This window comes from Centropristis striata, chromosome 2 (assembly GCF_030273125.1).
Source record: "Centropristis striata isolate RG_2023a ecotype Rhode Island chromosome 2, C.striata_1.0, whole genome shotgun sequence".
NCBI lineage: Eukaryota > Metazoa > Chordata > Actinopteri > Perciformes > Serranidae > Centropristis > Centropristis striata.
In genome coordinates, this window is record NC_081518.1 from 35,802,460 (window position 1) to 36,077,433 (window position 274,974).

General features: G+C 40.4%; 4 protein-coding genes across 10 annotated transcripts; 3 read left to right on the forward strand and 1 right to left on the reverse strand.

Moving 5' to 3' along the window:
* The first annotated feature begins 19,569 nt into the window (after nucleotides 1–19,569).
* Nucleotides 19,570–167,870, forward strand: celf6 (CUGBP Elav-like family member 6). 4 transcript variants are annotated; one of them, XR_009395615.1, is made up of 14 exons: nucleotides 19,570–19,933; nucleotides 32,534–32,616; nucleotides 121,200–121,248; nucleotides 134,004–134,132; nucleotides 138,066–138,145; nucleotides 147,260–147,403; nucleotides 148,312–148,459; nucleotides 150,402–150,551; nucleotides 151,362–151,424; nucleotides 152,003–152,083; nucleotides 155,585–155,728; nucleotides 161,490–161,639; nucleotides 165,332–165,404; nucleotides 167,731–167,794. XR_009395615.1 is itself a non-coding variant. In XM_059350210.1 (13 exons), the coding sequence occupies exons 1-12, from the start codon at nucleotides 19,684–19,686 to the stop codon at nucleotides 161,615–161,617; spliced, it is 1,479 nt and encodes a 492-aa protein (XP_059206193.1). In that variant the 5' UTR covers nucleotides 19,571–19,683; the 3' UTR covers nucleotides 161,618–161,639; nucleotides 167,731–167,870. The 4 variants fall into 4 exon arrangements, 1 of the variants encoding a protein (XP_059206193.1); XR_009395616.1 differs by having other exon boundaries at nucleotides 148,315–148,459; XR_009395617.1 differs by lacking the exon at nucleotides 134,004–134,132 and having other exon boundaries at nucleotides 147,260–147,433.
* A 53,079-nt stretch (nucleotides 167,871–220,949) lies between these two features.
* LOC131985185 (ribonuclease P protein subunit p25-like) lies at nucleotides 220,950–223,869 on the forward strand. Its single transcript, XM_059350251.1, has one exon. It carries the CDS (start codon nucleotides 221,757–221,759, stop codon nucleotides 222,588–222,590), a length of 834 nt encoding a protein of 277 aa, XP_059206234.1. The 5' UTR covers nucleotides 220,950–221,756; the 3' UTR covers nucleotides 222,591–223,869.
* Nucleotides 223,870–232,199: 8,330 nt separating this feature from the next.
* dpep2 (dipeptidase 2) lies at nucleotides 232,200–245,246 on the forward strand. 2 transcript variants are annotated; one of them, XM_059350233.1, is made up of 12 exons: nucleotides 232,260–232,277; nucleotides 232,924–232,958; nucleotides 233,476–233,636; nucleotides 233,752–233,878; nucleotides 234,041–234,170; nucleotides 234,716–234,866; nucleotides 236,462–236,531; nucleotides 239,784–239,960; nucleotides 242,405–242,489; nucleotides 242,578–242,653; nucleotides 243,039–243,174; nucleotides 243,608–245,246. In XM_059350233.1, the coding sequence occupies exons 3-12, from the start codon at nucleotides 233,479–233,481 to the stop codon at nucleotides 243,812–243,814; spliced, it is 1,317 nt and encodes a 438-aa protein (XP_059206216.1). In that variant the 5' UTR covers nucleotides 232,260–232,277; nucleotides 232,924–232,958; nucleotides 233,476–233,478; the 3' UTR covers nucleotides 243,815–245,246. The 2 variants fall into 2 exon arrangements, with proteins under 2 accessions (XP_059206224.1, XP_059206216.1); XM_059350241.1 differs by lacking the exon at nucleotides 232,924–232,958 and having other exon boundaries at nucleotides 232,200–232,277.
* A 237-nt stretch (nucleotides 245,247–245,483) lies between these two features.
* slc12a4 (solute carrier family 12 member 4) lies at nucleotides 245,484–270,323 on the reverse strand. Of its 3 annotated transcripts, none has more exons than XM_059350182.1 (24): nucleotides 270,110–270,323; nucleotides 258,635–258,729; nucleotides 258,419–258,550; nucleotides 257,945–258,091; nucleotides 256,569–256,623; nucleotides 255,695–255,825; nucleotides 255,319–255,560; nucleotides 254,754–254,968; nucleotides 253,518–253,682; nucleotides 253,077–253,175; nucleotides 252,904–252,961; nucleotides 252,640–252,814; nucleotides 252,253–252,371; nucleotides 251,481–251,579; nucleotides 251,212–251,331; nucleotides 250,933–251,037; nucleotides 249,049–249,217; nucleotides 248,219–248,414; nucleotides 247,743–247,912; nucleotides 247,338–247,469; nucleotides 247,064–247,171; nucleotides 246,638–246,825; nucleotides 246,370–246,503; nucleotides 245,484–246,251 (listed from the first exon to the last, which is right to left on the reverse strand). In XM_059350182.1, exons 1-24 carry the CDS (start codon nucleotides 270,243–270,245, stop codon nucleotides 246,160–246,162), a joined length of 3,282 nt encoding a protein of 1,093 aa, XP_059206165.1. In that variant the 5' UTR covers nucleotides 270,246–270,323; the 3' UTR covers nucleotides 245,484–246,159. The 3 variants fall into 3 exon arrangements, with proteins under 3 accessions (XP_059206165.1, XP_059206181.1, XP_059206173.1); XM_059350198.1 differs by lacking the exon at nucleotides 270,110–270,323 and adding an exon at nucleotides 263,080–263,101; XM_059350190.1 differs by lacking the exon at nucleotides 270,110–270,323 and adding an exon at nucleotides 260,292–260,407.
* Nucleotides 270,324–274,974: the final 4,651 nt, after the last annotated feature.

A 274,974-nucleotide genomic window follows, 5' to 3' on the forward strand; every position in this document is an offset into this window, starting at 1 on the left:
TTTTTACGATAAACAAACTGTTGAATGAAGATACGTTGTTGTTTGAGACAAGGTTGTGTTTTATTATAGTCTCTAATTCCGTTCTTTTCTTTGTACAATTTTGAGTTAAAATATTTGAATTTAGATTATTAAGTTAACTAATTACACTGAATATGTACATAATTTGATACATTCAACTTTAAGAATGTTAGGAATATGTTTTATGTCTGGAACAAGCTTTTTTGTTTCTTTTTAGTTTATTGTTTGCGTACCGTCACTTTAAGAGAGCGCACCTTCGCATTTTGCTTTATAAAAACTTTAGAAATGAGAAGGTAGAGTGGAGCCTAGACTAGCTGTGTAGTCACGCGGTTTTCATACCGTGTCCTGTCCTGTTTAGTTGATAATCAGTCTATCCGGCAAGAGGATTCTGTAGATTTACCTGCTTGTGACACATGACAAATAAATGTTAGTTTTTCTAAATCTACAACTGACGTTGAGTGAATTTTGTAAACTATCTCAGTGGGACGTGTAGCTGTAACTAAGTCGCCTATCTATCTGCCTATCCCAGTGTCATGAATGTTTTACTCCATACACCAGCACCAGTGGACAAGTCAGCAGAGACTAAAACTATATTTGCTAGATGACAGATAATTGGGAATGTAGTCATCATGGCTGTTCCAGAGACTTTTTTATTTGATTCAAGATGTAATTTAATCAATGATCATCAGTACAATTTTAGGAACAGGAAATTTGTTCCAGCTACAGCACAACATGATACCATTATAAGTGAAACTTTGAAATATGTCCAAACAAGTTAAATAGATGCAGATATATTTGTTCATATTATAGTGAGGGGAAAACAGTTAAAATGATCAATCTGTAATATTCCATATTATGCCATATGCCTTTTCACAAAGACTGCTGCTCAAGCTGTTTTAGCAGGAAATCTAGCATGAAAAGAGACGGTATATGGTGGGATGCTGTGCTGCTGATGTGACAAAAGATCAAGGTTCCACTTTCATTCTCAGTCTTTTGCAACACTCGGCCACTTCTCCTTCTCTTCAGTCAGCAGCACAACATTTCTCAGAAAGACAAAATAAGATAAATGGCAAAGTCACAACGGACGATTACAGTACATCGTAGCATTACTAATTGTGTACGTGGACACACTTTGTGCTTGCATCGTTAACTGTGTGTGATGGTTTCTCAGTCCATTACACTTGAGGAACGCATACATTCTAATGACATTCTGCGCATAACCATTATGCAGCAGTTGTAAATATTTATACCTGAAAAAACAGATATACCTCATTAAGCCATGCTGAACTTAGGGGGCAAAGGACGAATGAGCTTTCATATCAATAATGTAATGATTGTGTGTTTCTGCATTGATATTCTGCTGCGTAAATGCTGATGACAATAGGAAAGCTTACAGATGAATGGGATTATGGCTTTTTGTGTATTGAAAAAAGCATTATTGGATAGTAATTCAATTCTGACACGGATTACAAATTCCTCATTCCTGCTCTATTAGTTGTTATAATTTTCCTTCAAGCAGAGTCTCTAGCCCATACTAAAAGTGAATTTTAGATGCATGCATCAGCACACACACACACACACACACACACACACACACACACACACACACATCCAAGTGCTTATATTTTCTGTTTAATATATACATACACACACAGTCAAAGAAGCCTGTCAAATATAGAGCAGCAAATGTTCCTCAGCACATACACAGTGTGTGGTTGGGCCCGCTCCCCTCATCCATCACATCTAACACTCTCCCTCATTTGTCCATTTGATATTTGTTTGGTTATTGCCTTCACTATTATTGTTGCTGTAGTTTGATACATTCCCCGACAGCTCTTATTTCCATTATAAGTCATCAATTAATACAGAGAAATGTAATTATTGTGACAAGGCGTCTAATGCGGGCGGCGGAGATGAGGAATGGATTGTGACGGGGTGTGCTTCAAGCTGTCACATACAGTGGTGAATTCTTGCCGACCCTGATACTTACAGCACCACTCTGCAAAAGCTAAAGCTGAGCTATTACAAAGCTTACATCTTTTACTCTGCATTTGAAGGTATATGTCCCTTATCTACCTGCATGCTCACAATGTAGAAACAGAGGAGACACAAATAAAGATAAACAGGATGGGGTTTTTTTGGCAAAAAAATATTGTGCCAGCGCTGGAATTAACATGATCCATTATACAGTATTTTATGTACCTGCATAACAAGGTAACAATTTATAATATAGCTATTTTGCAAACAAAGTATAGCCAGGGTGAAATCTTCTTGGCTATTTCAATGTTAAAGTAGAGAAACACAGAGTGAAGAAACACCCAAGCAAACAAAACAATAAAGCAGAAACACTGCGGTTTGAAGGCTTGTGGCCCCTTATGTTTCTGAGCCAACTCTGGATAAGAAAAAGCATGAAAGACTTATTTGAACTTTTTTTTCTTTGATAACAGGCCCAATACGTTGGAGCAGGTTGGTGATTTACCAATAAGCTATTTTTTTTTTTTTAGCACTGAACAGCATTCAGCGCCACACCTAAAATGAGATAACAGATTGGCCCTACTTTCTTTTCCCCCAAAGGCAGGAGCATTATTTTTTTCTTAAAGTGACGAAACACAAACTTAGAGTGGCATGGGTTCTTTTTTTTAATTCCTTTGTAATATTTAAACAGATTTTTTTTTGTTAACTTTTCTGTACAAGAACAAAGTCATGACTTTCATCGCTGCCAAATGTATGAAAAATAGTCAGTTCATCAGCTATTTTGATGGGAGTTTGAAGTCACTTTGTTCAGCTTTTAAGGCACCCAAAACACATTTTCTCAATCTGATTCTTACGATGCAGGGTCTTAAACAAACACAACACGTTCTGACAAAGTTGACTTCTCACTGCATTTGTATTTTTTAATGTCCTTTCTTTATTTATGTTTTTGAAAAGTTGATTGTGCAGTTGTACAGAACTCAAAGTACTTAAATGAAACACTATGCAAGATTGAAATCTAAATCGTTCCTCTAAACACAGCATTTATATTTTGATCTGGAGAATCCGCTCCACAAATGTTTCTTGGATGCTTCTTAGAATTTTCTGCTTCCGCCATACTCCATCGCTATGGTCCCCCCCCCCCCTTAATATCCCCTTTAGCTCTGGTTCAATCAATTCCAGTGCACCAACATGGGAAAGTGGCCACAGACACCAGAACCCTAAGAAAAAAGGGACATTAGACTAAATCAGCATTGTGTGAACTCCAGTTTTAACCTAGAATTTTATTGGTTCTTATTTCATCATAAATATTCAGTATTAGAAATACTAAATATTTGATTCCAAGCTTTCATTAGCTTTAAACTATATTTTGATGATTCTGTAGAGCCGTGTAAACTGTATTAAAAAAGAAATAAATTGAAGTGTGATAAGATGAAATGGATACCTTTTCTGAAATGAAAAACACAGCTTAAACGCGACTAAAAAACAAAACAGAAAAAAAACAACTATCATTATTATGCTGAGAGAGAGCACAGCACTGTGTTTAGACAGAGCACTGAGCTGTGTCTAATATGATTACATGACATTCCTCACATTTCGCACCAGGCCCAGAGGCCTTTATTTGCCCTCATGTTGACCTCTTTCCTCAAATGCCCTGGCCTTGACTCCTCCATGGCTCAGTTGCCTTGTCCTGTGCACTAATTCTCCGACTAAATTCACATCTTCCCCTCCCACTCATGCATCATGCTGCATCTATCTCTTTTTATCCCTCTTGCTTAGCCCTGTCCTCTCTTGTTTCATCTTGCCTTATCCTGCCAATCTCATGTCCTTGTTATCCCTACCGCTCTCCCCTGTGCGCTCCTACTTTCTCTCCCCCCTTCCTCCCTCGCCCTCCCTTTCCCTGTCTGTCTGTCTCTGCCTCCCTTCTCTCTGCTGTGGAGGTCAGGTATGATGCAGAGCCAGAGAGCTCGCCCGTGTTTAATTACATTAATAAAACACCCTGTGAGGTAGAATGACCTCGCACCCCACAACCCTCTCCATACCCTCCGCATCCCTCACCCTCTACCCGTCCCTCCCTCCCTGTTGTTCTGCCTGCTTAGGTCTATTGAGGCTCCCTGCAGGCCCAGTCCAATTGGTGCCAGGTTGCATTTCATGGCTGATTGCGAGGCATGTGTTTCTCCCTCTTCGGCATTGGTTCCGCCTCCAATCTCCAGCGGTTCCCGACATGCTCACTTCACTGGAGGTCATGTCAGAGACTTCTCCCTCCATCCTCCCTCTCTGACCCCGCTGCAGGTGGAGGACGCAGAGGAAAGCGCGCCGGCAAAACGAGACTCTCTCTCCAAACAGCTGTAATGAGGGACATGCCCTTCCGGATGAGCTCCTCAGAGATGTAAAGCATCCTGATCACTCTCCTTTAGTTTGGTTCACATCTGACTCAGGAAGGCCACATGTTTCCCTCTGCATCTCGTGGATTCAATTTAGAGAGGGAGGTGAAACATTCATTTGGAGAGGAGCTGCTCGGCATGTGCCAGGTTTTGGTTCACTTGGCATTGGTGGAGGCTCACCGCTCTTTGCGTCATAAACCTGAAATCGGAGGCACACAAAAATGCCCCCTGGGCCACAAGACAATGGTCGTATGCACATAAATTATGCCAGAAGCAGGATGGCATATGACAAGCAGCAGTAACTTACTATTATTGCCTGCAACCGATGATGACAATTCCCGTGGTAGCCAACAGGTCGGAGCGATGTAATATGCATAGGATTCATGCAAATGGGAATGCCTCAAACATGTGTCAGAAATATCGCTGCCATTGGGTAGAAACCTTGTATCTTTGAAAAGCAGCCTTATTTTCACACTGACAACCATGCATCCTTATTGTAGTTTATGAATAGATTTTGTGGGCCTTGGGGTCACACAGCTGGCACTTCCTATAAAGAACCACATAAACCTTCAGCTCAGGTAGAAACATGGAAATTACTAGTTGGACTTACGAGGGTTTCCCGCAACAGCAGGAATCTAATCTCCTACAGCCACCTTCATGATTTTCATGAATAGTCAACAGCCTTATCATAAAAAGTGGCATCATCTTCCCCAAGAACATTACAGCTTAATGTAGAGACATAACTTACATTTCCTCCACAATGGGGAATCCTAACCTTGTGAGGAGTGTTGTCCTCTTTTGGCTCTGCTATTTATGTGCCACCTTTTTCCTCAGTGTATGTATGTTGATACTGTAGTGCTGTCCTGGCATGCTGTTGCCAATATATTATGGGCTAATGGTAAAACCACAGGGGCACTCTGGCACCCTAATGGCTTTGATGGTTGATGCTTTCAGTTAGATTGTGACAGCAAAAAGTAGTTAAAAGCGTTATATGCTGTGGGCATTGCAAGTCTTTTTCAGCGTCAGAGAGCTGTTTTTCTTCCAGCTGCCATTTCTGTTCTCAACAACAGCATTCATCCAAAGAAAGGACACAAAATCTGTGGCAGCAGAACTTGTTGCTCATGTTTATTTGATAAAAAGCCATCCGATGATGAAATCAGATCATTCCTTGTCCCTTTGGGTCAGCTTTTAAATCTCTTCTTAAAACATGTTTCACAGAAAGGCTTTTTATTTTATTTGTTTTTACCTACCTTACCCTTACTATAAATACTTGTTTTATTGATCTCTAATACCTTTTCCAATTCAAGGCTGGCATTTTTATTGTTTCTCCTTGTGACTTTGAATTACTGTTGGTTCACTGTGTGTGAAGCATTAACTGCCTTTAATAGCTATACCAACAGTGTTTATTATTATCATGATTTCATATATTCTCTCCTTGCATTGCCTTCCTCCCTTTGTTCTACTTCATACACTCTTCACTGTCTGCTTTGTTATTTGTTTGGAGGGTTTTCATTAGATTCCCCGACTAGCAATTAGTGTTCCTCTCCAAAGCGAAGGCAGAACAGTGGCACTCAATGCCCCATCTCTTTATTGCATGGTTAAGTACCCTTCAGACTCACATGGTTATTAATAACATTGTTGCTAAATCACACAAAAAAGCATTGCGGCTAACTAGGTTACCACCCTGTTAACTTTGCCTCAAAACATCAGGTTAAACTAATGTACCTTTTCCTTCTTTTACTCTCTCTGTCCTCCCTCGCTCTTTCTTCCTTTCCCCAGTTTGAATGTGGGCACAAAGAGAGGCAGAGAGAGGAAAGTTAATTAGATAGAGGTCCAAGGAGGGGGGGCACCTGGTAATGGAAAGGGGCTGTATGGAAACAGATGGCCCAGAATTTATTAACTTGCAGGAGCACTTCAAGGAAGCCACTGCGACCAGACATTAGGCCAGTCACTGTCTGGGTGGGGGCTAGCAGGAGGCTGGATACAGGTAGAGGCTGTCAGAGCCCAAAAATAGCAAGCAGATTTATCTCTGGATTGTTGCAAATGATCCATCAGAGGAGAACAATGGATGCAATCCAGCTCACCGGTTGACAGTTTCACCTAATGCCTTTGAAGTAGCTCTGTAAGTATGAGACTAGATAGCAAAAGAGTTTTAGGTGAAACAATTTTTTTTAAGCAAGTTTAAGACATCGACCAAACACACCTTTTCCCTCCATCAGCATTATTTGTAACAGTATCATTCCTTTATAAAGTTTGTAACCTTCACAACATCCTGTAAATATTAACTCTTGTGCCTCACTAGGAACAATTCAGTTTTTTTTCATTTTTAATATCTAGATCATTTTAGCTGTGCTAATGCTGTGTTATTAATAGCCTATAATACGTTTATAATAAACTCCCTACAGACCGTTACCGACAAAAATGTCCCCATTGAAACCCATTAAAACCACAATTTTTTATCCCACAGCCATTGTAGGATAAAATCAAGCATTATACTATATCAAGCTTTCAATTTAGAGCTCTGTCTTCAAAATTGTAGTTTTAACTATTTCCAACAGATTGAGCCATTTTTGTAACCTGACGCTGCCAGATGGTTTGTTACACAGAGCCATCTGAGAAGCCGTCATTGGAAACTGTTTGGAAAAGGGCAGACACTTTGAAAAAAATACCTGGCAGGTGATTGGATGAACCATCTGTCCATCACAGTCACACACGGTCCATGCTGGAACCACTCTGGAGAAGAGCAAATGCCCAGTGTCTGCTCTTGTTTTAATAAAAAAATAGACTTCTGTTATAACTGATGCTATTGCAGCATCTATGCTAACCTCTTCAGGAGCCGCCACCATTATTGTTCAGAACTAACGGTCACCTTTCCGTGTCGGCACACTTTTTGCTCAATGGGGCAAATATATGCCATTTTCCTGGTTTCCACTCAGTTATTGCTGCTGTTTTATGAAACAGTTTGATGAAATGCATTAAAATTAATTATTTTGCTTATCATTTACCTATCCCAGGCTCTGAGAAAATGAAAAAAATCCCAGCATAAAGTATACAGGAATTAATTATATTTTTTGTTTTCCATAAAAAACAACTGTGGGATTATGCAAACACACTGTCAAGTCTGAAAATGAATATTTGCTAGTTATAATCAGGACTTGGTAAAAAAAAAAAAAAAGTAATTCAGTAAAATTGGAAAATCATTTGTATAATTAATAAATTGTATTTCATAGAAGTTTCAGGAAGTGAAAAATAATTTTTTTTTTGGCAGTTTTTTGACGCAGACATTTTTGTCCTCTAAGAAAACCTGAGAAACTTTATTTAAAGTCAGGCACACCTCAACTAAAGGTACCCAAATCCTTCCTCCCTGCCCATGCCTTAGTTGTGGTTTTAATTATGTGCTGTACTCTCAGCTACAGCATACTGTAGTTTAATATGCTCAGACATATGGGTAAATAAATAAAGAAAACCCTTCTTTGAGAGGATGAACAGATAGAATACATGTTAAGTTAATTGAACTGCAAAAGTTCAAGGCAGCTACAGACTGTCTGAAAGAATACACAGCAGCTTGTTGTTTACACATAGCTTGCTCAACAGAAAAACCAACTGTTAGCCGTACCCACTCAGGAGACATCATTGTAACTAAATGTTATTTCTAATGTAGCTTTAGCCCAAGGTCAGCATTAGCTGATTGGTTTATGAAACACTCAATGGAACAAATTGTTCTGGAAATTGGTGCTCAGATAGTAAGTAAGTAATAAGTATTTCAGCAACACTTAAATTAAGCAATATGTTTCAGCTCTGCAGTCCTCATTGGGGTTACAGAGAATATATATATATATATATATATATATATATATATATATATATATATATATATATATATATATATATATATATATATATATATATATATAATGTTTCATAAAGAGTGAAATATATAAAAAAGTTTATGAAGTGAAACGTCTAGCAGTTGGACCTTTATTTGTACTCTGTGTCAGTGCAGTTATAAAGTATTCAATGTAGAACCTTCAGTGCTTGGAGACACAAAATACATCCTTTAGACTGCAAAACAAATATATCCTGTCCTTCCAGCACAATAAACAGCATTATACTGGATGGAAGCACACTACTGGGAATGGAACATTCTTAGAAAATAAGTAGAAAACAACAATATTATATTGAGCCCCTGAGGTCCTCAGACATCTTAAGAGAGGTGGGCTTCGATTCCGCCACATACTCAGGATGGTGTGTGAATCATATAGACACACACATAAGGCCCCACACACATCCAACACACACACACACACACACACACACACACACACACACACACACACACACATACACACACACACACACACACACACACACACACACACACACAGATATACACACTGTGCCTTCAACATATGTAGCCCAGTGGGGAAATAGAAAAGGATTCAGCAAAAGCAAAAGAGCAGGGACAGTTACAGGTGCAGAAAAGGTGAAAAGAATATTGTGTTTTTTATCATTTTTCTGCTTTTTCTTCTTCTTCTTTCAACAACAGTGCTGATTGCATGGAACTAAAAAATGCACATGCTTTATAAAATTCCTTCTTTGGCATATGTGTTTGCATGTGTCTGCTTCCTATTTCTGGACTCAAACACAAGAAAGGATCCTCCAAAGGTTTTCAGAGTTGCAAGGAGATGTAGGAATTTTGATGTGTTGAGCCAAAGCTCTAAAGGCAGTACGGATGAAATCAAACAGCTTGCACAACACAGTGCTAAAAGCTAATGAAAAATAGATTTAGGAGGGGACACGTTACTTTATTTCAGTCTCTCCAAAGTGGCGTGATGGAAGGCAACATGTGCAACAGAACAGCTTGTGAACTAGTTGTGTAGGCTCTGTGAAGCAGCGCTGTTTGTGAGTCAACGGCGTGAGCTTCAAATGCCACACTGCTGATCCTGCCGGGCCTTCACCAAAGTAAAAACAGACTGTGATGACAACTCTGTGGTGGTATAAAGACGCCCATTAACAATGTGTGTTTCTGGTGCTGCCGTGGGGAGATCCAGATCATCTCACCTCAAGCTGTTGAAAAGGCCTACAGCAAAAAAACAAAACGAAAAAACACCAACTACCCTCCTTGATCAAACAGTCCCTACTGCATATAAGATAAACAAGATCCACCATGACAAAATGCCCAGTCTCTGTAAACAGGGGCTAAAGCAACTAACAAGGTTTGACTGGCTGCAGTGCCAGACTGTGTGTTACATCTGATGGAAACAGAGTGCAAGCTGTTGGTGCAAGGCATGGCATCGAGCCTGACAATAGCTGAGTGCTGTGTAAGCTCCACTGTGCTCTTTCTGTGGAGCTGCACAGCATGAGGGTCCACCATGTCCTCGTCTGACTCTCAGAAATATAGGCTCAACTTATGTGCATACGATGGTGTCTGTGTGGGCAACTCTTTGTGAGAATAAAAGGGCATATTTTGTTAGTTGGCATTACAGTTGGCAATATTAGGAACGCCCACAGAGGCATTCACTACCATGCTAAAAAGTTGCTGTGGTTTAACATGAAATAACAATTGGCATCCACTTAATCAAAATGCTGTGTTATGTAATCATTAATTAGCTCATTCTTGTTTTCTAACTGTGTCACAAGTGCAGAGCTCAGCTAGCTAATGTTAGCCTGACAGCTGTCACAGACTCAGTTCTGGCTTCATAATTTTATATTATTTTCTAATAGCTGTGACAATCTGCAAGAAAGAGTTTGCTAGAAAAAGTTGCTTAAAAGTTGTGACAGCACCGCTTAACAATACGTTTAACGTGCTGTCTTTTTCCAGGCAATCCAACCAGATAGCAGAGAAATGAGAGAATGACATTTCAAGCCATTTAGTTTGATCATTTGTGAGATATTGACAACAGTCCATTTCAATTCTGTTTAATATTTGAATTTGGTGTTGATGGTCAAGTGACAGAAGGGACTCTATAAAAGCAGTTACACCTTGTTGACATAAGCTTGTGAGTTTAATTTGCTCCACTGGCTCCACTGGCTCCACTTTCACCCCAAGCCCTAATAATGACTACACACCGACTCTACAGCCTTACATAAATTATTTGGCTTCATTTTCTGTATATTTATTTATTGTCTTTTATAACGCCTAACCAGGAAGTTTTTTGCCCTAAACCTAGGTCAATGGTTTTGTAGCCTAAATTCACAGAAACTGCAGCCTTATGTGTATGTCTAATGATGTGTGTGCTATTTCTAGAATGCTCTGATATTTCACATAATTTTCACACATTACATGCCACCATCATGGAATTCGGTGTAAGGAAGTTGAGGTCAATTCATGTAATTGTGCAAGATCAGGTTGGACCTTTTAAATTTCTAAACCTGCCCCCTGTACTTGGAGTGAGGACTTGTACTGCTGAGTCATTAGAATTTACAAGTTAGTAACCCGTGCAGATACATGCCTCTCTCTTTATCTGAAAGCATGTGTGCCTATGTGAGAGTTTTTTATTTTGTGTTGACTTTGTGTCGACTTTGTCATTTGCACAATCACTGACTAAGCATGATAGTCCAACTTACCAACTGCACACTGGTGTCATCATCACTGCTATTGAAGCTACTTAACAGATGTGGGCAGCCTCAGAGTAGGCACTATCTCAGCCATGCAACTGCAAATTGGAATGGAGTACTGAATACTGTATTTTTGTTGGATCTCCTGGATAATTTCTTCACTTTACAAGCAAACTATGCTGGTGAATTAGTATGCTACTCTCTTAAGTACATATTTCAATGTCTTGCCTGGTTGTCCTTGTGCCATTATTGTTTCAGTATGCACTGTGGAACACTGTAAGTTGTCAGTGTCTCTGCACCAATGTCACTAAGACAAATTCATGTACATTTATTTGCAGGCTACGTCTAATGCAATTCTGAAAAAATGCCGCCACTGGTGAGAACATTACCTCTTTTTTTTCTACAAAGCGCGAGGGCAGACTCTTTATTGGCATTTTACTAAGCTAATCTTTCAATCATGCTTCCTCACAATTAGATTTTTTATTGTGTCATGATGGTTATGAACAGATAACTGATACTAATTTCCATAATGTTAATGGTTTCCATGCTTTCAGGGGCCCTTCCTTAGCTAGGTATTAAAAAGTGTTGATTTGAAATCCAAGGACACTGTGGTCCATCTACATTTCAGTCTGCTCTAATTTTATATATACAAAAAACATCTGTCAAACCGTGCTACTGCAAATTGAAACAGCAATTTCATTCTGATGTTTTCAGACGCTGATGACATTGTGCTGATGTTATTGTTGTAATGACAAGCTCAGAGGGGTGTTTATTTTAAAGGCACTTATGACTACAGCTCTGAAAAGTCTTCTCTTTCCAAGCTGTTGAAATACCAATAACTTTTATAGTCTGCAGTCATTATGTTGTCTTTGCCTAGTCTATAAAAGAAAGAGACTTTTTTAAATCTCAAGTGTCTATCTAGTCAAAAAAAAGGTCATATGGGTAGATTACCACTAGTCATCACATTTTAGGATAGCCTGTTCCATTAATAGGCCCGTGTTACACTTACACCATAGACTGTATAAATAATGGACGTAGTGACCATGACATCACCCATTGGTTTGTGGACTGCATCGAGTTCAGTGTTACATTCGTCACCATCTTGTGTCCCCATCATGAACAAAACGTTCAAATAAACATCATTAAGTAAAAATACAGTGTGAAAGGGTCAAAGTTATGAGACCGGTAAACGTCCTTTTAACTTTATCGACACAGTGCCGTGGATACTCATTGTTCTGCTTCTCTCCTGATGACGGCTCGCCTGGTTAGTGACCTGTTGATCAAAGGTAGCCCCGCCCCAAATCATACGATTCTTTATCTTCTATTTTCTTATAAATGGGGTCATTAGTTACACTATTAACACCAAATTGTCTTGAAGAAGATTTTTTACTAGCGATTTGGACTATAGTGTTGTCCTAAAAAAAATTCTGAGGTAAATGATCAAGTGAGAAGTTTCCTCATTGTGTATTGAAATGAATGGACACAAATGCTTCTGCAGCCACCGTTAGCACCCCCTGCTGGAATTTTTGGTAGAATGCAGCTTAAGGCTCTTCCTGGTTTACCGGAACCCAAAAAATTTGTCCTCGCTGTAATCTAACATTTTTTGACCTGAACTGTGAACCATGAGAATGGTGTCCCGCACATAATAGTCTTCTATGTCCTCTTATTAGTAAAAGTTGGTCCAAGCTCACAGGAAATCAATGCAAACTGCCATATTGCTGCTAGAAGCTAGCTTGGCTCTGTCCAAAGAAAAATGTGCCTTCCAGCACTTCTAACTAATACATGCATTTTAAAGTATCTTGTTTGTTTTATTCACACAAAAACCAAAGTTTAAAAACTAGAAGTTGTGGCTTAGAGGGGGGATATGTGCATACTCACCAAATTAACAACACTCCAGGAATTTACTGTTCCTGTTCAAAGAAAACCCCACAACTAGTATTTTTTGCACTTTGTTTTTTATGCTCATTTGAAACAAAACAGATATACAGTAGCGTGTTAATTAGTGAGCTTTAGAGGTGCTGGTAGGCAGATTTTTGTTTCCTTTCAACATTGCCAGGCTAGCAGTTACCCGCTGATTCAACGCTTTGTGCTAAGCTAAGCTAACTGGCTGCTGGCTCCATTGATTTTTCTAATTAAACTCTTTTGAACTTTTTCTTTAATGCAAGTTGTGGAACAGAGATGAGGCTTCTCTGGTTTTTTGAGGTCTTACACATCTCCCCCTCCCTTCTTCTTTTCTTGACTCTCTTTTCAAAGTCTGTCTCCTGAGAAGCCTCAGGTGTAGCCTGATGTAGACTCTCAAGCAGAGATGTTGCCGGCACCCTGAGTCTCGACCCCCCCACACCAAATTCCATCATCTCCCGACCTCATCACCTCCATTCACCATTCAGCTTCTCTCGCCATTCATATTGCAATAAAGCTTTACAGCGCATTCTGCTGAGGCATGGTCTTTGTTAGTTCACTGCGATGTAATTGTCCTGCAACTGTCTCTGTAGTACTGAAGCGTGTGTTTCATTTTTCTGTGCACATAAGCACTTTTTGTGTGGGGATATGTGTGTGGGGGTTTTAGTGTGTGTTAAACTTTTAAAAACATTTCCAAGATAAAATAACTAGGTCAACTTATCAAAGTAAGTCTTAGAAACAATACTAGTTCTGAGTGGCTTTGAAATAGCTTTGATACATTTTACATCAAAAGGATACACTACAATGATATAATAAACCTCTGACACATTATTGTATCTTCCACTGAAGTCATAAGCAATCTTTATTTTAGAGATGCATGAAAAACAGCAGATTTTTGTCTGCAGCTGTTATAAAACACAGTAACTTTTTAAAGTTTCAGAAAGTCGTATGAACTACTGTTAGAGATAAGGTGCTCAAACAGCCGGAGGTCATTTTTAATCCATATCAGAGGAATCTAGGTTGACAGAAAAGTGACATCAGTTTTGCAACAACAGCCTAAAGGAAAGGGAGCGGGAGGAGAGTGTGTGTGTGCATCCACCACCTCTTTTACATAGGAGCAAAACACACTTTATAGTTGTCAAGCCTCATTTTGTTGTTGTTTTGTGTCTCTCTGTATTTGCTATGCATGCCATGTTTTTTGTCTCTTTGTAGTCATTTTGTGTCTTTTGTGGTCATTTTATGTCACTTTGTAGACATTTTGTGCCCCTCTGTGGTGGTTTTCTGTCCCTTTGTAGTTTTCTTTCTCTCTGTAGTTGTTCACTTTCCAATTACTGTTTTGTTCTCTTTTATTTTGCATCTCTAAAATGTTGTGTCTCTTTGAAGCTGTTTCAAGCCATATTGCAGTCATTCTGTGTCTTTTGTGGTCATCCTGTGTCGCTTTGTCATTGTTTTGTGCTTCTTTTAAGTCATTTTGTGTCTTCATGTGTGCATCTTTTAGTAGTTTTGTTTTTCTTTGTAGTTGTTTTGCATTTCATGTGGTCATTTTGTGTCCCTTTGAAGTTCTTTTGCATCTCTTGGTAGTGACATGTTGTAAGTGAAGACCAAGGGGGCCCTGTGCCTGTGCCCGGTAAGCACGGTTGGTAATCCATCCATGAGCAGTATTATAGTTTTCTGTCGGGCTCTGGTGCAATTTAAATGGGCACCTCAATACTTTCCGTGAACATCACATATTTATATCTTTAACTTTTCTTTTAACAAGATTATACGATGACCTCAGTGACCTCAAGTCCACTGGATAACCCTGTTTTTTAAAATGAAGCATAATAGTAATGCGATAATTTCAAACAGCTGTCTACAAAGCCGCAGAGTCATAGTATACATATACACTGATCTATAGTTAATGCTTAACACAAAGCAAAATACTGCCATGCAATAGCAATGGAAGCAATGCCTATGTGACTGTACTCAGGGGAGGCCTGCAGTATTCTGGGATTCATTAGCTGGCAGAAAGCGGATGACTCATTGTGGTCTCCCTGACCTCTTCTTTGTTTTTCTCTCATTTATTCACTGCCTTGCATCACTAGTGAACTTAAACATTCAGCAACACGCCTGCTTATCATTCAACAGTACATCAACAGCAGCACAGAGCAAACATCACCCATAAAGGGAAAATAGAGATGTAATCCACCTTTTCAAAATAAAAATGAGCAAAACTTAATTTATACGAAACATTGTTCAGGGCTAGACCAACAATCACTTCTGCATTTTCCCTACAGCACAGAAGCAAATGAACTGGCAAGAAATTGTGTTTTAAGAGAAAATTATGGCTTCTGAGTGAGTGGTTCTTTATCTTGCAGAGCCTGTGTGGGGGGAACAGTGCACCCCTCCCTCAGGCAGAGACTGCAGTTGAGGTTTGAGGCTGCTCTGGTATTACCATATACACTCACAGATTCACAAAAAATACTGTCACACCTCATACTGGCTGTGCCATGAATATCAATGGTTGCTCTCCTTTTGGACTCACTCTACAAAACAGACAGTGAAAAATGTTCATGCATGACTACGTTCCACCTGGCCCACTCCATATATCCAGTTTAATGGGATAATGAACACACAGTATAAAGGAATTGTGCATGACACCAAGCTGTTATGCACAATGCATGACTTATGTCACTGATTTTGCTCCTTCAAGGGACTATATTTTTGGTAGCTGTTTCAAGTGGTGTGTCTGTGACATTCCAACAAGTCACCTTGACAGTGGTGTGAATAATTTTGGTAATAAAAACAGAAATGGCATTCACTCAGAACCGGAAAATAGAAGTTGTACTGTGTGAAATAGTCAGGGTAAATATTTTTTGCATTAGTCTGGAAATGATTTTGCTGACACATGTTCACACCCCCTCCCAGTTCCAATTCTAGTCGGCCTACCGAGGGAAAAATCCTTGCTCATTGCTAATGGGCAAATACAGTTTCCATCCAGAAATAATAAGAAAATAATTTGAGGGAAATGTGTCTCTAGGTGTGCAGGATCCTTGAGGGACTTCTTTTCTTCTGTTTTGTTCTTCTTGCGAGTTCATACCCACTTCACAAACACAGCTGGAACTAGTCTGACTGCTCTTTTGTCTGAAAGGAGAGCAATCGGCAGAGGTGCCCTGTTCAACCATCCAGGTGCTGAGCTTGGCACAGACAAGAAGAAGAACCCTGTCAACCTTTCTGATACGCTTGCCTGTGTTCAAACAAAGAGGATGCTTACAGACAGGCATAATTGAAGAGATCATGCAGTACCTGCATATCCTCCTGCCAGGCACTTTCCAAGTCTTCACAGCTGTGCAGGCATACTATCCCGCAGAGAAATGACAAAAACCGGGAAACAAAAATCACAAAGCCAATAAGCAGCACTGAAGCTAAATTAGCTATGTCTTTGTGGGAAAGAATGGCCCTGATGGTATTGACAAGGGAGACCCGTTGTGTTTTTGATCCCCATTCAGAGCAAAGAAATGGTGCAGGAATTTTTTTAGATGGTCTACGAAGACATGATTAAATAGAAAATAAATAAATATTCATAACAAAGCCCATGCATTGCCAGATGTTACTGTTAGTTGCTCTCCGAATACTACTATCCCCAAAGATCATTCACTCTGACAGGCGTCAGGGGCAACACACACACACAAACACACACGCCTGCAAAGCGAAACAGCGCATAATCCATCAAAGCTGACTTCTCAACTACCTAGTGACTAAAAATGTTCATTGGGTACAATGCCACTGGGGGTGACCCCCTACAAATGTATGTGCTTATCATATCGTAAGATATTTCTGAAAAAGGTGGCCACCCCGTTGTCTATTCACGGTAGATAAGATTTCTCTGATAACATAAACACTAAGTAAATCACTGCAGGCATTCAAATGTCAAATTTGCATTGGTATCAGGGGAGGAAAGAATCTGGCCAGCTCAATTACCAACTCATGGGGGACGCTGGTTTTGTTGAATTTTTTATGATTCATTAAATGTATAATACTACTAGTTAGTCTAGATAGATAGTTAGTATAGATAGATAGATAGATAGATAGATTATTATTGCGAGGCAGCAGTATTCTACTAATTACGAGAACCAAGATACAGTAACAAAATAATCACTACTATTTAATTACATCTTTTTTACTAGCCAATTAATTCTGACCTAACAGAGGTTAAGCATGTCCGCTGAATGCATCTGAGCATCGGACACACAGTTTTTTGTAATCCTCTTCTGAAAGCACGTTTTCTCACCCATATCCACAAGGGGATCAGAGGTCATGCTCAGTTACAGAATAACACCTCTGCAGGTGTCACAGACTCCATGTCTTGTTCTAAGATACTTAAACAGGGCAGATCTTGTTACTCTATGTGCTACTGTGCAGCACTCTCATAATAAATTTGCCACATACAATCGATCATTGATACACGATATGATGCCGTCACATCAAGTATAATTACTCATATCAGTGTGAGCTGGACTGCCCTTGTATTGATGTTATATTCCCATCTGCACTAATTAGACCTTTCTGTGTGTGAGCAATACAGCACTGGCAGTGCTCACTTGCATGAATAACAAAACTATTCTGAAGAGTGGCATTGAATGCATCATTCACTGTGTGAAGTAAAGGACAGACCAGTTTGGAAATTGTGCACAGCAAATAGATGGAAACAGGAGTGGAGAATTTGTAGTGCAAACATGTTCTGTTAAAATTGTAGCTCCAACAATCTATTTCACGGTGAATGGCAGCGTTGATTCAGCACCACGGACAGTGACACAAGGCAGCTCTGAATCCTGAGCTCTGAGCTGACATCATTTCAAACTACAGTGTTTTATTCTCTCTGTCTCTTTTTCTCTCCATCTGTTCACATTGTCTTTGTGAAGTGGAGAAAGAGTAGTATGTTTGTTTTTAAATCGTGCTACACTCCAAAGGCTGCTGCGTGTTGCATTCCACCAGGCTGCTATCTTTTTAATTATTCACCCAAATATGCCTTTGATCCGAGCACCTGACCAAGCTTCCATTTTCTTTCCAAATCGTCCAACTAAATTAAAGCAGCTCAAGTTTGAAACCATTGATGAATATGCTTGATGTCTGAAAAAGCACCGGTGAGCAAACAGAATTCCCAACACTTTGTTGAAGAGCAACATAAAACATGAAGAAACATAATTACACATATGAAGACAAACAAAGATGATAGATAGAGGGGTAACAACTGTCTAAATCTTGCTTTTCTTTTTTTTTTTTGACTTGTTGTGAATTGTTATTGAGGGAGCATCCTTCCTCAACAACAGGGTGTTTAAACTCCTTGTTGGGAACAGTTTAATCTGCAATACAATATACATAATGCTCTGCCTGGACAAAAGTATTTAGAACAATAATAACTCAAAACAACTTTTTCTTATTTAAATATTTGGATTTTTATCAGATATTTATATTGCTCTTAAAGGAATAGTGTGGTTGTATGACTTATCTACAGTTGGCATATTAGTGTTGTTTATATTGTATTCACTTATCATTTAGTTTATTTATGTTGTGTGACTTTGGTGTATCTGAACTAACCCTACAAAACATCAAAGTCACTCAATTTCGCAAGCAAACTAAATGGTTGAGGCAGCAGTGGACTGGCAACTCCAGTGGTCTGCACGGTAAAAATACTGTTAGTTATACTATGGATTACTATGGATAAGTACCTCATATAACCCACTCAAAAACTTCAAACTATCCCTTTAACTACACCATGAAAAATACACAGTACATTAGACCAGATGAGCATAGTGGAGCCAGTGAGTCAGTCCTTAGGGACCACAGCTCTGTTGGTTTTCTACCCTCCTAGGTGGTTAATAGCATTCACCTGGCATCACGGCTGTAAAATAGTCCCTGTTAGATGGTTAGAATGAAAACCAACAGGGCCTTGGCTCCTGAGGTCCAGGGCTGAGAACCACTGCTGTAGAGAACATTTCTACAAGGCTTCACAGCAGGGTCTTTCATGAGTGGTCCTCGAGACTTCAGCCCTGCTGCTTTTCATTCTAAACATCTGACAGGGATTTTTTTATGCCCAGTATGCCAGATGAAAGCAGTTATTTAGCAGCATACCTGGGTTCAGCAGACCAGGGCTCTTTGGTACCATGGTCTATTGTAAATCCATCATTGTACAGTATACAAGAATTATAATCTATTAAAAGACAAATTATTTAAAACCACTGATTCCATTCTGATTAACTGTTATTTAAAATGGCCCATGTACAACATTACAGTTTTACATACAATGATATGAGCTGCCATTACAAAAGCTACTATTCCCCCCAAACAGAGCCCAATTTTGCCTGGTTTGCAAAACAAAACTAAATGACCTGACATAAGCAGGAGAAGTAGCACAAATGCTGCCTTTGCACTGTTTAAATGTCCCAAGCTTTCCACTCTACACAAATGTTTGCATTCTTACTCTGCCCTGTGGGGCACTCAGTCAGCCTGCTCTCCCATTGGCTATGGGCCGCGCTCATTATGCAAATGAGGCGGTGGGCGTGGTTTAATCATAAGAGTACGAGGTGACGTCACGGCCAGAGTGGCAGCAGCGGGGAGGGGGGGCGGCTGGGGGGGCTTAAAAAATGAAAAGCATAAGAAAAATAAATAAGGCTGATCCCAAACAAGGGGACTGTAAAGACACAGGAGAGAGGAGAGAGTAGGGAGGGAAAACCGGAGGAGGAGTGGGGAGAGAGGAAGATATAACAGGGGGGGGAGTGTGCACTGTGCAGTTGACTACAGAGAGAGAGAGGGAGAGAGAGAGAGAGAGAGAGAGCGAGAGAGAGAGAGCAGCTCGCCGGCCCATTGAGGAAAGATGGCTACAGTCACTGCAAACGGAGTGCAGCAAGAGAATGGATTCAGCACCACGAACAGCGCCGGCAGGATGAACGGGCTTACCATCGGCCAGAACACCATTCCAATGAAGGACCACGACGCCATCAAGCTTTTCATCGGGCAGATTCCCAGAAACCTGGAGGAAAAAGACCTGAAACCCCTGTTTGAGGAATTCGGAAAGATATACGAACTCACTGTACTGAAAGACAGGTTTACGGGAATGCATAAAGGTTGGTTATTTGGCTATCCTTACTTTTGTGTTCCTTTAAATGGGGAGAGAGAAATCAAAAGAGCGTCCCAATTCAGTTGTGGGGCAGAGAGCATGAAAAGTGTGTTAATTTGCAGATGTTTGGGACAGAGTGGGAGCCCCGTAGAGCCCTCACACACACACATACACACACACACACACATAGGCTATATATGAGGCGTGAGAGGGGGAACACGTGGAAGTGAATGGCTTGCAAGTGCAGGGTTAATTGTTACCGCGTCCAGCCAATCCACGTGAATACTACAGCTGAAAACGCCTTTGTGTGTTTACATTGACTCTCATGTGCTGAGCATCCCAGTTTAAGGGGGCGGGACAGGCAAGCGCTCGATGCTGTGTTATTCCAGCAGCTGCACAACATTTCTTCACAACTAAAAAAAAAAAAAAAAAAAGAAAGAGAGGGAGAGAAAAAAAATCCTTCTGTCCTGCATCACAGAGTCCATTTGCAGCATATTGTCGGAGAGAAATAAATGCTTTCAGGGGAGCGGAAAGTGCAAACCATTATCAGGCAATCAGCATCCGTGATTAAGGTGGTGCTGGCATGCTGCTTTGACCTTTCAGCGGGCTAATATGTAGCCCTACTTTTCGGACGTCATTAGCTGTGGAAAATACTATTTACATGGCAGCTGTATTGTAATGCTGCTCCGTGGGCGGGTTGCAGTCAGGAAGTACAAAGCAGGATAATAGTAGAGGCTGGCATCCAGCATGCATCGTCTTCTCGCTTGTTCTCTTCTCACCCCCGCTGTCCCTCCTCATTGTCCAAAAAAGAAAGCCGGATCAGTATTCACTTAGTAATTAGTCAGGGATCGATCAAATCTAATGATAGTTATAATAGTGAGAGCCAGAGAGCGGTTTGGTTGGGTCTCTTAGTCACAAATAAAACCCTGTCCAATTCCAAGATTTAAAGTCCAACTCTGAATTAAACTTATATTCAGTAATTTTATTATATTCCTACATTTAATGTAGAAAGAACTACAATAGAATAAAAAAATGCTAATGCAATTATAATAACCACATTATTTTCCAGGCTTTTATTCCTATTTACATTTAAGAGTTTATCTATTTTTTATTTCAAGCCTTGCATGGCTTTCATTAGTGTTTAATCGTATTCTATTGTGGCTGAGGGAAATGTAATTATCATTAAAATGTAATAATCAAAGTTATTATTATAACTGTAATTATTATTATAATTTCTAACTTTTTAAGCCTTTATTTTGGCAGTGTCAAACATTAATTTTATTGTAATGGAAATTTTAAAATAAGGTCATACTTTCAGCATTATCTGTGTCATCATAAGCAGGCTGTCCCACAGTTTATTATGAGCTAAAGGACAGTATTATTATAACACTGCTACTGCTGTGTGTGATTGATAGTATTTTGTAGATAGTTGTTAATTATGTTGTAGATAGAATTTAAAATCACACACATGTGCAGACTTTTAACACTGAATTCACAGTTTACTCCCAGGAAAAATTACCTATTCACACGGCAGGCAGATTATGTATGATATGTTAGTCAGTGGCTGCAGTTCATGATCTTATTGATCAGCGCGAGCCAAGCGCTCTTGTGGGAGAAATGACTGTGGGCTCAGCATTGCTTTCCTGTGTGTGCAGCCCTGAAGGTCTCCATGCACCACCTGTTCCTCCAGCCTTAAGTCGGCAGAGCTCAACCAGCTCCTCCTCTTTCCGGTGTTTCTCCTTTGGAGCCGATGATCGATTAAAACAATATTTCTGATGTTCGTGTTGTTTACGCCTGTCCTCGACCATCCCTGAATGTCAACACTCTGGAGGATGGTTGCCTCGGGACGGATAATCCTGTTCCAAAGCCAGACTGTATGCCCGTTCAAATCATCCTCCACCAAGGCCACTCTGATGTATGCATTATGCCCACTTCATCCCGCATGACATTCAAAGTCACTTTGGGAGCACAAGCGTGCACTTTTAATAAGATTTCACCAATGCATTATATGGATGAGTTTTTCTTATTGGCCACTCACCTAAACCATGTACATTCCTCCTGCTGTGTCGATGTGTGATACCTGTAGACCGAAGCAACAAAGTACAAGACAAAGAAAATAGGATTAGTGTCGTTAACAAAACAAAAGTAGGTATAGTGTATCATGTGCTGTATCACTCAAGGAGAGCGGTTTAAAGCACTGAATGAATGCCCATTCGGTTACCGAGAAAAAAGCTTTTGTAGGGGAATTGAAGGTAAAATGAATTACTCAGCTAACTGTGAAAGTTCTTTGTTTTTTTTAAACTCAATTCTGTTGTAAACAACACCACCAAGGTCAGCACAGCAGTCTTCTAAATCAGTGGACTTATAACTTTTAAATTAATTGTGATTTAATTTGACAAGCAATCCCATCTCAAGGCCCACTTACTGGTTATTGTCCACAGCTTTTAGCGTATCACACCAATGTGACACTTAATTGATTCAAAAAAAGTGCAGGATATATTAAAGTGTGAAGTTGTACATAAGTCCTTATTGAAAAAGCAAGTAAACAAAATGTGATTGGATTGTATATATGACTACTTCTTTGTTAAAGCGGCCATGCTTGATTATGAACCTACAGAGAATAATAACTTGACTAGTTCCCCACAGCATTTTGCTTCACTCTCACTGCTCTCATTATTTTGGCTAGTCACTTGCTACTGATTGTATTAGACCATCCACACATTTGCCCTATGCATTGCTGGAGATTACAAATGGGGCAAAAGGGAGAGTGAATATTAGACTTTCATCATTCATCAGGTGGCCACAAATGCCAGAAACATGTCTCTATGAATGTTAATGCTAGATGTGACAAGAAACAACTGTTTGCTAATAGGGTTGCCAAATAAACTGAGGCTGAAAATATGTGAACAGCAAGCAGTAACCTCTGTGCCTGAAGTGACTTAAACCTGCATTATTTGTAATGGCCAGTAGAAGGCGACTACACTAGTTGCAAAAATAAGTCAGTTTTTATTAAGGTCAACAGGGCAAAAACCCTACTTCTCTTCTGATTTATTACTTCAGTTAACATTCTCATATTAAGTTTCAATCTGCAGTTTCAAGTCTTCTTCAATACAGCATGATGTCCATTTTGTAAGTTATAATCCCATTCAGAGTAAGATAAAAAAGACAAAGCAGGGTATGCTTCAGGGCTGGGCAATCTTTTGATTGGCAGGTCACTACCACAGTTTTTTTTCTGCATTTATGTATTTGAACTTTGACCCTTTCAGTGTGTTTTTACTTAATCAAAGTTAACTAGTACATTTTTTTAGCTTAAAAATGTCTTGTTCAGTGTTTGGTTGGACACTCTAAGGAGTCGGCTGTTCATTTTAAATATCAATTGCCCTTTACTAATCAAGCTAGCTAGCTAGCACTAGCGTTAGCTGATGATGGAGCATCATACCAGCTCCCGATCCATTCTACACATACAAAGGTTAAAAAAACAAAACAATATGGCAACTGCCATAAAACCATGGACAAAAGGTGGACGAAATGCCATCCACAGACCAATGGGTGACATTACTGCTGCTGCGATGGGAAAATTACAAGAGTTAGGCTATTTTAGGATAAAAGAAGATCTCCAAAAAGTAAAACTAATTAATAAATATATAGCAAAACATCATATTTGTTTAAAACACCAATTGGACAAAAAGTGTTCTAGCATTAGAATGAAATTAAATTATCCACTGGACTGTAGTTTTATGCCAGTAGTCATAGGGGCAGAGTCATTTTTAATCTCTCTAGGTTGTCATATGAGGAAAAGATGTCAGGGTCACATGACACCCCATAGCAATCCCCTGAAGTGAGTTGAAACATCTTCACAACTTCACAACACCAGACACAGTCCAGTGGGTTTCATTTCAGCCTGATGTTTTGTTGCTTGGATGAATGGGATTAATCTACAGAGTGTTGTAGCTGTGTCACTATCATCATTCCCTCTATTCAATATAAGGTTTAGCAATAATCTTTTGTCTACAGTATATGTGTTGCACGGCAGTTAAAAAGCAGTTTGTGTTCTGTTTGGTTCACAAAAATGCATAATATGCCAATGGATATTGGCTAGCTATTATGCCAAAGACCCGGGAGGCTCCCGATGTTGTAACATTGTCACAGTCAATCCACATTTTTATCATAAACAGTTACACAAACATTTTTCTCAGCAGAGCAACAGAAACGTGGGGGAGGATATAATCAGCTTGGCTCCACGTTCCCTAAAAACATAAAGTTCATAAAGATTTAGAGCAGTGCCATAAATTTAGTTTGACTACTACTTTGAAATCCCTCTTTGAGCTTAGTTTGCGGTTGAGAGAGATTTGATTTGTTTCGGATAGATGATGTATATGGCTGTTGGCATCAGTTAGTAAACCGTACCTAATGGATGATTTGCAGCACTACCTTTTTTCACAGCCCGAGTCCTGTGACACAGAATTGCACCATAATTATGGATTTAAGGGCAGATCAAAATATGTCATGTTTGCTCATGACTAATTCATGTGGATTGTACTGAATCAGTTTGAACAGATGTTTTGTGCTTTGTGAATTCTTACTTTGGGCATTTAGGGTATCTCCAGGGACTCGTCAGAATATCTGGGGAATTTTGTACTTTATTATTTCCTATACACTTCAGTGGATTAGTGTAGCTGTGTGCTGATGTCTATTGTGTTTTTTTCACTTTTTTCCATCTGTTTCTTTTAAAAGATGATTATATCTTGCCTCGTAGTTGTAAGATACTGGTGCTTTTAATGTTGATTTGGTAGTTTGTGTGTCGTCGCTGTCGTGATGCAGTGCGTGGGATGACTTGACACTATTGGCGAGCACGGTGCTCGTCGGTGCGCGGTGCAGCCAGGTCGTGCTGTTTAACATCCATCATTTCGCCGAGCACTACATTATCATAATACTTAGTGTCAGTGCCAGAACGCATGCATTGTTCAGACATGCTGAATGTTAGTGGGGGGCAAATCTTTTGCTTGAGTAGCATTATCTATCAATCCGTCTCTGATGCTGAGAGGAGGGACTCGGAGCTGCACCACACAGCCAGGAGGAAGAGATACAAAGAGTTGTTAAATATCCTCATCCATTCTCCTCTCCTCAGTAGGTCCGTGCAGTGTAATTGGCTATAAATAGCCTGCCAAATTGACATAAAAAACCCTCTTAGGCGGTGAGATGTCAAAAGTAAACCACAATAGGGCAGTAATATCTAATTGCAAATGAGTCATAGAATGTAACAACAAATCTTTGAAAGTGTCTTTTCAATTTGTAGATGGTTTTGTGATTTTCTGTGAAATTCAATTCTGTTGCTTTACAAAAAAAATAGTTTTGAGAGTTTCAGTGACTGCCACAAGGAGTTACAGCTCTGTGCTTGTATTGGGTTTTATCTAGGAGGTGTTGGACAGTGATTGACAGTTTGAGTAAGTTGAGTGACAGGTGTAGCTTAAGTCTACAGATGACCTCTTTGATCATTAGAAAGGGGGCTGTGTGTGAACCAGACAGCTAACGGCTCTGAACAGCCCGCTCCGAATGTAGATGGACTGAGAGATGGAAGGATGTTCGGCAGGTAATAGTGTGGTTAACACAGAAACATGAAGCGGTTGATGAATCCTCACATCGTATTTGTCTCAGTACCCATGAGAGGGTCAGGCTGTCACATGCAGCCGCATCCATTTGTTTTACGTGTTTTTATTTTTTTGCACCTCGATCTTTTTGGGAAATTAATTTGCATTCTTTTCGCACTTTAATGAACATTCTTGGATCAGACGTGTGTGAGGAGACTGGAGGAGAGCAAATTGCTCATGATTCATGAATTCACTGCTAATGAATTGAAATTTTATACAAATTTGTTCTGGAGTTATTTCAATTACAGGTACCTGATGCCTTAAAAAAGCACAATTTACTCTTAATGCCTGGATGCATGCAATTGTGAGCACATACTAATTTCCATTTTAAAACAAACTGTTAGAAGAAGCGTTACGGGGGGGGGTTCTTTAAGTAATTACCCGAAACGTGTCTTGCAAACGCAAAGACACATTTCACATTTCCTGCTTTTCTCTTTGAACTAGTTTTCAGGGTTTACTTTTTCATTTGCCTTAAATATAATTTGTTGAACTTTTGCCCCTCGCTGAAATTATAGTGTGGTAAATTGTCTTTGATTACCAAAGTATTATTTTCACCCCACTTAACCTGCTCATCACAGGAAGCCACCAGTCCCTCTGTTAAAGCGCCATCACAGCCATGTTCTCCTACTCCTTTTCTTCTCATTTAATGCATGCAACTTATTTCCTCCAGTCTTTGGTTAATATTTGGTTAATTCAAACCTTAATTCACAAAGGAAGGTTTGAATGTTATCTGAGTCATTTGCTGAAATTAATACCACAGTACCATCACAGCAAGAAGCGTTGAAGCTTTAAAGGATCAAACCACCGTTGTTTAAAAAAAAAAAAAATACTTTTATCGTTTTTTCTACAAATAATCTGAACTTTACATTAAAGCTAAATAGACTAAAAAGACTTGCTTCTGTTCCCCGAAGCTATGGTTTACATCAGAGTGAACATTATGTCTGTTTTTGATGTCAAATGTTTTTTCTGTGTGTGGAAATATTAGGCCGACATCTTAGTCTCAGTTTGTACTTTCTGTTGCAATGCACAGACAATTAAAGTGGTATGTTTTGTAAATCTATGATTGCACATCATACCAAAGGGACAATAATGTGGGATAACTTGCAAGTATGAATGTAACCCCATGCCAGTTAGTCAACTTAAAATTTTAAGCTGACAGCCCTAACCTGCTACCAGCTGCTACATCCTTGTTACTTCCCCTCAAACGGTATCATCGCACCTCTCCTCATGTTCACCAAGCTGAATGCTCATCTGTTCCACAACTGGCTTTCTCACTCACTGAGGCCTTTGGGCTTAAGATGTCCCCTGAGCCAGCACTGTTGGATATGAAGCTTTTCTAAAGTCCCACCGGTTTCCCACCACTGCGAGGAAGCCGAGGCAGACACGCAGCCGGACTGAATATAAAAGGCTACACTGCACAAAGAAGTCCAGTTAAATAAATCATTTGAACTAATAGTATCACATGCTATTTTTCTTAAAGCAGTGAGACAAATGTGCAGTGGGTAGAGATACCTTCATGTGTCTCAGATGCAGTTTGACTTGCTTTAAGCATGCTCCTGGAAAAATTCAGCAGTGGTCAAGTTTTCACATCGGAAGTATTCACATCATTTAGTTAATTTAAACACCACGCTATAAAACACTTCATTGCAAGTTCTGCTTTCAAAGTAGAAGTACAGAAGTATTTGAAATAAATTGTTCTTAAAATATTAACAATAGAGGTAATGCATTATTGATACATTAACATGTAAGCACTCATGTAGTTGGTTGAGATGGAGCTGATTTTAATTACTTCATAAATTGCAAGGAGGATCATATTTTGTAAACTGAAGATTACTAATAACTATAGTTGTACTTACTTTATTAGTAAAGTAAAGTAACGTACCTCAGAGTTGTACATGAGTACTTTTTACGTTTTATCAAGTTTTATTAGCAGTGTTGGTCCTTCAATGAAACATTAAATGCAAAATGTGTCCTTCTCAACATGGCAATGAAACAATCACACTTTTGGGTGAAACAATTCTATAATTTTATGAAGTAATTTAATTATTTATCTTTTCACTTTTTAACTTTTTCTTGGCACTTCAATAGAAGTACATTGCTAGTATTACAATTTGCCTAATTTTGATATACATTACACTCCTAATTGTGAGGTAAAATGTACATTTACTCGTCTAAATGTATTTTGTTACTTTCTTTGAGTGAAACAAAACAAGGTTTGAAGTGACAATGAAAATGAATAATAATATTATTAATAATAGTTATAATCATACTATAATCATAAAATAATTACATTTTTATGAATTATAGAACTGTTTCACCCAAAAATGTGTTTGTTACAATGCCATGTTAAGAAGGACAAGTTTTGCTGTTTATTTCATGGAAGGATCAAAACTGCTTTCCTGAAAGGACAACGGTCAAATAAATTTTACTGTAAAAAAAAAAGTTGAGTTTATAAACTGATTTGTGGTAGAGGCATTTTTAATCTCTTTGTAATATAACAATAAATCGTGTGTGATCTTTACTTCACTTCTTGGCAATATGCAGGAAAGCTGCACAGACGGATACCAAAAAAGGTTAAAGCAGCGGCAGAAGATTGTCAGCAACAGCCTACGATTCCCATAAGCCTTTGCTAGGACGTTCCCCCCCGGGGAGGCTTCAGCTCATGTCCCACAGTTTTGTAATGTCACAAAGGATGAAGAGTATTTCCCCAGGCCCCCAAACTTTTCTGCTTTGCTGTGTGGCATGCTGTTTCATCAGTGTCGTTTAGGTGATTTTTCCTCATGAGTAACTGCCTGGTTGTGGAGGTGGGTGAAGGTTGTCGTGAAAGGGAGCTCTCTTGGCCCAGCGCCAGAGTGTGTTGCTGGGTTTTGGGGTTGATGGGTGCTATGTGCTGCGTGCCGGGTATCATCTCTATGTGCAAGTGTGTGTGTGTGTGTGTGTGTGTGTCGTTTCTCCCGTGGGAATCCTTGGCAGCAGGTGTGACATGTAGTAATGGGAAATTATGCTGCACAGTGCAAAACCTCTTCTGAACGGGGTCACCCACTGTCAGCTCTGCCAAGCGCGTAACAGAGCAACCACTCACCCTTTAATGAAAGCTGTCACATATTTGTTAGGGATTTATTTATTGATGCATATTCATTCTGTTTTCTTGAATTTAGCAAGTTAAAGAAAAGTCCCCAGAGATGTGTGGGGGTACAGTTTCAGCTCATCACCAGAGGATTTTAATTACCTCGCAGCCAGAAAAAAATATCCATACTGTTTGACTTTTTCCTCCTGTGCCCGGTTCACTAACTATAAAAGTGATCATTCATCAAAAGTACTATGCATATCTTTTAGTAATGAAAAGAAAACGATAACACCCTATGTGGGGTGACTAAGCATTTTCCATCACCCTCCTGATTTCAGCTGAACTTCCAGGAACATACCTGTTTTTACACCTGTATGTTCTAAACTTTTGCTGTTTCATTGTGTCTAGTCAATTGAACTATATTAAAGCAACTATAAGAAACTTTGATTTGTGTTGATTATGGCGGCCACTGTTGTCAAAAGTCGCAGTGTAATCGGGCTAGGGTGTTCATTTGTTTTGGAAGCAAGTGAAAGAAAAATGTAACTTATTTCTGATACTTTTTTCTTCATTTTAAAACAGCTGTTAGCAGGATGCATACACTGTAAAAAATGTTCAGTTGCCTAAACTTTAAAAAATGACTGAACTAGTTGCACAATTTTTGTTTTGTTTTACCTACTCTTCGTCTGGTGGCGTCAACACAAAAAAATCTGTTCAGTGTACTAATGCATTTGTCCCTTCAATTAATTAGAAGTTTTCCTAACATGAAATACTATGTTTTCTCAACAATGCTGTCAAGTTTTAACAACTAAAATTAAGTTTTCCCAGCATATAGTGTTAAATTGTATCAACTAATATTAAGTTTTCAAGCAAAAATTAGCAACATTGCAAAAAACCCAGAGTGAACTAGTTGCATCAATTATTTTGAGTTTTGAGAACTTCTGTCAAGTTAAGACAAATAAAAATAAGTCATGCAACTAGTTCACTCATATTTTTTTAAGTTGAGGCATCTGAACATTTTGTATGGTGTAGGAAGGATATAATATATTTATTTGTGGCTTTATAAGATTAATAACCGTAATATTATACTGGCGAAACTTCAAACAACATAAAATGTACATATTCATGTAAAACCATGTCTTTCAATGTATGTCATACAAAAAAAATCAAACAACCAAGATATCACTGTCCCTTTTAGCTTTTTATTCTTTGGTCAGTTCTCCTCTTTTGCTCTTTGCTGATCCAACCCTAGTTTCAGCCATAACCACAATCCTCTTGCTTCATTTAACTGGCTGACTTATAAGTCACTGCCAAGCCTGTATGTAAAAGTTTGCGTTCCATAAATGGTTTCATCTTATTTCATGGGGAATCTGACCTGATGACACGCATTAAGAATAACTTTATAGAAATAGCCAATCTTCTCGCTGATGGTCTCGTTTGCTTATGTAGGTCATAAAGAGGCATCAGTATAACAATGAGTCTCATAACCAATTAAAAAGTCCTTGCAGCTGATTTCAACTGAATGAAAAAAACTAAAAACAAACCCCAAACCAAGTATCAACAAAAATACAAACAATACAGTAAACATTTTCTTCTCATAAACAGTGAACATATGCATGAGTTCAGTGAATCTAATCCGAAGGGGTTGTCATATTTTGAAAAAAAACGTGTACAATTTTAATCTTATTTCTCAACCAGCATGTTATTTTCTCTGAGGGTATGGAGCTATTAACTTCAGAGAGCCACATTACAATTGTGAGTGCAGCATATGAATTCCATTTTAACATAATACATGTTTTTTGGCAATAGCTTGTAAAACTCCAGTAAGTCTTATATTATGGTTTGCGTGGATGAGAATTAGTTCAGTGAAATCACAAATCTCTGGGTCCATTTAGAAGGTTACTGTCGGGATGCTTAATCTCTGAACAAACATCAATAGAGAGGTGTTAGGCTGGCTTTACATGGTGCATTCAGAATGGACTTCCATAGAGAAAAGATCTGTGTTTGAGGGTTTACTTTGTGCAGTCTAAATGAGCTTACATAAAGATGATAGAGAAAGTTTATCTTTTTTTTAATCTGTTTTATGGCTTGTGCTCTTAGCTTTTACAATCAGTATTTTTACATCTTAGATGTTGTACTTTATGGGTACTAAATGCTGAAATCCCCATATCATCACAATGACATATTTATGACTTTATATGTTTTGGATTTCATGTTTTGTGGTCTACTATAAAGCCCTCAAGACTATTTAGCATATTGTTAAAATAATATATATAAATGTAATATTTATATATCAATAAAAAAGCAACCATTTAATTTACTTCAACAAAGTAATGTAACTTATTAGATCTAATGAGTTTTTGATCAAAAATGTTTGCAACAGAGCAACACAGCTAAAAGTCCTTAAAAACACCTCTGGTAAAGGAGCTCTACACTATAGAGCTCTTTTTGATCCCAGAAGGAAAATATTGTTGGACTTTCAGTACTGAAAGAACTGAAGCATTACTTGGGCGGTTGAACATAGCAGACTCTGGTTGCTTTGGGCAATGCCATGAAATAGTGGAAATAGCAGAGGTGGAATGTAACTAAGTACTCAAGTACAGTACTTAAGTACAATTTTGAGGCAAATACTTTTTACTTCAAGACATTTAGCTGACAGCTTTAATTACTTTTTTAGGTCAAGATTTAGCATAAAAAATTGTGATTCTTTTTTTTTTTTTTACATTACATTACATTACATGTCATCTAGCTGATGCTTTTGTCCAAACCGACTTACAATAAGTGCATTCAACCTTGATGATACTAGCCTTAGACCACAGGAATCAAGTAAGTGCATAACTTTTAAGAGCCAACTGCAACCGCTACAGGAGTTCTATATAAGTGTAACGCAATGTGCTAAAGAAGAAGAGCTAAAGATAAAAATTTAAATTAATTAGGCATTTTTTTTATTTTTTAAATGTTTTTAATTAAACGTTGTAACAGCATATTAAGTCGTAAAAACTAGCCATACCTTCACAAAATTAAAATGCTGCTTACTTAAATGCATCAATACAAATAATCTAATAATATATTTGGAACATATAAATCAATCTGAGTTTGGCCATTCTGCATAATGAGTACTTTTACTTTTGATACTTTAAGTAAAATTTGATGCTGATACTTTTGTACTTTTACTTAAGTTAGTTTTGAATACAGGACTTTTAATTGTAGTGGAGTAACTTCAAAGTGTGGTATTGGTATTTTTACTTAAGTAAGGGATCTGGATACCTTTTCCTCCACAGGGACATAGTCACCGTGATGTCATCCGTTAGTTTGTGGACTACAGTTTTAAAACCTTGAGTTTGTCATTTTGGCCATTGCTATCTTGGTTTAATGCTATCGCCATATTGTATTTTGGCAACCAATACGGCTCAGGTACTAAAATGATGCTACGTCATCGGCTAATGCCAGTGCTAGTTTGCTAGCTTGGTTAGCAAGGGACAGTCATTCTTTAGATGAACAGCTGACTCCTTAGAGTGTATTTTAGTCTGACCGAACAGTGAACAACAATCTGAAGAACTGGAAAAAAAAAAAGTCAAAGTTCTGAAACGGAAACATACCTACGGTAGCCCCCCCTTAAGCACAAGCTCCCTTATCTTCTATTTTACTCTGAATGGGACCATAATTTGCAAAATTACCATAATGCTGTATTGAAAAAGACTTAGAACTAACAAGATCATAAACTCATTATGAGAAATGTATTTGTTTGATCTAATCAGGTAGCCGTTACTGACCATGACTGTAGGTTTTCTTTAAACAAAGCTCTTAATTCCTTGCCACTGTAACTCTTCTTTTTATTATAAATGGTGGTTGATTGCCTGGTGGAATAATATCTCTCCTGTCTCCCTCACTATAGGATGTGCCTTTCTAACATACTGTGCCAGAGAGTCAGCACTGAAGGCCCAGAGCGCCCTCCATGAACAGAAGACTCTGCCAGGGGTAAGTGCCCCCGATCTGCCCTCTGTCATAGGCTAAAGCCCCCGGGGCAGCCAGCCTGGCATGGGAACCTACATTAACATAGGGATTATATCACACTTGCACACACACCTACGTGCACACGCCGAGGCATGTGGGGACACAGTATACATTAAGACACACATTTAGGCTCGCACACAGATATGAAAACAGATGGAAAGAGTCACTCATGTTTCCTCAGACTCCCTCTCAGGCTCTTTCTCTTGCTCGCTCTCACACACATTCTTTCTTGCTCAGTCACCTACACACATGCGCACACACTCACACACACGCCGACATACTAAAAGAGTGTGAGTGGCCTATCTCACCTTGCAGTGTCTTATTACACTAATCACCCCGGCGGAGATATTTGATAAGCGCTCCTTCATAACAGCCCGTGCCGTCCTTCCCCTGTCCTCTCACAATATGGCTGCCGCAGACACTAATTGCCTTGAGGAATCCCACTCTCATTATCACATATAATCAAACAGTAAGTATAAACAATCATTTTTACCATGTATATCACCATCTGGTGTTTTTGTTTTAATTCTCTCCCCAGTTTTTTTTGTTTTCTTTCCCCCCCTTCTTCTTCTTCTTCTATCGTTTGCCTTTGGCGGGCGGGTGACTTTTTCAATTAAAATAATGGCCTCTTCAAACGACACAGGTAAAACGTACCCAGTAGTGGGCTCTTAAGCCCACCCAGGAGGAGACCCTCAATCTGGGATCAGCGTGAGCTTGTGGTGTCTATCTGTACTTGATGTGTGTGAGGGGGATTCGACTCTCACATCAGGGGAATTATCGAGGTGTGATTGAATTACGCCCGCGGGTCCGTAAGAACGAGAAACTGCTAGTGCCCAGGATCCTCGCTGCCCCCTCCGCCCCCCCATTTCCTTTCACCACGAACCAAGACACCCTCACAGGTTGGGGCTTTAATCAGAGCCTCAGGATATCCATCTAAATCTCCGGGGAGGTAGAGAGGTACAGAGAGAAAGGAGAAGATAGGAGGGAAGAGACAGGAAGTAGGAGAGGAAGGGATAGGTTTTAAAAGAAGGGGGGGCAGAGGTGGTTGATGGACTTGGGGGGGGGCTTTATATTGTTCCTCACTGTTGGGTTAATCAGTTGTTTGCACTTCACTGCATTTCATAGGTACTTCACTGAATGTTAGGCACACGGGTACACTGCGGTGAAAGAGTCCCTGGGAGACCGGGCTCCCTGGCTCGTTACTGCCTCCCGCAGCTTCATAATGAGATGACTGTCGTGATGGTCCTGTATAGGTGTTCCTGTCTTTATTGCCCTCATGGAGGGCGATTCTAGTTTGTCTTCTATCTAGAAAGAGGTTAATGGCATGTTCTGTGGGGTTTGGGTAAACATTTCCCCTGTACAGCTCACAGCGAGGGGTCAGTACTGCAATCTCGGGCTGAGCACAGCCTGCATACAGAGGGCTAATAAAGATGTTCTGTCTTACTGTGTGTGTGTGTGTGTGTGTGTGTGTGTGTGTGTGGGTGGGTGTTGATGCGTGTATGAGACAGACAGAGGGAGAGGGAGAGGTAGAAAACAAGGAGAGTTGGAGGGAGACAGAGACAAACAAAGACAGAGAGAGGTGACACTTCTGGACAAGCCTCATTGTCATTGTCATGGCCTGATGCTTTGAGTTGTTCTGTCGTATAATGCTGCCCTTTCAGTGGCTTCTCCACATGCCGTTCCAGACATGATTGTGCAGGCCGATTGTGTGACTGTCAGGCAAACTAAATGCAAATTTTGTTCCAATGAGACATCTGGCATTTAAAAAAAATATCAAGTCTTTCTCTCACAAGATGATATGTTGAACAAAATTAAAATAAAAATGTTTGGCGAACAAAATAATACAAACACTTCCTAAAAAATGTATTTGATCCACACATTTGCAGTAGCAGACGCACAGTTATGTCATATGAGGTTAAATGCAAATTGGAGTATGTGTTAGCTTAAAAAGAGCTCTGACTATTTCATCATGTTTATCCAGCATGAAGTGCCTGTATGGCTTCCTCACTTAGACCTAAAAGTCAATGCACTTTCCCACAAAGCTCTGGATAACAGAGAATTAAGTATTTCACTTATTTAACTCCCACGTTTGATCCAGATTATAATTTGCAAAAGTTTCTTCAAATTGCACCTACAGATGCAGCTGGCACTTGAAAACATATCAACTGAAAAAAACAGGAAACTGGGGGAAAGGAGCTGTGTGCATGTGAGTCTGATGAACTGTCGTCTCTGTGACCGTTCGGCTTTGGTCTGCGACAGACAAAGCCGGAGCTTTGTGAGCACGGCCTGCCTCATTCCCCTTCTCATATCTGTCAAAAGGAAAGTAGTTTTTACTGGGCAGAGAGCAGAAGGTGATAGGAGCGTCCCAGTTCTTTTCCCATGTCTCCATTTTTGTTGTCTGTCTGCTACATTAGGGTGTGCTGAAGCTTACTTCACTGAGATAAGGAGACAAAAGTTAAAGTACTATGGTAATATCTTAGGTGTCATTCATACAGGATGGATGCAGTGCCTTGCAAAAGTATTCATCCCCCTTGGATGTTTCACCCTTTTGTTGCTATTAAACATTAAATCATGGTCGCTATATTTTGGCCTTTTGAAAAAGAATTTGCAAAAAAAACCCTCTTGAATATCAAAGTGAAAACAGATTTTTACAAAATAGTATAATTTAATTAAAATGTATCAGGTAAAATAAATGATTGCATAAGTATTCATACCCTTTGAAGTAACTGAACTAATTACTAACTAATTACTACTCAGATTGTGAGGATGGCCAGCCCTAGGCAGATTTAAACAGGTGCCATACTGCTTTCATTTCTTAATGATGGATTTAACTGAACTCTGTGGGATGACCAGTGAGTTGGACATTTCTTTGTAGCCATCTCTTGACTTAATACTTTTCAATGATCTTTTCTCTGAGTTGCTAAGAGTGTTCTTTGGTCTTCATGTTGCAATTGTAGCAGGAATAGTGATGAACCAGAGACTGGAGCTCCTGGACACAGATGTTTTTATACTACGATCACTTGACACACATCAACTGCACTCAGGTGATCTCCATTTCACTAACTGTGACACTTCTGCATCAACTAGCTAGAACTTTGTTGAATTAGGTCAGTTACTTTAAAGAGTATGAATACTTATGCAATAATTTAGTTTACCTTATATATTTTTAATTAATTGATACTATTTTGTACAAATGAATACTTTTGCAAGCCTGTAACAAAGCTGACCTTCTTTGCTTACGAGGTTGTTGGAGTTTTCAGACAGGTGAAGGAGCAGGTAACCTCCCATTGTCTTTTGATATAAAATAACACTGTACAATATGTTGTCTGTGGGTGTAAAGCAAATATAGCTACGTATCAGGCTGGGTTCACATGTGTTTTTAGGGATAACACTCCAACTGGGAGTTCACTGCATTATGCAAGCTCTCTTAGCTTTTTTAGTCAAATAAATAACTGATAAATTCCACAAGCATAAAAACACAAGTAAAAGAGCTGTCATGAACATGCAGAGATGAAAACCCACCATAAGTTGTTGAAGCATTTTTTGGGATGGTACATCTGTTCCTCAGATTCAGTGCAAACTTTAACCACTATTGACTACTCCAGAATTGATCAAGATGGTTGAAAATCCTTCCAAAATACAGCATTAAGACAGCAAATTATTGAACAGCGTACAAAGTTTCCTTGCTTTGATTTGGTATCAAAAACTTTTGACATTTCTTTCGTCTCACACCCCTCCACCCCCTCCCCAGAACCATCAGCGCAGTCACAGTGCTTGTGCATCCTTCATGTAATACTTTCATTGCTACAGAGTGTCACTTCTCCCGCACAACGTGCGTATATTTTCACATTAACACACTGTGTGCATTTCACAAAAGAAGGAGACTAAAGGCTTAACAGTGTGACACAGCGGAGACAGATATATCTGTGTGTGTGGTCTCAGCAGGAAGCCACGACTCTTACATCATCTCCAGATTGGCTGTGAATCTTAAATTTTCCATAATTCAAATCCCTGTATTCGCTGAGTCTTGTGTTGGATGTGCCGCATCGCATCTGAATTGCCACCAGAGAATCTGGCTCTGTCTGCTGTGGCTGAGGCGAGCTGTGTTTACATTGTTTGATTAATTGCATGTAAAGAGCATAATGAGCTCTTGATGTCCCATGCATCCGATCCTGCTGCTACAGTTTGTACAGTAAATGTAATCAGAGATTCAGCTTCTTGCCCTTGGTGAGCTCATGGTGCTGTTGTGTTTATGTACACATTCAGCATCTCCCTCAGTGTAGGGAAGCATCACTGTGCATGTAGACAGGTTAGGTCATGTCTGTGAATGATTTCTCCCAGGATCTGATTTAGTTCTCAGATCCTCTTGCACTGATTTGGGCCAACGAGTAGTTTAGAATCAATGAAATAACATTTACTTTGTACATCAAGACAATTTGTGTAGCCCCAGGTAGGTTGTTGATCTATAAACTTTATGGCAATCGTGATACTTTCTTTTTTGGCAATAATAATAATAATAATAATATTTGCAATTGCAGCACCCAACTGTTTGCCAAGTAGCCTCCCAACATGCTGCTGTTGGAGCTGCGAACCTTCAAATGAATCCTGCTCTTTCCTTTCAGGGCCACACCGCTTTCTCCTCTTAGGCCAATTAGCTCCTGGTGTTCGCATGTAACAAGCATGCTAATTGGGTGCTACTGAAGCCCAAGAGCCAATTAAAATTTTCCAGGAAAAAAAAAATCCAGCTTCTCTTTGTCTTTCATTCACTCGTGCTCTCTCCCTCCCCTCCCCCCAATGCCTTCTCCTGCCTAATCATATTTCTACCACTTTCATTCCCCCCAATCTCTTTTTCCACACTTTCTCTGTTGGAAAGTGCTGAGTGTGGGGTGACACCCCAAACTTATACTTGTCATTTATGTGGTGGGTTCTGTAGAGGGATTCACATTTCTCTTGGTTTCTGAGTGAGAGTACCAGCAGCCACCTGACCCCTGTATTGATGACGAGGCAGCCAAGCGCAACAGCTAAGAAGATAGGAGAGAAAAAGTTACCAACTCCTACTTTTCTGAAGTGTTTCTCTTCAAATTTGAAAGGGTAAGCTTGAAGGTATCAGCTTCCACCAAACTGAGAAGCAAAATGTTTGGGTTTCTCACATTTTTTTCTTCTTCTTCAGTGCATGAAAAGTGCAGAAAATTGACTTCAGTGCGTGTCACACAAAAATGGGTCAGGGGAAGATTGTGCAATACCAGTATTATGTGTCACTAAGCACACTGCCATGGACCAATGCATCCATGTTCTTGACACTCTCTCCCTGCATCACACCACAGATGCGGCCTCTGTAGACCTGCCATATGTCTTTGTCTATGTCTCAGTGCACGTTGAGAATAAGCAACCAGCATTTTCCCCCTTGACATTTTTCCTCGCCTAAAATAAAACATCCCTTAGATAGGCAGAGAGTATAAATGTGTAAGAAAAAAAAGTTTAATTTGCTTTATTTTAGTCTTTATTAAAGCAGAATTTTGTTCACGGAAGAATGATTTCATTGAGAATTTATGAGGTGGTAAGAGATGCAATCTCACACATGCTTCTAAAAAAACAGAATAACACTCACACTTTTAAACACTAACCCTCTTCCTTTATTCCCATTTATCAACAAAAGAAAAGTGTTAATTGATATATTCAGTAGTAAGGGCTTTGTGTGGAGAATTCTGTGTGTGTGGGTGTGTGTGTGTGTGTGTGTGTGTGTTGCAGCGTCAGGGCGTCTTATCAGAGGACACACTGAGCTCCTCTCCAGCGGGTCCACTCCTGGACAGACATGCTGCAGTTTAAACTAATTACTCAGGCCACATAGGGCCTTTACCCATTCTTTTAAGGGACAAATTGCGTTCTGTTGCCGATCAATTTGTCCTCCGTGCCAGATTTGTCAACCTCCAGTGCCCCTGAGCAGTTGCCATTATGAAGGAAAAAAAAGTCCTGGGCACTGGACGTGAGACCTCTGCTAAGGCTCCCGCTGCTCTCCTCATCATCAATTACGTCTATATCATTTTCTTTCTGCTGCCCGCTTTAGAAAAGAAATTAAAAAGGGCCATTGTTTTTCTAATCCCCCTGGGATGAAAGCATTTACTACGCTGCTGCACAGTGCATGGCCATCCTGCCGATTTGGGAGTGAATGGAATCACAATCGAGGGATGCACTCGGCATTGTCTCCTATTATGTGGCTGGTGGCCCTGAATATTGTGCAAAAATTAATTTCGTTCCATCTGATGGGATTTTCAACCTTGGAGAGTGCAAAATGTTAATCCTGGCAGGCAGGCGGGTGGACATTGTGGAATGCCTGGCTTTTTTACTGGCGAATGTGGACAGAGCGAAAAACATAGTTGACTGTGAGAGAGCCCTTAACCAGCCCGTAAAGATGGCAGGCCAGAGGCGCCGGACAAATGAGCAGGAGAGATAGTGCTTTTAACGGCCGCAGGGCAGGAGAGTTTTGGTGTTCAGAGGATGGCAACAACCAGGTCCATTTGTCCGCTTGATCTTGGACATATACTGCACTACAGTATAACAGACTGGTGCCCAGGTTGTTAAGGTGACAAATCACAGTCTCTCAGTTTATTGAAGGATGGGTTCATGAACAAAGTTTCAGTCACAAAACAAAATGTAGTTGGGACTTTTCTTTGGAATTAGAGCCAAGATTTATATGAGTGCATTATAGACTTGGAAATAGAGTGGAGTATGTGTATTGTTCATTCAAACTGGAAAACAAAAGAACATAAAAATGTCAGAGTCATTGTTTTTTAGGTATCATGATGCGTATTGATCTTGAAATGGATAGTCTACTAAATAAGAATTCCAAAAAGCAAAAAGCTTATTCTTTTTTTCTGTTCTTTTTTTTTTGTTTGTTCGTTCTCAGGTTGTTGGGTCTCAGCCCATTCAATGGCCAGTCAATGTTTCCTTTCATTTAAATCCCAGTTTTGTTAGTCTTAGGTGGCCAAACTTCTGTTTAGGTTTAGAAAATAAAAAGTACATGGTTGGATTGAGGTAAAAACATCATTGTTCGGATGAAATACCTAAAAATAAGTTATAAATTGGCAAAATTAAGTGGCTATGTTTAGTTAGAAACATAATGGTTTTGATAAATTACCTTTCATTACAGGACTCATTCATTATACACTTTAAGACCATCATGGGGAGCAAACCTGGGCCTCCCAGGTGGAAGTATTACATGGTCTGTGTCGCTCCTTATACGACATCATGTCATCCTTCACTCAGGTATTAGTTACTCTGGCCACTAGGGGCCGGCCCAGAACAATAAGAGCCCACTGAATGGGCTGAAAACAACCATCTCAACCTAGTCCACACCTATGAACATGATAATGCTGATCAGGCCATTCAATCGTGTGATAACGTCCGAACCTGAAAAATGAACTTGGGAAATGGGACCATCAGAAGAGCATGTGAATGCACCACTGGCCTTGGCAGAAGTCTGCATTCTCCAAGTGCCTTTGTAGTTACTGCCCAATTTGGTGAGAAAGTATTGTGACCACCCCTGGATGTTTTCCCAGCTTCAAACACTTTCAGTCAACCTGATTTATTTGTTACACACAGTCCCTCATCACACCACCAAAACAGGGGAATTTGAGAAACTCACCTTTATCAGTGGATGGGGTCAGATAGGCAGCAACGTGATCAAATACAGATCCACACTGGAAGGGATAATATAAACTAAATAAACTAGGAGTATACTTGGGGGTTATTTAAGGTGGGAAGTATTTTGGGAATAAGACTAAATATATATAACTAAATGTCATAATATTACTCTTATTATTATTATTAATAATAAAAGAAAGTGATATTGTGTCATGTGTAACTTTTTAACATTGAAGCTTAGTTTTTCCTTATCATTACAATGCTTAGCCCACCTATAAATCGGGATATTTCTGGTCTAATAATGCCTCTTTGATTATTGGACAGACTATAAGCCATCTATCTACACCATTCAACTGGATCGTCAAGCTTAATAGCTGCCATGATATATGATACATAGGAACAATTCAAGGGATCATCCGTACAGTAGGATTTTATTCTGTGATTACCAAATGCCTGAAAACCAATAAGCTGAACTTGTTTCAAACACTCACAATGATTGCTATAACAAAGATTAAAAACAAGAACTGAAAGAAGCTTGATACAAAAAAAAGGATGAGAAAACTTTTCAAATGATTGCCTGTATTCTAAAATATTGAAAGGTGTACCAAGGTGTAATGATTTTGGAGAGATGAGCATCAGCCTCCCTGGATGGGTTTTGTTTTAATATGTGTTGAAAGCTTGTAAGCCGTGCAGTTCCTTCACACCCTTCCTCCACGCCGACACATTCACTATCTTTCGCTCGCTGACAGGTGGAGTCAGACTCCGCCATGCATGCTCTCCTGTGCTAATTTATCCACTTCTTTAGCTGTAATGAGGCAGAACTGGTAAATGTGGGGACAGCATTGTTAACATTGCTGCTTCACTGGGGAAGAGGAGAAGGCTGACAAATAGTGGAGAGGGATGGAAATGAGGCCTGGATGCTGTCATTCCTCCGAGAATGATGCTTTTAGTCTTTTACTCAGGCTGGATCGCTGTCTCTTAGTTAGGCTGCATGCCGGAATATGACATTTCCTAAACCAATTAAACATCAAACTTTCCGTTGCATCAAGATCAGGCTGTCTGGCAATAACAATTGGAGAGGAAAAAAATCAAAAACAAACCAAAAATGAATACTTGAGGCTGGATCTTTACCTCGGAATCATCAAAAATGCTGTGGATTTGGCTAATTAACTTCCCATCCCATTCAATTTGAGAAGATCAATTTTAGAAGATCAAGGTGTAAATCTACCTTTAAAGTTGTGTGATATTCAAAGGGTGCTCCATCTAGTTTCAGACAATGTGATGTCTCAATAGAAACAGGTGTTGGCACCCACAATGAGTTGGTAATGAGAAAAGGTGTTGTCTCTTGCAAAGACAGCTGGATTGAAAACTATTTTTGGAGTCCTTAATTCTTACTCTTTCCTATCAACCTGCTAGTTTTCCCCCTTTCCTTTCCTTTCCTTTCCTTTCCTTTCCTTTCCTTTCCTTCCCTTCCTTTCCATCTCCTTCCTGTCAAGTAAGTTGGTAGCCCTTCATTGCAATTCACAACTCATTCTGGCAATCACTGAAGACATCCAGGCAATCTGCACGTATTTGTTCAAAGACAAAACACGGAGTAAAGACAACATGATGCTGCTGAGTTCAGCAAATCACTCTGGCAGCCCCAGTTATCAAACACTGGAGTTAATCACGTGGACTAGTGTAAACCTTGTGCTGATATGAAAATCATCTCTGCACATACTGACACACACACATATTGGAAAACTTTGAAGGCACCTCTTAGGACTTAAAAAAATATTTGATTGGATGTCTGGCGTAATCAGGGAGGGGACGGAGAAATGGGGTGAAAGAAAGAGCTAGGGAACAAGAAAAAGAGAGCAAAAAAGGGAAAGAGATGAAGTGATGAGTCATCATGAGAGAGAGAGAGAGAGAGAGAGAGAGAGAGAGAGAGAGAGAGAGAGAGAGAGAGAGAGAGAGAGAGAGAGAGAGAGAGAGAGAGAGAGAGAGAGAGAGAGAGAGAGAGAGAGAGAGAGAGGGAATGAGAGGAGATGCATTCTTGCATAATTAACACCCGAGCATCACCAGGACAAACTCCTCCATCAGCGTGTCCAAAGGATTAACTACGCCACGCTCCTCTTATCTCCCCCATTTCGTTTAAGAAAGAAAATGACCTTGCGCTTGTTTACATGCTGATTAAAGACAGGAGGGAGAGAAGGAGACAGCGAGAAAGTCAAACTGTAATCAGAAGAGTTTGTTAAGTGGAGTATTTTTGGTGGTGCGTTCTCAGCAGATACTGCGAGCTGCAGCCAGTCTGTGTCACGGTAGCAACGCACAAAAACAACCACCCGATGTACTGTAGCAGCTAACGAGCAATGAGTGGGCTGGGACAAAAAGAGCGTGCGTGTGTGTGTTTGTTTGTGAAGGTGGTGTGTGATAAAAAGTATGTTTGGTGTGTGGGTGGTTCCATTAGTTAGTCTGCCTGTTTTATTGCACTGGGAATAACTGCTGTTTCTGGGCTCCTATGAGTCAGTCTATATACTATACTACACACTGTGTGTGTGTGTGTGTGTGTGTGTGTGTGTGTGTGTGTGTGCGTGTGTGTGTGTGCGCGTGTGTGTGTGCGTTTGTGTTTGTGTGTGTGTGTGTGTGTGTGTGTGTGTGTGTGTGTGTGTGTATATAGTGTTTTGTACGTGCCTGTGTATGTGATGTGCATGTGAGTGCTCTTGTATTTGTTTTCTTGTAAGAGCCAGTTTGAATTTCAGACAGTAAGGGCATTCGTCTGGAGTCTTTTTGGCTTCTTCAAGAGGTTAGTTTAAAGTTCTTTGTTGTTTTGGGATTAAGGACGCTGTATTTGGTTAATTTTACATTTGCCATTTGTTGCGGAAATCACCATAAAGGGCTGAGGCTGTAGCAATGATTTCACTGCTTGTGCCAGGTCATTTTCTCTGTTTAGTTTGCCACTGTGTATATAATACCTGTGGCATGCTCAGCTGACTGCCATAGCTCTGCCGTGTGAAACTACAGTGACATCGCCTTCAACGTGACACTCGCTGAATCCTTTCATCGGCAACCAAACAAAGGAAAGTCTGCACTTGACTTAATCAACTGCATGGCGTAATGTGCAACATCTTTTTCAAATTAAGTGGCCTAAAAACAATTAAAGTCTCTACTGATGGGAGCTTGTCTATTCAAAACATTTGTGAAGGATGTCTCATGTCATTAGTGGTTGAATAAAACTTACATTTACCTAAGTACTGTACTTAAGTACAATTTTGAGTATTTCCCCATATGTAACTTTATACTTTGATTTCACTACATGTAAGAGGTGAATATTGTGCTTTTAACTCCACTACATTTAGCAGCTTTCGTTTTTTAGTTACATTTCAGGTCAAGATTTAACATTATCAGTTTAAAATGATTACGCATGTTTATAAATTAAGCCACATTGAGATATATACGTAGTTAAAATTAGTAATACCTGGACAACTGTATATGCATCAAAAATAATAATCCAATAATATCTTTGGTATATATATATATATATATATATATATATATATATATATATATATATATATATATATATATATCAAAAACAATCTGAGTGGGGCCATTCTGCATAAAAATACTTTTCCCTTTGATACTTTAATTGAATTTTGATGCTGATACTTTGTGCTTTTACTAAAGTAGGACATTTACTTGTCGTGGAGTAATTGTTCAGTGTGGTATTAGTTCTTCTAATTAAGTAATGGATACGAATACTCCTTCCACCACTGGTCCTGATTCTCTCTGACCAATCAGTGGTCTGCAGTGTTTTAACTCCACCTTCTAGTATCAGCCAGGTACTAACCAATTTTTTTGCTAATGGAAAACCACAGAAGAGCGAGTGGGGTTTAGAAGAGCTGTACTGTACCGTGCAGTTGAAGTGCAGCATTATTTTGGCTTACAAGCCTCTCTATATTAAGCCAGTGGTATCACTGTGGTTAGTGTTTCTCAGCAGGAAGGCCACATTTCTCATAACCCCCGCTGCTTTTTGTTTTTTTTTACTTTTCCCTCAAAAGTTGTCTACAGGGAGCAACTTTGTTTCATCATTTAAAACTGAAATGGCTGCATCTCTTTGAGGCTTGAAACTCATAATATCTGTCAGTGAGAATACAGCATAGGGGCATCAGATGGTGTCAGTGTTTTTGGCAATGATTAATTATTAACAATTAGCTGATGTGGAAAACAGCATGGAGCAGCATTAAAATGAGCATTTGGTGGGATAAAATGTTATGTTAGAGTTAATACTGCAGGTTACAGTTTAGATCAGGCTTACTTTTAATTTGGCAGTAGAAAGGGTTAATGTTCTGTCATCAGTGGTAAGTTTAATGGATATGCAAATCTCTCTTTAAACAATAGTCAATCATACATGAACACTGGCACAGGTTTTGCTCAGTGTAATAATTCCTCCTGTTCATACTGGACTTGAGGTGATCCTTTCCTATAGGTGTTTGACCTTATCCTTTAATGACCTCACATGTATAGTGAGACAACCTAAATATTTTGCAGTCTGTTCTCTCTCTCTCTCTCTCTCTCCCTCTCTCATTGCTTATCCTTATTGCTGTCATGTTCCCTTTCCTCGTGTCACTACAATATTGGTCCTTTATCCTCTGCAGACTCTGACTCACACTGACTCTGACTCACACAGACAGGAAAAGAAAGTTCGCTGGGTGAGAAGAAAAAAAAACTGAAGAAGAATTATGAACATACAGAATAATCCGCTACTTTTATCCTTCTACTTCTTGCACTATGTTTGTCCTACATTTCTAAAAGGCTTACTGGACATCTACTGGGGACAATTTGAATTACAGCAAAGGAGACGGAGTACTTGCATGATAGGAACAAGTATTGCATCAACCTTACTTTTACCATTTCATGCCTGGGTTCTCTATTGACAATACTGAAGAAACATTACTGGATGATTTAGTCTTTTATTGTTACAATAATGTGCAGTGCTGCACATATTTGGTGTCAGAAATTTTTTGGGAACAATGACGGTCACTAAAGAAAAAATAATCACCTATCTTTAGAGGGCTCAATAATTGATCCAAACAGGAAACTGCAATAAAAAAGCGACATAACAGCATTTAAAAAAAAAAAAAAAAATCCTTAGTGGTTTCAGTAATTAATTTTCAGATTGATGAATTTCATTATTCTACATGCAAAAAATTTCAAGCATAATTAGCTGAAAACTTGTCCACAACTATGCTTTAAGTTAATATTAAATGTATATGACATTCATGTCTCAAGTCATACAGATTTGAATATATTGCAACTATAAATGCATAGAAAAAATGTATACGAATGTAGAATTTACCCTATATTAAATACATTTATTCCAAAGCTAAATTTCCACAATGCTTCCTCAGTTTGTATGTGAGCTTTAAGTGAAGCTGTAACTGTGAAAACAGCCTCTCATATAACATTTTCACATCACAGAAGACAGAAGGAAAATGAGAGAAAACAAGATGGCGATACAGAGGAGTGAAAGGTGAAATGTTGGTGTGCAGGCCCCCACTAGTTTCCGTTCAGTCTGGCCCGCCACGGCAGAGGAAAGCTCTGACAGTGAGGTGTCAGAAATAGCACCAAGGCTAACACCTCACCTCTTGCTTATTAATGCACCGCTCTCATAGCCGCCTCCCTATCACACACACACACACACACACACACACACACACACACACACACAAACAATGCAACGCTCAGTCACTTGTACACAAGGCTGGTGAGCACACATCGCACCCAAACACACACACACACACACACTCACACACACACAGACACACACACACACACACACACACACACACACACACACACACACCTGTGCAGGGACACACACACACACTACATTGTCAGATCAATATTGCATTACTGCGGTATGTTCTCCTCTGAGAGGTTACAGTGATAGGTGAGGGGTGTGGGTAAAAACCCTTTCTCCTGTCTGTACAGTGGCCAGACACATGGGGCAGATCTGAGGAGACTTCACAGCTCTGACAGCCAGTTTCACCTTCTGGCTTCATCCCTGTCGCTCCGAGCTCTCATCCAAGCCTCCACCTTGGGCCTATGATCATCTATACAGTGTGTGTAGGGTGTAAAGAGAGTGTGTGAGTATGAGTGTGTGCACGGTTGTGTGTTGGAATGTGAGAAATATTCTTTTTATGTCCTGGGATAACTACAGATGTTCAAACAGTCTCAGATGGAAAAACAAAGCCATTTTGTTCATCAGATTAATTTGTATGTTTTATCGCTTTGATTAAATTTAGGGTACATTATTTTTTGAGTAAAAACAACAATTTAATTTAATTTGTACGAATAAATAAGCATTTTCTTTGATCGTGCTAATGTCTATGCTCAGGTAAACTTGTATATGCGTGTGTGAGTACATATTTATGCGTGCCCAGGTTTGTGTGTGTGTGTGTGGTCCAGAAGGAGTGGAGTCCTTGGTGCCGATTGAAGCTCCAGCTTTTCCATTTAAACTGTATCATTAAAACGGGCAGACAGGCGAGGGAGACGGCCGCTCCACACCTCATAAAGTGTGAGTGCCATGCCAGGCGAAGTGCCACGCACCGCTGCGTTTACGGCAAGCCAAACGCACTTTTTTACACACCTTGCCCTCTCTCTTTCTCTTTCTCTTTCTCTCAAATCGTTTTCATGGCTATCTGTTTATATGATATTACTCACTCTCTGCTTTCCTACTTTTCTGCTTTGCCCCTGCTAAGTATTGACCGGTATTTCAACTGCCCCCTTTAGATCCCTCACGCTTTTTTTTTCTGTCAAATTTTTCCAACAAGGAGTTGGAGCGTAACATTGAAAGGGTATAATCAATGGAAAAGCACCACTTAGGGAGCCCATTTGATGCATACTGTAGGGCAGAGTTGATTCAAGGGTGTAGATTGAGTCAAGCCTCATTTCGTATCCTCCCCAATTAGTCATCCAGCTTGTGCCCTCTATAACCCCCTTTTCTCGAGAAGCACCGGGCCAGACGGGCTCTCGTTTCACACTAAACTATGGATGAGTTCTTTTTTTTTTTTTTACCCTCTCACTCCCAGAGCTTTTTCTGCGAGAAGATAGAGCCATATCTTTTTTTTACTACCTCCCCTCCCTTTCTTCCTGCTTCTCACCTTTGCTGGGATAAGCCGAGGCAGACCCCCCTCTCCCCTAACCTCTACATCTCCTTTTCCACCTCCTCCTTCACTCCCTCGCGCTCGCACCTCTCCAACTTTTCCAACCCGTCCGCCCATTTTCCCTCCACCATAAATCTCTACCCAAATCCTACTTAAACCCGCATCAGCAGCTGTCCTTAAAACTCCATTATCTACAATTACTTCAGCATTAGGGAGCCAGAGCACACCTGCCCCCACATAAAAGTGCCCTCGCCTAAAAATATTAAACCTGCCCAAAAGGGATTTGTGCTATTTTATTTTTCTCTCCTTTTGTTGTACCTGCAGTGCGGCTGCCCTCATGGCGAGGCTTGTGAACCAAAAATGCCTGCAGTCTGGATTAGTGCTACTGATTAGTGGGTGGGTGTGTGAATGTGGGCTGTGTGCACAGAGTTTAGATGGGTGGGTTTCCCAGCGTGATCACAGGTGGGAGGTCACTGGTCCTGCCTGATTGGAGGAGAGTGCCGATGGGCTGGAGTATGTGTGTGTGTGTGTGTGTGTGTGTGTGTGTGTGTGTGGTCATTTGCATGTCCGTCATCGCTGAAATGTGTATATACTTGTCCACGCAGCTTTGACCAAACATTACGTAGTGTAGCTTCAGGGATTTCTTTCAGTGGGCGTCCACACTGTACAGTATCAACTCCAAATATCTCTATCTTTTCACTGTGAATACTGACTTTTTCCTCGGGTATTTTGTTTTTGAGCATGCTTTGTGATAAATGACAAATTAAATGCTAGGAAAAAATAAATGTTTAAAGTATTGCAGTGACAAGCTCAACATTCCGACATCAGACACAGAATAAAAAGTTCCATTACATAGAATATGATGAGAAAAACACCCTTCACAATACACTCTTTAAGGCTAAATTGTCTCTTGTAAATTTAATAAAGCAATAAAATGTTGTTAATTTGTGTCGTTTTCTCAGTAAAGGTCCACTTTACTCTTTTTTCCTCTTACATGTAGTGCTATTTATCAATCTAGATTGTTTTGGTGCGAGTAGCCGAGTGTTAGAGATATTGGCCGTAGAGATGTCTGCCTTCTTGAATATAATGGGACTAGATGGCACTCAAAGCTCAATGTGCCAAAAAAAAAAAAAAAACTATTTAAAAACTCAACAGCAGAGAGAAGGCAGACATTGCTACGGCCGATATCCCCAACACTCTGCAACTCACACCAAAACAATCTAGAGTGATGAATAGCACTACAGGTGAGAATAAAATATGTATTTTAGATTATGGAGTGAACTGTCCTTTTAAACTCAGGATTAATGTGAAACTTTGTGATATTAAGGTATATGGTGCTATAGTATATGTTGCATCAGACCAGTCTAAAACATTTAATCATATTTTATTTGATCTTTCTGCATGTATAAAATTGACAATAAAAGCAAGCTTGTTTTGGCTAGTGACCCTGCATTATATGTACAGTAAATGGTGATTACAAAAAGAGCTTGTGTTTGCTGCAACGCTTACAACTGAATTACTGCTGCACTTTGGCTCTACTCCCCTGAGGAAAATTCTAATCAAAATCAAATTTCACCCTTGTTTTTGCTTTGAGCTGGTACAAGAACCGATCTGGTAATTACCTGGTAGGGATGCAGGGTTTAGTGGTCAAACATGCTAATTAGGTTGTGACAAAGGAAGTCAATATAAGTGCAGAACAGATGGTTGATGGTCCTAATAATGGTTTCTTAAGTTTGTGTACGTGCATGTGTGTGAAAGATTTGTGAAAGATGCTGCAGGCTGGGGGGCTGCGTGGTGCGACTGTTGGTAATGGACATGTAGGGAGGCTGGTTGGCGGGGGGCACGGGGAGGAGGGTGGTCGGGTGGACTCAGCTGTAGGTAGCCTGATCTGCTCTGATTGACAGTGATGGCAGATAAGGTGCTTGTGGAGAAGGGAATGTGAGCAGAGCTGCAGGCGAAGATAAGGGCCAAGATTAGCACCCTGCCACGTCACACACAGAGAGACAGAGAGGCAGGGAGGCAGAGTCCAGCGGAGAGTGAAAGATTGAGATGTTGACGCAGAAAGGTATTGGCTACAGTGAATACAATGGGCAACCAGGAGTAAAAGGCAGAGTTTATTGTATGTATGTGTCTGGATGAAGACTGTGTGTGTGAGCGAATGTTCATCAGACCGTGTCCCAGGTAGCATGCACACGCACCCTGTTGAGTGGAGGCAACTCAGTTGGTGGGGGGGTTCAAGGAGGAGGGCGACTAATCAGCTCATAATCCAAGCGGCTGCCGTTTCCAGGGCAACACTGCTGTACATTCATGCGTGGCAAACAGATACGCTCTCTCCCGTATTTCTGTCTCTCTCTTTATGTTTGTTCCCCACCTCTTTCTTGTTCCCCTTCGCTCTTTCTCTCATCCTGTTCTCTTTGGCCATTTCCTGTCAACACAGTGCCATTTTCACCTCTAATTCTCTCCTTCCCTTTTCTTTTCTAATGTCTCTTTCACACTTTCTTCCTTTCTCCTCTCCTGTAAATACAGACCCCCTTCTTGCCCTCTCACTCTCTCTTCCTGCCTTTCACCCTTCCCAATTTTCTCCCTCCTCTCCACCATCAAAACAGACCTATATATCTCTCTCTCTTCCTCATTTCCTTTCTCCTTTCCCGGTCCCTGTCAACATGACATCTATCCATTTTCGCTTTTCTATCTTTCACTCTTTCTCGTTCTTTATATTCTCTCCTCCTGTCTCCTTAATTTTCTGCCCTCCCTTCATTTTCCCCCAGTAAACACAGCCCCCCATCTCCCCTCTCTCTTTCTGCTTTCCACTTTTTAATTTCCTTTTTTCTCCCCCTCCTTTTCCCCTCTCTTTTTATTTTCTCTCTCCCTTCCTTTTTCCTGTAAACACTCTTGTCTTCACCCCTCCTCCCTCCCCTCATGCCAGGGGGTCCAAGGTTGGTGTATTTGTGCAGTGATGTTGGAGGCCTTGATGATCACTCTCTAGGAGATGATTATGTGGTCAGGGCCCTGCAGCCTCTTCTCCTGCCCCGCACTGCTGGAGCTCTGCTCCGCTTCTGTGTGTCTCACTGTGTGTGTGTGTGTGTGTGTGTGTGTGTGTGTGTGTGTGTAAATGCACACTTTAAGGATATAAGATAATTTGCTAGTTTGTGTACAGTATGTTAGTGGACATTTATGTATGCATGTGCTTCTTACTCTCATTAATCCATTAATATAGGCTGCTAATAAATATTTATGTAAGAACTGCTGTATTACTTGCAATGAAAAAGGACACAACTCCCGCAGACCAAATCTTTAAAGAACGCATGCATATTTTATGTATTAAATATGTTTCATTTCACAGTTTGAGGATTTAAATATTGATGAACGGTGCTCATTTTGTACATCATTTTCTGAATATGCTTTTGCTATGATGAACAAATCCCAGTCATCTGCGCGTGTGCGCGTGTGTGTGTGTGTGTGTGTGTGTGTGTGTGTGTGTGTGTGTGAGAATGTGTGTGTGTAGCATCCCTCTCTCTTTGTTTAAGTCTGTCGGCCACATGCCTTTCCCTCGCCGTCTGTCTGCAAAAAGCTGAGCACTCCTCTGGAGCAGCAATATAAATAACAGAAAACTGTAAATAAACAACACACAACTGTAGCACTCGCTAGCTTTGTTTGCTGTCTCTTTCCTCCATCCTTTTCTCTCCTTTCTTTTGACCTCTGTCTGTTTTTCTCCCTCCCTTCTTCCGTCTCCCTTCAAACAGCCGAGCCCCACCCAGAAAGCAAACACAGATTCCCGGAGCTCCTGGCATTTTGACTAGCTGCTATATATATAAATATATATATATATTTTTTTACCAGACTGGGCTGTCAGATTACTATGGTGCAAATGCGAAAGAAGTGTCGGTCATGGTGTCCCAGCCAGCCAAATCACCCTCTATCTCTCTCAGTCACTGCCGGAGCGGTGTCCTGACTGCACTCATCGCTTTCACCTGGGAGCACAAGCACAGGTTGGGGCTGCGCCTCCATGCCACAGAGACAATCGATTGCTTTCATAAAATAAAATGGTGGACATGAAAGGAGCTTGATAAATGGCGGGCTATTTGGCCCTAATTGCAACCCTTTAAAATGTCTTGGTGATGATTTGAGCAAGCTTCGACTGAAGTTACTGAGATCAAAGTGAAGAGAGAAAGATTAAAACGCACTGGCTGGCTGCGTCTTAACTGCATGTCTCCGACTCGTGACCCCACCTGGCCTCCAGCTCAGAGGAACGGCCGATATTCTGCACCTTACAGCCAAATAAATCAAAGTCTCCACAGAAAGCTGTCTTATCGTGAGTTACGCCAGTTCCTGGATCCTGTTGCCGTTAATCATCATCCCTCAACCTCAGCCTCATTATGGCTTACTAGCTCTGAATAAACACAGAAGGATGGTATTTGAAAAAAAAGTGCGAGTCGGCACACATGCATTTACTGATGACAGCCAAGAGGAAACATGTAACAGTCAAGAATATAAGCTAGAAACACACACACACAAGCCTGAAAGAAGAAATATTAATAAAGACAGATGACAGTCAAACAAAGTGAATATCTGGTGGAGTGTTGCAAGGGGCAAGGAGGTGTGTGTGTATGTGTGTGTGTAGGGGGGGTGATAGAGATAAATGGGGTTAGATCAGAAGGAGCCATTAGGACGATGGAGGGGCGCAAGGAGGGGGAGAGAGGAGAGGAGAGCGGGGAGCTGGTGCTGGTCTGCCCGGCATCCCCTGAGCCGACTCAGAGACGATGTTTAATCAGGCCTGTGAACCTACGAGACTGAGGTCACCCCGGCACACTCATTAGACCTGATGGGAGCACTGTACCACGACAGATGAGTGCAATCTTTACTCCGTTCATCCATCTCTCAAAACACACACATATAATCACCTCACACCCCCTTGCCCCCCTTCCTCTCTTGCCCCAAATGCCTCATCTCTCCACCCTATTATTTGTGTGTGTGCATGTGCACTCAGGGACACAAATATACACATACCTACAGACATACTTTGGTTTGGCTTTTTCTTTGTGGCTTTGGCAGACGCACTGTATATAAGCAGTAGCTGGGCGAGAGCCAGAGATCTCAAGGAAAGATGAACCTCAAAATTGATAAAGTGGGCAAAAAGAAATGACTGTGTAATGGACGGCAAAAGGCTTGTAGGAACAAACAAATACTAGATTCTAAATGTACCATTGAATTAATAGCAGTTGGTTGTCCAAAAGCTTAATTTGCCACCGCTCTCTGCCTTAAATACATTCATAAAAAACTAACCGAAATGTTTAATCAATAAGGCCTGCCACCTGGAAATGACGATTACTGCTCTCGGACCAAACAGGTTGGAGTCGGGGGAGTTGATAACGGTTGGACAGGGATGTTTGCTGAAGCTAAGCACACAGTTCTGTATGCTTCCCCCCACCTACAGTAAGGAGCAGAGATTTATTACCATGCAAATGACAACCCACAGTGCATGCCAAGGAGTTAATTACATGCCAACCTATCAGAGGAGTTACATGACAAAATAGATTTGGCATTGGCAGATTAGGATGGAATCAGGAGGAAGAAGAGTAGGCGAGAGAAAAATAGAGCGAAAAAAGGTGTTTGCATTGGTGCTGCTTCAATTGAGAATATTCCAGTAATGGTCATAAACATTTAGAGTTTGTGTGGACACACAGGCATCCAAGCAAAAATAAACATCAGACAGGTTAGCCTGCAGTATTGTTATTGCATCCAGTATTACAAAGAAAGACAATAAGTATATTGTCTGTGCTTTATTGCCTCTGTTGCCTTTCCCTCACTTCACCAGCCCATCAGTTGGAAATATCCAAACTGTTTATATTACAGCACTTCTTTTGCTGAATGTTGGTTATTGAAACTGGCAAGGACGAGAACTGTCAATATAATGAGACAATATTCATACCCTGTGCACTCAGGATCCAATACAGAGAAAACAGGGCTGCATAGACACCCCAGAGCAAACAAGAATTTCATTGCCATTGTGCAAAAAGGAAACTTACCTCTGCAAAAGAAAAGAGGGAATAAAGCACACTTTATATTTCTCTTACGGGAAGAGCAGAGAATGTCCTATAAATCCTGATCGTGACAGCCGTGTAAATATTTATGTTCACAAGCCAGACTGAGACTAACAGCAGAGGACATTGTGACTGGGGAACTGGGAATGTAGCTCTACTCTGCTCAGCACGTTAACTCAATATTCATCTTCCACCCTCGCTCTACTTCTCCCAGTATCGTCCCTGCTGCAGACCACACATGTATATTCATTACTGACCTCTGACTGTCTCAACCGTGGAAGCCGTGAGCCCTGAAGGCCGGTGTGACGGCACTGTGATGCCCGTCATAAGCGCACACGGCAGCTCAGTGAGATGCTTTTGTGTATTGCAGAAATGAGAGGTAATGAATGCAGATGCAAACGCGAGCTGTCTGGAGCGGCTATTTGTATCTTTGTTTGCCTCACTGTACTTCTGCCAGCTCTCTTTAGGGCAAGTGACTTGTGCTGCGGGTGGACAGAGGAGGGGGTGACAACATGAGAAAGGACATGAGTCAGGAGTCTGCTGGGCATGCTGGGAGGGGGGGATTAGCCAGTGGATACTGTCGGGGTGGGTGGAGTCTCTTGGGCTTGAGAGAGGGTGGCAGTTGGTGTCAAAGCCACTTTTTTTCTCGTCTTTGCTTCAGAGCGGACATATTGATATCCTTGAGGATAGGATAAAGGATGTGTGAGGATAATAATAATCATGTGCTTTATTTGTCCCCCTTGGGGAAATTCATTTTTTCATTTTGTTGTTATTTTTCTTGATTTACACACACACACACACACACACACACACACACACACACACACACACACACGCATCTATGTGGAGAGATGTCAGAACGATGTGTTGCTGCAAGGGCTGGGTTGTCTTGTGTTTAAAAAATTACAATACCAGTATAAATATCAGTAGCCTTAAAGTGATACTGATACCAATAGAATTCTTCATTTGGTTCATTTGATAACCCTCATGTGAATGGAAGCTTTCCGTTATGTAAAATTCCACCACCACCATACATTACATGCTGAACTGCCAACTCTGTCTCTGTGCTTGGCTTCAACACACCACAGACTGTATAGGTTGTGGCCGCTGTGGTAGTGGGCCGATCGCACATCGCATCAAACATTTGCAGTGATTGTTTGCAACCGAAACCAAAGAAGTTCTTGTTGATTTGAGTGAAAAAGGATCAACTGCAGGTTTTGTCTGACTTGAGAAGTTGCGATATTACTTGGTACTGGGATATTTGGGTCGATACCTTAAAGGTATCAGGTACCAATACCCAGCTGTACCACAACAACCTAAGCAGTTAGGAATTTGGTGCCTTACTGAACCTCTCCAGCTACCAGTCTACACTCCACACAGTTTACAAGTAGTTGTAATGGTGCTGAAGTGAGTTGTGAAAAACATTTGGAAGGATTTGCAATACCTGTTCCATATATATATATACTTTACATATACCCTACCACAATATACCTTATGCAAATAAAATACGGAGAGTGCAGACATCTGCCCAGTCATGCCCAATCTCACATGTTAACAAAAGTTAAGAAAATAAAATCCCTGTATTTGCCTCCCAAAATGTAATGGGTTTTTACTTGACTCATGCTAAGTATGATGATAAAGTTTCATGAAAAATTAAGCCAGATGTTTTTCTGTAATCCTTGAGACAAATCATCAAACAAATGGAATGGAAAATACAACCTTGTTGGTGGAGGTAAATGGCAAAATCATTATTCAAATCAGGAAATATCTAATCAAAGAAAAGTTAACTTAGACTACAAATGCCAACCTCTGCTTCATGGCACATTCTAAAACATTTTGGCATTAAGTTTTGATGGCCAGTATGTCTTCGTTTGAGCATTAATTCTGCCTCACCATGGCAAGAATTTTGAAAACAATCCAGTATGTATAGTTAGTGATGGCAGAGTGTGTGTGCGGAATGTACGTTATGTTATGTGTGTATTTGTGTGTGTGTGTGGGAGATGAGGGGACTGTTCTGGCCGCTGGGAGACAGGGGGTCTAACGAGGATGTATGACTGTTTCAACATCCATCTGCAGACATTTTTCTACCGTCATTCATTCCTTCTGTCTCCCCCACAACACACCTCATCCCACCTTTCCACACACACACACACACAAACAAACACACAAACTCCAACAACAACCCCCCTTGTGCCATTACGTCGACTATTACAGCATTCTCCCAGAGCTGACAAATCAGAGGCGTGCTTGGAATCCAGAGCTGTAGTGGCCCGAGCCTCGTCTTAGCCCCTGTAATGGAGGTAAAACCTTTATCAGTGTTCTGAGCTGCCCGGGTCCTATCTCTGCCTTACCTCTGGGTTATTTAGATCCACTTTGGCTTCAAATATTCAGGCATGGGAAAGGTCTTATTATCATCTCATTTCTCTTTGCAGCTGATTAATTAGCCGATAGATTAATTTTCATTTAAGAAGGTGAAATGTATGTAATGTGGGAACTCTCTACTTAGGTATGTCTCAGTGCATACAGTTAGTGGACAAGAATAAGACATGAACTGTCAAAAGCACTACAATGTGTCTTATTTTGGAGTTTTTAAATTAAATTTTTTTTATGGACTGTTGCAAAAGAAGTGCACAGATGATCCTGCTCAGCGTGTGCTTCTGAGTAGAATTATATTTTGCCTCAAAACAGGTCATCCTTATTTTTGGAGTGTCTGGGTCTCCTACCATTTGCATCTTTCAGTACGGCATTTAAATTTGGCTTTGTGCAGTATTGTAGGTGTTACATTTTTCAACTGATGTAATTCTTTTTTTATGATTTAAATTAATTAATTAAATTTTTATTCCAACTGCTGAAATTCTTAAAAGGAAAAACACAATGATTGGCAGGCTAGGTGTGGTCAGCTGACTGTGAAAGATGTGAATGTTGAGCATTAACATACAGTTTACGCTTATGTTCACACAAAACTGTATTAGTCTTGAATTGGAACAGCTGTACAATAACACCCCCTCAATGTGCAGCAAGTTTTTGTTACAATTGCCAACATTTTGTGGATGGAACCAAATCTTTAAACCATTTTATCATACTCATGCAGATTTGTGTTGAAAAAAAAACAACAACATCTTTTTCCACACATCTGTGATTTTGTACCTAGTGCCTTTTTTAAGATAGGCAGGAGCAACACTTGGCAGTTGATCCTGTTCTCTCATTTCACCCACAGAGTTAAATAGGAAAATTAGAGCGGCGCACAAACTGTTTAAGTCATTCATGTCAGTGTTTGAGCAGGTTCCTGGTGTTTTTTAGGCAGGTTTGACAGCTTTGACACTTGTTGATTTGCACTCATTTAGTCAACTGTTTAGTTGTTTCCAACGCAGCATGGGCTGATTTAGAAAACTGAAACAAGAGAGCAAGTCTCATAATATACATTTAATTTATGTGGTTTCATTTTGGCAGTTTTAAAAAATAAGTAAAGCACATTTTATTCAGGATAAGCTGTTTTTTATTCAGGATAAGCTGTTTTTATGCGCCTTCATATTCCCATCTCAAATACCTCTGCAAACATGAATTGACAGACTATTACCATGTAAATAGAAATTATACAGAAGGCAACACGGACGGCAAATGGGATAAAGTGATTACTTGACCCAGCTTCATAGCTACTGGTGCCATATGCCAACTATATATGTATATATACATATATACTATGTATGTATATATATATATATATATATATATATATATATATATATATATACATATTTTTTTTTTTTAATTAAGCTACGCCTCTTTATATTCAGACATGGGATGTTGTCTGTCTTTCACAGCACACTCATAATAAGCATTAAGTGCATATGTTTTTAATAAATAATAAATACATAAATGCAACAGATTTATAGCACACTTGAAATACAATGTGTTGAAGTTACTGGGATGTGGTTGACTGCGACTAATTTTAATCTTCAGGTATCACCAGGCTTATTTCCACGGTGCAGTACAGAAACTCAGCCAACAGAAACAAATTTAGTTTCAGAGTATAGTCCACTGATGTATACTACACACAACATTGCACATATACAATGAATACTTTTTCAAAGGTATTTTAACAACCCAAATGCTACTTGGAAATAGAGAGGATTATATGAAAGGTTTGCAGTTGTTTACCTGTTCATTTGTTAAAGCTGGAAATATCATCACATTAAATTTCACAGTCTGCGCTTAAACCTCAACTAATCCAAATATTGAGCCGAGGAGCGCATTTTAATTAAAACACTGGAATGGAGTCTGATTCAGGTGAAAGGTAAAATATCACACTGAAAGACAGCAACATCCACATCAGACGGTGTCCTCTAAATCAATAAACAGCAAGAGAGGCTGATTTGCATCTACTGTACCAACACGATCGGCCTCTTTTGGCTGTTTGGGGAGAGGAACACTGCACAGTAAGTTCCACTCCTCTCATTACTCATAATAATGCAAGTTAGCATATTTTATCAGCCAAAACAATGCAATCCGATTAAAAACAAATTATGACAGCGCTGTTTGTTTTGGAGGACTAAGACATTAGGCCAACTTATTCAGCTCAATTACTGTATGACTTGTCTGGCTTAATGAATGAAATTGTCACAGACCAAAACTGTCGGTATTTCAGATGAATAACTCACATGGGATTAATTTGTCATTTTGAGTTTCTTTAACATGCAGTGATCTTCTTCTCTAACTAAAACTCAGCATAGGCAATTAAATTTATAAAGAGATGTGATGCAGAGATGTGAAATCGGAGGGTAATCTGTAATTTGCCGATACCCTGCTCTGTTTTGGTGCAACAGTGTAGGCCCCACTGCTGTAGTAATAGTCCATTTGTATCAAGCTGCACCCCTTTGCCCTTAGCTGGGTGATGTCACTGTCACCAATGGGCCCTGGGCGCCAAAGTGTGACAGGTCAGCATGTTGTGTCAACCTCTTCTTGCTTCCATAACTCGACTGTCTTTTTCCTTTTTCCTCCACTCCTGTGCAGATGTCTTATCCTGCTTTCTCTGTGTGTCAGCTTGCCTCAAATTCCTTTTGTTCCGCTCTTCTCTTCTCTCCTCTTCTCAAGCAACTTGCTTCTTTGATCCAAATAGTAGAGAAAGATAGACAGCAGAATAATATGACTTTTTGGTCTTTGGGCTAATGTCAGCATGGAGAAGCAGCATGCCTTCGCCTGATATTACAGTCTTAACCTGGTTTCCCCTTGCTTTTATCTCCTCTCCTCTCCTCTCCTCTCCTCTCCTCTCCTCTCCTCTCCTCTCCTCTCCTCCTCCTCCTCCTCCTCCTCCTCCTCCTCCTCCTCCTCACAGTTTAGATTCATTTCTCTCTGATAGCTCCATCTAAACCTGACTGACGAAGGGAGGCAAAACAGAAACAATAGCAGAGGGCTTTCCTGAGGTCTTTCACAGATGCCAGGTTGAATCAAACAATATCAGCATGCAAGTGAAACACCCCGGATGATAATGTAATATTTGTCACGCACAGTTCATGTATTCACACAGACATATCCCTGCACGGCAAACAGACACACACACACACACACACACACACACACACACACACAGCCTCTCTAGCCCCTAAGCTTCTTGCGCCCCTGATGGGAGACAGTGCCTTGCTGGTAGTGGTGATAAAGCATTTCCAGGCTGTTCTGCCCAGCCCTAACCTCCTGCCTGTGTCTCTTCCTGCTCCACAGACCCAAGCTCCTGCTGGTTAAACCTATCGATCCCCACTGCCACACAGCTACACCCAAGACAAAGCCGCTCTCTTCCCTGTTCTCTCTCCCCGAGTCAGAGACAAAGCTGAATTTTCTGCCATGTTTATTCCCTCTGGTGTGTCAGCAGTGTGGATCTGAAAGATTTCTGTTCTGTCAGGAGCATTTGAGCGTGTGTGTCTCTGGTAGATCATCAGCGTGGGTCTGACACATTTTTTCCTGCATGCATATGCTTGCTTACGTACGTGTGCGTATGAAAGGTGTGCGTCAGTTTATGATGGAAGGCCAGGGCCACGTCTATGCCCTCAAAGTCGGGTTGCAATTAAAAGGCGGGGGGAATGACTGTGTTAAAATGGCACTTAAGGAGCAGGGAGCTCAGCTGGCTAGACCCATTTCTGTTAGAGTGGCCGCTGACGACTCCCAATTCTCTCAACCAATTATCTGAGCACTCATCTATGCACAGCGGGGGCCACTCCCCTCCCTTGACCAATCAGAAACCTGAGTGCCTGAGGTTAGTCACTATGGTAAATTAGACCAGCATCTCAATAGAAAGTCAAATCAGTGTGGTAGAGTAAAGAAGCGGAACTTTGTTGTTGATAGCACTTGAGTTGGAGCGAGAACTGGAAATGTATCTAATGAAAGGTTTCGATTCAGTACAAGTTAAGCTAGGATTGGAGCTTAAACTAGAACCAGAAGTTGAAGTAGTAATATAAATAAAACAAAAACTTAGGATGAATATTGCTTGATATCAAACTAGTACTAATCAGCAGCTGAAATTAGAACTAAACTTGGAAATATTACACTGACTACAAGAGCGAGAAACATTACTACAACTAGAACTAGAACTAAAACTAAAACCAAATCTACAATTAGAGCTATAATTTAATGAAAAATATAATAATAAAAAAAGAGTTAGTCGGACCAGTACTAGAACTAGAGCCAAAACTGGAATTAATAATTACTACCAGATCTTAAAATAAAACTGAGCTAGAACTTGAACTAGAAATGGAAACATAATTTATCCAAGTACTAGAAACATTACCATTGGAATAATTACTATTGAACTAGGCCTAAATGGAACTAAAATAAGAGCTAGAGATACAACACCAACCAAAATTGGAAATGTAACTCAAGTGAAAACCAGAAATTGAGGTAGAATGACGTGTAAAATAACTACAGCTAGCCAAATAACAATAAAACATTGCCTACCTTCTCAGTGGAATGCAAGAATCTATAGTGTGAATCTAGACAGCTGGATATAGATATGTTTACATCATGTTGTACAAGAGCGAGTGTTATAGTATGTCCCAGAAATCTAGAAAATAGATGCACAATTGACTAAGGTATTATTAATTAATATTGTCTCATGTATGTTCAGACCACAGTTATCTCCAGAGGTTGTGCTGAATATATAACTACAACTGAGATTAAATAGACTCCAGTTGTGAGGCGAGAAACAGGCCGGAGTTCACAGCTGAGAGCCCATGGCTGGCTGTCAGATCAATATGACGCTTTCCCATCATCTCCTCTTTACTTATAGTATATGAGAACACACCCTCATATGTGCAGCATGTGTGGAGCTTTCACATGCACTGTCATGCAAATCTTGAAACACTGAGGAGTTATTTCCACATTATATCTAGGGCATCCATTTTATTGGAGGCCTGGAATTAAAACTTCATCCACTGGTGAAAACGATGCTGTGAGTGGCAATAATTGAGGGAATATTGCCTGTCTTGAAGAGCGAGCCACGCTTTTACGTGAGGGCCCAGAAAGTCATTTCATTTTTCTGCCCATTACTTTTTCCTTCTTCCGTCTTCTTTTTCTTCTCTCTTTTTTTTATTTGAATCAAAGAGATGTTGAGCTGGTGCTTTGAGACTGGGGGGATAGAGATGGAACATGTGTGGCGGAGGGGCAGAGGGAGGAATGGGGGGGGAGGAAAAGCGCGGAGAGATGAGTAGGACTGATGTGACCGAGGGAATTACCTGAAAGAAAGATGGGGAAAAGAGGGGGGAGGGGGACATTGATGGGAGTGAGTGAGTGCCAGCATCAGAAGAAGATGGGCCGAGAGTGATATATATGTCAGAGTTTGTGTGTGTGTGTGTGTGTGTGTGTGTGTGTGTGTGTGTGTTTGTATATGTGTGTGTGTGTGTGACACTCTCCCCATCTCATCCCACCCAACATGCCCCACCCTGCTCTCTCCATTCCTTTCCCATCCACTTTTACCCCTTCCTCTTTTCTTTCTCCCCTTCTCTCCCCCCCCTCCCTCACCCACTGTTTACGCTGACAGTAATTTGACAGGCCCGGGGGTTGACAGACTTGAAGCCGGCAGGGTAAGCGATTGTCAGGCCTGGCGTTGTTGGGCAGCTGCTGACTGGCTGAGGAGCTGGCAGTGAGATCGGGGAAGCTGCGATTGGCCAGGGGGATTGATGGGGAGGCGAGGGAGAGCTGTCGCTACAGTGATGCGATGGAGTGGGATAGACGGCCCTTGAGAGGCCCGGAGGGGGGTTACGGGGGGTGTTTGCAGTGCAACCTCAGCTCAGCCCAAGATGTGCCACCTCTCTGATTACTACTCTGCAATCTCACACAGACAGGTCTGAGACACCTTTCATACCTCGGCCTTCACGCAAATACTTTTCCCATCAGTCATCAAACTGCACAGGTATACGGACAGTTACAGATATTTTCTATTTTTTTCTATGTACCGTGTTGACCGCATATTTGGCTCGATTGAGTAGATAGTATCTAGCCAGCCGTAACAATTTAGACAACCTCACCATGAAATACAGATTTGAAAGCAGCAATGCAGGCTTGTATCAGCTAACGCCTTTAGTCACCCCAGGTAAGAGCAAGTAAATCAATTAAAATAAGAGAAAACACATATTTGTACAGGTGAAGGAAGAGATAAATAAAGTCAGTTGTTTGATGGAGTTGAAAGGGAGAAAAAAAGCTAGGTGCTACGAGCGGGAGCAGTGTGCCAGCTGGACCCAGAGCTAGGGAGTCCCCTGAAGGGTTTGCACATATTTATGTAACCTGTTGAGAGATAGCCAGGTGGGCACACACATATATACACAAACACACACACACACACACACACGCACAGGACATAATCTGTGGGGTCCGAGCATTACTCACACATACACATTCATTCTCACACTAGTAGCATACACAATACAGCAGATGCCAACCTGGCTTGACTTCACGAGTGGACAAACAATCTAAACACACTCACACATTACTGTATACACATATATACACTGACACAAACACACACACACTTGCACTCTTGGCAACCTCAGCAACCCAGAGGAAATCAGCATTACTTAGGATTAAAACAAAAGGGCCCAAAGCTTTGACGTGACGTGCATGTTTTCTCGTCCATCCTAATCTCTTTCTCTTTCTCTGGCAGTCTGCAATCTTTATGGCTTCTGTCTCTCCCCTGTCCATGCCTCCTTCTCAACTAGTAGAGTGTTGTTTTGTTGTTGTTGGATGAAGGAGGGAGGAACTTGTTTTCTTGTTGACGTCAATGTATTCGTGAAATAGTGCCATGGGGTTTAATCAAGATTTAAAAGTCTACGGGTCATGAAACTCACTCAGAACTATGTTACTATGTAACTATATGAGCTTTTCCTTCAAATACGAGAAAGAAAAACATACCAAGCATACAGTTACATGGTTTTTATCCGCCATCAGCAATAACCTAGTACTGCTGTACCTGTGGACACATCAGAGGGGTTTATGGGATCTTTATTCCTGATTGCACCCTTGTGAGCTGACAACGGCATAAATCTCAGCGGTGCTTTAAGCAGCAGCATATGCAGCTATGAAATGCTCAGGGAGGTTGTTACAGTGAAAAAGAGGGAGAGGAAAAATCTTCCTTACATCAGTTCGGCCTACGTGCTTCTCTAGAGAATCTCTTTCAGCTTCTACACTGCAGAAAATGTCTATATGAAAAGTTATTGAATTGCATTTGATCATTAAATCTCATTGTTGTTCAAATGAATGAACCATTTGGTTTGCAGGGTGACATAACTTTAAACTTCCAAAGTAATCAATTCACTTCGATAGGTTCAAGATTTTTACTCTGTTAAAAACTGACAGGATGATCATCATCAGACTGATGATTACACTGGAAGTAAGTCAAACTTTCTTTTGGCCTTGGAAGAAAACTTTTCTTTAAGAAAGTTTTAAAAGGTTCTGGGAAGTTATTTGACTCATTAAAATACATCACTTAATATTGGAAATAGGTTGTTTTCCTTAATTTAACCACATTAATCTTCTTCTATAGGCAAAACAACTGTGCAAAAAGGGAGATGTTTGGATTGCTAGTTAATGATGATTTTACATAGATAAATTTGTATCCATAGAGGTTCCACTTTATCATCAATGTCAAAATCATGGACTGTATAAAAATAATGGAGGTAGTTACTGTGGAGTCACCCATTGGTTTGTGCACTCTACTTTTGCAGCCTTGAGGAGAGCATTTCAACTAGTGTCTTCTTAGTTTCTGGCTTTCACCATCTTGGTTCTTTGCAACCTGCACATGTGTAGAACCAATTGGGAGCTGAAATTATGCCATCTTATCAGAGGAAAGTAGTGCTAGCTTAACATGCTTTGAAAGGGTCAAAGTTCTAAGAAAAAAAAAGTGATGTGCTGTGGCAACTATCAATCACAAGGTAGCGTTGCCCTAAATCATACCCTGCTTTATTGACTATTTCACTCTTAATGGGACCATAATTTGCCAAATGAACATTATGCTATATTGAAGGAGACTTGAAACTAATGATTGAGACCATAAACTCACAAGAAAAGTGTTTATTGAGATGATAAATCACATGAGAAGTAGAGTCATTTTCTCACAGACTTTTTATACAATTGGACTTCTTTTTGCTAACGGTGAAATCGCCCCCTGCTGGCCATTAAAAAATGCAGGTTTAAGTTTAGACTTGGCAGTCATGTGATGCTATCAAAACCCATTTACAAACTGTATTAAAATACATTTTCAACAAAAAAAAATTAAAGTGTTAGGTGCTACAGAAGCTAATGAGCAATAATTGAACCAGTTTAAATATGTTTAACCAGTATATAAAGAGTTAATTTGCATATAAAAAAGACAGGTTAAAGATTTTCAGACTTGCTATGAGACAGCAATGCTGTGGTGATTTTGCTGGGATAGGGAAGACATTTTTTGCAGTGTACAAACTGATGCTAGTCAACACCGTCATCACTTTGGCTTGTCCCAACCTGCACCTGCTACTCCCTTACTAAACAGAGCTGAAACCTATTCCCATCCCTGTCTCTTAATCAACAGTGAAACATCAAGTAAGGCTAACTCATTTTGGCAGAGGTGCCAGGGCCCCATGTTAACATCCTCCCCAGTGCTCAATTGAGCAGAATTCCTCAGGCCTCTCTCCCTCCCTCGTCACATCTCCTTGCTTTGCTAACCAAAAGCATTTTCCTCAAATAAGCCTGTCAGGAAGCATGGATAGAAAAGGTAGGCGAAATGTAGTCAAACAAAAGGTGGAAAGAGACTATGGATGTGGTCGGTATTTAAAAAAAAAACACACTCATGAGCTTGGATTTAAGCTGGTTCTCCCACCCAGGTTGCTGTATTTTAATAGAGAGAAATGGAGACATGCCGCTCTGAAAATGGTGAGACGATCATTTAATAAATTATTTAATCAAATCTTCTCTCTGTTCCTGCTCATCCATCGGACGGTCTCTCCTCGCAGTGGTGTTTCTTTAACGAGGACTTTTCTGTAATGGACCCTTAACGAGGAGTAAGCCTCCCTGCCTGGCCCAGCATCTGTGCTCTGCCTTACTGGGTAGATTAGGGCGTACTCCAGCCAAAGTGCCCATCACCACTCCCTCGCAGCCTGTTACTCCATCCCTAATCCAGCCTGCCGAGATGCTGCACTTTCTCGACTCTCAGGCCATATGCTCACCCAAAGATCAACTGAGATGGGAGGGTGAAGAGGCACAGCTTGAGCCTGCTGCTTTCTGACTTAGGGTGCGAGCTTTTACAAAGTGAGTGAGCTCTTCCTCCCTTCCTTGTGAATTTCTCTCAGTGAGGGGAGTGAAAGAAGGCGGCTGCAGTAATTCATGGCAGCAGATGGAGACGTCAACTCTTACTGTTCTCCTGTGCGAAGTCTGAACAGGACTGGTAAGCCACTGTCGCTAATCACAGCCCAGCACATGGTCCCAAGTTGATCTGGTGATTACTGGGGATATGGAGATGTCTGACATTATGGATCCTGCATGCTGGGAGACCAGACTGGGCTTGGAGCTTCAGGGAGCCTACTGGGAAGCAAGGCTACTCTGGGACTACAGAGACTAATCCTATGGATGGCAGCGGGAGAGGCTGCCAGGGACCCACCATTGAGCTATGACCTTTCCATAGCCCCTGTCTGATCTGGTATACTGGTGAGGTATACAGCCCTTGGAGGAGGAACAGAGGAGGGGAGAGATGGGATCTGAGGGACCAAGGTAGAGATGGCACAGGAACTGACAGGAGGATGTAAACCTGGCATGGTAAATCAGTTGTGCAACCCAATTGAGGTAGCTGTAGTGGAAAGAAAGGAAAAAAATGCTTGCTACTGGAAAAAAAAGTATATATAGAGAAAAGTCTTTCAATCCAGGAAAAAAGTAAATGATGTGATTAAGACTTTAAGGATAAGGCATTATTCTAAATGTTTCTTAATGTCAGCCAAACCCCAAGAAAAGACAAAAGACAGTAAAGCGCTGGTCCCTTCTGACTATCCTACCCTCTCTGTGGCTCTCAGCCCAGACACCATTCAATCACACTGATGACATAAATCTTTAAAATGGTTCTCCAATATAAAGTGTCATTTAGAAAAAGAAAGGAAAACTAATTTTCAAACCAGCTGGACTCTGTAGTTGTGACAAAAGGGTGACTCAAACATAAATAAATAGTTTATTTGTTGGGGACTATTTTCAGCTGTGGATTCTTACACATTTCTTGTTTTAATGCAGAGATCCAGGAGCAGGATGGTGTGAGTGGGATTGAGTCTAAATGAGACAGTGTTTGTGGTAATGAAGTAACATGTCACTGAGCAAAGGAGTCTCTCACCTACTTTTTATTGTAGGATCAATATATTGTTCATGGGATTTGTTGATAATACTAAACATACTGAATATCACCCCAGTTATCTTCTAAAGGTCAAAATGCACAGTATATGGGGTCAAGGAAAGGAATGCAACATTTTTGTCTTCAAATCTAAATACAGATTTTAAACTGAAGGGGCACTCGGGCAAGGCCATGCCCTTTCCCACAATGTTACAAAAGTGAAAAACAATTGGTGCATCCACCCTGTGATTCTCCAAAGTTTAACAGGTTCTTTCTTGGCTCATGCTGCACCCTTCCACCAAGTTTACCGAAAATCAAGCCAGTAGTTTTTCCACAATCATGCTGACAAACAGACAAACAAGCCGAAAAGAAAACATGACCTCCTTGGAGGAGGTAATGGTCTGCAATGAAATCTGTTACTTAAAGCTGAAATGCAGTCATGTGTATTTCTCCACAATCATTAGCTAACAAACCTCAGCCCTTGCGAGATCGGCGCCATTCAGCTTGTGTTCAACATCCCCGCTTTACACCGGGGTGACTGAGTTTGAGTACCTAGCACAGCCTATTAGCTCTTTGTGGTTCACTATTTGTTTGTCTCTAAATAAACAGGACACTCTGACTGGGAGGTCAGAACTGGGAATGCAGGCAGTGTCAGCTTCCATTACAGCTCTCCTCTCCTTTGCAGCACAGCCACTCGGTTACCTGGCCCGTATCCTGTCTCGGGGAGAAATTCTCACTTCTTTGTCTCTATCATTATATCTCTCTCCTATCTAGTCCCTCCCTTTACTCTTTCTGACGTTCTTTCTTCCTCCATTTTTATCTCACTCTGTTCATCAAGTCATGTTGAGATGAAGAAATCCTCAGATGATTGCGGCACTTGCGTTGGAGGAGAGCATTCAAAAGTGTGTGTGTGTGCATGTGTGCGTGCGTGTATGCGTGTGTGTGTGTGCGTGCGTGGAGGGGAGGGGATATGTGGTACGTTTTAAAGATTGAAAGGTCAGGATGGTAAATTGCCTCTCTGTACATGAGTCTCACTAGTCCTTTGACTATAATGTGTAGGATTAATCCATTCTACTGCCCTTTGTGCTCACAGTGAGCGAGAGACAGTGTAATATGTGAGGGGCTGATTTTTGGAACATTCTGTGAATGTTTTCCCCTCCCTCTTAAGTGCTTTTTCAAAGAGTAGGCTTTTGAAAGCTGAAGCAAAGGGAGATACTGCTTTGAAAGGGGTTTTAAAGAAGAAAAAAAAAGATGGAAAGTCTATGTCTATGTGGGCGTTTGACTTTTCTATATATTAAAAAAAAATCAGTTTTGAAATACGGATGTATTTTTTATATGAATACCATATATATGTATACATATGGATGGGTCCATCTTCTCTGCAGATGCTCTTGCATATGTTTTTTCTTTCCTCTCACTTTTCTGTGAACTGCCGGGCTGATATCGGTGGTGGGCTTCATTTTCATATAATTGAATCGAGGCCCTTCCCACTGCGAGGCAGGATTTGGTTAAGCTGAAAGTCCTCCTTGACTGCTGTTACCTCGGTGCAGATTCGGTTACAGCTGTTACCACGGCAGCAGCCTGCCAGGGCCTGTCTCCGCGGATACCTCCCCTAATTACTGTGTTTATTGGAAATTAAAGATATACCAGCTAATGAAACGCGGCAAACATTACCGCCGATGCAATGTCATTAATTCTAGCCTGGCTCCCATCTCCCATGTGAGGCAGAGGCGGAAAGAGGTGCCGCATATTAGCATAAATATGAATTTTAGTCAGGTGGAAAGCACTTGAATGAAGAAAAAAAATAATGAAAAAAGGTGTGTTTTCATTTCCCTCTTTATTTTCAGGATCGGGATAAATAAATAGACAATGGTGGACTCGGCACAGGGAAGGCATAGGACACAGATAACATTGTGAGGCTCTCTTTGGATAAGGCCCTCGAGCTGTATGGATGTCTGGCAGCCAGGCAGGAGGAGGACATGGAGGAGGGCCTGGGAGTAGAGGCATCTGTGGGCCGTACAGCATCGACCTCTGTTCCCTGTTGTTTACCACCATCAGTTATGGCCCCAACCCCATTTTCACAGCTCCCCCTCTAAGGCAAGAGAGGACACATATAGTGCCTATATCAGAAACACCCTCAGGACTCAGGAGATGGCACAGGCTGGCATAGAGATGTGCCTGTTTAGGTATTGGTGACATGCTAGCACTTTAACAAGTCTATATTTATGCCTGTCAGCTTCACAGCCTAATTAATTCTTGTCCTTTTGTTGTTTGTATATATTTTGAATGTGATAATGTCTTTTATGTTAACTTTTGCATTTTGCTGTCTCAACTGTCAACAAGTCTAATCTCTAAGTTTCGTGAAGCAAAACCAACAGCGATATCAGTGTGGTTGCCACCTGCATGATATTTTTTATTTGACTTATTTGTGTTGTGTAGCAGCACATGCAGTTCTGATGTGTTTGAGAAGGTCTGCTCTCTGTCATGCTCATTGCCTTGTTGTCCCTGTTTAATTCCCAGCCTGCATCCTTTACGACACTGTTTTAGTGGTCTATCCAATTGATGTTGATGCTGCTATGGCTCGGTCTGACTAGACTATCGACCTCCCGGGCCGATGCACTGCATCTCCCCTGATTTGGAGTCGTTAAGCTGCTATCTGCATTAGCAGACCCCTGTTTTTTGTGTTCAGAGGAGTAAAGCGTACAATCACCAACGACAGATACATGCAGAGAGGCAGGGTGTAGATAAATTGAAAAAAAAAAAAACATTAGAGGGTTAGAGTCCCTCCTGAATTATCTAATTTCTGTCTTGTTTTTGGATAATGATGTTTCATAGACTATGTTTTCTGCAGTCAAGGGACAGAACAAGCTGTAGTGAGCATCCACAGTTAAGAGCTGTTAGCATGTATAGCTAATTAGCGAGCAAAATCCCACCATGCTGCATGTCTATTTAATGTGTTCTCTTGCCCACTGCCTTGACTCTCAGGGACTTTGAAATGACAGGCTTTTTATTTTCCACCACTCCCGTCCATTTGAGATAACGCTTGTTCATTCATAGGTCAGCGCGGGTCACTAGATAGGTCCCTCTCATGCACTCATGTATGCACAACTTATACACACTCTCACACTTTGGGGAATATTAGGTATAAGAGCAAGGTTGTACTGTAGGCAGCACATTAACAAGATGTTCCACTTCCCTCTCTCTGGCTTAGCTGTTTGTATGAAAACAGCCCCAGTGCTCCCCTGTTCACTCCCTACCCTCTCTTTCCACCTTAGGGTGCCTCATTTTTCTCTGCTTCTCCTGACATATTTTCATTTGCGTGGCGCTACAAAGAGAAAGAGAAAACCCAGGTTTGTACCAGAGGAGCATCAAAGATGAGAGAAGAAAAGAAAGCAGGAGGGTGTTTTTACTTCTCTTGTGGTTTTTTTTTTCTTCGTCTTTCTTTTACTGTGCCTCGTGGATAGCGCCTCCCCAGAGAGCGGGGCTGCTGAAGTGTCATTCAGAGTGGACACAGGAACTCTGGGGACCATCTCTTCACTTCCAGGGAAAACTTGTGAAGAACTATTTTATCAGACTGGCCCCATGGAGAATCCTTCCTTTTCAATTGCCTTTGTTTTTATTTTTGAAAACATGTAGATGGTAGTGTAAAGAGAAGAGATCAGAGGACATGAGAGACAGAGATGCAGGATGTTTTTGTTCTGTAAAGATACTATCTCCTCGCAGAGAGTTCAAGGATATGCATCAGAGGCGGTTTCATGTTGCGCTCTTTGTTGTCTATTTGACGCTTCACAGCTAATTACGCTCCCCGTAGAAAGTTACAGTCTCTCCGCGTCTTTAAACAGTAAACACAACCATCCTGTCTGTGCAGCACTGTAAGCTAGCCTCCCTGCAGTGACTTGGGGGTACTGTCTTGCCTATCAGTTTTGTCCTACACACATTTCCTTGTGTGCAAATGTCCTCTGCACACCTTGGAGCTGTGCTGTAATATGATTAACGCCGAAGTCGTCCCAGCAGTGGCCCATGCTCTGAAGCACTGTGCCTGCCCTTTGGACTGTCTACAGCTGCAGTGATGAACCAAACACATTTATCAGCGGCACTGATATTAAACTGCACCAATTTCATCATCCTACTGCTAGGCACCACACCCCGAAAAAAATAAAAATAATAACAGCGAAATCCAATTTGATAAAGCAATAATTGGATTTACAAACATCTGAGGAGCGATGTGATCCCAGATTATTTATTTAATGAAGTCTTCTGATATTGGCCATATGTAAATTTTTAACCACGGGAAGTGTTTTTAATAAATCCCCTGGTACATTTTGCAGGGAAGCGGTGAAAGGGATACACTATTTTGGTCTAGTGTTGTCTTGTGTGGACTCTCACTGATGTGGGGTGCTTGATGAAATTATAAACTGATTGATGGTTATGAAGAAGGGCCTGCTTAAGAAGGAAGCAAAGGCATGCCGTGGGGCAGAAACCCAGGTCTGTTTAAATGCTCCCAGTCAGTCGGCTCATGAATGAAAGCTCTCAATAAATAAGCAGGCCGGGCCAGCTATCATGACAGCTCTCTGAGGTGAAGACGGGGAGAGGCATGTAGAAACGTCCTTTTCTCTCCATCTATCTTCGCCACCTCTTCACTGTTTAATCCCTCTATCCCATTTGGGAGAAGTAGAGATTGTATGGCTCTTTCATTCTTATAACTTAACTCCCAATGAAACTTGTCTCCAGTGACTGGCTCCTCACAGGCTTTGATTAAAGCCATTCTGCCTTGGGACAGCCAGCGCCTATATGATAGCGGCTCATTCCAGGCAGGCCTATAATGGTGTGAGGACTGCGGACTGTATGGGACCCTCAGTGCAGTGTGCATTAATCGCCAGCATGGCACCGACCATAGGCACCCCCTGCAGTTTGTCTTTTGCGAGTGGCCTTGAGGGACTTATTCTCACACGCCCTCGATGGCATGCTGTCTTGGAGCTTGAAGCTCGTCAAGGAGCTCTAAAGTGAAATTTTAATGAGCTACAGTATGCATTACCCCCCACTGTGATTTTTCCATTTGATTTTAAAAAGTGGATGCCTGTGGATGCTGTCATTGAAATTATCAGCAGTGCAGAGAGCTCAAGTGTTCAAAACAGTGCCTGACCTCTGTGTAACAGCGAGAGTGGACCCAAATGCTTTTGTTTTTTCCAATTCTTCCCAACAACTCTTCTCTAATCTCCCAGCAGGATGAGGATGATGGACAGACAGACACATACGTCCATTTGCTCTCCTTGCTGTGGTAACCTCCCCGCCATCCTCTCAGGCTGTATATTGGCAGTGTGACCTATTTTTTATCAACACGTCCCGATCCCACCTCCAGGCCAGATGCGGCATGGCTCTGAGGGACACAGAAGGAAGATCTGCTGTTTACCAAGCCTCCGTCCCCTCCGTGTCTTTAGTATAGGTCACCACAGCATGAGCCCTGTCTTTCCAACACACAAACACACACACAAGGACACAGCACCTCTACATGTATGAAGATACACACCTGAAATTTTCAATGTGCTCTCTTAGTTGTTTTTTAACATGACTCCTTTAAAAAGCATCCTTTTCTTTTCAAAGTCTTAAAGTGGCATACCTAAAATGTAGGTATGCAGTAATTCTTCTGTTCTTAAAATCTTGTTATGTTCTGAAAAGTAACTCTTCTGAACTACAAGGATCAAGCTTTTCTTAACACCTCTGTTTTTTATGCAGTCTTGGTCCAAAAATAAAATGATTGGTATATTGTACCATTATAAAGAATATATTTTATATTTTTCATGGGTACAGCTGGAAAAAAGTGCATTCTACGAAACTGGAAATCTTTACTTCCTCTTTCACAGAGGCAAAGGGTAAATAAACTACCAACCTATAGTTCATCTGAAAAAAACTGAAAAGCTTTAGGCCTACCATCATTACACCTAAAACTTGCAGACATACTTTTAATTTTGCCAGCTACGGGCCAGGTTGTCAGCCTGACAATCACTTTTCAAAGTGTTGAGGCCTGTATAGACTTTATTAACATAGACCAGGACCTTATACCTTACTTGAGGAATTTTATCTTTTTCTACTTTTCTATTGTGAACAAGGGAGACATTTCTACCCTACCTGGGCTGTGAGTGAGGGTGATGTGGGTAGTTGCCTCTCTCATGTGTATTTGTTGATAGAAAAAAATGGGGTTTTGCTTGCATTTTGCTTAAATGAAAACAGGAATCAACCCATTTAGCAAACGCCCTCACTTTACATATTCAGGCGAGTAAAGTGATTAAATCTCTTCATGCTTAACTTATTTATATATTCCCAACACATCTTGTTAATTTGTGATAACCAATTTTCCATTTCCCCATAAAATATGTCCAAGTTTAACTGTTCACAAGAAATTCAAAGAGATCTGACAGAAAAAAAGATTCACATGTGAGGATCTAAAGCATTTTTCTCTTCATCCTGTCCCACCACATAGAACCCGTCCTGTGGTCCAGTGCTTCAGAGCCGAGGCCGAAGCCGGCACAGAGACAGGCAGAGGGATGAGTCTCACTTTGTTAACAGTCCCTGGCTACAGCACAGCCCCTGTCGCCTGCTTTTGGAGGGTGATTTTTCAGCCTCCAGGTGTTTACCTGCAGGATACGCATCCCTCCTGAGAAACACATCAGTGTCACACACTAGCTGTGGGCAGGCACATCGCTCAGTGCTGAGTGAGCGAGCGAGGCAGCGAGGGTGGGGCTGGTGGTGGCAAACAAACAGAGAATTGAGGGCAGCGCTGCTTTGTGTGCAGCCCTGCTGGAGCTCAGACTCATTAGGTATGAAGCCATCTCGGAGCAGGCATCTGTATCCTGTGAGAGATCCCACCAGAGACTGCACTGAGAGAGCCATCAGATCTTCTACAGCAGGCCCCTTTGAACACAAACTACCAGCCCCCCCTTCCCTCCTCTCATTCCAGCTCCCATCTAAACACAGAGACAGGATGGAAATTTAATGAGAATTCTGTGCTGCTTAAGCCTGCTGCAGCTGCTGCATGGAGCACAGATAGGAATGTTTTGTTCACTTATTTTGCCCTCCATGTGAAGGCTGTGGGGTGAAAGTTGCAAATGGAAGGGGGAATAATAGATGAGTATCTGCTTGCATCTGATGAAAGGTCTAAGTGATACAAATGTGTCCCATTTCAGTGATCCATCCAGCCCTGTGTCATCTCAGTGATTTGTGGGAAAGGTCGTGCAAGAAATGACTTTGGCTGAGGAGGCGAATCCCCTGTTTATGTTTGTTGTGCTTGGTGCGGCGGCCCGCAGAGCGATGGGCTGGGGAGATGGGCGTCTGGTGCAGGTGGTGTTTTTGGAGGATAGGGCTGATATATCATTTGCCAAGGTCGTACTCAATTAGGCTATTTGTTGAGCATAGCTGCATGAGGTTGGTTTAATCAACCGAGGAATGGAGACAACAACGACAAAAGAGGAAATAAATTAGGCATGGCCAGGCCACACTCTCAGGCACGCAGCAGCATGCTGGAGAAATGCTCCATTTAGCTGGCCATCTCCTTTCCCCGAGAACCCACTGTCCTCATGCTAACACAAACCCACACACACATAACACACATGTGTACACACACACACCTTTCATTTCTTCTGTGACTTTTCAATACAATTGAAACAACCTTTTTGAATTACGACAGGCTACACACAAAAGGTCAATTATGCCAGATGGGCACAATTAGTAGATTCATTTTCAAAAAGATTCAGGGGGAAAAGTGGGACTGACTGTAGCTGTAATGTGTGGCATACATCAAACAAAGTGGCACTGCCATGACAATGAAACAACATTTGTTTACCCTGATTAATCCAAGACCTTGAAGGGTGCTGAAGCACCTGTATAAGTGGGTACAGCCCTGGAGGAGAGGAGTCAGACTGTGTTAATAGTGGAGCAATCAGCGGCCATTCAGGTTAATGGGCTTTCAGCTGGTCGGCCCTGGCTAATGTGTGATTTGGAGGGTCAGCCCATAGCTCAGCAGCAAACACCAGTCACATTCACCCTCGCCACACGCTGCCAATGCAGGCTTTAGCTTTCCCACCACACCCTCAGGCTGCTCGGCTGCTTATGACAGTAAATATTTGATTAAATAAATGAATGTTGATTGGCTCTCACAGGCCCGGCGACGGACTGCATTGTGCTCAGGTGCGGGTGACTTGGGTTTCAGTTTCCTACTAAGGGACTGACTCTAAATTACCCAATGTCTACATTGTCATCTGTTCAGGCTGTAAACTAAGTTAAGGGGTGAGTGGGGGATTGGAGGGCGCTGCCAGATGATTAATTTGATTTTACAGAAACTCCATAGTTAATGTGACAGCCTTTCTACAAAGATAAGGAGTAATGCATCGATCCTGTTGCTGCCTTTCCTCGCACATACCTGTACCTTTTTTTCCCCTGCCTTTCTCCCTGCTTCTCTTTTCCTCACTTGCTTTCTGTGAGACCTCTTAAGCTGTGACATTTCCGTTTCCCTGGAGACAGAGCGTGCCAGGGAGTTGCCATAGCAACTCCCTGCTCTTTAAGGCCCGCACAGCATTAGCCCACACCCCTACCCCATACCAAGGATGGGGGGTAAAGGAAGGGGGGCTCCAGAGAGAAAGCACACCTGCTGGCTTCCTGCTAATTGGCTATTTCTCTTTCGCACTACTTCCCTGTTTCTGCTTTAACTTTTTACCCCCTCCCTGGAATGCCTCTCTTTCTTTGCCTCTGTATTGCTCCCCATCCACTGTGGGTTTGGTTGCTCTAACTCTATAGGGCTTTCTTGCTTTCCTTCTTTAACTCCTTCCGGCTCTGTCTTTTATGAACACTCTGGGCTCCTTCTTACTGTAGAGCCAGACAACAACTCTGGCCTCCAGCATTTGGCATTTATCTTTATCTGACCCTGTCAGTTCCTTCTTCCTCTACCTCTTTATTTCATTTTCTTGTGCAACTCTTTCATATTGTCATCCTAGGCCCTTCCATATGGTTCTGACCCTTGCACGTACATGTACAGTTCTTATTATCGGTTGCTTGTCATGTTGGTGACATAACAATTTAAGCCTATTCTGATAGGTGGCCCTGACTTAGATCATTATATAAATGTAAAAGGTTAAATGTAATCCTTTGTCCTTCCACGCAAGCATCCTCTTAACGTCTAAAGACAGGGATAAATCTCCCTCTCATACTCATCGTTGTGCATTTCACCTTCATTCAGGCTCAGTCGTGGTGTGGATGAGTGTAAATTACCAACGGGGGTGTGTATTAGGGCTACGGTTAGTCGGTTAGGCCCATCTCCTACTGGTGACTGATCCTCTCATTCTCGAGAGACCTCCATAGATTAGAAATCATCATCTCTGTCTCACTCACACCCAGCCATCTCTCCATCCTCATCCCCACGGATCCTTGCGGCTGCTCTCCCTATGCACACCTCCATTTGGCAAACCGCACAGCTACTATTCCTCATCTTTCTCTGTCTGCCGTGCTGCCTGAATGCACCTACTGATTGAATGACATGTTTGTAAAGTGATATTTATAGTGTGCAATGTATTGTTTGTCCTGCACTGTCCATTTGCACTCAATGTTGTGTTCCTGTATAACATCTAACAAATGCATTTGTAACAGCGCGAGTTGATAACACTTCCTCGGTGCACCAAAGAAAAACGTGAACATAAATAGAGATTATATGCTCATTTCTGTGCAGAAGTCTGTTTTTAATGCCGAGCTCAGAGTGTTTTCTTTGGTGGTTCTTGTCACAGGGAGGCTTGACAGGTGGCCAGACCAGCCTGTCACCCCATCAGGCTGGTGACATTTGAGCGATATGAAAATGACTTTGCGTGCATGACGCCCCAGCTCAGCTACTCCTATTCAATTAAGTCCATGAACAAACCTTCTGTGTGTTTTCCTGCTGATAAAGTCATAGCTATTGACTTGTGAGCAACGCGAGTGACGATTATGAAATCTGTTTGCTGCCACACAATGAATGTTGAGCAGTCTGTTTGTCTATTTGCCAGGAAGGAGATAGGCAAATAGATGGTTATATCAGTGAATAGGACTGGGGGAGATAAAACAATAATAGCAGCATCTAAAGGCTAAACCCCGACCAATACACCTATAAATGCCACATACTGGCTTGAAGATATTGGCTGTCATATCATTTGTAAGGGTATATTTTTTCTGCTGTCATCATTTATGTTGCCTGGGGCACATGTGGCTTGATGGGATTTATTAGCGTTGAGCTGTTCACTCCCATAATGGCAAACTTTGCTGGGTGACAAATAGATTTAAAATAAAAAAGGACAAAATGTGGCCACAAAAGGCCCTGTGACCTTTTTTAGTTTGCTTCTGCCCAGGCCCAGTCCAACTGGCCCATTTAGCTCCAGCACCTGGAGCTTACGATTACACTATTGATCCATTGGCTTGCTGTGCTTCATCTGTCCAACCCATCCACCTTTGAGCACTTCAATTATCAGAGCCATCACAGCCACAGTGCTCCGAGTGGCAGCTTGTCCAACACTGTAATCTGTCAGGGAATGAGATCCCGACCGCAACGTCACAGCGCCAGACGCTCCCCCATAAGTCACCTTGATCATGAAGGGCCGTCAGGGGCTGACAAGGTTGTGAAAGGGCCCAACTAGCCTTAGAGATCTCTGCAGCTCAGCTCAGCTTAGCTGCACAATCTACCCAACCCTAGGGGTTGAGATTTTAGAGCCTTAGAGGCCATGCTGGCTACCTCAAAGGCCTCATAGACAGAAATGTACTTCACACAAGCTGGAATGATGTTTGGTAAAGTAGGTAGTTTTTTGTGTGTTTTATGTTTTCCAAGGTGATCCAACATCATGTTGCTTATAGAAGTCTTGCTTCATTGTTTGTAAGCCTTTTTGCCCATTTGAAAAAAAAAAGTTTTAAATGTAGCATTTTGTTGGATATGTTTTATTGGAATGTTATTTCTATCTCTATAAAGTAATTATTCAATAATAGTAGAGATGCTTGGCTTGGGTGCTTAGGAGTTGTAGCGTTTATCCATCGACAAATGGCCTGAACTGTGCACACACTGCACTGCTTCGTTCACAGCTATGACGTTACTGCTGACTTTATTCTCACCATCACACACGTGCACAACGTGCATTTTGTCTGTTTGGGCGAAAAGCGATTTAATCGGCAAATAAAGCAGATATATGAGGCCGATTTGCCGGTCAGCACAAAAGTTGCTTTTTTCGACCAGCAGCAGATTGATGCATCTCTAAATCACCATCTCGGTAGTGTCGTCAATTTTTTATGTCTTAAATTCCCCAAAATCATTATCAAATCTTATGTTGTCAAGCTGCTGATTCCTTAAAACAATAAAACAAGAGTTGTATAAACACCAAAAACTTCACTAAGAAAATATAGAAAACCTTGAAAAGGATTCCTAAATAATGTATAGAGAACCTGTCATGTCACTTTATTAGGGCTACCAAAGAGCCTAAAATACCCAAAACATCCAATGTAGAGTTTCATGTTCATGCAACAATATATTTTATGATGGGGAAAAAAAGAGAACATATTTTACCACAGACAAGGTAATGTATCACATCCACACTACGGATAACTGCTGAGTCAAAAACACACAAAACCCAGTAAGAACCAGATTAGCAGACAGCCAAAGAAGCCCTCTGCAGTCTGTGTTCTGAATTCAGCACTTGTTGTTGTTATTTGTATTTTCCATATGTGTACACGACAGTGCTATGCTTCAGACAGCCACTATTATGTGAGTATTGAGCAGATGTACTGTATATCGCTGCAACAATAATTCACAAACAATAGATTGTGTCCCTTCAATAGGCATGCATTAGTGCTGGGTAAATAACCATCAGACTTCTTTTATGAGACGGCAGACGTGAAAACCACAAGGACATGTTTCAGAAGCAGTCTGTCCAGCCTGAACTAGCTGGCCAGCGGGGGACAGGATATTGATCTGAGATCCAGTCTGAGCTGGGTGAAACAGCACGGCCATACCGCCGCCCACGCCAACACACAGCCGCTCTATAAAAAGATCGGATTCCTGGGGAAGTTAGGCAGTGTGTGTGTGAGGGAGAGAGAGAGAGAGAGAGACAGAGACAGAGACAGAGACGGAGAGAGAGAGAGAGAGAGAGAGAGAGAGAGAGAAGCAGAAATAAATGGATAGAGATTGTGTGTGATGGGGTGAGGAGTAGACAAAAACTGTTTGTGTGTGTGTTCATGCGAGTACATGTATGCCTGCTTGTCTGTGTGTTTGAACGCCCCACCCGCCAGGGTGACTCTTGCTGACAGCCTCGGGGTGGAGGTTTGTGACTCAGAGCTGCAGTAATGGACAGAGCTAGGCTCGAAGCGAGGCCAAATGGACTGCATTCAAGGCAGAAATTAGTCACCACACGTCTCTCTCTTTGAACACACCACAATGGTGCTACTACTTTTGCAGAGAGAAATGAGTAATACCAGTGGTAAATCTACAAAGTACAGTTTATCCATTTGAGGTTTCAACTACCTATTGACCCAACCAGGATTTGTAAAAAAACATGTTTGTTTGGATACAGCAGGAAAGCAGTGGAGAGATAAAGGCTGTTCTTGGTAGGTGTTGGGACTTTTCACCTGTCTTCACAAGCCTAAGTGCTATTTTCTTAGTCTTTCTACACGGGGGATGTCACAGATTTCCCTCAGAGGGAGTTCGCAACAGTTTTTAGTCAATGTGATTTTTGTTCTTTTGTCATAATGCTTTGCTTTGATTTGAATTCTGATCAAGCTGTATTCACTCTTCTAAGATTACAAACTAGAAAACACAGCATTTTCCCAAGTGCATTGCTTGCCGAAACTTTGGTCCATTCATTTGTTTAATTTACATAATGTCACTGAGCTGTAATTACCATAACAAAGATTTGGTGTCCTCCGGTGACATTGCTCAAAGAGCCAAATCAAACTCAATGGCTCTCAAATAACATCTAATATAAATGAGAATTGGCTGAAATGTTGACAGCTTTATGATATGCAGCAGAAAAGGTATAAATACACTGGATTAGAGTGATTTTCAATGCAAAATGCTTGTTAAAGCAAAGTAGCAGCAGAAGCAAAGTAGTGACAGACACATCTTCATCATGTAATTCCAGTTATTAGCCTGGTGTCGCTTTAAAGGTAAGCACTGAGATTTGGCTGCTTACTTTTTCTCCTTAGACATTTTCTACATTTGATAAAAGTTCTCCTTTATATAGGTTTTCTAAAGTGCATTTTAAGTGTTAGAGCTTCAGTCTACATCCACCAAAAGTAGACTAAGAACACAATAATACTGATCCACATATTCAAACATAGATAGGTTCTTATAAATTCAAGTAATGTTAAGAAACCAAACTTGTTCTGTTCTTTTCTGTTTAACCCTTTATCACCCTGCCCTATTTTACTAATTGGAACACATATTTTTAAAGCGGACCTATTATGTTTTTCCTTATTGTCTGTCATATATATAGTTACAGTGTCGGATGTTATATTAAACATGGCAATAGTGTGTCAAAAGATGATGTAAATGTATGTAAAAGCCTCTAACTGTTCTGAACACTTCGTTTAGAACAGTTTTTTTTCTACTCTCAGCTCAGTTCATGCCAAGTTCCTAAATATGGTCATCTGCTCCATTTACATTACATATACTGCTACATGTATAGCTACATGCTAATATTACCTTACTGCTTGAACATGTAAACACTTCAAAAAAATGTTACAAAAAGGGTTTAAAAAAAAACTGTAGCTACATTATAATCATTCCCAAAGGCATCAGAGCAGACTGGGCTTTTTGGGAAGGGGACTTAAAGAGATGGAGCGTTTTAGACAGAAAAGGATTGCAGCAGCCAAGTGTTTTTTTAGCTGTTCTTGTAGAAACCCAAAATACAAGTGTGAACCTAAAAATTTAAGGTTTCAGTTGTACAACCTAAAATGCATTAGACCTGGATTATTTTTACTACAGGATATTCTCTGCAAAAATAATTATAATATACATGTTTTTTTTTTATACATGGTCGCCCATAAAGTTGGAATACTTTTGATTTCAGACACAATCCTCTATTAATTGTGGCTTGAAAATTCCAGTACACATTAAATGTTTTACATAGTGCAAGCATCCTATAAAAACCAGTTGATGATAGTTTTTTTGTATAATGTTTTTAAAAATGTTGTGTTTTTACTCCAAGCATCAAGCAAGCAAGTGTTTACTGCTGAATTCCATAAGTGTTTGTGGTGTTTATGAAAAATATTCTATGGTAAAAACTTAATTTCAGTGAAGGTGAAAAACATATGATAAATGCCAGCGAAAGAAAAAAGTCAATGTCGAGAGATCAAGGAATTCCTTTAAGAAGTAAAACTTGAGTGACAAGGCTAAGAAAGGAATTATCAAGATGAGCCTGGCCCTACTTTGCCCCTGTCGTGCTTAAACAGCCACTTTGCTGTGAAAATTGCTCTAAGCCACTGTATTTTCTACCTTATCTCCAACATATCATAAAACTGTCAACATTCTACCCATTTTCATTTATATTGGATTTTATTTGAGAGCTGCTGAATTTGAATTTCATTCTGTAAGGGTTCAAAGTCTTTGTTATGATAAATTCATCTCAGTAAAATTACACAGGAGGGCAGCACAGTGTCTCAGTGGTTAGCACTGTCACCTTACGGAAAAAGAAGGTGCTCTGTTTCTTTATGTGGGGCACTTGTAGGTTGTGATTGCATTTGCAATGGGTTCCAACAGGCCAATGACATGTGTTTTCCTGCTTTTTTTATTATAAGATTTATTTATCGGTGACCTTGAATTGAAACACTTTTAGTGTCTGTTTTTGTTCTTGGATGTGAGTGATGGCTGCCAGTTACTCTTCCTCGCTGTGCCAAGACCTGTGCCCTCGCTCTGCCAGGACCTGTGCCCTGCTCAGGTGTTGCAACAGATTGTCCTCACTTTTTCACAGGAGGAGGACTCCACCCTGCTCTTCTCTTTGTAAACTAAAGCAGGGATTAGTATCTGTGCATCCTCTCCAGCCTTTTATCCAGAGCTAACACCTTTAGCATGACACCAGCCACACAAAACAAACGCCGGCTGAGCCTTGTAGCACACACGCACGCAGCACGTTCCACAACATGGGCACTCTGACTGCGCCTGGGTGTCAACACTACCCAACTCAATTACTTTAGTCTGCAGCGCACCACTAATCCCCACCCCACCCCTCCTCTACACCGCCACCATTATTCCTGTACATCAACAGATTTGCATGTACTTTCACGCCACTATTTAGTTTGCTGTTTATTTTTAGAAGCCCACGCCTAATTAGGGGGAGCTGGTGTAGAACACAAGCATAAACGGCAACATTAGTGCTGGAGCTAATGAGAGAAGATATTGTGGGTAAAGCTCAGTAATTTCATCCTGTACTCTATTATTATTCTTTCATTATCATCTCAGCGGATGGCTGACCCCTCTACCTCTCTTGCTCTCACTCGGTTGCTCTCCTTCACTTGCTCTTGGCAGTGTTGGGCTCCCTCTTCTCCCTAATGTGTGTATGTTTAGGTATATATAGTTGTGCATAAACATATGCGTATGTTTGCTTAAGTTGGCATGTTTGTGTGCATCCTTGTGCATGACAGGTCTTTCTGACAAAGTGCAAACAACAACGAGCCATGGGGAATGATGTGAGAAAACCACCGAGTCGTCCCATGCACACCTATTTTTCACATCAGTCATTATGTACAAGCCCTTATCTCCGGCCCCCCACCCTCCTTGTTCACCTCATTGGGAAAAGAAGACACAGCAGAGAGAATCAAAAGTAATCAGTGTACGTCAGAGACGCTTCATAAACCCTGTGTTGCAGCAACGATTTCCCCAATCATTGGCTGATTTACGTCTCTCGCATTTTATTTTTTACCGTGATAACACTCATCAGTTACCATAATGCACCTGGGCATGTTCCATGCAGATGCTGATGATATTTTGGTGCGGGCCGGTGCAATTAGATGGAATGGTAGGGTGAGGTGGAATGGAGAGGTATTACGCAAATTATCCGTCACACTGGCAACGTGTCCGTGGAGGCAGAGCAGGGGATGCATTGCTCTGGGCAGTCAGCTGTGCTGGGCTCCATGTGAGCCAGCTTGTCAGGGCCTCGTTATCTTTATCAATTTGCTCTTACCGTGGGGACAGTGGTGTGCAGACAGTGTTTTAGAAGACAAATCACTCACAAGCAAAATACCCTGGCCTCTCTATAAGTATGCAAATATATGCATTAACTCTTTGATGTTTCTGCCCTCTGCAATTTTGCCTCATGCAGAGATAAAACAACCACAGATGCATTTGTTCATTGTCACAGTTACCAACGTGGTGCAGACTACAAAATTGTCTTTTGTAAAACTTCATCTCATCTCATCTTGATGACAGTGGTGGTAGAGGGAAACTTTCCCCTGATTCATCTTCTGTGAAAGGGAAGACGGTCTGTGAGTTGTCATCGGTTACCTGGTCAGTGGTGGCAGGAAGCTGTAGGGCTGTGTGCCGTCACGCCTGTCTCCCCACTGGCCCTCTTGGGCTGGAGCCCCTCTGTGCTCCTCTGCCTAATCAGGCTGCTCAGTATGCAGAACAACCTCCCTCACGGCCTCAGTGCTCAGCCCCCAGTCGCTGACCTCCCCTAAAGCTATGGAGCAGAGCTGGGCTGAGCTGTGCCCAGTCAGCCGCTGCCAGATGTCAGATGGGATGCATGGCAGAGATAGTTATGCAGAGGAACAAGCAGGCCTGGATCAGGTAGTATTGGCAAAGACTTTTCATAGTTTGCCTACTGGGGAACCAGATGGGTGTTTATTTGCTACATAAGACAACAAATGAGTGTCAGAATGTCAAAACATCCGCAGGAAATTACATGGAAAACATTTTTGGAAGTTTGGTTGATAAATCAGCAACAGTGGTGGAAAGTAACTAAGTCCACTTAAGTATAGTTCTGAGGTATACTTGCACTTTAAAGTATGTCTGCTTAAAGCTAGTTTATAATATTCCACTTTTTGAATTTATAAGATAGCTATTGTTACTCATTACTTTACAGATTAAGCTTTTGATAATAATAAAAAAGTATGCAAGTATGTAATGTTTCAGATGTCTATTAGTTCTTAACAGTTCTACCAAAAAAGATCTAAACTTTCTCATATGGTTTCATTTAAATAACTTTTTGAATCACACAAAAAGACAAAAGTGTGAGAATTTTATTTTATTTATTTTTTTAATCTGTAGTTGAACCTTGTTTTTTCTTCGTTTCATACCAGCTTCATAGCTTCATGGAAACAGCAAAACCAAGAAAACCAAACTGTTTATAGTTAAACCAGCACCACTTCCAGATGTAAAATCCTACCCATTGTTTCATCAGTACAAACTATTTGACAATCTCATCAATAACAATACATTCATTTTACTTGTAATGTAATTCCCAAATGGCCAGATTGTGGTATAGCACAGTAAACAATACAAATAATGTAGACACAAAAAAAACAGAGAACAAAGACAACAACAAAAGTCCATGATCAGGATCCATCAATAAATAATATGTATTTTGCACACCCTTGCCCTACCACAGCTTGTTAAGTTGGGTTACTCCAAAAGGAAAAAGTGACTATTCTACTTAATAGAATAAGTATAAGTTGGATCTTATCGTAGGATATCTATGTGTGCGACCAGAAGAGAGTGTCTGGACTGCCACTGAAAGTGGATCAGATGTATCCAGACAGATCATGTCTGGCTTCGCTGTCAGCCTGGTCAGGTACAGATGGTACAGATGAGACTGCACCCCTGTGAGCTTCCCATGGGTCTATTTTTCCTAGTCTGCTCCTTTGACTGATTTTGTCATTTCCATACCAGGGTTGGCCTTACCTAACCCTACATTAAAGTAAGAATCTTATTATCAAATTTAAAAATAGCCCTAGAGGGATCTATGGTCTTGGATGATTCAGATTTATATGTGTTGATTCACATGTTAATGAACCAATTAAGGACTGAGCCATGTTCTTACAACAGGCTGAACAAGGCCTTACTTTTAATGCTTTACATATCTGATAATACTTTATTTTAGAAGAGTAAAACATCTGAGTGCTTCTTCCACCCCTGATCACACACTTTACTCTCCCAGTAGCCTTTTTAATACCACAGCAGAACTCCTGCGAGCATATATTAAATATTGGACCTACAGGAGGGTCCACTTTTTTCACATTTAATTAAAATTAAAGACATGTAAACGGCTGCTACTTTCTTTTTTTTTTTAAACTATAATTAAAACATATACTAGCAATGAAACATACTGTATAATGAGTTCATGGCTTACATATGTTGTTCCAAACACCCAGTTGCAGTTAGCACTGTAAAAGTAAAGCCTTCCGCCACCCAGGAGCTGATGTGGTTCGCTGCTACTGAAGCAGCAAAAGTGCTTTATATGAAAAACAGAAGATGAAGTGCTAGGTGGTACTGTACAGTATGAGCAGCAATAACCACCATGCCTGAACTGTCAAAGAGAAATGCAGCACCAACAGAAAGATCAAACTTTAAATGAAAAACATAAATTAAAAACAGAATAATCAGAAACAAGCAAGAACAGAGATATCTGACAGCCAAAACCTGGATAAACATCAGAATTACTCCTAAAAGAGAGACACAAAGACAATTCCAAGATTTTTTATTTTTTTTTTGTTAAGTGCAGAGGAGTTGCCAATGTTGCTTTTGAACTGTTTGGTTGTACCGCTGTGTAGTGCAGTGCAGTGTCTGCTGTCAACATTGACATTGTCATTATTCCCGTTTAGTGAACTGACCAAGCTGCTGCTATTGGCTATCATAGCTTGGCAGTAATTACGTACCTTAACAGTCTATGAGTTGTTTTCAAGACGTGTATGTAATGCAGATAATACCATCTCTGCAAACAAAGTCGTTCTGAGACAGCTGGCTCAAATTCTGCTGTCCTGTTATTCGTAGTTGTTTAACTAATCTTAGTAGGACAGAATGTTCTTGTTTCTTTGGGGTTTGGGGGAACTGCTGTCAGTCCTGTGACGTCAAAGCATTGCCAATGCTATTTTAATGCGATCATGGGGAATTGAGGTCCAAAAACACCAAAGCATTGACCGCTCATTAGAAGATATGGCCAAAGTCAACAAAAACAAACATCACACTCCAAGGCAAGGGATTCAGTGGATGAATTTCTAGTAGGCTGCTGTCTGAGGTTGTTTAGATAAGAACATCAAGCTGCAGTTCTTCTATCATATAAGCTACAGCATATAACACACACTTTTATTACATTTAAAAAAATGACAGGTAAAATATAACAAATGTGTGTTGGTTTTAGGAGGTATAAAAAAATGACTTAAGTCTGTACGTATGCCATCTTGTGGACATAGTAGTAATGCTTGATGGTGATGTGGTGTTTAATTGACGGATATATAAGGAGGGGAAGTGGGGTCAAACAAACGATGGACTTCAACCCAGGAGAACAGGATTTGTGTCCCGTGTGAAAACAAAAGTAAATTACTTTTTACATAATTTCCTTTGCTCGTCACCCTCGTAACTACTTCACTTCCGGCATTTACCTACATTTATTTACTGTTAAAACTGTCTTTCATAATGCCTAACCAGTAGGTTATTTGCCCTAAACCTAGGTCAGTGGTTTTGTAGCATAAATTCACAGAAACTGCAGCCTTTTTTACAACTGCAACCCGTACATATATGTAATTAACGTGTGCTATTTTAGAACAATCTGTAGTACCGTGAGCTAAGAAACGCTCATTTTGGCAAACGCTCATATTCGTCGTTATAGTGGTATTGACAAACGGTCTATTCTGTCATTTTGGTTGGAGATCTTGTTGCTCAATACTGCTCTGACAGACATGAGCATAAGTGGGTTTGAAATAATTACACTGTTTTTCTGAAAATTCGACTCAAGAAATGACACACAAGTCACATTATTTGTGCACATATTGAACATGCACAGCCCCTCCCATCCACACTCCCTAATGAAGATAAGGCTGATGTAATCCAAAGCAACACAACACCCATAACCACATACTGATGTTCACACACCTACCATGTGTCAGACAATTTCACCAGAAAATCAAAAAAGACAAAAACAAACAAAAAACAAAAAAAACCCTCTCCTCACTGGGAATTCAGAAGTAGAATTCCTTGTCTGCCTCTCAACATGTCACACTTTAAAAGGAGTCTGGGTATTGATCTCTGGGAAGAGAGTCTGTCAGACTTGCCGTGTGCCTGCCCCCGGCTCCTGGCTCAGCCAGAGCCCAGAGAGGATGTTATCCCCCGGGGCTGATTAGAGGCATTTCACTGGGAGACTCCCAGGTCACTCTTTAAGCTCCTTCCTCCTCCTGCAAACCTGCCATGTCAGACACCCGAGACTCAGGGAGATGACTCCTGAGGAAAATGACTTTTTTTCATTTTAGACACCTTCCAGTTGCTCCTGTTTTTTAGTCGTTTGTGTTGTGTGTGTTACAGAAAGATCAGAATCAATTACTGCCGTTAGTCTCATGTACGTGTGTCTATATGTGTGTCTAATCTTTCACCCGTCGGTCTTCCTTGTCACCGCTGTGCTCTGATTGATCACATGGTCTGATTCTGTCAACACCGGTACCAACCCACTCACTGCTGTGAGAGAGAAAGGAAGAAGGTGAGAGGGAGAATAATCTATTTCCATTGATATAACAGTGTTTTTGAAATTTTTTACTGTTATCAAATCAGTGTTGTATGGATGCTGTCTTCTACTAGAATTCCCTGTTTTTCAAAGCCGTTTTGGAAGTCTGTTTCATGTTTCACAGGCTAAATAAAATCTATAAAGAGAGAGAGAAAAAGCAGAGAGAGAGAATAGTGTTAATATGACGTGTGTGAGAAAAAACAGGGATGAGCTATGTGTGAGGGAGGGGGTGGGAGGAGGGGTGGAGAACAGAACAAGGAAGGCACAGAAACAGTCTCTTGGCATTTCTGATTGAAAAGTTCTCAGAACAAGTTGTTCAGTATTGTCGACATCTTTCAACCATGCAAACACAAACAGGCACAAGTTTAGTCGCAACAAAAAGGCAAAACAAAAGCGTCTTTTGCAAGGTCTACTTTACCGTACGGATTACTCAAACAAGAAACATGAAACCTATGAAGATTTGTCTAATCTAAGCAATACATATGGTAGACCAATAAGAACCTTACTTTTTGCTGCACTATTTCATCTAAAAGCTGCAGTAGTTTTAATGCAATAATAACCCTGATTTAGAAGTCTTTATTACAAACTGCGTCTGAAAACTGATGAGGTTATTTGTGTTGCAATGCACAAATGAAGTTTCTTTTTGCACAGTATGTGAAAACAAACATACTTAAAATCACTTACATCAGTATGCTTTACTGCATGCGGCATAATGACTATTCCTGCCAACAATGACAACCTATAAAATAATCTACTGACCTTTTAACAATTTGTAGATTATTCTGAACAATTTATTTTTAACTTTAAGTTTATTTGATTTTAACAAATAATGCAACACAAGACAAAACAAATCAGAGGAGTGGCTTGTGAGTGAAATGATAATAGCTAGTCCACCTTAAAGATAAATCCACTTTAAATGAGCCCGGATGTGCAGTTGTGAATCAGAACCTGAAACTACAACAACAAATAAAAGGGTTTTTGGGGTCTAATACTGGGTTCTTTCGAGGTTAAATTGCCATGTTCAGCTTTAAAGCCAGGATTAAGAGTCAGAGCTTTGAAAGGAGTTTGTAACTGAATGAGTCTTGATGCAGCCCCCATCACAAGCCCTGAGGTTGCGGTGCCATGGCTTCTGTCTCTCAGCAGGTCAAGGCAGGGACAGGGAGTCTACCGAGGGGCAGACTGACCTTTACCTTATTGAGTTAAGCGTGATGCGATTACAGAACAACCTGAACTGCCAGGCCCATTACCACCCTGTTCTCCATTAGTGACCTCTGCCTGGGACTAAATGTATACAGTGCGTGCATCTGGGCTACACAAAGACACACGTCTGCGCTCACAAAAGCAAGGTTACATGTAATTAACCACATCCAGTACCTGTACACACAAAGACATGCAACACACATTTTAGTTCTGTGCTTTAATATAAATGAAGCTTTGAGTGGGCACATACTGTACATGTATGCATTCATGTGGCTGATGTAGGTATAGCTTTAGTATAGTATGTGTACAAGTCTGTATTTATTGTGCAGCAGAGCCGGCCTGCGGGGCGAGCATGCTCTCTCCTTCTTTCGCCTTGTCGCGTTTGTCTGTTCCTATCTGCCTCACAGCCTCCTCTGCCTCCCCCACACTCTGCCTGGGGAGTGATTAAATCAGTGTACGCCTGTCCACAATCCAAAGAGATTGGCATACACACACACACACACACACACACACACACACACACACAAACACACAAACACATACGCACCACAGTCACCTAAACAGACACCCAGTTACACACAGGGACACAGTACAGACCCAAATATATATTTACCTACATCCCGCTGACAAGCATTTGAACACAAAACCTCAAATATTTATTCAGTCTTAAACATTGTCTGCCACAAGATCATTTTCTCAGGCTGTCACATGAGACCGGGTATGGTAGCTAACTTGCTGTACTTACAGCCGTGTGTGTGTGTGTGTGTGGATCGCTGTAATTAAGTATGTCTATATTAAGTCCTGTAAGATATGTGCACATATCTTCCTCATCCTCTCTGTATTGTTGGTTGAGAGGATGTCAAACAGTGTGTCTATGCGTGTCAGTATGTGATCCATTCTGTATCTGTACATTTATGCTCTGTGATTATCCAGGCCACTTTGCCTTCTTTTGTATGCCTGGGTGGAAGTGTCTTGATAACCTACTGTATGTGTGCGTGGTGAGGCATCCTGATGTATTTGCATGTGTGCTCATACATGAAGGTTCATCCCTGTGCGTTTCGTGCACGAGTGTGTTTCCGTGTGCGTGTGGCAAGGCGTCCTTATGATAAGTGACTCCCAGGCTGATTAAAGAGAACTCTTTCTCTCCATAATGAACACAGGAGATCCATCAGCCATTGCCTTTGAGGAACGTCAGGCGCGTCAGCAGCTAAAGTGCCTGTGATCTTTCGGATTTCAACCACCGTTGATTAACTTGGCAGCATATTAAGTGGAAAGGTATTGAGCCGGCTGCAACAGCAAAAAAAAAAAACACACATCACCGAGAGTTTGTCTTGTAGGCACAATAATGAAGTCATATTTGCATATCCAAGTAAAGTTAAAGTGCTTATGTTTGGGAATCAGTGCAAATATGATAAGAGTGTTTCGGGTTAGCCGGATGGGTCAAAGTATTATCAGGCTTACGTCTGTTTAGGTCTAATGAAGCAGGGGGGATGCGCACTCATATTTGCAGTTGTACGGAATTTGCCAGTTTTCACATGTGCAACAGCATATTTAAACATATTTTCCATTTCTTTCTCTTTTTTTTAAGGTAAAAAAAAAACCTAAATTGATTTCAGCTGAACTGATTTAGGCTTGCACTTTTTTTTTCAGATGAAGGTTACAACCATCATTAAAAGTTGCAAGTAAATATCCATCCCATTGCACTAAATTATTCAATGTTTGATATGTGATTGCAAACATTTTCAGAGGTTAGTGGTATGAAAAAGTGAGAAAGCCATGCAGGATGCTTAGTTCAGTGGGGTGAAAAGTGATACTGAAATATCCCTCCTCGGTAGCACTTTCTATGAAGACCACATCTATAGTGCATGATGGGGGCATTTATAAAACATGAGTGATTTGACTTATAATGATTTATAAGTTGAAGTACTGTATGGATGCTCTTCACTACTTATAAACTAGAAGTTGACTGATGGGGCTTATAATACATTATTACTGCCTATACTCACCTATACATCTTTATAATCTATATCATAGTCAATGCAGTATTATAAGGTATCATTATATGTATTAAGTAAAGTCAAATACATATTGATATACCTTTAGTAATGCATGCGTTATAATAACTGTTTATTGTTTGTATTGGTGGCATTTTCATGCGTTTAAAGAAATCTTTGTTGCGTTATTAGTGATTATTATGTAAGAATCCAAAATGTTAAGAAACAATGCAGATAATTAGAAGAAGTTTGGTTTACTATATGAAGGGAACTTTAACATATAAAATCCATATACAAAGTAAGAAAAAAAAACTAAATGCATTTTGTCAAGCTTTATTTTCACAATGGGAGGAAAACAGTTTGAAATTGTTACCTGTAATTCTCTGTGTTGTTTATTAATATTTTGGTAAGTATTTTTTTATAGATGCAATCAATATGTACTAGCTGTACTCATATAATGATAATACAAGATCTTACATGGACTATAGTGTAGTATGATATAGGTAGTAATGTATTAAAGCCTCTAGTTTATAACCAGTCTACAGCATCCACAAGACTCTTGAACTTATAAAATATTATAAGTTACATCTAAAATGTTTTATGACGGTTGATAAAGTGCATCAGAAAGCGTGATGTGTGTTTATGAGCGTAGTCACAAAGCTTTATCAGTGAATAATGATAAACTATGAATACCCTCATAATGCATTATATATGTCTTTTTAATAGAAAGTGTAACCCATATCCTGTCAATGACATTCATTTTAATTTAAATTTTGAACTGTAACACTTTGTCTACACACAGGGCTGTCAACAAACAAACAATGACCTGACTAAATGTCACCCTATCACATGGCTGCTCACACTGGTGGGCATGTCAAATGGCTTAATAAACATAATAAATTCAAATCACTGCAAAATGAAAAAACAACAACAACTACAAAGGCAAGAAGCCATGTCACTCATTGGAAACAATGGCAATTGAAAAGGTTATTGTTCCTTTAAATGTGGGTTAAGGGACCTTGTAGTGGCACTTAGCAGCTCAAACTGCTATCCACAGGGAAAAAACCATCACCTTTCTCGTCTTAAATATTTTGAAAATTCTGTTTCTAAAGAGGTTCAGAAAACTGTAAGAACTAGATATGTTAAGAACTTAATCTTGTGCCGAAAAACAAACAAAAAAATACCTCTATGTCTTCAGGGAAATGCAGTACAGTTTTTCAATCAAAAACAGCTTCTGGATTGTTGTAGTTATCTTGCAGCTCAGTTTAATCTCCTTTATCTTCACTGTGACAAAGGCCAGTCAGGTAGAACAGCTCTGGATATGTCTGCCGGTCCCCAGACTTCCGGATGAGGAGATGGTATGAGTTAAAAAATGCAGGGAGGGCAAATTGGGATTCAGTTTAAATGTACAAAGGTAAACTTCAATAAGGCAGCGCGGGGACTAGCCCTGCTCTTTTATCATTTATTGGCCAGTGCTCTCACAGCCTACCGGGAGTTGTCCCACTTATTCCACCATACACACCCTGCCACGTAGGTGAACCCTCCTAATATGGGATAGGCCCCTGCCTATCCTGCAGCCTGCTGCCGGATCTGATATCAGGCCAGTGGGAAGGTTTGCTCGCATTTTCACTACAACTACATTTCCCAGAAGGTCTTACTCTTGGCTATACGGAAACCCGGGGGCACATTCATAGAGAAAAGGTCTTCAAATCTGATTCTGAACTAAGCGGAAAAACATGAGGAATGAATGAGCCTTTGTGTGAGCTCATATTTCATCTCCAAACACGTCAACTGTCACAAGCTGTCCTGTTTTGAAGTCTAGTTGCGAGAGAATTCTTAAGAAGTAGAGGCATTCAAATGTTTCCAAGTCAATTTCATCCTCCTTTTCCTCTAGTCAGTCATGGATTGTCGCTCCCCTACCATCGTGGGTAATTTGTTTCCTCATGTTTACAACATCAGACATGGCTTTTGATTATGCATTCTGTGTTTGGAAATGAACTCATCATTTGAGCTGTAGATGGCACAGAACTTAGATGACATAGAGCGCTTAGCCTGCAGAAATGGACCTAGAAGTCAAGCACTTTTGATCGCTCTACAAAGTGATTGACTCCGACTGACCTCTGGGAGGAAGGGTGAATATTGTCATGTTGTAGAGCGCACATCCAAATCTCCTTTTCCTTTTCACTTCTGTCTTGATAGGCCTGAGTTTCCCTTTGTTGTGTGGTATTCCACTGACACTCTCACCCTGGATTAAAATCTTAATTAACTTGAGTGTCAGTCTGCCTTGCTATAGTTGAAAAGGCAAAGAAGGGGAGACTAAGGGCGAGAGGAGACTGTGGTACATGGGATCATGGGATGCTCTCTAGTTTACTGTAGGGGGCACCGTTAGTGTGGCTGGCACTTTTTTCTGCCGGGCCCCTCAGCTTCTCAGTTTGTTTCTGTCTGTCTTTGTGATGAGCCCTCATAAAGCAGAGGTTAGGGTATGGGAGAGGGGAAGCTGTAATAAAGCAGGCTTTGGTAAGACACAAAACCGCAGATCTCTCTCGGACTGTGTGACCTCATGTTATGAGGCTGACATGGCCACAAAATAAAGATATCCTCCAGTTATACTTTGGACTGTGGACAGACAGTATGAAGGCTAGCCATCATTCGTTGCCACGTCCGCAGGCTTTGGCTAGTCGACATGGTCTGATCGTGTGGGTCACCTTCGTGACAGACATGACACGCCTGATCAAAGGCTGGCCATTTGCCGCTGGGATGCCTCAGCCTTTGCGCCCAGCTGTGCCTGCCTGCTTGTCTGACCTTGGCCTTGCATCATGAGGGTTTGTGTGGCAAATAATGGCTAATCTGGCCCCGGCTAGTGCTCCTTTGGTGTCCCCTTCATCCCTCGTTTCATCTTGGCATTCTATTTCACAAGGCTATATGAGCTCACGGCCTTCCCAGGGAGCCCTGATGAGGTTGTGTCAGGCTGATCGGACGACGGACATGCATCTCAGAGGTGGCCAAGATGGGCGGTGGGTGGTGTTGGGATAGGAGGCAGCATGGTTGAGAAAATTATATCACTGTCAATCATAAGCTGTTTATGACAACACGACAGCTTGGCTCAGCCTGGCAAACAGTTGCCCACTCTGTCTCTACTTCTCCAGCAGAACTGCATGAAGGACTTTGCCTGAAGGGGGCGCTGTGCTGGGTGCCCATGCTTGGTTTTCTTCACAGCAGCCATCTGCCCATGATGGCTGGACATGCCATAGACATTAGCAACATCACTGCCACAATGACAACTATAACACCAGCTGCCTTTATCTCCACAGCTTTGTTTCTTTGTCAGTGTGAAATACCATTTGAATTCCAAATGGAGCATAAACAACCCATAATCTGAGTACAGAGAATGGTGTTTTTTTCTGCCCTAGTATGACAGAGCTTTTATGTGCGGAGGCTATTCTATCAGCTTCCTATGAAAGCCCCAGTGTTTTTTTCCCCCTCTAAGCCCTCAGCAAGTGAACCAATGGGCCTCCCACTGCAAATGGCAAATGTCTCTTCCCATGTAAAGCACTCATAGCTCTTTATTGAGGATCATTGCACTGGCAGTATCTTTCAGCCAAACACCAGCGTTACCATTCAAATGCTGAAATTAATTCTGCAGCCAGGGTAAAAAGGTGAACAGTCATAACAGTAAACCCTCTCTCACTTCCCTCTCTCTCTCTGTTTTTCCCTTTTATATAGCCAGGAGCAGTGTTTTTTTTCTCTTTTGTTTTTTTGCTAGGCGAGAACGTCTTTGCATCTGAAATGTGCATTAATGCACCACTAAGGTCAACCTGGCTCATTTAAAAAACAAAGCATTCAGTGAGTTGTAGTTCCACGGGTCTGCTGGCCCACAGGAAAGATTTATTGTCTGCCCTGTGCTTGTGCTGCCGCTCCTCGTTACCAGCCAACTCTGACCCCATCCTGCCGACACCGCAGAGACGCTTAATCTCCACGGACAACTTCTGTATGAATACATTTTAGTCAATGTAGAGTGCCACAGTGCCCGGACTAGTGCCCTGGCGTGGGTTGACACCATACACCGCCAGGAGGGTTGGGTAAGAGAGCGACAGAGGGAAAAGGGAGAGACATCTGCTCTGGTCACCCACCCTGCTATGCCCTATTGTACCGGGACCCATAACATCCCTGTGGTTTACTCTTTTTCCTGTATGCATGAGTGTGTGAGTTGTTGGAGAGGAATAGAGCTGGGAGGTGGGATGGAGAGCATGCGGGAGTAAGGGGATGCTTTGCCATATGGCCGATTCCCTGCTCGGGCTGAAAGAGAGGAGCAGAGAGTAGAGGCACTGGAGACAAGCGGAGAGAGCACTGTGAAAAACGTCTGCATTTTTTTTACAAGTCATTTAATCTCCCATTGATCTACAATCTTATTTTCCTTAAATTCGAGAGAAAAACCACCATTGTTGTGAGATGATCTGACTTGATTCCAATGCAATCTGATGTCTTTTCTCCAAATAAGCTGACATTATCCTGCCACATTTCAATATGCAACAATATGAGCTCCTGCAAGTTCTTGAAATGAAATTAAACTAGCTGGTAAACAATTGAAACACAATCAATGGGAAAATAATCACAGAGTTTTTTTTCAAACAGAGAACCCCACTTGAATTGAATTGTTAATATGATTATTTTTGCAGTGTGGGCACGATAGGAAAGCAGAGGGTGGGAGCCACAAAAAGACCTTTTATCTTGCCATCTCTCCCTCTCTTAAAGAAGATGCTTGGAAGATGTGATGCCTACCAAAACCCTGCCTCTCTATGTAGGCCAACAGAGAAGGAGATTCAGTATTTTTTTTTTTTTTTTTACTTTTTAAACATATGAATATTCCTTCTGTGATACTGGACAGGAGTGCAGCCAGTGCACACTGACCAATATGTCTTTAAATGCACCGGGTATTTTTTTTTACAAATTTACCAGAACGTTTTTTTAGTTGTCTTTTTTTACAGTAAATAACTTAAGGACACAGTTCTCCACAAAAACCAAAAACTCATATTTTTCCTCATATAAGTAGTGCTATTTATCAATCTGTTTTGGCGTGGTCATGGAGTGCTGGAGATATCGGCCGTAAAGATGTCTGAAAAATTCAACAGAAATGTTTCTTTTCAGAAATCAGAACCTGGTAACTCTATATAATCTACTGACTGTTGTGAGCAGTTTTATGTAAATTTCTGATTTCTAGAAAGAGACATTGCTGTTGAATTTTTAAAATGCATTTCTTAGCACCACAAGCCAAGTTCCATTAAGTCCCATTACATTCAAGATTTCTCCAACACCCTTCAACTCAAACCAAGACATCTATATTGAAAAATAGCACAACAAGTAAAAGGAAAAATATGTATTTTTGATTTGGGGATTTGAGCTGTCCCTTTAAGTGAGGAAGAAACAGAGAGAAGCAGATGGGATCGAAATAAAACGGTGCAAGTCATGTGGGATAATAAAGTACAGGACGGGTGGCCAAGTCAGGTCTGTGATGAAGGAATGACTCCCAACCTAACAAGTGTTTCAGGAGAACTCTCTTGCTCTACAGTATATTCCCCTGTGAGGACACAAAACTGATGAAATAATTTTCCAGGGGATTGTTTCAATTTTCGAGGAGAAAGGACTGGACTTGGAACGGATCCAAATAATGGTAACAGATTGTGCTCCTACGATAGCGGGCATGGTGAGTTCAGAAGTCGATGGACTCTGCTATGGCACATTAGAAACTTCATTCAGTGGTACTTGTAGTTTGCAGCATGGACTCGTTTACCTGTCTCATGTCAGCCCAGCAGAATGTTGTTGTTTTTTTTTACCCATAATGACATTCGGCAGCTAAGATTAAAATGGTTTGGGCTCCACATGGTAATTACTGACCACCAAAATCAGAGCCGGACACCAGAGCTGCCATATTTGTTGCTTTATGATGCAAAGTATTTATGGTCAGAGTTCATTTTTTTTGGCGACATATTTCACCATTTGAATCAACTTAACAAGTAATTACAGGGTAGGGATAAAAAGTATCGTGGGGCTTGAAGAACTCATTTCAAAATAGTGATGATGGGTTTTAGGAGGGGCTGAAAATCAACTGCCTCTTGATTTGAAAATTTCAGCATCCTCAGCGAGATGATGAGGGTTGTTAAAGGGCTCGTTCTCTGTTGATGTTGCCGGGAGAATTTGCTGTGACAGCAAAGCAGCTGATTCCATCACTTGATGAGGCTCACGACTTTAAATAATTGACATTCAGTCATCAGATAACTTAAATCAGTCACTGCAGCTGCAGCAGGGTCTTCACAGCTCTAGATCAATGAAATCAGCAAAGACATGTTTTTATGCACAGGGAGGGCTGCACTATTTATCTTAATGTTTGCCTTACATTTAAAAAAGTAGCAGTTGCTCTTCACACGTAAGGATTCATCTTGATCACTGTCACAATTTGCTGACACCTGATAAACTAGTAAAATCAAATTGGATTCCAGTCAATCCCATGGATGGATAAAGACAACTAGATGAGATAAGATAAGATGTTCTTTACTGATCCCCATGGGGGAATTCCAGGTGTTGCAGCAGCACAAGCACAGAGTAAAACAGATTAGGATAAAACAAATTGAATAGAATAATAAAAAAATAAAGATTAAAAAAAAAATTTAAAAATAAAAATAAAAATTAGAACTATAGGATAATAACAAACAACAGAGACACTACATCTACTAGTGGTATGCCAAAAACAGTAGTATACAATATATAGTATACTATAATAATATACAATATATATATATACACACACACACACACACACACACACAACTTTTAGGATACAGCATAATTTAAATAAAAGCATCCATAGTAGTATCCATACTGGGAAGTTCATGATCCTAATAAAAAAAAATATTCACTGATTTACAGACGTCTCTGTTCCAGTGAATGTGTATAGGAAAAAGTTTGATGAAAATACTGGCTCTAGAGTGGGACTTTTGCATTTTTACTGTACCAGAAGGCCACCGTAGGTTCTCCCCACATTTGGAAAGGGAAGGGTGAGCAGGGGGGTTTCAGCTGCTGAAGCTTCATAAAAACAAACGAACATCAACATCAAATTCATACTTGTACATGCATGATAAATACACTAAAAGAAACATGGATTTGGCCTTTTAACTGTAGAGTTTTTGAGTCTGTTTGTCTACTTTAATACAAAACTCTGGTCGAGAGAAAGACAACGTACATTTTCAAACACATCGCACAGTGCAACAGCAGACTGAACTCATTATCAGATCTCCAAAAAGTCAAGTATCCAACATTATGAAATGCAACATCTGAAGCCACTGCACACTTATACTAATACTCTGAATAGAGAATGATCAGAGTGAAGGACAGACAGACAAAGGATTTTTTTTCCCTGAGAGTAGTAAGGTGAGAAAAAAGAGACAAGGAGATTCAGTTTGGGAGACAGTTTACAAAAAAAAGACAAGGAGAAAGACAGAGTCATTCAAAGAGAGAGAAGCCAATGATGCTGCTCATGCATCGGGATCACCACGCCCACTGAGCAGCCTGGGGCTCTGGAGTGAAGGAAGGATTTCATCTGTTTTATCTCCTCTGTCTTCTTTTTTTAGGTTACACAGAGCACGTCCCCTTTTTTCCCTTTTCCCTGCTTCAGTGAGGCAAAGATCTTAATCGCCCCTGACCGTAATCTACCAGAGTGGAACGCTTTTCTTCAATAGACAAAAAAGGAGCTTATAGATGCTGCACCCTGCAAGGGTATAACATCACAGGGTTATCCTCTGGCAAAAGGGGAGGGATGTGTAGTGTGTGTTTGTGTGTTTTGTTACCATCCGAGTGACATGCACAGTAGACGGCGGACAGTGACAGGCATGGGGGAAGAGAGGGAAAATAGGAAAGGGATATGTCACAACTTCATATAACTTCTCTTTTTTCTTTTGTCTTCATTTAATGGCAGAAAGAGTCTGACAATTTTGCTTTTCCTCTTATTTGTGTGTTCTGGTTGGAATCAGGAAGGAATCAATTTGTTGTGTGCCTAGGATCATCAGCAATCAGCATTTACTTCTAATAATGGTGAGCTAATGCTAAATGATCAGTCACATGATGAAATATCTTTAGAATAATGGAGTGAGGCATGTAGGAAGGCTCAGAGTATCCTGAAACTTATACAGTATAAGTGTCTCATGTGAAGATACATAAATCCTGTTAAATTGCATAAGTTTAATGATAACATTCCTGCTACTTGTATCAAGTGTAATGAGGCAAGAAGGACACTGTACCACTTTATATGGGAATGGGTAAAAGTGAAATCCTTTTGGCAAGATATTAGTAAGATGATGGATCAAAATTCTGTTGAAGAAATCACCACTGAATCCTAAGATTTTTATTCTAGGCATATATCCTACCAACACACAATAACAAAGCAAATTTAGACACATATATTACAAACTAAACATATAGTTGCTTTTAATTTGAAAAAAAAAAAAGGGAATGGGTCGAGAATCGGAATGTGAATTAAAGAAATAGCGTCAAACATGTAATTGAAAATATAATGTATGTTGTTGGATGTAAACAAAATGTTTCTGATATTTGAAGACCTTTCATGTACTTTTTAAGACATTATGTTTATGTAGCTAACATGCTTCAGCAGGAACAACACACTGATCAGAAAAACACCCTTTACTTTATTTTTAGAGTAATAGTTGGAGATCAGGGTGAAGAATGTTAACTGTGTTTTATGGAACTGTTTTTCACTGTACAATCTGCTGTGATTTTCAAACTGGGGAAAAACAGTGTATTCTTTAAAAAAAGAAAAAAAAAAGATTGGTCACAGACAGGTGCAGACATGCTTTCTAAGCCACACACAGCAAGTCTTGATACTGCTACAAATGGCAACTTTATTAGCAGCTGAAAAAGTTGTGGGGGCTCTGTCTGTGTAGTCTTAGAGGAAGATTTTGTTGACATTTCTTCAGGCAATACTGATGGATGACAGTGCAGCAACACGCACCTGAATCTCTACCTCTAAAAGCCAAATATTTGTTTTTTTTTAATCTCCTTGCAATCTGATGGGTTGACATATGGCAGTTTAAAGTGTTTGAAAAGTCAACTTATTCTTTACAGTTGACAACTTAGTATTTTTTTTTCTTCTTCTGGCATCTGAATTGTCCTTATGTGGGGAAAAAAAACATCCGCCTGGTGCTTGGAGAAGACTAAAACTGACACTATATGTTATTTGCAAAGAGAACTGCAATCATAGAGAAATCATTTTTGTTGCCACAGCCAATCCCCCTTAAAGTTTCTCTGTCTGGTACTGTGTGTCCTCTCTTCTCTTTTCCTCCATTATTTCACTTTCGACATGCCTTGTTTTTTTATTTATTTTACTTCTCTCTTTCTCTCTGTCGCTTCATTTTATTCTCATCGCCTTTGTCACTCTCTCCTTCTCTGTCTTGGTCTTCTCTTGTTCTTTTGTTGCGTTGTCACTTCCTCTCTCTGCAGCATTTTTTTGTCTTTACTTTCTTGGTTCTTGTCTTTTTTTTGCACACCGTCATAGACACACGCACACACACACGCACACAAACACAGACATAAATAAATCCTCCTTCTGTGAAGTCCCTGAAGTCAGAGAGAGAATATGATTTCCAAAATCCACAAAAAAGTCACTCGCACATAATATTCACAGTGCATTATTTCACTTGAAAAATAACACTCGCCCACCTAGCCTAGAGCTGAAAGCCGGCACATCAAACTTTCCAAGGATTCATCTGAGGTTTAGGCACAGTATTTAGGCAGAGGTGTACATAATATGTGGCTCTGGTGGCTCTGTGAAGGGGGGCTGTTACATGGTGAGGAGAGAATTTTATCCTCAGAGCTTTGTGTAATCCTTATCTCAGTATACATATTGTCTCTTTACTGGGCCTCTCCAGTTTGCTGGCCTCTCCTGAATGCTAACAGTGACTCAGCAGTGGGTGTATTTTTTTTGGTATAGCCACCAATATTAGAAATTGAAGTTTTTATTTAACTCATTTGCCCAAGTGTACAGGTGTGTCATTGCCCTCACAAAAACACGTATTGTAATCATTTTTTTGTGTTTGTTAAATGGTAATAAATGGTTTCCATATTTGTTTTTCGACCACTGCCGAATCGGAAACCGCATGCGCAGACTGACAAGCCTCACTGTGATACTTCCTTGTTAAGCGCTTGTGTTGTCCGTGTCTCTGTGAAACAGTGTGGATTGGCAAATTGGATAGAATCTCATCAGGCATAAATAATGGCAGCTATCTGTAAATAGCGTTGGAGCAAGGGAGCAACAGATGCTGCTCCTGGTGAAAGAGAAAAGCCTGCTCTCCTCCACTGAGCCTGCTCCCCGCATGCTGCCACTCACGTATTTGGCTCCCATTTACACTGATCTATATTAATTCCTTGGGAAAAAAAAGGATGAATAAGGAAGTTGATTAAGGAAATGAAAATCTATTATGCTGAGCCGAAGCTCAATGTGTTCCAGTCTGTTTCACACTCTGGGATTTTTAAACCTTAATGGCTATCCAGTTAGTCACAGATCAGCGAAGCAAAGCTGGGATACAATGTTTATTTATCCATCTACTTATTCTTTTTTAAACATTTAACCCATCTCCCTCAAGACGTTTGAAGGCTTATCAGGTCCCGGCTATCGAAAGAAAAACACGGAGGTCAAATCCTAACTTTTGACAGTAAATAGAACTCTAAGCAACTACCCCATCTCAAATTCTACATGAGTACATTCAACAAAAACTCAGTGAGCTACAGTAGTTTGATGAAATGTACCTGGCATTCATCAATAGCTGGAATGAAAGCTAACGCCTTCCCGTGTCCACCGAGGCTTGTATCCTCTCATTGATTTCTGGCCAGGCATTTGCTCACCCCAGCCAAGGTCCAAATGCAATTTAAGTGTTGTGTGGGGACGCGTTTCTAGCATAGAACCTGACATGGTGTGGTCAATAGCCCCAGGCAGTGAATGAGCTCTCAAGTGGTATACAGCAACAGCGAGACGTATTTCCTCTTCCAGCTCACCTCACGCCTCCTCGTCAAATTAAACGATAGAGGCTGGAGGGATTTCTGCAGGCCTTCAGCATGCTTTCACCCCTTCCATCTCTAAGAGGACAAGGCAGGCCGACGACAAACACCGCTGCTCGCACACGCAGGAAAAAAAAAACCCACTTCAATTATTCCATTTAAAATGGCATCAGCTCTCGACCCTCTACTTCAGGAAATTAAATTTCAAAATGGACCACAGTTGCGGCAGCAAAACAAAGGCGCTTGATGATTAAGGGTGGATTTTAATAATGCCAGATTTTCAGCACAGGTCTGCAGAATATGGGAAATGAATGTAATAATTTCCAGGTCGTGAAAGGTTAGTGGATTGAACAAAAAGTATGTTGTGCAAACTTTTTCAATGATGATATCTTGCGCATATAATGGAGTTTTTAGAGCCGCTGCCATCTTGTAATATCTTCTGAGGCTTTGTTGTTGTGTAGGAGTATAGACAAGATATTGTCCCGTGATATGGCTGCTATTACAGCCAAATTGACACAACAGAATCTGGCCGGTGATGCAAACACTGAATGTATGCCAACATGAGCTGCTATTAACATATGCTGGGTTGAAATGTAACACAAAGCACATAGACATGTTAAAAATGACATCCTTTGTTTAAATGTGTAGACATGCACGAAGGCCGTCACCAGCCTCAGCATCCAACCCCTCAGCCGGTAGAATAATTGCCCCGGGAACCTGATGGACTGTCAGGAGTAACACAAGCGTGTTTCCTCTGTTCTCCTCTTTTCTTCCCCTCTCGCCTGGTGACACAGACAGACGCTACGGAAGCACCTTGTGTTCCCCATGCATGGAGATAAACTGCATATTGCATTCTGTTTCAAGTGTTACAAATCTCTTGCAATAATATAATAAAAGATGTATTATTCATTGCTTCTACAGTGGCGGGGGTTGGGGGGTGAAATATGCATATGGCACGTGTGCTATTTCAAAAAGCCAACGCCGGGCGCAAGTGACGGGTGATGAGGAAGCATCACATTGTGTCTCTGGTGTCATCAAAAGCTGGAGAGAGGAGATAAGTTGAGTGAGGACAACATGGGCAGATACAGGGCCACTTCATGGCTGGAAAAGAATCATTGTAATATTTGGAATGAGAGGGATGCTGGTGTAAATAAGCATAAATTTTCAATCTACTGTATGATGAGAATCCATTTGTGGTCCCCAGGTGTGACAAACAAAAGGTTTGGATGTGTTTGTTCCAGATCTGTCTAAATGGTTTTGCTTTATTTCCCATTGAGATAGGGTGCGCAGGGAGTGTGGGATTGGGGTGCTGGGGGTGCCAACCGAGTAATTTTGCTGCCTACACACTGCGGAGAGTATAATTGCAGACCTTAAAAATACCCATTCTGCTTTGGCACGTGTGAAAATGTGTGTGTGTGTGGGGGGATTTTTGGTCATGTGGGTACACGAACATGTGGTGTGTGTGTGTGTGTGTGTGTGTGTGTGTGTTGGGACAAGCATGGTTGCACATTAAAATGAGATGTTTATAACACATGCATGAGCACTACCATACATATATATTATTGTAGAGGAATAGTTGGGAGAAAAATGCCTCCATTGTTTCATTCCAAGAAACCTCATCATGGCAGAGTATATTTATGAGGTAGCATAAAATGCACTATATTTTAGGGAACATATTCTATTTTATGTTGGTGATTTCCAAGTGTTTTTCTATTGGCCTGGGGGCCTGTGTGAATGAGTAATAGACAGAGTAATGGCTTCATCCTCGCCCGGCTAAATTTGTTTTTCTTCCTTCTGCCTTGCAAATACAAAAAAAAAAAAACTGCCAAAAAAATGGTAAATAACAGCCACCCAATTACTCTGGCATCACCGTATTCAGGAATTTATGTTTACATTATCAAGATGTACCACTGTTCTGCATGACAACACCTTGCCACAGAAACAAATGGCATTTACATTTCCTCTGGGTGGTAGCTAGGTGCAGGTTCCTATTCATTTAGCCAGTTTGCCTCCTGAAGTAATGGGAGGCCCTGACCTAGAGCCTCTCTGTCAGCCCATTAGTGAGCGTGGAGAGCATTGCATGGGCGCCTCTGCTGTTCTGCCACTCACAAACACCCCCTAGAATCAACACAAACAAGCCCAGAACGCTACCCCTCTTGCTTACACACATACACACACAGCCAGGCAAGATGAAGCTGGGGCATTGATTTTATAATGATGCCCTGGCTGCTTCCAGCCATGGAGGAATTGAAGCTGGCTGAGCTGAGCTCTTGGTGTGTGGAGAGTTTTTTGGATGGGAGCCCTGCTGGTTGCTGGGACTAGTCCGGTGGAGAGGCTAGGCTACAGACGTGTGCAGTCGGTGGATCCAGAGCATGTAGAACATGGAGAGGCAGCCGTGCCCAACTTTACAGAAGCACCCGGAGCCAAGCGTCCCTCCTCAGCACACACAGACCTGCAACTGCCAATCAAAGCAGCCTCGGGCGCTGCCACTGCCTTGTGCGCATAAATTAGCATGTATTTGCATAAGAATCCACTCGTTTAGCAGACCCACTTGGCTCTCCCCCCAAATGGCATTTTCTCGCTCCCCCCTCCCTATATCTCTCACTTTTCCTCTCCTTATCCTTTTACAAGTGCCGATAAGAGCTAGAAAATAGTGTGTTAACCCTTTTCATACCAAACCTCTCTTGACACAAATTACATGTGTGCATGCATGATTGAATGTGCGCATATGCTTGTTTGTTGTGGTTTTCCAATGAGCAAAATGAACCAACAAATGAATCAAAAAACAAATAAACAAACAAACATAGGTACGCTAACATATTTTAGTATTGTACACAGAGCAACATAGTTTCTTTTTCTGAAATGTGCTCTGCAGTTGGTGTTTGCTCCGAGAGTATTCTGTTGTAGGAGGAAAAGTTCTGCTTTTCCCATTACCAACATCTTTAAAATGTCTTGCATTTCAAAGTTGCACTGCAGCTTATATGTCACATAGCATTCACCCACACGGCTACATTATTCAGCAACAACTTTAAAGCCTTGTTTTCCACGGTTCTGCCTCAATAGCCCGCAGAGAGCAGCGGCGCATGCATACCCTTCTAAATTACAGCTTAGAAGGCAGGAAAATTCAGTTACTGGTCAGCAATGGTTACAAGGGAGGTGAGCGAGACAGAGGAAGACAATGAGACGACATGAATTTTTCACCATGAACAGCCAATCAGGACACCATACAGCAGGCCTGGCAGGGATTAATAAGTAAAGAACAGAGGGGGCTACACATTGCCCTGAGCACAAGTTTTGGGATGCAGTAATTGGCTAGGATAGTGCCTTCAGAGTCAACTTGAAGCTGCGCACATGAAGCTAATGAAGGTTCCTCTGACTTTGTTGTACTTTTTTTGCCCATTCTGCTTACTTTTAGCATGGTCCATGGCTCTCATCTGGTAAATTATTGAACACGGTTTATTTGGCTACGACTGCTAAATTCTTTGCTCGCAGCTATACTCCACAGGTGATTAGTTACCATGAATGCATTAAACAATGGATGAGGTATTCAAACATGGTGCTGCATTCATTGTAATAAAAAGCTGCTTGCCCAGCACATACAATACAGTAAGTTCATCTTGCTTCCCACTTCCATGCCCATAATGCATATGCATTGCTCTCTTTATTTGGCTCTGCGTGGACAACAACTCGCCCACACATAAAATCATCATGGTACAGCTGCATGTTGTATTGAATGTGTGTGATCATCTGGAAAGTTACAACTCTGACGAGAACATCCAAATTAATGCACAAAGCAGTGCTGTCCATGGCTCAACAATCTAGTTTCAGCAAACAATGTATTGGACTTTTAACAGCACACAAAAGGGACATGTAAGACATTAGCTTTAAGGCCAAATGTTGTGAACAGTTTTGTGTATGGAAGCCAAATCGTGCCCACAACATGGGAAATTCTTCTCATAATAGTCATAGTTTAAAGTTCACAATATTGAATTTTGAGTTTCCAGTACAAAAAAGAAATAGTTAATGTTCATTTCTTCCTACCTTTTTATTTTTAAATGAGCTGCTCCAGATGCTTCAACTCCATGTTCCGTGTCAACTCCATTGCGGATGTAGCTGATGTTTGGACTTGTCTTTTCAGACCTTGGAGGCACAATTTGCATAAAAAGTGAAATTATTTTCCGTTGGAATCTGTGCTGATTTTTCAGATTTCATCAATCATTCATATGAACTGGCTTCAGCACTACCGGTAGCTGGGTTGTGTGTATTGCGAGTTGCACTAGCCATGCCAGTGTTGATTAATTCCACCTTTCACAAACACACATTTGTGACTCTTGCCTAACTTATGAGGCATAGGTCACATAAGGTATGTTTCCATGTGGGAGGTGGCATTAATTTTCAGGTGTGAATTTATGTGATAGGTGGCACAATGTGAAGGGTGACAGGTACAATATCATATAGAGGCATGTGTTTGCATGCATCTGTAACAGTTACTCTGAAACAGACAAGTACATATACGTACCAACATTTATATTTATAGTGGAAGGGGCACTATGTGTGCAACAGCATGAAAGTTAGGACTAAGTTGTGTTTGTGTTTACATGCCTGTGTGTTGGTTTGGCAATCATAAAGTGATAAAAAATACTTTTAAGTTAGGCATGTTTTTTTCCTTGAGGACAACTGGTAAATTTGAGTTTAGTCCATGTATTTATATATATATATGTGTGTGTGTGTGTGTGTGTGTGTGTGTGTGTGTGTGTGTGTGTCTGTGTGTCTGTGTGCATTTGATTTTGCATCCAAACAGCAACTCAAACCCCAGGAGGTTGTGCGGTCGCTTAGGGGGGCGCTCTCCCTTTCCATGCTCCCTGCTGGTCCAGGCGAGCGGCTGAGCTCCCTGTCACCATCTCCAACCTGTGTTTCTTTCCTTCCCACATATCTAATATGAGGCACACACACTCAAAGAAACACACACACCCAAAGGGCTTAGACTGCCCTGTCTCATCCCATTTCCTCAGCGCCTTTGATCCCCAACCCTACCAAAAATACATTGCCCCCCTTGCAGTGTTAACTTCCTGCCATGCTATTTAAGCTTCCTTGTCCGCCTGGAGCGACCGCAGCTTTGGTGCTAGCTGCTGCTGTCTCCGAATGACATCGCTGCAAGAAGCACATGATGGGGGGGTGGGGGGGTGTCGGACAACACGAGCAGGACAAAAGGCCTTGAGGTGCACCACAAGATAAGGGCATTACTGCCAAGGAAGGGTTAATGCTCGCAAACAGCTCTGAAGGGCCCCTCCCCAAATGCTGCTGCTTGTTATGAGAGCTAATGATGTCAGCGGAGGGCCCTGCTTGTTGATTAGCCTAAATGGAGGACTAATAGAAGTGCGTGAGCGTAATTAATGACTGAAGGGGAGCCTAACGAAGACGAGAACACACCACTGTGGTCGTGGGTGTCCCCGGGTTAAGCATGTCCCCGGACAACATGGCAGGGCACCTCATCAGCTGGCCACGTTATCCCCATGCCATCCCATGCCATGCCCTGCCATGCCATGCCACGACACCCACTCCAGCACCCAGACAAGCCAGCCTTTGTGGCCAGGCCTAATTAGCTGTCACAGCAGGTGGAGCAGGGACCAGGGACACACTGTGGTCTGCTCTCTGACAGCACAGGTCCCCGCAGAGCTCCCCCAGGCGCTGACCGCACAGGAACAATGTGTGTATGTGTGAATGTGGGGCTCTGAGTGCATGTGTGCATGCATGCCTACATGCCTGCGTGCGTGTGTGTGTGTGTGTGTGTGTGTGTGTGTGTGTGTGTGTGTGTGTGTGTGTGTGGTGTGTGTGCATTTTTTGTGCTTCAGTTTGACAGAGACAATGAAAGTATAAAAAAAGGAAAGGATGTAATAGTGAAGGGTATATCAGGATGCAGTGTACACATACTCCCTCACAGACAAGCAGAAAGAAGCTCATTTTATTGCAAATGTGGGTACAGTGTAGGCGTCTGTATGAATGTGCCTGTGTTTGGAAAAGTTTAATTACATTCCAGTTAAGTTTTTCCTGTCACTTCTTTAGACATAGATAGTCAGCATTCACCTTAGCTAGACAGTAGACTAGAAAACAATAGAATAAAAATACAAAAGAATACAACAGAATAGAGGACATATATGAATACTGAGTACTGAAGATTCAGCAGACAATACAGTCTTTCAGAAAATAGAATTACCATCTTGTGGTTGTATGCTACCGCCAACCAGTCAAATTGCAGTTTACAACCATGTCTGTCCAGACTTATATGTAGCCATTACTGTAGACATTGCTTTTAATATGGATGTTGCTGCAAAGAGGCAACAAATTCTAAAAAGCGGATGCTTCACACACATCTTTAACCCAGCAGCACAGAAGATATTTTCAATTGCCACAGTGTCAAGGTGGGCACCCACGATTAGTGTCACCATTCCAGTGTCCGACCAAATGTGAAATATGATCACAATCTCCTCTTCTCTTTTTGAGTTATGGCGCTGAATAATGGCCAGATAAGTGTTTTTGCAGAACATTATGATGTCACAGTGAAGTTGGCCTTTGACCTTTTGGATATAAAATGCCATCACGTCATCATTTTATCCTATTAGACATTTGTGTGAAATATTGTCATAATAAATGTATGCCTTCTTATGGTCGAGTGTAGAGTGACTTTGACCTTTGACCTCAAAAATCTAATAAATTCATCCTTGAATCCAAGTGGATGTTTGTGCCAAATTTTAAGTTCCTGAGATCTCGGGAAAATATTATGCCTCCAGCCATGGCTGTCCTCGGTACAGAGGCATAAAGAATTCAGCAAATAAAGACAAAACTACAGAGTCATCCTCCCTGACAGATTTACAGATTGAAGATGTGTGTGTGTGTGATTTATAGTGCGTGTGAATTAAATGTAGTAGATGCCATAGATAGCCTCCAGACAATAAAGACAGAAAAGGTAAATAACTAATTTTAGGTGCAAAGATGTTTTCTCTGGGCAGATCTGTGGCCATAAACAATCACTCAGCCTTCCTCTCCCTTAATAGCAGCCCATTTACACGCTTCCTCTGAATCGTCAGACCCCTGTCACCTCCCTCCCAGCACAATACATTACTTAGTGTGTTTCCCTCCAACCCCCTGCTGCGTTTGTCCCTCTTCTGTTGCTTTGTGCATGAGTATGCAGGGAAGATACAGTGCATTCTGATGCTCCCTTCTGTTTGCTAAGGCCTGTGTAAGCTGCAGTAATACTTCTTTACTGATAGCTCCGCTCACACACTAACACAGTTGCACACACACACTGCAGCTCCATACACTCCCCTGGTTTAATCTATTACCATTTTTATGTGGCTCAAATATTCAGGCCGTGTTAACCAATGCATCATTATGGGGCGTATAACTGCAAAAGCCAAAGGATTTATAGGCTTAAATAAATTATGTGATACGATAGTGCAAGTTTTATGAGTTGCAACTTTGCAAATATTCTTTTAAATAATAATAATAAAAGAAAAATATTCCGGTGTTGTTGGAAGATGTGAGGGAATGATTCCCCTCTCCCTGTTGTTAAAGCCTGCTTTTAACTGCACATCTATCTAACACTATTCACACTATACATTTTCTTTACAATCATCTCACACACATTATATGAATTGATGGGTTCATTTGTGGCATTTAAGTATCATGTTTTTTTTCCGCTCCTTGCATAGCTAGCTCTATCATTTCCCACCATGTTGTACTTGTGTTCCCTTAATGTATCTCAAATCATTTCTATTGAGCATGCTCATACACAGTGATGGCAAATGTTCTACCCAAGCACACACAGCAACATACACAATGATGTATTGTGCATTTGCAATGTAATATGTTTTACACATGGTCACTATACATCACCTGTGATGTTGTGTGAGTAGGTCTATTTGATCCCATTTGGCAGATGGATCCAATTGTCCGGGCTGATATTGGGCTGTGACAGAAAGCAATCTAATGGCAGGCTCATTGATGATGATGAGTTCTGTTCCATTGCACTGAGATCCAGTCCAATTTCAAAAGCAAATTCAGCCATTCATCTTCCAAATAATTGTGGCACTTTATCAATTGCTCCCAGTCTTTTATCTATCACTTCGATTGATGTGATCATTTTCACAAACAGCCTTCTGTGCTAACGGCGTCTTGGAACACACTTGCAGGGCAGCATGCTGGTGTGTGTGTGTGTGTGTCTAAAGGCATCTCTGCACAAGTCTGTCAGCATGTGTGAGTGTGTATGAATGTAAGCATTTGTTTGCAGCTGAGCAAGTCTACATTAGTGTGTCTCTGTGTGCTTAGTTTTTCACACGCCTGCATTTGTTTGTGTAATAACAGTCTATTGCTAGAGCTCATTACCACAATGCATCTTGTATTCCATTACTATTATTTTATTTCAGTGTTTCTTCTGCTGTGTGTATTTATGAGACCATTTAACTATGATAGTGTCTGTTTGATGAGCATCTCCATTCTCGTGACTTCTATTACCATCAGCAGCCAGTGAGTGTGTTTATGAATCCTGAATCCATTGTTTATTTGTGTGTTGTCACATGCATGTGTGTGTGTAATACGTACCTCGTACTATGATCAGCCTGTGCGTGTGTGTGTGTGTGAGAGAGAGAGAGTATGGCATGAGATTTTATCTTAGGCCTAATAGAATCAATAGCCTAAGGTGTAAAATGTTCATCTGTTAGAGGGTTTTTTGGGACTCCCTGGAGATATCTAAAATGAAGACCTAATCAGTCAGAATGGCAAAAACAGCAAAGACAAAAATCTTCTCAAAAAACACCTAATCATATTGAAGTGAAAATGAGTGTCAGACTTAAAAGGTAGCACAGCACAGCCCAAAACAAACAAAGCTCTGATTATCTTTGGAAGTGTACGTGTTAATTGTGCAACAAATGGAAAACAAAAAGAGCCAAATATTGTAATAAAACTGAAAAATGTACTAGATACATATTTTATTTCTAAGCACAGTGTATCCCACTGGTACCACTGGCAATGACCCAGAGTACCTTAGTCTGTGAAAAAGAGGGGGCATAAAATGAGATATGTGCATTGGAGAATTGTTTTTGCTGTTGAGGTTTTTAATTTTATTTTTATTTTAATAACCTCTGATTATGCCACCTGTATGACTAGCTTTACATGGAATACCACCTGGCTGTGCTATTTTTTTTAGGCAATTTGCACATGCACCTGCTACAAAGGAGAGAGCTGTCAATGTGGTGACATCCTCTCTCAGGTAAATACACGAGCATGTCTACATTATTAACCCAACACTACTGACTCTGATCCGATATGAGACACAGCCTGTCTAATGTACTAGCAGACTTCATGTGCTTAAATACATGTTTGAATGTAAATATATGTATTACTGTGATGGTTGAAGTGTAAGATCATACTGTCATTTGCTTCTTGAGTGTCCAAAATGTGTGCATTTACACTACATCTTCTCTGCCTTACATTACCGTCAGCAGGCTGCATCTTTCTGTGTGTCAGCTGAAGATAAAGTATTAGATGATTAGCATTAGCTAATTAATGAAGCTATTAATTTAGCAAATTCTTAAAATGCATTGCTACTCTTTAAAACTACAATGTTGTTTTTACGTTTTCATTAGTGTTTTATATTTTGGTGAAAATATAAAACAAATGCAACTCAGTTTAAAACATTGACTGTAAAGACTGTATATAAAATGGACGTCATGGCCCAAAGTACACATCAAATATGTTTTTCCCAACATTAGGTCCCTTCATACTGATGATATGTTAAAGTGTTGTTATTTTTCTGGTACTTTCTGGTAAGTTTCTCGTTATTTGATGCTATAAAAAGGGGTTGTTGCATCATAATAGCTGTGATTGACTCACAATTGGTCAGGTGGAACCTCGATACCATGCTATATCACTACTGCACAGACACTGACTCCAACTAAAGTCACTATTGCAAGATGACAGCCCCGTATCAGGGGTATATTGGTTTCAGTTTTATACAGTTGGATGATGTAGAGAGGCATTGTTTATCATTATAAATGGGACAAACTCATCCAACCCCTGACCCCAGTATATAGTAGTATGAAATGTTACCATGGACAGACAAAGTCTTTTCTCAATATGTATAAAAACAGGTAAATCTCGCCCAAGATAAACTCTCTATAAACAATGTGCTTTTTAAGAACCAGCCATCAGCCCCCGGCTAAATCACATAAACTCTGTGACATTTCGATGATAAACAATACAGTCTTATTCATATTTACATTTCAACAAGATTGTTTTTTTATGTACACCCCAAAGGCCAACCAAAATTTTTTTTAAATGCATTTCTTACTTCATAAAGCATTGTGAAATTTGCATTGTTTACATTGTAGTGGTATTCTCTCCTCCCTGGTGCAATGCTAACTTTTACAGTAAAAACAGAAGCTAAGCTGGAAGTGTGACAGAACATGTAACCTGATGAAAAAAGTGCTCACTTGAAATGAAAGTATTGCTGTATTCTAAAGGAACCAAATTAACAGTTTAGTTAACACTGCACAAAGCTGCCATCTGTTTTTAAGCTTAATGCTAATTAAGTAGCATACACATACACCTTTGTTCATTTCCTGTCCATACATTCAAATATAAGGATCACAAGCTCTCTGCTCTCATACCGAGCCTCCCATCCTGCCTATTTCTTTTATGCCTCTCTGTGATTCTGTGCATTTTTTGCAGGCCATTTTGAGGTGTGTGTGTATGTGTGTGTGCTCTGGGCCTTTAGTGCTCAATTGTTGGATGTTGCCATTGCCCACAGCAGAGCGAGTCCAGCTCCATTCTCCCCTTCGCTCTGTGCTCTGTGATTGCTCACCGCTGACTCCTCTCATCAGCATTGTGGTGTGTACGGGCTGCAGCACAGACCCGGCCCGGCAGGTATATGAGAGGAGCAGAGCAGGATATACACTCATAAATCTGACAGATGCATGGTGTGTCATTACCCTCCACTTATTATTATTCTCCCACTCCTCTTTATACCGTGAGCCACTTTAGCTGTTTCCCCTGCCCGGCTCGGGAACATTTGTACTGTGGCCTTGCAGAGTGATAGATGCTCCTGGGGAGGCGGGTTATTGTTCCGATTCCTGGTGTTTTGTTTGTGCGCGGGGCTGGCGCCTGAGCATTTAACCTTTTGTGTTTAGGTGTACGTATGCATTGGCAGTGGTGTGTATTCTATTATCCACTTGGATTGCTCTGTTTTTACAAATATCTCATCTGCATCAACACACATAATCACTTTCTCCTGAAATATTAGGTGTGGCACAGAATCTCTCCATTGACAAAACAGCTCAACATACATGCCATATTTAAAATTCCTTTACAAAGTCCAGACAGGCTAAATGCTTGCCATTTAGAGTAATTAATACACATGGGTTAACCAGGTGTTTAAAGGTTACAGCTTCTGCCTGTAAGCATAAAAAGTGAAGTAACTACTTTACACCACCTTCACCTGCAATGTGTTAAGACTGAATACAACCAAATGTGTAAGAGTAGCTGTTCACATCATGACATGCAAAATGAAAAGCAGACGTCAGAGAGAGCAAAGCAAAACCTCTTCTTTTTCCCTAATCCCTAATCCCAGCCTCTTATATCCATTATTTCTTTCTTTACCTTGCACTTTCTTGTAACTCCTTTCTCCTTCCTTATTATGCCACTTCCTTCACTCTTCTTCTTTTCAAATATGTACCACACACACACACACACACACACACACACACACACACAGCCCCGGCATGGTGTCCCTGTGGCCCAGAGTAAGAGAGAGAGAGAGAGAGAGGAGAGAGCAGCAGTCGCCTCACAAGAGCAGACCTCATAAAACTCCCTGTCACTTTGACTAATTTGTTAGTCTTGTCTCACTGTGTCGAATCGTCACCCCCCTTTTCCCCCTGATGCACCTCTACCCCGACTCCCCCTGTCCTTCTTTCCACCCCCCCACCCTCATATCCACGGGAAGAGGAGGGAGGGAGATAGGGAGGGAAAAAAGGGGGCAATAAATGTAATATAGTGCACTGGCCATTGGTTGCAGTGATCTACACAGCAATCCATCTACAGTCAGAGGAAGAACAGAGGCTTTATGGAGCAGAGGATAACATGATGGCTCGATTTCTCATCCACTTTCTGTCTCGGTCCGCCTCTGTCCCACCGTGAGACGAGCCCTGCTTGGCACCGGTAGAGTAAAAATAAAAATAGGAAAGGAGAATAGGGCTATTATGAATGCAGTTTGGGCTACAGTCCCTAATACTAGATTGGGTTGGACTGGGCCAAGCAGGATGGGGGAGTATAAATTGGTTCAGATGTTCCTCTGGGCCTCACAGAGGACCCAAGAGCCAATACCGGATTCATAGAGATAAATTAAAAGCCAAAATCCTGCTCCAGGGGGAATCAATTGCCAGGTAATTATGGAGAACGGGACAGAGATTACAGAGACAAAACACAAACACAGAGTTGTTCCCCTATGACGCTGAAGCATCACACCAGGGAAAACAGTGTTAGCTGGTTATGAGCAATTTTTTTTTTTTTGCCACTGCTGTGCCCCCCTCCCCTTCCCAACTCGACCCCCAGTACCTAGTCTTTAAATAGGAGCTCAAGCTCAGAGCTAAAAATAGGCCGCATTTCACCGCCAGCCACCCTCTGCTGAGCTGTCAGCGCCCCTTCTCCCTCTTCTTCACAGTGAGGCAGACACAGCCCTCCTTCATGTGTTTTCGAGGGAGACAGGCAGCGTGTGATCACTCCAGCTCTAACCCATCTCCTCCAACACACACGGCAGACCCAACCTCTCCTGACTCACTGGCCTCACAGGGAGGCTGCTGTGAACTCGCACACCAATTTGAGAGAAAGACTCATTCCCGCTGCGCTGGCCCTGTTTCTCTTCCACACAGAAATGAGGGGCAGGATGTCCTGACGTGTGAGCGATGGGTGATGGAAGGAGTAATTTGGGCTGGTACAGTACAGGCTGTGCACGATCCGGGAGCTTGCTTGACAGCAAGATAGGCCTACAGTGAGATTTTTTTTCCTGCTGTATAACCTGAATAGATCCTCAATATATAACATGTCCAATCTGGACAAGTGGCATTTTATCAAGGAATTTTGCTCTCTGTTTGCATTTCCTATTTTCCCTTCGGTTGGGCTGGTGCTATACATCAGTGGTTCTCAGCCTAAGGGGTCGAATCCCAAAGGGGGGTCGCAAGATCATTTCTGGGGGTTGGGAGAAGGTTGTGAAAAAAAAAAAAAATGTATAGTATATATAAAATAATATGTTTTAGACATTACATTACATCACGGCTCAGGTTGAGAACAAATTCATTACAGGCTGGTGTCGAAGAAAAGCCCACAATAAACTAAATTAAATGCACGTATCTGACCGGTGAGTCAAAACAGTCAGTCTTTCTAAATGTGGTAATTTCTTTCTTGGCCCATACTACAGGTTTCATGAAAATTGCGCCAGTAGAATTCCTTAAACCTGCTGATTGACAGACCGGAAAAAAACAAAAAAACATGGCTGAGGTGAAACCAAATTAAACCAATTTCAAGCTCACACTGACACTTTAAAGTGAATATTGACAAAACTGTCAATTCCACTCAATGAAACAGAATGCTCTTAATTCCCTAAACCTCCAAGGCACTGATAATAATGACAGAGGTCAGGGCATTTATAGTTGCCTTACATTGGTCAAAGGTCAGAGTCTTATAGCATCCTTATGTCTCCTTTTGGAATGAGGCTCCTCTGTCTCAGACACCACCACCTGCTCTTTGTTGGCTCTTTAAGAATAGGCAGTCTGCATTAAACATCTTTAATTGAGCCTAAAAGGCTGTAAATGGCATCAACAGCTCCAATGAATTCACTGACGGCGAAACTGCAGAATGATAATGAGAGGCATCAAACAATGGATGGCTTATCAAGAGAATGGTACCTGATGACTTAGAGACTAAATGGTATCTGATGTGTGAGATGAAATGAAATAACAGCAAAGAGAAATTCATTAACCGGTATTATTATATTTTGGAATTTAGTTATTTGTTTGTAACATTTCACTGTGAAAAGGTCACAGCTTCAGAATAAATGTGCCTACCTAGCTTAGCTTTCATGAAAAATCTTTAGACTGTTACAAGTTAACTTTTCTCTCTACATCACAAAACTCCAGAATTCTAAACAATCATGGGTCACAGTGAGGCAAACAGCATGTAGCTGTACCTCCATTTCAACCACTCTTGCAAACGTAGTTGTGTATTCTACAGTATGTTTCAATGCATTTCAAATGGCAGCAGAGCCTGATCTGCAGCTGTGGTGAACAACATTACATGGTAGAGCACAAACATTGGTGTAACTGTTTCAATAAAATTTGACAGCGGCGAGTCAGGAAACAAGTTATTTGTTTTGGAAGAAAAAAAAACATTTCCACAATTCTCTCGGGGAAGTCAAGTAAACAGAATTATTTTGGGGGAATGTGAGTTTATGCAGGGCTCAAACAGAGTAATGCTTTATCACAGTTTTGGCAGCAGTGGCTTTGTTGTTGCATGTAGATGCAGCCAAAACTAAATGAGTATAACTTTATTTATTTCCTCGGTGAACAAACTAAAACCCGAATGACAATGTGACACTTTATTAATTATTTTGCTTTTATTATACTAATTTAACTGTACTGCACAGTCACACTGCACATATGGTTATAAAATGAATCAGTGTCTCTTCCACAATAAAACTGCTGTTATTAAAGAGAAAAATCGGTGATCAGATGTTCAGCATCCCTGCAAACGTAAATTAATCTTACAGAAGTTCATCATCAGCCTTTGACACCCGATTTGTGGAGACAGACTGCATATGTGTGCCTTTGCCACTCTGCACCTTCTCTATATATTTTGCTATTAAGACAAACCGGTCTTCACTCTTCCCTCCATTTGGTGAGCCATATTTGTCATATGCCACTGTGATTGGCACAGCTGTTTAAAAGTTATGAGATGAGTAATGTGACTGGCTGAGGAGGTAATGATTCATCACCACGCCTTCTATTAATATGCCTTTCGTGCGTGGATGCTCCCTGAGGAACAAAAATAGCAGGTGTGCCCGGATATGCCTTCATTGAACATCATCTGCGCAAGACACAACACTTGTTGGTGCATGAATTGTTAAACCCTTGTTTGGAAATGTCTTTTTTTATACTGTATGCTTTAAACTCACTGTCTTTTTCTGAATTATATGATATTTAATGCACAAGCAGCACTTTTTGTAGCCCAGTGTAGTGTGTAGCCCAACTTTTACCAAATATCTACCCGGAAGACATCAGAATTATCTGCGTGTCCCAGATATTTTTTTTTCTGATGGACAAATTATTATAGAATTGATATTAAGTAATCATAGTTAATCAACATGTCCCCAATACTGACAAGTTCTAACGGTTCCAGACTTATTTAGTTGATGAAACAGAATGGGCAGTTAAATAAATGCAACCCATTTGAAAAATCAGGATCTCCCCATAAGGGTAATTTATTCACTTCAGCTCAATTTGGATTGCTAAAAAGTTCAACTTTTGCACCCAATATGTCTTCTAAAAAGAAAGAAAGTTAGGAGCCACAAGCAAAAAGACCCAACCATGGACAAATAGTTTAAGTGCACACACTTCTGTAACTTCTGTATTTAGAGTGTCCAGTAGATAGCTTTTCTCCTTGCTTGCTTTTTGAGTAGTGATATTCACGAAGCATAGTCAAACACGGTCAAAGGCCAGCGATGTCCTTGTCTCTCTTTCTTTCCCCTGCACTGCTATCAATCAGACCAAGTAGCCAAAGATAGATGGACTGAAATGCATGTGGACACAAACACACACAGAGACATACACTCTGAAATGTACACACAGTCCTTTACTGGAAAATATAAGCAAGTTCCTCTCTTCCACACTGTTGGTTTTCCACCCCTCCGTGACTTCAGCTGACTTTTATTCATCATAACAGAATGAAAAATATAGATTTGCCTCTGGAGATTAGAGCAAAGAAAAAATGAATGTATAGACATAAAGGAAATAGAGCATGAAGGAGGGGGAAATATGGAGAGGGGAAAAAAGTGAGTGAAAGAAAGAGAAAGACAGGAAAAAAGGGAGAGATGAAGAGAAAGAGAGATGGCCTCTCTAAGTGCAGCAGCACACAGGCACAGAGCTGTGAGTTCCCAGGCAAGACAGCATGAGCTGCCTATTTGTCAGCATTGATCAACCCATTAAGGGGCTGTGGTGGGAAGCATATTGGTTTTGGAGGCCAAAGGGGCAGAGAGAGACAAAGATAAAGCAAGACGGGGGGTGTTGAACTCCTTTCAGCCTCGGCAGCCACACGTCTATAGGATGAAAAACCCTGTAGTCCCCCTCTCCAATGTCTATGCAGTTCATTTTGCAGGGCCCGACGGGAAGGTAGTATATGTCATTTGTCTTACAGCATCTCTCGAGGCTCCACTGTATGTGTTATCTTAGCTTTCTGCCACTGCAATGCTAATAAGGAACTAGCTAGCTTCTCAGACAGGCAGAATGTCACTTGTCCTCTTCCTCAGTGTGTGTACGTATGTGTGTAGGCAAAGGGTGGGTGGTGGGGCAGGGGGTAGAGGTGGGTCCTGGCCCTAGGGGAAAGCAGGCTGCCTCTTCGCCCAGCCTCTGATGAATTCATATAATTAACTCTCCCTTGATCTGTTGGCTAATCCTGCACTCAGTAATAAGGGATTAAAATGTCACCTAAGCCACCTGCTGTTATTGAGCCCCTAGACTTTTTGTGCCTCTGTGTGTGTGCGACAGTGAGGGAGAGAGGAAGATAGAGAGAGGGAGAGAAAGAGAGAGAGAGAGGTTAAAAGCAAAGTGAACTTCAAGATTTTTGTACATTAAGCGCATGTGCGAGAAGTATTTATTCTGTTTGCACAAGAAAATGTATGTAGAGGACACTATAAAGTATCTCAAAGAAGCAGACGTAACTAACTGCTGCCATATGCATGTGAGCGCTACTCACAGCTCCATAGTTTGGCATCAAGCTGAACTCCATAATTTGGCAGGAAGCTGGAGCAGACGTTGCAGCAGACTCGCTCTGAAAACTCATTGTCACAGTCACTAAAAAGGGACATGAAAGTGGGACATGCTGGAAGGTGGGAGTTGAGAAATCTTTTTTCCTCCCCTCTCACTATGACCTCCTTGGACCAAGTAAAGAAAAAAGGAAGAAAAAAAGAAGAAAGAAAGGAGTGCCAATTGGTTGGCTAACAGCCCACAGACCAACGGCCAGCTTGCCTTGCCTGCCTGCCGGCCACCTCCGCTCGGTTGCTTAGCAACCCCAAGTGTACTTTTGGGTTGTCTAATGACTCTTGTTGCTGCAGTGGCTCAGGGGCTACTAATGAAGCCTCCTGACCAATCGCTGCCGTTTAAGACCTGGAAGCTGACTGATCACTGGACAGGGATTTCGGGACTTCGGGCTACTCTAAAGCTCTTATGTGAGACAAATTCTGCCCCTAACCTGAGCTGCTATCAACTCAAGACACACTCTCTCTCACACACACTTACAATATGTACACAGGACTAACCTTAACTAACTGCTCACAAGGCTCCAACTGACCTTAATTCTCTCCACCGTCTACTTACATATATCAATGCTTCACCCTACCTGATCTTTACCTCACTCTTACATGTAAACATATTCAGTCCAATAGTGAAGAATGATGCTGTCCCCATCTGGCTGTTTTAGGCCATACAAAGAGGATAATAATGACGTTAAGGGCCCTTTTAGCCCTTGATCCACACTATAAATACAAAACCAACAGGACTCTATGTCTACTCTATTCTCCCAGAGCCTCTGTAAACCAGCCCCCGAATGTGGCTCAAACATCTGGACTCCTTCCCCCTTGACGACATGAGGACATTAAGTGACAAGCCATTTTACATTTGCTCACAGTTTTTCGAGATTGCAGATAAAAGGCCTAGATCAAAACAGCCATCTCTCCCTTGTTGTTTCAGCATTGACACTACAATGTGCATATGCACAACAGTCACACATCAGGATGTGCAATGTCAAGCAAGGCAAATTAACTCAAAGGCATCAACTTTTTTCCTGCTTGATACAAATTTTCAAACTTGCACAGTTCTCACCTACCATATATTCCCATTCCTACAGTCTAGGTAGGCCTGCCACATAATAATTTGGCATTTTTCAAGGATTGGGGTCCACAAAGTCTGCCTGGGGGATTAAACTTTGAGGTTCAAGTCAGTGCACATACAACTGGGTTTGCAGGCTTCTTCCAGACACCCATTTGTAGAATAAGGGACACCTGTCTTGCGCGTGGTCTTCTCCTATCACTTTTTGCATGTCTTGTAGTTTGGAGACCACACAGATCTGTCAGGGATTCAGCCTTGTGAAATGGCCTTTTTCCTGATTCTGCAAAAATCAAATGAATAGATGGTGTATATTTACCTCTTTGCCTCTGTTTTTACACATCTGTGTGCATTTGTGCAAGTTCATCTGAGTGTGACTGCGCCTGTGTCTGAGTCTGTGTGTGTGTGTGTGTGTGTGTGTGTGTGTGTGTGTGTGTGTGTGTGTGTGTGTGTGTGGCTTAATTCGCTTGTTGTTCTGATGTGTCCGTCATCTCTCTAAGCTTTGTTCCAGTGTCACAGCATATTGCTGGGCGAGTACATTACGTCCCCAGGGTGTCACCATGTATACGCTTGTCTATACATGTCCAAAGTCTTAGGTCTATATTTGGCTGTGGTCAACTGCTGTCAAGTGCTGTGTTGCCTGAGGGCCCAACACCCACTGTGCTGCCCTAGCTGACTGATCTGAGGGGGCAGTACCGTGTGCCATTCACTGGCACTCACATGTTGGACCTGTCTGCATGGCCTAGTTAGAAAGATAGGCCCACTGCTGACTGAAGCCAGAAAAACACCATGCCAAATATAAAACACAATGCCAAATATGACATGCGTGGGTAGCCTCAATAAGCAAGGGTCTTCGAGGGTGGCTCTTAACACCCACCCTTTTCACAAAGGAAAGAGGGAATATTATTATTCCTTTTTCAGGCACAGGATCGAGTGTTTTTCTGTTTTCATATTCAAACTCCAGGGAGTGAGAAAAAATGAAACCATAGACAGGGGAGCAAAAAGAGCCAGGGGAGTTTTTATTCACGGCATGCAGTTTTTAAAAGGGCTTTTTTATGTTAGCTTGGCGACGTTTTGCTTTCACCTCACTATAAAATGGTTCTTCAAAGGTTGTTTATCGATTCCCTACTGTTAACCTTTCACGAGCCGTTTCACGGCTACGCTGTTCGGTGGCTCTCAATGGCTTCCAAGAGGAGCAGGCTGGGGCAGGGTGGGGTTGGCTGTCCAGACCAGTGGCATATTGGCTGTGAGTCGCAAAAGGGCCTTCTGGGCAGGGAGTAGAGAGAGACAGGAGGAAGGGATGGAGGCAGAGAAAGAGGGATTGCTGAGGGTCAGGGATGAGCAGGATATAGCTGGTGACTGGGAGTCTGGAGCCAGGAGGGGACAGGAAGAGCAAGGGCCAGCCTGAAAGGACCTCTCCCTGTGGGGCTGGGAGTGGCTGATGTAATGGCATTAATCTCCAAGTGCCATCTGACACCCAGTGTGGCTCCGTCATTGAAAAGTGCTAATTCTGCTGAACTGTGAGGGGAATTCAGGCATCTCTAGAGGCAGTGCCCTGGATTAATTAAACACGTTGGCATGGAGCACTGAACAGATTTATCTCTTTTACGGCATCGTCACTGTTTGATTTTTTGCGTTTAGCTCACAGAGCAGGACAAACTCAGGACATTAACGCCAGGAACACTGCCACATTTCACTTGTTCCTTTCCCACTTCACATATTGTAGCCATTGCTCCTATCGTTTTGTGCTAACCTGGGATTTCCCTTCTCTTCCTCCTCTTCCTTTCTCTACTTCTCTCTCCCTCTCTCCAGATGAACCGGCCCATCCAGGTGAAGCCAGCCGACAGCGAAGGACGAGGAGGTAATTAACCTTCTCCTGGTCTCCATTGCAGCCCCCCCCAAAAAACACACACACACACACACACACACACACACACACACACACACACACACACACACACACACACACACACACAAACACACAAATACACTGGAACTGTGCACACGCAATCCTTAATATTCTGCTCTCACTTGAGACACACTGGGAGTTAGTAGTGTAGCCCGTAATATAGGTCACTTGCTTCTATTGACTTCCCATCTGTGCCAGCAGAGGGGCTGTCTCAGGTTCACAGTCACTGGGAGCGGTTCAAAGACGAGACAGAGAGACATAGGGAGAAAGAGAGAGAGAACAGAAATATAGAAACACCCCAGAGCTGCTATTTGGAGAGAGACAGTATCAATTTGACTGATTGTGTTAAATTATTAGTAAGTAAATGAAGGGAAGACATAAAATACATCTCACAAAGTGAGACGTAACATTATTTAAGGTGTTTGGAAACTCTTTGTGGTATACACAGTATCTGTTTTTGTCGAGAAATAATAGCACAACTTATTGACTGTTACACAGTCTCGAATTCCGTTAAAATCAACACATATATGTACAGCATTATACAGTATAAATGTGCCTAGTAATAGCACTGTCACATGATTACATTGGCATTATATGTATAGTATAGTACACTGTAGAACCATCTAACATTATCAGAGTCACATTCAGAGGGATTCATTGTGAGATTTCAGTTTAATTCTATTGGCAAACAGTGTGTTGTAGTTGGGTCAATTTCTGGTTTTGCTGGTCAGGTCTGGCGTATAACCTTAATCTGGCTTGATTTTAGACAAACCAGCTGAATAGTCATTTGTCGTAATGGCCGGCGGCGTTACGGTGCTAAATCCAACTTGTATTGCATTAGTATACGGTTTTTCCTCACACATACTTTCCTTGGGCAGGCCGCCCAGGTATATTAACAGCCGCCAAAGTATACTTGGCAACCAATTTTAGCATCCGTCCAAGAGAACAACGCCATCCACGATTGAATAACTCTTGGACAGTCTCTCCTTGCTCATCAAATGCTCTGCAGAGAAACAGACGTTCTCGGGTATTGCGTAAGTAGACAGAGACATGCAGTTATAAGCAATATGATAATGTGATTGACACATAGATTCATAAAGAGAATTGGATACAGCATTGGAAGTATGGCCCCATTCATTTCTATGAAAGTTGCTCAGAGGCACATGAAGCCAAAACAAAGTTTGTCTTCCGGGAATAAAATGACCTGGATCTTCTGCTTCTGTGGGGCCGATTTACTTACAATTTATGACGAAGGAGCATGCATTTGTATGTTGTTTTTTATTAAGAAGTGAATTTGTTTTTTTGGTGACGAGATGAGACATGACAGGGAAAAAAGCTAAAACTGTGACTAAAAAGTAATGTCTTCGAGGTGCATTACTGCAGATAAGTGGACTGGAGTTGCTCATGGACTCTCTCAGTCTCCTTATGTTCCACTCAGGAGTGGCTGCTGAGTCAAATGCTACACCAAGTGGTAAACGTTGGTATATCAGTCCAGTCCAGGGATAGGCTTAATATCAAACCATTTACAAACATTTAATACCATAACTGCACATGCATGTTAAATTAGATCATTTGTTTTAAAATAATGTTAATCTTAACCTGAAAAGCATGCATCATCGCATTTAAATGTGCATTTGTGCTTTGACATTGCACTGGTTCTCTTGCACAGCCTCCTCTCTCCATCTTTAGTCTGACTGACATGGTGATTGACTAGATCATTCTGAAACCATTTGTGGCTAACATCACTGAGGTTAATGCAGATTAAGCCTGTTAAAGATTTACATGGGTTGAATTGGATCTAATTGGACCGGTCTGTGTCTGCCCTGTGCTTGCATTTCAGAGTGGTGATTTAGACTGCCTAGGTCAGATTAGACTGAGCCACTTCGCTGATTTATGTGGTCAAGTGTGAATCAGATGGCCCATTTCTATTGCCACACACACCCCCGTGTAGATCTTATTTTTGTCATGGCGGCACTTTAATTAACGGCCATCTAAAAACAGGCAAAGTCTGACCGACAAGGCCTGGGCGAGAGCCAATCGGCATTCTCACCAAGATAAATTGGATCTCTGGACTTAAGAGGGGAGGATGGATGGGTCCCAATATCAATTACTACCCTTTTTTCAGGAGAAAGAGAAGGGAGATGAACAGGCAGTGTGAATGAAATACAGAGAGCTCTTAGGCTGGCACAGCCCCGGCTAGTCTGTCAGATGAACTTTCTATATGGGAGGACAGGATAGGACACAGCACAGAATGAAATAAGACCAAGCAGACAGGCCCCAACAGAGATATTGAGCGTTAATGGCAACAGGAAGTCAGCAGACAGGCCAGGGAAGTAAACCACAGTCGTGGCTGACAATGAAATGAGATTTACTATGAAGGCCTGTGGTTAAAGGAAAATAGACAGCACAGCGAGGGCTGACTAGAGGAGAAAGTAGCAAGGGATTCATCTGTGGAAGGCTGAGGAGCAGTCAGGTGCACCAATCCCAGTGGGCCTCCAGATTGTCAAACCCAGAGCTGCACCAGGACATTTGTACCTCTAGAATCGAGTCACATTAATCACAACCAAGACATCAGCAATTATCTGTCATGGGAACTTGTGCAGGGGTCTCTATTACGTGCCTTTGCAGGCATTAGGGCCCATTACTCCATTTGGAGACTCCAGTAGCCCCTCTTTTGTTCACAGTGTCCCTGAGAGACATCTTTTCTCTAGGGATATAGGAGTGTGAGAAGTAAAACCAGCGCTCAAAAAATGACGAAAGGGGGGGGGGGGCTCACAATCCTGTTGCTCGGCTGCCATTGTGGATCACAGAGCTGATTCTCTGGCTGTCTATTACAATGACTCATGTCTTATTTTATTTTTTCCTTGGATTATCGAGAAAGAATGGAGCATGGGAGAGGAGCTTCACAGCCTTTAAATCTATTTCTGTTCCTTGAATCAGCCGACCTCTTCCCCACAAAGTCCACATTTATCTGATGCGCTTAACACCACTTTTTTTTCTGCCCAATTCTATCAAACCATGATTTCAACTCAGAGATACTGAGAGAACAATTGAGGCATTGGTCTTCTGTTCACTTGCTCTGTGGTCAGTGCAGAAACAGACACGGTACTGTATCTCCACTTGAAACCCAAGCAATTTGCTTCAATCCAAAAGGGCTAGAAATGAGGAAAAGTGGACATATCTTGGTCTCTCTCGCTCTCTCTCTCTGTCCCTATTGCTTCCCTTCTTTCTCCCTCTCTCATTGGTAAAGCAATGCAAGGGGAGAGATGAAGCGAGTGATAGTGAGAGAGGTGGGGATTATGTACAAGGCCCACGGAGGAATGCAAGAGAGTGAGAGATGGAAGACAAAAAGAGCGAGAGGGGAAGAGACGACAGGATGAGAAAGTTAACGGAGGGTGATGGAGGCAGCTGAGTGAATCTCAGCAGTAAATCATCTCAGAGCCGCCCCATCCCTATCTCCTCCTCGCCTCGCCAGGAATCTTTTTCCCCCTGACCTTGTCTGCCGCTGTGTCTGTGAAGAAAAGATGGGGCCAGATTATCTATGATTGGAGATGGCCATTATCTAAACACAATCTTGGAGCCAGGTCCCACTCCTCTAGCCACTGCTGTGAGACTGGAGACCACACTGATGAGAAGAGAGATGATGGGTCAGCCAGCAACACCCTCTCCTTTTATTAACTCTGATAAGATGGTTTCAACACTCTCCCGAAATGCCCAGCAACCTCCATCAACATCGACTTTTTCACAAAGTGCCACTCTCAGTGCATTTGTCTACACACAGTCTCTTTACCCTACTTGTTTATTAGCTCCCCATACTTTTGTTTTATTGGATACTTATACAGTGCCAGGAGCATTGCAATCCCTGCATTTGATACTCAGCAGCCCTGTGTGAGCCTTTTTAATATCTTACCCATGCCTTTTTGTCTGTCTGGCTGAGGGGAGTCTTTGTGAATGGGTCGTGTTTGTCCTTGCCAACCTGCTGCTCTTCAGAAGGTTGACCCCAGTCGGGGCAGTGAAGAGATTGACAGGACCTTAAGATGTTGCGCACTGTGCTGTCATGCCCCACCCCAGCAGGTAGGAAAGAGTGAGGGCTGCTGGCTGGCTAAGTCTGGCAGGCCACAGGGGAGGGGCTGTCTGGAGGCACCTCACGCCCACAGAAGAGCGCGCTCCACTTTACATGCAAATGAAGCCAAAAGATCCCTCTGTGCCTCTGGACACGATCGTGCAAAACTCTGAAAAGTCAAGAAGAACCCTGGCAGCGGTTGATGTGTGTGTGTGCGTGCATGGAGAAACACACACAGACGTGGGGACACTTGGACAGGCAAAAGATGTCAAGGCTTTCCAACAGTGACCATTGCTGGGTTTTCATTTAAGGTTGTGAGGCATTGGTTTTAATTACTTTTATTTGCAGAGCTCCATGATTGGACCTTGCCATTAGAGATGTTTCTAACGTAGAAAAAAAAGAAGTTAAAATATTTGGACTGAAGCCACAACTGGACAGTTTCCTTGATTGTTCTGCGCTGTTTTTTTTTTTATCATGCATACCAGAAGATTTATAGCTCCCCTCCCACTCCCCTGGGTAAATAGATGTGACAGCTCTAGTGGTATAAGTAATGCATTTACAAACACGAAGCCTGTATCCTCTCATTGTGCATGATACACTGAAAATTTGAATGTTTGTTCTCCTCTGATTATTCCATTTACCACCTCACTATACTGGATAATCCACTTGCATACATCAGATTGGGACCAGCAGCTGAAAGGTTTAGAGTGTGGTTGCACATCATTTTCACTCGGATGGGGTCTAATTACATCTGTTAGCTGGGTAGGAACTAAACATGAGTTAGAAGTAGAATGGGGCTTATAAAGTAGTTGAAGCCGTTGCCTAAAGGCAAAAGGAATGCTTGTGGGGGTTGAGAAACACAGCTGAACAGATATATCATACAGGTTGATTTTCAATTACCGCACTACATTACTTTACACATTCACTTCAATACTGTACGTGAACTGTGCATATTAACACAGAGTTATACGTTATGTTTGAGCATTATTTTTAAAACTGTAAATCAACCTGGAATAAAACACTGTACTGTTGCTGTACTACTTCAGGGAAACTACTGTATGAACAGTCTCATTCAGGAAAATGGTTGAGTGGGTGCGAAACTATGAAATTATTCAGCATTCTGCTTCAATAGTGTGCTTAAATCTCAATCAAGCAAATTTTCTTATTACTAACATTAAATCAAATGATTCCCTGTAATATAAAAGAGTAGATCATTGCTGCTGTGATAAGTATTACACCATTCTGCAGTTTTTTGCATGTGTAGGCTCCAGGTCCCTGCTTATACACAGCCTTTAGGTTAGCTTAAAAAGTTACGTATGACATCTAATATTTTTAAGTTCATAACACTTCCTAACCTTCCTGTTCCACCTGCTAATATCACAATGTACAACGGTTTAGATCTTCTACTTTAGTTAAAGCTGAAATACCACAGTGTAAAAATACTGTTTCAAGTAAAAGCACAAAAGAATAGCATCAACATGTACCTAAAGCACCCAGAGTAAAATGCTCATTACACTGTAATAAATTATTCTGTAGTCATTTCATTTTACTTAATATATTTGATAAAATGTATTAAATATAAATGCGTCCTTGATTTTGAGGCAGTTGTTTAAGTAACTTTAATATAAAAATGTTTGAGATAGAATTTACTTATTTTGATCACATTAAATATCATCTTTATGTGTATGTAATTCTAAATCAAGAGAATTTGGAATGAATCCAACACAGTAGAATTAGTCCGTTTTTAATTGACAGGCACTTCCTGTTAAGTTGTTATCAACTCAACTTGTAACGTAGTTAGATTTAATTAATAATATTGTTTGCAATCTGTTGCCTCAATTTTATTGAGTAGCTATTGTTTATCTCTTTTTACAGTGTATGCAGAATGGCCCATTTCGGAATAATACATATAAATGGATTATAGTTGGTGATGCATTAATGTGTTCATCACTTTAATTCCATAGCTGCTCAATTTACTTACTTTATGTACTACTGTAGCTATAATATGTTATAATTTATTTGTTGGTAACATTTTTATTAATTATCTCAATTGAAAATAATTAAAATAATTATCTCTGAGATGTAGTGGACTGGAATTATAATGTAGCATGAAAAGGACCTTCAAAATCTTACTTAAGTATAGTATTTTTCCACTGCTGTGTATCAAACTATTAATATTACTATTTATTAACATAGGCCCCATCAAATGGACTGCATTTGTATAATGATTTTTTGTCGTAGTGACCACTCAAAGCTACAGGTCGGCTTTCACACACGCACATTCACACACAGGTGGCCGAGGCTACCCTGCAAGGTGCCACCTGCTCATCAGTTACTTATTAACACACACTCATACACCCATTGGACAGCTAACGGGAGCAATTTTGGGTTGCAGGCATAATGCTACCTAGAGGTTGGTTATTTGGATGTCACATGACAAATTTTTATTTTTAAGTTAAAATGCTTTCAATCGTCTTTATGATAATGTCCCTCATTCACTTCGTAGCATCCCCATTCTTACCAAAAAAACACTGACAGCACCTCTTATATTAACCATTAAAAACAAAACAAAAAACCCTACCACAGTTCTGAGGTGAACTCGGATCAGGCAAGTTTTATGATAACAAATATTATTCTTTGACTTTTGTTCTATGTGTGATGTACTCATTTTAAATAGAATGCAGCATATGTTGCCATTTAAATATAACAATTTATGCATCCCTCAGGGGAAAATCAATTTCTGGATGTGTAGCAATGTGTTCTGAGTACTTTTACTGTATTTGATACAGTACGATTCACTCCACTTCATTTTCCTTTGTTAATTTCTTTTTAAGCCTAACACTGTTATATTAATAACAACTCTACAAACTGTTTAATGTTATTAATGATTAAATACCATTGACTGCCAGTGATTGCTTGTCCAATGAATAATTAATCAATTGATAAGCTGTTTTTCAGCACTATTTCTTTCACAAGAAAGATAATGGTAATCTATTAATGTTTCTATAAAAAGCAGCATGGAGGTAACGTTTCTGTGAGTAAATGAGGCTTGTAAGAGGTGAATTATCCCCTGAAGTTATTTGAGAAAGGGAAATTAAGTCTGTTAAGGATGCAAAAATCTTATGGCCAGAGGACTATTAACTCCAGATTTAAACAGTTACAAGAATGCCTTGTCTGTGACAGCATCGCATGTATCCCTAAAACGGCAATTCTGGGATTTTTTTCTTTCAATGATGTGCAAATGTATGATGCTCATTATGTAAAAAGCCTATTCAGAAAGCAAATGACACCTTTTGATTTCAAACACTCCTGCCTTTACCCAACTGGGACATACAGTGGATGATGAAAAATATAGTTTCACTCAGTATTAGGAAGCTGTTCTCAACATTTTGTACGCTGGGTCTGTACGCCTACATGTGCGAGCGTGTCTGGTGGCGGGCCTCCCAGGCAGCAGCGCACCAGCATCAGGCTTTTCTAATGAGACCATAAGAAGCACAACTTCTCTGTTGTGCTGCCTGGAACATTACTCTGCATTTGAAATGCACCCAGCGGCCTAGCAGGCATCTTTTATCGTTGGATGCAGCTGTCCATGCTTTCTGAACACTTACTACTACCAAGCTTCCCTGACTGCTGCCAGCGGGCAATAAGTGATAGAATCATGAAAAAAAGGGGGAAAAAAAGAAATATTTACCACGACACAGGAGCAGGAGAGTAATTCTTTAAAGAGAATATTCCCATTATTGGCAAACAAAAGCAGAAACTTTTGAAAAGTAGACTTCACAGCAACTGATTCTTTGCCTGGAGTGAAAGAGCAGGGTGAGGCATGACAATAAAGGGTAAAGAGAAAGATACAGAGAGGGTAACCGAGAGACAAAAGGAGATGAGAGGGAAGGAAAAGCACAATCTATATGCATATACTGCAGCCTACAACACAAGTAGCACTTTATTCCAGGGAGAGAAGCATCAATCTTGACAGCATATGGCGTCTGTGCAAAATCCATTAATTTTTAATATACCGGGCGCTGAAATGAAAAGGCTTCCTGAGACAAGCAATTGTCAGATGTCAGTAGTGTTTTGATAACTTTTTTGATCTCCCTTTTTTATTTGCATTCATAAAACGGGGCTGTCCACATGCCACCTCAGTTTGGACATGGCTGGAGACTGACATGGAACCATTTTCCACACAATTGCTCCCACCTTCAGTCAGGAGATGAGGAGACAAAATAGACGTATGTGTGAAAGGAAGTGAGCGAGCACTGGCAAATAAAGTCTGTCTTCATATGCATAGACATACATATACAGTACTGTACATAGTTTAATAAAAATATCATATCCTATCCATCCATATAAACAAACCATTTATTTAGTCGATTTAATGTTTCAGGATTATTTATTTGTTATTTGATTATTCCGTGATACAAAAATATCAAAGTGATATATAACTACCACTCCTACCACACACACACACAGACATGCACACACATTATTTTAAAGTAGTGGCAATGTTTAAAAGTGCAGATTACAAAGGTCTCTCCAGAGTAGAGCAGAGAAGTGCTATAGAGCTCAAATGTTCTCCAGCTGTGTGGCTCAGCTCTGTTAGAGGGATAAGATGAGTCCCTCTCAATGAGAGATAAGTACCAAGAGGTCAAACAGTCAGCCCAATGAGTTCTGCCACACTTCTGTATCCTCAGACAGTTCCATAGGAAGGTCCTCACCCCTCTTAATGCAAATACATGACTGCTTTTGAGAAAAGTATTCTTTTTTTTTCTCCCCTCCTCTCCCCACTTTTAACGGATAACTCTTTAGAGTCGTGGAGTTGTCTCCTTGTGCGTTACAAGGGTGCATTACAAGATATTTATTCATATTCATAAAATGCCAATTTAAAGCGTGCGAGTGGCCATAGGAGATGAGCGAGAACATGCAAAATCCAATAAGGGCTGCTTCGGAGACAGGTGCAAAGTGGACTAATTAATAGCAATCTATACACTAGCCAGGGCATGCAGTGGGCCGACTGAGACACTCTTAGGTCAGGCAATGAAAAGATAGCAGCTCCAAATTCATTTTCTCACCGTGGCTCTCCCAAAGGAAGGCTCCCAAGTACACTCACACTTCCTTTAATGCCTTCACTGGGGTGTAATTTATTTTTGCGTTTGCCAGCACATTTGGAAAGTTCATTACTTCGCTCATGGCTTGTTAATTAGCCTTGTAAAGCCGCCATTAGATCTCCTCGGGCCAGGACCGAGATGAGACTTTTGTCCCAAAACATTAACACACTGCAGGAGGCCTGTAAAACCGCACTCTGCCCATTTAAGTTGTAACAGTGACACCTCAGTGAAAAGCTGAAAGATGGAGGGACAATCAAGGCAAAGTCATGTGCGCTTTGGACGAGCTGTTGCCTCATTTCATGTTTCACCTTTGCTGCCATGGACAGGGGTCAGGCTCATTTCTCTCCAACACCTGTTCAGGGCTGACTTTACAGCTACGCAGCTCCTCCGCTGACGCCCAATATCCAGCTAGATGTCTGTCCTCCTGTCGGTCTTTGCTAAATTCTAGTCGACGGTATAAATGGCTGTCTCAGCGGTGATCTCCTCAGGGTTCTCGCTCATTTCCAACTCTGGAGCTCCAAGGGGTGGAGGGACAGTAATGGACCAGACTTAGCTGGCAGGGTTGAGAATTCCTGCTGTGTGAGGCGTGACTGCAGGAACACGGACTGACACCACAGCTACAACACCAGCAGAACAGACCAGGCAGCATGGCCTTATTGATTATGCAGGTGCTCATTTGTGTGGCCAAGCGGGTAGCAGGCACGTGTCTCATTTGAACTTTACAGGAATGGAACAGGATCCGATTTCCCCGCTGCAAAAAGGAAGCCCTGGTGCTTTATTTTTAGAACAGCTGCATCTAATGGGGCCTGGCAGGTACAGGAGGCGTCACATCTGTCGAGGCCCAGGTGATGCTCTCGCCCTCCGCTCCTCGCCCGCTCCCTACCAGTCAAATGACTCACACTGAAGATCAACAGTGTCATTTCCAATAAACTCTTCTTCCTCTTCCTGCCACTTTCCATCAGTTCTGGCGATGGGTTCTTGCTAGTAGCCATTTCATTCCACAACACAGCGGAATAGGGGATGCATAATGTAAAAGATGTAAAGAAGATGAATGCACTGTCTAATGCCAGGGCACTAGGAAGATTAATTAGAAAAATCCAGCTTTCTGGCTGGCCAAAATCTAGTGGTATAGAGCCCATACATCTGAGCCAGAGTGCCCCCCCCCCCCTGGAAATCAGGAAGCTACTTTGACATGCAGTGCGAGTGAAGATATTGGTGCAGGTGGAGCTGCCCTTCAAACCTAATGAGGAGCAACACTGCAAATCCCACTCCCGTTGAGTATTGCAAACGAAATTGGAAAAAGACAGTAGTCAATGTCAGGCCAGATGTTAAATCACACTAGATTCAGACTGTACAAGGGGACTGCTTTCTCATTTTAACACTTTTCCGAGACCACTTAACCTTGACCTTTTCCTGCTGATAAAGTTTACCAAAGATGGTGGTTTAATAGTCAGAATACAGCCCTGATATTTCTACAATCATACACATCATTGCTTTTAAGTGCATTCATTTATTGTGTCGAACTAGTATAGTGCCCAATTAAAATGTGCCCTTATAGGTTGGTAAGTGCCTTTATAGCGTCAGCTAGCCACACTAGAGAATACAAGTTATATGATAGCTATTTTGGACAAGCTATTTCAGGAAATAAAAGCTTTCAATCCAAAAGTTACATGGCTGATAGTTGAAATGTTTGAGTTTGCTAATGTAACATCTACGGTTATGCTTCCCTCATCTGTTCCTGAACGTGCTGTAGTGGGTTACGGGGGACAGGCTGTACCAGCAAGCCTCTAAGCAATATACTACTGAGTACCCCACTTCAGTTTGGACCCGAGACTCAAAATCAGATCGGTCAGTGAACCACCAAGTTCCATGTACTGCATGGTAAAATTACTGTTTTTGTCAAAGAAGAGTGGTCCCACTGTGGATGGTAGAGCAAAACATATTTTAGAAATCTAAAAAAATCAGTTTATGTGTATGTTATATTGAGAATATTTCCTCCCCTCTACCGTGCCACCAGACAGTCCTTTCAGAAGAGGGAATTGCAGCTGATATCTATGCTTTCTTCAAAGCCACCAGACTCCATTGACAAAAACAGCAATTTTATTTTTTAGAAATATGTTCCGTAGATCTCAGGAGTTCATACTCGACACTGGACTTTTCAAATGGCTCTTGTGAAGTTGTAAAGTGTGAAGTTGATCATATTAATGGCTGATTTGCTCCAAGCACCTCAGAAGCATTTTAGCAACATTTTTCTATTGTTGACACAAAAATGAGGTAATTTACTCATAAATATTGGAAAGTAAGTACCTAATGAAACCATGCATTTAACAAAAATATTTAGTCAGGAGTTCATTTATATCAATAAAGATGACAAACTGTAATGTTTTGTCATTCTTTCTTTTCAAGACACGAGAATTAGACCTTGTAGCTTTCATAGTTTAAAGTTTTTATAGTTAGCTTTCACACATTCGATGTTGCAATGCTTTCTGCAAGCATCCTTCTTTGTCACTGGGCCATGAAAGCATAAGGTTGTGGCCATGGTTACTGTGGTTAAATTGTGCAGAAAGAAGTAATTTACCACTTGTATTGTAGAATTATGCAGTGTGTGCACAAAATAGTAGAAAGACAAAGTATTACTCTGAATTGCACCACAGTGAATCTAGCTTAATTTAAGTTTGCATTTGTTGGAAGTTGAAAAAATGACAAATCTGCAAACCTCGGGCTGATAATTATCTAAACAAAACTTTTCACTGAAAAGCTTCACCTGTTATTTCTGGGTGGCCAACACTGGGCAATGCACATAATCATGTCTAGTAAATTAAGTTAAATTGTTAAATTAGTTAAGTTAATTCTACTCGACTCAATTTCTAAAGGTTTTGTTCCTTGACGTCAAGTTTTCTATAAGGATTTGTAGTAAAGGAATGCGATTGCTGAGAGTGTATAGTGTTGAATGACACACCAGCACACACTGGCTGCGACATGGTTTAGTTTTGTTACTTTTCCAGAGTTTATCACGGGATAGATTGTGCAGCAGACTTTACTCTTGCTTATTATAAATCCAACTCCTTTGGTGATGAGAAAATGTTCTACCATGTTCCTGTTCCATGTTCTCTTTCAACTCAGTGACTTTAGCATCCAGACGATCTAACAGTTTGTCTACCTGTGCAAAATATTCCCGCTCTCTTTTTACATTTACCTGAAACCCACAGCGCTCCAAAACATCATCTGTATCAAACGTCACCGTGGCAGACTTGAATAGCTCACTGGAAACAGGAATATATCTCCCTCATACCAGGGTGGGGTGGCACACCACACAACAGTAAGATCAACAACAATAACAACAACAGCAGCAGCAGCAGCAGCAGCAGTGTAGGCTCAACACAGCAGACTGCTGATAAAAGAGGGTGGTGGTGGGGGGGTTGAGTTGCACAAGTTCCTCTCAGCTCAGCAGAACGGTGCCATCAGCTGTAGCATTTGTCTGTTCTCTCCTCTCTTCCACCCTTCCTCCTTCCCTCCCCCCTTCCTCTCTTCCTATCCAGAAGACAGGAAGCTGTTTGTGGGAATGCTCGGCAAGCAGCAGAGCGAGGACGACGTCCGGCGGCTGTTCGAGACCTTCGGCCAGATCGAGGAGTGCACCGTCCTGCGAGGGCCTGATGGGGCCAGTAAGGGTCAGAGCCCACACACCTCCCACTCTTTCTTTTTTTTCTCCCCTGTCTGTCTTTTTATCCCTTTGTCTGTCTGTACGTGTGCTGTCTCTCTTTCTCCTCCTGCTCCTTACATTTTTAGAATCATGCTTCACCTGCTGTGCACTCATTGACATCGTCTGCGATCCACTCTGCTCTTCTGAATAACTCATCCACCCCTTCAGCTATTCTGTTTTTTCACCACCTCTTATGTGTCTCGCTCACATTTCTTTCATACCTCATTGTCACCGTGCTCCGACACCTCCTCCCCTCCCTCTTTCCTTTTCTCACTACTCTCTGTATTCCCCTTCCCTTTTTTATTCTCACTCTACCTCTTCTTCCTCACTCCTTTTTTCTTTCCCTCCCGAACTTTTTCTCATGTTGTCTCTTCATCTCGGCAGCTCCTCTCACCCTGGGCTTGTACTCAACAAATCCATCACACAACACCTCGCCTTTCAGCTCACCCCTCTCCTCCTCCTCCTTCTCCTCCTCCTCCTCCTCTTCCTGTTATCTGAAAAGCGGAGGGGTGTAATCATGTTTGTTTCCCACATTCCCGTCATCCCTCCCCAGAGACGCCAATGGACGATAATGTCCTACTGTAAATAAAGCAGCCAGGCTCTGGGTTTTGCTGCTGTCACTCACTGTGCAGCAGATTTGCCTGCATTCAGGAACAGCTTATGCATTCATGTCTGTGGCTTATGTGCTATTTAGTTAGTAGAGCGTGGTCAAATTAAAGATGCCTGTGAAATGTGCGATGCAGGTGGGATTGTTCTGAGAGAGCGAGAGGCTCCCCCATCATCCTTTGATGGGTCTCTGTCTCACAGCCATATTCGGAGCGATAACGCCAGTGATATTGCTCGGAACCTCTACCTTCCTTTCTCTCTGTTTACTGTGATTTATTCTCCTATATGAAGCGTCTGGATGTGTGAAAAGGATGTGTGGGAAGGCAAGGGAGAGGGGTTGATAATGCGCAAGCCTTCTGAGTATATCAAAGAGAAAAGGCTGGCTATATTGAACCACATGCCTATCTGTGTCTACATCTGTTCCTCTCACTGTTAATCCCGGGTCTATTGCTCTGCGTCGCCCCACCGGCCCACTACCTTTCTTTCTCCCTGGCTTGTTTCCTCTTTTTGCTGTCGCTCCCTCCCTCTCTGGCTCCCCCTCTTCCTGTCTGCTCAGATGCCTCAAGCTGATTGACAGCACATAAAATGAAATAAGGCCGGTGCTGCTGTGTCAGACAGGAGCTAGTTTTCTCCCTCATTCGCGCTTTCACTCCTTTTCACCCTCCTGCACTCCACAACTCATCTCCTTTTTCTTTCTCCTCTCTTCACATACCATACGTTTCCTGTGTTGGTATTTGTCCATTATCACTGGCTTGATCATTATCTTTTCTTCCAAGTTGTCACTGCTATGAAATGGAAAACTGTAGAGCAATGTTAACTACGAATGCAACCACCAGACAAAGGTCTCACATATAGGTATCTGGTCCTATCACTCACTGTGCAACAGTCCCACGCAATCATTACGGGATGTTACGGCAAATTATTTTGCCAGCCGCCTCGCTTGGGATGAGGTTCCCGTAATTTGAATGAGACAGACCTTGAAATTGACAGTGCTATCTGTTCCATGATGGAGGCTTTGTCCCCTGTTGATGTAAATTTATGCTACTCAGAAGCTTTTCAGCACCCCTCTTCACCCAATAAAAAGGCCGAGAAGTTTAACATCCATCTCTCTATGGCGCTGCTCCTCAAAGTACTTTCAAAGTGCAACACTTGCTGCCAGAGTTGAATAGAGCCCTGAATTGTCAGGAAAAATAGAGAGATGGCTTTTAGGTCTATAATTAAGTTGTGTTATAAATGTCACCCATCCAGCGGGATGGAATTCATGCATACATATTATTACCCCGGGAATTCAAAAGGCAGTGCAGATCCTCTCGCTTGAAAGCAATACAATCTCTCTTTTTCCTTTTCCCCCAACTCATTCTGAGCCATCAAATTCAAAAACTCAAATGTGCACTATAATTTATGAGGCTGTAGCATTTCCAATTCTTTGGAGATGTTGTGCTCTGTGTCCCTTAACTTTTTTTTTAGGTCAGGAAAAGCAAGGCTATCGGTTCATGGTGGAGAAATTTGAGGAAATTTGTATGTTTGACATGACTTTGCCAAGCCCTGCTGTTTTGAGCGTCTTTCTGGTTGGGCTGAGCTGCTGGGGTCACTGGGATTCTGGCATATGTGATGGCCTTGTTAGGGAACCAACAGCAAGTTATCTTGCCTTACAAAACAAAATAAAAGCTCTCGAAAGAACAAACTGCCCCTTATTATTTCAACTACAAAGGTTAAACGCATTTGTTCCTTCAAAGACAGAATTGCAGTCAAATGGCACACAGTAGGCTGACGCATTTCAGTTGGACAAATGAAGACCTTTCCTGCCTCTACCCGGAGGGGCGTTCAAGTGAAGTAAAAGGGTGCTAGAGTGCTGTGACAGAATCAAAGGCTTCTTTGACTTATCTGTTTGCCTCTGTAGATCTATACAGCTTTGAGGACATTTGACAGTACAGGAAGCACACGGCCTTTACTACTCACCACATTTCTGCACACAACAGTTTCAACACTTAATTGTGTGGCTTGAATGTGGATGGAGAGCCTTAGGTAAAGGTGGAAATTGTCTTCCATGAAATGTGCACATACTGCATGTCCCTCAGTTCAATCTTTTTGATTTTGTCGGAAATTATTAATTTGTTTGTCTGGGAAGCCAAGCTGACTCCTGAGATGTAGAAGTGAATACTGCCAGACACAGAACATCCCCTGAGCCTACCTATCAGTGTTTATAATTTAAATGAATCATCATGACTCCTTTGGGGATGTAGAGTGGATAGATATATATGAAAATATGTAATAATGCTTTAAATGGGTATCAGCAATTCTCAAGAAACCAGGGATTGAACTCAGGAAAAAGCCTGTCTGGTTCTGAGACACTGGTGCTACTCGATTAATGAAAAGGGGGCAGAATTAATCCACGAGTTTGTTAATTAGGTATCTCTTGACTTAACACATGAGCTACCTGAAGGCAAGGATAAGAATAGGACATAACAGAATACCTTGTGCAGTCTATGACGACCATAAAGCTTAGAGAAATAGCTCCTCTTTAATTTAATGGCTTTTGGAAAATTACCACATTTCAGTTCCACTGTATTTCACTGCTCTTTATGTTGTAGTAGTTCAGTGCCTGGCCTTACCTACACACTGATACACTATTTAATCATGTGGTTGGGATATGTAACCTTCCAAAAAAACATATTGTGCATTATTATTATCTACTTGGATCATTTTTTAACTTCATTTGAAATGTTAATGCAATGAAGCTCCAGAACACTGCTGCCAACACCCGTTCACTTGTCTTCCGGCCAACTTTTTATGTTGACTTTTCCTTTTGTGCATTAACTACACAACAGATTTAAGATGATTTGAATGCCCCTTGAGCAAAGCCCCCCCTCCCACCACTCTATCTGAAATTATATGCGAGCAAAGATTCGGTTAGATAGGCAGATTATAATACTATGCCTTTGTCATCATAATCTCTTTTATGAGTGACTGCACACAAATCACAATGTGTAAATATTAAACAGATTAATAATCACAAACAAGTCAGGGTAGTAAATGCCTTGGCTCCATGCGCCGAAGTGGAGGGGGTGGAATTAGAAATGGGCGAGGGACAGGATGTTCCACGCAGCTAATGCCTTCACTACAATTAGACTGATTTATTCAGAGTTATGCGCTGAACACACAAATGGCAGAATATATTTACAAAGCAGATAACATGAAAACAATGGTAATGAATGGTGTTTTTCCCCCATATTCCAGACCATCTCCCTGATGTTGTGCCCCTCCCTTCTATTTCTCTCCTTTTCTATGCATACAGGCTGCGCCTTTGTCAAGTTCTCCAGCCACGCAGAAGCGCAGGCCGCCATCAACAGCTTGCATGGTGGACAGACTATGCCTGTAAGTAACGCACTTTGAAACACACTCATGGCATATGTTCTAATAACTGAATTTTGTGTCATGGTTATTTCAGCGCAGTTGCAAACATTTGCTTCACACTTGATGTGGACAGTTTTGCGAGTGATAGATGTTACTCTCCTGTCAACTCATGCCAGCTGTTCCTGTGGTCTCACTTATAAAAATGTTTGAAGTAGACTGGGATAAAGTTTACAGCAAAGATTGGACTTTTAAATTCTGTTTTCTGCCCTGCTAAGAGACAGACACAGACCAAGCCTTCCTTTAAAGTTTTCTATTCCGCAAGCATACAGCCACTGGAGGGTGTATGCCTCTTTGAAATTCAATACTGAATGTCTTTGTCTTTTTATGTGTTTTGAAAAAAATCTCATACATTTAAGACAAAATACATAAACCCAAAATGTACCAGAATTTTCATTATCTATGTATCGATTACTTTATCTCGTCTGTACTACCATATAGTATGTCTATACAGTACTATATACGTACTCTATATTCTATATAGATATCCATTTATACAGTCACCACAGTAGCTCTTTTCAAAGCACATCAACAGTCCACAGACTCACATACATTCTCGCTGTGTGTTATCACGCACAAAAGATTCCCACAGTCAGCATCCGCCACCTTACAGCTCACAGCTGCATACTCTGTATCTGTCTTTTCACTCAATATCCATTTCCTTCTCCTGCTATTCACACTACCTTTTCAGCAGACAGATAGAGTGTGTGTACATTCAGAGTCTTATAAAGATATGATTACTGTGCACGGCACATGAATCCTTGAATGTGTCCTCAGGATACATTGTACTGTATATATAAATATGATGTTATATAAAGTTGAAACTGAATTTGTGGAATAATAGAGAGAGAAATGAAATAACTATGCACATATTGTTCAAGAATAGTACAATGTAAAGCATAGTATGTTCTGAGTTTGTTCTTTGGTTAACTGTATTTCTTTCTTGTATAATTCCACTTTATAATATTAAAAAATGATATATATATATATATATATAAACAGCATTTCAATTGGAACAAATTGGCAACAATTACAATTGCCCATCCTTGAAATTTCATGACGTGGCAATGGTTGCAGTCAACATTGAATTTCCTCTTACTTATTGTAGTAATAGTAAAAGGGAAAAAAGTCTCAAAGAGAACTTGAAACTTATCAGGTTCCTATAGTTAATGTTTTAGCAAACAATTGCCCTATTCACATGTAAGGAGAAGTCTGGCATCCCATCGGAGAACTTTTTCTTGCAACCTGTTGATTGTAAGTTCAATATTCACCAGCATTTTACTCCTGGATGAATCTACAAACTGCTGAAAAATAAAAATATCAGAAAGTTAAACAATTGATTTAGTGCAAGCCACAAGAGAAGCTTTACGGAATAGTGTCATTATTTAATGTGTGTAAGTTTTCAGGCAGGTTGTTCAAAATCTCAATCGATTTTAAGTAGACTGTGAATAAGCCAATAGAAAGCTGCCAAAAGACCTCTGGATGCAACTCTGGTAATATGGAATAAAAAGTGATACAGTTGAGGAACATTCATTTCTGAAAATGACAGCCAATCATAACAGGATACTGTTGTGCAAGTGGGAAAGAAGTGAAAGACAGACTTACTTATTTTTTAGCTTAACAAGAGCAAACGGCATGGAGGACTATTTTCTGATTACTTTTGGATTTAAATGTTTCTCTTTACATGGGGAAATAGTCCTCTGTCAAAAGTTAATAGTTTGAACAGCTCTCTTAACCCGTTCCTAAAAATTTAAATTAGTGTGAAATTAGTGGCTTTACATTAGGAGACAGTTTGTCATCTTCATGGTGAAGCAATTTAATTGAGGTAGTAGGCCAAAAAAGATAATTTCAGAATTGGTGTAATTAACTTTTGACACTTTGTATGCTGTCTAGGCAATTTATGGGAATGGCTCGACAGGTAGTGTTATAATTCCATACACCTACATATAATTGTGTGTCATCAGCATAACAATGAAACTTTTTGGTTTGCTTTGATATGTCCACGTATAAACATGAAGGGATACTGTAAATGTTGAATGGGTGAAAGGAGGATATTACTGCAAATATTCCAACAGACCAAACAGAGGAAAAAAGAACCTTGACTGAGACCAACCGCATGTCAAAAAAAATAAATTAAACAAGTGGCAAGAGTGCTATAAATAATAGATAACATTCAGGCTGCTGAATATTTTGCAAAAAGAAGGGGGACAGGTGAGGCTTTATAAGCCACTGCCTCCACCCACAACATCGGAAAAATTACTTAAAAACAGCTCATCACATCCAAATCATTAACGGTGACAGTTTGGCCCTGTCAGGGGACTATTTTTTTGTTAAAGAATATTAAACACTTAAAACACTTGAAAACACTTATCAAGGGAGGCTTCATTACAGTGACTAGAAGGGAGGTTAACAAGTAAGTCAATAATATTGAAAAGCACCCTAGAGTTAGGATGGATCTTCAAAATGAGGTCAGATTAATAAGCCGCTTTTGCTTCCTTAACTGCTTCCTGATATTTCAGCATTAAGTCCTTCATATTGTGGAACACTTGCAGTTTATCAGCCTCACATTAACTTTTAGCTTTTCTACATTTATTCTCCGCAGCCTGGGTATATTCTACCCAAGATTGGGGTATTTATCTTTATCTGTTGTGGAATAATGTTAAGTTGCAAATATTACTGATACAGCTGTTCTGCCAAGTGGTAAATCAGATTGCATGGGAACCACTTAATTGGTTTTTACAGACATATAAGCCAAATTAAGGTGTCTGTTCTCATGATTTTGGTGAGAACACATATTGACCCTTGCATAGAATATCACATGCATATACTTTAATAAAGGAGGAGACCTTGCACATAATGCAAGAGAATGATGCAGGAATCATTGAACTGTATCACTCTACACAAAAGATGTAGATTTAAATGTACTTTTGTTGTGGAAGGTAGTTCAGCTATAAATCTAAAATGAATTGTAGTGAGCAGGTAATGATCTTTGACTTACAATAGCTGAGAGATGAGATGCATGATATAACTTTAGTTGGTGTTGATTTGCTGAGTTTAAGAATGAGGCCATCAAACCTGTTACTCTTGTCAAGCTGCAGTAAATTACGAGTTGGATATACTTCTGTCGGGCTTGAACAAGACCACCAAAAAGGCTTAAGTAAAAGAAATGATGAATTAGGAAGCAGCTCCCTGCCGATGCTGGTGTATGTTGAGTACTGCACAGCTGGACACACACGCGAGCACACACACTTTCTGGCAGACATCCGCACCTTCACACACTTCACTGATGTTCCGCAATAAATATTTACGGACGCTTCCTGGCAGCCAGATAGTGTCCTGGAAGCCAGATGTAATTTACACATCTTTTTGATGCCGCCTCATTTTGCATTACATTGAAGTAGTGAGGGAGGGGAAATAAGTGGTAGAGTCGGTTTAACTGTGTGTAGTTGTTGTGCTCAGTGAAGACCAAACTTTTTTTGCATGTAAACCACAAGGGTCAAAATTTAATAAGCAGTGGGCCATGAGCCAAACAATAATCATGTTGCACACTGATCGTGCACAATTATGACAGGCCTCTTACTGAAATTTGATTATAATCAAGATATTTACCTTGTACTCAAAATATCTTGTTGACTCAATCAACAGAATATGTTTACATTCAGGAGATTTGCATAATTGGACTCCTCTGGCGCTGTTTTTTTTGCTTTCTTGTAGGGATCAAAATTTGGCTCATGTGGACCACTTTTGCACACTTTGTGTGTGTTTGTGTTGCTGTAGCACGGGCACAGTTGCATTAGGTCTGAGCCATTGAGCCACCTGAGGTCTACTGCAGATGAACTGTCCAAAGCAACATATGGAGCCCCAAACAGACCTGGGGCGGATCAAGAGCCATCCAAAAGTTCATTAATAATCTATATTATCCATATCTCGCTCCCTCTATCCCTGCACCTGTTATCCTCCTCTCCCCAAATCCAACTTCCTCTCAAATTAATAGGCAAGGTGGCCATTAGTAGCCAACTAAGGCTTTGGTACCGATGGGGGATGCAGTTAATTTGGATAATATCACTGCCACATGTCGTCAACAACAGACTAACAGGAGGCAGGATTCAGAGAGTGGGCTGCTCTGCTCACTGCCTGCTGCCAGCTGTGAGGTCTGGATGAACCTTGAACAAAGAGTTGTCTCTCACTCACTCTCCGTCTCTCTCTCCCTCTTAATGTTCTCTCTCCAGCATCTGTGTTACCTGGCACACGCACACATGCCATAAATAATACCTGCACCAAAATACGCTGGCCCAAAATGAAAGGCTTTAATGAAGCTTAAGGGCAAGGGATGCCACCGAAGGGCATGCGCTGATAGATCGGGTCATAGCTTTAATTGATGTTTATTGCGGATTGCAGGTGCTTCCAAAATTAACTTAAAAGGTGATTGGGCACAGAACAGGCGCTCGCACTGGTTCATCTGTTGAATTACAGTAAGGCTGCAGAGGCACAGGTGGCAAAACTTCAAATGGCAGAGCCGGGGGCAGGCAGACAGCACCCAGCAAATTGCAGACATTGTCATGTTCGGTGTCACAGCGTGGCTGACAGGGCCTGTGGAGCTCGCCGGTGCTGGCAGCAACACGAGCGTGCATGTGTGTGATACTATAGTTCCGGATTAATGAGAGATAAGACTGAGCCAGAAAGCATTGTCATTGTAACACAATTCATCAAATGCCACATGAAACTATTGTAGAATCTCAGCAGGCTTGTAGCTGACATGGAGTTTTGTGTTTTGCGCTGCACACATATTGTGCTGGAAACTGTTATTTACACAATGCAGTATATACAGCAAATGAAAATACCAATGTGAATGACAGTACTGTACTTCTGTGTCTTTTTGGCTTGATGCAGTGTGCACGGCAGCTGCAGCAGTATGTGGTGGACAGCGAGGGCCACACCAAGACAGCATCATCCAGTGCTAATGAGAGACAGTCCTCCCATGAGGCTAGCAGAGATGTAGCAAGGTTCAGAGAGTTGAATACAAAGCCAACGGGGGGTTCATCCAATTACCAAACAAACTTGTTATGGTGTATTCAATTAATTTCTTACAGATTCTCGATTAACACTTTTGGAGTCTGTAGAAACCTGAGATCATTTTGGAACTTTCACTTGTCATTTAAAATAAGTTGTTACATGTTTGCTGAATGGAGGAGAAAGAAGGTTTGTTGTTAATCATTATTATGCTTTTTGAAATGGCAGCTTTCCCTTCAATGAGTGTGGCGTTGTATTATACTGCTGTAAGCCTCTGTAGAGGATGGAAGATGAGTGTCTGTTTACCTGTTAGTACACACTTAACGCCAGTGTCTTTGTATCACAGTAATGCAGAGATAAAAGCGTAATGCCATTTCTGTGGTGTAGTTGAGTTCTAATCCCTCAATTACCGTTGTGTATTTTTCCATCTACACATTTTGCGGCCTATACAAAATCCATTATGGGAGATTTTCACAAGTCAAGTGTGTTGTTCAAGAAATTAGATTAGTTTTTGAACCCGTGACAAATTCCTTAGTTGTACCTGTCAAAAGTGAAGGCTCCCTGTTGGCCCTTATCAAATTCAGCAAATTCATTTTCTCTCCAGGTATGGGAGTCATGCCGGTGGAGGTTATTATTCTGTTTGTTTGTCAGCTTGTGATTTTCTGCTACCAGTGAGGAGTGGCTGCTTTGCATCCAGTGCCTGTTGTCTGCTACCACCTGTTCCTTCATTACCTGGCCACATATCACTATTTCTTTATGTGGGTAGAAACCCTTGAGGGGGATCACACTCTGAAATCTGTTTTTTTCTGATTAGGCCTTGGATCTATTCACAATAGCCTCGCTTGAGATGTGAGGATATGAAATTCACCTGTTCAGGGGTGAGGATGAGAGAATTTATTTTGTATATTTTAGAAGGGATATTTTGCCTTTTATGCTGTGAAAGTCAGAAATGCTAGGCTCTGACATGAGTGGCACTGCTGACAACACATGCAGAGGCTGTTGTAGTGCTTTAATGCTGCTGCCAATTCAGTTCATTGGAGACATTGCAGACTGGGTCTCCTCCCGTGCTGTCGTCTAGAGCAGAGCACTCTGCTGGGAGAAGCCAGACCCGGGCCCGGCTCGCCTCATCTTGAGTCACGGTGCAGTGGGTACAGGCAGCCTCAGGCTTTCACAGCCCCAATGCTCACAATGCATTCTTCATGAGGTATTAAATGAATGTAAGAATACACAGTTACACAAAGCAGAAAATGAATGTGATCTAAATGCCAGGCCCCCATGCTGTGGGCAGGCTTGAGCAACAACGCTGGAGGAGGATGTTTGCTCAGTGCCAGCCTCATTAAATCCAACAGCCCAGTCCCTTCAACTGGCCTGCAAAGTTGAGAAAGAAGGAAAAAAGGTCAGGAGGTGGGATGAAATGAAATTAGAAAGGGAAAAACTGTGCCGTTAACGCCGCCACGTCGGAGTATTGATTTAGCTAATTGAAATGGCATCGAGGGAGAAACACCAGATGGGTCTCCTCTGGCCTGAGGTGGGGTGCTGGCTGGCTCTGATAGGATCCCATCTGAGACGCACTGTCCCTGGGGTCCGTGCTGATGCCTTCCTTCATTCCCCAGCCTCTTTCTCACAGTTATCTACGGCCAACACATTCTCTTGGTTGTGTTAATAGAACCTTTGTAAGACACTTTCCACATGGGTTAGTGAAATAGCTTGCTTGCAAAGCCTCTGAACAGGAACATGTTTATGTTTTGCATTCATTTTGCACATTTGTTTTTTATAAAGAAAAGAAAAAACAGATAAGAAAAAAAACAGTCGCTGAAGGGTGAGAATGATGTTAGGGTGATGGAGGAAAATGGGATACATTTTGGCAGAATAAATATATGACTAGATATTATGTAAGGTTTGTTGCACCATGACTAACCAAACCACAAAGCACGAGACCACCCTGGCAAACTGCCCTCTCTATGGCACTATCGCTTAGCTGTTCCTGTTTAAAATTTCATGAAGCGCTTATGAAAATAGGACACGCTTTTTGTATGAATTACTATGAAATAGCATGAAGTAAGACTGCACAACAGTAACACGGAGACTGTGTTTGTTTAGTGGCTGAATACACATGCACTTACTGTGCAGTTGCCGTATTCAGCTTCACAGGGCATGAGTTTGTTTGTTTCTATGATTTTCTGTTTGGATAGCTCTGCTTTAGTAATGTGCCTCCTGTAAGCAGCACTCGAGCTTAAACTTGGACCTGTAGAAGAGCTTTTTCAATTTCAATTTCTTAGACGGAGACTCATAAACTTCTGCACACAAAAAAATAGGTGCATGCATCATCACTCACACTGGTCAGCCTCGTCTTTCTCTGTCACTATGTCCCCTGCACTGACATTTTCGATTTCCACACCCAAAGAAAATATGGAAATCTAAATCAAAGCCTGAATTTGTACTGAACCTGTCAGGATGACACATTTTGTGAAAGATGAATCCAAGTTGTGATTATGGAGTCCTTTTCTCCCCATGTCTTTGCTTTTATGATCTTACTAATCATATCCTGACTGCCCCCTGGCTGCCTGTGTCCTTCTGTCCTGGTGGTGCTCCGTGCTCTTTCCCAGCATGCATTGCCTGTAATTAAATAGGAGCCTGGTCCTCTTGACAGTGTCTGTGGCTGCTTTCTCTGCCTGGCAGCACCCTCATCCTCTCTCTCTCTCTCTCTCTCTCTCTATGTCTGTGTCTCTCACTCACACACAGACACTCTCCCTGCCTCTCTCCTTGCCTGGATGTCACGTGAGGAACTGACTCTGGTCTCTGTCTCAAATGATTTAATTGGATGCAAACTCAGGAGCACGGACATCAATACGGAACTATATCTGCCATAAGGCAGAGCCATTAGTCAATACTTGGCCCTCCACATGCCGAAGGCTTTTGTCAGACCTAATTACCCAGTACTGTATTCAGTGGAGCTTCACCACTGGGGGACTGGGACTCCTGTGGGATCTGGTTAGGATCACAGTTCACTTCCAGTGTATACAGTGGAGTTGGAAAGTTCACAAAAGCAAATATCACTCACTTATTCTCTCCCATTTAATGCTGACAGCTAAATGACTGAGGTGCACATTCACTTTAACTGGCTGAAAGATATTTGGTCTTTAATGTTGTGTACACTCAATCAGAGGACAGAAATGATTGACAGGCTCACCACTGTTTGTCCTTTGTGGTGAGAACTCACTGTCGTGTTTTTAATAAAGGAGGTTGATGCACAGATACAGATAACCTCCACATCTTTTTATTATGAAACCTACATTTTGTTGTAGGTCATTTCCCGAGGGAAACACACACACATTAGGAGAAAGCTATTTTTAGCTGCGCAATAAAAGATGCAAATGTAATGCATGCATTCTGCAACCTTGTTTCTTAATGGCCTATATTTAGGTAATGGTCAGACTGATAGTGTTTAATGTGATCACATATCTGCAAACTTCCAGTTAAAGCATCACATATTAACTAAAGCAATAGACTTGTCAGACATATCATTTATCACCCAGAGACATGCGCTTTGATTAGAGCAGTATTTTCACTTTAGAAAATGGATTTAAGCTTTCCAAAATACTGTGATTACAGAGTTTTTTTTTATTGCCTTATTTTTCAGTTTCTTCCCACTGAATAACTATTTATTCAGTCGAAGGATGTTCAACCAGTTTTAGCTAACAAACACAAGCTCATTAGCTGGTTGGCCAGCTGAAGTGACAGGTGCAATCTGCAAAATGCTGCTGATTGAAAGTAACCATGGTAGTTGCAAAAGTTAGTATTACTGTTTGTCCAACTTTGCTGAAACATTGACAGCACAATCGAGTTATTATATCTAGATCCAGATTGTTTGTTTCATATTCATTTGCTTTTGATAATCTCTGTGCAGACAGTGAAAAGCATGATAACACACTGCAGGGTGTCCATTAAAAAAATTTTATGAGACACACATGAAAGACATTAATTGAAAAACGTAACTGTCTAAAAAAAACTCATATGTAGGTTTAGTTGCACATTTCAATAACCTTGTAAATACATGTGCCCCTTTAGGGTGCCTCGTCCAGTCTGGTGGTCAAATTTGCAGACACTGATAAGGAGAGGACCCTGCGCAGGATGCACCAGATGGCGGGCCAGCTCGGCATCTTCAGTCCCATGACCATCCAATTTGGGGCCTATGGCGCCTACTCTCATGCTGTAAGTCTCAGCCCGGCGGGGGAGGAGACGGTGAGCTTTAAAAAAGAAAACAGAAAATGTTGTGTTGATTTGAGGTTTGAATTCACTGTTTCTCCCACCAGGCATGTGACACTCCCAGCGAACAACTCCTTAAGTGATTCACACTATTAAATGGCTGTTAGAGTCCACATTTACAGGGGCTTTAAAGAGAAATGCTGCACTGCTTATTTTGTACTATGTCTTTTTATCCCTTCATTTGTCCAGGGAAACTGCTGATCATGTATGCTCACTTTGTGTTAGCATCCATATTCACTTTAGATTCACACATTTCCTGACTTGGTCGGTACATTTAAGTCAACCCAAGCTTGCCTCTTTAACATTTCATCTCCTTACACATATGCCTTCACACTCAGAGGTGCACTTCATTACCAAGAACCCAAAGCCGCTCGCCTCCAACCCCTTTCCCTGCCAGCCAACCCTAGCCTGCATTTCATAGTCACACATGAAAGTCACAGCCTGAGTTAGGAGTCTGCGAGATTTTGCACTCACACAGTATCTAACAACTCACCCTGACAGGTGAGAATCACCCACACACGCACAATCTCTCCACCAGCTTGGCGGAGTTATACATATGCAGTACATATAGATATACATAGTCTCCAGCTCGCTAAACTCATCTCACCACATAGCCTTTATCTTGTGTCAGTATAATGAGCACGAGGCCAGAGCGGTGTTACACTAGCTGGGAAGCAACGCTGCAGGGCAACACAGACCACTCTGTTCAAGAACAAGGCATGGGCCAAGCAAACAGAGATGTGAGAGTAAACATGCTCTGGTCCTGCGGCTATTTCACCCTCCTTTCCTTTCCTGTCCTTCCCTCCATCCCTCCCACCAATCGCCTCTCTCCCCACTGCTCTTTAATCCTACAGCAGATGATGCAACAGCAAGCAGCCCTGATGGCAGCAACACAAGGGTCCTACCTGAACCCCATGGCAGCCATCGCTGCCGCGCAAATGCAGCAAATGGCAGCTTTCAATGTCAACGGCCTGGTGGCTACTCCCATGACACCGTCCTCAGGTATACACACTAACTGACTCGGGTGCAAAAGTCGACACACATGCAAACACATGTACACACGCAGGGCTTCTCTCTCCATTTTTCACTGCTGCCCTGGAAACCTTTTCATCATTAGCGAGAATTATAGAAGCAGTAGTAATGTATTCATTCAAGGCCTTTCTGATTTTGCCCTTGTTACATTTTTTAAGAAGTAGGTTCCATCCAACAGACATTGCCAGTGTTGAATTAAGGAAAGCTAGGGCCTTATATTGAAGGGGGGGCATGATGGGAGAAAATGTACAGCATTCCTTGACACTCATTGGCAGCCACATTATAGTCTCTCTCATTATCTCTCTCCCGCTCTCTGTCTGTCTGTCGCTCTCTCCCTCTGTGTCTCTGTGACAGTGTGTGTTTTCTGGGAACACAGCCAATCCGATGACTTTGGATGCAGAGTCCTTGGCTTATACAATATAAGAGCAAAGATTTGTGTGAGATAATCCTGGACCCCAGTCTGAACTATCTTTTTGGCCCTTGTCATGAGGAGCTTTGATGGCTCGACACTAAGTAGGCAGGCCGCCTGAAGGCAGGGTCATTGCAAATGTATTAAATAAAGTGGCTTGACGCTGTACCTGGCATTTGTAATCCACAAGGCCTACATATACCAGGTAATACCTATCAAACATAATCCTACATGACTTAAATGCCCTTCACCTGGATTAGAAAAATAATAAAAATCCATCTGCACAAAAGGGCACTGACAAGGTGACAGACTTGGAATATCACGACAAGGAGAAAAAGATGCACAGGTCTCTGCATCCAATATACTGAACAATATGGTTCCTTTTCTTGTGAGTCAATATGTACCACTTCTTTTTGTACCTTCAAAAGGGCCGACATTAGGGATGCATGACATGTATTGGTACTGATGAATTATAAGCCAATAATGGGAATTGTTTACTAACATGTATAATTCTGATTAAAGAAATGATAGCCTATGATAATACAAAGCCAAATTGATTTCATTGACTTAGCAAGAGCAGCATCAGCACTCTCTGATACAGTAGGTGGTGGTGGCTTGTCATTTGTGTTGAGTATTTAACATGTTGGATTTGACAGATTATGTATTTATTCAGATTAAGTATTTTATTTGAATATTTTGGCAAAATCCTCTTTAAAAGCCAAAAGTACTGTATATAATGGTATAGTATATAGTCTAGTAAAGTATGTTTCTGAAACTTTTTAACATACTCTACTGGAAAATAATGTACATTTAAAGATGTAGAACTTTGTTTTTGTTGTGTTAACAATATAGTTGTCTGTTAGATTTTGTTCGGTCAGAGCTACGAAATATAAAAACATCCTTCTTAGCTCACTAAATCATAGCATTTCTACAGGTGTGCATGAACTATTGGTTATCAACTTCTATTTAAATTACAAAAATGGGAAATTGTCTGTGCGTTTATTGGTATCGACCATAGGTAGGTAGGTAATTATAGGTTATCGGTTAAAATATTACCATGTCACACATCCCAAGTACTTATGTACCCAAAATGACAGACATATAACTTCAAACAAGGCTATAATAATGAGGGAAATATTCAGAAGTCAGAGTACCCGCAACTTCATTAGCCCATGTTCTATTATAGTGGTGGAACAGTGCCTTCCCTCAGTCCCACCCTCACATTTTAATCATTGTGCTATATGGAGTGATTTTAGTAACTGTTCAGGCTGAATTTGTACCAGTTTACCAAACTACACTGTTCATGGGAGGTAAAAAGGTATGCATTAGTAAAAGGGTATGCATTAGTGCTTATCAGGGCCCATGATGTGGGTGTAAATAGTATGACATTTATGGGAACATGTACATTTCAGTAGAAAAATATACTTTTCTTGTGCCTTTATTTTTGTAGCATGTGAAGTATGTGCCCTGCAGTTTCCATAATGACTCCGTATCTATTTGCAGGCACCAGCACACCCCCGGGCATCTCTGCCACAGCCGTGCCCAGCATAGCCACCCCTATCGGGGTCAACGGATTCAGTGCCCTCCCGCCTCAAAGCAACGGGCAGTCCGCCTCTGAGCCCATCTATACCAATGGTATTCACCCTTACCCAGGTGAGCGAATCAAGGTTTACATAAAAGAAACATGAGATATATTTGTAACATCTAGAGTCCTGAGACTGCTGCCCTGACCTTGACACTTACAATTAGCTGCATGCACTGATGGTGATATGTGAATTATTCTCGTGTTGCACTTGATCTGAATAGGAACATCACCTTATTGCCACGATGCAAGTTGAACAAGCCAGTGGCGACAGATTGGATTACATCGCATGGTGCTGCTCAAAAGTTGACAAGAGTCCTTTTTTACTTCGCACTCTCATTACGCCTTTTTCTGATTCGAACTGAACGTTTAAGGCTTGAGGGTCAATCAACAGTGTCTTTGGCAGATTTCTGAGCAGCCAGCTCCAGTATCATGATGAATCCATCAGTTCATCCATCAGTCCATTATGGTTAATTTGATGTGTCTCAGCCCGTCCGCGGCTTCTTAATGTTGTCTGGGACTGATTCCTGAAGAACTGACAGACACACACTCCCCGTTTCTGCATTATGCAAAGGCAGCTGCAATTGTAATGAACTACAAAGTGGTTTGTTTGGCATGTTGTTAATATTTGATGCAAACATCTGGGGCGAACAGGCATTTTGAAGAACTGAGATATGACAACCCAAATTTCTCCCACTCCCTGTGTGATCGTACCCCCTGATGGTTCTCTACAGCTAAGCCAATTTCTGTCTCGGTCTTTAACATTCTCTCTATATCTTTCTTTGTGTCTATCTTGACCATTCTCTGTCCTCTTTGTCCTGTCTGCTTTCATTTTCCTCTTTGTCACCTCCCTCTCTGTCTCTCTTCTCGTCTCTCTGCAGCACAGAGTCCAACGGTGACTGACCCTCTCCAACAGGCTTATGCTGGCGTCCAACACTACGCAGGTGATCCGTCTCTCCTTCCTCCTCTCCTCTCTCACTTCCTCCATCTGTCCCTTTCCCTCTCCCCTCTCCCCTTCTGTTTGCCACATCAGTAGACACTATGACAGGTAGAGATAGCCGGACAGCCAATTTCCTCCCGGATTAAGCTACTTTACATTAGGATTGAAAAAGGATTTTCAGTGGACTTGATTATACACCCACACACAAAAAAAATTCTTAATTCCAAAAGTACACCGAGAGCTGAGGATCTGAACCTGCCATAGCCTCCTACATGAGAGATGACATAGACCTCTCATAACCACTGCTTTCTGCCTGACATCAGCTCTCATTAACACGGTGTAAGTCTCCCTCTCTTTCTTTGTGTGTCTGCTTAGTTGAACTGCACTCCACTCCCCTTTTGCCATACTCTTTGTGCAGTGATCCACCAGCCAAATGAGCCCAGGCTTCCAGTCATAATGCAATTTATTTATGCAATGTCTAGAGGACGCAAATGAACAATGGAATAATGATTTGAGTTTTGTTGTGTCAAATATGAAAATGGAGATGTGAAAAATTCCACTCTGGTTCTCCCTTTGCAACAGCAGCCTACCCTGCCGCCTATGCGCCAATCAGCCAAGCGTTCCCCCAGCAACCAACCATCATTCCCCAGCAACAGAGGGAAGGTAAGAGCGAGCAAGCGCGCCCACCCAAGATAAAAGGTGATAATTGCCATGTTCCATTCTAATGTAGCTGCGCTGCTTTGAATTAGCGAGGGAGGGAAAAAGCTGGCTGGGGAAAATGTGAGAAAAAGGCTCCCCATTTAAAGAGAAGAACATTAGCAGTGAGATGGAAAGTTACTCTGTCATTATTCAAAAACTGCACTAATTCAAACTTGCAGCGTTGGACTGCTTAATCAGTCCATTACAATGTGTTTAAGTGGTTATAAATATTCATCAGATTAATTAGCTGCATGCATAATCATTTATTACCATTCCTAGTGTAGTGTTCGTTCTTATGCCACAGCATCAGATGTAATAAAGCATAGGATATACTGTGATGGTAAATCACTCTTTTTCACGCCATTCGTCAGTCTCAATTATTCATCTATATGATTGTATGAGACAGCATAGAGTGGCATGAATATTCAATATAGGAACTCTGGAATTGAGTGTCTCCAGCACTGCCAAGAGGTAAAGTTAGCGTATGTTTGCATTTTTTCAGCGGTGTGAGTGCATGCCGGGGTCACAGTGCAGAAGTGTATGAATAAAGTATAGATAGTCAAACTTATCCTCACATGTCAGGAGCTTATTTGCTTTACATGCAGGCAAAATTTAACACCACAAGAAAAACACACAGTACCTCACAACATTTTTTAATCATTAGCAAGCATTATAGAAGTCATGGTTACACGTACACACTCAGACACAGCCACACACACACACACATAGAGCTATTCTTGGTTGAGCCAGTGGCTTGTCTGAGTTCTGGCCTCCTCTGGGTTTTGGCTGCGCTCCCAGCCTGTCTCAGTCCACTGCCACAGTCTGCAGCCCTGCCATTTAACAAGAGACACCTAAACCTGAATACACAGGCACATTCAAGCCTCAGCTTCAACCTCCCTCTGAAAGCTAACAATTGCAACAATACAATCTATCAGTCTGTGTCTGTGTTTGTGTGTGTCAACAAAGACAATCCCCACCAAATCCCAAAATATTATTTTAAGCAAACAAATCTTCACTGCACTCTTTGGAAATATGGGTCCTTTTCACTTCAGCGGAGCATCTTAGTCAGCACAGCTACGTCTTACACGTCAATGCTGTACACTGTACACTTATTGAGGCAGCAGCTATTATAAGTAATAAGTAATGCAGTCCTGTCCAGTATTGAACAAACTAAAAAGGCTTTGATGCATTCATGCATGGAGGATTTTAACTTTTGCTCAAATCACATGCCAACTTTACCACACCTGTCCATGAGGGCAATAATAAAACCACTTTCAAGAGCATTTGTTTGAATACATCACTGCAGGCTGTAATTGCTTGAACAGAATATTTTCAAGGTCATCCTTCTTCCTTGTTAAAACCTGATGCCTACATTACCCACAATGCAACTCTAACTGGCAACAGTTTGGTCAGAGATTCCGGTGTATTATCCTAGCAGCAGCCGATGTAGCCTTGAGGCTCTATAGCCTCGAGCAGAGATGAGGAGCAGGCTACAGAGGTCTCGCAAGTTCGCTTCTTTCTAACTCCACACACCACTTTAAGACTTGTAGTCTTCAGCTCCAACTGACGCCGACTCAAGTGACATGACTTGAGGCGATTTATCAGACTTTGTGCAGCTCAGTCTGGAGCCACAAAAGGCTTGACACTTTTTTTTGCACATATACAGAAGTGCTCCTCAAGATGTGTAAACAGACTTTGATATGTAAAATCAGTGGAATTCCACCTTCAAAAAAACATTTTGTAATTGCAAAATATATCAAATGACTTCTTATCCTTAAGTATGCAAGAGTCACATATACTAATGCAGACAGATCAGCGTTTCAACATGCACTTCCAGATTATTTTGCGCTCTTATATTAGCACTTTTGCACTGTGGACAAAATATGGCATATACAATTTAAGCAATATTGTACTTTTGGTGGCATTACTTTATGAAATGAGGATGCAAAAAAAATAAAAAAACATGTTTATTATAAAGTTTTTTTCTGTCATCAGTTATCACAATTTCAACTGTATATTCCTACTAAAAAATATAATGAAAAATGTTTAAAATTCATGAGATCAACTTTTTTTAATTATTAAAAGCAGTATACTTTGTTGGTAAAGAGTACAAGCAGTCTCCCAGATGTACTGTATGGCTGTATGATTATATACTATACTTTTATTCAGCCAGAGGTTAACTGACATCCAGTAAGAACAGAATCACATTTCCAGCAGCTGAATGGACAGACTTGCGTACATGGAAATAAATGTCAGAAATAAGGTTTTCATGCAGTCTCCAAAAACATGTAGTGGTTTGTTTGTGAGGAGTAGTGGAACAACCTATCAGCTTTCCTTAAACACCAGTTGCAGACATTTCTTTCCCTCAAACAAACCACTTCTTTGCATCGCATGAATTCTTTAAGACACCTAAACCTAAACAGACAGAACAGAACTGAGATTCTGCCTTTAACTGTTAAAAAAAAACCTCACTCTGTCAACCTATGTGTGTGTGTGTGTGTCCTCTATCTCATTGAGGCATAGCAGCAGTACAGCCAGCCACCAGTGCAGCCCTCTTATCAGCCTTCTCACCAGCCCCAGTCTCATCTCGTCATGCTATCACCCAGAGCAATGAGACAGGAGAGAATGCTAGCCAGGCAGCCAGCTGCAAGCATACTGTCCCCGAGTCCATCACATCTCTCTTTCTCTATCTTTCTCTCTCACTGTGTGTCCACGGTTTGCTCTCCCTCTCTCTATCTCTCTCCAGTTCATTCCTCCCTTTATCCAGATTGGCCTGTACAATATGTGGCAGCTGGGTGGATGAGTGTGGAGGGATGGAGAGAGATTGGAAGACAGTCCTACTGTCACACAGTAATTGGGACAAAAACTTGGCTTATGCTCTGCCTCCTCCTCCTCCACCCCTCTCTCTTCCTCTGTGTCTCAGTGTTTCTCTTTCTCAATATAACCGACTTTATCTTTCTCATCCAATCAACCTCTCTGTGTCTTTTCTTCCTCCTGTTGTCTCTGTCTTTTTTTTTATCTGGGACTGTTTTTCTCTTTTACTTCTGCAAGTCTGCGGATAAGCAGTTAAGTATAATGAATGAATAAAGTCTGCCGTTTACATGTGCACTTGCACATATTCTGAAACAACAGTCAAATTTTACTTTTTAATTGTACGTATTACAATAAAGTGCCACCTGTCTATACAGTTATGTAAAATTGGATTCAAACAACATGTGTGACCTTATAGCACTTATAAAATAGGATTAAGGGGAGTTTACTTCACAATAACTAGGTTTAACACAACTAATATTCGTGCCGCAGGAACCTAATCGGAGTTTGGTGTTTACATGGTGCCTCCGTTCCTCGCATTATTGTCTTGATTGCTTTATTGAGTCATTTTTCCACCCCTGTTATTATGGTCAGCCTCTCTCTCACTGTTTATGCTCCCATGTAACCCTCCTGTTGTGTTTCTCTCATCACCAGGGCCAGAAGGTTGCAACCTGTTTATTTATCACCTGCCCCAGGAGTTCGGAGATGCGGAGCTCATGCAAATGTTCCTGCCTTTTGGCAACGTCATCTCCGCCAAAGTGTTTGTGGACCGAGCGACCAATCAGAGCAAATGTTTTGGTGAGTCAAAAACCTACAGTAATGAGGAGAAAGGAAATAAACAGAGCAATGCTCCCTCACTACATCACCATAGGCTGTTTAAAATATGGACAGAGTCTCTGGGATGTCATCCATAGGTTTTCGAAAAAGCCAAAATGAAGCTTAATGTGAGTGGCTCTGGCCGTCGCCATCCTGGCAGTGCTTCACTCCTCCAAAGTGCCAGCTTTGTACCAAGGTGGAAACATATTTAGGGGTGTCACTAACAATTACTTTTGTAACAATTATTATACAGGTCATTTTTTTGATTAATCTATTGATTACTTTTTTAAATGGTCAATAGATCCCATGGTTAATTTACTCCAAAATAACGACTATAACTTCTAACATTCATCTTCAATCAGCCTTTTATTCAAATAATGTAATACAATAATATGATGTTGTTGTATATAAAAGATAACAAATAAAAAACAAATTGAGGTTAACTATATTTGTGATATTGTTTGTGTAACGCCTGCAGAAGTGGACTCTCAGGGTGAGCGGATGAACTGATTGGATGTTCTTCTCTTAACTGGAGTCTGGGGAAAAAACAACCATCTTGTTTATTTTATAAATGAATTGATTTACCAGACAGCTTTATAACAATAAAAAAAATATAGAAATCTACTTTTTTGGAGAAACTCAACAAAAGTTGAAATTCTCAATAATAACCACTTGATGTTGCATAAATCAGAGCAATGTTCAATAGAAGTGAGATGTTAATGAAAATCCACTGCATTTAGTTTTGTAGGTCTATATGCACATGAACAAACAACTAGAAAGCACCATTAATAGACTCATTTTCAGCATGCCCGTTAGCAGGTGCCACCATGTTATAAACGGTGCCAGCTCTAAATATGTTTATTCCTGCTCTATGTGGATTGACTGGACATTAGAGGAACTGCAGTTTTTGGCACTTCCACACTGGCTTCATTTTTATGATATTCAGCCCTGGAGGTTGCCACTTGTCCGTCACACAAGCAAGAAGTGCTGCAATGGAAAGAGGGGTGTGAGAAGGTGGAGCTCTCATCACCTAAAATAACACCAGCCAAATCCACCATGAATCCCTCATATTGCTTCTGACCCCAATATATTCCCACATTTGCTGTTTGCTCCACACATCTATTCATCAGCCTCTCTATCACACCATTCTTAATACAATCAGAGTCCATCTCTCTTTCTCCACCATTCCCAGACTCCTTTACCCAAGAGAAAAGCATTTTCCTAGACCCCCCTCAGTCCTCAAGCCGGGCAACCAGCATCCCGCCACCCCTCCCCTCCTCTTCTCTCGCCTCCCACACAGCAAACCAGTTCATCAGGATGGAGGCGGCGCAGGTGGAATCCATGGGCTTAAAGAGATAATAATAGACTGGTGTGGGCCTTACTGTTGATTCAGTTAGACAGCAGCACCCAGGAGACAGGCAGAGAGAGAGAGAGAGAGAGAGAGAGAGAGAGAGAGAGAGAGAGACAGCATTGGCTTTCTTTCACTTTCTCTTCAACATGGCATGTCTATGAGGCTTTCTCTTCCTCTCTTCCCTCGTCTGTCTCGTTCTGTCCATCTCCGGACTCCCTCTCCCTCTCCCTTTGTGTGTTCTCCTCTAAACATATGCCTCGTGCTATCACTATCCGTCAGTCAACAAGGGGGAAGGACAAAGGGGCGGTGACCTCATCAGTCTCACCGGCTTATTTTCCGCGGCTTGTAATTAAGATCTTGGCTGAAAAACGGCAATTTAACCCATGATTCTTTTGTGGGGATTTTTTTGTTCACTCATTTCTCCCTCCTTTTTATAGCAGAAGCCCTGGGGCTCCTTTGTAAGACATTAACAAATTAGGCAGAAGATGCTGTGCATTAGGGGGGATAAGTTATTAGGCCTAGACGAACTAGGAACACCTCATCTTAAAAATGTGTGAGTTTAGCCTTGAGGATGTGGTTAATGGGCGCAGCAGGCACAGGTGTAGATATAATGTATACAAATCTATGTACAGTATACAGATGAAAAGAAATAGGTAGATGGATGGAGTGATGAATTGGCCTTTGTAAAAACACTTTTTTGAGGAAAAAAATCTCAGTTTTTACTGCAACGATGAATACCAAATGGACAGCCTTCCATATATATAGCGAGCCAAAAAACGTACTTTTAGCTGAAGAGATCATTTCCAAAGCACTGTAATAGGTATTCAAATAGGACAAAATGAAAATTCAGTAAAAACTATATTTATTATTATTATTATTATTATTATTATTTATAATAATAATAAACAATTTAGTTTATCGAATCCAGTTTATGTGAGCATTTAGTTAACCCAGATTTTAATGTCTTACTTTCCCTTGAACAGCACACCGTGTTCTAATTAAAAAAACACTTTTTTCTAATTAAAATCTAAAAAAGCATAACCTCAAATTCATCATCAGCTTAAATTCTGTACAAATATCAAGTTCTTTGGTGTAAAAGTTAATTTATCTTCAAAATTTAGTAGACAGCTTATCGCAGTGGGGAAAGTATGTTACATATTTAGCTGATATTATTAATAGATTCAAGTCAAAGACTTGTGGAAAAATTGCTTGCCACTGCAGAATGATTCTTGTGACTTTCAGTAGAAACATCTAAGCACACAGGGCCTGATTTCTGTGCAGCAAAGGTGAACTACATTTTGAGTTAGTAACCAGACATGGCTCTTTGAGATGGAGTGTTTATAGAGAAGATTGGAAATTTGAATATGATGAAAAGGTCACTGGAGGAGCACTCGAAGCATGTTCTTATAAAGGATGTATTTCTGGAGTAGGATTTGGAGTATACTCTTCAGGGATGCATCACTGTCACTTCAGACAGATGTCTGTTTAGTTTAGTATCTTTATCTGTTTGCGATAAAATGATATGAATATGCGACATGGTGTAATATTAGACACTTGTGCAGGTGAGATGAAGAAAAGTCTTTGGGATTTATAAAACATTTCACCTCAAAGCAATTTAAAATGTGAAGATGACAAGAAAGCACAAGTGACTCAGGTGGTAATTATAGCCTGTGTTATTACTGAGTGGTGCTTTATTGAGTCATCCAAACGTATAAAACATCAGGAGGCAAATGTGTGCTCCCTGCAGACATTTACTGTTGAGGAGCTATATGGTTGTGTTTAATCTAACCTGGGACTCAATGGGTATAACAATAGTCTTAATCCTCTTCGTTTAGTCACTCAATATTGACTTTTAAAAGTGATCAAAGCTTACCTTGTTAAGTGGAATTAGCTGGATTTAGCTTGAAAATGAATTTCAAAAGGTCTTCAGAGAATGGAATAACACACATGCACACACACCTAAGAAAGGAAACCCACTGTCATCTTTACATTCATGTATTTACTGTACTGTACAAGCAGTAGTGTTCAATATAATAGCAATCCAATGTGACTAACCAGATTAATCCAGGTTTTTAGTATATTATTATTGCTACATGGCAAACAAGGTACCAGTAGCTGCAGTAGATTCTCAGAAAACCAACAAGACCCAGCATTCGTAATATGCACGCTCTTAAGGCTGTGCAATTGGGCAATTAGTTGAAAGGGGTGTGTTCAAAAATATAGCAGTGTGGCATTCAATCACTGAGGTCATTAATTTTGTGAAAAAACAGGTGTGAATCAGGTGGCCTCTATTTAAGGATGAAGCCAGCACTTGTTGATTTTTTGAAGTATGTTTGCATGAGGTAAAACTTCCATGTTCCTACACATAAGCGCACTTATATGCTTCACACACTACCGATGATCAGCTGTTTTGGTAAGAATACGGTTGAGTTCTACGGTTGAGAAAAAGTAGTGCCAAACGAAGCAGCTGTGGAAAGCAACAAAAATCGCTGGACATATTCTAAATATAGCCGACACAATAATGGGTTTAAGATTTTTAGGGTGGGCCTTTGTTTAGGTGGCTATAAAACATTTTGTGTTAGTCCAAGTCTTCAGCAATAGATTATTTTTTTTCCTGCCTGGAGCGTATGTCTTGTTCTCCAAACCAGGAACACGCAGAGCATCATCTACTGCAGGTAATACATTGACTACAACCTCACTTAAAAAACGAACTATGTGAAAAAGGCTCAAGTCCAAGTGAAGTCACTGGTGTTTCCAAATTTTGTTATAATCAAATGATAATCAGTATCTTCAGTCATGATCACATCTATGAATAAATGCATAGAAATGTATGAAAACTTTAAATTTTACTTTAGGTAGTGCAATATCTGAATACTAAGCAGCTTCAACCGATCACCTGGAGGTTGACTAACATGTTCAAAGGGAGTTCAGTGTCGGAGGATCAGGACCTCTTCTCTAGACTACAGCCAATAGTACACAAAGAGTTCTCATAGTCCCCAGCATCAGGACACAGTATCCCTACATAGTACCTCTTTATTCGAAGGCAATGTGAGACTTATATACTGCAGCATTCTCAATCTGGTACTCGACTATTTTCCCATTGTCACCCAGTATTGCTTGCAACTTTTGTGTGGGTTTTTATTAAAAATGCATAGCATAACAAAGCGTGCAGACACTCTGCTAATATGGATGGCTGCTGTGAGAGCCATACCTCAAACGCAAGTAGCGTTCGGGGTATTACACCACACAGTCAGCTCTGCATCAAAGATATGAAACTTCAACGAGTTACTTTGTCTGGAGAAAACAGCTAAAACTGGAAACATGTTAAATATCTTATTCTGCCTTTAGATTATTGTAATGTACATGGATTCAAGCACTTAAAATTTGCAGTGCAGTCTTTGTCCTCTCCTTCCATACTTTGACCCCCAGCATCCTATCACCTTTTTTGGCATGTGGATGTAAATGTGACGTATGGAGATTTGTTAAAGCCAGGGATAGTGTGTGTGTGTATTTGTGGGATTGGGAGGGGGATCACTGCCAACTGACAGGCCCTTCCCTGCTCAGTTTGTTTAAAGGGTTTGTAAAAGCAGCAGCCTTATCTCACCCGCACTGACAAAAGCCTGCCCTCTCCCCCCAAATTAAATTGGACCCATAGCGGTGTGATCAAATCAGCTGGCAGGCGGAAAATTCGGGCCGTCAATCACAGAGGTGTCTGATAAGAGCAGGCAAGGAGTCCCGGTGTGGAAAGCTGTGGGCTCATTCCGCCTCGACACCCAGGTGATAACTCAGAGCAGCAGGCACCTCCGTCCTACACACCTTGCTCCTAGCATCTCGTCACGACCCCCGTGCCCTTTACTCTTTACTTAGATACATGCTCAGTCACACACATACATGAAAATACACACCCACACACACACAGAGCTGTCACTCCCGTACGGCTCAAACACTCAGGTAACATTTACAGACTTTGCTCTAAAAGTCCACACACAACATGAGACTCCTTCTTTTCTCTCTAATCTTTGAACACCTTTTCATGTTTTTTGTTCTCTGCTCAAGTTAAACTCGCGGTTTCTAATGGCTTGTCTTCGTTTGATTTATAATATCTGTGTTATTAGCCTTTGTGGTATTTTATGTAATCTTTTTAATTCAAAGATTTTCAATTAATCCGCTGAAAAGAGAAAACAAAGAGCTATTGTTGTGTCATTGTTGAGAGTTAAAAAGGGTCTTCTTCTCCCCTCTTTTTTCTTTCATCTCGCCTGTCTTTCCTCCCTTTCTCTTCCTCCTGTTTCTGTCTCTCTCATCTCACCCCCATTCTTCTCCCCTCATGTGTTGTTCCTATTTTTTTTCATTTTCCCATTTTTCTCTGCCTCCCCATCTCTCTACCGTTCTCAGGCTTTGTGAGTTTTGATAACCCGTCCAGTGCTCAAGCCGCTATCCAGGCCATGAACGGCTTTCAGATAGGCATGAAGAGGCTGAAGGTGCAGCTAAAGCGGCCAAAGGATGCCAACCGACCTTACTGACTCGTCTGCTGTCCGTACCCAGGTATAGTAAAACCCACAGGGTCAAACAATAACATGCCATGTCTGTTCTCAAGCCCAACTGTTCACTTCACTTGGAAAGTTTAGTTCTTGTTGCTGCAGTAGAGAAACTAATTTGATGCATTTTGCTTGATTTACGTTTTACACAATGTCCCAACTTTTTTGGAATGGGGTTGTATTATGCAGAAATGTCTTTAGAATTCAAGTAGGATGCTTTACTTTCAAAGAGTTATATGCAGCACATAATGACTGAGAGCTTCACAAAATAAAATACATTATACATACATACATTAACCATTAACCATTTTCTTCAATTTTCATATTAAATTTAAAAAACTAGGTAGGCAAAGAGACAAAATAACTACACCAACTCTCTGGTCTTATAACCAGTAGAAACCTCATTGGCCATAATTTGCATAAAAAAAACTGTTGAAATTTACATATATCAACATGACAGACTAATAAAACTACAAAATGCATGAATTACCTTCTTTAATATTAAATGTGGTCAACTAGGGAGAGAGTAAAAATTCTAATCCTGTAGTCATTATCTGACTTTGTCCCCATGAGTCCTGCTGTGGAATAAAATTTGTATTTTTTTCAGGTTTTTAAACATATTAGCCGTGGAAGCGTAAGGGCACTCGTTTCTAGACTGCACAGACCCTCTTAGCAGAATCAGCCTCTTGAGATTTTTTGTCAGGTTGCCTTGCTCCGCTGAATTGTTTTTGTTTCTTCTGGGGTTTGGAATCGAATTTGTACCTGCAGGAGGCTCCAGTGCAAATTGATGACATCATCAATACCCAGCTGTGCATAATTACCCGTCTACTGAGGACGGCGTCGAGAATCGATACAAGTTGTTGAGCTACAAATTCATAAAACCAGATAGCAGAAATTTCTCTCCTGCAACAGCTCTGCATTAGATTTCTGTCAGCTACTAAGCAAAATCTAGATACCTGATCAGTTGAAGCTTTATCTAGAAGACGCACAATAAGTTGATTTATAGTACTATTTTTTACAAAACTACCAATGTGCACGAGGAGTAATGTAGGATGTTTGAAAGAAAAGTTTGTGTTCACAATAATAAAATCAACAGAGAGAGGCTTAATGGAAAAGCACTCACCCTCCCTACAGACTGCAGTGCTTATAATGGTGCAGAACAGCACCAACCTATGAGCACTATTTGGTTAGTTCAAGTGATGCTTCACTTCACTCAATCTCTTCTCTAGTGAAACAGTTTGACAATTCACCAATAATAATAATATAGCATAGGAATATGGTGGTATTATCATTTTAACTTTGTTATCAAATGTGTCCTAGTCCTCTTATCTTGTTTTTAATTAACTATAACCTTGTAGCAAAGCAGACCTGAATGCTTTGACTGCTTAGGATTCCACCATGCAGCAGAATAAATAAATAGAAATATGCAAAGCAACAATAATCCTGATACCATAAAAGATGGGAAGCTGTGTAAAAATAATAAATAATAAATAAAACAACAGAATGCATTAATGCAAAATGAGCATAATAAATAAAGTTTATGAGTTTTGCTAATTGAATGTAGGTCAAAAAGGATTTGCAAATTACTGCATTCTGCAGTTTTTCACAGTGTCCCAACTTTTTTGGAATCAGGGTTTGTAATAAGATGTCACTATAAACATTCATGTTGGAATGGTGTTGTGTGGCTTTGGAGAAAGTGTTATGTATATCAAAGTGTAAACTTTAAACAATGCCAGCATTTACACATCCAATTTTTATAATAAAATATTTACTCAATTTAATCAAAAATCAAGCTTATCCATTGTGGAATAGTTGTGAACTATGCAAAAATGTATCTGCTGTTTTTAACTTGTTTATGATGTATGTATGTGCTCACAAATTAGAGCAAACAAGAGATCTTGCAAATGTATAGTCACCTACTGTACTTCTTCTGATAATATGTCTTCTGACAACAGTTATCTTGGATATTGAACAGCTCCTTGTATGGGCCCTTAAAAAAGTCAGCGCTCCCATACAACATGATAAAAGGAAGGTTTACTTAAAGTGGTGCCATCCTTCAATAAAGACTAATTTCACAGTGTCAGGCTTGATTCAACGAATCATCACCCATCTGTTACAAAGTGCAGCTGCCAGGGCAAAATAATATAGATGCATGCTCTCATCGCCCAATTGGCTAGACAACTTTTCATTACAATAACATAAGCCTGGATTATATTCCTCCATAAATAAAAGCATGGTAATACCATTTGTTTGTTTTAGATTTGACTCTTTAAAAGCTGCAAGATGGCATTAATGGAAGGTGGTATGCAATACAAATGATAGATGCTCCCTTTATCTCTCGCCTGATAGCATTTGAATAGAGCCGTGTCCTGCTAATTGAAGAGAGGCTTTCAAAGCAGACACCCTGAGAAGAGGAGGAGGGGTTCAGGGGGTTGATTTAGCACATCAATGAGGGACAAATGGAAAATATCCTGCAGCAGCATTGAATGACAGGACAGTCATTGAGATGTACTCAGAATGTCTCCAAGTACAGACATTTCCCCACAATAACATTCTGTCACTTTATCAGGAAGTATGTGCGCGTGTTGATGCAAGTTTGTACGTGTATGTGTGTTTTCATGTCCTCCTTCATCCTGGGTCTGGTTCAATCCATCTCTGTGTTTTTCTTCTGTTATTACATCACTTCTGTTGTTGAGTTAAGGAAAACCAATAGAGCAAATCCAAGAGCAATCCCATGAAAACATTAAAGAAAAAATACCAGAGTGGGTCTCTGAGGGCAGCTCCTGGTTTATAGATTCTTAAAAACCATGAGGGAGCTTATAGAAAGATGTCTGGTTTGAAAAATGTGACCAATCTACTTTAAATAGCTTCTATTCTTTTCATTTATTGCCTTGTATTGCAGAAGACAAGTACATTGAGTTCTTGAGCAAAAGACTGAAATACGTAAAGTTCAACTGTAACTGTTTAATTCTAAACTAAATCCAACTGCATTATAACGATGAAAAACTTTGATGGAACTTGAATGATGGATTTTTTTTGTGTTCCTTAGGTAAAAACTTCAATATGTAGATAACTTCAGAAGCCCCCTTTTTTTCTCTAATACTGACGATTTTGCTTTGAAGTTGAATTAAAAACACGATCAGACAGCATTCTCTTCTGCTGGTCTCAGGAGCCCTGCTACTCTGAAATTGCGTTCTGTGTCTTAAAGATAAACTTAATGCAAAAAAGAAGGAAAAAAAAGCTGAAGCACTCACTGTACGGCCACCCTCATAGCAAACAATGCAAGGCAAATCCAATTACTGTAGACAGGACAAGTTTCTGAAATATGCATTTCTGCCTTAAGGGTTATCTTTGTGAATATAAAAACATCAATTCAACCTTTTAACCTGCAAATGTTGTCAGAGAATATTTCACCACCACATTGAGGCACGAGAAAAGGCCCTATTTTTGTGCTGTGTTGAAGATTATTTGTTCTGTTATTTCTGTTTTACTTGTCAATTCTTTTTTTTTTTCTTTTTTTCAGTTTTTATGGAAATACCCATAATAACCTCATTTGATTTGTCAGGCAGAATAAGTGAGAGTGTGGAATAAATATGAAAAGGGTGCTTTGAATTCTGACTTAAGGAAAAGAAAATCCCACTGTTTCTTTCCTTCTTTTGCACTCCCACCAACCTGGCAACCTGACACGGCCAATCAAAGTGTGAGGTGGCCTTTCTCCGCAATAGCCACACACCCCACCCTACACCTGTCATGGGGCCAAGTTCCCACAGCTGTAAGTTGAACCCATGGTGTCATTTTCTTTTGGATGACGTCATGTGGTGGGACTGTGACTGCGTTGCATGACGTGGCATTGGTTGATATTTCTAAACTCTATCTCTTTATATTCTGCCCTCCTCCTATATATATAAATATATATATTGTATATTGTATATTGGCAGTTTGTGGAGTGCAGTAAACTGATGCCTTTCTTGGCTGGTACCTGTTGTACATTATGTAACTAACGTGCTGATTGGTTCGTTGATTATAACTGGAAGTGGCCTTAAACCCTTTGTGCTACTGTACCGTGTGCCCTTGTGATGTTTTACTTTCTCTTGTGGGGTTCATGTGTATGGATGTCCTGTATTTTCTACTTCTCTATTTCTTCACATTCACATCAACAGTTTTTCTTTTTCCAGCAAACTATGATTTTTTTTTGTTTGTTATGAAAGTCTGAATCTTTGCAAAAAAGGACCTTTTTCTCCTCCCCGATCGACAGCTGTTTAGTTGAGAGATGGCCAAGATGACCCTATGTTTGTGTAGCCAATTAAATCTCCACCGTTCACGCAGAGAGCACAGGCAAATGTTGACACTCCACTTCTCCGTGGATTCCATCTGCACAGGGAGTACTTCTGCAAGATTGTTTTGTTTGCCTAACATGAGAATCACTTCCCATTTATTTATTTATGAGGGTGCAAACCAATTACGCCGTGATAGCAGAGCTGCAGGCAGCGCTGCAGACCCACATGGCCAAAATATGTCCAAGGTACAGCCGCACTGTGCGCATGGACATATAAGCAGGCTGTAGAAATAAAGCAAAAATACCTGGGATAAGTATTTGCTGCTGCCTGTTGTTTTTTTTAGTAGGATTATGCCACCAGATAAATTAACTCTTTTATGGCTTGTACGTAAGATAATGCTGTGAAAAAGACAAGGAAACAAACATATTCACAGTGAAAAGGGTCCTTTTTTTGCAAGCGAGTTTGTTTTCTATCCCTCTTGGCCAAACCCTGATAAGAGTTAGTCATTTTCATCAAACTCGTATTGCCCGATTCTTTCAGCAACCCTGCAGGCGACTCTCCCTCCCGTAGTCTATCCAATGAACTCAGGGGGTTGTCTAGCCAGGCAAGCCGGGAGGGATAAGGTCTTTTTGGCATCAACTATGCCTCTTAACTGCCAGGTGTCTTTTATGGAGCAATCTAAGTAGGTGGCGGAGTGGGGGGGGGGACAAATTCTTTATTATCTAACAAAGTTGGACGGTGAAATACTTGTGATGTTTTCAAATAAGCTGTTTACTTGGGGAAAAAAAGGGAAGAAAAAAAAGCTCTATTTTAAAGCTTCTGTGTGTTTCTTCTGCTCTGTGGTACACGTATATAGCGCTAGTGGCTTATAAAAGAGGGCATCTGTAATCGGAACTGTTAGTGCTTTATGCTGCTAATGTCTGTGCTCGCTTTGGCACACATGAGAAATAGGCTAGAATCTCCGCTCTCACATCTAAAAAGCAGATCTATTATGAGATGGTAACAAGCTCATTTACAGGAATGGAAAGGTAGAACAAAGAGCGTCTGGGCACGCGTGTTCCCGTCACAAAGTCAGTCCCTTTCATGTTCACTCCCGGAGAGTGATTTGCTGTGATTTCGTAGCCTTTCTTCACCCACATCACAGCTCACAACATATTAGGGATGATAGGCTGTAAACTAGATCTTTTATATCCAAAAGCTCGGCGGAACGGACGCATTCAATGACAGTGCAGCATTTTAAGTCAACACAAAGGCAGGGGAGACACTAGGTTGGTTTTTCATGGGATCCTAATTAGAGGCAATTTCTCAAAATATGTCCTTTTTTTCATATTGGACAACCATCAGCTTTTCTGTCAGAATCACTGCACTTTTTCAGCACTCGCAATGTCTTGCTTTTTCATTACGTTTCCTTCTTGTTCTTTTGGTAGTTTGTTTGTAATGAATTAACAATAAGGTGAATGACAGCAACATCTCAGGCAACATTCAGCTGTATTTCTTTTCATGCAGGAAGATGTAGTCAGTTTAAATTAGGTCTTCCTTGGATTAGTGCTGTCACAGTGTAGATGTCTGTTCCATATGGTTAAAACACAAATCTCCCGCCCCACCTCTAGCCCACTTATTTCTGGTTTTGATTGACACACTCCTCTTTTTTTTCTCTCCTCCCCGTCTGTTTCTCATGCTGTTGGCTGTGCCTGTCAATCTGTGTGATAACCAGGAGCCAGCAACCCTGAGCATGTTTGCCGCAGCCTCACTGAATCCACTCTCCTTATTCTCCCCTCCTCTGTGTCTCTCTCCCTCCCTCTCTCTCTCTCTCTGTCACAGGATGAAGGGCCACAACACCTTATTTCCACAAGTGCAGTAAAAGTACAAAGACTTCTTGCTCTGCTACATATCATGAAGGAAGGGTGGTCCCTTGATCCTGCTGGAAACCCGCTGAAAGATTGGGTGACTGAGAGAGGGATCCCAGAGTTGTTGTTTTTTTCTTCTTTTCTTTTTTCTTTCAGTTTTTCTTTCTTCGCAAATGCCTCTTTTTTCCCTGTTTTGCTTTGGCGTCTGTGGAAGAAGATTTTGCAGAGACCAACTTTTTGCTGCTGTTTTCTAGACATGATGGGGGAAAAAAACCTTTATAGACTCATTATGCTCAAAGCATGCATACTGACACAGGATATAGATAAACACAGATAACAAACCAAACATACACATTTAAAGATGCTACATTTAAAAAAATGAAAAATGAAAAAACAAAAAAAACTACTTTGTACATGTATAAATACGTGCAAATGCCAACTCAAGTACTGACGCAAACATGTGCGTGTGCGCACACACAAACATATTATACACACAAACACACACACCAGCCTGCTGCCATTTTGGTTTTTGTGCCTACACAGGTGTTGTGCTCTGTGACAGGGCAAGCTCTGGATCAAAGAGGAAACGAGATGATGATGAAGAAGAAGAAGAAGAAGAAGAAGAGGAGAGAAGAGGAGAATCCAGGATAATTTACATGCATCATTCCTTAGGAAATAGGGACCAAAGGACTAAACGCTTTTTAAAAGAATATAAATATATAAATATATAAATATATATTTAAAAACTCATACCTTGTAGCTGCAAGTATTACAATTTACTCGTAGTCAAAAAATCATTAAATCAATATCCAGTGGCCTACTGTAAGTATGAATAAAAGAAAATGGAAATAATGTATAAAAAAAGACATGGCATCGTAGTATAGGGGCTGAACGTTTGCTCTGGATGCTGATTTAGCACCAGGTTGTAGAATAGTAAAGTAGATTAGGAAAAAAATGTAGATTTGCTAACTTTTGCTGTTGTTTAAAAAAATACTTGAAGTCGTAACGAAAAAGGGGGCAAAAGGGAGGGAAAAAGGAAAACATTCATCTGCCCCTGTACGCAACGAGTCTCTTTTTTTCTTGGATGTTAAGGTATCAGCCACTGGATATCTCGCTCATCATGATGTATAAGTCACCGCACTCTCTCACAGCTATGAACAGACTGTTCTGAAAGAAAAAAAAAGAATGACAAGAGAAAAAAAAAGACAGAACTTACTAATGTCTGTGCTGGACAGGGTGCAGATGTTTAAGGCTTCTCACTAGCCTTTGTGTTCAAGCGACAATCCACTGTAAAGACCAAGCAAAATGGACATGGGGTGTATTTTGTTTTCTTTTTCAGTTTTTGTTTTGTTTTCTTGACATTTTGTATTGCAACAAGAAGTGTGAATTATGAAGCCACAAATTGTTAAAAGGGGTGATGGTTCTGTGTACTAAGAGACGGACAAATGGATGGTCTTGAGGGCAACAGAAACGGAGGAGGAGTAAAGTGACAGCTAGTGAAACTGCCAGCAGAATGAACTCCGTATACAAATGAAATGGCCGTTATGGAATTCTGTCAAAAAACACAAAAGTATGCCCATTGTAAACAACCAGGACTTATATAAGTGACATGCCAAGGATATGTGTGTCCACTGGAGCTGCTGCAAAACTCCAGATTGAGAAAAATTGCCTGTTGTCTCTTGGCAGATAGAAACAAACATGTCTCGAAGGACAAACTCGATTTACTGTACTGATGGCAAAGGAGTGCAGGCTTTTAGAGCTCATTAAGCTCTGTCAAATATAATGTAAATTCCACTATTAACATGTTCCCCAACCTGCTTTCTTCATATATTATACATAGAGCCTATGGGAAAAACAGCTTCTGCCTAAACAGACTATATCTAAATTAGATCTAACAGTCACCCTGAACCATTATTCAGCTCGCTTGTAGCCTCTCTGACATGGATGCCAGGCAGGACACAGTAAAGCACTCCAGTACTGCCATGTCTTGATTTAGAGTCCTGTAGCCTTTATTTTGACTGTTTTAGAGCTCTGGATTGCAGGCTCTTCTCTAAAAGCAGATCAATATGTTTGGAATGAGTCTAGAGGGAGGAGCGATGCTTGTTTCAGTCGCCCTGAATACTTCCCCAATTTTCTCTGTCGAACACCAGCTCACATCCGTACACCAGCCCTTTGAGCACTGGCAGCTGGCGGTGAGAGGCACGGCTAGGAAAGAGGGAAAAAGAGGGAGGTGAAGAGAGGAAGTCAGCAACCAAACATGACATAGAGGTCCTTAACTGATGCTTCTAGGATGGTGCCCAATGACTTAATCTAGAAAATTAGAAGCTGTAATCAAGCTATTGGTGACAAAACACTGTTTATCTGTGGTAAATGCTTTCAAAGAACAGGATTAAAGATTCAAGTAGGACTGGGGTCTGGTACCTCGGGCTCCAGTCCAACCAGCGCCAGCTTCCCTCTTTCTCGAGCTTTCTAGAAAAACAGATATATTCCAAATCACTGAAGGGGGATGATAAAATGTGCCAGCAGATTATTTAAATGCACTGCTATTCTTTGTCATTTAAATAAACAGAAGGTCTTGATTTATGTGCCATTTACCCCCCTCTCTTTCCCCTGTCCTAAGAGCAGCCATGCTTTTCCCAACCTCAGCCCAACTGTTCAGAAAGCTCTCCCCTTGGAACAGCGTTTTCAAACCTGGCTAATGTCTGCGCTCACTACCCTTCAATTATCTCCTGCACCGTATTAGACATGCTATTTCACCTTTCTCTCTAATCACACTGTAATCACCAGCCTCTATACATTAGCAGCAACCAAGTGAAAAATCACCGGGATAATCACTTGGACCAAATGACGGGAGAGATGGTCCCCTGCATGCACATGGATGACAGAAGGAAGATTAGAGAGAATTATGTTTGTGCCTACTCCCTGGCAAGGCTGATGACAGCTGACCTGGCACCAATAATACTGTGGAATTTACCCGAAGAGGCAAAGGAGGATGTGGGATAAAACCTTCCATATCATAGCGAAGTAGATTGACGTTACCAAAAATTTTAATTGAAAGATGGACGATAAAATTGATGACGGCCTTTCTTTTTCCGTTAGCACAAGCATTTTCAACAATTGCTGCTTTAAATTGGGTTGAAACCAACAATTTTAGAGGAAATCCTCAATTCTGTAGAAGCAGCTGCAGAGAGGCTTGTGTTATTGTGCTTCTTCTTTCAGCATGTAATTGTGTCTCAACTATCTCTTCAGACGCCACAGTTTCTTACAAAATAACTTTCTCTTGCTAGTGTCCCTGCTGGGACACCTGCAAAGCAAAGTATTGTTCAATGCTGAAAGAACATTTGTGAAGCACAGTAGTTCTTCAGATTCAAAATGAGTCCCAACAAAATGACAGCTTTTTAAAAAATTGCCCTCAAATAGAAGTAGGGTAAAACCGGCCCTCCTTCCTCAGCCCTTGATCGGACGTTAGGTGAAAACGTAAGCAGCTACATGAATCGTAGTGAAGTAAAGTAGGTCAAAACAAGGCCATGTTCTGAAAACCGTTTCTGCTCATTATTCATGTGAAGCTGAACTAATCGATGGGAAATCTAATGTTCCATGAGCAATGAAATTTCCTGTGCTTGTCTCGGCCATCTTCAGAGTACCTTCTGCGAGTGAGGCTCTGTCAGGCTCTACAATCTTCTCTGTCCTATATCAGATGCTGTACGAGTTCCCACTGCTAATGGCAGGTTGACTCCCCAGTGAGCCAAAACCCAGCCTAGCCTGGTATCCTGCTGTCTGCTTGGCTAACAGTGCAGTGTTCATGTAGCATCTCCACTATGCCAGGGCTAAATTAGGCATTGTGAAATCAGCACTTCAACACTTTTAACAAGGGTGCTGTTATTACTTTTACACCCCGGGGACGATGTTACTGAAGTGACGTGCATTAAAAACAGAAATAGCTATGAAACATGCTCAGAAACTACCACAACAAGAAGAGATTGTTCCATTTGTTGACAATAATGCCTGCCTGCCCGGCTTCAGTCTGGTCTGGTTTTTAGTGTGGGCCATGTTTCACCTCTAAGAGCAAAGATAAATGTCAACCCAGCAGGCACTCACCAAGCTGTTGCCAAAATGCTATTTGATTTTTGTCCTCTAATTTACAAAGATAAAATGTGACTTGGCATTTTAGCCCAAAGGAATTTGTATGAATCTAATTAACTGTGAGAGTATAACATTTAGCATGCCAAGCAAAACCTGAAAGGCAATGTCAAACATTATGTCCATACCCCCAAGAACATACAACTTATCTTCTCTGTCTCCATACTGCTCTTATTTAGCATCTTGCTATTGGTGGTTTAGTGTGCCCTTGTAACCATTTCACTCTGATCTGGTATCATTAATGAGAAATTGGGGGGTATATATGTAGTATACCAATTTTCTCAGTTGCCACTACACCACTGCTCATGAGGTCAGTCCTCAAGGGGAACATGTATCCTTAGAGGGCCCCAACCAATGGCGGGCCAAGCAGAGAACTGCTAGAGCATGTCTACAAGTCTCCAACCCCCTGGGTGCATAACACTCACCCTAAAATAGCAGTGATTGTCAAGGAAAGGAAGTGAAATGTAATTGACTGAAAGTGGAGAGATAATTAAAGGAACCTGTTGGACAGGAGGGAAGAAATTAATGCCTCTCATTTAATAGCTGCTTTGGGAAAGAGCTTTTCCGTCATCTCACTTTAGCGCAGTGAGGGTTTTGCTGTGGAAATGGGATTCTGTATGGAAAAGGTGGAGGTGGAAATGGGCATTGGGTGGTGGGGGTGCTGTGTGCTAAACTGAAACTCCACAAAATCACTCCCAATACTCAGGGCATCAGGCGCTATGATGTCATGATTAGTGGAGAGGTTCAGAGCCTTGCCTTACCCCTGATCCTGAAGGAGGTCGAGCAGAATCACAAAATATGAGGTCAGTGCTGTAAGATCGCATCCCGCCGCGGGGAGCGTGGAGCCAGCAGAAGGGCTGATGAACCACCTAAATTGTGCTTTGGATTTATAGGATCACCATCCAATTCCAACCAGTAACAAACAAACAAAAAAAATGCCATCTTCCACCCAACAACGCACAGAGACTCGCTGGAGGTGTGAAATTATGTTTAACAACATGGCTGACAGTAATGAAGACAAATACTTTTTTTATTCCTTGATGTAAATAGCCTAAAAAAAATACAAAAACAGAGGACGGTTGTATAGCAGCTTGTGTGAGAAGCCCAACTCTGTGGGACAATGATGTCACTATAAAATGTATCCACAGCAGTACAGGGATCTAGGAGAGTTTTAGTTCTTTTAAGCCCCTTAAGTTTGGGCTCTGAACATGCATCCTACAACCCTAAGCGTCGGACCAAGGCTTAGAGAGTATTTGACTTAATGTCAAACCTAAGCCACAGCCCTGAAGTGATCCGTTAATTAAGATTCTGTGTACACCGACATGTCATGATTTTTCTGACAGAAGAAAGATCGCCTGTGCGGTAATTGGATTAGTCCAATTGGGGCTGATGAACAGATATGACAGTGACAGTAGAGTTCATCCATCTGCATGCTTACCGCTTGACAGTGCGACAAAAAAATAGAAAAAAAGAAGAAGAAAAAAAGCATAAGCCACCACGGTACTTTTCAGATTCTTTGGAAGTGAAAGTTTTGGCTTTACAACATTTAAGGAAATTAGTTTTACAAAACTCCAGGTAACAGTTTGTTCAACATGTACATAAATCATTTCAGAATCAAACATATGGTGGGACCTACATGTACGTCATTATGGCCGAGATTGGACGAAGGGGAAAGCAAGCAATTATTGTAGAACCCAGCAGAACCCCCTGCCAGATTGACCCGATCTGCCACAGCTCTCCTGACCACACAGCTGCGTTACTCCTGTACATACAATATAGCTTATTTTTCAATTCTGTTGAACCTTCTTTATAGGCCGTACAATAGATCATGTTCAAACGTTTAAAAAAAAAAAAGAATAGTTAATATATTTCAGTGAAACTAAGAGAAGGAACCTATGAAATAATTTATCCAAAACAGAAGATGAAATGATGTTATTTCTTGTATAGTGAAGCACTGATGTTCAAAATGGATTTTATACTCATGTTGTTAAATGGTTCTTTATTTTCTCTTTTGTTTTGTTAATATCTGCCGAAGCTGGGATAGACTCATTGTCATGAGGTTTATTCTGATGTACTTTGATCTTTTTTCTTTTTTTTTTGGCCCTGTATGAAATCCCTTGTGGATGGCCAAGATCAAAGAAATGTTCTTTTGCTCACTGAAAGCTCTTAACTCAATACAAGAATTAACAAACTGCACTGTAAAAGGATGAATGATGGTACCGGTCATGTGGATTCAGAAAAAAAAATGAGTCCATTGCACAACTGAGTTCAAATGAATCAGCATTGCATGTTCAAAAAGAATCTCATTTGAGGCCTTTTGTTGTTTTGAGAAAAAATAGACAAAAAAGACAAAAAATATCAAACTTTGCAGTAAGATTGGTTTTGAGACCGATGCTGTCATATCTCATTGTCTTTAAACCATGGATGGTTTCCTATAATGTTCCTCTTCTTTTCTATCTCTGTCTCAATCGAATTGTTTTTTTTTAAGGGTTGGTGGTGACATATCTCTGTTTTTCATCTTCTCTGTTTTTACCTATGGAAAGGTTGTTTTCCACACTTTGTAATCTAATGTGACTCCATCCACTGAAGATATTGTACCAACAGTAGATAGTGCCACGTTGCTTCACTCCAGTCAGGTTGATTTGTTAATGTGAGGAGGGAATTCTGCCTTAAACCCAGCCTGTTCTCTCTGACAGTACTACCTGTGAGCTGTGGTCAGACACACTGTATTCTGGGGATGCCAAATGTTCTATCTTCAAAGGTAAAAACAAAAAAAAAAATCTGTTGTAAAGAATTCAGTTTTGCCTCTAGCCCATTCTGACACAAATAAGGATGTGGTCATCCACCTCCATTTCCATTGGTTACAAGGACCAAAATATGAACAAACTCAGCTAACTGAGCAGTTTGCTCCAATCAAGCATTCAATGAGAGCCTTTAAAGAAGTCACATTTAGTCAAAGGTGATTTTCCACCATGTATCTTTGTATCATAACTCATTACATTCCCAGCTTCACTGTCTCATTTCATCCTCTTCATTTGTTCACATGCTAAATTAATTAATCATAATATATTTGGGTATTTATGTTCACAGAGAAAGGAATAATCATCTCTTTTATTATTTCACTTGAACAAACTGTTTTCTTTTTGTTTGAAACAGAGATGTAATTTGAAATAGCGTTGGCTCGGGTCCGTTTCCTGATTCGGGGTGATATCTCCCATAGTGCTCCTGAACTCTGTAGTTCTCTAGTTCATTATATTCTGCTTAGACTAAAATAAAGCACAGTCCTGTAGAAGATTGAGCCTGCTTTGTCCTTCCTTTTTATCTATCCACATGGCCTGATTAAATAAATCCTGAAGGTTTGAATCTATCGTGGTGTCCATGCATGACCCCAGTTTGCAAAGATGTAAAGTGTTCGGTGTCCTCTTGTCACTTGGATTGTGGGGAGAATGCATTTAGGACATGTCATTGTATTAATTGAGCTAACAGCGCTAACCATATCCGAATACCAAATTAGATGAGACGGTTAGTAGAAAATCGTTTAAAAAGGGCGAATAATGCATAATAAATGGAAGGGAGATTGGAAGAGGGAGGGGAATAAATTGTGAATTGATTAAAGGGAAATGGATATTCAGCTCTTGTCTCGTGGAGGTGTTACAGTGGAAACAAAATCAGGTGCAATGGGTGCTGCTGGTTATCGTCTGTGAATAAGAAACAAGAGGTCAATCGATTAATCAGAGGTTTTCCTCGTGCCGTGTTTTATCGACGGAGACGTTACGATAAGGAGGGTCAGGTCACACTGAAGCCCATGGTCAGTGTCCTTTTTACGGCCCTGAGCCTCCTCCTCGCTCATTAACACTAGGAGTCGGTGAGACGCCACAAAACCTATTACAGTGGAAGGAAATGTCCATATAATATTGTGTCTCACAGAGGGTGAGATAATTCAACTTGTTATTCTGCAAATCAGCATGGTTCATCAATTTCCAGCAGCAGCAACTGTCCATCACAACAGAGGGAAAACATCAAAACTCCCTGACAGTAATTGTTCCCAGAGCAGAGTATGACACCCCAGGGAACATGAATGACCAAACCATCCCGAGACACCAAACATCATTTCTTGTTTATGGGCCTCTCTGGTGCGTCCGTGTAGTAGCATTGGTGTGGAAACAGATTTATGGTTGCTAAATTTGCAGGTGATAAAAAGGCAAAGAGTGGCCAGTTGGGGCACTAACTCTTGGCTATTCACATGTTGACTCCCGTGCAGACACTCCAGGGACCCTTTCTCATTGTGCGGCAGACACTCCATGATTCCACATGACAAACTGGATTGTTCCTCGAGTGAGTCCTGCTGAATTATTTTGGTCCTTTCGATTGCATCTCCTACCCCTGAGATTTTCCTCTACTGTTGCCTTTGAGCCATAAGCCTCGACAGCCACCGTTGTCGATACTCAATCTGTTCTGTAACCCCTAAAGCTAATGAAATGTGCTAACAGGGGTTTGTTTGTTTGTCTCCAGGAGGGGGGCCAAGGGAAAGAAAATGGAACAACAAGACTCTTTTGACAGTTCCATTTTTTTTCCCAATGTTTTGGAGTGAGGGATAATCATGAAGTATGGATTGGATAGGGGAAAGTTATTACATTTTGTTGTCTTTATCCTTGTTTGAGTTGTAAAAAAAAAAAAAAAAAAAGGTCAGATTGTTCCAAACATGATTCTTTGCAGTTCCCGGATTTATCCTCAATTCTGACTCCCCTACTCTCAGTGTGGGAAAGGAAAAATCGTTTTTCTCACTTCTCTCAAGCCTCGATCCCTCTAAATCTTCAGTGTAAATTTGACACACAACCTCCTGTCTGGCTGGAGTGTTTCTGTCTGTATTTACTTTATTGGTGATGTTGATTGGGATGGGGTGGTCATGAAGCTCAAATATTACAGCTGACAGCACAGACACACAACTCGTGTTTAAAAGCTCTGTCTCAATCCTTCTAGTGTCCTCAAGCAAGTGTCTTCAGGATTTTACAATGACATCATTCACATCAACAAATGTACATCATGAGTGAGGGTTATAGTGTGAACATCAAAAGGCATGCATTGTTTGGCATTTTAAAGTCTGTTTGGCTCAGGCAACCTAAGTCCTACTCATTAGTGACAACAAAAAATGCAATTTTTTTTGTTTAATTCCTGTGTTACACATTAAATATCCTGTGCCTTTAAATTAAATCTAGTAGTAGAACATGTATTATTCTAAATACATTATAGTCTTTTTCTTCATATGAAACATTTGATTAAAACTACAAATTAATTTTAGTTAACACTAAATCAGACATACTTCATCATGTCTTCCTGTAATTTTTGCAGCTGACACTATTATTATAAAATATACATATCTAACAGAAATGCACTCAGACCTAAATGCATGCCATGTTCCTCATTATACCAACGAATGGTTTGTTTGTAGGTAATCGTAAATAATGGCCTTTCAACTTCTTTACCATGTCCCACACAAATATTTGCCATATTGACTTATCACTTGTCACTCACCATGCATTTAGCATTTGACTTTTATCGTCTATTTATGTATCAATGCATCCATTAGGGACACTCAAGCATTCGGGAGCCTCTGCACACTCCAACGGGCCTATTAGCATGTTGTTTAATAGAAAATATGTTGCAAACACTAAGCATAAGCTACACCACACAGGAAACTGAGAGTGCTGTCGACACTGTCTTTAAAATACAGATTTAAATACAAGGGTCTTTGTGCCTTCTTTTCTCCATTTCTTTTTTAACATCATTGCAAGAAAGGGTCCCTAAAGCAGGCTATGAATGGCTATGACAGTAGGTGGCAAATTTCTTAACATGCAGATTCAGAAATAACAAAAGATTATAACTAAATGAAAGTGTGAAGAAGACCTGGGTAAGCAAAGCAACACAATCCCTTTGATCCTATTATGTATTACAAAAGCTTAATCAATATCTAATCAAGGGGAATACAGCATGCCATGTCTTACAGAGCTCTTTGCTGTCAGAGGTGAGGTTGCCATGGTGACTGGACAGGTGTGGAGAGCTTAGGCTGCAGTGGTATTGATGGAAATTAAGAAGCATTGATGAGACTTGAAGATGCCGGAATTGAAAAGGGAGATAATTAAAGAGAGGGATGCAGCAGGAGATGTGTGGGAGAGAGGGACAAAAGAGATTTAGGTGGGAGATACAGGAGGGGATGCAGACAGGTGGATCTCGGATGTGTAGCCGTCTCTCCATTTTCCACAGTGAGACTATTTTCTAAGATCAATGGAAAAACTATTAGAGAAGAAACATGTGTTTTACAAGACATATTTAAGGTACTGGTGAAATTTAAGTTGCATATTATTTCCAAGGGTTTGCAATTACAAAGATTCCTTTCTTCACACGGCAACAACAACTCCATTTATTTTTCAAGTGCAACCTGACAAAGAAAACCACATGCAGCAGCAACAATTACATTTGCAGATAAACCCTGAAAAATAAATGCCAAATTCTCACGATGACAAATGAACAATAACAAAAAAGTATCTACAAGCATAGTGACAGGTCCTCAACAGTAGAACCACCACAAAGGACTGACAGACTGTTTGGGTTTTTATAATGAAAATAACACTTTAAATAAAAACTAGGCCCATGGCTTTTTCTAAGTGTGTTTTGGATGTTTTCTGAAGCCTAGAAGCTAAAATAAAACACAAGATTTTTGTGCATTTATACCTCCAATCACCACTGCGGTCATATAGACTGCATTTTCCATAGCACCCATTATTGCTATACTAGAGACTGGTCTATAATACAGGTCAAAAATGGCCCTATAGGTTATTTGTACAGGCAGCAAAATACGACCCATATTTACGTTTTAGACTGTACTCCCCCACCCTCTAGCGGCCGTAGTAATAATGAATGGCGGAGTATAAATGACGGAAGTCGCACTCGGGGTGGGTGGCAGGGAGGTGGATAGGTCAAACTAACATAGGACTTTTACCCAGGAGAACAGGGTACGTGCCCCATGTAAAAACAAAAGTAAACGATCATAACTGAACTTCCCTGCCTCACATTTTAAGCATAATGTTTTCACATAATAATAATAATAATAATAATAATAATAATAATAAACTTTATTTGTATAGCACTTTTCTTAACAAAGTTACAAAGTGCTTTACAGACAAGAGATAAAAACACAGTGGATGACAGATAAAAATTACAATAAAACAACCAAGCAAAGTAAAGTGCAATGCAGACAAGTTGGAATTACAATTGTCAACACATAGAAAGTGTCTGACCTCAAGGGGTAGAGAGTTCCAGAGACTCGGGGCCCTGACAGCAAATGCCCGGTCACCAGCCAGGATCTAGGGACCACCAGTAGAGCCCCATCCACAGATCTCAATGTACGCATTGGGACATAGGGGACCAGAAGATCAGAGATATAAATAGGGGCAAGGCCATTTAAAGCATATCTGTCACTTTTGGTAGTCATGTCACCCTCATTACTACTCCACTTCAGGGATTTATGAACACTAATTTACTTTTTTTATTTATTCAGCTTTTTTTTACAACAGCGATCTGTACGTGTATATTGGTGTGTGCGCTATTTTTAGAAAACTGTCTCTGTACTGTTAACCGTCCATATAGGGCGTTATGGGTGGTATTGACAAATGACCTATTCTGTCGGAGGTTGGAGATCTTGTTGCATATCAGGTCATTCTTTCCATTTCATGCAGGTTAATGCACCCTGCATGAAACACACACACACACACACACACATTATTATTATTATTATTATTATTATTATTATGGCAAATGGGTTGAATAGGGTAGTTTTATTGTCTCAATAATGTGTGTGGCCAGGGTGCATTAACCTGCATGAAATGGAAAGAATGACCTGATATGCAACCAACCTCCCAATATAGGTATATATATGTTAAGATGTCAGGAATATAGTTTCTGATTGGTATTCTGATCGACGGACTCAAGCGGAAGGGTTAACACAGTTCCTCTAAATTTACATAACATAACCAACTGCTTATAATCCAGAGATACTGTACAAAATGAAATGAGAACACATCCAGAGCATGCACAGGCCTACATGTTTATACCTCAATTCCTTTCTCTCTCATTTCCCAGTAATTCACAGGGTGGTTAAACTGTAACAAGGGAAGATAAAGTGAGTGAGAAGGAGCGTGTTAAAAAAAAGGAACCAAAACATCTGAGTCATAGACGACCTGGGCAAACCAAAGATGATGTCACCGCGGTGCACAGACTGCGCACCAGAGGGAAACTTGTCGAGCGGCGCGTCTGCTCCGTGTGCCGCTCAACCCTTGACTCATCTGAGCGGCAGGAGTCCAGCAAGTTCTGTCCATTCTGGCCCTCAGCCCTGCCCAGTCCCACAGAGAGCTGTCTGTCGACACCTGATTAACACTTGAGATAATAGGTCATTAAAGTTCCACTTCAATCAATGAGTCCAATCGAGTAATCAAGGCTGAGATTGAATGAACCCAAACCAGCTTGGAGCCCGGTGGGAGCAAAGAGCCTTTAATCGGTATTGGGGAGAGTGCTGCTTTCATCTGTAGATGTACGCAGAATAATACTGTTGTGGTTAAAGCCACGCAACTGCAGATTTGGTGATTCTTTTTCTTCTCTAGTGTGGTATGTGAGTTTCATGACCCTTGTGCCACCAAAAGCTGTTAATAATCCATCATTTTGATAAACTAAGAGACATTTTTTCCTTCAAGGAACACTTCTTTTACATGGTTTTCACCCATCAGAAGTAAGTACAGTAACCTCATCATCTCCTCTTGTCTAAAAAGGTTTATATGACCTCCAGACACCTCATGCTGTCCAAAGCTCTGCAACACACACACACACACACACACGTACCACTCTCCTCTCCAGCTCCCTTGTTTAGCTGATGTATTAGCTCTGGCCTTTGTTTAAATCTCTCTTGGTATTTGGCAGGTCAATGTTGTTTAACCTGCCACCTTTCAGCTGTGAAATTTCATCCATTCTCATAAATCACACTGAAGTGTCATTACTTTCTGATTGCTGTCTTAATCACACAAATACACAATTATTGCAGCTCATAAGCGTCCAAATGACCAGACATGGATAGTTACTCATTTCTGAAACACGATACACACACATGCATGTTTAATTGGACTATCATATCATATGTTCCATCAGAGATTGTAATAATTATGAACAAGCATGCCCGCAATCCTGCCATCTGATATTGTGCGAGTGCGAGTGTGTGTGTGTGTGTGTGTGTGTGTGTGTGTGTGTGTGTGTGTGTGTGTGTGTGTGTGTGTGTGTGTGAGCTCACACGTGTGCGCGGGCACTTGAGTGAGTAGCCGTTGTCGGCTGACAGCTGAGCTGAGCTGAAGTGAAAGCATGAGGCCCAGTGACAGAGAGAACAGAGGGATCAAGCATTATTATCAAAAACGACTCCAGTGCTCCCTACTGTGGCCTCACAGCTTCCTCCAGTCAAGCTGTCCGTTTGTTTGTTCGTTTGTTGTGTCAGTGCGAATAGTCCGTCTTTTTTGAATCAATGCACTTTGCAGCTTTTATTACTTGATGGGGGACAGGAGACATGAGCAGAGGACAAAAAAAAGTTGAGATAATGACAAAAAGGTGAGGACACCATCTATTTTTCATCTTTTCCAAATCAGTAGTCACATCGTCGATCCTGATTCACATCTTCATTTATCTTTATGTCTGAGAAATTCATCAAGCCCAGGATCACATTAATAAGTTCAACATCTAACGGCTGCTTTACTATTACGCCACTTTGCGAGGAATAGAGGCATCCAGACATGTGTTTCTCCCATTAATTCAACCGCGGCGTGCTCCTGTAGGAACTGGCACACATGATGCCAGTGTGGTTCATAAAAACACATATCACTGCAGGGAAGTGTGCCTAATTCTGCTCTGAGAGTAGCTCTCGTAAAGAGACATTGTGGCTAGCCTACTAATAGAGCTGTGAGGGGAGAATGATGCAACTCGGAGGCAATGCTTTAATTTGCCCTTGGTTTCGCGCACGCGTCTAGGAACAGCCACTCTGTTCCAGAGCTGATTGGCCCGTTTACCTTTAGACATGGGCCAACCACTAGCCTCCGAGGTATGAGGTAGCTGGATTTAGCAAGTGTTCAATTTTGTTTTGCTGTGTTCCTTTTTTTCGGCCTGGGTAGGTCAAATGTGGTAGATGCAATCACTGTGGTTGTAGGTGTAATGCTGGAGTTTTTCTCTTTGCATTCCTTAGTGCGTATAGAGTTCTTTACCTTCCACATTACTTTTAAATGTTTAAAGTTCATTCTTATCAAAAGATGTTTGCAGTTCAGTCCACTGGGTCCACAATGCTATTTGTATCTTAGCAACCTGTGCAGCAACAGAGGAAGATCAGAGAAGCTACTTATTAACCTGTTGCTATGACTACGGCAGTAGGCAATAACTCAGAAGATGCTTTAACCCTTTCTCTCTAGACTGCCACCCCCGATCAACAGACAGACGGATAATGTTCAGAACATTTGGTGGAGGGAAGAATCAAAGCTTTCATAGTTCCCTTTCTGTGTCTATCTGATTTCATTTCTTTTTTTCTTCCAACTGTATTCACCCGTGTGTGTGTGTGTGTGTGTGTGTGTGTGTGTCTGTGTGTGTCTGTGTCTGTGTCTGTGTGTGTGTGTCTGTGTGTGTCTGTGTCTGTGTGTCTGTGCTACATCCCCAGCAGAATATATTTGCTCTACAAACCAAAGAAAGTCATAACCCATGCACTGTCTGAGTGAAAACAGAAGCAGAGAACAAAGACATTTCTGCTTTTGTTTCCCTCCTCCAAGTGTTGAGAATACTTTATTGCATATGCATAGATGTCGCGCATTTGATACAAAGTCTCGCACAAGCACAATCATCCTGACGTACCCACGTGACAGGGTGCAGATGTTTCCTTTTTTTTTTTGTATACCTCCAAATGGGGACACTGAGCGGTGACAAATGCTTTCCGCACGCAGGTTGAAGCATGAGTGTGAACTGATTTGAATTGATGTTATTCCAGGAGAAATCAATGCATTTTTTTAACAGCTGCAATTACGCCCCTCACGTCAATTCATCAAGAGATTTGCATGAGGTAATTGTTGGCGCCACGTCTACTGATGCATTTTTATTACGTTTCAATTAGGAATTGAATCCAATTAGGGAAGTCATTCCAATCAACCAACAGGGGTCTCTGCTCAAAGCAAAGCCTACAGTCTGAAGAGGCTGCTGAGCTGAAGGACCGAGACTGAGTCAGAGGTCCAGCTCTAATCCACGTTTTTTTTGCACCGCCTCTCACAATGCATTAATAAACACAGTAATAAAGAAAAGCAGTTCACTAAAAAGTAGTAAAGCAGTCTCTTGCCACTTTCACATATTTTCTTTCCTTAATTTGATTCTTTTTTCTTTCAGTTAGAAATCACAAACTAATGAGCACTTAATTAATTTTGCTTTTTTTCTATTTCTTTCCCATTGTTTGGATTTTGTTTGGGTACATTAAGACATCAAAGTAATCACACTAGGCAGCCAACAATTGAGAATTCAAATTCATTAACTTTCATTAATAACAACAAATTGTAGAACATTTTAAGCACTTCTTACAAGCCTTATGATTCTGAAATTACTTAAGTCCGGTGAGAAATTAAGTAAAGCAGAAACACGAGGATGTAGATTATTTATTAAACTAACTCTGGCCAAATTAGGTGTTTATGAACTGCAAATGTGATACTATGTTTTTATATTTCCGCAGCTGTCAGTCGGTGACTTATGTAGGTGGTTTTTCAACTGAATGTAAAGAGTTGCTCATGATCTATAAACCCTCTCAGTTGCACTCTCAAAGGAGATCAAAAGCCTAACCTCTAACTAACCGTGATATTTACTCCCTCAGCAGATGATACAATATCAGTGAAATACACACACAATAACCCAACCTAAAAGGAAAATTCACAGGGGTGTTACACACTGTTTATTTGCTTGTGAGAATTATCTTCCTAATAACATTGTCAGAAGCGATGGGCACGGCAGAGCTGCACTACCTACTCAAAGAGAGCTTTGCTTTTGAGGTCGGCTTCTCACTCTATGACATCATGTTAATATCCTTTTTTTATAAGACTGCTGAAAACTTGTCCTGAGGTAGACAGACGAGAGGGCGATGGTGGCTGTTTTGGCTTGCAGAAGCTTGGTGCCTTTGATCTCGGGGCAGAGTTAAGTGAGCCAAGTGGTCGTGTGCACGGTGCTACTGCCCCCTGGGGGCGAGGCCGGGGATAATCGTCGCTGGGAGCGGCAGATGGCTCCTGCAGCTTCAGCACCAAAGAACACTCTTTCTATCTTCCAACAAGAAAACTCGTGAGGAGTAAGCACTCCCATGGGTTTCTATCATCACCATACTAATCGGATCAGCCTTAGAAAAAGATGACAGCTTGTGTAACTCAGGTGGTTATATGGCCATGAGCACTAATAAACAGAAGAGCTGTTACCGTCTCTGTGAGCAACATCTGTGGGAATATGTGAAAACATCTAACACATCCAAAAATCCATTCTTTTAAGGGCATCATCAGCGCAGTTTGAAAATGACAAAATTTAGATTTGTTTTTATCCAAGGAATACAAACATGGTAAAGATAATGCTTTTTCTCTTTTACGACCAGCAGAAGACACCTACTCCATACTCAAAGTTTCCTTCCCATTATGTGTTTTGTTCACTTTTTTCCCCACTCCCCAGGAAAAAAGTCTGCACACAAAGGATTCTGTGATTGAAGTCATCAGTGCACCTTTTTATCTTTTTTTTTAAACATAATAGCAGGCTTTTCAAGGAGTCAAAGGAGATTCCCCATTTCACTCTCTTTTCCACTTTCACACACATGTACAGAAACAGATGTGCACAAACACACACAGAAAACGGACACACTAAAATGTAGCTGTGGCAAATGGAGGTGTTGCAGATTGCCCACTTAGACTGTTACATTATCCTTTTTGTGTTTACTTTTCCATTCTCTGCTCTCATTTTCAGCCTTTCTCCTGTGATGTCTTTGTGCTTCTGCTCGTACAGCCTCTGTCAGGTGTGTGTGTCTATTTCCTATCCTCATTGTCCTGTCTCTTGTCATCCTTTCACCCGTCCCTCATCTCTCTGCCATCATCAAGGACCCGGTGGCCTCCTACGTAGCACCAGTGGAGAGAAGGGTCTGTATCTCAGCAACGCACCTAGCAACCGCTCCTCGTAACTATGGATTATAACCTGTTGCCAAGGGAGACAGAGATGGAGGATTGATTTTTTTTCCTCGTTTTTTTTTTTTTGGGATGAAATTCAAAGTGAATTAGATGCATGAATAAACAATGCATTGAGACAAGGCACACTAACATTTATACATGGTGACTTGATTCATTTATGCTTTTATCTGTCAGCTTTATACTTTATCTTGATAGAGATTGGTAAAGATTACCCGACAGATAAGCACAGAATCCTGTTTTTGAATTGCTTTCTATGGGGTATTCTTATGGACTAGTCTACTCATTCAAATGAATCATTTGATATTTATACATTTTAATGCTATATAAAATGTAATCAAAAAGAGCTTTGCTGGCCATAAACCCATTTAATAATCCAACTGTCACTCATTTGTTAGCTTTAACTTGAACAAATTAAGTACTAAATATATGTAAAGGAAATCGTATGATGATCGGGCTCTTAAATTAACACATTAATATCAGTCAGAGTATTTTATGGACACACAATGCCTCTTAATTCATCTATGATCTACTGATGTACAATATTAAAGTAAAATATTTTTAGAAGAATATCCACCCTTTGTGTCTTCATTTTTGTTTTTTGCTCTGAAATTCTAATATTGGTACTTTATAATTCATATGATTAAAATAAAATGTAGGTGGATAAAAGGTTAAGATCTAATTGATTTATTTTCTTTTAAATAAAAACTAAACCCACTGAACATTGGTGTGTGAGCTGGCAAAGTACTAGAAACAGAAAACAAAGCCCTAATAAGACAAGGGAACACTCATACACACTCACAAACACACTGACACAGTCCCTTCTCTCTCTTCATTTCGGTGCTTCTCACCCATTCTCTCCATCGCCCACTCTCTGATGAGTGCTTTTACATGGCCACACAAACTTGTCATTAAACTAACCCACTATTTTCCATCACCTCTGAGCTAAATTACCACACTCTGCCTGGCATCCTGTGGACCAGCTTGTGGATATGAAAGCCCACAATTCCCCTGCTATCACCTCTCTGGGCTCTAGCAAGCGCACTAATGATAGCCTGCCACCGGAGAGCGGGTGGAATGGAGCCGTAATGTCCTTGGAAAGTGCAGGCTGGTGCGCATGCTGTGGGAGAGCGACCTGCTCTGTGTCAGGCTCGCTCTCTCTCTCCTGGTGTGGATAGCCGGCATCCTCCAGCCTCCGTGTTAATGGGCAGATCTAGCTTGAACCCTGATGGCTCCATGCTTGTGATGGGGGCCTGAATCTGACAGAGGTCCTACCATTAGCACGCCAGTGTTCAACTGAGAGTACTGATGCACACACACACACACACACACACATTCCTACACTGCTGCCTTGATTCCATGCTAAACAGGAAAAGTTTTGTTGTCTTATGTTAGCTACAGTCATTACTGAACCTCCCCAGCTCCCAACAAGAGGAAAAGCAATGCACTGTGGTTACAAACATGCAGCAAGCACATGCACGCACGCACGCACGCACGCACGCACGCACGCACACACACACACACACACACACACACACACATTCCTACACTGCTGCCTCGATTTCATGCTAAACAGGAACACACAATTCAAACTGAGAATTTCACAATCATGTTTTTTTATTCATTTATTTACTAACCATGCAGTGCTGAATATACTGTATTATACTATGTTATACATATCCTAATCTAATCTTCCCAGCAGATCAATCCAAATACATGCTGTCCTCAATATATACATTTTCATTGGTTTTTATTTTATTGATTAGTTTTACTCTTAAATATTTGATGTCTATCATTTTGAAATGGGTTTTAGTCATACAATACTTTTATTATATTTTGGTGGAATTTTAACTATACTGTACCATACTGTATCTCGTTGATAACACTGTACCATACTATTCTATACGTAGTTGGTAGATGCTACTGAAAAATTTACATTTATCTATTTATTTCATACATTAATTATTTTCTACATTCATCATATAGTACTTGTTTATTTTCTATTAAATTATTTGATATTCCTAAAAAATGTGATATAGTATGGTACAATTTTAAAGTATATTGTACCATACAATATCATATTATATTATACTACACTATACCAGGCTCTAAATGTTGATATGCTACCATACAATAGTATGTCAGTTTACATGTTAAAAATGTAATGTCTTTGGAGTGTTATTTTTCATTCTTTACTAGAATACAATCTTGAAATTCAAAAATAAATAATTAAAATCTGATAATTTGACAGATTTTCATTAAAGTACATTTAAAATCTGTTGTCTGTCACAATATTTATATACTGCACATTCAATAAAATATATACATCACTATTTAATAAGCGCCCCTACACTATGCTCTATGCAATTTATTAAATGAATATACGATTCTATATGGTGGACTATATATGGTCTATATGGTATCTTTGTGGACTGTGAGGGGGAGGGGCTATACCACGCCCCTCCCCCTCACAGTCCACAAAGATCAAAACTGACTCTCATCTGTATCCTGGAGACTAAAGGAGAAGTTCAGTCAAAGGGGCCTTGAGCAGGTTGGGGGTCAAGGACACTTGGACAGGAGTGTAAAATGACCTCACACAATCACGATAAACTCCTCTGCTCTGCACTTCTACAGTTACAGTCTGTGGTTAATAACGAACAAACTTATCCTATTTGTTTCACATTCTGACTGAAGAGTATTTTCTTTAAGCTGTTACTGAACATTTCTCTAGTTAAGTGGTTTTCCACTTTTATTTCAGAATAAAGCAAACTGTTCTGTAAGGACGAGGCGATACGTTTGGCTCCACCTCCAACCGTTAAATTAAGCAAACAAAACCAATTTGCTTTTGGAAAATTAAATAATTGTGAGTCTGGCTTTTAAAAAAAAAAGCTTGTCCAGAAACAAAATTTTAAAATGTGTTAATTTTTCATTTCTGAAGCAAAGAGAAGCTTCACTGTCCAATCTGTCGAAGTAGTATAAAAGATGAAGCACATGTTCAAACTGTGACAACATTCAAATTAGGATGCAACTCAGCCAGAACATATTTCATGATGATACAAAAAATAAAAACACTATTCAGTTTTGATTTTGGTGGGGAAAACAATTGAAAAAAAAAAAAAAAACACATTTCTGGCCTTGCGTTTCAGAAGCCACAGGTCTGTTTTGTAAAAAGGAAAATCAGTCTCAGTGATTTACCACCACCTTGTGGTGGCTGGAGGGTACATGATGAAAGAAGATCTTTTTTTCTTAAAAACATGTAGAGGACTTTTCTGTACACACACACACACACACACACACACACACACACACACACACACACACAAAAACATACATACATATATATATATATAAACCATCTTTATCTAGTAAACATATTCACTGTCTTTTTTCTAAAGGTAGAAATGTATGTAGAGAGCAAGTTATAGTAATAACCCTGAGCTCCTTATTAGTACAATATCTAATGTGCTGGCCTTAGAAACTTGATGTGTTTGTGAGTGTGCTGTATGCAGTTTGTTGTAACGGAGTGTATTTTAGCATGCAAAAAATGTCCTGAGCACAATTTCAGGAATTACTTCTTTTTGTTGCCTTTTAGAAATAATTTAAATGCTTGAAAAAAGCCCATTACTATAGGGTGTATCCATAGCCAGCAAACAACAAAGGACAGTTTTCTGTATTCAGTTTTCTATCTTCACATTTGTATGAATCAGCATCAATAAATACAATCTACAAAGCACCCATTGGCTATACTTGAATGTAATATGGCCTTCCGCCACTCGAGGGCAGTAAGAGTCTGTAACAGGAGTGGACAAAGTACAGCCCTCCTGGGAACAAAGGATTAGTTGGTGGTCCAGCACAATCAAAAGACTGTTGTATGTAAATCGTGTAAATCCACTATGGGAGAGGAGGGTTATGCCAGTCTGATTTCATGCCCAGTCAACCACTGGAAAAGGACCTCAGGCCAGCAGACCCATGGCTGAATAGTTATGGGGAAAAAGGACATTGTTAAAAAAAAGTCAGCCACTGACACAAAATTACTTTCCTCTGCTGTGTTTTTCTCTGCGGTTTTCATTTGGGGATATGTTTTGGCTTTGGTTCCATGTCTGTCCACGCTCAGGACTTTTCATTCTATTTCAGTCCTGTGATGAAACATAAGGACACAGTGACTGTTGCTCAAATATTGTACAGCAAACAGCAGTTGGCAGGTGAGAGTTGTCAGCTGTATAGTTAGTAAAGAGAGCAAACTGTGTTTGTTAATACTGTTGTGATTACTGGGTAGATGTTGGCCTTGGCTTCAACATTCATTTCCAGTAAAATGTCAAATTATGGTCCAGGCAACATATTACCATTCCAGTCAGGCCATCAGTCACCTGGGGACAATGGGCGCGCTGCAGTGTGGCTGAGTGAGTAGGTAAATAATTTGGGAGAGGAGATAGGGACACAATTAAACTGACACATGTAAATGTTGGCTAAATGGGACATGTGGAGGAGAGGGAGCCTTCTCAAGCAGCTAATTGATCAATTAAGTAAACAGAGGCCGCTCCTGGAGGGGTGTCGTGGTGAGGCTGGAGAATGGGTGGGAGATAAGGCAACGGGGCTAATGACTCATATGTGGCTAAAATATGAGTCTGGAGATGATAATCCAGCAGTGGCTGGGGTGAGATGGATGCCCTGGGTGGTCAGTGGTATATGAAGACCTTACAAGAAGTCGGTATCATGGGATAGTGCATTTGTTATTTTATAGTGCTGTTTTCATATCTTATATTTCCACTGTTTCTCAGGTTCCAAGGTAGTATTTCTGCTACTTTAGCAGCCAGCATACTTGCTGCAGAAGCATCATCTAGCTGATTCACATGAACAAAGGGATGTGTTTGTGGAGATACACATGCTTTTGCAGAGGCTTGCTGGCTGAACGAGGAGAATTTTCCACACACCAGATCCAGTGCATGAAAGTCCGTAATTGGTCTAAAATATAACAATTCGCTTTTTACTGCCTGGTGGAAAAGCGTTTCCAATTCTGATTCCCGCATGTCTGCTGCCATGGAGTTTTTAAGTAAACCAACTATACAAAGCCTCAGTGAGTAAGTACAGGGGTGTAGACACAATAACAGCAGCACCTTACAAAATATGGTAATCCAGCAAGACCACAAACTACTGCCTCATATATTTCCTGGTGAAAAATTGAGCTTCACAATAGGTAGGATTTATTGCGGGGCTATTATGTTGGATTGTATAAGTTGATACAGGTGTTCATGTATTGTGTATTTGTATGCAGTTCAGATTTAATTCAGGTAAGTCTGTCTTTTAATAGGTACACTGCAACCTTTAGATGGGACCTTAATATCATACTGTAAGCTCTGTATGTCAGGATGTGTTGAGTGTTCTCTGTTTTAATGTGACTGCCTGTCTACTTATGCCTTTTTGCTGCTGTGTGAAGTACTTTGTCAGACCTTTTTTTCTGAAAGTGCTGTGCAAATAAAATTGACTTGATCTGACTTAAATATAATTGTGGATAACAGGCATTTCTGTTCCAATTTGAAGATTAAATGTCTTTGACTTTGGCTTACTTCGATCATATCTTGTCTCATAATGGGGCCCTGTAAAAGTGCATTATCCCCACGCTCGGGAGGAGGGTAATACATTGACAAGAGACATGCTCTGATGTTCCAAATGTGCGGAGTAAGTGGCGCTGAACGAGACAGGCTCCAGTGCTGACAACCAGGTGGACAGGTCCCCACCCTCATTCCCTCCGTCTTTCATTTGAATAATGCATGCTAATTACCTACTTGCCGAGAGCAGAACTGTCACCCCACAGGCCCCAACAGACACTTTCATGCACATACAAGCACACATACGGACACACGCGCCAGCATGCACACACGCACACATACACGTGTGCAGGGGGCTGTCACTGCAGCAGTTCTGCTCACCTCCTAAACACTGGCACATTTACAATAGAAACTTCAGAGGACCTAGTTGATAAACTTCAGGGAATTCCTTTAACAAAAGCACCTGTCAAGACAGTATGTAGGCTAATGATAGACTACATTCACCACTCTGCTGGAAGAGCTGAGCATGGCACTTCTTAAGCTTGAATTGGAAGAGATTGACAGCAAGGGTGAAAAAAACGTGCACTGAAGTAAAACCACTGTTACTCGTAAGAATCGTATTTATTATAACAGTAATTATATAGTATAAAAATACTTAAAGTGATAGCTTAGGATTTTTCAAAATGCAGTTGTAAGAGTTACTTATTTATAGTGAGTTTATAAACTACTATAGATGTTGGTTGGAATGCCCAAGTTTGGAAAGCAGACAGGATTACCATCGCGGAAGCTAAGCAATATACTGTTGTGGACGGGTGCAGCAGCAAAATTTATTTAAGTTAACAACAAAAAAAATCTATTTCAGTTTAAGTGTGTGCTATATTTAGCCAATTTTCACTGCTTTACCCTGCCATCGGACAGCCCCATTTAAGTTGACATGTTAGTATTAGATGCCACTATCTATGCTCTCGTCGAAGACCCCAGACTCTATTGACAAAAGCAGTAATTTTATCTTGCAGAACACAGATATTGCTTGTGTACCGCTGCCTCAATTGTTGAGTTAGTTTGTGTTTTTGTGTGATTTCGATGAATCCAAACTAAGCCTTTAAAACAACAAAGACCTACAATAAAACAGACAAACAAACCAATCAAGGCAACGGTAGGCCAGCAACTGCTGTGTTCCATGAGATGAAGTTATCCTTTTTGTCAATGGAGTCTGGTGGTTTTGACGAGAGCATAGAACAACAATTTTAATTACCATCTAAAATATTCAACGTAAATAATAAAACAGGGCTGTTTCACGTAAGGTTGCAGTGGAAATTGTTATAATATATCATCTTTTTTACCGTTTTTTATTTATTTTTAAGATTGGCTCTTTTTTTGGAGGGTTTATTATGTTTTGCTGCTGTAAAAGTCTTAGCTTCCATACCAGTACTTGCTTCCCCAAACTGGGAGTGTGCTGACTGCCATATACTGCAGGTAAAACACTGACTATAGATAAGCACATCATAAAACCCCACTTCAAAAAATCTTAACTGTTCCTTTAAATTTAAAAGGTAGCTTATGTCCAACCTCTGTGTGTATTATTTAAAACTTTTTGTCTTGGGCAACTCCTTGTACAAATATTAAGAAATGCTTCCTATGCCTACATTGCACTGCATAATTAACATCTAAAAAAAACAACCAATTGAAAAAAAAGATAGGAACAAAAAGGCCCTGTTACAATGAAAAAGGGTGAAAGCAAAGAGAGAAATGTTTATCTTCATTCAGAGGTATACATATGAAAACACACCACACACATTCAAACAAGCATGCACCATCATACATGAATGCATACTCTGGCTTTCTTCCACAAATGCACTTGAATACACACACATCTTTGTAATATAGCCGTAGAATGGGACTAATGCTCATACCTTTGCTGAGTTGCACACCACTTACAGTATATCGTGGGAGCTCAGAGGTTTTTCATCCCATTCATTTGAGGCTTGGTTACACAGAAAAATCCTCAGTTGGCTAAACCTGCAATTCCACTGATGAGCTTCCTGGCTGCATACCCGATACGGAAGTAAATCTGGCAAATCGTGTGTGGGTGAATTTTTATGAATTCACTGTGTGTACATGTACCTGTGTGCACTCCTGCGTGCATGTGCGAGTGCATGTGTGAGTCGACAAATCGGCAAACAAAGCTGCCAGGGCTTTCTCCTCCAACTTCCATTCCATTCCACAACAAAAACTGTGGCAACGTGGGGCTAATTTGACCCTCCTGTCTTTCTGCCTGTGAACACGCCATTGGTATGCAAGGCATGGTGTGTCCTCAACAATAATTCGGGGATAAAATCAATGATGCTGCCAGTGAACGGCCCGTGGTTTTTACTGTCTCCATCAGTGACTTTTGGGAGGGTGTGTGTGGCTCTCTGACATAGAGCTTTGACAGATCTTCAACAGCTGTGTTGGTGGAGGGCCATGTGCGAGTGGGGATGATTATGTTGACAAGGCTGTCCATTAAAGCTGCGAGTGACACATGAGCAGCAGTAAAGCTGGTCTGTCCCATCCCCGTCATCGCTGTCACCAGTTTTCTACTGCGGAGGGTTCAGCCCCGCATTAATGGATTCCTACTTGACGGATTCCACTTGATCACATCTCAGTTGAATCTCCATTAAGATGTCAACGCAGTGGTTAATGTATTTGAGATTTTTCCCCTCGTCCTGCTAAAACGTTATTTATGACACTTATTAGGAAGCGTAACCCGGCCATCAATTAATGTCCTGCAGGCATGCTAAGCAATTGGGTCCATTGGCGTCAGACCAAATGTACTGGAACGTCCATTAATACTGCAATCCACACACAAGTGCTCACATTCAAATGAGCATATTCAGAGACACACAAATGCACTTCTTTAGGCAAAGCTTCACGCACATGCACATTTACAGTTTTCTTAAGTTGCACTCTGAGAAAAGACCTAATGTATCATAACCCCTACACTGCATCGTAAGGGTAATACACAATTTTGATGTCTTTTCCCCACATAGGTTTTGATTTTTTTACTCAGTTCTGATTGTAATTGAATAAGCATTTTCTTTAAATTGGGATTTGCATATACTTTATTGTTTTCTGCATCATTCAAAAGAGGTTTAACTTCAAGAGTACTTACAATCAGTATGACATTATTATATATAAAAGCAGCTGTGTATATAAATGATGTCATTTACATCACGATTTAGTCAGCTATGAAGGTAATATCTGCACCACTGAATGATTCACATGCTGTAAAGGTCTCTAGGGTAAAGGTCAGCTGATGAGATTGACTGGAGGGAAATGCCAAAAATCATTGAATTTTACTGAAGAGTATGGTGTGTGCAGTGCTGCTCTGACACTTACTGCAAGAGAGGTTAATACACTGGCAGTGAAATGACTGGTAGCACCAAGTGACGATGACATTTTAAGAGCATTTGATCCTGTATACTTTCAGATTTAACCATAAATTATTTTCTAGTGCTAAATAAAAAAGGGAATTTCAAATACTTAAAGGGATACTTCACCCTTAAAATTACCATTTTGATAATAATCTTCCCAAGAAGCAATACTAGCAGTTTGCATTTACAGTTTAAGGCACACACTGTGATACAGACAACACATGGGGTAAGCCACATAGACATATTTTCAGAATGGAGGGATTCTGTGGGTTATAAGGACCCATGGGGGAAATTTCAGATCAGTTAAGATGGCAACTGTACCCTGCCCATCATGCATACCAAAGAGGGGACAGCTGAATCAGAAGAAAGAAAATACGATGCAAATGGTTGCTGTGATCAGCTTGGAAATTCAAGACAAAATGAGTGTTGGCTAGGTAACACATGAATCAGAGGTGATTTGCAAAAATGGCAGTTTCAATTTGTAAAAGAAAAAAATTGTATTCCAGTGGTTTGTGCTTTGATATGAAAAAAAAAATAGGCTATGAGGGGTTGTGGGAGGTTTTGAGAAATATGTCCCTCTGGATCCACTTTGTTGCTGTAAATGGAGTTACTAACCAGTGTGTTCTAGGGACTGCAGTACCTGTTGTTGTTTGCCATTCTTTTTCACCAGCAGACAGCAGCAAGAAACAAGTTATAAAGCTAACACCACCATAGCTGATGCAAGACAGCCCATTACTCATTGGATGTGTGCTTGTGTTATTAGCTACATTCAACTGCCTGTACGATGAAGGACAGGAGTAAACACATGCTGTGTATTGAGAAAATTGTGTTTGGTGCCTATATGCTTGTGTGGGAAAGACAGAGGCTGAGTCAATATACCTGTTTACCACAGAAGGTTTTTACCATCAAATATTTTAGTTAAATGAAATCCAGCGTTTAGGCCTCAATTTCAAGCAATGCACTACTTATACATTCTCTAAATATCTTAAAGTAATGAGTAACTAACACATGTTTCAAACGATTGTGTCTTTAAATGTGTAAATTATGTAAACTTAAGATGACAGAATGGCCACAACTCCAGATTTTCCTTAAGTATAGTCCTTGCCATTTTCCCGATGGTGTAAGCCACAGAGCTCAAAGATATTGGGGTTTTTAGACAGTTTTTCTCTGCAAGACAATCTTTCATTTTTAGAGTAATAACAGCTTGTCTTTTCTCTGTTATGAGATGACATTTGCCTCCCATGATGACTGCTGAGTATCTGCAACCACTTTCACACAAAAACAGCGTTTGGTGCAGAATGATGAACACATTCAATCTGCTGCTGTTGCTTAATCTCTGGTCACGGTTGTTCAAAACCGACCTTGGGTCTGCTACTGTGGTTCAACACACAACACATATAAACATATACATAGTTATATTTAGGGATGTTGAACATGGAGGTGGAGGCAAACTGACACAGTTTTATGGGATTTGTATTCTTCATTTTAGCAAATGACAAAAAATCTATTTACACCATAAACAGTATATAATTAATGGAGGTGACCATTTGTATTGAGATAGATAGGACCAGAGTTATTTTGCAATTCGTCACACTGTTAAAATAATCGCCTAAGTCATTTTTTGTCAAAATTGTTTTTTTTCCCTAAATCATCTCCTCATGACGCCGGCCACCTATGGTAAAATCGCCTACATCCTCAGTTGATCAGATCATGTGTTTTACCCCTTTAAGATCATCACTACTTTGACAATTTGCCACATTCATAGGCATCAGATAAGAACCCAGCAAAGAAGAGCTAGAGGGAGATTGTATAGTTATCAGTTTAGTTTATCAGTGTTTTATTGTTGACACTAATATTGGTAACACTTTACTCTAAGGTATCTACACTCTGAAGTAACATTAATGCTCATGATACTTGTCACGTCATGTTTCTGACAGGCTTGTGTGACTCTTATGTAGACACCTTCAAAATAAAGTGTTACCATATCTTGCTTAAGTCACAAAGGCATGTTCAAAAAATTGCCTAAGTCATTTATTTCACTTAAGTTACATACTTTACACACAGTGTTATTACCATGCCAATAGCCATCCTTTGTTACATCCTTTTTGAGTGAAATTATCAATAAATGTCCTATGTTACACTTTTGGTGAAGTTTCCTGCAAAACTTTAAAAAATGAGTTAGGCGATTATTTTAACAGGATGACGAACTGCAATCGAGGTCCAGTGGTTTTTGCTTCCATAAAAAAAAAAAGAGAAAAAAAAGAAAAAAGCACACCTGGCTATGAAGGGTCGTGGGAGGTTTTGAGAAATGTTTCCCTCAGGATCCACTTTGTTGCTGTAAATGGAGTTACTAACCAGTGTGGTCTAGGGACTGCAGTACCTGTTGTTGTTTGCCATTTTTTCTCCAGCAGACATAAACAAGAATCAAGTTATAAAGCTAACACAACCGTAGCTGATGCAAGACAGCCCATTACTCATTTGATTTGTGGTAATAGCTAAATTTAACTACTTGTACGATGAAGGTCAGCAGTAAACCATAGACTGTATAAAAAATGTTTTTAAAAAGAGTAAACACATGCAAACGCTGTTGGCGACCGCTTTAGATTTTTGAAAGTTGCAGGCTTAAGGCACTTCCAGGTTTGCTTCACTGCTGAGACCGGGAAGTTGCCGCCTGGGCTTAACTTAATAACTTTTCAACATTTCACAGGGGTATATGGTATATGATGGTATTTGTGTTGTGTCTATTGTCTATTGTTGTGTTGTGTTGGGATTTTTAGGGGGAGATATCAGGTCAACAGTAAATATCACATAGAAGTGGAAATTTAAGATGCAGCTCAGCAGTGATTATCGTATGATAAAAATTAATTAATTAATTAATCAATTAAAAAAGATTAAAATGAAATGAAGACTCGATTGACTGCACAAAGCAAGTGCTTATGAGTTGCTCCAGTATGAAGAATTGTTTGTATCAGCATATCACAGCTTCACTACTTCCATTTGTTTTTTTCACAATAAGAGTTTACCAAGAGCATTTCGCTAAGAAGCATCTCAACAAAATAGTTGAGAACTTAACTTTATAGCTCACAACTCAATACAACGGTTGTCCCCAGGTAGCGGGAACGGAATCACAGCACTGAGATTGGGGTTGAAATTGGTATTCAGACTTTTCGAAATAGTATTTTTGCTAATGCTTAAAACACTTTTGTGTCAGACGTGGTGAAAAAATGCTGTTCCCCAAAATCATAAGTGCAGAAGTTGTTCTTTATCATATTATAATATTGTTTTGGCTGTGCACATGTAGGGATAACATTAAAAATAAGTAACACATTCAACAAATTAAAACAAGAAAAGAGAAAAGTTGAGGAAGAATTTTAACCATGTCAGCCGTCCTGAGTGGTGCGGGTAGCTGGATTATTTATTTATTGTACCTTTAGACAGAGACAGGTGTATCCCCATGTTTACAGCCTTTAAGCTAAGGTGAGCTAACTGGCTGCTGTAGCTGCTGTAGAGAGTGGTATTGATATTCTAATCCAATCCTTGATGAAAAGCAAACAAGCATATTTCCCAAAATGTTGAACTATTCCTTCAAGTCATAATTTGATAGTTACAATAGTATTCCATGCTTTCAGAGAGATTATTAATCTAAAAATGCTAAGGCATCTTGGAAAATGTTTTCTTGACAGTGTGGAACAGCCTAAGTGTGTTTATGTGCAGCTCTAGCCTGTGGGCAGCTTTATTGGTTGATGGTACTGTTGATGTCTCCTCATTCTACCTCTCACATTTGTGCACGTGTGTTAAAGTGTGTGTATGTGTGGACCCGTGGCCTGTGGGGCAGAGGGTTCTGTCAAGCCCACGACTGAGTGATGAATGTGTGTGCAGAGAGGCGAACCAGGTGCAAACTGCATTGACTCCTCTTCTCCACTGACTGCGTGCACGTCTGTGTGTGCGCCTGTGTGTAAAAGAGGGAAAAGTGATAGAAAGTGTGAATGTTATGTGCATATGTGTATATTTTAGGTGTGTGCATTTTAGCATAACCATGCAGTGCATGTGTGTGCATGACACATATATATGTGTACTTGTGCACATGTAGGATACTAAAAGCACAGCAAGATAATACTTCTCTCTTTCTCATCTCCCTCATCCTCGCTCATCCTGACACCCCCAATGCCCTCTCCGTCACACTGCTGCCTCTCATCACAAACCTAATCGTCTCACCCCCTCGGCAAGTACGTGCTGTGCGAATTAAAGTGCCCCTGCCCTCTTTTTTCTCTTTCTTATTCCTCTTTGTCTTCTTCCTCCTCCTCTTACCTCCTCCTCATCCTTCTCGTCCTCCTAATAATTTTCGGCTTTTTGTATGGAATGGGTGTCCGACTTTAAGTGGCCATGGCGTTTCAATAATGTGTTTACTTATCCCCATTTAGCTATTGAGCTTCTGACATTTTCAATTTATGTTTACAAATTGCAAACATTAACATGTAAATGTGGAGGATGCCTCACAGGGCTTCCATATTCATTGAAAAGGGGTCATGACACAGCACAGCTTGTTCCGAAATATTTGCTTGCATCAACTGTTGTTGTGTATCACTTTTGTGCTTCTAATGGGGGTCTAGAATTGCATACAGAAAATAATTTCAATTACAGTGAGTACAAAGGTCTTAGTTTATGTTCTAACTCGTTGATTAGGAATATGGTTGCATATGTGTGCATGCATGCATGTATGTGTATATACATGTACAAAGCCATTTCTATGAGAAATGTATGATATAACATATTTATCATATAGATTTTTTCGATTATTAATATTTTATTTTTTGTCATTTTATTTTTCATTATGTTAGTATTGTGGTTTTATGTATTTATTTTCCCTTTTTTTTTAACCCAGAAATGATATCTGTATTTTAGCAATAGCTATTTTCTAACATTAAGGAACACTTTGTTGACGCAGCCAATCTTTCATTACTAGAAACGCAATGCTTCAAGAGTGCAAAATGAGTCAAACTTTCACGCCTATAAATCACATTTACCAAGTTCTTGGTATCGCAATTGTGCAAACAGAGAACTGCTGCAACAGTGAGAGCTGTGTGCATGTGTTGAAAATAAAACTCTTACACACAAGTGCAATGCATGGAGTTTGAAACTACACAAGTACTTCATCCAGCTGAGCAGGGACACAATGTAATGCAAAGAGAAAGAGTGTATCATGAACCAGCTACCAGCTCCTCTCAGAGGGCTTTTCAATCAAGTAAGAAGCCCCAATTCATTTTCTCCTCCAGAGCCACAGTTGGTTGCAGTTGAAACCACAATTACATGGACAGACAGAGTGACTTAATGTTCATGAAAGGGAAAGAAAAAGGCAAAGTCTATATTCAGGAGTTCAAAACTGTGTTTGGTGCAAGCGTAGCTCTGTAGACTGTAACAGAGACTGCCTGTGGCTGGGGAGAGGAGTAAGGCAGGAGTAATCTATAACTGAGAGGCTAGTAATGAGAAAGATGTGCCAGCCGTCTGCTCACTGTGATAAGATGAGGAAGTTCCCTCAGGGCCTAAAGCATCTCTGACCCAAACAACAACAAAGACAACAAACGGGTTACTGCCCAAACCATTCCCATTTTTTCTGCCATTTTCATCCATCTTTTTCATTCCTCCTCTCCATCTCCTCCCATTCCTCTCTTCCTCCTCTCTCCATCTCTCACAACCCCTTTGTCTACAGCTCTCTTCTGTCGCTACTCCCCTACTGTCGCTCTCTCTTTTTATCTCTCTTTTTTCAATGTCCCTCTCTTCCTCTATTCTTCTCTCACTCTCCATCCGTGCCTAAATCCAACTCCATACAAAGCCCTGCTGCCATGTAATCGGTTTCATCAGCGTTTTTTATTAGCTAAAGAAGAATACATGGTAATTAAGGGGAGTGCAGCCAAGCGTGACGGGGAGAGGCTTCACCCAGCCGCTGATGTGGAACAAGAAGGAAAGAAAGAAAAAGAGGAGACAGAGGGGAGAGAAAGGGGTGTGCATGGGCAAGGACGAGAAAAAAAAGACAGCAGAGAAAGGGCAAGAAGGAAAACGGGAGAACAGAGAGAAAGATAAGGAAGGTTTGAATGGCGACAGGAAATGAAAGGCTGGAGCGTGAGGGTCACAATGATTTCGGTCGCGCTCTCCAGTGTTGTGTGGGAGCGCACGCCGTCGGAATGGAAATGAGACTAATGTCCTGTTAATGTGGTCCGAGTCACACTGCACCAATATGAGGATCTCAGCTGCCATCATCTGCCTAATCCCCTGTGTCCACTTAAATGGCCCATTCAGGACAAGTGCACCATGAGGGTGCTATCGGAATGAGGACTCCGGAGTTGTTTCATGCTAGGTCGATTTTTATGTTCTTCAGACTGGCTGCATGATACATGTGTTAATGAAGTAGACAAGAGATGCTCCTCATTGCTGAGCATCTACTAAGGAGCACTGGGACTTATCAAATACTACTTAGACTGCTGTTATATTCCTTTTTGAAGTGTTCTTGACACCTTAAATCGTAACATTTTGGCATCATAACACCAGGGGACAACAGCGAGTCTCTTTAAAGGAGCATATATATATATATATATATAAAACTGTCGATATGCTCCTTTAAAGGGACTCGCTGTTATCAGTAAACGTCCCTAAGATTTGTTCCTATTAGCACAGATCTTTACATTTGTGGTAAAATACTTGTATGTGCGTGCACACACAATGCTACAAAAGAACATGCATTTTCCTGACACAAGATGTTCATTTCACACACAGAGAGCTGCAGCAGAAGCCAGTGGACCAGAGAGACCAAACTCAAAGTATATTTCCTGAACATGCCGACCGTTCTGCCGCCAAGCTGTGCTAACATTAATTTTCTGCTGAAACAGCCACTGGCCTGCGAGAGCAAGTTTGCCCAGAGCTGAAATATCAATTATACTGTTCTCCCTGGCAGAGAGTGCAAAGCTTTAATCTTCACACAACCAATCAAAATGTCGTCTGGACTGGACTGAAAGAGGGAATTGTTGGCCACGCTTAAAAAGGGCAGCAGTTTCCACCCGCCTAGTTAATATTGACACAAAGGAGGTCTGTTAGTGGACCCCTTCGTTGCCATGTTCTGCTTTTCCTTGTTTCATTCCTCTTTCTCCATCTCACATTCCACACATGAATACATACACACCCACTCAAAAAATCCTTCATCCATATATTTTCTATACTCAGGGTTTTGCAGGATCGTATAGCTTGAGTATAACCCAGCAGGAACAGGGTGAAAAGCAGGGTACGCCATGGACACTTTGTCTAATGCAAGGCTAACACGCGTAGGCAGATAACTGCACTCACATTCACACCTACGGCCAATTGAGAGTTTCCAATTCACCTAACCTGTATGTGTCTGGCCTGTGGGAGGAAACCAGAGCATGCAAAATCAGTTTAGAGAAATATGGAAGAGGCACAACTTCATGAACACCAATGAACACACTCATACATGCACATACTGTACACTGGCTACATTCATTCTTATTCCATTTCCTAATTGTAATATTCACCTTAAACCCATGCCTGAATATAAACTAACTAATCAGAATCCCAATTCAAACCCAAGGACTGATCTCAAACTAGCCCCTTCAAGAAGAGAGTCTAAAAGTGAAAGATCTTCAGCTAAGACTGGTTCAAACATGGACACAAGTAGAAGATACACACACACACACACAGTGCCCCTCTACCTCCACACAGACATTATACACTAAAACGTCCTCCCAATTCCTCTGTCTTCTTCACACAGCACTGGCCCCCACCGAGCAGCAGCAGCAGCCTTCCTGGCTGGCATGTGAAGACTGTAATTTTCCGCCACACTTCCCCTGCTGTTTGCTGGCTCTTTCCTTGGTGCCGTGGAGATAGCGAGCAAGCGAGCGGTGAACAAGGTGCGGGCCTCGCCAGCTCTCCTGCCTCCCTGCGATTATTAATGCAGCAGCAGCCAGCGTGGCCGCCAGGTTAAAGCAGCAATCAGCGCACACTAAATAAGATCATTCACAGCCTCTTTAAAGGCAGACAGACAGAGGTGCAGTGAGACACAAACACACACACATAAACACACCAACAGGCACATGGATGAAAGAATGTGCAGCTGAATGGAAGAAGGTACAAACACACACACACACACACACACACACAGCAGACAGAGTGGAGTGGATATGATTTCGGAATATGTAGGCAAAGAAAAAGACCATGCTGCAAATATTAGTAGCAAAGTAAATAAAGTCGAGCTTAATAATTAATAGTGTTTCAAAATTAGAATTTGAAAGAGTGCAATTACCAATTCGCCTGAGCTTTGATTTAATCATAACTGACTAAATTTATTCCCCTGCAGTTGATTGATGGTTTTTTGTTGTTGCCTTTACATAATGTCTTGGCTGGTTCATGAGAATGTCTGCACTATTAAAGTTTGGCCAAAGATGGTTTTATCAAAACAATACACCGCAGAATATAATTTATAATTTAATGTCTTCGTCATTTCCTTGTGCACAAAAGACCAATACAGTGGCGAGTCATTTTCTACATAAATTATCTTAATTGAGTCACTTAAATTCTAGACAGGAGGTTTAAAGCTTAGCAGTGGTCGAGCATGATTGACAGACAGATGTGAATAGAGTTTATGAGATCTCCTATCCATTTTTTTTAAGTACATAATATTATTTCTTAAGCTCATCACATTAAAAACTATAAATTGTAGCTTTTGTAGCTCAGGCTGTGAAGCAGTTTGTCCCTGTCAGTCTGGGAAGCTAACGTTAGTTTAAGTGGTGTCGTTATGGTGCAGAGCTGTCAGCACTATCAAATGTCAGCTTCCATTATGCTGCTGCAGAACTAACTAATAAATACATCAGCACTTTGAAAAGTCATGATCAGATTTTAAGAATATTTGTAATTATCTGGTAATTATATCACTTGTGTAATATCTTAACACTAGAACCGCCAGGATGGTATGACAGAGCATTTGGGTTTCAATTATCCCAGTTTAAATAAATAGTACAAGCATTTTAGACTTTTCCAAGTGTTTTCTGAAGCCTAGTAGATATCAAAATAAAACAAAACTTTTCTGATCATTGAGACGGTCACGGCAGTCATATGGACAATAATATGGATCGGGGGAAATGAGGATTGAATAGCAAAATGCTTTTGAGAGCAGAGCTGCCACACAGTCAATTCAGGAACGCAACCTCTGATTGGCAGAACAGTTAGCTTCTGGTGGAACATGCAGCTAAGATATTTATTATGTTGTATTATATGTATGACATAGTTCGATGTCTTACGCATCATCGACCTGAAGCTGACAATATAGTAGGCTAAAAATGTGTTCTAATTTAGCATTATAAAGAAAATTGGTCCATTTGGACTGGAGATGTGCAGTAACAGTAAATAACTCAATGTGCATTAAAAAGCAGCCACGCCCTTAACTATGCATCATTTTTATATAGTTAAACTGGTGTGTTGTATAAAAATTCACTAATTGGGAATTGGCTATGGAGATCGATTCCGTTTTCTCTACCAGGCTGTAAACATTTTGGGGAATTTTACCTTGGGGGTCGATGGAAAATTACTCACCGTAAGAACCAGCCTCAAGTGGTCTTAGAGGAACTGCATTTTTTTGCACTTTTGTACTTTTTTTTTTTAGCCCCGGGTACTGCCGCTTAATTAGAACCTACGCAAGAAAAAAAGAGATATGCTGTTGACACACACACACTCCCACATCACACAGACCTGCATACAGACACACATCGACAAATGACAAAAATAATTTGAATGCACAGTTCCATTGATATGACCAGCAAATAATCAACAATTGATAATTAACAATGAGCATTTTACTCAATATTGATAACAGCTAACCACCAACACACTCAACAGCACACATACAATATAAAATTGTACGTAATAAGTTATCTTTCATTTTTTCATTTGAAATGTCTGTGCTCCTTCTAAAACTAACTGAAGTCCTTCGGGGGAGGAGGCGCCTGTCAGGTGGTGCATGGTGAGAATGGAAATCGATAGAAAGGGGGTTGAAGTGTAAACAGATTATTAACACTGTGTTCTGTGCCCATTTCACTGTATTACATAGCTCTATGATTCCCAATAGATGACCTGAAGCACAATGGATTTTCAGGCGTAAGCTCTGCAGAAATCCATTGGTAATTTCAGCCTGATCAATTATCCACTCAAGCTCATCACATTCTCAGTTTAGCTTGTGTTGATGTGCTGCTGTGTGCAACAATGACAAACTAGTTACTGTAGCTGTAGTAGATTTTTAGAGGAACAACACTACACTTTTAAAAATCTGTACTGTTAGGTTGTTTAAAACGGCTCCATACAAATAATTTAGTTTAGTTTCGAGAAATATCCATTCTAAACCCTCCTGTAGTAGCTTATCTGCCATAGTTTACCTGCCATAACTGATATTGAAATTGTGTCTACACAAGCCTCTTAGAGAAATTATTTTTTGATAAAAGAAATTATGTCCATATGATCCATTAAGCCATTTCAGCCAACATAAATTGATCTATTAGTCTAATTTCGTCCAAAATATGAAAGGGAATATTTACAACTAATTTTGTAGACATCCAGTCTGTCCTGCCCGTCCATTAGAACTATACTCACTTGGACTGAGAGGGAATCATTAAGACAATCAAGTCCTTGATATGTCACAGTATGGTGCTGTCAGTCAAAAATGTATTCTTAAAACAGGGAGACCCTGACAATATGATTATAATATTATCTAAACACTGTTAGATGTGTGAGCTCAAATTTAGAGCTGTATGTATGGGTTTTCAGTTTTTGAACTAGTTAAACCATAATGTTTTGGGTTCCTAAACAAGAAGCTAATGTTGCTATGGATTCAGTGAGTTACACTGGGATTTCATGAGACCAGAAACTTGGTAGTCAATACCAGTACCTGTGAAATTCCACAATTCTTCATACCCAATTCAACAACCTGACAAAAAACCAAAACAGTAGTCTCTTTTTATTCTTCCTGACCAGCAGAAACGGTATTAAATACCTGGATGACAATGAACTCTGCCGGTCATCCAGAATTCATAGAACCCTACATACATTCATAACTATTGTTCTATTTCATTATTCTTCAGACACCTGGCAGTCAGCTAAATTGCTGTATATTATCTGCTCTGTTTCAATAATGTTGGGCTGAAAAAAATGGGCATGCAGTATGTTTTGTAACGATTAAAGGGAAACTCCCTCCATGATGCACAGCACATAGCTCACTTCATCCAGCAGACTTTTACCAGAGCGTGAGCGGGGGGAGCTTGGTGCACTAGCATGAAGAGAGGCTTACCTGGTAAGACCATCCTATCACATGAGCTGAACATTTCTGTTGAAATTTTTTTCAGTTCTGAGAACTGGTTTTGGCAAAGGTCTGAAAGGCATTGTGTTGGCTTCACAGATTATTTTTTGCCGAAATTCTGCGCAATGGGTCTTTACCTTTATCGCCTTCAGCAGTGTCACACAACCTCTGCTGCTGATGCTGGTGCAAACTACCATAACGTCTCCCTTTCACTTCCCGCAACCTCTTTGCCTCCACGCCCCCATCAACTCTCTTTCAAGTATGAAAAACCTCTATAATAAACCATTCTGTAAAGATAGGGGACATCTAACTGCTGTTCACTGGTCATTCCTACATACTTTTAAAACCTGCTTCCAGTTTTTAGCCATTTAATTGATGGTTACTGCAGCTTTTGCTACTAAATGCTATTTTTAATGATAATCTCAAATGGTGACTGTGGTTGCAACAATGCAATGCTAATCACACAAATCCTTTAACATTGTCCTGTTCAGCTCTCCCTCTGCGGCCTCACTCTCACAGAGTGAGGACATCTGCCTGCTCCGTCTGTATGCTGACCTATCTTTTACTTCAACCTCTTTGCTCTTATGATGACAGCCACAATACAGTCTTCAGAATCTGAACTTTCTTGCTCAGCTATTTCAGTCTTCAGAAGACACAAAGGACACCTATCTCTTCATCTGTGATCCACAGGATTACTGGTTTATTTCATCTCTGTGTCTGACCAATCATCTATGTCTCGCCTGTTCAGCATGATGGTAGAAATGTAGAGATAACACTGCTGCTGTGTCTGCTTTCTTCCCATTGGGAAGTTTGTTTCTCACCCTGCCCAAAAAGCTGACAGTGTGGGGGTTTGCTAACTGTATTGCTTCAAACATTATCATACAGTTTTTTTGTATTCAAGAAAAAATGGTAAACATTACCTAATTCCAACTTCTCAGTTGTGAGGATCGAATGTTTTTCTAATAGTTAACATTTTGTGATTTGATGACATCATCCTGGGCTTCAGGAAAGAGTACAAAATGTACAAAATGTTCTGACATTTAATATACCTTACATAAAAAAAGCACAACATGCATTTATAGAACGTAAAGTTATGCAAATCAGACTCAACTGAACAGCCTCATCATCATAATCATCAAGCATAAACAAGGATGTTAATTCAACCTATTCATATTGATTACTGGATAGCTGAATGGGTAGACAGCATATAATAAATGCTCCTTACTGACAGAGCTGAACACATGCAATGTAAATTACAACTGGAGGCACGAGGCAATGTTAAAAAAATGTTTTGATATGTATTAATTTAAATGTTGTGCTGCTGGATGTATTTCTGTTATTGACATTTTTGGCTTCTGTGATAAAACACTCCACTTATCTGTGAGGGGAAGAACTCCCTGCAGTATTCCATACAGTGTTTTCTATAATGCTTCCCAATTCCTTAGAGATACAGACAGTCTGGCACTGGAATGGAATAAAGGTTTAAAGAAGTGTTTTATATTTAAATGTATTAAAGATAGCGAAGACAGACATCGTTGACATGGTTTTCAGAAATATTAACTTTATCTGACAATATTGAGGAAAAAAACAGACATTTTCCCATAGCAGGCATTAGGCTCTATTGTCTTTTTTTTTGTTTTTTCCTCAAACACCGTAGTTGTCCCTTCAAACATCACTGCTTAGAGTCCCAAATGATAGAGAGGAGAACAGAAAGGAAAGGGATGGAAGGTAAAACATTTCTTTTTCTAACAATCTGGTGTGCATTCGTAAACATCCTGTCCTTTTTGTGAATAGGCTTCTTTTTTTCACACTGCATTAACTGACTTCACCATCTCGCACTATAAAGTTGGTGTTGTTGAGTAGCTTACCAATACTGACTTAAGTGTTAATTAACTAAAATAATTAATCAATTTGAGTGCTATTAGAGAAAACGTATTGTGCAGAAGGTAGATGACATTTTCTTGTTTGTTTGCCAATACATCCAGGTAGAAAAAGACAGCTGCATAGTATGCATTCCAAAAACACACTGTAAAAATGTATGTATCATCTCAAACTTATGTGAAAACAGGGTCTGATAAAATTTATAGAAATAAAGTTCTGGGTCAAACGTTCAAGCGTCTTTTATCTTATTTTGCGTGTACAAACTGAAAAACCTGTCAAAGCAATCGTGAAGGTAACCAGACCCGGTGTGGTATTTACACCCAACCCAGCTGTTAAGTGAACAGATAGAAATAGCATGTGCAGTGGAGGTGAAGTGTGGTAATTTTTCAGTGCTCTGCACTTCTACAAATATGATGGGTTTGAGCGATGGAAAGAATAAAAAAAACAAACAGAGAATAGCATTTAGACAAAGAGCAATGTTGAGTGAAGAGATAGTGTGAGCAGGATAGGTGGGGAGGGGAAAAAAGCTTGGTGATTGTGTTGAGCCATCCATGGTGAGAGAGCTAGTGTTTTTCTTGTTCTGAGAGAGGGGAAGAATAGTCGCTGGGCAGATGGATGGAAGGAAAAAGCATTGCTGTGGCACTGATAAAGTGAAGGAGGACCACTACTGCCACACTTGGACAATTCCAGACACAATCTTCTCCCCTCTTTTCTTCTTTTACCTCTGCTGCCAACCCATGTTCTTGCAGGCATAATAATGGCTGTTTTCGTACCCTGCCCCTCTCTCTCTCTCCCCCCTCTCTTTCTCTTACACACACACACACACACACACACACACACACACACACACACACACACAAACAAACACACACACACACACACACACACTAAACCTTCCAGTGTCTGTCGAAGATGTGGTGAAAAGTAGGAGGGGAGCCACTTTAGGATATAGTGAAGCCCTGACAACCTTTCATTAAACAGGCCAAATTAGAGGTTTGTAAACCCCCTCACACCCAGCCACCAGAGCTCATCCACCTCCACCTTATCCTTCCTGGCTCCAGCCGGCAGATTCTGTATCTCGGGTCTGTCAGAGTATGGTATCTCTTCAAGCCTGTGAGCTAGAAACTGTTTCTGATCTGCGCTTGCACATTATCACTGGGGTGTAAAAATGCCTTCAGTCTGTACACCACAAGCTCAGCTAAAGGGGATGAAAAAAAGACATTAGCACAAAAGGTTCACAGTTGACGGCATGCAGATTTGCTGACGCCTGTAATAAAATAAGGCCAGCCGGGTGTGCAAGAGTTGACATTGCATATAGGTGTACAGCCGGGCATCTGCATAAAGAGCCTCCGCTTCTGCCAGCAGCCATCATGGCCTCGACAGATTAGAAATTGTGTGTGTAAGGATTCACCGCAAATAATGAGAAATGAGTTTTAAATTGTAGCTCAGGCACTGTGAAAAAATGGGCCCTGTCAATATGTGGTGTGTGTGATGCAGAGAGGGGGGGACGGAGTGAGAGAGCGCGTGTTAGAGGATTTAGGGGTGAGAGAGGTAGGGAGAGATGGAGACAGAGGGAGAGAGAGAATGAGGGATCAGGGGATGACTTTGTTTTGGTTTACTGCTTATTACCATCATAATCCTTTGTCCTGTTTTCCACTCTGCAGTCCAGGCACACCTCTTGCCTCGTCTCTGCGTTAGACACTGTGATTGCCTTGTATTTAAGAAGCCTTCTGTGAGCCTCTGTTCCGACAAATGCTTTTCCAATACCAATCACAGCTGAGTGCACCTCATTTGAATCTGTGAAAGGGGTTTTGATTCCATCAGCAGAATGCTCCTCCAAGCGCGGCACAGACCATTCAATACTGTGGCAACGTGTGAAAGCCTGAATATTCTCACCTAGTATATGCATACACTGTAAAGGGTTTGGGCGAGGGCTGCCGAGCCTCTTCAAACCGTGTTGTTCATTAATCCCCCTTTTATTCTCTACATAGGGCCTCATTAGCTGTTCTCCTTTGTGGCATTTGGAAGCTGGAAGCTGTGCTCCATGTGACTTTCAAATGTGTGATGAAACAGAAGCGTTTTACTGGTCATAAACTTTGATGAGGAGTGAAAAAGACTAATTGTAGACTCACCTGGTCAACCTCTAATCTGTACATATACATTAAGCATGACTGTATTTTACTGCATCTGACTGCGTGTGGTAGAGACCAGCTGCTGATATCTCCACTGCAGCAGCTTGTTGACCTTCAAACTTATCAGTGCATATCTTTTGTCAGAGCAATTGCCTGCCTTTTGGTCTGTGAGGAGTTTGGATAATGCATCCAAATTAAAATCTTTTGTAAATCCCATTGCTTGATTGCTTGAGAGCCACTGAGAGTTGTTCAACATTAATGGTGAAGGACTTCCTGATTCCCAAAGTCATTTTCTCTTCATTATTCAGGCGTGTATTAGCACCTCTTGTTTTCCACACAGAGATAACACCCTTCTGCTAAACCGCCTAGTACAACACAGTTAGCTCAGGAGACAAACAGGTCATGCACATCCTCTTATCTGAGTCACTGTGTCCCCAGTGAAGGGTTCAAATCTAACTTGGGCCTTTTATGTGTGTGGATCAAATTAAATGTAACTTCCTAGCTATTATCAAGTCTTATTAATCATAATGTGTTGTTTATTTTTAAATTAATTTTGTCTATGTTCTTTTGCTTCTTAGGACAGCTGGACTCTATCAGACAAAATAAAAGCTACAATGTCGGAGTAGGCGATATATCAAATATACCCATTGTAGTATGGCTTGTTCTACAAGGGATGTAGTAAATAACTATATCACAAACATCAAGTATAAATGATTACTTATTTTATTAAAACCAAAGAGCATACACACTACGCCACCCATCCAGACCTTATATGTGTGTGACATTCAAGTCATGTGTTTTTGATCAAGGGAACAGGGAAAGAGAAAAACAAGAGAATCACCAAGGCAAGTTAATATGTGATTGTGTTCTTTTTCACATAAATACAAAGATTCCCACCTCTGGTCTTACCAGAGTCATTAGCTGTTCTATTCGTTCAGACATAATGTCCCATTAGTTCAATGTCATATTTTTGGGAAAGTCATAATGTTGCAGTTCGAGATGTCAGTTTCAGTTAATTTTACTTTTGACAGCCCAACACACAGTAACCAGTAACTAATCAGTTAATTTTTAGGGTAAAAAAGCAAAATGACGTGAAATATAACAAAAGTATGTGGTTGTCTGGTGTGTGCTGGACAGAGAGGCTCTGAGTGAGGAGAACACAGGACTGACAAAGTGACAGGTAGTTGTGATGTTGCTTTCATTTGTGAGAGCTATGCAGCAGTCGGTGGTCAGAGTGAGCTTGCCTATCCTGGTGATCTTGACTTTTAGCTCATCTTTTCTCTCCTCATAGTGTTTTCTATGTGTTCAATCACCGCAGCACAAGCATGTTTTCATGGTGCTTGTTTTCAATGTGCTACTACTGCATAGTCCTAAAGCAACTACCAAACTGAGGAATAGCATCACACAATGGGCCCCCACCAAGCTTCAGCACACAATGCTCACCCACCAGCTCACCCCACCCAATCTGCCAGATGAAGGCTGGTAAGCAGGGGGAGCTCTGGGCACTAGAGCATGGAGGGAGACTGGTTACGGCCTGCACTGAAGTTACACAGAGCCAGTGATTGAAAGTTTCCCTTTTAAGCTAATCATACACTTAGCTTAACTTGGCTAAGACAGCTAGCTAGAAGCCGTAAACGGATTGTGTAAATTTATGGAAATTACCGTATAGACCGACATTTGTGACCGGTCAAAAATATTCTCTGTGGATGTTCATGAATCATCAAATTTGCTCGCCCTGGACATGTACTTTGGTGAAGGAAGTGCTGCATAGACAGCCGATGGGGAGTTAGCTGTAGCCAATTAGCACACCATTGATGTTTATGGTTTTGACCCCTCTGTCTCTGGAGTAAGTCAAACAATATGTTCTGAGTAAACAGCCTTAAAGCAAATAGGCAGATAAGTACAAATTTGCAAGAATTCTGAAAGAGCCTGAGCCTCACAATAAAAAACTAATAAAACTTAACTAAAACATTTGCAGACATATGTTGCAAAGAATATTAGAATCACCATACTGTTGTGATTCTATGCTTCAAAAGAAGAAATTGAGCATTTATGTCATCATGATGTTGCTTAAAACATTGTGATAATATTAGGGTTGCATGCCATATCCACCAGTCATGTAACAGTCCAACACAAACTATTATTTTACATTGAAGTGTTGTTTACATACTACACATTTAGCCGTCTGCTGTGCAGAGATGTAGTGACAGTGTATTTCAACAACAGCCACACCAGCTGTCTGCCCCTATAAAGTAATATGAGATATAATATGCCAAATAAAAAAAAGGAAAAAAGGATGCAAAGTATGCAATTGAGGTTGTGCACATGATGTCACCGTATGTGTAGTTACTAGGGTCACTTCCCCTGTAGGGCAAACACACAGTCAGCATCTGCTATCATGCATTCACATGAAGAAAATTGCTAAAATGGTAAAAAGCCATTTTGCAATGGACTGCACAAACAGATTGTGAAATAATTCAGGCACAAGTTTATACAAACTGCTGAAGGCTAAAGAGAAGAGAAGCAGTGTGCAGTGATACTCTCTGAAGGGAAGTGTAAGATGAACTAACTGACATAGTTCTCTGAATGAAACATAATCAAATCAAATTATTTTTAGAAAATTGTCCCACAGACAACCATAGTATTCTTTGAAGTCCTTGTGATTTTGACAAATCCTGCATTAGAAATGGACAAGCTTCCAAACACAGTTGACAGTTTATTAGGTTCACCTAACCAAAACTAATGCAGTCTCATACAGCAGCCCTGCAATAAATCCTACTTTCATCAGGTTTATAATGTTCAGTGTTGTTAAAACATTTTTTTTTTTTTTTTTATCATTTTGGAGGCTGCAGTTGGTAATGCTGTCTAACTGCGTTGCATTTTACGGAGAGGTGTTTCTGTTATATTTAGCCTTTCCTCATTTATATAAATATAGTAGTACACTGTCAACTGTATTAGTTCTAGCCAGGTGTACCTAATAAACTGGAAATAGTATATAATGCCTTTGGATTTTGTGCAAGTGTTGAGAAACAAACTTCTGGTCAGAATTATTCTCAATAAAAGCAAAACAAACAAAACTTGAGCAAAAACATCACTTTCTCTGGTCCAAAATACTAATTATACACTGTATTTCATCCTTAATCCAAGATAAGAAAATCTGTGTTAAAAAAATAAGTTTACAGAAGATAAAATTGGCTGACAATGTAGTTGCCCAGTACGTATTTGCTCGAAAGGCCAAGTTGTACATGTATTTCCTTAATTTCTGGCTATATTTCGACACCCACAGACCACTGTTGTGCTTGTGTTGATTTTATTCCTTTTCTTGCAGTTCCATCCATCCATAGCAGCTGCAGTGAGCCTGCTACACCCCTTGTGAGGTCAATACCCTGTATATCAAGGCATTGATAAAGATGACAAAATGTGCAAAAAATAATAAAGAAAATTGTCCCAGAGCAACAAACATTGTTTGAAGTAATGAAGGAATTTGAGAAACTCTCTCCAGACAGAAAAAGTTAATAAACAACATCAACAGCTGATAACAGAAAATAATGGAAGTGATTATATGAATGGCCAATCCTTTTCCCCAACCCTTTTAGTTTTGGAGGCAATCTAAAGTTTGACACTTAACTAAACATCTGAAGGCTTTCTATGCATGGTTGTACCCAGTCTTTATAGAAAATTCCAATTGAAACACTTGAAAATGTGGTGGGAGACTTTTCAAATATGTACAGCACTTTAACAAAAGTAATCATGTTGTGAAGTATTCAGCAAATCATGAATCATGATTTTAGACAGCTACACAAAAAACATTGCTTCTGACACATTGCTAGATATACCTCATAAAAAAAGAGTATTGAATCACAATGTTTACCATATCCAAGAAATTAGTGGGTGAATCTGGGTATTCAGCGGAATGCTTTTCATACAAAGGTCTATCAAAATAACACATTTTATTTGGCTTTAGGCAAAGATTAGGGGCATGTTGAATAGTAATAGTAGATCTTGTATATACAATTTCAGTTACACATACTAAAACTACCATGTACACTTTCAAAACATGAGCATGGCCAACTTGGGAGGCAGTACAATAAAAAATCCAGTGAGACAGAATGAAATGTCAGTGCGGCACAAGTACAATATCTGTCAACTGCCTTAATTTTTCTGTTATATCAAACACAATTTCATGGTTGACATGGTGGAAGAGGATTAACACCCCATTTATATACCTTTAAAGGAAACACAGACTGCTAATGCTGGAGCTGCTAATCCTCCCAGCACTCTGGGCATGGATGTGTTCAGTCTGCTAGTTTGACTCAGAGTGTACTGGCTGGCCTGGATAGCTGATGACTAAAGTAGTGACTGAGGGAGTGCAAAGGCTACAGGGAAATCAAGAGTTGTTGTACCCAGCAGCTAAGAGAGGGACTTGACAGTGTCAAAGGATTATGTACTGTGGGGCTAACAATACTAATGGCACTTCTTTTGCATTATGATAATTGCCAAGACAAAATTGCCACCTAATTTCTCCCTGTTTCTAATTATTGGGCTCTTCAATGCAAGCAGGCAGTGGGAGCAGAGCATTGGCAGGCAATTAAACTCCTGCAATTATGGCTCTATTGTAAAGCACAGCTTTACCAAGGATTTGTAGGGCAGAGAGTGATTGCTCTCCGATGCAATTAAATACAGGATAAATCTGGTGTGGACCTGTGAACGGATCTTTTAAAGTTCACTGCTGTTTTCTAACAACCAGTCACCAGCTAGGAAACCTGAACCAAGTCTGTTAAGGAGGTCACTTGCCAAAAGAGCCACACCTACTGAGCCACAGCCACACGTCTGTTACAGCACCCACGCCGGATGCCCATGCTTGCTACCAAACCACTCTCATTGTGGATCCAAGGAAAAAAACAAAAAAAACAACCATTTGCATAGAGAGCATTTCCAGGGAGGCATGCTGGGTAGGATTAGTGCTCCTCTTCCTCTAGCGTGTCGGGGTGAGCAGTGACCCGATGCAAATGTGTGCGCTAGGAAGTTTAGAGCTATGAACTGTGGGATACAGAGAAGCGTGGCCATCTGGAAACTCAGTGACAGCAAGGTGTTTATGAGAGACTGGGGGGAACAAAGAGCCACAACCTACTTTGTCTCATTTTGTTGTACAGAAGCCACTGATCCAGTGCAGTGTTTAAAAGGCTGGTTTGGGACCCAAAGGAGGAAGATATAAATTGGTCAATAAACTGGTTTGAGGGAGAAAAAAAAAGTTATATTCAAAGCTGCAAATGGTATGATGTCAAAGCTGAAATGAAGCCTAGAAAATGAAAATAGATGAGCAGGTGAATGGTATGTTTGGAGAGATTTGGCCACAGAAAATAAGTTTGGGGATACAATAATAATAACCCTCCACAGTACTTTACATGAAGGCCTCATTTATTAGTGTTAAAATATATCTAGCCATTTATCTATATCAGCAAAAAAATGTAAACCCTTTGAACCCCTTTGAAATCTGTACAACTCAGCAATAACATAATACACGTTAACAAACCATAATATGGATATTTATATATTCATTTTCAACATCTGTCTTATCAACCATTTCTACTCCTCTTTCTGACACCAATGCATCTCATAACGCAGTTTAACGTGATGGCTCAAAAACCAGAAGCCTAAGCTTTCTGCTGCTAAACGGAAGAATGCCCCAGTTATTTTGGTAATCACGTTAGGTTAAATTAAACAGCATAGTGCAAACAACGATCTCCCACAGACATTAACATCCATTGTCAGTGTTTTGGACCGCTTATAGTGTAGCGTCATAGCTCCAATTTTAAACAGCATGGTGTATGCTGCAGCTGCCATGTTTTTCCACCGTGGTACAGTTGATGATGCAAGTGACTTAGGACGTCTAACAAGTGAAGTCAAAGTTGAGATCACCTTACTGTTCAAAGAAGAGTACCACCATTAAAGAGTATCACCAGGAGTACAGAAAGTCAGAAATGCAACAGAAGAAGCGGAACTGGTATATGTATACAGCAAGGCCACACAAACCACTGAGACTCAGAGGATTCATCGCAAATTGTTTTAATAAAGAAGAAAGCCACATGGCTGGGAAACCCATGGAGAAGCATGCCATGTGAACCTGCAATCAGATCTCATAGTGTGTGCACAGTGGGTATGGTTTTCCATGCATGAGACAGAATGGTAAAGGGCACAGTTAAACTTGATGACATGTTTGAGGTGTGCTGGTTTGCACATATGTCAGTAGATTGTTGAGTAGAACCAATCTGAGTGAACAATAGCATCGCTAACAAAGAAGCGCTAAACCTCCAGGGACAAATTTTAATGCTGCAGCATTAGAAATTATTCACTATGCATTAGCGCTAACAAATAAAGCTCTGATAAGGCTGTACGACAGTGATCCACAAAACAGGGAGGCTTTTATAAATTACATACAATTTTGAGCAGTACAGTCACAGAACATGCATGCACTGTTTACTTTTAATCCCTCAAGGGCATGTAGGTAATTTAAATACCACAGGAAACGCTGACTCCAACAGAAAGAATGAAAACTACTAAATAAAAAGATGATTACTACATGCACATTGAATAGCGATGGCTGAGAAAAAATTCCATTTGCAAATATCAAATATGGGGTATGGTTTGATGAAAATCTTGAAGCATTACAATGTTTACAGTCTGATGTTTTTATTATGATGATATAACCCTGAAATACTATAAATAAATACTGACCCGGTGTGAAGGACCTAGACAAAAACATTAAAGAGATCTTAAAAAAAAAAAAAAATAGAAGTGCACTGAATGTGGTAAATCGGCCAATACATGCAAAACCACTATTATGGTACCTTATATTTATCATATTTTATAAAATGCAGCAATGTGTCAGAACATCAACAATATGGCATCAATAAAAACATCAGCTCAATATTGTGTGTCTTTAATGTTGATGCCTGTGTCATTAAAATTCAGAATTCAGGGTTTATTTTTTTAAAAATTGTTTGAATCAGTTTGAACATAGAATGAACTTGCTTTGTACATTTTTCAATTGGATATACAGTACCAGTCAAAAGGTTGGACACACCTTCTCATTCAATGGTTTTTCTGATTTTTGAAAATTATTTTCAACATTGTAGATTAATACTGAAGATATCACAACTATGAAAGAACACACATGGAATTATGTAGTAAACAAAAACGTGTTAAACAAACCAGAATGTTTTATAATTTAGATTCCTCGAAGTAGCCACCTATTGTTTTGATGACAGCTTTGCACACTTCTGTTATTCTCTAGATTCATGAGCTGATCACCTTGATGGTTTTCAGTAACAGGTGCACCTTACAGTTAATTTGTGCAATTTTTTGTCTTCTTAATATGTTTGAGACCATGAAAGCAAAAGGTGGCTACTGAAGAATCTAAAATATAAAACATATCCTCGTTTAACACGTTTTTACTACATAATTCCATATGTGTTCCATCATAGTTTTGATGTATTTAATATGAATCTACAATGTAGAAAATGTAAGAAAAAGAAAAAGCCATTAAATGAAATGATGTGTCCAAACTTTTGACTGGTACTGTACGTCAAAAAGGATTAGCAAATTAATATATATATTTTTTATATACGTCCCATACTTGGAATCCAGGATTTACTATTCAAATAAGTCCTTCTTCTTGTTGTGACATGTCCTTTTGTTTCTAGGAAAATACAGTATGTAGCATAGGTTCCAATATTGAAAGCTACAGAATTAGTGAATACTTGCTTAGAGGCATTCATTTACTTTTTGCATTTGTTTCAACATGGCAAATTAGGTCTTGATATGATTGATCAAAAATGTTCTATAAAGTCCATTAACTTTCAGCCTGAGGCCAGACAAAACAGAAGCACCAAACACAAATGTGATTATCAACTGCTCCTGCCAATTTAAATTAGAGACAGTGCCGTTAATCAAACTGTGCTAAATAATACACCTAAAAGCATGTTCGGCTCCACCCAATTCAATTAAATGTTGAATCAACAAATGCCACCCCTTTATATCACAGTGGGACTTCAAAAGCATCAAAATATTTGTTCTTGTGGTGCGATGGGTCTGTAAAGCGCTTTAGGTGATGAAGCTATAGACATCACTTTCATTGACAAGCCTCATAAATCAAGAGTTGCCATGTTTGATTTTTTTTTCTACCATGTGCTTCCTCTTTTTCACATTCTAATGCTTGGGCTTTCCAAGTGCAGGAAACTCTTTTCCCCCCTCGCTTTCTTATCACTTCTGGTAGAATTGCATATGTTCCTACCACTTCTCTTTCATGCCCTTCCCTCCACTCTCTCATGTTCCTCTTTCACAAGCATCTTCAGTGAAAGTTCCCTGCCACTGTGTGAGACACATCTGCATTGCAGTGCCAAGGGGAAAGCAGTGGCTGGAGGAGAAGAGATGTGTATGTATAGCATGAGACAGAGATGCAAAACGAGAGAATGAGAATGAGGAAGTTTGACCTGTCATTTAGCAAAATAATGGATGTATGAGTGACAGGAAAACATCACTTCATGCATCATTTGGCATATTACACTACCAATGTTTTCTATTTATTTTTTTGTCTGTGACGGGAAAACATGGCCATTTAAACGTCCAAAAATCTAATACAAACACAACCATTTGCACCTCAAAGTGCTGTCACAGGGAAATCACAGAGAGGGTCATCCACCCCCACCTCCCTACGAGCCTCTGAGCCTCCCTGTTATTAATGGCGTCATCATTTTTCCTCTGCTCACTCTATTTCCCTTCTGATAGTGGGGCCTGCTTCATCGTGTTCTGCCATGTTTCTGTAATTGCTCCAACAGCCTGCCTTATGCTGAGCATATAGTTTTTTTTGTGTGTGTGCCCATCCAGTGGGCGTGTGCGTGTCTCTAAGTGCGTGCATATGCATGCGTGTGTGTGTGTGTGTGTGTGTGTGTGTGTGTGTGTGTGTGTGTGTGTGTGTGTGTTGCTCTGTCCCCCCACCAGGGCCGGCTGTGAGTTTGTGGGGCAGAACCAAGCCGCCGGCGAGCTCCGCACGGAGCGAAATGACAGCCTCCAGGCCACCATTGGTTGATGACCGTGAAAACACTTGCGGTTAACGTAAAGTGAGCGACCGGCTGTCACAGTGAGGCACCGCGCTTATGTGCAGCCCTGACAACAGCACAACAAGCCCCCTCTCCAACTATACTCTGCAGTGCTGCAAAAAACAACAAAAGGACAGCCCTACAATTCAAAACAACAACAACCACTTGAGACATCTGAAGTACATAGCAAAGAGGGAGCAGAGCAAGACACAACCTCTACTATTTGTCACAGTCTTTGGGAATAAATGGGTTTTCTTTACTTAAATTCTGGTGGGCAGAAGTGAGAGCCGAAGGTGGTTGTTGAAGGAAGAGAGGGAAGAAAGCGTGCAGGAGAGAATGCCAAGACTGTCACAGATGCCAGCCAAGGTCAGATAAAGTGAGGAGTAAGTGCTTAGAGAGCTACAGGAGCAGAGGCCAGCTCTGTGGAGGAGGTGTGAAGGAGTGAGTGACCAAGCGTGAGTGCCTCCGCCTCTACCCATCATTAAATGAAGCCACTTAAAGGAAAAAAGCGCCGCTCAAAAAGGTCAATACACGGCACTTCTGCGAAGCACTGATGGTTTTATTTAGCCATCTGGAGAATAGTTTTGTCTTTGATGGAGACACAAAAAGTTGTGTATGAAGACACTCTGCTGACTGGAATGTGAATGCAGGGTTCTGAAGCAAACAGGTTCCTAAAGTTAAACAGGTAGACGAGCACTAAATGTTGCGCCAACATTATGCAGGCACTTCATGAGAAGGGATGATTACAAAAATGCTTTTATCATCAATTTTAACCTCTCTGTGGTTAAATTACACTTCTTTAACCCCCTGCCCTCTTGCATTTCTTATTTCGCCTCCTCTCGCTCCAACTCTGAACACACACATATGCGTGCACACGCACAAACACAGTTTATTATGCAGTAACATTACCAGATCCCCTTAGGCAGCTGTGCATCTCTGTATGACTGATGAGGGTAATTTCTCCCAAACAACAGAATGATCACTTTGGTGGTGAGCGCTACAGACCCTCCCCTCCTTCCCCCCTGTCTTGCCTCACTCCCGTTTTCTTTTTAGCTTACAAAAGAGGCAAGAAAGAGACAGACATTTGTCACTACGTCTCCTGCAGTGTCTGGAATGGCTCTGGAGATAAATAGCTCTTCCACCCCATACATACGAATTTAAAAAAAAAGAAGAAAAAAAGTTAATCATTCCATGGATCCAATCAATCTATTGATTCCTAAGTGATAATTCCGATTCAAAATCTGCTAATAAAAGGCATTCAAATCCAATTTCCACTTTGCCAGTTGGAGCTGAAGGTGTGGGGGCTTTTCCTTATTTTTTCCTTGATTACCATAGGGATCCAATATAATACACATGCCACTGTGAATTAGCCTCACAGTAAGGACTGGGCTGAGCCACAGTGAGTTTATACTGTCTGTGTACTACTGTGCACCGTGGGATATACTGAGCACAGAGTAGTTAGGACTGTCTGCCTCTCGCTCTTGCTCGGCCTCATAGGTTCAGCCTCAGTGGGCTGTCTTTACCTATTCTCCCATCTGTCAGTCACACACAAAAACAAATCCACCTGTCGACCAGGAGACTGGGCTGAACAGGGCGATGCTACAGCTGTCTGGGCCCGACTCGGTGAAGAAGGGAGCAAGCCAGCGCCCTCCACTGGTGATGGAAAGCCCATTAAGATACTTATTACCCCACCTGTCAGCCCCATCTCCTCACCTGCACAGATAGGCCAGGCTAATGAAGACAGTCACTATTAATACAGCACCTTGAACATGGAAGTCATGCCTCTATGCTTTTTGTAGTCCTTGTGTCCTTGATCACAAGGGCTCTCCAGCCTTGTAACAATATAACAATTCAAGCGGTAAGAGACAGGCATTCTTACCGCGCCACTTGATTGCCTCAACAATGAAGCTATTAATGCTGCATTATGTAAATTGTAATGGTCACAAACATCTAATAGGATAAAGGCTAAGTACAGTGCAATTTAATGCTGCTGACTTTCAGTGGCTCTTTGAAGGATGTTTTCAATTATAAGCGAGCTAATTTAATTCATTGTTTCGTAGCTGCAAATGCATTTTTAAAGGTTGACTGAATCTCTATTTCAGAACTCAGGTTTAATCAGTCATGTACATTGAACACTGGAACGTCCTCTAAAGAGATTGACAAAGTTGCCGGGGATCTGCGTTCTAGGTTTTAAAGGGACACAGTAGACCTGCCCTTCTCTTTTTTTTCCTCAGATGGCAGGCTTCAGTTGTGGAGGGGAGGCTGTTCATCTAAAAGATGAAAAGACCTGCGCCTTTAAGAGGGCTGTCTCCCCTTTCCCTCATGCTCCCCCTCAACCACACAGACACTCCTCCTGTGAGCATTTGTGAGGCAGCTCCTGTCCCTTATGTCTCTTTGTGGGGAACAGAACAGACTTCCCAGAGCATCACTGGAGACAAGACAGAGCTCTAGGGAGGACACCCCAGGTGCAGACCTCCATGCAACCCTGACCTCAGCTGCGGTGGATGCCAAGATGAGCACAAGGAGAGGAGACGCAGACACACTCAGGCTGGAATAAAACATCCAGAGGTCCAAAACAGAAGGGGGAACTTTACAGCTGGACAACCCAAGAGGTCAATTTTAAGTTAAAGACGACATGATCAGCAGATCAAAATCAACACCGCTGGACTGGACTGCTCAGAAAAGGTGGAGTCTTAACTTGAGCTTTTAGCTTCTCTTTAGAAAAGTTTTGTTAAAGAAGAATCGACAAAGTGCTCCATATCTTTTGCAGCTATTACGGATAAAAGTACCATATGAAATACATGCAAACGACGGACAGAGGATCATTTATCTTAGTTTTTTAAATTATTTTTTTCCATCTCCAGAGCACTTTCCAAATAGTCATTTGTGGTATGAAATTGAGATGCTCTTTAAAGAACATCTTGAATGGTCCCGACAGTGCTCTTAATTCACCAGCCAGGCGTTTATCTTATTTCTCCAGCTCTTTCTGAGAGGGAGCTTTAAAGACTTCATTGATAGTGCTCTTGGGGAGCGGGTAATATTTCTTATGTGAAGTCTTGAAACTTTACAGCTGTTGACTGAAGGGAGAGAAAAGTGCCATATACATAAGAAAATTATGTTGAGCTGTTTTCCATGTGGGGAAAGTGTGTGTCTGGACTAACACTGTGGTGGAGCATTGAGGACAGAAGCAGAAATGTTCACAGGGTGTGGTGTGGTCAGTGGCCAGAACCAGTTCCTGACCAGAGACGCCAGGCCTCATCCCGGACTAGAGGTGAACAGACCGATCCAAATGGAGAATGGGGTAATGCCGGGGACCTGCTCTGTCTACCATGATGAAACTTACAGCAATGGTGGCTATCCAGCAGTGGTCAACAATGTTTCCTGCCCGCTGAAGCCAACACCACTGCCAGTCCCTCCCCCTGCACTCAAACTAGGGCAGGAAGGGTTTAAAAAAGTCTGCAGAACTGAGGAGGACAGTCCCTGTCCCTTTCCAGGACTGGCCTCTGGGGTGCTGGAGATGCGCGTGAAGGAGGGAAGTAAGATCCGCAACTTAATGGGATTTGCCATGGCACGGATGCAGGGAGAGAAGGGTGTAAGTGGGGGAGGTGTGAGTGGCGGCGGGCTCAGGCAGGTGGTCTTCACTGGGTCAGGCCGTGCGGTCACAAAGACCATCACTTGTGCTGAGATCATGAAACGAAAAGTGGGCGCTCTGCACCAGCTCACCAAACTGCGGTACAAGGTGGTCAAAGAGGTGTGGGAGAGCAGTGAAGGGGGGGCATCCGAGATGACGGTGCACAGGACTGTGCCCTCCATCAGCATCCTTCTTTCCAAAGACCCACTGGATCCCCAGGAACCCGGCTATCAGCCTCCTGAGACTCTCAGTGCATTGTGGGAGGAGAGAGAGGGTGTCCAATCTGCCCCGCAGACAGCATTCAAGAGACCTCTTGGACCTTTGCCATACAGCAGTTTCCCTCACTGTAAGAGAATGTGTTTGGGGGAAGGGGTCTCAGTCCATCCTCCTCACTGACTGGCTGAACCGGTGTCAAACAGTGGAGAGGATTGAATCAGAGGAGTTCATTTGTCGCTGCCCTCCACTCAAGCACAATGCTGAGACAATCAGAACACTCACTCAGACAGAACAGTGCTTTCTCAGAAGAACTGAGTACCAATTCCAGCCTCCAGAGGTCAGTTTGACTGGGACCTAAAAGCTTGCCTCTGTACATACAGCATTTAAGGGATGTGTTTCTCTGCACGTCCAACACATCCACGTAATTGTGATGTGTGCTACCGTGCTATAAAATCTTTAACAGATTCACATCCCATTTCACAACGACAAAAGAAAAAGCCATGAATTGCACAGGTTCCAGATTCCTGCTTGCAGTAAACTATCTACAGCCTCTGGATAAAATCATTTATTAGCATCATGTTGCAATCATTTGTATTCCTCAAAAACTCTTAAGTGTAGCCTTTAAAAATACACAAGGTAGACCCAAGAATATAAAATGAAAACAGTTTAAAGCCATTGATGGTATGAAAAATGCAAAAACATACCAATTTTATCTGTCTGATTATTAACTCTCATGAAAACTGAATTAATAAATAGTTTTTTTTCCAATGGAAATTTTTGTTTTGTATTGCATCTTTCTTACTGACACATCATTGAATTTGCAAAGCTCTGATTGAACAGAAAATCACACCGTGCTGATCCTTTGATAAGAATAACGGCAGTGAAATTTGTCTGTAGAAAAAGCTGATTTAATGACAAAGCTGTTGATAAGGCACAGCTCCTAAACCAACCCAGCCTGACAGAAATGCCGAGGGTAGAAATACAGGCACAGATTATCATTAAGATAACAACATAACATCACACAACACAGTGGAGAAAAGGATTAAAACTAGGCTTGACAGAGCTTCACACTATACTGTTGCTGTAAAATATGAAACCAAGGCAACACGCTATACTCCTGCCCCTTTCAGCCAACAGGCCTACACACCCGTCTATTGTATCGTACAGCCTACTTCTTCTGCCAATTTCTACCTTTTCTAAAGCTAAATAATACAGTGAACGATGTGGTGTAAAAAGGGCTGCGTTTCTGTAGTTACATGATACACTTAGTAGTTGACTGACATATTAAATGAAACGGCTGCATACTTTCTCCAGTTGACATTTTTTGTGCATTGCCTCTCTGCATTTTCACACCATTTAGATACAATTTTAGTTGCAAAAAAGGTACTGCTGAGTGATAACTGAAGCTTAACTGGATATGCTGTGGCAATTGGATCAAAATTCAACTCCGAGCAGAATGCACAGTGGTAGGGAAAAAAAACAAACAGCTGGCAGCGTATGCATTGAATTTTATGGATTAAAGATTTCCACTTATATTTCTTTAAAAGTTGTCCTAAACAAGACAAACAAAATAAAACCTTCCTGAGAATTATTTTATCCGAATACTTAAGAGCTTTTTTCCACTTAATCAACCATGTCTTCTGGGGATAATAACTTAGACAAGTGGAACCTTGTCTGAAGCTTTTACTGTTGATCTTAATGAAAATCTGCAAAACGCAGATGTTGGCCTCCTAAAGTAAATTAATCAAAGTGACTCCTAACTGAGGAGACAATTCTGTTACAGCTTAAAGGAGAAAAAAGGAGAGTTCACTTCTACGGAATCAGCGTTCAAATTCGTCTTTCAAAGGAATACAAATCCTAATATTTCATATAATGGTCAGCCAGCATTTTAACAGTCTATGGCGGACATAGTGATTAACCTCTCTCTCGATCCCATTAAATGAATCAGAGCACAGCAGAGCACCCAAGGTTGAATAAGAAATGCTGCGACTGCAATACAGCACATATGTAGCAAACTGTGTGTCCTCGAGACTGCTGGAAGGTTATCACTTCAGGTCGCTGTTATCACAGAGTTAACAGCTTTCACCCAAGAGCCTATGGGACAGTCAGTCTGCGATGTGGGGTCAAAAAGATAATGCGCTATAAGTAAATTTCAAATCGACCCGCATCTGTTATCAAGCATTAAGAATTCTGGGCCAAGTGTAAAATGCAGTGGGGGTAATTAGGGATAACGGCATAGCCTACCTGAGTGAGAGAACAGATAAAACATACTGACAAAAGCATTATCCCCGAGCTAAATCCGATGTGGCTGGCACGAAATAGCATGGTGGAGGAGTCAACAAAGTGCATTAGAAGAATGTGGGCAAGGTTATTCACAAGCTGAGAGTCCATTTTGCCAATATTGTTTGTTTTCAAAGGTATAGTTAAAGTGGATTTGGGAGAGATACAAGCCTCGGCCTAAAATGCACCATTTGTGTTATCTTTACTTTGCACTACATATCTTACATATATTCAAACTAGGGAAGCACAAAATATTTGTTTATCAGCGCTGATTATGGGGAAGTTATATTATTTTGTATTTATATGAGAATTAAATTATTATAATACAAATTATGATAATACAAAGCCGAATTGCTTTCTGTGACTTGCACAAGCACAGCATCTCCAGACTCCGATACAGTAGGTGGCAGTGGTATTTACTATTCACTGACATGTTTAGTTGGACCGAATATTATAAAGTATATTATTTGAATACTTAGGCAAAATTCTCTATAAAAGCCAAGCATGTTTAAAAAGTAAATAAAAGGGTCATTTTATATGTACATTACTATGAAAAACAAATTAAGATTCGACAATCAGAACTGTTTGCTTTGTTGTGTCGATTGTGCCGTCAGATTTGGTTCAGTCAGAGCTATGGAATATTAAATCATCTATTTTTGCTCACTCACCTTAACCTTTCTTACTCTCAGGTTATGAATGTTAGATTATTGATTATCTTCTCTGCCACAAGAGGCAGGTAATTATCGATTATCAGTATAGGTTGGAAAAGTCAATATTGCGCATCCCTTATTCAATCTGAGTGCATCAAGTTTCACCTGCTCTTTCTATGAAACAGACTGGTTAATGGAAAACAGGTAGAATTTCAGTCAAATTACCCACAACTTCAACAATGAAGGAGATACACTAAAATACCATTTGGGTTGAGATGTGGATTTTTTTTTTAAATTGGTCAAAAACTGCAGAATGGATTATACTGTTTAGGAACACAATTGTTTGTTTTCTAAAAAAATGTAATGCAGAGAAAACTGTATTTTAAATAATAGCTTGAATAGTTAATACGTTACTCAAGCATTAATAAAGACCAGCATTATTTGAGGAATAAACAATCACAGTTATCTACTATGGCGGCCACAACAGTAGCGTTCTGTTTACCAAAGCCAATAACTACATGCAGTGGATGTGAATAAATTCATTTTGAAGTTAACATAATGAAAGTGTTGGCACTCTATTTTTCCCTTCTGTGCCGCTGCAGCAGATGAGAGTGAGGTCTCTGGGATGGTGTGGGAGTTCGCTATCTCCCAGCCTCCAGATGGCTCCGTCTTCTCTTATCTAGAAGAATGGGTGCTGCCTCAATTTTTCAACTTGCCTTATCTTGGAATCCTTTAAATTGAATATTTACTGGGCCTATGTTTTCTGCCTGTGTTAGCCCTCTGAAGTCGACATTCCTCTTGCTTGTCGAGACAGGCCAAAAAGGTTTTTCTCACTCATACACTCTCTTTGTCTGCCTTGTCAAGTAATGGGACAGTGATTGATTATGTGATTGTCAGGAGAGAATGGAAGGTTAAGCAGTTAAGCAGAGAGCAGTGGAGACATATTAACGGATGGCCATAGAGGGAATATGTTCAACAATAGAGAAACGTACATTACCCAAACATGACATCAGGCAGACCTCCATTTTATGTCAGGAGTAAAATAGATTGAATTAATCACTTTCCCAACGGTCTATTGTTTCCTGCACAGTATACACTAGAGGTTAAGAGAACACTCAAGCAGCCATTGAAAACACCTTATTGCAATATGACTGGCTGCGGTCTATCTGCATAAACAAGCCGTGCCACAGCTACTCCCTGGTAAGTGTCTGGAAATGTCTTTTCAAAACCGTTTTGTGAAATGCCTCCATGTTGGATTAATCAGCGCAGCTGAGGATGTAATTGCTATGCTGAAGTCAAAGCTGTAAGGACAGATAATGAACACTGACTACAGGGCTGCCAGAATCCAGGGCAAAAGAAATGAGAAGTTCAGAGACCAAAATGTCTTTAGCTTTCTTTCAAAAGCACTGATACAAAATGAGGGCACACTGTGTTTACACTAAAGAAAGACCATCTAAAAAAGAAAAAAAACACGACTTTGTTACTATTGTAACATGGTATTTGTGTGACTTGTGACAGCTGCAGTGTGCTGTTCTGTTATGATTTTTTTTTTTTTTAAATTACATTTGCCTTAAGGATTTTCTCAACCTCTTTGAATTAGTTCTGCGTGTTTTTATGTATTTTGCAACATGCATGTATCTGTCAGGTCTGTGTAGGTTCTCTTACATGAGGGATGGGTTTATAAAGGTGAAGAAAACCAGCAAGGCTTTGTTCTGACTGCTGCTGCCCTCTGCTGGAGAAATGAGTTCAAAGCTTAATGCAGGAAAAGACACACCTCTTTGCTCAAGGATGCTATTATTTCACTGCACTTGAGGGTTTGCAAACAAAGCAAAATGGTGACAGCATAGATTATTATCTGTAAATTATACATCATCATATGACACAGTATTAACAACAGGAAAATGTGTGCTGTGGCCAGTGTTTGTTTGTCTTGTTTTTAAACATTGTTAAATGCTTGCTCATTTAAAGTTGTTTTTTATACTTTAATTTCAAGTGAAAAGACTAAATTCTTCTCCCCGCAATAATGTGAGGACTTCAGCCTCAATTAGCTTGATGAATATGAAGTATAAAAGAGCTCTCCTATATAATTAAAGCAGTCACAATAATATACACTGTAGAATTTCTTTCTAAGAGGTGCTGATGAGAAACTGGAGAGGCTATACTTACGGACTGATATTTGTGAAAAAAAGTACTTTACAATACATAATAAGGAAGAACTGGCAAAAAAGGATCCCCTTTTGGGTTGTTCCGCCTTTGACCTGTAAGGTAAAAATGTGTATGTGTACAATGTGGGGGAAATGGACTTTTTGCAATATACTGGCTGCGCTCACAGGAGAAAACCCACCAAGTATTAGACGCAGTGGTCCTGCATTGCATATTAACATTGTTTAGTCTTCTACTCAGCACTGATAAAGTGATGAACAGCTGCTGCCTCTTGGTGTTATCTGTGTAATTGGAAAGCGCGATCAATATGATCATTGAAAACAAGGTATGGTAGTTTTCTTAAGCATCTTAGCTTTGGAACAGCAATGGTTGAAACCTCTCTACAGACTTCAACTTTGAAGAATAAACAGGAATGCATGATAATTATCATAGCCTCAACACATTCAGATACAGGAGGTGGCAGTATGTTCCTTTAAAGTTTGTTCATAATCTGCCAATAAACATATGAATTGATATGTCTTTTTGACAAATTATGTTTATATATTATATATAAATTATTATATATATATATATATATATATATTCTTCGGCAAAATGCTCTATAAAAGCTAAAGTGTGTTTGTGAACTTTACTAGATAAGTAAATTAACATTTGATGAGTCAGAACTGTTTGTTTTTGTTGCGATGTCAGTTAGATTTGGTTAGACCATATTAGAAAAAACTGAAATAAAATAAAACACAGGTGTGGAAATGACCAATCATTTTATCAGTATCAGTCATGGCAAGCAGGTAATATTGCTTATCAGGTGAAGAAATTCATATAGTGCAGTTTCTGGTTTAATGGTTTTATATAACAGTGATTGAACTTTTTTTCTTCTTTTTTTCAACAGAGGCATTTATAACTACAGATAAACCACAAATCCTCACCAGAAGGAAGAGAGTGTTAGTATTCAGAGGATTTGGTGAAAAATATAGGTTTTATGTTTGAATTATTTTCTCTTCCATTAACACTTTTGATCTTTTCTAGTGGTTTAAATTGTATTATCTTAGACATTATATATCTATCTGTTTAGCTAGATGTAGCTGCAGCTATCAATGCAGACAGAGAGAAAGGCAACTTGCCTATTATGGTTTGTGCAACATTTACCAGTTTGGTCTTTTGATTTGAAGTCTGGCAGTCTCCAGTGTTAGACACAAATATAACAAGAGCAAGCAGAGTATTTTATAGAAACCACAAAATGATGCTGCAACAATATGTTCTCCACAGAAATATAATTTTGGATACCATGCTACACACTTTTTAATTGTCTCAGCATTTAAATAAAAACAATGATAAACTTTGTGAATCTAATTACAAAGCTGTTTTACAATGTACTTCAGAGAACTACAATTAAAAGTAGCACAATTAAAGTTCCACAATTATTACTGGGAGAAAAACACCTGCTGCCAGTGGAATTTCATAATTGAGTAGTTTTGGGTTTTTTTTTCCTCATGGTGATGCTATCTCTGCACTGTTTCATGAGTGGTTTAAAAGAAAAACATTATTATCGTAATTTGATTTTTCTGAAGTGGTTTACCTGACAAAGACCAAAACGTACTTTCCATCACATTATTTCAAACAGACACAGCAGCCGGCTACACTAATGACAGTGAACATTCCGTTAAAGGTGAGTGATTTTCTTATCTGTTGTGTTGCCAGTCCCATTCCACACCAAGGTCGACAATATGACTAAATGGTTTGGTTAATTTGAATTCAAACAGTGTCAGCTGGAGGTCCACTCGGCACAGTGGGAGGATTGGTAGAGTAATATCAACACAGTTGTGATTACTCCATTGAAACAGTAGGGTGCTCCAATCAGAGCCGAATCGCTCTCCTCATTACAGACTACAAGGCCAGATCTCAGTGGGTGGACCAAAGAATCGGGCTCCGCATCTTCCCACTGAAATTAATTGAAATTCATTTGTGGCACCCTGATGCTCCCCATCAACACAGACTCATTCACATTTGCACAATAGACCCCAAATTCATTAAACACAAGTGCTTTTCAAGTTGGAAAGCATGTAAAAGCAAAGGTTGTGTTCTGTGATCTAGACCTCTGCATTTAAGTCAGATTCTGCAGTTTGTGGCATCAAATCATTTTACAGGAAGGATTCTTGTAAAGCAAAGCAATCCAACCAGGTACATGTACTGCAGAAGCGGAGTGGTGCCTGAATGTTGGACTGGTGGTTTTGTATAATTTAACAGATATCAGATAATAGTGAAATGGTTCAAATGATGATGATCAGCATTCGATGATGATTCAGCATTCACCCTGCAGACTGTAATTGCACGCTACAAATACCACACAACAGATCAGATGATTAGAATGTCTTTATCTTACACAAGAAACAAACATACCACGCGCCATACAATCATTTACACACCACAGGCAAAATCTTTCCTCTCTCCAAAGCAAGCCAAAGTACTACTCAAGCAAAAAAAAAACAATTATCACAAACGCATTAACAGCTAATGTGTTTACCATTCCCATCACTACTTTTAGAACCTATTAAGTCACTCTACTGCTAAATTCGAAGGAACCAAACTCATGCAAATACTCTCCATGCAAATACATGCCACCATGCAACTAGTTTGTTTATCTGTACCTCTTTACTGGCATTTTATGAATAGCAGACACCATACAGCATTCAAAGGATGTAGTCAAAATAATCAATATTTGATAAGATTAAATGCACTCTTACCTTGGAATGTTGTTCTTGTCCTGTTTTGTCATGTGCCCTGTATGCCAAGCTCTGACGTGTGTCTGCTGTGGAGTCCTACATGTTTCTGGGATCCTCCATCTCTCAGGACCTATTGTGTGTGCCCAACATAGACACCATCAGAAAAAAAGGCCCAGCAGAGAATGTACTAGGGTTAAATAAAAATGGCTACATGGGTTGAATAATCATTTTTTAAAAACAGGACGTTGTCTTAAATAAAACAATGTGATAATAGGGAGTCCTTTTTGACATACAGTATGTTCAATTGAAAACTGTATAAAAGACAATATATTGATTGTTTAAACTCAAACTTTAGTTTTTTGTAAATATGAACTCTGAATCTCAATTCAAAGTTTTGATATTTGGCTGTGTGCCTTTGTTCTGCAGCTAATCCTCATTTTCACCTGTGAGATTTAAATAAAGGCATTTTTACACAAGGCATTTTGACATGTCATAATATAGTTGATGAAGAATTCCATTTAGCTTCAGTGTCTGTATCCTATTGTGCCTACTGGCTCACTGTTACACACTGGGATTATCAGGAGTACAACAACTCTAACAACCAAAAGTCCTCTGATGCCCCTCAACTCATTCATCCACAATAATTTCCAGGTATTCTAGTTTAAAACTTGCCAAAGCAGCCATCGGAGGGAAAGCTATAGATGCGAAAGCATTCTGGCGGCTTGCACCAGTCTCCTGGCATAAAATCATCTGGTGTAGCTTCAAAAGAACATTGCATATGTCCTAAAAATGTCTGCTTCTGCTCTGAATACTGCCCGGAAAAAGCATCTGCTGCTCATTCTGGCGACCAGGGTGGGACACATTTTGAAACATGTCTGGCCTCCTCACCCAAATGATCTAAAATGTACATTGTTTTCTCAGTATCTTCAAAATTGCAGCAACTCAAAACTGAATTCATTTTTTATTGAAACACACAGCACAGCTTGTTTTTATCAAATGTTGTTGGATAAAAAAAGCTTTAAACATCATGATGATTAATGGGGCAAAAGAACATCAATCATGTGCAGGAGGACCTCAGAAAACAAGCCTGAGTCATAAATAATTGGGATGGAGAGAAAAAAACTGAAAAAATAGTATACTCTGGGCCTGTTTACACAACAAGAGTTTATTAGTTTGAATTTAAAATAAATCCTGCTGTCGCTGTACAGTTTTCAGTAGGATATATGTTACAAACAGGTTACAAAGGATTAGCAAATTCTGTTTCAGTTATGTTTTAGACAACATCCCAACTTTTCAGATTCTAAATTACACGACCTACACTATTCAGGGTGCTCAAGATAAACATCTATTAAACTACTTTGGCAAACATTTTATTAACACTAACCCAATTTTTTAATTACTTTCATTTTACCCAAACCCTCTTGAATAGGGATGTTACAAAACAACAACATCAAATTTGTAAACCTAAAACAAACAAGGCCGGTGGCTGGAAAGGACAAACATTAGCAGCTAGCTTATATGTACCTGCAAAATTCAACGTTTTGTTTTTATCAGGTTTATTTATTTATATCAATCTTTCAATGTAACTTATTAATATGCATATTTGTGGATTTGTAAGCATTTTACGTGTGACTTCCAAGGCCAAACTTCCATTAGTTGTCACTTCCGCCTGGCATGTTTTTTCAGTTTAAAGCAGGGGTCTCAAATTCAAATTACCTGGGGCCGCTGGAGGCAGTATCAAAATGACAAAAAAAAGACACAAAATTTAAAAAAAAAAGACAGAAAATGACAGAAAAAAAACTAAATTACTTAAAAAAGACACAAAATGACACAAAAAATACAGAAAATGACCAAAAAAGACAAAAAAATCACTAAAAAAATACACAAAATGACCAAAAATACACAAAATTACTAAAAAAGAAACAAAATTATTTTTTAAAATACACAAAATTACCAACGGTAGCAGTTGCCTTTCTTTTCGTTAACGTCGCCATAGAAACAAGTGAAACAAATCTCCAGCTTGCGCGATAAAGGGACCTTCCACACATAAAACGGTAAAGTGCCATTCATATAAAACTCACATTAAACTTTCATATCAAGGTGAGGGCCACAAAATATCGCCACGAGGGTCGCAATTGGCCTCGAGTTTGAGACCCATGGTTTAAAGTGTTGTTATGAGATCAGGTACTCGAATTTACGCATCAGTGCAAAATGTAAAACCGCTAATTGCATGTGAGGAAAGCAGCTGTCTCCAAGCTATGAGCCTGATGGTAGCAATTACTTTTATTTGGCCAGCAGGTGGCCAAGATAAAGTCCGCAGCTTTCTACGGTGCGTTCAAAGTTCCTCGTATATTGGAAGTCTTAAATTCTTGACACTGAGAAAGCGACGTAGTTAACGAAGTAACGTTAACAAGATTAAATACAAGTGCGCATGCTTGGAATGAAACTTGTCAAAATGTTGTCATTTTGTCACTTGTGCAATTTGTTTCTGATCGGTAAACACCGTCAGTTACACTCACTGATACGCTAACAAATGTGTGCTGAGGCTTTGAAAGTTGGCTAAACATGTCAGAACTCTTTTTCCCGCTAGAACTTGAATGCAGCACAGCACAGCTGACATTTTTGTATAGGTTTGTTCTACATTTTACTGGGACGCAGAGCTAGAAAGTTCGTAACGCTTGTGTGTATCTGTTCAACAAGGTGGTCAACAAGTTGCCTTTTTAACGACCTGGCAGGTAAGCCTGTTCTAGTTTAAACTGCATTGTTTCAGCTTTGATATATGCTTTATTGAATAAGAGGATACATCATTGTTTCACTGTAGATACTTTTATAAATTAGCTATAACATGAGCAGGCACATCAAAATCATTTCACCAGTTTGTTTATATCTGGACTTACTGTTACACTATCCAATCATACCATGCGGAATTTGAATCTCTTTAGTTATAATGTAAGGTATTTTAAGCAGGACTATAGGTATGCATGAGATATAAAGCATGAGGTTTATAATGCTATCATGTTTTATTTTCAGCTTTCACTGTGATATTTCTATAACATTTCTGTTATAGGCCTTAGAGGGACTTATCTGTGCAGTGAAATAATTAATTAATAACTAATAATTAATTGTATGTCTCTCTCTCTCTCTCTCTCTCTCTCTCTCTCTTTCTCTCTCTGCTCCGTGTGTGTGTGTGTGTGTGGCTGGCTCTTTTGTTAACAGATAGCTGTAATGAACTGATGTGTTTTCTCTCTTCAGAATATGCCTTCCAGGAAAACTGTAACAAGAGCTTCAAGCAGTTTCTGGATGAAGTCTCTGAGGCATCTTCTGGTTCTCTCCTCTCTGTGGTGTTTGATATCCGGATACTCTGACAAAGATAGAGCGCACGACTTGATGTCCAGATATCCTCTTATTGATGGGTAAAAGATGTTTCTTGTCTCTTACACACAGCAGAATGAATTGTGGCATCAAAATTAAAATGCCTTTTCATGCTTTCCTTTTCCCTTACACCTGTTCTCCCTCTTCGTCTGTCAGCCATAATGACCTAGCTCTCAAGCTGAGGATACTTCACAGCAATAGACTGAGCCAAATTGACCTTCATAATGTCAGCAAAATATCCACTGACATCAACCGTCTCCAAGCAGGCCATGTGCAGGCACAGGTATTGCAAGTTACTTATCTGCTCTGATGTATGGATTACTTCAGAGATAGTCTTATAATAATAACATCATCTACAGAGCGCATGTTGAAGAAAGATCAAACCAAGATTGAATGTCAGCTCACTAACTTGTCTCATTCTCTTGTGTCCCTGTCCCTTTGTCAGATGTTTGCAGTCTATGTGCTGTGTGGGGCCCAGGAGAAGGATGCTGTAAGGCTTACACTGGAACAAATAGATGTGATCAGACGCATGTGCACTGAGTACCAGGACTTCGAGCTGGTCACATCTGCCCATGGTATAGTGTGCCTCTTTATGTTTTTGCAGGGAATTGCCTTTATGGAGATGAAAGAGGGATTGATTATAGTGAGTTATCTACAATCTACAATATTTAAATCATTGGATTATTATTCATTTTTAGTGAATGTATAAAAATACATCCATAATTATGTGATTACATCCTTACATGTGTCTTATTTTCAGTCCATTTTTGGTAAAAGGGCCATGAAAGTTAGAATGATCTGTGTGTCACAAGTCCATGTGACAAAGGTAATGCAGTCTCTATAAACAGACTTCTGCTTTTGAATGCATAATCTGTAAACAACAGGACATGATTATGGTTTCGGAAACTTCTTGCAAATTGATAATCAAAGTGTAAACAATGGCTGGCAAATGTAACAGGAACCCCAGAGATATTGGCCGGTGATCCCCAGAGGATAAATCATTGTCGGTACTGATAGCCAATGGGTTCCAAGATTGAATGGAATCTTACACACTTGCTAACAAGAAATCATAACGCAAAAAACAACTGTCATAAATGTTTGTCATTGTGTGTCATTGCAGAGCTGAAGAATTCTGCGCTGAAGCATAAGATTGCTTGTCTAATAAGTGTTGAGGGGGGCCACTCTATTGATAGCAGCCTGCCAGCCCTGCGCATGTATTACCAGCTTGGGGTCCGCTCCATGGCCCTCACACATACCTGCAATACTCCCTGGTAATAAAAAAAATGATTCTGAATGCATTACTTTACTTAGAATGTTTCATATGATTTATAAAGTGCAGAATGGCAATGATGGCCAAAGGACCCAACAGAGTTTCACTACTGGGGATCCAGCAAAAACAAGAGCTCTAGATCTGATACAAATAACTTTCTATAAAGCTACTAGAGCTTTATTACTTTACATAATACCATTTTTTTTGGTAATGATTATTGCCGGGCATTGTTCACTGGCTCAGACCTGAACTTGAAGCCTGCAATGAGCTTGTATTGCTACATTTTAGATTAAGGGTTTATATACATAGCTGACTGAATGGAGGGTGGAAGTTGTTTATGCATTTTACTGCATTTTACTTAATAACTTTACATTGCATGTAGCATTGTGTGCCCCAGGCAGTTGCCCTAAATGGAGCTGTATTTGTATTTGTATATATTTTGTATTTTAGTGAAATATATACACTCAGCGGTCATTTTATTAGCTAGTTTTCTGCTGTTGTAGCCCATCTGCTTCAAGGAAGGACATGTTTTGCATTCAGAGATGGTCTTATGCATACCTTGGTTGTAAGAAGTGGTTATTTGAGTTACTGTTGCCTTTCTGTCATCTCCAACCAGTCTGACAATTCTCCTCTGACCTCTGGCATCAACAAGGCCTTTTGGCCCAGAGAACTGCTGCTCACTGGATATTTTCTCTTACTCAAGACCATTCTACCTTTCTGACCTAGTGATGTTCGAGGGCTAGGAAAACTGGTTCCAGAGCGGCATCAATTCTTTGCTCGTCTCGAACCACGACTCACTTACGTCAGGGTCTGGGGGTTGGATTATTGTGACCATCAAGACTAACTAAAACGTGTGTCATTAATTTTATTTGATTCGTTTAACTGCAATGGTCGATACCAGGTAGTCTATGCTAGACAGCTAGACAGTAGCAGACTACTGTTTACAACAAAGCTTACAATAAAGACTTACATTAACTTCTTACGTTAGATAAGAACGTATTCGCTGTCCATAGCAATCAAGACGAGCAGCACAAATGTGCTGTACATATCGTGTTTGGATGCCAATGTATGCTTTCAAAGCCAGGAGCAACGTTTGTCAAGGGACGATGTATTCTGCCATTGTTAAGCTGAAATGTATACAGACGTATACAGTGAGGTAATGATGTGCCTGTCAAGCCTGTGGAAAAGCAAACATGTTCTGAGATGGTTCGCAAGTTGAACCAACTGTGAACAAGCACCAACCCAGTAGTATAACTAGGTTTAGTCGCAAAGGGGTATCTCTGTAAAAATGTGAAAATCCCAGTAGATCAGCAGTTTTTGAAATACTCAGACCAGTCCGTCTGAGACCAACAACCATGCCACGTTCAGAGTCACTCAAATCACCTTTTACCCCATTCTGATGGTCACTTTGAACTTCAGCAGTTCGTCTTCACCATGTCTACATGCCTTAATGCACTCAGTTGCTGCCATGTAATTGGCTGATTTGATATTAGCGAATTACAAGCAGTTGGCCACTTCTGGCCGATCACGCGCCAGAAGTGGCCAGTGAGCGTATAGTCATGATTTGTGGTTCTGACAATATTCTTTTTGATGCAGGGCTGAATCATCATCAAAACTTTATAATGTTTATCAAAGACAGAACAACAGCCTGACAGACTTTGGGAAGGTAAGCTTAGAATGGTTTCCCTTATCACATTCAACAAAGTTGAATTTTTTTGAAAAGGTATAATGACATTTCCAGATGATGAATGATTGTTCACACTTTCTTTCAGACTACTGATTAGTGTTTTGTTTTTTACAAGTCAGTAATTTGAGTTGTAGAATAGAATAGAATCATCTGCATATTATATATTGGCCAACAAACACGAGAAAACCACATTTTTCTAAAGTATTTTTTTTTTTTTTAAGTTTTTTGGTTATTGTAGTGAAAATAGTGCTTTAACAAATATGAAACTCTAGATGCAGACGATATGTTAGTTATTTTTAACCCTGACTAGCAATCCCTACTGGGAGGGAGACATGAGCGGTGCATATATGTTCTGTTTTGCTCAGACAGCTGTTTAAATCACACAAATATTCTGCTGTATGTGTGATTTGAGCTTATTTACCACATGTTAATTGATCAGTCAAGGCTCCAGGTCTGTCTGTGAGCTTCACTCTAAAGTTGTCTGTCAGCAGGAGCTTAGTGGACAGCGGCTGGCTGCCTTAAGCAGGCTGACTGACAGCAGAAATGTACTGAAATTAATAATTGACTTAATAGTTTTCATGTCGGCCACATGAGAATAAATCAATGATGTATATATTGATTGATTTCATTTCTCTGCCCACTGTTGCGAGCGCGGGTAATCTGGGTGTAGTGTAACGGGAACACAGGCAGAGTGGCAGTGCTGATCAATGAACATAGATATGGTTAATACGTTCAAAATATGAAGAAAAAAAAACACGTAACCCTAAAAAATGTCTAACAAAACGTTTCTCAGCTGTTTTTTGTATTATTAGATGTCCTTAATAACATACTAAAAACTTACCAAAGTCTGACCAGAGAAACACCTAGAAAGGTGTTATTTTCAAGATGGCGTCCAAGATGGGCAGGTAGCCAACACTAGGCAAAGCGATATGAGAAAGGAGAAATATGCAATTACTAAATACTAATTGTACTTTTTTCCCCCGCATAAATATGCTTGTAACCAATTGCTTTAATATATATTTTTGCTTGTCATCAATTATCTATCAATATGCTAATTAGAAAATTCCATGACTAAAACAGGTATCAGGCACCAGCTTTTCTGGTCTAGGAGGAATACAAATAGTCAGGCAGCTTGGGACCAGATTTGAGAAGAATGGGGACACGCAGGACAAAAGCACCACATTTTTTCCACATAGGTTTCAATTTTTGATGGGAGCCACTTCATCAAGATTACGGATCAGAGATGGCAGCCATATAAAGTCTATGAGAACCAATATATGTTCCAAGCCACTTAGATGGTCCATCTTGGTGTCAAAATACACATTTTCTGGGTCAAGGAATTCATTAAAGCTATTGAGAATATCACTAGATTATTATTTGATCAAATAGATTTGTTCATTTTGGCCATTTATTTGGTCGGACATATATTTATATAGGTCATATACAGTGCATGCATTCTGAAAAATGAATAACATGCATACATTTTATTGAACTTTATTAGCTTCACTTGTAGTATTTGTTACATTTACAACAAAGATCTTTGCAATTCCAGTGTGCCTTCTTGCATGAGCACCTTGCACCACAGCCACTTGCACCTTTAAAACCACACTTGACCAGTTCACTGCAGGCTATTGAAGCTATTGTTAGAATGCTTTACACAGGAAGCGAGACCTGGCTGTCTTCATGGTGTTGTTGTATACTCCTGAGTACACCTCAGCATTCTGCAGTATGGGAAGAAGTCAGCATGGGTGGTTTGGAATTCCTACCCTGAGGTCACCCAGGCCTTAAATTTTCGTGGTAGCTAATCCCCACACTCTCTTATTCCACTTCTACACAATCATCCTTTATGAAAGTTGTTCTGCCAGAAGAACAAAACAATGGAAGAGATTCCACCAACTCAGGATTCCCTGCTGCAGCACTTGAACTGAGTTGCCCAGCAGTCTGGGATTTTGGCAACATCTGAACTGGCCTAGCAGCCGACACCCAGTCCAGAAGGAAGGGGATGGACATCGGATGAAGACAGCCAGGTCTGCCTTCCTATGTGAAGCATTCTACCAATCACTTCAATAGCCTGCAGTGAACTGGTCAAGTGTGGTTGTAAAAGTGCAAGTGGCTGTGGTGCAAGGTGCTCATGCAGGAAGGCACACTGGAATTGCAGAGATTTTAGTAGTTGTCAATGTAATAAATAATAAAAGTGAAGCTAATAAAAAAGTGAAGTGAATAAGGTTCAATATGTATGCATGTTATTCATTTTTCAGAATGCATGCACTGTGTCCAAACACTTAGGAACTGAGTTGTAAATTACGTAAATACATGGCCAAAATGAACATGTTCAAATAATAATCTAGTGATATTCTCAATAGCTTGAATGGATTCCTTGACTCAGAAAATGTGTATTTTGACACCAAGATGGACCATCTAAGTGGCTTGGAACATATATTGGTTCTCATAGATTTTATATGGCTACCATCTCTGATCTACAATCTTGATAAAGTGGCTCCCATCAAAATTTTAAACTTATGGTGATGGAGAGCCTCTGGAAAAAAATTGGTGCTTGTGTCCGTTATGTCCCCTTTATTTAACTAAGCCACCTGACTAAAAAGATTAATGGTCAGGTGGCTGCCATTTTGAAAATGGGGCATTTCTTGGAGTTAAAAATTGGTAAACTTTTAGTACGTTTCTATATACATCTGATAGTACTATAAACCACTGAGAAACCTTATGTTAGATTTGTTTTAGGGTTAAACCATATTTGCACCTGTCAAATATACAGTGGGATATTTGTGTGATTTAAATGAAAAAAAAATGCTTCACTAAACGTGACAAAAATAGAAATTAAGCTTACAAAATAGCAGGGGTTCTCTGTCAGACTTCTAAAAATGTGTCCAGTGGGGATTGAACTTGGGACGCTCCAGTCCTGGATTGTGCCAAAGAAAGTGGACCCCGTTATTAAAGTTGATTAATGCTCTGAATACTAAATGCTCTCTTGAAGAAATTTTGAGAGGCAAAATTGGACTTTCAAGTCTTTCTTACATTTGTTTATTACAACACTGCTGTTGTACAACATAAAGAACTCATCATGAATCACATTTTTATCATGTTTTATCGATTCAGTTGGCCCTCTCCAGAGCGGCATGTCGGGCTTCCTCAATTGCTGTTTGCATAAGTGTGTTTATGTGTTGGTTAAAGTGACTTCCTTCCTTCCCATGATACTGTGAATGTGTTTTCGAGGCCGTGGTGGAGGAGATGAACCGACTGGGGATGATAGTGGACCTCTCCCACACTTCTTGGGACACAGCCTTGGCCACCATAAAGCATTCCAAGGCTCCGGTTATTTTTAGCCATTCGTCTTCCTTCTCCATCTGTAACCATAATCGCAACGTACCCGACTGGCTGCTGCAAGATCTGGTGAGAAAACAATTCATTGACTGATTGCTTGCTTGCTTAGTTGCTTGATTAAATCTTATCAATCAAGTCACTGATTAATTTATTGTAATTATGATTTTTATTTATACCTCTGACATACAATTTGTTTTCATTATTAGCTTTCTGTGTATCAACAGTATCAAAACATTCTGATCAAAATATATCCATTATTAATTAATCCATTTCAGCCCACTTACAGTCAGTATGATTGATTCTATTTTTGCAGGATCAAATTTGAGGATCTCATTGTTGACTTTGTTGTTTCATATCCTCCGATGTTTCCGTGTCTATATTTGCTTTGCAACAGTCTATATTTGCTTTGCAACAGTTTCCTCTCTCGTATCGAAATACCCTTTACAAACATGAAATGGCAGATAAGGACACACTGAGTTAAAGTAAAATAACTTTGACTAACATGAAAACATTTTTGGCTGGAATAGATTGACTGAAATCATCACTATAATGTGATGAGTAGAAACAGGTTTACTAGGGGAGACCAGGGGGAATTATAACACACTAAATTCCTCCAATCATAAACAAGATATCATGATAACACTTAAGCCTACATTTTGTATTGACAAAAATGAAATTTAAGTTTTTTTAGTTGTTGTAAAACTAGACTAAAACTATGAAGTTAAAGAATGGCTAAAATGTGACTAAAACAAATAAGACAAAATCAAATTATACTAAATCTAATTCGACCAAAATGAACACTGCTTTGGGTCTCATGTCATACATTTTGTTTCTGATTTTGCAAGATTGGACCCAAGGACAGGCATTAAAGGCATATTATGCAGGAATTGTCCCTTACTGTTTGAAAGCACAACATTTCATCTCAGCACTTGTGAAAGCAAACTGCAGATTCAATAAGCTGCAATGAGCTTTGTGCGCTTAACATTTTACGTCAATATATTTGCATTATATCAGCATCGTGTCAACCAGGCCTGGAATTTTTCGTAATTTTAGGGGCAAGGCCACTTGGCCTTTTGTGTTGTCAATTTTTTGAGGGCACAAAGGCCAAAAGCCAGAGCACCAAGGCCATAAAATAAAACAATGATTTTTAGGGCTGACTCAGCCCCCGCAGCCGACGGATCTGCAGCCGTTACACAATCAGTGGAATTTAGGGCTAAGATCTCAAACACAGCAAAATGAAAGAAAAAAAAAAGAAAACACAGGCAGAGAGCGGGATCTCTGCAGACACCGCCACCCACTTATAGTGGGTCATAAGTGATGATATATTTTCATTTTGTGTGAGTTATCCATCCATCCATTTATTTATTTTTTTAGGAAAATCCTACATATTATACCTTTAAGAATAACTATGTTGAAATAGATGATTTTCTCACTGATAGTCTTGTGTGCTTTTAGACAACTTTAAATTGAGGCTCAGGTAAAAACTTCTTGTAGTTGCTGTCATATCTACAGTAGATCAGCAGCACTTTGTATACTTGAGACCTGAGACTGACTTGGCAGCCAGTTGACTGTGTGGTGCAGAATATCCAAACTAAAGCAATGATTTATAGTCTGAAAAAACATACCAACAAGAAGAACCCAATAATGATTAGAGTTTCTCCTCCAGCAAAATGTGAGCAGTTAGAATAACTGAATAAAGAAACTGTTTTATCTTGGTTGCTAGAAGGTTGATTATCCGAGAATCAAACCTGAATGTACTGTTAGTATGAATGTCATTTTGACACTCTGTACATGTCTTCTCTCCTTTTGTCTGAATTTCTCTTTCAGCTGCCAGTAGTCCATGTCCTAATTCAGTTTCAGTTGTTAGTACCAACTTAACGCTTACTTCTTCATTCCTCACACTTGAGTTTAGAACAAGTGTTTATAAAGGCTGTCCCTTGTTTATAGTAGAATACCAATCTCCGTCATCACCCGCACTTTTTCTCATTTACTCAACATTATGAGAAATATATTCTCATCTCAAGTTACATTAATTCAACCAATTTCTCTGTGATTCTACCGAACCAAACTGCCAGGAATATTTGATAAAAAAATGATTGCATGATCTCAGGTCATGTCATGCAATGGAAACAGTTCAATGTTCTTCACGTTGTCAATGTTCATTTCAGTATAAAATTAGAAACATCGTTTTGGGCATGAGTGAGTAAAATTGTAACAGCATTCTGGCTCAAATATATATGCATAACAACACATTTTTTGCATGTGTTTGTGTGTGGGTGTGTTGTAGAACCTGCTGGTTTGCTGAAGAATAGGGTTTCAGGGTGTTTCAGATTAGGCAGGCATAAACCTGCATAAACCACGACGGTACATTAATGTTTTTACTGAACTTGTACATGTAAATGAGACAGACGTAAATTCTGCATGTGTCTGGAAAATGTATTTCACACAGCTTGTTTAAGTTAATTCTTCTTATTCAGTAGACTTGGTTGTGAAACTTGTGTGTTGTGTTTCAGAAAAAGAAACGGGGGCTGATCATGGTGAATCTCCACAGCAATTTCATATCCTGCAGGACTGAAGCAAACATCTCTCATGTGGCTGGTGAGGCTTTTTATTTCATAATGAAATAAATCTGAAGTTTGTATTTTTCATGTCACAGTTGATTTATTATTCCGCCTGTTTTTTCCAGACCATTTTGATCACATTAAGAAGGTGATTGGAGCTGAGTCAATAGGAATTGGAGGGGACTTTGAAGGTGCTGTGAGGTAAGAAATATCCACTTGCAAACATAACGTAGTAAACAATAAATGTACATATCTTCTGTGAGTTTGATGAATGGAGATCTTTAGAGACAACACATACAAAACAAAATCAAACAAAGCTCATGCCACAAAGGGAATACACTTGTCTTTGGAACTCTCCAGATCAATTTAGTGCTTTTGTTAGCCTGTCATGATATCAGCAAGTTGACTGCCTCAGTTGTCAACAAGCTGAAAAATGAAGAAAGAAAAAAAAAAGAAAAAATCTATGACTTTATACTTCTTCTTATTATTACTTTTTCATGACACTCATTCTGACACCAAAACTGTCAGAATGAGTGTTTGTTTGTTTTAAATTAAAACTTGAATTTACATTGTTTTCCATTATTAGCTTCCCTCAGGGGTTAGAGGATGTATCAAAGTATCCCGCCCTAATCCAGGAACTGTTGCAGAGGAAATGGACTGAGAATGAGTTGGCTGATGTCCTCCGAAGGAACTTCCTGCGAGTGTTCGAGGAGGTGGAAAGGGTGAGCTACAAGATTAATATATTGTATGTCAAAGCCTTCTCTGATAAATGAAGGGGAGGTACTGGAGGAAATTGAAAGGGCACATTTATACTCCATGCCTTGGCCAGGAGGGATTTTACTATAATGACGGATAAAGGCCATATGTCCTTTTAGAAAATGACCTCAGGAGATAATATTTGACTCTGTAAATTGTATCCTTTTTCAGATAATGTTCTATCCTGACCCAAATAGACACTAACTACCTTATTTCATGATAAAGTATTCAAATGTGTGGCCATTTTGTAACTCTTGTGAGCAAAATCACATTTTCCTCAGCAATTGTGTTTAAGTTAAGTGCACATATATGATGAATTAAGAAGTCCACAGCACAGGTGAGTTCAAAAGTTGAAACATTTGATCGCCTCTCTCTCATATCTCACTGTATTTCCCCCAGGTCCGAGATCAGTTGAGTATGAAGCGGCCCAGCGAAGCCCAGATCTCTCTGGAGGAGGTGAAGAACCCCTGCAGGCTGGTCCTCAGACCACCTGACCTGAGATCGCCCAGTAACCAGAGTCCCTTCTCCAGAGCCCAACAAGGACCAAAAGGTCTGCTAATGTTGCCCATAGTTGTGTTGCTTTCTAGCCTACTTATGACTGAATGAATATTCAGAAACTCAGTTCAGCTACAGTGCACATCTATTATATGAATAAGAAGACTTGTATGGGATTGCTGTACACATTTGTGGGTCATCCCAGCATCCCAAAGGTGACTAAAGATAAATGGAGGATCATTTTCTCACAACCAAAACAAAAAAAAAGCATTCAGTGTGTTGCCCCATTAGGGAGGTCATTTGAATGCCAATCTCAGGATATACAATATACTACATGGTTGCCCATAAAGTTGGAATAATTTTGTTTTCAGACACAATCCTAAGTTAAATGTTGTTTCATTTTAATTGAGATATGTTTTGAATATAATGATTAATACAATTTTAAGAAGATATACACTTTATCTGTCAATAATAAATCACATTGTCACAATTATTTTATGGAAAGAGGTAAAAACTATTTCATTCCAACTTTATGAGCAGTCATGTATATATATGTATATGTATATTAAATATATACATATATAAACTAAGTGTACAGAATTTCAGTCCTTTAAAGGCACTTTACCATTCACTTTGGATTTTTTTTATTACATTTTTAATGTGATGTACCTGCTTGCATCATCTCTATGAAATGTGTGACATGAAGGAGAATAACACAATTTGAAATTGCTGACCAGTGAGCAGGATGTGAGGTCACTAGTTTAAGGATAGCTAGAGGGAAACACTTCAGTTGTGGTGTACAATGTTGCATTATCATCATATTAATATCACATTGACTTAACATTGCTATAGTAATACTTTAAGGTAAGTCATGAGGTGCTTAAAAAAATAGAACGGGAGCAGTTTATAAACAGTTGTCCTTTTTATTTGATTTTGCAGCATAATAAAAAGATATTATTATAGGCCTACAAAATATTGTGTGTATTTTAGTGTGAGCTATTCTGCCCTTTGGCCAAACAGAAAACTGTTGCACATAGAAATAACAGAAATTGAATCTTTAACTTACAACAGCAATTACTCAAAGCAACAGTGTGAAAATTTCCCTTGTTAACATTCAGATTCATGTATCGCCAACAAAGTTGGTAGGAATTTTCTTTGGTGAGCTTGTTTTGATGTTTTATTAACTTCTACCATGTGCATGATTATAAAAAACACTAATGTAATAGCCTCATAATTCTGCAAAAATTAATTCTTACAGCTTAAATAAAATACTGCTGATATAAAATTTCCGTTTAAAGAATGTATTGTGCCAAAAATTTGGATTGCTGGCAAGTGACAGTGGTTTAAGTGACATAATCCACTATTTTTTTTATTAAGAAATATTTTTTTTCTTTAAGTGAAGGGAGGACTAGGAACATTCTTAACATCGAGTGATTCGTTTTTTAACAAATGCACAGCTTGTCATGGTTCATCCCTTACATATAAAACACTCTTGGCTTGTACAGTTTGTTTGTTCTACATTATAATAAACAGTTGTTCTCTACTCTGTATGCTTGTCTGAAATACTGATGAGCTTCTTAAAAAAAGGAGCTAAAAACACACAAAACAGTGTCTGAATGACTGGTGTAGCTGAGATCAGAATTGATTAAAGTCAGTCCTTAAGTTTTCAGCCATGTTTATGTGACAGCACCTGTTGTTGCCGTGGTAATAGGGAGTTCAGTTTAATAAGACAGATGTGTGTGAAGTGTTTACAGAAAAATTCAACAGCCTCATGCTGTAGAAAAAAGTACAAATGTAACAGTTCAAAAGTCATTCACATACACAAATATCCGTCCAAAAAAATCATAAATTAGAACTCTTTTTAAAAACTTGCTTTATGATCTCTGGCCTGCTTCCTTTACAGCACAACCAACGTCAAGCACTGTGTTAAATATCCACAGTTACATCCTCTTTACCTCAGTGGGGAAATGTTGATAAAATAAATAAATAAATAGAAATGTGCTTACAAAATAATCAAAGAGCTGTTTCAGAATAAAAATTCTGGCTTATTTTAAAACAGTTCTACCAACATGTATAGAATAGTCTATCATATTGTCAAATGTAGATTTATTGTCGTATATGAAGAGTTTTATTTTATTTTTCTCTTATAAATAAGAAAATCGTGATCTAAAGTTTGTGTTTGAAACACAAGTACTGGGTTCCGAGGGAGAAAAATAACTGCTTTCATTTATAAAGAATGGCAGAGTGGTTGAGATACAGGTGGATATGTACACTGACCCAGTATTCTACAAGAATAGAATAAACCTATGTACTCAAAAATCCATACTTCACAATAAAAGTGTCAAATTAACATATCTACTCAGAAGTGTCTGGCAGCAAAGCAGCTGCTGCCTCCTGTCAAGAGGTGGAATGTGTTCTGATGAGGCAGGTGCTCCTGTGTAGCAGCTAATAATTGATCATGAGTAGATAGTGATAACCTCCCGACCTCCGCCTCGGACCAGCAGCACTCTTTCTAAGCCTTCAGTCAACACTTCTAGAAACTCCATATCTGAGGAACAGGTTAAAGAAGTAACAAACAATAGCCTTCACACTTTATATGCACACTGCACCCTAAAGTCTTTTAGACAGTTATGCATTATGCTTGATTAAATTGAGAAAAAGGATACAGTTCTCATCTCCGTCTGTGTTTCGAGGTGGTCCTGGCATGTTGAGCAGCACTAATCGAGCATCGTGGGACCTGTTGACTATTACCTCATTTAGCTTCACGGCCGTATGCATACGTCGCACATTGGACTGATCCCTAGAGTGCAGGAATGGGGAGAGACAGTAAAAAAAAAAAAAACAACAACATTTAACAAGGGAAATGGAAATTAAGTTTAAAGGTTTTTAAATGCTACATGTGTTTCTGGTAGAGAAGATGTTGGGAATTCTCACGGTTTGAGGCTCATGAGTTCTCTGAAGTTCTCCGGTGCATTGTTCCTGTTACTCCTCTCAGCCTCGACCTTCTCTCTTGTCCATGTCATCTGAACCTTCTCTGGAGGAGCCTCCACCACCTCCTCCTCTTCATCTGAGTATAAACTTCCCATACGCACCAAAGAGTGTCTATCCTTAACCAGCTGGGCCTGCAAGAGACATGGGAATATGACAAGGCTTGGTTGTCAGTATGTTACTAATATTGTAATTCAGAGCAATTAAGTTAAGGTTAAATTCCAAATTGCACTAATAAAGACACCCAATAGTGAAAATTTGAAACATCAAAACAATAAAACAATATTTCAGTGATTTATCATGTAAAATATGTCACACCAGTTTTCTTAATTTGTTAAATATTTCAGGAATAAACAACACAAAAAAGCATACCTCTCTTTGTCTTTCTGCACTGGACAGCCTCATTTGCCTCAACATCTGGGACCTCTGCTCCATCATTAACGTGCGCTCATAGGTGTATGCTGAGATGTCACTGTCATGCTGAAGTACCATTTGAAAAACAGAACTTTAGTGGCTAATCCAGTTAAAACATGCAGTATGTGTGGAAAAAGTGAACATCAAGTTGAGCAAACTGTTATGAAGTAGGCATCTGGTTTCAATTGCAGTTTTTCTTACTGATTAATAGTTGTGCAAGAGAGAATCTCACCATCTCCACCACCTCGACCTCAGCCTCTATCCTCAACTGGTAAAGGAACGTGGCCAGATCTTTCTTCATCTGGATGCTGTTGTCATCCATCTGTGCTACAGTGAAGATACGCATCTTGCATTTCCTCCAAACCTTAAAATGCAAATATGATGTGGTATTTCAACAAGATAAATATCATGTGCAACATTAAACACAGGTGATCATGATCACTTAGAGAAATACAATTCAAAATAAAAGTTATAAAAAGCATTCTTTCAAAGAAAATGCTCCAAACTATATCAAGCCACAACTAAGCATCAAAGGAGTGCTGAAAGCAGTTTGGTATAAGTTGGTAAATTTGGTATTACAGTTAAAGGGCAACATCTTAACATCTTAAATTGTGTATTGGAATAAAACTTGTCTTACTTTATGCAGTTTGAGCAGGAAAGGCAGCAGCATTAGCATCCCCCCATCATGGACGATCCACCAAACGTCAATGTTGCCATCTGTGAAGCGTTCGTGGTTGCTTGGGTAGAAGGACACATTTTTGGGCACCATCAGGGCCAGGTGGGCAGCTGTGGTGCAGCGGACTGTGTCTGAGTACAGATGAAAACATGGAGGCATGGATATTAACTGCACTGTATGAATGAGCTTAGCTACAGCGTACATTCTGTACAAGCCAGATGGTCAGCTAACACAGAATGAATATGAGCATCTATAGTATATCCATATAAGTTTTTTCAAGCCCATGACTGCTGTGACTGCAAGTTAATGAGCATTAAGCGTGACTACTACATACTGTAAACATTATGCAAATTATGGTTGATTAGGGGTGGCAGTCGTGTAATGCAGCAAATGCTGATTGGGCCCTTTAGGAGTCAGTGCTTCAGTGAGAGTCTTACTGATAAAAGTCTTCCAGGCACGAGGGTCTTCACTCTGTCTCCAGCCGTACGGCCAGCCCATCACCACAGTGTTGTGCTTCATGCCCCCCAGACCACAGGACTGGATCAGGTGGACAATACCCTCCCGCACCTTGGATGCCACCACAATCTGGCAGAAACCCTTAACTCGCTCAATCTCCATCATGTTCTTTATGGCCTGGTGGAAATAAATGTGTGCACACAGACTTTAGTCCATGATCACATTATGAAGTAAGCAAATAAACCTTAACAGTTATAAAGTACTTTAAGCAAAATTATATCAAAGTTCATTTGTCTAAACAGATTATAGTGCATGCCTTAAATCTACATAATAAGGATTTATAAATAGAAAGTTGAAATTCAATTGAAAAGGTTTTACATTTTGTTTTACTTTACTTATTTAGGATGGATCAGGGATTCATTTCTCCAGTCGTTGTCAGATAAACAAGAGCAAACTTTGCTTGAATTGTTTAATTTTTTTTACCAAACACATCACATTATGAAAAATGGCCCTGCACCAGTCCCTTATTTTATCTGAAATGGCTCATTGAAACCATATTATAGCGACAACAACAAGCTGTTTCCAGCCATACCCTTTGATTAAAGTGACAAATGCTTCAAAAACTGTTGCAGAGGAGGAATTGTCACAAAAATTGAAAATCCACACTGAAGCATGTTTTTGCTTCATCATGCTTTTCAAATGACAAAAGGTGGTCATTTGTAACAATTAGGTACTGCAACACAGTCAGCAATAGAGTACAATAGAGGATTGTATAGAGCATGAACAGCCAGCACCCCTTTCTAGTATTTACCTGCTCAGCTGCCTGCATTTCCCCATAGCTGTCCAGGAAGTTGCCCTGGACGACAGAGCCCACAATGGTCAGACCCTTTCCAGCCTTCAGCTGAGAGGCGAAGGTGAGCAGGCGAGGATATTTTACATGGAGGTCCTCGTCCAGTTTCAACAGCACCAACAGCTGAGGTCTGTAGTGCACAAAGTCAGTTCATTTGAGTCCAAGGTCTGGATTAAAGTAGTAAAAGACTGTGTTGGGGATCTACGTGTAAATAAACTGGGTGTTTAACTGCATTTTACAGTAGCTTGCTGGTAGTTCAACTGCATTTATATTTGTGTAGGGATTCAAGTAGTTAAATAACCTTTTTGCCATTTGCTGTGTGTAGTTAAACTACTAAAACTACAACCTATAAACTGCTCCGTAAAAAAGACAAAGAATGTTGTTGTTTTTTCTTTTTTATTATTATTTACTATTACTATTGCTTTTCTACTGTTATTGAACCCTCTTTGACCGCCTCTACCCCTTTTTCTTTCATCCTGACTGTTGTTAAGGCAGCCTAGGTATCCGTCAGACAGCTACAACCACACTCTGTATAACGTTATTTGTAGGTCAAAATGGTCAGATAAATATTTTTTTCGAAACTCTTTTAGTTGTGGTCAGATAATACAAAAGCCAGATTTGTTTACAAAAATGCTGTCAGATTAAACCTTTTTATTTTAAAAAGTGGGTTTCTTAATAACGGAGTACCTTTAAACTTTTTATATCTGAAAATCTTGTTTTCTAGTTCTAAATGGAATTTGTGGGAAAATACACATGAAGAAAGGGCAATTAAAGTTAAAACATAAAAATCACTAAAGGTGGAGCACAGTAATGCTGCTGAATCTGGCAGCAACAGAGCTGTTTTTATTCTCCCCACACTCAGAAACACACACACACACACACACACGCACACTACTGCTGTTCTGCTCATAATAAGCTCTATAATAAGCATTATCAATTTGGTCATTTTTTTTTACTTAGTAGTTTCAACTACTTTTTCTAAGTGGCTTTAGTTGACCAAAACAGATTCCTCCCTCGGTTAGCTTGACTGTAGTTCATCTTCTTCTAGTGTGCAGTCATTGGGAGCTTGCAAAGCCATGCTTTCAAAATACTGGAAGTATTGCTTCTGTTGCAGCACAATGGAAGGTCCTAACCACATGTTGAAATCAATTCCAAAAAAATGCTGTCTAGACTTTATTTTGACCAGCTATTGTGTCACTTTCATTGTTAAAGTAGACTGAGTGATTAAGGAGAAAGGAGGAAGTGCAGCATCACAGTGGTTATATGTTGCAGGGAAAGATGACACGCTAACTTCACTGGAAATCTCCAGCATGTTTTATACAGTCTATGGTCACAGCATCAAAAATAAAACTCTTCCTCAGGCAACAACTTCCCCAAAATGTTGTCAATACATCCTTGACAGATGGTGCTCACTCATTGTGTGTCAGTATGGATAACAGCTAGTGGTAAATCTCTCATATGTTGCCTACATTGTGTGACATTATCATCATTCTGTAGGGCCATTTTTATAGACGGGAGAGAACATATTTTTATTATATTTATCCATCTGGGTGCAATTCTGAAATGCCACTGACAGGATTTTGGTAAAAACTTCTTTCTAATCCAACATTTTTTAAATTAAATTGACTGCATGTGTGCTGGGGAACAGTCATAACAATGTAAACAAGTTTTAAATGGTCAGAGGGTGACATTGTTACATATGTGATGCATTCTTTTAAACAATGAACACAAACAGATGTGAACACAACTTTTATATCCTAACATGCAATGTGGCTACACAGAGATGCAAAGGATAGGAGTTTTTTGTGGAGACATTCAGATTGTCTCTTGTAGGTGCAGCTGTACCTCCAGTTCTTGGTGTGCGGGGGTCCAGCCTCCAGTCTTAACAGGGCGTATCGGGCAGCGCTCAGGGACAGTCCTCTTATACCATCTCCCCACTCCTTCTCTGCTCTGTTGTCGTTTGTGAGTGAAAGAAACAAGAAACTAATATAAGGGACAACAGAGAAATTAAGAGGCCGTCCACCAGCATTCACTAAAGACAGAAACACAGAGAAACCCAGAAGAATTTACAGTAATAGGACAGCAGAACAAAATGTGCAAATGTTAATTAGACTCCAGACATACCCCTGGTACTCGATGTACTTGTAGATCATCCCAGCAATGCCCATAGCCACAATAGCATAGTACCAGGAGGAGATGAACATCAGAGCCAGACACATACTCATGCCAAGGAAGGACAGAGCCCTGTTGGTGAGACACATAAAGCCTGAAGTGATGTTTTTATTTTTTCATTTATTTACATTATTTTTAACAGCCAAGACAGTCTGACTGGTAAAAATGAAGTGTGTTTCCACCCCCTGTAAGAAATCTGGTTGGGATACATTTGTACTCACCAGTGGTAGTATTTAAACCTTGGCCTCCAGTTGGGTGTGCGCAACAGAGTCTGAACTGCACAGGCTAAGTTCACAAAGAGATAGCACATCAAAAAGAACCTGTCGAATACATAAAAAGAACATTTTCAACAGATTTGAAGTAGATATTATATCATGAGGGGTGTTGCTGGACTTAAAGGGATAGTTTGGATTTTATGGAAGTGTGGTTGTAGGAGGTACTTATCTATAGTCAGTGAATTACCTACAGCAGATGGTGGTCAACACGCCCCAAGTGTGGAGAGAGAGGCACAGGTACTGGTATTGAAGCTAAGTAATGCACCGCTGAGGAGAGGGGCAGCAGCAAAAAAACACACTAATGCACACTGTATTTAGAACACGTTCACTGCTTTACCGTACCATAAAATAGCCCTATTTCATTTACAAGGAGGGAGTGATGCTATTCATTATATAAATTAAATATAATGTAAACTTGTGTTGTTTTTTAGGCGGCTAAAATATGTTTTGCTGCTGTCCTCAGCAGTACATTGCTTTGCTTCTGAGCTGGTACTCCTGCCTGCTTCTTCATACTGGGAATGGGAGCATGCTGACTAGCATCTACAACAGCTAATACACTGACTACCTCATACAACCCCACTTAAAGAAATCAGAACTATCCCATTAACCAAACAGGAAAATGAAGATATTAATGTGTGCGACATGTCTGAAAGAAATTAATGTATGGGGTGTGTGCAGTTTAATTAGCATATGTCTTATTTCTGGCATGTGAGCTTACATGGAAAGGATAGGAGCCACCATATCTAGTGAGGCAATCAGGATGCCCAGCTCAGCTATGAGACCAGTCAGTAATAGGGCCCATGTAGGCTCTCCATTGCTCTTTCCATGACCAAACACCTGGAAAACAAAAAATTCAAAACCTTCCCACGCAACAATGCAAATCACTTCTTGTTTGCTCCTGCATCATATTCAAATAAGCCTACAAGGAAAAAACATTTCCAGCTAAACATTTTATTTAGAGGTCATCCTGGATATTCAAAGTATCATATGCTATGGAAATAATAAAAGAATAAGAGACCATTTCTGTCTTGTGGTGACAGTAACATTTTTCTAGACAATGTGAACTGGCTACATAATAAATCATTAACAGTGTGTGCTGTCCCACCCTGAGGAATGGAATGATATTGTCCTTGGCAATGGCCTGAAGAAGTCGGGGTGCCCCAGTGAGGGACTGCAGGCCTGCCCCAACTGTAGAGAAGAAGGACCCAATGACAATAACCCACGGAGACGGCCAGGAGAGAGTTCCCACCACCAAAGTTTTTCGAACGCCGTCTCCAAACCTGCAAGTACATGCTCACTAATTATGATTGGACTTTTATAAAAGTTTATCTTATAGTATTAACTTGCAGTGGGAAACAAATGACCTTACTTGTCCCTTAGAACTACTCCTTCAATACAAGACCCGAAGAGGACCACAGAGGTGAAATCTGAATACAACATGTCAAGGAACTCAATATAACACAAAGGCCTATATCAAATCTGCGTTCCCATCCTGCTCGAAAGATTGTTAGTTTTATTGTTGGTTCACCAAAATGAGGATACAAACAATTGAAGTAGTAGTGATGGCTAAGATAGTTCCCACAGGAATGGATTTTTGAGCATCACGGAGATCACCAGATCTGTTAGAGCCTGCCATGATACCTACAAGACAAAGACACTGTTAACAACAGAGCACATGTATAAGCTGTTTAACTATGCCCCCTACTGGCAGGATGAGAGGGATGTTTAAAGCTCCATATTTCCTCGTGTGCATGTTACTTCTGCTAAAAATATAGAATATAACATATCAGGCAGCTAAAGTTAGACTGCATTATAAAGCTTAAACAGGTTATAGAGACTTTATACTTGAGTTGCTGTCATAATCATATAATTTGCTAAAAAAATAAAATAAAATCAAGATTTAAGGTAAACATGTTTGGCAAAAATCCTTTTACAGTTTCATAGAGACAGAACACTTTTTTCTGGTTTATGGGGAAGTAATACCTGTGGCAGACGGGAAGAAGATCCCAACCAGAAGTGTGAATGATGTAGCGATGTCAGCTGACACGTACATGCCAAAGTTCTCCATGGCACTATGGGCATCCACTGACTGAAGCCCCGCTTTCTCTAAGATCTCCCCTTTCTGTTGGTAGTCTCCCCACATGTTTTCTAACAACAGAGAAGTGACATTTAAAACATTGGTGGGAAACTATCAAAATATAACAGGATAAGTTTTCATTGAAAAAGAAAAAACATCAGAAGTTTGCCACTTATTTATAATTTATATTAAGATTAAGATTTTGTCTAATATGGTTTTCCCACAAAAACAATGTTCAAAGAAAAAGCTTTGAGAAGGTACTGAAAATCCAGGTCTGGCCTCTGCCTATCATGACATTTCTTTATCATGTGTTACATACTAAAAGAAGGTCTATTATAATGTCTTTTATTTAAGATTTCAGGGGTAGCATATTGTGAATACAAAAGATAATATCCTGTATCAAATAATGCTCCCACACTTGTGCAGTACTGCTTAGCACTGCATCTTGATAGGGAGCTCATATCGACAGAACACTGGCTCATGATCTGCAGACTGCAGTAGTAGTTAAAGCTTCTGCTTTCTCTTTTAGAGGAAACATCGGAGATAGTCAGCCGTACATGTCTGAGCCTACAGACTTTGATGAGGAATCTGATGTGCAGCAATATCTGCAACTAGCAGACATATAAAACAGTGTAGTCTTTCAGCTTGTAGCTGGCAGAGGGTGACACAGAACTTGTGATTGTGAAACAATATCTTCTATCTATGATGTTACAGTGTGTTTTTGCTCAAGTCTGCTCTGCAAGGTTTCAGGTTTATTTTGCAGCCTTTGATTGGCTTTCAAAGTTGTGATGTAATGTAGCCCACCTGGCATATGTTTAAAATCTCTTGCAGTTTAGTGCACAGACACCCCCACCCCCCTTCAGTAAAGGAATGTGAACACCACAGATACAAGTCAATATTTTCAAGGTCAGACATTTTTGGGGACATAAACATAAGACAAGGAGGACTTTAAATTCTTTAAAATTCTGACATAATGTGCAAAAGGCAAACTGAGCTTGAATGGGTTGACTAACACTGCACAATGCCTCTTAATCAGCAGTAAGTAGAAGTACTGGTATATTTACTTAGAACCTTTATTATCTAAATAACAAAAATATCTAGGCTGAATAGTTTAATCCTACTGCAACTAATGATCAATGTACCTCTAATAATCCCACTGCCCAATCCAGGGATGCCCTGTATCTCCGTCACATTGTTCTGGATGAAGTAGTCATCACACTGAGCGCTGCTCATGTTCCCCGGCAGACAGAACCTTTCCCACAACTGACTGGGCACCGTGATGTTGCCCTTTATCACAGTCTTAGCACACACATCGAAGCGATCTCTCACCAACGTCCTGTTTCCCAGCATGCAAATCCTACAGCCACATGGAAACAAATGAAATGGTTACTGTGTTAGGTTTCATTATTTCCACCACCAACATCATCAACTTCATATACATTTATCAACACAAAGTACTTGAATTTTAGTTGTACTTTTTGACAGCAAAAAAAAAACATGCTTCAAGTAATTTGTGGCAGATGAGAGACAGAACAATAACAATACACAATACAAAACTAAATAATAATAGAGAAACATGTATTTTTTTCTCTATACAGAGTTAACAAAATGTGCACTCTCCCACCTATAAAAAACACAAGTCCTCATAATTCACCCTAGTTTCTGTTCTCACATGTTTATTCTAGTGAGCCCTCTCTGCAGACTTACGGGAACTCTGGAGGATGAGTCATGGATTTGAATGCCCCAGCATAGATGGAGACAATTGAGATAATGACACAGGCCAGGAAAAGAGAGGCAAGCTTGTTGACATATTTGACTCCCACAAAAACCACCACGGCCATCAAGCTGAGGCAGATAGAGCCGTAGACTCGCATATTGTTCAGCATGGCACTGTCACTCCCAGGGATGTCTGTGCTGTGAAATATGGCTGCCTGGGGTACCAAATATTTCTGAGGAGAAAATAAATGACAACAGGACAGTTACTGAATATACTGTATATATCTGTAGATTTACTGCTGGATACTATTTAGCATACAAATGTGAGCAGGAATGTCACCACAGTATAATATTTTAGCAAACCAACCAAGAAGATTTCGATAGCCCCCAGTATGTACATGGCAGAAGCAAACGTGGTGCCCAAGTAGAAGCACAGGCCCACAGCTCCTCCAAACTCAGGGCCAAGGGAGCGGGAGATCATGAAGTATGCCCCTCCAGCTACAGCAGTAAAACAAAGTGTCAGACACAGTAAGCCACTGGAAAGCCCACATTCTGTGCTATATGCAGTAGATTCATTAGTACATTTCTGCTCCCCCCTAGTGGCAGAATATGTAGTGGTAATTTTAACTTCTACATCAGAGCAGTAGTTATATTAAAGGTAGTTTAAAAAACATGTCAAGATAATGGCAATTCAGTTCTTAACAAAATATTGTAAAAAATAAATTAATTATTAAAAAATAAATAAATAATAATCAATATAAGATAGATAGATAGATTACTTTATATAATTATAATTTAAAGTTAATTTATAAATAAATAAACAAATAAATAATACTTGTTAAGAATTATATTTTTAATAAATAAAATAAAATTACAATGCCAATACTAATGCTACTACTACTACTACTACTACTACTACTACTAATAATAATAATAATAATAATGATAATTATGATCATAATAATAATAATAAAAAATAAATAAATAATAATCAATATAAGATAGATAGATAGATTACTTTATATAATTATAATTAAAAGTTAATTTATAAATAAATAAACAAATAAATAATACTTGTTAAGAATTATATTTTTAATAAATAAAATAAAATTACAATGCCAATACTAATGCTACTACTACTACTACTACTACTACTACTACTAATAATAATAATAATGATAATTATGATCATAATAATAATAATAAGAACTTTGGAGAACAATGGAGGTTCAATGTTTTACCTGGAACAACACCATTAGTAGCAATGGCACTCATTGATATGGCTGTAAGCATTGTCTGTAAAGGAAAGGAGAAAATATGATTAACATGGAAAAACACAAACACACACACAGGTGTCATGGCAACTTGTAGTGTCATGTTAATAGCGATCTCGTTCTTTCGGTCACTACCCAAAGCTCATGACCATAAGTGAGGGTTGGAACATAGATGGACCGGTAAATCGAGAGCTTTGACTTCCGGCTCAGCTCCTTCTTCACGACGACAGTCCGGTACAACGCCCACATTACTGCTGACGCCGCACCAAACCAACTGTCCATCTCACGCTCCGTTCTACCCTTACTCGTGAACAAGACTCTGAAATACTTGAACTCCTTTGCTTGAGGCAGAACCTCTCTCCCCACCCAGAGGGGGCAATCCACCATTTTCCAGCAGAGAACCATGGCCTCAGACTTGGAGGTGCTGACTCTCATCCCAACCGCTTCGCACTCGGCTACAAACCGCCCTGATGAGTGCTGGAGGTCCCAGTCTGATGAAGCCAAAAGAACAACATCATCTGCAAAGAGCAGAGATGCAATTCTAAGGTCACCAAACCGGATCCCTTCCTCCCGGCTGCGCCTTGAGATCCTGTCCATAAAGACCACGAACAGTATCGGAGACAAGGGGCAACCCTGGCAGAGGCCAACACCCACGGCGAACATGTTTGACGTTGTGCCGAGTATGCGGACAAGGCTCTCAATGAGCCCGGTACCCTATATTCCCGCAGTACCCCCCACAAGACTCCCCGAGGGACACGGTTGTAAGCCTTCTTCAAATCCACAAAACACATGGAGACTGAATGAGCAAACTCCCATGACCCCTCCAGAAGTCTCGCAAGGGTAAAGAGCTGGTCCGTTTCCACGGCCAGGACGAAAGCCGCGTTGTTCCTCCTGAATCTGAGGTTCAACAATCGGCCGGAGCCTCCTTTCCAGCACCCTGGAGTAGACTTTCCTGGGGAGGCTGAGAAGTGTAATTCCACGGTAATTGGAACACACCCTCCAGTCCCCCTTAGTCTGGCCCCTCCCCTGGGACCACTTTACTTTGCCTACTTTATCCGCTGATTAAATTGACAGCTGACAGCGAGCTCCCATGTAGAAAGAGTATACGTAGCCTAGTAGCTGATAAGACTACAGTATATGTTATGTAACAAAGATAATGGAAGCAAACAAAAATAAAAAACACAAGTCAGAGTGAAAGTAATAACTGCTGCAGTTTATGCAAAAATGTGTATTCTATTGACTGGTTTAGTAAAAAAAAAAAAGCTGGCCCACATTGTGTGTGTGTGTGTGTGTGTGTGTGTGTGTGTGTGTGTGTGCGTGCGTGCGTGCGTGCGAATACTAACACATGAACAGCACATGAGGACAATGAGGAGGGACTGCATGATGCCAGCCACACCAACAATCCACGTCAGCCGGAGAAAAAGAATGACACCAAAGATGTTCTGGAGGCACGGCAAGTAGACTCCCATCAGAGTGCCCATGTTGGGAGACTGATAGAGAGAAAGAGGGAGAGAGATATTGACCATGGCATTTCAGGAAACAAGTGTATTGATCATTTGTATTGATTGATGTACTTTTTTAAAGGTCATTCAATCATGTTATCAGCTCTTTGCATGTATCCAGGTCTTACAGCCACAGTGTGACTGCAGAGCGTGCAAAGGCATAAGCAATCAATCAACAGCTCTTAATACAAATTTAGGACTTGGATAGCAAGGCGGGGAGAGAGCCAGAGGTGGAGGATACTGTTTCTAAACCTCCAAAAACTGAGTGTACATGTTGTTTGAAAAAACAGTGAGGCACAGTGTTCCTCTGCTGACCTTGGGGGTCTTCCTACGTGAGGCCTCAGCGCTCTCCTCCTCCTCATGCTCCTTAGCTCCCTGGGTGATGTTTGTGTAGCTGACCAAGCGGCTAAGCAGAGACGAAACCTTTGGCCGGATGTCCAGCTCTTCCTGGAGAAAGAGAGAGCGAAGAAGTCTGAATTAATGAAAGTTTATCATCTGACCGAAATATTAGGAGATAAAAAAATAACAGACCTCAAACAAAGCCAGGTTCCTGTCATAGAAGTCATTCTTCTTGCTGGCATCAGCACTGTTGAGAAATGGACTGTCTTCCTTGTGATTCCCATGTCCTATTAGAGAGACAGAAAAAGTACCGAGGTTAATACAAAGTAGCTTCTCAGCAAACCAACTATTTATAGGGCCAAACAAACATATATTTATTCCTGCCAATAGATCAGGCAAACTTTGCTATTTAAGTTATATTGGAGGTAACGCTAACTGCAAGATTAAGTCAGTGTGCTTTCCTGATATGAGAATTCAAATTATGTCAAATCTGCAATAATATCTGCATAAAGAGACATTCTACCCCAAAATATAAAACACAGTTTTTTAAACATATTTTTAATGCTCTGCTTTTGGTGCCAAAAAAACATTTGAAAAACTGAGTGGGTGAGAAAGGAAATAGTTTTTTACATGAAAATGCAAGGTCTTTTCATTGTCTTGAGCAACTGGGTAATAAAAACCTCTGGAAAGAGACATTGCTGTTGGATTTTTCAAATGTGTTTTTTGAACAACACAGAGTGCTAATAGTTATATCATATTGTAAAGAAGGAAAACATCTATACAGCTATCTCTCCCACACTGGGCAAGTCACACCAAAACAATACAGAGTGATAAATATAGCGCTACAGGTAAGAGGAAATAAAATGTGGATTTTGGATTTTGGTGTGAACTAGCAGATTTCCATAGACAGTAACAAGTACCCAGCAATGCCAGTGCTGATTCACAGGCTATGCTAACTTTACAAGACTAACAAACAAACAAAAATGTGAAAGCAATGCTCACTGGCATTTCTTAAATATATGGATATTTAGTTTACAAAAAAGATCAATTAAATGTATTTTAACAACCATGTACCTATCAGTACAATTATACATCCACAATCACTGGTTCTTTCCATAGACTGTATAAAATAGGTTCTTTCACATGTGGTACTTAGTAAAATAGTGCCACGTCTAGCATTGTGTTATCAGTTTCATTTGGTGTCAATAGAGTCATGATGGACATAAGGTCACAGTTTTGCATTAAAAATAAAAAATAAGATCACTTGTTGGAAACAAACCGTTGTAACAGCCCAACCCTGTCCCATGTGCAGTGATTCATAAACTATGCTATTCCATGGCAGCCCTTTTCAATATTTAGTCAGCTTTTAAATGTCACAATTAATTCTAATTAAATCATCTCCATGTACCAGTAAACTTCAGAAACACGGCTCCTGCAGTGAAGCTGCGGTGAAAGGCCAAAAGCAGCACAGACCAACAAAGCACTGTCCAGGTGAAAAACAGGCATATAATTAGATTTTACTCTCATTAACTTGTGCTTTTGAAGAAAAGAATCAAGCAGCGATGAGCCCAGTGCCTCGGGGCAAGCACGCGAAGTAGAACCACAAAAATTATCACTCACACATCCACACTCACAGGCATGCACACACTTCATTACCTAGAAATTACCTAACCTTGGGTTATTAGAGCATGTAAACCTTAACAGCAGCATCTCAAATTAATCCGGCAACAAAAAGTCTGCCAACTTACCAAGTGGGCATGAAATAGAAAAACAATTCTCAACAGTGTTCAAAATATACCAGCTCTGTTCTTAGTGAGTTGGCTGAGCTTGAATGCTGGTCTTCACTCACCTGTGTTCTGTGTCCCACTGCTGCTACTATCACTCTGGGTACGCATAGTTACAAGCTGTGAGCAGACTGCAACAGAGTACTTTGTCCTCTAGCTTGGGGAATTGTCGATTATTATCCAGGACACTCGGTCACCCAGGGTGAATACTCATTTAGGGATCTAACACATGGGGCATGGTGAAGGGGGGAGTGGAGGTTACAGTGGTAACTCACTGACTAACAGGCACACACACACACACAGACACAGACACACACACACACACACACACACACACACACGCATGATACATCTGCTCACAGGGATATAAGAGCCATGGGTATCTAGAATAAAGCAGTATTACAGTATCTGTATTCCTATACTCTATTGATGTTCAGATAAGTCTGCTTTTTTCTTCCAAAGCCACTATTCCAAGAATAAGCTAAACAATAACTTGTAAATTAATTTGAGAGATATGTCATGATGTTCGTTTTCTCTGTAAAGCAAGGTTTGTTTTTAAATGTCTAAAGTATGCAAAAGCCTAGAAAAAAGGTGATCATTTGAAGCATGTAGGCCACATTCCCAGTGGTCTGCCTTTCCAAACCGTAACAACCACACAGCTGGATCAGAGTTGTGCTTGGAAAGAGATGAGAGTAAAAACAATGCCAACACTGTCCTCTAGTGTCATCTTGCTGTCATTGGCACGGGATAAAAACACAACATCTGTGTTTGAAGCAGCACAGTATGGTCTGTATAGGAGAACTGTCTTAAACCCTGGTTCCAAAAAAGTTGGGACTCTGTGAAAAACAAAATTTCTCTCTCTCATGGATTTTTCTGTGTTGTTCCTCAAGGTCTTAGTGTCTAGATGTCTATATTTTGAAGAGACTTTTGACTATTTGTATTCATCATCATCAGTCTTTATTTCAGACTCACAGAGGGGTCCATAAAAAAAGAAAGGAGAAAAGAAAAAAATAGAAAAGATTTCCAAAATTACATATACCCACAGCAATTCACAATCTGTTAAAAAAACGAGTATTGAAAGCAGCTCTTCCTAGGACTTGTTAAAGCCTCTATGAGGCTATTTACTGACTCATCCAAACGGCACATAACGTTGAACATCAGTTTTCTTAGTAGTGCCTCACATGTAGGAACACCACAGTACACAAACAGTTGACTGGCACTGTCCCATCTGGGGACATGAAGTATAGCAACCTCATTGTAAGTCACAATAAGCTTTTGCATACTACTCCTCCTATAGCTCCACCAGAGATGAGCTGTATACAAAGGGGCACAAAAAGTTTTAAATTTAGCAACAACAATCTGTAACAAATGGGGATGGAGAGGACAAAGTGTATCAGTCCTCACAGACATGTTATTTAAAATCAAGTCACACGTCTTTAGTCAAGTCTCATGTCATTGATTTTCTGTCAAGTCAAGTTGACTTAAGTCCAAGTCACATGTCACAAAACAAGTCTCCATCTTTGGTGTATCAAATACAGGCTCTAAAGAGGGCCTTTCACATTTTTACCCTTTTTCGTGCTGATAAGATAATATAGCGGCACTGATTAACTTAAAGAGACATTTAGCATTTTTTAGAGTAATGCAGATGGGGATTGCTCCATGACATGGAGTGACATATTTTCAAATGTTTCCTGACCGGAACTGTAACTTTATCTGTGCTGCGTCAAACACTATTTTAATGTTAGAGCCTAAAATAGTTCAGCTCCTGGCTCATAACATTTGTTGGACCAGGAAACTAAAAGTCACTTTAACAATGAGGAGAGACAGTGGGGGTCTCCAGTTAATAACTCCACATTAAATGTCTAATTAAAAAGATTAAAGATTAACTGGCTTGTTATGAAGGCACATAAGAATCTTGCTGTGTGCCCAGAACAGCACAGAGGCTTTACAGCAACATGTACTGACATGTCACCTGTATCCCCACCAAGACAGCTCACCACCACTGTAGAACATCAAAGACTGTCTGTGCTGTTGTTTTACACAAAGGTGTGTCAAGGTAGAGAGGTTAACCAGGGGTGTACATGACTTTTACTTTCCACTGACTAACCATCTAGGGATAAGTATCTTTTTACTCTTTGTTTAATGAGAGGAGCTTCTCAGATAAAATGTTTAATTCATTCTATGTTACAACTGTAAAACAATGCTTGTTTACAGAAAATGATTAAATGATTGAGAAATACATTATATTATATTATATCTGCAATGAATTTTAATACTTTCCCTTAAAAGAAAGTTTAATGGAATTTGAAATAATACTTCGTAGTTATAACTGCTTAAATCTCTGAAGCTATTGTTAGCAAGATATGTGGCACTAACTATTTATGCAGATTTAAATGTAACAAAAGAACTATTAATACTAGATGGGATCAAAATTTGGTTGCAAGATAATGCAAGCTAGTGGAGATATTACATTTTGAAAATTAAAGATAATTTTTTTGAGTAAAACATTTTTTTGTATTAATTTGATGACTGTAAAACATTCAGCAATACATGTTCCACATTTCTTGGATATTTAATTAAAACTCAACCGAGTCTAGTGAAGAATAAGCAACTGGTGTGGCTTAGATAAAAAAAAGAGAGAAAAGAGAATTTTTTTCTTTTTTTCTATCCTATTTACTTTGAAAATCCAATGACACTCACTGGGAAAAGTTGTGAATTCTGGGTGACATGGCATGGGATGACCAAAAAAAACAACTACTATTTGAGCTATAGTATTTATAATTGCCATGAGAGCAGCTCTTCCAGGATATGTAGGCTTCCAAGACACAAAGAATAACATGCTTTCGATACTACCTTTCATTTGTAGCTCCAGTCCAACACAAAATGCAACAGTCCAAAGCAAATGTTTTGACAGACTGCCTATGTGTCAGGGGTGTCTAGGTATAATTTGCTGTGTGTTTACAACTAGATCAACTGGCAGAGAAAATGTTATGTTGTCAAGTATTTTCAAAGTGCAAAGTACATGGCTTTTTAAAAGAATTCTGGTAAGTCAACAAAGACAAAATCAATTCCATTTATGTTTGTTACAGGTCTAACAAACAGTGACTCTTGCAAAACCTCTTGAAGACTTTTCAGTAAACACAACATTAATTTACTTTATCTAGGCTGCACAGTGTATATGGGTGTGATATTTGAAGTATTTCAAGGGTTGATTTTTTAAACGTACTTTTTAAAAGCATGAATGTTTAAAAAAGAAATACTTCAAAGCACTTCTTAAAGCTGATTAGTCATGGAAAACAATATCCTTGTCCTTTAGCTTCTTAGGGTTTGAAAAAGCCTATTTGCTAAACTTCCTCTTTAATAAACACTTAAGACTTAACAGTGAGAGGCAAAGAGGTAGTGCAGCTTAGCTAACTCTGCTGTGTGCTGTTAGTTGGCAAGAATGTACTGATCAGGCTGTGTTGGGAGGTGGCTTGTGTTTGTGTAGAAGAGAGAGGAGCAGTAAAAGAGATGATATACTATGTGAATATCCTTTGGCATTTTCTTCATTTGATTAACTCCCTCTGCATGCCTTTAAAGCAAAGCAAGATGTGACTTTGCCACTGGGTTGGACAAAACATGACACAACTGATGTGCGGCAGCAGGTCAACAGTTAAAGGATTCTCTGCAATGCACTGTATTCAGCTCTTTGTTTATGTTTCTGGGTCTGTAAAATGATCCTCCAAACACTCTGAGCCACCCTGACCTTTTACAACTGTCTGAACTCCACAAGCCTTGCTCGTTGAGAAAACTTTGACATGACCTTTTTGGAGTGTTACTCTGTGGGAACTAGTCCAGCTATACTATATATTATGTGAATCCCCATTTCCATTAGTCATAAGCAGGGGCTGTGAAACTCCAAAATCTGACAAAAGCAAAGCCCTTTTTCATGCGTTTGCATCTGTTTACAGCACGGAGCTAACCCTGCTAACATCATCATAGTGACACAGTGGCAGCCGCCAGGGGGTGACCACAGCCACTCTGATACAATCACTGACCCCAAAACTGCAGCGAGACTCATGAAATATGGAGGCCTCTTTGAATTCTTGTACTCTTCAACTCTTTCAAATTAAAGTTGTATATTATTCTTTTTAAGGAAAATTAGAACTTTTTATTTTAGTCTATGCAAGTCAGTTGTATCTGTAAAATAAGAAACCAAAGCATAACAGTGTGCCATTCCTTCTCTCTCATATTGATATAATTTTCAATGAGCCTTGTTCAACTGCATACTAGAATTCCTGAAAATAATTTATGGCTTTTGGTTTTGGTTTACTTTTGGTATCTGTCCAGCTGTATGGGAAATGTCTGGGGGCACCACAGTAGTTACAGTATGGTGGACCACTGTGGAGGCAGATACAATAATGTTAGGCATGTTATTTGTCATGACTACAAACAATACCACATAACTAAGCCATGCACCTGTTCCACACTGGTGTAAGTAGAGGGAAAATCAATAAAATACCATATCTGAATAAAGGTGGATATGTTCATGAATAAGTCCATATTAATAATAAACTGACCAGGGCGACACACATTTTGCAGCACATTGTATTTCAGCATATACATTCATGTTGGTCATGAAATTTAAACATGGTGGGCAGGCCTATTTTCTAAATGTGTACTGCCAGACACCCTTTTGTTTTTCACAAACTGCCACCACATTTAGCTTCAAACTGTTTTCTCTTCCCTAGTCCGTGGTTAGAAACAATGTCATGTCAGCGGTAGCAATTGGCCAATGTTTGCTGTAATGGCTGTGTTTCATGCGGAGCAGCATCTGAACAGAGCACTGGAATGCTAACCTGCTGAGCCGTACAGCAAAACATATTAGCTTTGATGTGTGCTAATGATGAGAAAAGGACCGCAACTCAGCCTGATTACCTCAGGGGGGGAAAGGTGGGCGGGAAGAGGTGCATCGTACAACAGATTTAGAAAAGGACACAAATTAACTTAATGTGTATGAACCAATGACTGAACAAACCCAAAGTGTGGTCTGTGCAGGAGAACTGTCTGTCTGCAGTGTCATTGCAAATTGGTTTCATGCATTTTATGGCATTTAAGTTGTAAATATGCTGCACACACAAGCCATACTCATAAATGTGTGCTTAGCGTGAGTGTTACAAATGTAAAGATTATGGACTGTACAGTTACTGCCTTGTTTATCTACACATGATCTCCTGCTAACATCATAAATAGCACACTACTGTGGAGGTAAACAACAAGAACTGTTGAGTTAAGTACTTGACCAAGCTGTACCCTGTCATTTCCACAGAGGAGGTTGGAAGTAGCAGTTTACTCCCCCTATACCATGATGTATAGTAAATAATCTTTACAATTATGTTTTCTTAAGCGTACAAACCATTGTGTTTTCATTAGCTTAGAAATAACTCTTTATATCTACATAGGGAGCAGGTCGTCTTCAACTGAGCCGTGTCGCAGTACTCTCTTTCTACTGTAGCCCTTAAAGGACAAATTAAACACTGGCGAGGAGGCCTTGAATGTTATTACATTACCTACAGACCACCGTAGGCTGTATTTCACACACTGAAAGAATGAGGGGACAGGTATTTATTTGGTTGCAATCTGTAACCTCACCATTAATGCCACTAAATCCTACACTGACACTGGTCCTTTAGGTGTTAAGAAAGGATATGCAGGTTATTCTTGCTCAGAAATCACACTCTAAATATCAAGTATAAGTTTGATTTATGTACTTTCAATTATCAGCCCAGGTTTTGGTATCAATTGGTTACATTGCAGCTAATGAAAACATTGTTTCTGTATTAAAATATGGCAAAGGGACTGTCACAAATAAAAAAAAATGAATGCTTCATGCTGGTATCTTCCAAGAAGCTTTGCAGTATCACAATCTAAGATAGCAGTGATAATTTACAGCAAATTACACATTTCACATTATTGGTACACCCAAGGAAACAGTAAAAATCCTTTATGCTATTTATGTTGCACTATATTTATTTTGCATTGATCTGTTTATTGTCAAAACTGAGGCAGTGAAGAAGACCCGGGATCCTCAAGAAGAGCTAGAGGTACACATGGGAAAAAAATATCTGAGCTGCTCTGCTTGCCCAGTTGTCACTTTGATGTGAATGAGCTGATAGAACAAAGATGGGAAATGACTGGATGGCAAGGCAGTTGCATCATAGGAGATATTGTGTGGCAAATATTAATCTTCTAATCTAATCTTAATCATTATTATCTTTAAAGAGTATTACAAAGTCTTAAACAGAGAGTTGTTAAGAGCCATACACAAGTGTGTGTGTGTGTGTGTGTGTGTGTGTGTGTGTGTGCTGTTTAAATTTGTTCTGTCATCAACTTCACATTTCTGTTCCACCAAAGTCTGTTTATCTCTCTTGGGTTATCAGAGTGACATGCCAGACAGCATGACAGGAATGGTCACTCTGTTCTCCTGAATTAGAGCAGGACCACGCAGCAGGATTCTCCACATAATCTGCTCAGTATTCTGCACCTGTTTAGTCTGAGACTAATACAAGCAAAAGACATATTTGCACTACATGGCTATTTTACTTACCCAGTCACAACTTCAAATCTGTTTTCTTTGCAATAACAATAAAAGAATGGAATAGACTTTGATCAAAATGTTTACATTGGATCACATGATTATATTATATCCATAGGAAAAGAGGAGTTAATGGAATGTTTATTGAATTTCATGTATTGGTAATTCATTAGCTGTACCTCAACAGTAATATCTCCCTCAAATGTGCATCTTCACATCATGTGGAGTTCAACTTTGGTTAACTCTGACCGGTGAACTCGCAGCATGTGTTTGGCTGTCAAAGGGACTTCAAACCAGAAAACTTCTATCCGTGTGTGTGTCACATCCTGCACTGCTTACATTCAACAGGAATATGGCCCAGGCACTCACTTGCATTCATGTATGTGCTACTGTCCTCTTAGGGTTGAGATTGGAATGGGGCTTAGGCAGAAGTTAAGGAAAGAAAATAATGTTTCTTTTGCTCACTTTTCCTCCTATATCATTCAGACCTTTGGCATAAGGGTTGTGATGTTACACTAAACAGATCATGCATCAGAAATGTAATCCAAAACAGAGAAATGCAGGAACACAAACAGAAGACGAACAATAAAACATTATAAGCTCTCTTTCTCTCTCTCCCCTTTCTTTCAATAGTTACTTTCTAAAGCAAAAGCCTTGATCACAACAGAAACGTTTCACTTCTGATCTCAGCCTTTTTAAATCAAAGTTGGAGACCCACTTTTTTAGGTTGGCATTTAATTCTGCCAACTCTGTTTCTTAGGTCTACTCATTTTGTTTGTTCCTTTCTATGTATGGCTATGGTCTATGGCTCGTACTACCTTGCAGCACTGCAGCACTTTTATTTTGTACTTATATGTTATGCATGTGTTATGAATTGTTTTTATGGATTTCCTGTGAAGCACTTTGGGTACCTTCTGGCTACTGTAAAGGGCTATACAAATAAACTTGATTTGATTTGATTTGATACAGACTTGAAAAGATTAAATCTTATGTTGCCTTCTGACCTTCACAAATTAGAAAATAGGCAAATTAAATTTGAACCACTTATTGGTAGCATATTAGGATGCAAGCTTCACTGAGGAGAAGACAAGTTGTGTCCTAAACAAACAACAAACAGACATGAGGCGGAGCAATAAGAAACTAAGAAGAGCAAGCCCCAGCAACTGAACTTTCCTCCCTGAAAAGTGAAGGCTGTTTCAGGGTGGTTGCTCAGGAGTACAGCACACTTACAATGACCACAGTGTTGGTCCTGTGCTGTGCTAAACAGAGCTGAGCTCACAGACTGAAACAGACTCTGCAGTGTGTCACTTCCTCCAAGTTGCAGGCATCACACAACATGTCCCATATGCAAGCCCACCACTCCCATGATGAAATCATCCAGAACACTTTGGGATGGTCTTGCCACAGCAAATACTTTCCCACCCAACTTTATTACTGCTTGAATATGTCATAATGCAGCATGTAAAACTCAAGTTAAGTTTTAGTAAGAAAATGACTGAGCATGTACAGTACATGCCGAAAATTATGAAGTATGTTGTACATGTTTCAAACTTCTTTTTACACTTGTCACTCTGACTCTTAAAACATAACTATTGCTCAATTTATGCTTTAAAAAATGTTGTCAGTGCTTAAATAACTCCTATAAAAACACAGTAGATATGCTACAAAAATGCACTCAGCTGACTTGAGTAGCTTTTACTGTTTGGTTCCCACATGTGTATGAACCATATTGCTTGCCCTTTGCTCCGTCTCATCATCAATCACAGTCTCACTTCCTTCTTCTTCTCCTCCCTCTTACCCTGTCCAGCATGTGGTCATCCTTGCAGCTACCAACTAACTTAACCGATTGTTTTTGTTCTCAGGCTTTGGGGAGCTCTCCTCGGGTGAGTTGGAGAGAATTATTACCGCTGGGAAGACGAGAGAGGCAGCAACAAGCTTGAAACTCGCCCATGAGGGTTATATCAGGACATCTGCTTTTCCCTCTGTCATCAAAACTTTTTGTCGGAGCGTAGTACAGAGTTCAGAGTACAGTTCCACTTCTTTTTAACACTTGAATCACTGTTATGTGCAGTAGCTTATAAGTGCATTCCTTGCTATTCAAGAATGCCATCTGACTCTAAAGGGTAACTTCCATGCATTCCAGAAATATACAAGCAGACAGCTAAATCAAAATGTCCTTCCATTCCTTTATGTTATTCTTTGAATATTAGTCTACTTAAGCACTTTGAGCCACTGAAGCATGGCTTATCTCATCTGCATAGTTTTCTTGCAAAATGCAGAAACACATTTACAAATGCACAAACATCCCATCCCTAAACACTGTGGCTGGTCACTTACTGGAGGCTCATCAACACAGTAAAACTAGTTAGATAAGTCTTTAGCCTTGAACTCTGGTCCTTCCAGTGTTACAGTAAGGTAATATAAGTGGGTGGCCAGTCAGTGTGTGGGTTTGTGCCCAGCCTGGTCTTCCTGGCTCTTGGTAAAGCGTGGGTGCTTCACTGCAAGGCCACACCCATGTGTGTCTTTTATTAAAAAAAACTCCCCAGTTTGTTCACTCTCTCAGAGCACACAAATCTGCGCTGTTCTCACACTAATCCTACCCACCAGCTACAAACTCTCCTTGTCTTCCCGCTGTCCTCCCTTTCTCTTCTGTCTGTGACTGCCCCCCACCCCCCCAATTCCATGCTCATACAGTGGAGAAACAAGTGAGTGACAGTGAGAGACAAGCTGCCACAGAGAAGCGAGGAGGGAGAGTTCTGCTCCTGTGTTGTTGAGCAGCCAATCTTTGTGAAAGGAAATCCTCCCCTGGCACAAAGAGAGCTCCATCTTTTGTGCAAGGAAGCACTTGAGGCCCTTTTCTTGTTGCGGTGATACCGGCCCCCACCTCACACAGTCCCACCCCCGTTGTGTCTTTTTCCCCCATGGTTCTCACCCCTTTCATTGTTTTCCCTTTGTTACTCATGTGTCCCTGAATTCATTTTAAAGGGCTTCCATATGCAGAAAAAATACTCCAAAATGATAAAAAGTAGTGTTTCTACAGCTTTACCCAAAGTGAGCTGTCAAAAAAACATTCCTGCCTGCTGTAGGAGAACTGCTTTCTGGCCCTGGAGAATTGCCATGGTAACCATACAACCAGCTGTTCAGAGGGCTATCAGGACAAAGCACAGCTTACCATGCTGTGTTGGGTCCAGCTCATGAGGTGTCACTTTTAGGACACATTTATTAGAGTTAAAAAACTTCCAAACTATTCTTGTTGTGTCCTAGCTGAGAGAAAAAAAGGTGAGTAAAAGTTAGTTAGTTGAGACCTACCATCAGAGCTGACAGTGTCTTGATGATCAGGATAGTCCTGTCCAGTGTCCCTGTAATCCACCCAGTTAATCCCCTCTAGACTGTCGTAGCTGGCCTGAGCTTGATCCTTCACTGGTACCACTGTGAAGTGAGGCATGTTTTCATCACTATCCTCTGCGTCTCCTGCTCAGCAACTCAACTTAGCAGGCTAGCTTGTTAGCCAGCCTCAGCTCAACTCCCACTAATGGCAACTACATTCCACTACACTGCGCTCACTTCCTCTAGGGGCTATTATCATATTCCCCGCCCACAGGCCGGCCCCTTCTGGGCTTTTTGTGTGAACAGAAAGGGTATGGAGGTCTCAGGGATGCGTTTGGAAAGACACACACCTCCCCCCTGGAGAAAGGAGTGGCATGAGGGGCACAACTCTGATTGAAGAGTTTGCGTGTCATCCCTGAGTCATGTAGAGTGGAAGGGTGAAAGAGTAGGGTGACCCCTTTCTGCTGTCTGTGTCATGATGACAGCCAACAGAGGGAACCTTGTCTGTTCAAGGTTCAGACAGACAGTCTTCTGTGTGTGTGGGCCATTTCCAAAACACACACACAGCGACGTGGCACTTTGGAAAATAATCAAACTAAATTGGTGAAGTGGAAGCAGAGAGTGGAAAAGAGAGGGAGGAGGGAGATATAAATAAAAGACAGGAAAATGACTCATTCCAAGTGTTCAAACAGCTGCACAGTTGGATGTCGTTTCAACCTTTGACCCCCATGGTCACTCAAACATTTGAAATGTACCTTTTCTACAATACTTGCTAAATCCTTCATTATATGGCAGTAAACAGATGTTAAGTATACTATATTATGACTTGAGACAGTCGCCAGCTGTTGAAGCTATAAAGAAAACCTCAGCAGTGAATTACATCACTAACAGAAGGTAAAGTTTACCCTCCTCTTTCCAAGAATAGTAGCTACTCAAACCATAAAAGCAGCAGATCAAAGACTCTCTAGTAAGGCTGTTATTAGAGGTCCTGTTTGAGGGAGTTTTAGATGTTGCTATGGTTGGATTGCAGAGACTTTGTAAACTGTTGTGTGTCCTGATATAGAAACAACTGTCTGCTATTCAAGGAAAAGAGTTTGGAAAATAATTGAGGAAAGAGCTGAAGTAAAATTCACTTACAGTCAAGGGTTATGTAGTCCAATAGGATGAATGGGCAACAATCACAATTCCAAAAAAAGTAGTGATGCTGTGTAAATAATAAACATAATAAACAGAATGCATTATATTTAGAATGGGTGTGTATATTTATAATCCTGTCTTTGTACTGTATTCAGTTGAATGTAGGATGCAACAGATTTACAAATCATTGCATTCTGTTTTTATCATGTTTTTCAAAGCGTACCAACTTTTTTTGGAATCTGTTTTACAAAAAAATGGAATTTGAACACAATGGTAAAATCATAATTATCTACTGAATTTCAGGTTCTTTTTCGCTCATATGAGATTTCTTTCTTGTTTTATGTAATGTTGTTGAAGACCAATATGCTGAGGATGCCCGGTCCTTTGAGACACTATCATACAAGAATCTACCTTGTATGAGAAAGAATATACTATTTTGGTTTATAGTAACCATCACTATGTCTCATACCATATCTCACAAGGAATTGTAGTAACCTTAACTCTCTTTTGATTAAGAAACAACTTAAGAAACAAAAGGACTTAAGTAATAAATTATTCTATTTTAAGAATTTGAATCTGACAACTGCCAGATGTTAATATACAAATCCATAAAGAGCCACGATGGACCAGGGGGTCCTAGAGCTGAAGAATGTCTTTGGGAAAAAGTAAGAAACAATATTATATTGTTTGTACGATAGAATTGCTGTTACACATTTTATCTCCCTTAAAATGAGTTCCCTTGTAATTATCAAGATTCTTCAGTAATTGGTACCTTGGTATAACCCTGTCTCACAATAAAACTTATTGCCATTGTCTACTCTCTCCTCTCTCCAGACAGACTACTAGAAGTAATTCCTTTTCCTGACTGACTGACTGACTGACTGACTGACTGACTGACTGGGAAGCTTGGCAATGAGATGCCATCAGCCATATAAGGTTTCCTAGACTGACTAACTCATGCAGTGCTGTGTACAAGTGAGGGTCAGTGAGCAGCAGGCAGGCAGGACCTGACGCACTCTTTTCTTCCACCACAATTACTCAGTCTTCTGGAAAGACATGTAAGCAGGAGGGGCAGGTCCCAGGAAACAGGAGGCCCACCAGGGTCAGCTTGTTTACAGCGCAGGAAGAGACTCCGGTGAAGGTACTTATGTGAGAAAGAAGTGCAGTGTTGAGGAGTAGTGAATTACGTGTTGTTAAACTATTAGTTGAATTATATTTTGCAGTAGCTTGCTGGTTGTTCAGCTATATTTATATGTGCATAGTGATTCAAGATGATCTCATTACTTAAATCCAATTTGTAGACCCTTTGCATTTAATTCATCTTCTAATCTCATTGGGACGCATTTTTTACTGGCATCTTAATTTTATGTATTATATTTTGTTATAGTTTCATGTCACACGTCCATTGTCAATTTGATAACTGGTAAATTGAACTTTTTTTTTTCAAAGTACCTTACCCAACACTGAATAGGAGCTGCTTACATTTGTCCTGGGCTGGTCCTGCATCACTTCTTAGCCTAATCCACTAGATGGCAGCCTTAGAACACCTCAAACAACCTGCAATTGCATTTGGTCTTTTCAGTCTTCAGTTAAAACTATGAGTGACTCCCTCTAGGTGTCAGACTTTTAACACCTAATAAACACCGCAGAGTTACATATATAATCCAAGTTAATCTCTGCATATTAAATTTGGCAAAAATGTATTTATATTTAATCTTACAGCACATGTCAAAAAGATGAAAAAAATGAAATGCACCATATATGAATTACAGAATACTGACAAACAGTATAAGAGTCAGATGGACATCAGTGCTTCCTAATTGATTTAAAAATGCAAGTCTGCTTTACTCTTGGTGTTCAATATCAGGAGTAATGTAAAAAAAAAAAAAGTACATTCATCAATTTTACTGTGTTATTCCATGTATTTCTAAAGAGGAGTTGGTCTTACACAAATTGTTGTCTAAACTTCTGTACCTAAATGGTGAATGTCCTCCTTTTATAATGCAAAAATTATTCTCTGTATTCATATTTCTGTAACAAATTTTCTAAAGAAAAATAGAAAATTAAATGATGTGGTTAGTGTCATTGTCAAAGATAACTGTTATATAAAATAATCCTATTTTAGTTTATTTCCCACAGTCTTTTAATACAACCATCTTTTCCCACAGTCACCCTGACTAGTTTCTAAATTTCATGAGCTAAAGAACAGCTTTGATGACTTTTGTGTGAAAGAGGGGATTTTTCTGTGTTTTGAATGAATGGTATTTAGCTGCATGGCTAAATCTAATTGGTTGGGAAAGCCAAGCACTCCTTGTCTTTCTACATTGATTACGATTTTCTAATACTATGCCTGAAGGGACTTAAGTCGATCCAATTACCTTTGGCTGCCATCATTAGCTTGACGTGGCCCCAGGGCCCCCTTCACTTTGTCTATAGCACTGAAGACCTGCGTTTGTGGACAATGATTGCCATGCAGCCCAGCAGCAATGGTGAATGAAAGGTTGGCAATGGTTATGTTGTCTCTGAAGTAGCTTTACTAGTCTGTACAGCTAGACTGAGAGGAACTTTAGTTGTTTTTTTGCCGGTCTGGGTGTTTTTCCTGCAACACAAGGTGATAACTGTAAATCAGTCTCTGTATTAGTTGACAGAAAAAGATATTTAGTGCCACTACGGGCATATCTAACATTTCACATGGCAGTTACGTACATCCCTGTTAAATATTGAGATGCACTTTGTTGAGACGCATTGCTTGTCTCCAGGTATAACTAGCTTGTCTCCCATTCCCGATGAGAATGTGCCTTTTGATTTGATTGCTGGGGTCAGATAGGCATAATTCAAAGCAAGAGCATTTTTCGATCAGGAACAGTTATATTTTTGATCTCCTCAAGACTCATTCTTAAAGTAGCAGGTGCAGATGATCGCATTTATTTGTTCGGAAGGGGTGGTTGTTGAGGCAGTTTCTCATACATTCTCTATCATAATTTTTACCAAGTGATAAGAGAGTAGAAGTAGAAGACTGGTTGTTTTAGTAAGAATCCAGGTTGAGTTCATTTTTTTTAATATAGCCTATTTATTTTACTTGGTAGGGGACAATGGAGTTGGTCATTACACTTTTTATTTTATTTGAATCCTTTAAAAGCTGTATCCTGAGTGGATTCCATGTCTATGTGTAATGGGAGGCTAAAGTGCCTTGTAGGATTTGAGCCAACACTATAGGGTTGGTTGTTCCTATCTTATTGTAATGAAAATAAAAATAAAATGGAAGCAATCCTAAAAATAAATAGTTGAAAAACTTAAAAAGTTGAATTTCATTTAAATGCAACAACCCAACACATCTCCTGCATTCAGTGAGCATAAAAATAAAAAATCATTCAGTTAATTTTTTGATCCTTATATAACAATAAAAAGAAAGAAAATCAAATAATACAATAATACTCAAGTCATTGTTATATCAGTGACTCACTATCAGTGAAACAACAAGTGCCAAAGAGAATGTGACAAGCATCCCTAATTGGGTTTGTTTTGCTTGGGACCAAACTTATAATTCTATCAAAACTACAGCCCTCCCTTCATACTCTTGTTTGTTTTATAATGAACTCATTGTGTCAAAGCCTGGAGGAGAAACACAGAGGAGCTGAATATTTACATTTGGATATCAAAAACAGTCCTCCCACCTCCATGACAAATGTCTTACTCCTAAAATGACCCTG

Coding starts and splice junctions, on each gene's coding strand:
- LOC131985185 (XM_059350251.1), top strand. CDS start 221,757: ATGTTCACAGGGTGTGGTGTGGTCAGTGGCCAGAACCAGTTCCTGACC.
- slc12a4 (XM_059350182.1), bottom strand. CDS start 270,245: ATGCCTCACTTCACAGTGGTACCAGTGAAGGATCAAGCTCAGGCCAGC. Junction 252,372..252,639: donor ATATCATTCCATTCCTCAGG/GTGGGACAGCAC, acceptor TTTGTTTTCCAG/GTGTTTGGTCATGGAAAGAG. Junction 247,470..247,742: donor TCCTGCTCAAACTGCATAAA/GTAAGACAAGTT, acceptor TTGCATTTTAAG/GTTTGGAGGAAATGCAAGAT.
- celf6 (XM_059350210.1), top strand. CDS start 19,684: ATGGCTACAGTCACTGCAAACGGAGTGCAGCAAGAGAATGGATTCAGC. Junction 134,133..138,065: donor GCCTGATGGGGCCAGTAAGG/GTCAGAGCCCAC, acceptor CTATGCATACAG/GCTGCGCCTTTGTCAAGTTC. Junction 150,552..151,361: donor TGGTATTCACCCTTACCCAG/GTGAGCGAATCA, acceptor GTCTCTCTGCAG/CACAGAGTCCAACGGTGACT.
- dpep2 (XM_059350241.1), top strand. CDS start 233,479: ATGCCTTCCAGGAAAACTGTAACAAGAGCTTCAAGCAGTTTCTGGATG. Junction 239,961..242,404: donor ACTGGCTGCTGCAAGATCTG/GTGAGAAAACAA, acceptor GTTGTGTTTCAG/AAAAAGAAACGGGGGCTGAT. Junction 242,654..243,038: donor GACTTTGAAGGTGCTGTGAG/GTAAGAAATATC, acceptor TTCCATTATTAG/CTTCCCTCAGGGGTTAGAGG.